Source organism: Mirounga leonina, unplaced genomic scaffold, assembly GCF_011800145.1.
Source record: "Mirounga leonina isolate KUSES-001 unplaced genomic scaffold, KU_Mleo_1.0 Mir_150, whole genome shotgun sequence".
Taxonomy (NCBI): Eukaryota; Metazoa; Chordata; class Mammalia; order Carnivora; family Phocidae; genus Mirounga; species Mirounga leonina.
Genome location: NW_023270374.1, coordinates 19,725,909 through 19,994,358, shown reverse-complemented (window position 1 = coordinate 19,994,358; position 268,450 = coordinate 19,725,909). Strand labels below are relative to the sequence as shown.

Genomic DNA, 268,450 nt, shown 5'->3' with positions numbered 1-268,450 from the left:
AGAAAGAAAGAAAGAAAGAAAGAAAGAAAGAAAGAAAGAAAGAAAGAGAGAAAAAGAAGGAAAGAAAGAAAGAGAAAAAGAAAGAAAAACAACTGGGGCACCTGGGTGGCTCAGTCGTTAAGCGTCTGCCTTCGGCTCAGGTCATGATCCTGGGATCGAGCCCCGCGTCAGGCTCCCTGCTCGGCGGGAAGTCTGCTTCTCCCTCTCCCACTTCCCCTGCTTTTGTTCCCTCTCACACTGTCTGTCTCTCTCTCTCTCTGTCAATTAAATAAATAAAAATTAAATTAAAAAAAAAGAAAGAAAGACAACTACCTGTAAGCTGATGTTGAAATTTCAGTCCAGCTCTGCTGAGTTTAACCAAAAGGGCACACACAGCCACATAAGCAAAATGACTTCATTTCTTAGGCAAACAGGCAATGATATAGTACATTTTCTATAATTGCTGTCTTTTCTCATTTCATTAACAGTTCCAGAAACCAGATTTAAGTGGGGCATGAAGGACATTTGTATATGGTGATTCAAATGCCAAATTAATCATGAAGCTTTAACTGAGACTACACATGCTTGAACAACCTTGACGCTGTTTACAAATTATGAGGTCCAGGGGAGTCTGTGTGAGTCTGGTTTCTCACGTTAGCCAAAGGTGGCTGGCCGAGCGCCTACTATGTGCAGGACATTGTGAGGCACGTCTGAATTATTCTTGATACGGACGTTTTAAAGGTGAATAACTTCACCAACCCTTGCTTTCTTGTCCCCTCCAAGTGTTGACTTTTCAAAATGTGTTCATTATAAAAGTGACATTCAAATTACAATAGAAATCCAGAACACCACGTTGCCCCCATCCCAGTATCTGATCAAGTCGGAGTTTTCAGTCTGCCCTCTTACCTCCTAGGCCTTCCCCATTTGCATATACAAATGTACATATTTGCAATAGTACTATAGATGAGCTTTCATATTCCAAATAGTCTCTTTATTTTATAGAACTTTATTCGATGCTTTTTTCATTTTTCTATGATGTTTTAGTTCTTGCCTCCCCCAACCCACCCCCTCCTTCCTGCCTGATCTGTAGCCTCCCCGTTTTCACCGTGCTTAGGTATATAAGGGAGGGTTTCTTTTAAAAAAAAAATTGATTGCTCCTTTTAAAAATACGGTAATTGTACATATCACATTTACCCCTCAGCAATTTGCCTCTGTAACTTAATGCTGCATCATGAAACTCTTTCCAGTTCAACAGTTAGCTGGTTAGCTAACGACAATTGTCCTTTTAGATTGCTGTGTAATTAGTGCTCACTTCGGCAACACATATACTAGATTGCTGTGTAATTAATACTCCATAGTCCAGATGGACCCTGGTTGATTCCATTGCTTCCTGTTGACGGACCTTCAGGTAGCCTCAGTTTTTTGCCACTGCAAACAATAAACATCCATGTACATACAGCCTTGCAATGTGTGCCTTTTATTTCTGTGGACTCGTTCAAATTTAAACAATTTAAATTTTTCTAGATGTGACTAGATTACGTTCTTGCGTCGCTGGAGCTGTTCTCGGTCCCGCCTGCCGCCGTGGCGCTAACCTCTAAGGGGTTTTAGGTCTTTCAAGTGTAAGAAGCCGCCTCTTCTGCAAATGCTGCTCGAGCACCTTCTCCCCTTTGCACACAGCACACCCAAATCCTCCCAAGTAATTTCTGACCACAAGGACCATTTGAAAATCCCCAAACTGTTAGCAACTCCCATCCTAAACCTGGTTTGGGGCCCAGAACATCCAGGTGAGAAGCAGGGAAAGCAGGCTGTGCATACTGGGGCTTCAGAGGGTAGTATATTTGCACAACTCCGCGCTTCCCGCGGGCCAGGGAGGCGTGGGGTGATGTTCAGTCCTTGCCTTTTTAATCCCTTTTTATCCATCCGTAGTAAATGCCCCGCATTCCAGTGTGCATGAGCTCTGGGGTCGTCAGGTGCAATGTTCAAGTAGCCCACGGCTTCCTCCCTTCGGGGCTCTGGCGGCGGGCCAGCCTCTTCTCGGAGCCTTCACACCCCGTCTTGCTTAGGATGCGTTTGGCAACATTTAGAAACCCCACCCTGGGGCCCTAGCGAGGTTCGTCCCAGGTCGTGGCTGTGAGTTTGTCTTGAGCTCCTTACACTCTACCGCAAGTTTCCTGATCACAGCGACGGGCTTGGCGCGCTGGCCCGTGGCATCAGGCGCCCCCCGGAATTACTTCATACCTCCCGGTTTGGTCACGTCTTGCATTTCCACCCACCGTGTTTTCTTCATGCGCCATATATGGCTGGACAAGGACACCCTACGGTGCCTGGCAAGTTTCAGCTTCCCCAGCTGGAAGCTCAGACAGCGCTCCGCTGAAGTGCAGAGGCCCCTGGCAAACCCAACTCGTGCCAGTGGCTGGGTACCTGCTCATTCGGCCCCGAGACCATGCCATCAGCCCCGACGACTCCTCCTACCCTCACGCTTGCAGCAGACCCGTTACAGCTGGGCACCCAGGTTCCCCCTGTGGAAGGGAAGGGAACCAAACTCCCATGTCCCTGGGAATGACCGGCACCTGCAGAATGAGAATAAATCAAACATTGCAAGCAAAATGGGAATAAGGCACTCTGTCTTTGGGACATCTCCAAGCCCCTTCCAGACCACTCAAAGCCTACTCAATGGACTCAGCTGTCCCCCTTGGCAAGTGGGAGGCTTCACCTGGGCCCGTGGGAGGCCTCAGACTGAAAGAGGTCCCATGTACTGACCATTTGCCTTCTAAAGGGACCTCCCTGGTGGCTGCACCCAGTCCAGAGCTGACCCCCCACCCCCACCCCCACCCCACCCCACCCCACCCCCGCCAAAGAGCTTAGCTTTCAATACTCCTCCTCAAGATGCTTCCCCTACTCTGGTCTGAATTTCTTATCTCCACCCACCCACCTGGTCAGCCCCTGGAATTTCCAGATCTTATTTTAATGGAAACCTTTCTGTGGGAAAGCATTGCTTTCTTAAACAATATGGATTGCTTTAACTCCAGCAGGCTTAGCTATAAAGTGTGGAAGGAAGTTGGCAGAAAGCCAGAGAGGAACTTGAGGAAGCTAGAAACAAGTCAGGGTCAGAGGACCTAACACAGCTGGTCTCCCTGGATGGAGGGAGGTGGGAGGGGGTGGGAGGTTAGAGGAGAAGGCAAGGGCCTGGGAGAGAGAATTACACACATGGGCTCGTCAGAGGTGCCGTCAGCGTTCAACAGGGTGAGGAGTTATGTCCCCAGAGCTCCAGGCTTAAGAAACGACCTTCAACACCAAAGGGAATTTCAAGGACTAAGCAGAGGGAAGGGTCCAGGGTAGGGTCCTGGTTAGCCAATTCCCTTGTGCTTGCTTCGGCAGCACGTATACTAAAACTGGTTAGCCAATTCCCATATCAACTGTGTTGTACTTGAATTTCCAAATCCATAAATAGGGTTTCTAATTGTTTTAACTGTTTTAACTCAGAGCTACTTAGCAATCAAGAACAAAATGAGGGAGTTATAACATCTGCAACATTGTGGTTTCTAGGAAATACGTATTTAGTCATCTAGATGACCAAAATACATTTCTCATATGTATTTGATCTTCATCCATGGTTCTTTTTATTTTTTTTTTTAAGATTTTATTTATTTATTTGACAGAGAGAGACACAGCAAGAGAGGGAACACAAGCAGGGGGAGTGGAGAGGGAGAAGCAGGCTGCCTGAGGAGCAGGGAGCCCGATGTGGGGCTCGATCCCAGGACCCTGGGATCATGACCTGAGCTGAAGGCAGACGCTTAACGACTAAGCCACCCAGGCACCCCTTTATCCATGGTTCTTAGCTCACAGCTCTGCAAACCCTTGGAATTTGCTGAGCAATAAGATGGGTGGAAGCATCTTTTGTCATAACACTCGATCTCTTGTCCTCAGCTCCTGAAATCGCTTCACAGCCATAAAGGTGAAATGGGTGTCTTGTTATTAATCACCAGCACCTTCATGAGTTTATGTTAATGAGGTGACTTGGAGAGCACCCAAGGATAGGGGCTTGTTGCCAGGTGAAACAACCAAGACTAGAAGTTTGGAACTTTGAGTCCCACCCTCTGATTTATGGGGAGAGGAGAGGGACTGGAAGCTGAACCAATCACCAATAACCAATGAGTTCATCAGTTGTGCCCAGGTAATGAAGCCTCCATAAAAAACAAAAAAGACCGCGTTCGGGAAGCTTCCAGGTTGGTGAACACGTGGAAATTTGGGGACAGTTGTGCTCTCCGAGAGAGTAAGGAGACTACATGATCTGTTCCTATACCTTGTCCTATACATCATTTCTGTCTGTTCCTGAGTTATATTCTTTTATAATAAACACGAGTTTTGTGAGCCACTCTAATAAATTAATCGAACTCAAGAAGGGGTCATTGAAACCTCCGGTCTATAGCCAGCCAGTCAGAAACACAGGTGACACCCTAGACTTAGAATTGGTATCTAAGGGGGGGGGGCAGTCTCGGAGGACTGAGCCCTTAACCTGTGTGATCTGACAGTACTAGGGTCAGAACTGAGTTGAATTATACGACACCCAGAATTTAAATAAAAACTTGGGGGAAAAAGAGAATTAGAGGACACCCAACTGTATTGGAGAATTGCTTAGATGTGTGGGGAAAACACACACACACACATACACACACACATTGAAATTGTGTCCACAACCCTTTTAGGGTCTCTCTCTCTCTTTTTTAATTTGAGAGAGAGAGTATGAGCACATGAGAAGGGGGAAGGTCAGAGGGAGAAGCAGACTCCCTGCCAAGCAGGGAGCCTGACGTGGGACTCGATCCCGGGACTCCAGGATCATGACCTGAGCCAAAGGCAGACGCTTAACCAACTGAGCCACCAGGTGCCCCCTTTTAGTGTCTCTTAAATGTCATTTATCCCTCCCTGTGCCTAAGCCAAACCCCACCATCAACTCTGCTCCCCCGGGGAAAAAAAACAAAGGGGAGCAGGAGACAAAGGGTCAGTGGGTTTTCCTCAGCTTTTGGCTCACATGGCATAGCCAAAGCGTGGAGGGACCTCCACCCATCCAAAGTTAAAGGACTTTTCTGGGCTCCTTGTCACAAGAACAGATTCTAAAAATTTCCTCCTAGAATTTCAAAATTACTGTGGTCTGCAAACCTGCTCCCACTCAACTTGGGGAGCACTGATCTGTGCAGTTGGATGTTCCAGAAGTCCAGCTGCCAGACTCACTCAGGGCAGGACCTGACCCTGTCTCGGGAGGCTTCACGTCTATATTTCAAGGCCATTGGCCCTTTGCCTTAGTAGATGGTTTTTACCTAGGATTACAGATACTTTTTGCTCTGGGCACTATCTCAGCTCCTAACTTACATTCAACATTTTAGCTAATGTCTTTCTTTGTCTCGTCTTGGGCATTTTGTGAGTGAATCCATGCCTTCATTTGACCAACATTTATTGAGTTCCTACCGTGTGTCGATCTACCCTGTGCTGGAGCTCTGCTGCTGGGCAAGAACGCCCTGCTGTTGGGGTGCACACACATGCACGCACACACACACACACTGCTGCTATGCCAGGTCTCTGGGATCTTGGGGGGGATCTGGTGTGTACCATTTGCCCAGTTCCAGTACCCTGTGCCCTGGTCTTAATTTATAAAGCTGACTGAGTGACAACATGAAGAGGTCAATGCCATTTGAAGACAAGTTTAATGTGACTCACAATCCCCCTAGAAGTGAGAAGCATGGCTCCTCACGCAGGGCGGTGGGAGGAACCCCAGGCTTGGGTCAAAAGGCAGCGGTAGGAACAGGGGAGAGCCTAGGTCAGAAGGCTTGCCTGCGGTTTCCTCAGGAAGGGCAAGACAGAGTGAAGCTAGAGTGAATCATTTCAGTGGGCTTTGGGCTATCGTGGTGGTCTCTAGTCTCTGGTACTCGGGCTGGCTGGTGAAAGTAGAGGAATACCACCTCCCAGGGCGCCTGGACGTAGGAGATGGGCTCCGGATTGATGACCTCGCATCTCAGCGGCAAGCTCCCAGCTGAGCCCTTTGCTGTCTCTAAGAACTGGCTGGCCCTGGGAGGGCAGTCTCTCCCCCATCAGAAAGGTTTTTTTTAAGATATCAAAACTTCATGATATCCAGAAAATAAACATGATTAATGCACCTTGCTAATTCTGAGCGGCTAGTGCTCGTAGTTGCTGCTGGAAGTGGAAGACATGGGGGCAGTCGCTCCCGGGGAGACTGCGTGACTGGCTCCAGCACAGCATACTCAACTGTTTGCCACGTCACCTTTACACAGATTCATTCATTCCCCCGACAGTGTTGATAGCCCTCCCAAGTCACAGCTGAAGTCATTTCAAGTGGGGGGCGGTGCTCTAGATGGGTTGAAGATTGCCCTCTGATCTCTCTCCCCACCCGTGGCCCCTGGGGTGGCGGCCGCTGGAGTTCAGGATCACGTGGCAGATCGTCATGGACGTGCTATCACGGGCATGACCGTGCACAGAGCTCTGCAGAGACAGCAGTGAGGGAACGAGCCACCGCCTTGCCTTCGGGGTGCTGACCATGCCTTGTGCGAGCCCTGAGCACCAGTAAGACAGTCTCCAGAGAGGGCGAGTCTGAAAGGATGGATGTGGGTACCCAGGGGAGAAGACTGGAAAGGGGCAATGTCATGCAAAAAAAGAAAGAAAAAAAAAAAAAAAGACTGGTCTATTCCAGGGGCTGCAAGGCACTCAGTTTCCCCGCAGGGATGTGGGGGGGGAGTGATGCCAGGCTGGAGAGTGCCAGGGGCAAGATCAGCAGCGGTTCCTTCTTACGGGTCCTGTGTCCTATAGGGCAGCACGTCTCAAGTGGGCACACGAGTTCCTTGGAGATCTTGGGCAAATGCAGATGCTTCTTCAGCAGGTTTGGGGTGGCCGGAGATGGTGCAGTTCAAACGAGCTCACAGGTGATGCTGGTACTGCTCATCCGTGGAGCACCCTTGAGGTGCGAGGGTGAAGGGAAGAGAGAGAACCGACTGACTGAAGGGCGTTAGGAAGGTGACTGCCACAGCGGGCTTGCCTTTAGAAAGCCGGCTCTAGCTGCTGGGTGGGGCGTAGGCGCGGGCAGTCAGAGCTGCGAGAACCCCCAGGGGGACGAAGAGGTTGAGTTTGGCGCGTGGTGAGTTTGAGGTGACTCATGTGGATCTTGCTTCATGTCCGGCTACCTGGCCCTCACCCGCTGCCTCACCCACTTCTCCTCCCGAGGGGGATGCTGGAGCCCCCCCGAATTCCTCCCACTCCAGCAAATGTCATGGCTCTGGGACTCCAGCAGTGTCTCTCTGCCATAGGGACTCAGGCCCATGCGGGCCTAAGGTCACTCACCTATTACACAGTAGAGTCGTTTAGTTTAAGGGCAGAATTTATTTCAGTAGCTGTCCCCAGAGTATATAAAGGATGATCATTCATGCTTTCTAACAAAACCTTCCTGAATGCTATGAGGGAAATCTAAGCAATAATGAAATTTACCAAACTCTTAGGATCTATCACTTTGGGATGCACACCATCCACAGTGATGGGGAAGCATCAGAAGCTGGAAGGGGCCTGTGAGGCTGCTATGGGAGCTTGCAAGAGGGACAATTAGCTGTTCCCAGGGACACTGGAGATGATACTTAGGCAGAGCCAATGAAGAGTGAGAGAAGCGGGCCAGGATGAAGCCCAAAGACTTCAAGGTCTAGAAAGAAGTGGCAGGTGTGGGCACTGCACGCAGCCCGGGGTAACACTAGACTAGACTGTGAGTAGCACAACAGCATTGAGAAATGAAAGAGGGTGACCCCCAGAGAACAGAACACAGTGAACCCTCCTGGGCTCCCAGGCCTCCGGGCTCCACCCACCGGCTAGCCTGCTAGGAAACACACTTACAGAGCCGCTTCTGTGTGCTGGGTATCCATGCCAGCCCTCGGGGGTGCGGTGATGGGGCCCACAGTAGGGGAGCTTAGAGCAGGTCAGTGGTGGAGACAGACTTGAACCCTGAATATGATTCTTTAATTAATCTCACATGTTGGCCGCTTGGATGGCTCAGTCGGTTAAGTGTCTGACTCCTTGTTTTAGCTCAGGTCATGATCTCATGGGTTGTGAGATCAGGCCCCACATCAGGCTCTGCGCTCAGCACAGAGTCTGAGTGAAATTCTCTCCCTCTGCCCCTTCCCCACCCATGCCCCCCCTCTCTTTCTCTCTAAAATAAATAAATAAATCTTTTTAAAAAAAATCTCACATATGATGAGCTGCATGCATGAGTAAAGGGGATCTGTGTTTTAAATTGGGAGTTGGGGGGCGCCTGGGTGGCTCAGTTGGTTAAGCGACTGCCTTCGGCTCAGGTCATGATCCTGGAGTCCCGGGATCGAGTCCCACGTCGGGCTCCCTGCTTGGCAGGGAGTCTGCTTCTCCCTCTCCCGCTCCCCCCTCTTGTGCTCTTTCTCTCTCTCACTCTCTCTCTCAAATAAATAAATAAAATCTTTAAAAAAATAAATAAATTGGGAGTTGGTATTTAAATTGAAATCTAAAAATTAAATGGGGTTGAGGCACATCGAAACACACTCCTAGGGCCTCCTGGGTGGCTCAGTCGGTTAAGCATCTGACTCTTAATTTCGGCTCAGGTCATGATCTCACAGTCATGAGATTGAGCCCCACATCAGGCAACATGTTCAACGGGGAGTGTGCTTGAGATTCTCTCCCTCTCCCTCTCCCTCTCCACACTTTGCTTGCGCTCCGTGGGCTCTCTCTCTAAAACAAAACAAAACAAAAAAACGCACTCCTAGCTCTCCCATTCTGCTGGCCAGAGTAAGAAGTGGTTAAACCACTTTTTTATTCCAGCTTTATTGAAATGTAATTGACATATACGATGGTGTAAGTTTAAGGTGTACAAGGTGTTGATTTGACACACTCATATATTGCAAATTATTGCCATCATAGTGTGAGCTACCACCTCCATCCCGTCACATAATTACCATTTCTTTTTTGTGGGGAGGACATTTAAGATCTACAGTCTTAGCAACTTTCAAATATACAATATAAACAGGATTTATTAGCTGTAATTACCATGCTGTTCACTAGACTCCCAAACTTGTTCATCATATAACTGGAAGTTCATGCCCATTTCCCTCACTCCTCACCCCCTGGTAACTAACGCTCTACTCCGTTTCTCTGAGTTTGTCCTTTTTAGATTCCCCATATCAGTGAGTCCATACAGTATTTCTCTTTCTCTATCTGACTTATTTCACTTGGTTCCTCCACTTTGAAAAGTGCTGGGCAGTTTCTAATAGTTAAACATATGGCCCAGAAATCCCACTCATAGCAGGATGATTGATCCTAGAGAAATGAAAACATACATCCACTCAAAGACTTGTACCCAAAGGTTCATAGCAGCTTCTTCAGAATAGCCCATATCTGGAAAAAACTCAAGTGTCCCTCAAGAGCTGAGTGGATAATCACATTGCGGTTTATTCATGCAACGGAATACCACTCAGCAATAAAAGGAACAAATTACTGGAACACGGAACATGGATGAATCTTGCAGACATTACATTATTAAGTGACAGAAGCCAAACGCAAAAGAGTACACCCCACTGTATGTGGTGTATGTGGGGGTGGGGGTGGGGGTCCCCGAACTGGGAAGGAAGGAAGGAAGGAAGAGGGAACTTTGTCAGGGATGGAAGTTTCTGTATTTCTGTATTTCATTCTTGGTAGTAGTTATATGGGCACATGTAATATGTAATTTTTTTCACATGTTACACTTAATATTACACACTTCACTGTATGTAAATTAAACCAATTTTCTAAAAAGCTTGAAAAGCCCAACATTCACCAAAGCAGGTAGACTAACCACTCTGAGTCTTCACGCTGGTCTTCAGCTGTCTCCTCCCACTTGTCCCCACCAAGGTTGCCCATAGCATCCAGGATTCCAGCCACATGTAAGCAGGTTGAGCTTGGCCACTGGCCCTTGGGGGCAGGGAGCTCTCTGCTGTTACACAGTGGGCACTTTTGGCCAGTAGCCAGACCGTGCACCCACCTGGGTGTCTCAGGGCTGCTGACCACGCCAGGGGACAGAAGATGGACAAGTCCCTGTCCTTGGGCCCCTGGGAAGGCCCAGGCTCTTTGTTGGCTCTGACCAGACCCAAGTGGCAGAACAGAGCCTCTGCCTTTGTCCCAAGGTGTTAGAACCCCTTTACCGTGGGGCGTGAGGGCGACCGCACCAGAGAGAAGCGTGTGGAAGATCTCTGCACACCAGCCAGGGAGCAGGGGAAACAGCTCTCAAGGCCTTCAGCTGACCCTCCAGGGCAGGTCGCCTGGGGCAAGGGCCCTGGACAGCACAGGTGCAAAGGTCAAGGGAAGGGTGCCAGAAGCAGACCCTGTGAGCCGCCTGGGGTCCGCTGGACCCATGCGAGCAAACAGAGGAGGGGTAGGAGTGCAGAGCCATCAGGCTGAAACCATCTTTGAGTCTCACTCTGCCATGATGAGTTCTAAACCAACAGCACCTAACCCAGGTCTTGGCATACAGATGGTGCTGAATGAATGCTGTTTTTTTGTTTTCGTTTTTGTTTTTTAAATGAGCACCTCTTCTCAAGGCTCAGGGTCCTACTTCTGCTGTCTCAAAGGTGCGGCTAAGGAATTTCCTGAGCTTCACAACCCTGCCCCGCCATGCCTGGGGAGGGGGGTGAGGGGCGGTTAATCCAGGTAAGTTAATCAGGTAAATTAATCTTACCTGAAAAAAATCCAGCACTTGAGAGCAAAGATTCCAGAACCAGAAACTTGAGTTCAAAATCTAGCCCTTCTGGGGCGCCTGGGTGGCTCAGTCGGTTAAGCGACTGCCTTCGGCTCAGGTCATGATCCTGGAGTCCCGGGATCGAGTCCCGCATCGGGCTCCCTGCTCGGCAGGGAGTCTGCTTCTCCCTCTGACCCTCCTCCCCCTCATGCTCTCTCTAGCTCATTCTCTCTGTCTCAAATAAATAAATAAAATCTTAAAAAAAAAAAAAATCTAGCCCTTCCACATCAGCTATATGACCTTAGGGAAACACATTAACCTCTCAGATTATCAGTTTTTTCATCTGTGAGATAAGAATAATTTCTGCCCCACAGGTTTGTTATAAATATGTTTATCTATAAGATAATACATGTAGAATGCTTTGCAAGGTGGCTGACACATAGTAAACGCTTTATAAATGTTAGCTTTTGTCTCAGGTCCATTTCCCTGGAAGCGGAACTTGAGAAGGAAATTCTAGCACATGTGATTTATTGGGAAAAGCTTCTTACAAGAAACCGGAAAGGGAGTAAGGGAAGCAAGGAAACAATAGGAAAGAGATGATGCCAAGCAAAGATATGGGTTCAGCTGGAGTCAGTCCTCAACCTGATCCTGCAGGAAGCTCTGGAGTGTGAACTGCATCCCAGCAGGATTGGGCTGCAAGCCTTCCTAGAATTGGGGGGGAGTGTGATCGGAGAGGCAGTGCCTGCTGCCCAGGGCCGGTTTTCTGGAGAAGACTGCAGATAGATGGGGGACACTGGCAACAGCCAGTCGAAGAGATCCATAGGCATCTGGCCTGGTATAGCTATTTAGCCACAATTAATTCTGTGTGTTACTTCTTAACTTCCCCTGTGTTCCCATGTAGGAGGAAAGGCAAGTATGCCACAATCCCTTTGAAGATCTACCTTCCCCTGGGCTGGGCCCAAACCTAGCTCTATGCCCTGAGGGTCTTGATGGCCGCCATTTGCCCACACTCCCACTCCCTTCCAGGGCAACACCACCAAGGCGTCTCAATACTTCCCAGCCCCAAGACAATGGGAGAAAGACGTCAAGGCTCTGGGCTGCTTTCCCGGGTGTTCTCCACAGTGAATTGGAGCCTGTCTGGAGGTAGGAGGTTCCTCCTAGCCTCTGCGTTGCTGTGCTTGAGAAGAAATCAGTTTCTCAATAAGACAAACTCTCCATCTGAATGGTCGACTGAGCTCCACTCTGGGGGTTTCTTCTCCAGGCCAGGAAGGTCTCAGGATGTCGTGGAGTTCCTCGGGGCACTTCTATGGAATGCAGAAGCTGGAGAGGCAGAAGACCCGAGCTCCAGCCCTGCCCCGTGTATGGGGTCTTTGGGCAAATCATTTCACCTCTTCGAACTTCAGGGTTTTTAGTCTATAATGGTGGACATAATACCACCTACCTCATGAAAATCAAATAAGAGGATGCATTTGGAAATAGCTGGCACAAAATAAAGGTCAATTACATCAGAATTCACTGTGACAAGACAAAAAGGTAAGATCTAAAATGAAGATTGTAAATACACTTGATCGTGTCCAAGGAGAGCCGCCTTCTTTCATTCTCCTTTCATTTAGGAGATCGTGTTGCTGTATAGGTTAATTGCTGTCTTGGGCTGGGTTCCCCCAGAAATCGGTCCTGAGACAAGGATCCATATACAAATAGTATATTAGGGAAGTGAACTCCAGAAACACTGGAAGTGAGGAAGTAAAGGGGGCATTAGCAAATGCACTCTGTGGGCAACTGGAACTTAATTCTGCTGGGACACTCTGGGAGGCGGCATAGAAAATGTGCTCAGAGTTACCCCAACTGAGGGTGAGGGAGATGGGGAATTTATACACCAACACGTGTCATCATTGGTTGAGGACAACTCCCAAAAGGCATTGATGCCTAGTGTTTCCAGCCTGCTATCTGCATGGTTTGAGTGGGCTCCAGATAATGCTGGCTCCATCTCCTCATGGTGAGAGTTGAAGGCACAGGAAGAAACAAACACAAGACAAAGACACTTTAACACTTGAGAAAATGAGCCCAATCTGACTTTCAAACTTTCTGGGTGCCCACCATATGCCATTTCACCTGCTTTTATAAGACAGACCATTCCACAAGGCCAAGCCTGCCAAGTAGCTCACCTTAGCCTGTGGATTCCAAGTGCTGGTGGCCTTCTCACCTCCAGTTGAAATCAGGAAATAAAGAAATGCCTCCAAGCTTGCTTTAAATATTCATTTCTCTAACTGTAAATAGCACACCACAGCTTAGTTGGAAGACCTGGTAAAGAATATGCCAGAAACATTGAATACAATATTTGACCTAAAAATTAGGGCAATAGTTAAAAAAAAAAAAAAAAAAGATGTTCTTGTTTAGCAAAAGAATGTGCATCTAAGCATCAAAAGATGTGATGAGAGTAGCTTCAACTTATAATTATAGAGATCTTTCCAGAAAAAGGTGCTTTATCAGCTCATCTTGAGTGAGTGTTAAAGATAATGAAGATGCCGCTAGCTATTAGCTTCGGAGACTACTGTCTCAGATATATAGCCCAAATTTACAAGGCCTGAGTGCCTGGAGGTGGGGAAGGGGATGTGCTAGATTCTGAATGTTTGTGTCCTCCTAAAATTCCTCTGTTGGAATCCTAATGCCCAGTGTAACAGTATTAGGAGGAGGGGCTTCTGGGAGGTGATCAGGTCATGAGGGTGGGGCCTTCATGAATGGAATTAGTGCCCTTATAAAAGAGACCCCAAAGAGCTCCCTCCCCTCTTCTGCCATATAAGGACACAAAGAGCCCACGGTTTATGAACCAGGAATCGAATCTGACACCACCAGACCCCGAATCTGCCAGTCTCTTTCTCTTGGACTCTCAGACTCCAGAACTCTGAGAAATAAATTTCTGTTGTTTATAAACCACCCAGTGTATAGTATTTGGTTATAGCAGCCCAAGCTGACTAAGACAAGATGCAGCAGGATCTCCCCTGCTTGCTATGCAAATCCTACACCAGCAAAGTTCTCTGTCCAAGGTCTCAGGGTTTCTGGATTTGGGGTGCTTATCCTGGGTGCTTCCTATAGAGGGCCATCAGTGGGCCCTTGACCCTACTTCAGGATCCCTGATTCCACAAAGATCTCCTGTATCCCTTTGAAATGTCTTTAACACCTGTCCATACTGCACTATCTTACTTTGCTGTCATGGCCTCCTTCCATGTATTGCCAAGCAGAATATAGATTCCCTAGGGATAAGAGCTGGGATTTCTGCCTCTTTTGTATTGCACACGGCACCTAGCATGGGGCTGAGCGCATCAGCCCAATGAATGACTGAATGAATGAATGTCACTATCTTGCCTAAGGAAGCCCAATTTACTCCTTCCTAACTACTCATATTCCCACTTGGGAGAATATGTCATGTCTTAGCAGAACTTATCATATCTTCTTCACTGTCATAGCGACATTATATAAGTGGCTCAGTGTGATCTGGGATGAATTTCTTCGTCTTCCTTCTCACACAAAAGCCCAAGTAGTCCGGAGTTTACCTGTACCACAAAAAAGGCAAAGTACAAAATCACTGAAAAGGGATAGGGCAGGTTTATGAGAACACCCTTCAGATGTATCAGAAACAATGAAAGTTGTACACACTTATGATTCTTCAAAGAAAGCAGAATGAAGTGATCTCTACAGCCTGTTTTGGATCTACTGTTCCTCACTAATGAGGGCCCTCTAAATCTATTTAAAATCCTCTAAAGATGTTCCACCTTGCCCAGAAGAAGGTCATGGTGCCTCAACCAAGTGCATGAGGTCCTTCATAAGCCGGTCCTGCCTGGTTCTCCAAGCTCACCTTCCGTAATCCCAGCACATGCCTACAGTCCCACCATATCACCAAACTCTCTCAAGTGATCCCCACCCCACACTCCCTCCCTATAGAATTCCTACCCTGCAATTCCTACTCACCTACTGTGAGTAGATCAGACATGACCTCAGGGAGACCCGTCCTAAGATTCTAGAGGAGATAACTGGCCCCCTTGTCACTCTGTGACACGATTATTCACGTGCTCGTGTATTTCCCATAGTGGACTGTGTCTTCAAACCCAACCATGCATTTTAGTCACCTTGTGTTCCTTTACACAGCTGGTGCCCCCATCTCGCCAGACTGTCTGCAGGGACTAGAGCCCTCAGGATGGGGTCTTCAATCTCTCTCTACCTGCCCAAATTCCACTGCCCCTGAATCTCTTTCCTTCCACTAAAGATGCTATCACTTTGTCTTGGAGGCTCCAGCACTTACTCTGATATGCTCCAGGGAAGTGGTTCTTCTGTTGCTGTTCAAGCCCACTTTCCAGGCCTGGTCTTCCCCGATATAGGGCCTCAGCCAAATCCATCAGCCTCCAACTCAACACTTGCTCTGAGGAGTCCCCTGCCTCCCAAGAGCGGCAATATGGCATCCTGTGAGGTCTTCCTAGAGACTAGGGGCAGGAGGAAGTAATGTTCCAGGATCAGCCAGCAGGGGGCAGTGCAGAAACACACAAACTAAGCCGTTTCTTTCTAGGGTCATCTTCCCTGACAGAGCCCATCTCTGGTCTGTGAAGAGAGCTTGAGCCACTCTTCCGGTCCCATGTTTACCTGGATTCTTCTCTGACCCTTTATTTCTATTAAACTATGAAATCCTAATTCACTTTCTGGGTTGCTTGGAAAGGCAGCAGCCCGGCCAGTCAGTTCTGGATATTTGAACTAAATGTGGGCCAGAAATTGTGGAGCTTTGGTACAGTGTTATCAGATCTGAGTCAGCAAAACTTTTTTTTTTCTTTTTTCCTTTTTTTCTTTGCTTGTCACATGCAAAAGTAGGAACGCTAAATATTTTAAGCAGGGAGATGAAGACAAGTGGGTTACTTCCCCACCCCACCCCCAGCTTTATTGAGGTGTAACTGACATATAAAATTGTAAAATATTTAAAGTGTGTACAATAGTTTGATATACATATTCACTGTGAAAGGATCCTCTGCTTCTAGTTAACTAACCCACCCATCCATCACCTCACATATTTTTTTTTTTTTTTTGGTGAGAAGACTTAATTTCTACTCTCTTAATTATACAATACGGTGTCAGTTATAGTCACCATGTTTTACATTATATCCCCACCCTATTCATCTGATAGCTGAAAGTTTGTATCCTTTCCCAACTTCTCCCTCTTTCCCTTACCTCCCTAGTCCCAGAAACGGGTGGGTTTCTAATTCTTTCTGATGTCTTGAGTTCTAGGAAGTACTTGTTTGTATCCTATTGGAGTGTTTGGATGTGTCTTTTATTTTTTTAATTTTTTTAAAGATTTTTTTTATCTATTTGAGATTATTTATCTATTTGAGACTGCTTTTTTATCTATTTGAGAAAGCACGAGCAGGGAGCAGGGAGGGGCAGAGGCAGAGGGAGAAGCAGACTCCCCCCTGAGCAGGAAGCTCAGACGTGGGGCTGGATCTCAGGACCCCGAGATCATGACCTGAGCCAGAGGCAGACATTCACCCAACTGAGCCACCCAGGTGCCCCTGGATGTCTTTTAAATACATTTTTAAATGTACCATAGATTTTTTTCTCTGATGAATTATCTTTTTCTGAAAAGAATTATCTAACATTGGGAAAACATTAAATCCTCCATGTTTAACCATTTGCACCATAGGGCAGGTGTCTTAAGGTATCCTGTTATTGAACCCACAGAATTTTAAATCATGTCGTTTTGACCCTGAAGTTATAACTTCAAGCTCTTCTAGCTACTGAATGTATCACCGAAATCACATAAGAAAGCTACTATGAAGCACATTTTCTATTGCATTATCAGCACCATGAAAAAAATGTTTCTATCTCATCCTTCATTTCAAAAACACATGTGAGCACTTTCTTCTTGATACATGTGGGAGACCCTGGTCTTGGGAAGCCAAGGCACAGGCTTACTGAGGGGTCTTTTATACCTACTAGTCACATAGTTAAAGTCATGCTGGATAATCATGTAAACCAAATGCAAATCATCGCTCTCTACATTTTAAAGAAATAACGTAGACATGCAGTACAGGATGCCTCCAAGAGAGTTTTGGACTTTAAAAAGCACTTTGTAAATCACCAGTAAGGATAATTAATCCATATCTTGGCCAAGGATATTCACAGACTCTCAGACACTTCTGGAGTTGAGCACCCAACCTCTACCGACAACTGCAAGTTAACCCCATCCTTACTTAATCACCAAGGACTTCTCTGTCATACAGTGTTGGGCATTTTACTCTGGTTGATACAATTGTCTCCCACAGGGGTATGGGTTAGCAGTTCTGAAACATGTATCCTGGAATTGAACAATTAACTAAATGGGTGGTGGAGAGTAGGTGCCAGGTTCCTCACTATTGGGAGTGGGAATTCACAGAGAAGCAAGAGAAGGAGGCTGGAATAATCCATGGGGTAATGGAGCAGAGTTGAGACATGGGTGTGAACTCGTGTTTAGCTCAGTATAGACACAGAAAGTTACATGCAGAAACATTTATAGATATGTGTATACGCTTGGTTAGTGTACAGACATGTATTTCCTTTCTCGGTCAGCTGAGAAGGCCTGAAAGAAACAAAATTCCAGTAGTAACAAACAGACCTAGCACCCAGGTCTTGGTTTCTAATACCATTTTCCAATGTAAGGAACCTGGGCTCCTTGGAGAAACGGCTGATTGTATGACAGGGGCAGAAATATACAAGAAGGGCCTGGAGCATCTTATGGTGCCAGAAAAGAAGGAAGGGCTACAAAACAAACAAAAAACAAGCAAACCCACATTCATGGAGCTGTATCAAAGGGACACAGGAGTGCTGGAAGAGCTCCCAATGGCCAAAACAGTGACAATTTGAGCAACAAAATAAAGTAGTATTGGATTATAATCTGAATACAATAAAATAAATACCCATGAGACCATGCTACTATAAAATGAATGAATAAATAATATATGGGGGAGAAGAGATAAATCTCCTGGGTAGAAGAATTTCAAATGATTGCCGTAGATACTCTGCCCTTGAGGGGGCGGAGCAAACTCCCTACTCCTTCTGTGTGGTGGTGCATAGGGACCTCCTTCCAAGGAGGACAGTGTAGGAAGAGGGGCAAAGCCTAACTTTACAGTGGAGGAGCTAAGTGATCAAGGTCAACAGCAACAGTGATAAATCATGTGGAGAGTATGAACTACTGATACCAAGTGAGGAAAATCGTACTTTACCATTGTGGTCTTCCTCCCCAAAACTCATAGGTCAAAATTAATCATGAGAAGACCATCAGAGAAATCCAGTAAAGGGACATTCTACAAAATATCTGCCCAGTACTCCTTAAGCCTGTCAAGGCTATCAAAAACAAGAAAAGTGTCAGAAATTGTCACAGCCAAGAGGAGCCTAAGGAGACATGACAACAAAATAGTGTACAATCATTAATTGTAACAGAAGAGCCATACTAATGTAAGGCGTTAATAATAGAGGACATGGGGTATGGGGTCTAAGGGAACACTCTGTACCGTCTTCCCAACTTTTCTGTAAATCTAAAACTGTTCTAAACAATAAGGTCTTGTTTAAAAACACAAGCAGCAGAAGAAGAGAAAGTATTTGCAGTATGTAACAGATAACAGATTATTACACAGACCATATAAATAACTTCTGTTATCAATGAGGGAAAGATAAACAAGCCAACAGAAAAAACAATGACAAAGTATGAGAAGGCAACACATAGAAGAAATACAAGTGACTGATAAACATAAGGGAAAAAAAAAAACGCTTGATCTCACTAACAATCACAGAAATGCACATTACATTAAAATATCAATAAAAAATGTCAATGTACTAAAACCCACTGAACTGTAAAGGGTGAATTTGACAGTAGGGGAATTATATTTCCAAGAAAAAAAAAAGACAAACAGAGGCAAGGAGCTTCAGAAATCTCAGGACCTGGCAAGGAGCAGGTGCACCTGGGTCATGAGCCAGCTTCACGGGCATGTGGCCTGCACGGCCGGCAGGGGCCCCTGTGCTTAGCTCAACACTGCTGTCGCCACCTTGAAATTCTTCATTTTTAACAATGGCCTGCACCTTCATTTTGCCCTGGGCCAGGTGAGTTAAGTGGCTTGTCCTGGGTGTTAGGAAGACTTCAACCGGAGGCCTGGAGGCGGGTGCCTGTCCTGATGGGGGAGATACACAAGGACTCTATCTGGGCCTAAGCACTTGGATCCCTGGATGTTGACTCTGGTGGTGGCCTTTCCATACCTGGGGCAGGCAAGAACCTGCAGAAGGAGGAACCAAAGGAGTTGCTTTGGTCTCTGTGCCACCCCACGGACACAGCTGGACTCTGCTGGGAATGGGGGAAAAGAAGGAACTCCGGCGTGGAGGGAGGGGGGGTGGCGGGGAGTCGCCCCCAAACCTGGGGCTCCCATCGTGGAGCATCCCTGCCTCTGTCAGGGTGCTACAGAGGGTTTCCAGCAGCAGCAAGCCAGGAAACCCCTGGATGAACCCCGAGTCCCTCCAACTGAAGGATCTATGAGGACAGAAGTACTGAAGGGCCAAGACGGAGGTGTTAATTCCTTCTAGTGAGTTTCAAGTTGGCAACAAAACATTGAGGGGGTTCCCCAGGGCCTCAGTGGCTCTAAGCAGCTCCTTTACTATGAGTGTCTCCTTCTTGGGTAATGCTGTTGATGCTGATGAGGGTAAGGTACCAGGATCCGGAAGAAGGGATGGCCCCCCAAAGCACCCCAACCATCTGCTGTTTCTCAAGGGCAAGGACAGGGTCTGGTGTGTGGCTCCTGGCTTGCCCACTTGGGAGCTTAAGGAGCAGACATACAGAAGACTGCTTTTCTTGTTTCAGGTTTTAATTAAATTACACAATCTCTCTCGTATCCACCCATTCTCTTCTGCACTTTACTTGCTTCTGCTGATCCATGAGGATTTTAATTACAAGCTTAAGATGGAAAATGAAAACACATACAAATAAAATTACTTAACAACTAGAGATGCTGAGTATTATTTTCCAAGCTTCAGAAATACCAGTTAGCATTTCTTGAGTGCTCAGTATTTGCTGGGCCCTGTTCTGAGAAGTCACCATGGCTTGTTTAACCCGCACCACCTTATCAGGGCAGACCCTTGAATTATCCCCGTTTCACAGAAGGGGAGATTGAGGCCAGGGGACTAGGCAGGATGGGTAGTAAGCAGACGATCCAGGCTTCAAAGGCCACACTTTAATCTCCACATCTTGTTGCCTCCGTTTAATAAACTTTAGTGCTTTTCTAATTTTCATCAACAAAGTTGGAAGGTCATCTCTTGCTGTTGGGGTCTTCAATTAAGGTCATGGCCCTCACGCAGGGGCAGGGAGGGGCAGGTGCATTCGCCTGGCTCGACATCATCACTCCCCACACACAGCAGGACCAAGCATGTCGGCGTTCCTGGTCCCAGGGACCCCGCCGGAGGTTTGGAAAGCCTGGGATCTACAATCCTGCTTCCAGCTTACAGGTCACAAAAGCAGTCCCTGCTCGGTCCCATCTTCCTGTCTGTTTTTATTTACTGCATCCTCGCAGAGAAGAACGGCCAGAGCACCCACCACTTTCACTTAGGCATCTCGGGTTGCCATGAGACCTGGGCCCGGTCTGGCTGAGGGGTGCACTGGGCCGCCTCGCCGCAAAGATCTTGCTGCAGCTATGAGTGGGTGCTCCTGCCAGAAGTCCAGGAGGCTATGCGCCCCATGCCAACTCTCCCTCTGCCCACCTGCGGAATGGCTAATCAAGCCTGCAAATTCCGCAGACTCTAATTTACCAGTCTTTTTTTTTTTTTTAGATTTTATTGATTTATTTGACACAGAGAGAGAGAGAGAGCACAAGCAGGGGGAGCGGCAGGCAGAGAGAGAGGGAGAGGCAGACTCTCACTGAGCAGAGAGCCCGATGCAGGACTGATCCCAGGACCCCAGGATCATGACCTGAGCCGAAGGCAGACGCTTCACCGACTGAGCCCCCCAGACGCCCCTCTAATTTGCCAGTCTTCAGAGACGGACTGTCAGTTCTAATCCTAGGTACGGACCTAAGAGAAAGGAGTGTAAGGTCCACCAAAAGACAGACAAGAATATCCATGGCCTTCTAACAGGCAATGATCCATGAGGATGATGCAGACCAGCCGATAAGGATGAAGAGGATCCAGAGGAAGCAGACCCAAAGGCCCGCCTGAGCCATGAGAGCTCCATTGTTCTCCGCGAGGCTCAGACATGTCCATGCGGGGCACGGTGAGGGCTGGCTAAAGGAAGCCTTGGCTCCGGGTTTTGTCATCTCTTCCTGCTGATGGAAGAATAAGAGCTGGCAGGAAAGGAAACTGAACAAAGAGCCAGAGGAAAAATCAGAGGTTCCCTGGGGAGAAGTGACGCTGGCCCGGGAGCTCATTGTGGGGGGGAGGGGGCAGCACCTGTGTGAGAACAAGCAGCTGCCTGGGAATCTGCCTCCAGCCTTAGGAGAGCCCCGTGCCCTCCACCACCAAACCAGGGCCCAGCCTCCACATCTGACTCTCAGGACCTCAAAAGGGACCTAAAACTGGGTTTAAAAACTTGACTTCTTCCATATGCATTTAAAACAGAATGTTAAAAAAACAAACGTTACCTCTGGGGAACCATGTGTGTTAACATTCTTAGCCAAGAAAAAGCTTCTCAGGTGAATTAGGCCCCATCCAGGGACGGGCGCAAAGCTGGGTTTGCAACTCGGGTCAAAGATGGGTAGACAAGGATCCCGAAAGATTTCTGCCAGGAAACAACATGTGAGAGGTGCTCGGGGGCCTCGAGCGTCCAGGCGCCTAGCCCTGATGCCACAGAGTTGGGAGGCATTGCTCAGCTCTGAATGAGGGACCTCTGAAAGCCTTGCAAAGGCAAGGTCCACACAGAGACTGTGCAGAACCCCAGAGCCCTCTGCTCCTCATGCCAGCTGTGTGTGGTTGACCTTGAGCAGGTCCCCCATCCCCGGGGAGTCTCCATCTCCTCATCCGCCAGGTGGGATAACGACCTCCTTCTTGGGGTCGGCGTGAGACCGTTGAGCGCTTCGGGCAGGGCCTTGAGCGTGGGAAGTGCTCAGCCAATACGAGGAACCACAGTGCTGCCATGATTTCTGCCCTCTCGTTCACATGCCACACACAGACCACACGTATCTGCATGTTGCGCTCTGCAGCGGCCTTCTACCTGGCATTCCTGCTCCTACTCACACAGGAACAAGGATGGCCTATTAAATACAGAAAGCCTCTCTCTCTCTCTCTCTCTCTCTCTCTCCTTAAGACCTTTTAAAAGCTTCCCATTATATTGAGAATAAAGCCCAAACTCCTTACGTTGGCTTTAAAAGCTCTGTGCCTCTCTCTCACTGCATCTTGGCCCCTTATCCCTGACGAACTCCGTTTCAGCCATCAGGCCTTCTGTCAGTTCCAGAAACACAAGTTCTCTCCAGCCTCAGGACCTTGTCTGGTTTTACTCCACTCCCTTTGCTGTGTGGGAAGCTTACTCTTCAGGCCTCAGCCTAAGCGGCGGCCCTTCACCACACCTTCCCAGGCCATCCCGCCAGGAGCAGCTTCCTTCTGCCGCATCCTCATCGATCCCAGCTCATTACTCCGTTCAAAGCACCTGTATCAGCTGGCTATGTCTGGGTCCCAAGCTACCTCTAAACTCCACGGCTTCAAAGCAGACTCCTGCAGGTTGGCCGGGGTTCAACCGCAAGGCTGGGCTCAGCTGGACAGCTGTGCTCCTCCTGGGAGGGCTGTGAGTCAGCTGGGGGCGGCTCCGCTCCACGTGTCTCTCATCCTCCTACTGGGACTAGACAGGGCACATTTTCTGGGGGCCGGGGCAGAGGGACAACAAAGCAAGCAGAAAGGTGGGACATCTCTTTAGACCTCGACTCAACTCAGACACACGGTCACTTCTACCCCCATTCCATGGGGCAAAGAAAGACTTGTGATTAATCCCAATGTCAAGGAGTGGAGAAGTGTCCTCCACCCATAAGGAAGCCAAGCAGGCATGCAGCTGCAGGGAGGGAAGAGAAATCAAGGCAGCCAGTCGACTGCCACCATCTGCAATTTGTGATTGATATCCTTGTTCCTCCCTTCTCCACTGGAGTGCAAGCTCAGAGGAAGCAAGGAACTTGTCTATCTTATGTCTCTTTACCTGGTCTCTCCAGCACCTAGGATGGTGTCTGGCAGGTGATAGATGGTCAACCAGTCCTTTATTATGCATCTGAATAAACCCCAAACCACAAGTCCTTGTTGAAGTCCAAGCTATGATCTGCAAAACCATCCTGACAGGTGGATTTCCAGAAATGGCTTCTGTGGGAGATTGACTTGAACACAGACACATTTTTGCATAACAATTGAGACTTTTATTAATCACATGCAGTTCCATACCTACTTGTTAGCAATTGGTTTGGACATGGCCTGAGAATTACAACAGCCACGCTATGGTCCGGAATGCCAGAAAAAGCCCAAGAAAATGGCCCTGACCAGGACAAAGACCATGCAAGGCCTTCTCTGCCCCAGACAGAGCAGAACTGAGAAAGTTCAGAGCAGGACCCGGCCCCAAATTCCCCTGGCCTCAAACCCGCTTATCCTTCGGAGAAGGGAGTGGGCTGAAGGTAGTCAGACGTAAGTTACAAAGGCTGATGGTGGTGCTCCCCTTGTGCCTCCAAGGAGAGTGGGGCAGACAAGAAGTTAAGCGGTTGTGTAAAGCACCCAGGAACATGAAAACCAGCAGCCTTGGCAGTCAGGAGGCCCAGCTCAGCCAGTGAGCACACTGAGTAACTCTGGCTTCAGAGTTCGGAGTGCTCACCGTTACACCATCACACCACCAAACACTGTGTAACTCGGAACAGGGCTGCTGAGCTAATCAAGGGAGATGTGCAAGGCGAAGACCACACCTCTGTGGGACGTCTCATGTCCAGGATTGCAAGCAGTAGTCCCCGAGCTTTTCTTAGGGGACACCACCCAGTGAGCATTTGTAATATGCCTAATATTCTTATTTGTAAAGCATATAAATGTACTTTCAAGTATCATTAATTTTAGTGACCCATCTTCTGGACCTCCTGCATTTACATTCTTCATATTACTTTTTTTAAAAAATTTATTTTTGGGGGAGCCTGGGTGGCTCAGTCAGTTAAGCGGCTGGCTTCAGCTCCGGTTGTGATCTCAGGGTCCTGGGATCGAGCCCCTATCGGGCTCCCTGCTCAGCGGGGAGCCTGCTTCTCCCTCTCTTCCTAGCTTATGCTCTCTCTCTCTCATTATCTCTCTCAAATAAATAAATAAATAATCTTTAATTAATTTATTTATTTATTTATTTTAGGTGGGGGAAGAGGGGCAGAGGGAGAGAGAGAATCTTAAGCAGGCTCCACGCTGAGCACAGAGCCCACACGGGGCTCAATCCCACCACCCTGAGATCATGACCTGAGCCAAAACCAAGAGTCGGACACTCAACGGACGGAGCCACCCAGGCGCCCCCTTCGTATTATCTTTGATCTATGTTTTTTGCCCTTAGGATTTTTGTGAGGACTTTAGTCTAAGAAAAACTAAAAAGTAGTAGTTGTTGCCACTTATGCAGTCCCCACCCAGCCGCTTTTCTAAGTGTTTTAAAGGCATTCAATCCCTGCAGTCGCCCCATTAAACAGATGAAATGGAGGTGAGCAGAGAACAGCCAAGGGCTCATGATGGTGGAACAGGGTTTGAACCCGAGCCGCCTGGCGCAGAAAGCGTCAAAACGCACCAGGGATGGGTCAAAATCTTTATGTCCCAGACTGAGCCCAGGCTCACCAACAGCCCTCCGAGGTGTGGGGTTCTGCTGTGCGCACAGGGTACCCCTTCCCCTTTTATTTTATGCAACGGGATACAGGGCTGACACAGAAGCTACGGAAGGGCGCCAAGGTCAAAATGTTGCTATTTTTAAGATTTAAAAAATTCAATTATTGCAGTTAAAATAGAGTTTGTGGTGTTTTCTCTCCCGGCCCCGCTTTGGCGGCCGCGGCTCCGAAGAGGTGGGGGAGTGAGAGTAGCACAGCATCTGGCCACCAGGGGGCGCCGCAAACCCACTGACCCCGATGGGCGCGGTGGAACTTACCGTGGCGCAGGCAACCTGAAGGCCCAGATGAGGATTTCTGCAGAGTTCATTTCTCGCCTGCTCATCAACCCTCAGGCTCACCCAGTGTGACAAATGGGCCCGCCTTTCTTAGCCCCAGATCCTTCTCAGGGCTGAGCCCAGGACTGGGAGCTGGGCTGCGACACTGCTAATACCAGATGGGACAATGACCACGAAATCCTCATGGAGTCACAGAACCAGAAGGTACCAGCTGGAGGTGCCGCCCTCCTCCTCTGCCTCCACATGTACCACGTCCTGAGACAGGTTTTTTAAGACCTTCTTCCTGATTTTAGGGGCAAGCTCCATCAGTACATTCTGCCTAAACAGAAATGGATTTTGAAAGGTGCCTTTCACTAGGTGAACTCTAATTCACTCACTCATGCGTCATCCAAAGGTTCCAAGGTTAACATGAATGCATTCGGCTTTTGGACGGTGTTTGATCGCCCTGACCATGACGTTCCAAGACTGCGCTCTCAGACCAGGCAGGTGTGGGATGTGGAAATGGGGAGGCGGAGCACAAGGGAGAAGAAGAAAGAGTTCACTCCCACAGGTCCGGGAACTATTGCTCACCCTAGCGAACCTGCATCTTAAATTCAGTTCCACCAAGGGAAGGGCAATGCCTCACCCCCCAGAATACCTGAGTCTGCAACATTAGGAGCCAGGGGCTACGTGCTCATACAAATGCCAAAGACCATTCATTTGTTTAGTGCAAGCAAGAAGGATGTCTTGACCATGAAGAATATAGCAGTGAACAAACCAGATGGATGAGACCTGCTCCTGGGAGTTTCCTTTGTAGAGGTGGAAACAGATAAATAAGCAAGCCAGTGTCCTACAGAGCTGAGTGAAGTAATGAAACAAGGCAATGTGATAACAAGGCACTGGGGAAAGTTGGTATCTTGATTGGGATATTGCTACACAGACGTATACAACAGTCAAAACTCTCCAAACGGTACACTTAAGACAAGCTAGGTTCATTTCATTGTATGTAGAATGTTATCTCAATTAAAAACTTTTAGTAAATAATGAAAAGAGTGATGGGAAGGAAGACATTAGCTAGAGTGATCAAGATGGCCTCTTTGCAGGGGGGACATTTGAGCTGAGACTTGAACAATGAGAATGAGCTAGAATAAGTTAGTCATGCCAACATCTGGTGTCTCTTCCTGCCAAGATGCTGCAAGAAGAGGAGCCTGTGCATTCAAAGAGCCCAAGTAGAGAATGTGTTGAAGGCAGGGGGAGGCAGGTGTGAGCAAAGGAAGGAAAATGGCAGGTATGTGAGATGAGACTGAGGAGAGCTGGTGATGAGGGCCTTGAAGATTGTGTAGGAGTTCATTCTAAGTGCAGTTGGAAGCCCCTGGAGGACCAGATAGAGGAAAGATAGAATTTCCCAAGCTGATTGGCCCTAGGCAGAGCATAAAAAAGGGCAGGAGAAAGCAGCCAAGTTGAGCAGCTACCTGAGGACCGGTGGTAGGCACGACCTGGGCAGCAGGTGGGCACCTGGAGTCCAAGCTGTCCAGGGAGGGCACTGTGGCCACAGGTGGAAGGCATAGCAGGGAATGGGCAGGACCTAGAAGAGTCAGGAAGAGCCAAGGTCACTTGGAGAACCCCAAGGCCTGGGGTGATCAACAAGTGGGCACCAATGTATGCTCCCAAAAAAGGCCAGGAACAGCCAAAAGGTGAGTCAGAAGAAAAGGGATAAGGCCAAATGCCATCAGCAGGAAGGGCACTCCCCAACCACTGGCTTGAGCTCCATAAATACCCCTTTATAGGGGTACACGGGCCATCCTGGGGTCAAAGCCCAAGTAAGCCTGCTGTTCCAGGAATCAGATGCCTGGTTGGTCCACACAGTGAGTCTGTAGGGCAAGGGGTTTCTGTAATGTGGGCAGGTGGCTGGAAACTCAGCAGTATGTCCCCCAAATGCCCTTAGTCACTCTTTCTGTCTGGCAGATACCTTCGTCTTGACAGCTGTGAGCTCTGAGGTGAATGAAGGAAACCAGCTCAAAGCTGCTCCTAAACACCCAGTGGCCTGGACTCTTTAGGAAAGGAAAAGCCAAGTTGAATATCTGAGATGGGACCATCTGCTGTCACCAGAGAATGGAGACAACCTCGCCCCAAGGTGAGACAAGTTAGAGCAAATCCCTTGGGCAGAGAGCGAGAAAACAGAGGGGCAAATTCAGCATCATTAAGGCTGACTCAGAGGAGGGCTTTCCCCTCTCTGGGAAAGGCTGTCTGTTGAGAGATGAAAATGCCCTCTTTCTTGGCTCTTTGTGTCATAATGGGATCTTAATGGTTTCCAGTGTTCAATGAACAACAGGGGGAAAGAACCGAAGCTTCCCGAGATCACTCAGGGCTTTGGGAATTACCCATAAATATGTGAGGGCCTTAAGATGGCTTACAAGAGGGAAGTGACCCCCGAGAAGTGGGGTGTTAGGGGCTGGGGGAGCTGGGGTCAGCCTTGCCTTGGCCCCGTTTCACTCACCTTTGTTTTTCATGCCTGGGTGATGTTCCATGCTTCCACTGCTACACATTCTCTTGTCTCCTAAACAGGGTCATCCAAGAACTGCAGGCACTCCTTTTTGTCTGACTTCACTTTTCCCAAACTACTTCCGGTTTTCCATAGTATGGGTAGGCTGGAAAATGGCCCCCAAAGATACCAGGAACCTGCCAATGGTACCTTGTATGGAAAAGGGGTCTTTGCAAATGTGATTAACTTAAGGCTCTTGAGAAAGGGAAATTATCATGGATTATTTAGGTAGGTCATAAATAAATTTCTGGAGTGTCACTTGAAGCAGAGGAGAGAAGCCTTTCTTTTGGGGGGCATCCAGAAAATTGCAAGCTGAAGAAACGCAGAACCAAGTTTACAAAAGTGTGGAATAGTTTAAATATTCACATCTAACAAATTGTTGCTATTAACACATACAGATACACCAAGTTCATGTAGCAGACATTGTCCCTATCCACTCGCCCTTTCTGTGCACATACACCTGACCTCTAATGGCCAGCACTTGTGCTCCTTGGCCTATGGACTTTCTTTGGCCACCATGGCTTCTTCTGCCCGTGGACCCTGAAAGCCAGAGATACCAGGGAATTAATGCATCCCCCGGTCCCCAAAAGCAGCCCTCTCTCTCCCTACTGATGCCTGATGGAAGTTGGTGTGTAAGTAACCCGGCTCCCTCACCCCTCGGGGGGAGAACTCTGAGGTATGCTCTACCCTGGCTTTCAGAGGTCTCAGGTGGGATGGAGCTCCAGTTGCCCAGAGAGGTTAACTTAATTTATATGCAAAGTATCTGTGTGTGTGCATGGGATACATAAGGATCAGGATGAGATACCATCCTGTCTATGTCTCTTACCAACTAGCTGCTCTCACCAACATTCTGTCTTGGCATCTACTCACTCTCAGATAATGAAATTGATTTTGTGCCATATCTATAGACTTTAAGGTACTTTCTCTACAAATTCTGGATAAAAAAGGTATTACACACTGTGAAACACATCTTTATCGCCAGGACATTAAGCTCTTTTATGTAGTTCATTGAAACCAAATTATTATCTTTCAATATGGTTCGCAAGAAAGACAGTATTACAGATCTTGACTTCCCGGGTCAAGCATCTTCCTTTGCGGGGATAAAGCAGGTTAAGTCATGCCCACTCAGCAAGGCTCATTTACAATATCCTGTACGGATTCTTGTGGTCGCTTTATCTTTTAAGTGGCGGCTCCTGGGATTTTGTTTTTTCCCCTCACCATGCTGAACCTCACACTGGCCTTGGAAAGCAACTTCATGACTATAAGGGCAGCTTAGAGTTAGTTTTATAAAGCCTAAAATCTGCATTATTTCGTCTTAACTCAGGGTAAATTTCAGTGATTACATTGAGAAGAACATGGTGTATGATCCTCAGATGGATTTTTGGGTCCTAGCTCAAAAGCAGGATGAACTTCGAAAAAGCATTACTTCATCTTTTTTTTAAACTAAATCCTTAGGTGATGGGCATGCACATGGAATTCAGGGTAGGGAGTGTTGAGGGGAGGGTCTGTGACATTCCATATCGGGAAAATCAGAGCTGGTGCCACGTGTGGGCTTTTTTTTTTTTATTGGTGATAGAAAAATCCAATGTTTAATTTTATTTATTTATTTATTTATTTATTTATTTATTTATTTATTTATTTTTAATTTTATTATGTTATGTTAGTCACCGTACAATACATCATTGGTTTTTGATGTGGTGATCCACGATCCACTGTTTTCGTGTAACACCCAGTGCTCCATGCAGTACATGCCCTCCTTAATACCCAACACCGGGCTAACCAATCCCCCCTCCCCCCTCCCCTCTAAAATGCTGTTTGTTTCTCAGAGTCCATAGTCTCTCATGGTTCATCTCTCCCTCCAATTCCCCCTGCCCATTTTTCCCTTCCTTCTCCTAATGTCCTCCATGCTATTCCTTATGTTCCACAAATAAGTGAAACCATATGATAATTGACTTGCTCTGCTTGACTTATTTCACTTAGCATAATCTCCTCCAGTCCCATCCATGTTGATGTAAAGGTTGGGTATTCATCCTTTCTGATGGCTGAGTAATATTCCATTTTAGATATGGACCACATCTTCTTTATCCATTCATCTGTGGAAGGGCATCTTGGCTCTTTCCATGGTTTGGCTATTGCGGACATTGCTGCTATGAACACTGGGGTGCATATGGCCCTTCTTTTCACTACATCTGTGTCTTTGGGGTAAATACCCAGTAGTGCAATTGCTGGGTCATAAGGTAGCTCTATTTTTAATTTTTTGAGGCACCTCCACACTGTTTTCCAAAGTGGCTGTACCAACTTGCATTCCCACCAACAGAGTAAGAGGGTTCCCCTTTCTACGTGTGGGCTATCTTAATACTGCTTTCTTGTTTTTCAATGTTTAGGGTTTAAGGTCAGAGTTATCAGGGTTTAGGGCTCTAGGTATCTGGGGTAAAGTCACATTTAGGTACAGGTAAGCCTCAGGGTAACCTCTGTCACAGTTCTCATGTCATTTGGATTATTAGGATGAAGGCATAGCATCATTAGGGGGAAGAGTGTAATGTTAGGGTTGAGGTCAGGGTATATGAGGGTCTGCTCTAGTCTGCTTTCCAGAGTTGACAGTTCATGGTCATTAGTTTAAGGTAATGAGGAATTAGGGTTGTCAATGTCAGAGCCATCAGAGTCAACCATACATCAATCCTGTCATTTGGAACTCAGAGTCTTCAAGTCCAGCGTGAGTGGCCTCCCTGGGTCAGGGTTAAAGGCAAGGTATATAAACAGAACCCTGCTCTTTGGAGCATGGATGCTGAGTCACTGGGGTGTGGGGTGATCGGGGTCAGGACAGGCCATCAACAAAGCGGCTGCGTCATTGCCTCTTAGGGTTTTTAGATCGCTGCGTCATTAATGTCAAGTTCATTGAAGTTGTTAGCACTAATGTCACTGAGAGTGGGAAAGTCAGGCTCATTAGATCTAATCTCCATTTAAACTATTTAAGGTCAATTTGGGTTTAAGATAATTTTGGATCAATTAGAATTGTTTAGAGAGTCTGGGATTTTAGGTGTAATTAGGCTCTCTTGGGTCTTTTAGGATCTTTTGGACTGTTGGGGTTTAGAATAATTTTTTTTTAATATTTTATTTATTTATTTATTTGACAGAGAGAGAGAGAGAGAGACAGCGAGAGAGGGAACACAAGCAGGCGGAGTGAGAGAGGGAGAAGCAGGCTTCCCACGGAGCAAGGAGCCCAATGTGGGGCTCGATGCCAGGACCCTGGGATCATGACCTGAGCCAAAGGCAGACGCTTAACGACTGAGCCACCCAGGCGCCCCTAGAATCATTTAAATGTAAATTTTTAAGGCATTTTAAGGTGCAAGGTTTAAGATCCTTTAGAGTCTATTGTGATCCTTGGGGCCATTCAGAGTTGTCCTAGTTAGTTCAGGGTCATGTGGGATAATTTGGGGCTTAGGGTTTTAAGCATCATTTGAGAAACTATAGGGTGTTTAGGGTTACCTAAGATTTAGGGTTTCATTTTGTTGAGGTTCTTTGAAGACATTTTAGAAAGTAGAGTAGTTTTACTTCTTTTAGGATCCTTTTGAGGCATTTAGGGTTATGTAACGTCTAGCCTTGCTATACAAAAGTGTGGCCTGTGGATCAGCAGCACCCACATTCCCCGGGAGTGTGACAATAAGGCAGGGTCTCCAGCCAACCCCCCCCCCCCCGATCTGCTGAAACCAAATCAACATTTTAATAAGACACCCCACCACCACCACCACCAAGAGTCTCTCTGTTCTAAGATGGTTTAAAGTCATTTGGGACCATTTCCAATCATTAGAGCTTTGGGGTTTTTAGATACCCTAGCTATGGAACCATTGAAATGACCGGGTTCTTCGAAGTCCTTGGAATGAGGGTCATTTTTTTCATTTAGGATATTTTATGCATTTAGAGTTAGAGTCATCTAGGGTTCAAAAATATTGAAGGTCCTTTAGAGACTTCTAAGGTTCAGATTTTTTTGGATTGCTTAGAGCTTTTTAAGGATGGTTTATATCATTTGGCATCATTTAAAGTGATTGAAGATCATTTCAGGGCTTAAAGTTATTAGTAATTTATTTAAAGTTTTCAGTAATTTATGCCTCTTCGGGCTCTTTAAGTGTTTGAAGTCTCTTCAGTGATTTATGGCCCATTAGATAGTCTGGGATGTCTAAAGTCATTTTAGCGGGGATCACAAGGGTTACGATTGTTAAGGAACTTGGGCCAAGACCTTAAGCCTGTTATTAGCGTTGGCGTTCTTGGCACCTTAAGGTCTTTGTGTTCAGGGTACATCTGGATACTGACTCGTGCATTCCACAGATATTAGCAAGGTGCCCACCCAGGGTCAGGCACTACTCTAGGTGTTGGGGTTACCCTCATAAGATTTGGGTTCTAGTGGAGGAGATTGAGACCTGAATCAAAAAGAAGCCAAGCATGTGATGAGCTGGAGAAGGAATGTTCCAGAAAGAGAGGGTGGTGAGCGCAAAAGCCCAAAAGCAGGCAAGGTCTTGGCACGTTTGAGGGACAGAAGGCCAGAGAGCGTGAAGCACGACTATCAAGGAGGGTGGAAACAACGGAATCCCAGGATTAGGTGGGATGAGACCATTTAGGTCTAGATAGGCTGGATAAGATTTTGGCATTCTTTTAAAAGTTTGAGGTCATTTAGGGTCACTGAATATCATGTGGGTTCTTTAGGTTTGGAGTTGGTTCCTTCAAGGTTTAGGGCCCTCTAGGGGCTCTAGGAGCCATTAAGGATCATTTAGGCCATTAGGTCATTTTATGGTCCCTTAGGATCTTTGTTGTATAGGATTTTTGAGATTTCCTTTAGGATCACTTAGGGTTGATTAATAGCATTTAAGAATCTTAGAGTGATTTAGGATAATTTAATTGCTTGTCATGTGTAAATGTTTCACATGGAGTCATGTTTAATGGTTTAGGATTGTTTGGATTCATTTGGAAGCTTTTAGGATGTTTGAAGTGGTTCTCAAATTCAGTGCACACAGGGATGTGAGGGGGAAGTGGGGAGGAGGAGGAACAATATTAGAAATCTTGCTGCCAGAGCCACACTGTAAAAAAACTAAATCAGAATCCTTAAATCACTCCCCAGATGATTGCAATGTCCAGCCAAGCTGAGAGCCAGCACTTTATACTGGTTTCGGACAGAGCTCCTTACGTGGACCAGCAGCAGCAGCACCATGGGAGAACTTGTCAGAGACGCAAATTCTCCGCCCCACCACCATCTGCTGAATTAGGAACTCTGGGGTGGAGCCCAGCAATCTGTTTTAAGAAGTTCCCCAGGAGATTCTGATTTTAAAGTTCAAAACTACTGGCATGGAGTGTACAAGAATCTTCAGGATCCTTGACATTTTTTTAGGGTGGGGAAGTCTAAGGGCATTTTAGGATCATTTGATATCATTTGGGTTAGTTTAGGGCTCTTTACTGTTGGCTTAGTGTGTGTATCTTTGTAGGGTACGGGTGAACACCTGAGGCAATTATTTTTAAATTAGGTTTATTTGATAATTCCCTGAATCCAAAAGTAATCTTCATTGCCACCATCCCTGGACCTCTCCTCCCCTATAGCCCTTGGAGAAGGTAAGCCCCTGCTCTGTGGGGATGTAGGTCCTGAGCTCCTGGATCAGACCTCCTGACGCGCAAGGTAAGACAGAGGAACAGGGACTGTCCCGTGTGCCAGGGTCGGGTGAAGCATACATTTTCCAGAATCCACCATACGAGGCCTTGGTTAGCCTCGTATCGGGCCCTGCCTCTGGTACCCAGTTCTTAATAAAGAGAACTTCAGGGCGCTTGGGTGGCTCAGTTGGTTAAGCGACTGCCTTCGGCTCAGGTCATGATCCTGGAGTCCCGGGATCGAGTCCCACATTGGGCTCCCTGCTCGGCAGGGGCTCTGCTTCTCCCTCTGCCCTCTTCCCTCTCGTGCTCTCGGTCTCTCATTCTCTCTCTCTCAAATAAATAAATAAAAATCTTAAAAAAAAAAAAAAAGAGAGAACTTCAGAATGTCAGAAATGAAAGTACAACAGTCTGACAGCATATTCTGGATGACCTCAGGTTTCCAGAATTTATAATGGGGTTTTTTTCCTCCTTTTGAAAGCTGTTGCTTTTCTAATTCCTGAAAGAAGCATTGAGAGTACGATTAGGAAGTGGGTTTCGTGTCCAGGGTGACTGAGCCGAAACACAAGGAATTCCCCAGTTTCTCACACAGAGATTCCATCCCTCCGGCTCCTACTGGTTTTCTCACAGGCCCTTGAACTATGGATGTGAGCCTTCCTTTCTGGCGTGTGTGTGTCTGGCTGTCTGTCTCTCCGTGCGTTGTTACATTAGTGTGCATGCATGCGATGTACATTACATGCACACACACAGGGATTGCATTTCAATTGCATGATGGGCCTCCTAGGACAACAAGGACTTAGAAATCTTGCACTTGGAGAAAACTGCCCCTAGCAGGGGGCTGAGAGCTTAGCTGGCTTTCATGTTCTGGCCACTGTTTGTGTTTTGTGTGTGTTTTTTGTACATGTATGTGCTTTTTTGGACCTACTAGCAGGAAATTTTAACCTAAAAGCCAGTGTAATAGAAACATAAAGAAAACATAATCCTACCCCTCCAAGGTAACTTTTTTCATTGGCTTTAAATAGAAGTCTGTCATCCTATTGAGCATGCTATTTTATTCATTGTATATAATTATATCTTCCATGTTTCTACAAAAGCTTCATAATTTTACCTTTAATGGCTGAATAAGATTCATGTTTATGGTTTTATTTTATCTGCAGCATTATCACAGAAGGAAGGAAGAAAGGAAGAAAAGGTCCTACTTGGCTTTTTTTTTTTTTTAATTGAGGTATATTACTTGGCTTTTTATTGGGATTATTTAGATCAATTTAGGGAGAGCTGCAGTCTTTCCAATCCATAAATGGGGTATACCTTTTCATTTTTAAATGTTATTTTCTAATCTCTTATTGCTGATACATAGAAAGAAAATAAACTTGTATATATTCACATCGTTTTGGCAACCTTGCAAAATTCATTTGGTACTTCTAAATAATTTCTAGATTATTATGACTATTTTAAATTCAGCTTTCCTTTGTTGGTTTCTTTTAATGGGTCATGGACGTTATGATTTGTTCTTTTCGCTTAGATAACTCAAGAGCTTTTGGGCAAACTACTCAAATGTATTTTTGTGGCTTGTGTTATAGACAATATTTGGCTAAGGAAATTTAACAATTTAAGTTGAACAATATGTCACATTTCTGTAAATATGTGCCTTACCTTCAGAATCTTCCCTTGGGATCATTTTGGACTCAAGGGTTTTCATAGCCCCAGACATTCAATATTTGCTATGCATGGAAGCTCTCGTCAGCAGTTTGTTCCCGAAATTATACCCCAGACATCTCTGAGACATAATTACTTTACACTAGCAAGGCATACCCACACTGTCCTGCGCCTTCTGCCCCAGTCTTTGGCACCAGCTACCCCCCTGGGAGCCCAGATTTCTCTCCATGGAGGATATTGTAAGAGACCCAAAATCTGGGTGCTGCCCACCCCTTAGATGGCTCTGCAGCTGTGGGCAGAGTGACATTCAAGCACGAGTTAATGCTAATGTGTCCAGTTCAAAAACTCCTTTAGGAAAAAAGGATCTCACTGTAACACAAGAACGTTTAAATCAGTGTTACCAAAATATTGATATGAAAATATCCACATTGCGGCGCCCGGGTAGCTCAGTCGGTTAGGCGTCCCACTCTTGATTTCAGCTCAGGGCATGATCTCAGGGTCCTGAGATTGAACTGGCCCCCCCGCCAATCTGCGCTCAGCAGGGAGTCTGCTGGGGATTCACCCTCTTCCTCTGCCCCGCCCCTGCTCCCCCTGCACTCTCTTTAAAAATAAATAAATAAATCTTTAAAAATAAAGTATCCATATTATATTTTGCCTTTCACCAAAACATGTGTTTAGATTTCAGTTCTATCATAAAATTTAAATTTAAGATCCAACTTACTGTTTCATCTTGAAAATCTCACACTTTATAATTACGGTGAGCTGTTTTTCCAGCCAATGTGCAGAGTGACCATATTAATCAACCACACTGGGATATTTTGAGAGAAATAGGGGCTGCTTTTGATAATTACAATGGAATGACAGGTATAAACTGAAACTCTCCTGAGCAAACCAGAACTTACAGTCCCTACCAATGCGCCCATGGTTTTAAAGCTTCTAAATTTAACTGAAGTATATATTTAAATCATAAGTAATCATTTTTTTTTTAAGTAGGCTTCATGCCCGGCGTGGAGCCCAACGTGGGGCTCAAATTCACGACCCTGAGATCAAGACCTGAGCTGAGATCAAGAGTTAGATGCTTAACCAACTGAGCCACCCAGCCGCCCCTTAAATCATAAGTAATCATTTTTATTTTGCATAGTTTTAAAATGAAAAGAGCAATGTCGATTTTACCCAAGTTCAATTTTCTAAGCAAAACCTATTCAAATGTATTCAAAACTTCACAGCTCAGTCTTGTGCTCACAGCAAACTCCATTCAGTACTAGCTTCATTACCTAAAATAGACAAAACCAGATTATTTCATAAAATCTGTTTCCATAAAGAAAGCCAAGAACTGCTGGCTCCTTGGGGAGAAGGTTATTAGTATTTGCTGGGTAATTTTCAGCACTCTAACTTCTGTAAGGCTTACTGCCTGATTTGGGGTGTTGGTGGGACCCCAGACAGACTGTTTGTCTTTTGTCTTTGTCACCTACATGCACCGTCTGAACAGTACAAAAACCTCACCGCCTTGGAAGTGTTTTTAACTGTCTGTTCATCTGTTGCACTCAGCTTAGTTAATTCAGCAACTAAAAAGCTACTGCTAGAAGTGAAAACTCTAAATATAAAAAATCAAAACAACACTTAAGGGGAGCATTGATTCATCCAAATCTTTTTCTCTCTTTTTTGATTTTTTTACAAGATTTTATTTATTTTAGAGAGAGAGAGAGAGCATGAATGGGGGGAGGGGCAGAGGGAGAGCGGGAGAGAGAATCCCAAGCAGACTCCCCGCTGAGCATGGAGCCCAGTGTGGGGCTCAACATGGGGGTTGTTGATCCCAGGACACTGAGATCATGACTGGACCTGAAATCAAGAGTTGGATGCTTAACCCACTGAGCCACCCAGGCATCCCTCTCTCTCTCTTTTAAAAGAAACATATAAGGGCGCCTGGGTGGCTCAGTCAGTTAAGCGTCTGCCTTCAGCTCAGGTCATGATCTCGGGATCCTGGGATCAAGCCCCATGTCGGGCTCCCTGCTCAGCGGGGGGCCTGCTTCTCCCTCTCCCTCTGCCCCTCCCCCCCCCGCTCATGCTCTCGCTGCCTCTCTCTGTCTCTCTTAAATGAATTAAAAAAAAAATTTTTTTTTTAATTTAAAAAAAATAAAAGAAACATATAAGTATCATCCGGGGGCATTGATAACAATCTTACCTCAGTTGTTAGCTTTTTTAGAGGCCAAATTATGTTGGTCACTATTTATGCTCTTAGGAAGATAATTATCAATCACATATTCAAATGTTGTGAACCAACCATATAACCCCTCTGTGTTAGAGTTCTCCAGAAAAACGGAACCAACAGAACATGTATACATAGAGATTTATTTTAAGGAATTGGCTCATGCAATTGGGGAGTAGCAAGTCCAAAATCTGCAGGATGGGCTGGCAGTCTGGAGACCCAGGGAAGAAGGAGCCAGTGTTGCAGCTCAAGTCCAAAGGCAATCTGGAGGCAGAATTCTCTCTCCCTCAGGGGAGGTACTATTTTTGTTTTAAGGCTTTCAACTGATTGGATGAGGCCCACCCACATTATGGAAGGCAATCTGCTTTATTCAAAGTCTACTGATGTAAATGTTAATCTCATCTAAAAAAACACCTTCAGAACCGACTTCTAGACTAGTGTTTGGCCAAATATCTGGGCACCATGGCCTAGCCAAGTTGACACAGAATCAACCATCACATTGGCCCCACACCATAGGGTGGTACTTGGGCCCTCATCTGGGGTCTTACATTTGGCAACCCCCAGGGAGCTGTCTCCAACAGAGGCAAGCCCAGGTCTCCATACCCCTACAGGGTGGCTTGGCCATTTTAGAGATGGGGAAACCAAGTCCTAGCAAAAAGTTCCACGAATTGGCCCCAGGATCAAAACAGGCTTGGGGTAGAGTCAGGACAAAATCCAACCTCATCAAATGTAGTTCCCAGCTCTTTCCACTGCAACTTTTGGCTCCAGCGGGACCTGAACTCGAGACTCCTAGGGGACGTTCTCATTTCACTTCCTATTTGGAATATTAAAGCCAAGGCTGAGCGCATTCAAACCATAAACTATTAGGGAAGAAAATCACCTTATTTCCTGGATGCGCCTTCACATTCCCATCCCCGGCCCTCCCATGAGGCAGGGCTCCCCGCCCAGCGCACCACACACAGACCCATCCACAGAAGGACTTCTCTTTGAAAAGTGCTTTATTTCAACACGATCTAAATTGGGTGCATTAAAACTTATCAAAATGTTACAGACATTTATGGCTCCCTCCTGAGGCCTTGTCAAATTATGTTATGATACCTAGATGTGTCCGTTTACAAGTTCAGAACCAAACATTGAACCAGGCCATGTACCATTGTTGAAGGCAAGTTATGATGAATGAAAGAATACTTCACAAAGCTAACACAAGTGGGGAAACCCTGAAGAAACACTAGCAGTAACACACCAGAAGTCATCAGCCTGGGAAGCAGGAAAGGCTCCAAGGGCAAACTGAGGCTTTCCCTTCCCAGCTTGTCCACATCTTGTGCTTGGTTCAAACACAGGGGGCACTGTAACCTCCCGTGGCAGGGTAAACGCTTTCAGTTCTGCCTGAAAGAAGGGGGTGCCACGTTCATCTGTATCTCTGCCTCTCTCTCGGAGATCATTTCTCATCTCACCTGACTCAAGCAAGACTTTGTGTCAAACAACTTAAGTAGCAACTCAAAAATGTGTACTGTGGTCTCAAGGATGCTGGCGACCTCTCCTGCTTGCTATCTCAGCCCCCACATCATGGTTTGGCCCCGAGACCCTGAAATTCCCTCGCTCATAGAAAATTTCTCTCTTGGCAATATGTCTATGACACCATATTCTCCATGCTATGGAGCTTGGCGGGTTTTTTTGGTGGTGGGGGAGGGAGAGAGCTTTTCTTAAGAGAGTTTCTTGCCCTACTGGGACCCATCGCTCCTCTTTGCTCCTGACACTCCGAAATAACCACCCAACCCTGCAGAAAAGAATTTGTGCCAAGATGTTTTGCATCAGAGAACAGATTTGTGTGTGTGTCATTTTATTTCAAAGTCTTATCTACAGTGGTGTTAAAATGCCTTTATCTGTCTGCAGGAGAGAGTATTGTTTTCTTTCTGGTAGGGAGGAGGGAAGGGTGCAAATATTTCTCCTTGAAATCTCAGACCAAAACCTCAGCTTTTGGTCCCGGCGTTTTTCTTGCAGGTGGATGGCTAATCTGAGCTCCTCCCTTACTCAACCTCACTTAGAATTCAAGTCCATCAGCCTGGAGCCCAGTGCACACATTCCTCACCAGCCCGCACAGGCAAGCCTGCTGTTTGTGCTTCTCAGTCCCTCCCCAAGATACCGCCCCCCCATTTAACTCATCACCGGCCCACTCATGTGATCACTGAAAATGTGACCTTGTGCTTAATTCCACCATCACCTGGGGGAACGGACCCCCTTCCCAGCCAGATGGACTCAGGCTTTTCCTTCATTTGATCACCTTGTAACACAAACCCCTAGAAAAAGAAAGCCAGATGTGGCTATCCTGCTTTTCACAAGTTAGGAAAAAAACCTATAAATTGGCCTTTTGTTCTTCACATGATTTCAGGTTCATTGCACGCAATTACATAAACCCACACAAATCAGTAGAGGAATTCAAAGCTGCAAAGCCATGTGATACCAGTGAGAAAATCCGGCTCCACACTTCGGAGAAGTGTCTCTGTTTCAGGCACTGCTATTTCAAAGGACCTTTCCAAAATTCCTGATCGGGCTATTAGGATGTGAGAAACGATCTCTAAACAGGGTGGGCCAAAATGGAAAAGTACGGTCCGTGGTAAGTGGAATGTATCCTGTAAGATGCGATTTCCCCTGACTTCTACCCTGACCTCCCCGCCCCGCAACAATCTTTAAGAAGCCAGGTCTACCTTAGTATCACTTTCTCAGAAAGGAAGCTGGCAAACCTAACGTTTTGCAACATTTCCATATTTAAACTATCGTAGTGCTAGTGCAAATCAAAGAGAACTTTTATAAACGAGAAATAGCTGTCCAACAAAAGTTAGTGGTTAGTAATTTGCTCTGTGGAAATTTTTCTGCCTAGCCCACCAAGGGGAATTGCTGGGGTCAACACAGGCTTTGAACATTCAAAATAAAAGTAGCTGGAAGAGAAGTTTCTTAAGTCATCTTCTCAAATGCAAAACTCAGGAAGTGTGTTTGCATTCACAAACCCGCTCTTTCCCATCTGTAACAAAGGAAGCCTCTCCCCCTGCCCCCGGCTTTTCTGTGCATTTTGCAGCGGCCCACCGAGGTGTATGATTGAGACTAAAGCCTCCGGATTTCCAGTCCATGCCCCATAGGGCTGGTGGCACTGTCCCCGAAGAGGAGGTCGCCTTGCTAAGAGACCCCCGGCAAAATGCCAGGTGGCAGCACGCCATCTTTGTGAAAGTCAACAATAAGACCACAGCTGTGAGCCCTCTAAAGAGGCCACGGAAGCCACAGAGGGGAACAGGAGGCAGGAGGGGGCAGGAGGGGGCAGGAACGGCTCCGCTGCAAACATCCATCTTCCTTGCGGACACCGGCCAGTGGCCCTCCTTCCACCAACTGCCCGGCTCCCCAAACCTTTCTTGGAGAGGAGGTGAAGAGATGGGGAGACCCTCCCTCAACAAGGCTGAGACACCTGCTGTTAGGAGCTCCAGGCCCTGCTTGGTTGATCTCCAGAGCCAGGCACCCTGCTCCAAGCATCCGTCCTTCTTCAAGCTGTATCAGCCACACTGGTGCCCAGCTACCCAGCGGTCTTCCTGACAGAGCCACAGGGGACAGACTGTCCCATCCTTTCCCCCCATTGGGGTCTGTTCTAAAGATCACCCAGGTGGCTGCTCAGAGAAGCTGAAAGAGAAGCTCCACCCTCCCTATGCACCTTCACAGGGAAGCCTAAAGAGCTTCCCTGAGCCCCACACTCGGTCAGCAGAAGGGTCCTCCTCATACTTGGAGCCCAACTCCATGCATAAGGGAAGGGCAACTTGAAAGAATCCTGTGGTTGGAAAGGAGAAAGCCTTGACCTCAAACACGTGGCTTCAGCACCAAGTGCAGGAGAGGCCTTGATGATGGGAAATGGGCTGGCCTCCCAGGCATCTGTCACTTCTGCAAGGAGCTTCTACGGTTCTCTAAAGAGGGAAACTCTGGCCACCACCCCAGGACAAGGTCAGGCCCGGGCCACACTAGCCAGTCGGCCATGTATAAACCCATGAGACCCTTCCTTCAACTCAAGGAGGCACCGAAGAGTTGGGGTTGGCTTCCATGGCATGGGGTTGGCATGCTGAGTGAAACATCAGGCTCCTCTCCTGTCTCCTAGACATGGCCATGGAGGTGAGGACAGAGGCAGAATCCACATAGATCATCACATACGTCCTTGTTATTTTAAACAATCAGAGTTTCCAGTGTAAAAACTTGTGGGCTTATTGCATCTACCCCACAGATGGTTTATCTTTCTCTTTCCATCCGACCTTCCCCAAGGGCATGGGGCTGCTAGTTTGTTAATTTCCAATGCCCGGTCCTTCTAGATGTACAGGGAGACTCTCCACCAATATATAAATACCCCAAATGGAGAGCTTGCGGAGTCCCCTTCCCTTCCAAACGTGTGGCTGCTCCCTGGCCCTTGAGGGAAGACATCAACTTCAACCCCTCAGACTGGCGACTCCCCTGACGTTCCTGCCCTCGAGCAGCGCACCTGCAAGCCCCATGGCGCTGGTGCTGGTGGCTTGGAATTCAGTTCCATGTGAATATCAGGTAGGCACGTGGATATGTACCATGTGAGCACACACGCTTCCATGTGCATGCATGTGCTCATGTGCGTGCACACACACACATTTTGGGTCCTCATAACAAAATTCAGAAGTCCTTGTGAGTAAAAGAAAGGAGTGGAGCATGGGGATCCAGGGATGGGGAGTTGTCTGCGGGCTTCTCCATTCTGCTCCGGGCAACAGATGGTGGCTCTCGGCGGGAGTGGAGAGGTCTGTATGTACACGTTTCCATGGAAGGAAGGTGCCCAGCTTCCTGTGCGTCTTCTCGTGTCAGCGGCGGCCCCTGTGGTGTCTGGATCCCCTCCCTCATGTGGCTCAGATTGTTGCTGGGGTCTCGGCCATCTCCTCCAGCCTCTGCCGGATCATTAGCCGGAGCACCGTGTACCTGAGGACAGGAAGAGCTACGATGGGCCGCAGAAAACAACATATGCCTCCTCTTGATCTTCCCCCACCGCCCGGGTCCCAGGGGCCACCAGTCGGTGCCTTTGTTTCTATCACTGGCCCAGCCGTCAGCCACCACTGGCCCAGCCTGTGTTCATTTCCACACCCGGAGGAGAGGAACTGAGCAGACCCAATCCAAACTAGACGATTTGACGACCGTTAGAAACTCTGGCCAAAGAAGGACCGGAGGGCGAAACAGACAGCACCACCAGGAAGGACTGCATGAACCGAGCGCTTACTGTGCCCAAGGCACCACGACACAGTAGCGCGGGATCTTCACCGGGGCTGGACCATCTGAAATTGCCGTTCTTTGACCATCGTGAGGAGCCTACAAAAACGGCAGCTTCATATGGTTCGAGCTAATAGCAGTCCCCGCATGTTGCAGAACAGACCAGAGCAACTCCCAAGTGTGGGGGTGCACGGCTTGACGAGGGCCGGTCTCCACCCCTTCCCCGAACTGAGCCAGCGCAGAAGCTGCAGTGCGAACCTCTGTGCGGGGCTCAGGGGGCCACTCCTGATGGCCAGGGCTTTGCACCGCCCGGCACAAGCTCTCTTTAAAGTTGGGCGCATTTCAAGTGTTCAGTAAATGTCAACTGCTTTCATACTAGCGATCATCATTGCCAAAGCAAATGGAGCATCGGTGCTATTCCCCAGGGGCAGAAATCAATCAATCGTTCGGCTGTATCCAAGCAAAGCAGCCCACTTTATGACTAAACACGGCCAAAAAAAAAAAAAAAAAAAAAAAAATCATAAAATTCTCCCTAACGAAATAGGGTGAAATAGATGAAGGGGATTAAGAGGTACAAACTTCCAGTTATAAAATAAAAAGTCACAGGGATGAAAAGTGGAGCGTCGGGAATACAGTCAGTAAACTGTAATAACATTGGATGGTGACAGATGGGGACTACGCTTATCATGGTGAGCACTGAATAATGTATAGAATTGTTGGATCGCTATGCCAGACGCCTGAAACAAGTATAACACTGTATGTCAGCTACACTTCAATCATAAATTAAAAAAAAAAAAAATCCTCGCCAGAGAGAGGCTTTACTGGACGTTTCAAGCCAACTGTAATTTCCAGAAGAGAAATGTTAAAGAAGGGAGAAGGGTAGGAGGAAAGGATTTCAGAGGTAGGTTGCTTAGACTACTTTCCACTGCGAAGACAGCCTTCCTGAAATCCCCGGAACATTTTGATGTCCCACATCAAAATGAGAAGCTGACATAGGAAACAAAGAGACCAACACACTTAAGCTTCGTGTCCCCATCCACATTTGTCACGGGAAGCCCCCGGAAGAAGGTCCACGGCACCCAGGCCCACACAGCCGCTCAGCATAGTCCCTGGGAGACACCCGAACAGAGAGCCGGCTCCCTGAGGCCCCGGGAGAAGCCCAACCAGCCGCCCTGGGGCCGCGCGTACTTGCGCATCAGCTTCTTCACTTCCCGATCTTCTTCCTCTTGGAGCTTCTGGATGAAGCTTTTTAGGACGGGCATCTCAAACTTTATGTACTGGGCCACCTGGGGAGGAAGAAGTCAGTCTGGGGTGCATGCACGCCCCCTTCCCAACCATATTCCAATTCCTTTTGGTGCCTCTCTCATGTAAGGCACGAAAGCACGGGGAAACCTATTTCTGCACTGATCCAGGATTTTGTTAAAAGCAATAGCCAAGCCTCGTTCTTCTCAAGGCCGCCATAGAGTTTGCGGTGAAGATCACTCCCTATCCGTGACACATATCTCAGAACTTCTCATCTCTCGTCCCATGTGTCCAGTGCACGACAAGGTGATTATCAAACGTGGAAAAGCACTCTCTCTGGATGCAGTGATGCAGAGAACACCTGAACCCACAATATTCAATAAACCTCTCTGTTCTCCCCTAAGCGGATTTAGGGAACCATGGCTCAGGATGATGCCTTGCATCTGGAGTCTCAAGCGGGCATCCAAATGAGAACTTGCTCCGGAGAGGCTGTGTGGGGTGAGGGTGGCCCCCAGGTGAACTGAAGTTTAACAGCTGTCCCCCCTCCTCCACAAGAATCCCCACCCTACTCAATCAACTCTTTTCCATGGGAAAAGCCTATTAATGTGGAGCCGCTATTATATTTATGACTTCCTTTGGTCAATGGAATGTGTGTGGACACACTATAAGGTACATTTGAGTGCAGGCTTCCGATGAGCTTACGAGGTTTGGCCTGGTGTCTTGCACTCCTGGGATCTGCCATGGGACGTGTACCCCAGGGAGCCACCACCCCTCATGCCTGGGTCTCTGAATGAGACATGCAATGCACACCTGCACTCAACCCCCAACCTGGAGCAGAGCTGCAACTACCAGCCTGCAGCGTCCTGAGCAAGAAAGTGCACGTTTGCTGTTGTAAGCAGCTAGGATTTGGAGATGTTTGTTACCGTAGCAAAAGCTGACTAACAGGTAAGATAAGGTAAAATCACTGCAAACAGCTTGAAGTTGCTAAGAGAGGTCTGCAGAAACTTCTCAGCCCATACAGTACCCTAGAAAGATTGAAGACATTTACTCTATGTAAACCATTTTGTGCCTGAGCATTCCCCCCAATTACTCCCCCCAGGGGATACCCTCTGCTTAGCCTCTGCGTTCATTCTCCCTGCCTCATGACCATTCCTGCTTCAAGAAAACCTGGTATTTAAAAAAAAAATTAAGAAAAACATTTAAAAAATTTTTTTAATTTTTTTATTAAAAATGAAATAAAGTTTAAAAATAAAATAAATTTTTTTAAAAAAGTAAATTAATTAAAATAAATAAAAATAAAATATTTAAATTTAAAAATTTTTTTTAATTTTTTAAATTAAAAAATAATAAAAAATAAGATTTTAATTTAATTTAATTTAATTTAAAAAAAAAGAAGAAAACCTGTTATTGAGGAATGGCAACAAAATGGGACATGGTCCTTGGCCAGTAAGTCAAGCTGTACCCCAGCTGCAGGTAACCCAACCAAATCTCTGCCCTCCTGAGGAGAGACCGCCCAACAGAAAGGGGACTCACGTCGTAGGTGACTTCCTCCACCTGGTCCTTCTCCATAAGAAACACTTTGGAGACTTGCTCACACGGTCCCTGGAGGATTCGGGCAACCAGAGGGTAATCGGTGTTCTTCAGCTTCTGTTTCTCTGGAACCACACCCAGCAAGGAACAGCCCTGAGTTTGGCCCTGAGGCCTTTCTCCCCTTAAGTAGTGGCCAGCTCGGGGTTAGGGCACCTCAGAAGATGTGGCCAAGTAAGTCAGGAGACTGAACTGTGAATGAACAGTTCTGGTTCAAAGCAACCATTCCCTCCCCGCTCTCCCTGACAAAATGACCATCCTCCAAATCCTTTGGAAGATGCTATGTTGGAGGAATTGGTTTTATCTACCTCTCGAGAAAATCCGGTTGCCTTTTAAATAAGCAGTTAGGTTCTAGACCACATACGGCATTTCCCAGTGGACTCAGCCAGTGACCCCACCAGCCTCGGAGGCAATCAACGTTTGGAAGTTTCCAAAGGCCAAACAACAAGCAAATGAGGCAGAGGTCTTGTTTTTACACGTGCCGTTTTGAGTGAAGTAAACATTTTCAAGTACACTGTGTTTTTCAGACTTACCGCCGCTGGTATGGACCACATACAAAGCAAACTCCTCTGCGGAATTCTCGATCTGAATCAGAAACAAGAGATGCTTGAAGAAAGCACATATTTACATATCCCAACTCTGAGCCATTCCTTCCTGGACGCTGCAAAGCTCAATGGATGTTCGGCGCTTCTGAGGGGGAGTTCTTTCTCTCCAGCTCTCAGAGGGGATGAGGAGAGGGGGCAGGCAGGTAACTTTATCAGTAACAGTCCATAAGAAGGACTAACATTTCTTGCACCCTGACAAGCACCATGCCACACACTCTGCACATGTTAACTCATCTCATACTCCCGTCAGTCCCTTAATGGGGGGTCCTGTGAACCCTCATTTTACAGAAGACAAAGCAGAAGCACAGGGAGCTTAAGTCACTAGCTCGGCTCCTCCAATCAGCGGGTGATGGCTGGGGATTTGAACCCAGAGGCCACCAGCTGACACTGGCCCCAGTGAAAAATAGGGATCCCTGTCTCCAAAAGACTTCTTATAAAGGGATTGTGGGAAACCTACAGAGTAATGGAACTTTAAGGACTCGTGCACTAGAACTTACACGCGTATTGAAGTTCATTTTTCAGAGTAGGTTCCCCAAATGTGTTCCAAAGTCAGTCTGTGCCTGGGGTCTGAGGTCTGTGCCTGGGGCCCGGGGTCTGAGGGCCGGGGCTCCTCAGAATTCAGCGGCACCAAAATTGCCTGCCAGTTGCTGAGCGGGTTCCCTGGCCTTCGGGCTTCAGATTCAGCAGGTCTGATTCAGGGCTGGGGCCTGGGAAGCTGCTTTGCTAAAGCTCCCAGGGGATGCTGATGTCACAGGGTCGGAAGACCCCGAGCCCCGCGGCCCAGCGCGCCCCCCCCCCACCCCCCCCCGCTTACTGCACACCCTCTACGGTCCCCCTTCCCACTCCGGGGCCAGCCCGCGTGGGAACTTGCCTTGAATTTGTTGAGCAGCAGCTTCAGGACCTGTGGGGTGGTCATGGTGCTGTTGATGCGGACGTTGGTGACCGAGCCATAGGCTGGCGTGAACACCGATGTCTGTCAATAGAGGGGTCCGGCTCACGGTGGCCGTGGGGACAAGAACTGGGCCCTAAAACCCAGGTGTCCCCCAGCCCCGTGACCTGGGGTAAAGGGCACAGTGACAAAGGGCACTCACCCCGTGCACTCTGAGAGCCCCCCCCCCGCCCCCAGCAGCTTGGCAGACCGTGGCTTTGACGTCAACAAGGCAGCCCTGGGCTGTGCCTGACTCGGGAGCTCGTCTCCCACCCACGGTCCCCACGGGAGGCTGGAGGGGTCTGAGCTGGGCAAGTGGCAGGGTGGGGGAGGGGGTGGGCCCAGATAAGGAAGGCCCTCTCTCCAGGGAAAACGCGCACAAGGCCCCTTCCACTGTGACTTCAACGCAAGGTCTCGGACCCCTCTCCCGTGATGCACTTGCTTCTGGGGCTGGATTCGGGCCAGGCAGCGGGAGGGAAGGAGGGTCAGCTAGCGGTGGGGGGGGGGAGGGGGGGGTAGTGCACGGACGCCCCCTGATTTGCGTCCCGCAGCCCTGCTTCCGGGGGCAGCACCCAGCTCACAGGAAAGTGAGACCACGCAGCAGCCGGTGTAGGAAGAGGGTAACGTGTGGACTTCCCGGGGAGGGGGTTCGGCTCTGATGTTCGTGGTGTCATCTCACCCAGCCCTCTAGGCGGGGCTCCCGATCTGGGGCCCCTCATCCCTCCCAGAGCCGGCAGAGCCTGCAGCCCACCCAGGACCCAAAGACAGCACGGCAAATACTTGGCTTCCCACTTGTCTGTAGCCTGGAGGTGGCCGCCGCCCAAGAAGAGGCCTTATTCGCTCGGGAATAACCCCTGCCCCCTACCCCCCGTCCTCTCTACCTTGTGGTTGTAGAAATGGCCATTGATGGAGAAGCGGTGGCGTCTGATTCGCCTCTGGTCACTGGGTGTCCTCACGTTGCCACGGCGACGCACGCCAACATCACTGCGCGTGCGCATCAGCTGTGGCGTGTCTTCCTGCAGGGGCTTGAGGCCCCTGGAGTCTAAGAGGGGAGGGGGAGACGAGCTCTGTCTGCCTGGCCCGGGGATGTGGCCGTTTGCACACAGCACCCTCTTTGTGGCCAAGGCGACGGTACCCGCTGCCGCCTCCCCCGAAATACGTTTCATCAAAACAGTATTTCCTGCCGGGGGGAGAAACATATGGTATAATTTACTGAGAAGCAATACAGTGACAAGATCCCAGAGCAGAGGCTTGAGAGCCAGATTCCCAGGGCCAAACCCCAGCCCTACCATTGCTATGTTTCATTAACCCCTCCATGCCTCAGTTCCCTCATCTATAAAATGGGCATAATAATAGCACCCACATCACAGGATTGTTGTGAGGGTTTACTGAATTAATTCCTGCAAAGCCTTTAGAATAGTGCTTGGCACAGTGGAAGCATGACATAAGGACTTGCAAGATATTGCCTTCTGACAGTATCTATCAAAATTACAAATGCACATAGCCTCAGACCCAGAAATTCCACTTGAAAGAATCCTACAGGGCGCCTGGGTGGCTCAGTTGGTTAAGCGACTGCCTTCGGCTCAGGTCGTGATCCTGGAGTCCCGGGATCGAGTCCCGCATCGGGCTCCCTGCTCAGCGGGGGGTCTGCTTCTCCCTCTGACCGTCTTCCCTCTCGTGCTCTCTGTCTCTCATTCTCCCTCTCTCAAATAAATAAATAAAATCTTTAAAAAAAGAAAGAAAGAAAGAAAGAATCCTACAGACACTGACAAATGTGTGAAATGACACGTGTCCAGGGCCACTAACTGCTGTTTGTCACAGCAAAAGGACTGGAATGACTTCAATGTCCATCAGTGAGGAGTGATTCAGCTATCATTTCTCCACACAATGGAATGCAGCAGAGCTGGGTAAGAATGCCGAAGTTCTTTCTGGATTTGTGTGGGACAGTCCTCAAAACAAACTAATGGAAACAGGGATATACAAAATGCTACCACTTATGTAAAAAGGGGAAGAAAAGAAACGACCTCCAACCATAAAGGTATGTTGCTGTGTATTTGCTTGTATCTGTCTAGAAGACCTCAGAAAGCATGCTTTCGAGTATTTTCTAGGGAGGGAACCACTATGGTGGGTAGATGAAATGGGGAACTCCTGATAGGTTCCTTTGAAAACTCTTCGAATCTTGAACCACATGAATTTTATTTATTCAATTTACAGCATCTAGATCACATCAGTCTTCACATAGGAGAGCCCAGAGTGGGACACTTCCCACCACACATGTATGTACCTGTGGGGCTCGGTGTCTGCTCACTCTCGGGCGGGGCATCCACTTCTGAGATCTGAATGCTGGGCATGGTGAGGGGCTTCAGGATGGTGCTGGGGAGACAGAACACAAAAGGGAGACTGGCTCAGCCCCTGCAGGGGGACCCTCCCTCTCCTGCAAGAGGAGCACCTGGCCTGTGCTAGGCTGGGGACAAGCACACCCCCGTGGGGGTGGCCCGTGCAGAGTGTCCCGTGAAGCTGGCCCCGCTCCAGGGCTGAGCACAGGGTGGGGAAGGGGGTATTCTGGAGGAGAAGATGCCCTTTCCCAGCATCTGCAGCAACACAAGCACCCAATTCATCAAGCCCGGGATGGAGAACACCAAAGGACAAAATCTGGGCGTTGTGTGCACTGAGTTTCTGAGCATGTACAGGTTCGATAGCTCTAATAATGGACATTTGTTTCTCCAGATAAGATTCCAGTTCAGATCCTTTCCTGTTGGAGGAGTAACTCAGAAATTGCTTCTGGTATCTAAAGGAATGGAAGTAATAGGTCAGAGCAGCGTTGGAAGGACCACTGATGATAGCGTTCTTGGGGTTGCCGGACAGGATGCTCAGCCAAGCTGGACTCCACAAAATCAGTCTGAGCAGAGTCCTGGGTAACTGGCAAAAGACTCCCCTATAAGCCCCAAAGGATAATGACAGCAGCTCAGAGAGACACACCCAAAATCAACAGGAGATTTGACCAGAAAGGAAAATCACACTTAACCAGTTAGGACCATCCCATAGTGAGAAGAGCACGGGCTCCCTGGGACCCAGTAGAGATGGGACTTACAGTCCAGGGATGACAGTTTTAAGGGAAGACAATAGAAACTGAAAATCTGAAAGAACTTCCCACTGTGGTCTAACTCTGGACTTCTGACCCCAGACTCGAACTGGTCAGAGCTGCTCAGGAGTGGTGAGTGCCTGGTGCTCCCAGCGACCACGGCCCACTCCCTCACGGAAGCAGAAACTGGTCTCAGCCTACTTCTTACCCCAGTGGCCCAGGTGTTCACTTCATTCTAGCCAGCATCGGGGATAACCTTAATTACCGTTCCTGACAACCCTCTCAAGAGCCCTGGCAGGTTTCAAGAACCAACCAAGACCAGCTTGATGTTGCAGGGAATGGAGAAGAAACAAGCGAGCCGAGTGAAAGACCCTTTAGCAGGCTCAGCCAAAAATCACGCAGTCAGATGGCATTCTAAAAATTCTCTCACGTAGGGGACGGAATGGAGCAGAATCGGGCATCGTTGGGATGCAGCTGTGGAAAGGGTTTGGCCCACAGGAAATCCAAGATGGCAAAAAAGGGCTGAAATCAAAGTAGAGCGGGAAACCAGCCAAGGAGATGAAGCCAGAGAACCTTGACCAGACATTCCAGCGTCTGATGGGATGGGCAAGGACTTCCCTCCTAAAATTCCCTGGGAAAGAAAGCAGATCAGCATTTGGCCACAGTGTAGGTGTCTCCCAACTTTCGAGAAAGATGGATTTGGCTGCAGAGTTTAACAGAATGTCCAGCGTGTCCAACAGAGAGGGCTTGGTTCTGGTTGAAAACAGAAAACACATCACTGTGGTTTTGGCTGAGAGGTCAGCACACGCTACCCACACTCTGGCCTTGCAGCACGAGCAAGTTTCGAGATGAACACGGCTAGTCAGTCACTTGATACCAAGAACCAAAGTCCCGGAAGGAAGTCCCAGCAGAGGGCGGGCATGTCTCCATGCACTTGGCTACTCAGCTGGTAGCAGAGGGAGGGGACAAATAGGCATGGGCTTCGCAGACCTTCCAATGGGACCCCGGAGGAGGGAGCCTCCCAGACTGCTGACTGTCACGCGGTCACCCAGCTCCGGGTGTGGCCTGAAGGAAGCAGCCCCCTAGCTGACCTCGTGGGACTGGTTTGAACACAGCCTGATGTTCCTTTCCTTCTTCCAGGTTCCCCCAAGTCATGGAGAGCTTTGGAGAGAAGGTTCGAGCCCTTGGTGTCTCCAGAGCAGGGTCGTTCTATGAGGAGTGGTCCCCATGGGGAAGTGCTGGGGCACCAGGCGTCCCATCAGAAATCTGCAGGCTAGGCCCAGCTGGTCACGAGCGATACCCCTCAGAGACTCAGGAATTCTCCATGAGGGAGGACACACTGCAACCAGGCCTTGGCATTTCTCCCCTCTGACTCTCACCCAGTGATGTGACAGGCACGGTGGCCCCATCACACCAACATCTGCTCCTTCCTCCTCCTCCTAAGCCCAGAACAGGTGTGCAGTGCAGGTGGGGAGAATGGGAGCTGGAGTCAAGGCTTGCTGGAAGAAGGTGGCATTTGTCTGCTCAAGAACACTTAAGAACAGAACCCCCAGACACTCCCGGTCGCCACAGTCCCATCTCTCCTCACTCACCCCTGAGCCCCCAAGTTACAGCCAGAGTGCCAGGAGGAAGAGGATGGTGGAGGGCGAATGCGCTCGTTGTCATCCTGCATCTGCAGACGGATGGGCCGGCGCAGCCCCCAGGAGATGTTCAGCAGCCCCTCCACGATGAACTCATCTTCCTCCTGCCCACAAAGCAATTGGCACGGTGAGCTGGACCAGAAAACCCCGCAGAAGCCAGCAACACGCAGGGGGACAGCGGACAGCGCCCTTGACGGGCCCTGGCTGGGCGCATCCAAGTTACACCTGCGCCCCCGCCTCGAGACACACCCCACCACAAGCTACGCCCTGAAGATGACCTCATAGGTCAACACAAAAGTTGCCTCAAAACTCAAGTACATGTGTGTAAATGATAAAAATGGGGTTTTTTTGTTTTTATACTTTAAAGAAAGAAGAAGACATCTCTTAGAGTAACTGAGACGGGCCTTACTAACAGAAGCCAGAACTAGATTCTTGAATTAGCTACTTTCCCCTCCCCTACCACGGGAAGTCTTTACCTATAATATATGTTTAGCAATCTGACCTGCTGGTTGAAGGAGATTTAAAGTAACATTTCCCCAAGTTTATTCTACCGAATACTAGCTCCTCTCACAGGTCAACTCCTCTCGCAGGTTACCTTAAAAAGGGTGTTGGGTGATCATGAGTTGGGAGATGATATGTTAATCAGACTTCTTACCAGCAGAACTTCCCAGAGCTTTTAATTAGCTAGGGTGCTACATTGAGGCTCTCCAAGAGGTGAATTAATCCTCCGATAATTCCAAATTTATACTCAAGGGTTGTTGACTGTTAACAAGTTAAACCTCAGACCCTTCTAAGGGCTTCCCGTGTGTTTTGTCTCAAAGAACTGAGTCTCATTTATTATGAGTCTCTATTTAATCATAGAGCACTCTGAGAATTTATTCTATAAGACGCACCACAGAAAAGCTGTCCAAGGACCAAAATCTTGTGAATGGCCCAGCCACTCACTAGAAGCTTTAAGGACAATGCCTAAAAGGGTCAGGCCTTCTTTCTCAAGTCTCAGAAAACCCCACAGCTGTCAGACCTGGGCCACGGCCATGTCTTCAGGATGAGCCACAGGGATGAAGAGGACACCCGTCCAATGAACAACTGACCCGGATCCCAGGATCATCGCCAGAGAGGAGGGGAGAACAAAAGAAGCAGGAGAGGAGTAGAACAACTTTCAGGCAGGCAGGTGGGGGTCTTGGGGGGGAAAGGCTTTATGTAAGAATAGGCTGTACAGAGGGCCTTCTAGCTACTGTCATATCGCATGATTTTAGGACAGGATTTAATGCAAAGTAGGACTTTTCCTACATGGACTGGTTTGAGGGACACAGAAAAAGCCACTGCATCTCACATACTCTCCCCACCCAGCCTGCCTTCGCAGCTGAAATTATACCATCTGGTATCTGTTTCTATGGATTGAATTGCCATGGCTTGATAACCTGAAAATGTGTTTAGAAGGGTATTACACATATCTTATCAGTCTAGAACACTTGAGTATAAATTACTCTACCTGGCTCCTACAAAACTCACCATCTACCTGATAACAGGCTTTACGGAAATGGATACGGGATGAGTAAGCTAAGATTCGGGCTGGGGGAAGCCGAATGGAGAGCAAAGCACATCCCAACAAGGCACCCTAGGAAGACCACTGCAGTTGCGGGGAAGGGCCAAGCATTTCCAGGCAGAGCTGATGCGGCTTGCCCGGTTCCTGCAGCAATCAGAAGTGGGCCCAGATGTGTAAACACAGAAGACTGGGGAAGTTTCCTGAATTGCCCGAGAAGAAGCAGCCTGCTTGAGCACCATGGGAAAGGGCCATTTCATGAACATCCCCCTTTAGAGGACCCCCTCTGAAGCAGATGCTAGCCCAGCCTCACATCCATTCCCAGGAATACCTCTGGAACAGAAAAGCTCATCCTCTTTAGAACAAAATGAGCCTGGGGTCTCCTTCCAAAGAACTCCAGGGACTCCCGCTAACATCCTAAATGGGAGGCCACTCCCGGGGTGGGCAGGAGAGGCAGGGACCTTGAGACCCTGGAGACATGGAGAGAGACTGGGCTGGCCCACAGTCCTTCCCCGGGGACTCCTTACCTCTCGGTGTCGGAGCTGCAAATTCTGGCCTTCGTAGTACAAATTGTAGGTCTTCAGATGCAGGAGAAGTTCATTCCTTAGGGCAAAATACAAAAGGTGTGACAGTCTCAGCTGAAGCCACTTGTAATGCACCGGTTCCCTTTTTTCTCACCTCTAACCCGGCCTTCAGCCACCTAAGTCTGGGTGTCTGTCCACTGTCTTTTCTCCCTCACCTCTGCTATGAGTTAGAACAGGACAATCGCGACAGGCTTTCATGAGACTCAGAAACTTCTAGGCTTTTCAGAAAGTCAAAAGGGACAGGTCTGGACCCACTGACTTATGAGTAATAGACATGACTTTATGGTGTGTTTAAAAACTTACAAACTCCCATCCACAGTGGAGAGGACGAATAAAGGGAGCTGTGGTCATACAGTGGAATATTACGTAGCAACAAGAACATGAATGAGCCACACACAACATGGATGAATCTCACAGATATTATGTTGAGTAGAAGAAGCCTGACACCAAAAGCCACGTATTGTATGATTCCACTTATATAAAGTTCAAAATGGATGTTAGAATTCAGGATAGCAGTTCACCTTGGGGAGCAGGGACCACAAGGGGGCAGGAGGGGATTCTGGGCCCTAGCAATATTCTGTTCTACAAGCTTTTCTCTTTTTATTCTATTTTAAGTACTTTCAGTTTATTTAAAACAAATTTGGGGGGCGCCTGGCTGGCTCAGTGGGAGGGGCGTGTGACTCTTGATCTCAAGGGTCGTAAGTTCAAGCCCCATGTTGGGTGTAGAGATTACTTAAATAAATAAACTTAAAAAATTTTTTTTGACTTGCACAGGAGGGGCTTGAAGACATCGCCCTGTGCTTTTGCCTGTACTCAGGCAAGAGGCTGTGGAGTTTGGTCTCTCTGAATGCAGCCATTCAATGGAGCGATTTGGGGCCATACCAGAGGTCAAAGCTGCCTTGAAAGTCCAAGAAGCTCCTGACAAGTTAAACCTAGAAAAACCGGAGTCATTCTATGCAAGCCTAAATGAATTAGTGAAAAATGTGACTCCAAATAACCTAACACAAAAAGCTGCTGGGTACTTTCTTTTGAGCACAGAGATCTAAAATGACTGGCCAGTCGAGGTCCCTGGAGAAATCCCTCAATGAATCGATAAGAATGATCCATAGTTCACACAACTGCGTGTCTGTATGTGGCCAAATATGTGTAAAGGAATTAAAACAATCTGGTCCCAGATAAGTTAAGCATTTAGTTCAGATAGAGAGCATTCAGTATGAACAAAGCCCTGTGCTGGGTATAAAAATATATCCTCAAACGTATCATTTAAAAAAGTCCATTTTGGCTCACATTAGCAAAAAATCTGAGCTCAAGAGATTTTAGTGCATATAAAGCAATGAAACTGTCCTTTTCTGTTCAGGGGGCACCTGTGCCTATTCTGGTCAGAACCCCAGCAGCACGGGGACACCACCCAGCAGGTACTCCCTCAGGGGACACCACAGACAGCTCAGGGGGCAGCCACCATTAATTCCTCCTTCCAAGACACCATCTCTCTTGAACCCCCAAAGGTGCTGTGTCTTGAAGGTCCCCTTTACTTCGCTGTCTGTGGCCAGGCTCCGGGGCCATGTTTTTATCTAGAGCACCAACCTTGCTGTGCTCTCACTCGTTCACACTCAGCTGCTTCCCTTCTGCCCACACACAGGAGCCCCTGCCACCCATGGACAGAAGGGGTTTCCATCCACGTGGGACTGGCCACTGGGGACACAACACTAAAAGCCAAAAATCTTGGGGCGCCTGGGTGGCTCAGATGGTTGAGCGTCTGCCTTTGGCTCAGGTCATGATCCCAGGGTCCTGGGATCAAGTCCCACATCGGGCTCTCTGCTCCTTGGGAGCCTGCTTCTCCCTCTGCCTCTCTCTCTCTCTGTCTCTCATGAATAAATAAATAAAAATCTTTTAAAAAATTTAAAAATTAAAAAAAAAATAAAAATAATAAAAGCCAAAAATCTTACTTGGAGATGTATTTATCTTGTCCGCACGGGACTAGAGAGGTTTGGTGACTGTAGTCCATTCTTCTGTTCTCTTTTCATCAGAAGGGGAGACCTGTATTTGAAAAAAGACACAGGCCAAATCAAGTTGGGTCCTCAGGAACTCAGCAGAATTTGGGCCAGGGGAGGGGGCACATGGCTCTTTGTTCCCAACCCAGATCCACAGCGTGGGCCGCCCAACGCTGACCCAGGGCTAGTGAGATACCACACTGCTGACTGCCGCCTGTGCTTGTCACAGCCTCTGGGGAAAAAACACCCAAAGGAGAGAGGACAACCCTTAGACAACCCCAGAACAAGTGCTCCAGTCACTAAGAATGTTGACACCCAAGGTGGTCCCAAGGGCGACCAACGCGTCTTCCCTGAAGAGATCTTCACAACACAGAAGAGATGGGTCCGACAGGAAAGACTCAAATTCCACTGAGGCACATTATAGATCAGCCAGCCACCTAAAAATGCCCAGAGCTGGGTGCAATAAATCACAGCATACACATCTACAATCGCCATTAAAATATGATAATGTTAAAGGCAATTAATTACCTGGGGAAATGACAACACGTTGTGAAAACACAGGTTACAAAACCATGAGTTCAATTTTGTTTAAAATATAAGTGAGCATCAAATATGCATATGTATACATTTATATGAACGGATACATATATTCAGATACTCAGATATATATGCCAGGGTTTCTCAACCTCAGCACTATTGACATTTGGCTAAATCATTCTTTGTTGTGGGGGCTGTCCTCTGCATTGGAGGATATTTAACATCATCCCTGGCCTCTACCCACTGGATGCCAGCAGCACCACCCAGTCGTGACAATCAAAAATGTCTCTGGACATCACCTAGTGTCCCCTGGGGGCTAAACTATGTCCAGTTAAGAATCCCTGGCATATGTATATCCATATATAAATGAATGAAGGATTGGCTCTCTCTGGGGAATGGCATTACCCAAATTTTTTTCAAACATTTTATTATGAGAATTTTCAAACATAAAGATGAGGAATAAGACAATGAACAGCCAGGGATGCATGGTTATTCTACCCCTAACATTTACTGGGGCACCTGGGTGGCTCAGTCAATTAAGCGTCTGCCTTCAGCTCAGATCATGATCCCAGGGTCGTGATGGAACCCCGTGTAGGTCTCCTTGCTCAGCGGGGAGTCTGCTTCTCCCTCTCCCTCTGTCCCTCCCCCCCACTGGTGTTCTCTCCTCCATGCTCTTCTCTCTCTCTCAAATAAATAAATCTTAAAAAAAAAAAAAACATTTACTATCTTTCTTCATCATACATCTGTCCAGCTATACATTCCTTTATCTATTCAATAATCCATCTTATTTTTGATGCATTTCAAAGTAAATTACACACAAAACAAGTTTCATAATTTAAGAAGATTGAAATCATACCAAGTGTCTTCTCCAACCACAATGGTATGAAACTAGAAATTAACAGTAGGAGGAAAACTGGAAAAATCCACGAATATGTGGAAACTGAACAACACACTCCTGAACAACCAATGGTCAAAGAGGAAATCAAAATGGAAGTAAAAAATATCTGGAAACAAACAAAAACGGAAATACAACATACCAAAAGTTATGGGGTACAACAAAAGCAGTTCTAAGAGGGAACTTTATAGCAATGAACACCTACATTAAGAAAAAGAAAGATCCCAAATAAACAAACTCGAGGAACTAGAAAAAGAATAAACTAAGCCCAAAATTAGAAGAAGGAAGGAAATAACAAAGATCAGAGCAGAAATAAATGAGAGACCAGAAAACAATAGAAAAGATAAATGAAACTAAGCTGGTTTTTAGAAAAGATAAACAAAATTGACAAACCTTTAGCTAGACTAAGAAAAAACTCAAACAAAATTAGACATGGAAAGGAGACATTACAACGGACACCAAAGAAATACAAAGGATCTTAAGAGGCTACTATGAACAATTATATGCCAATAAATTGGATAACCTAGAAGAAATGGATAAATTCCTAGAAACATATAACCTACCAAGACTGAATCATGACAAAAAAGAAAATCTGAATAGACCAATAATGAGTAAGACTGAATCAGTAATCAAAAACTTCTCAGGTTTTGAAAAGAAAAGAAAAGCCCAGGACCAGATGGTTTCACTGGTGAAGTCTACCAAATATTTAAAGAAGAATCAATACCCAATCCTTCTCAAACTCTTCCAAAGAACCGAAGAAGAGGGAACACCCCCAAACTCATTTTATGAGGCCAGTGATACCCTGATCCTCTTATAGCCAGGTAAACATACTACCAGACAAGAAAACTACAGGCTGATATACCTGATGAGTGTAAATGTAAAAATTCTCAAGAAAATACTAGCAAACCAAATTCAACAGTACATGAAAAGATCATACAACATGATCAAGTTGGATTTATCCCTGGGATACAAGGATGGTTTCACACATGCAAATCACATGTGATCACCTCGACAGATGCAAAAAAAGCATTTGACAAAATTCAACATCCTTTCATGACAAAAACTCCAACCAATTAGGTATAGAAGGAATATACCTCAACATAATAGAAGCCAGATATGACAAGCCCACAGCTAGCATCATACTCAACAGTGAAAAACTGAAAGCTTTTCTTCTGCAACCAGGAGCAAGACAAGGTTGCCCACTCTCACCACTCCTATTCAACACAGTACTGAAAATGCTTGCCAGAGCAATCAGGCAGTAAAAATAAATAAAAGACATTCAAATAAAAAAGGAAGAAGTAAAATTGTCTCTGTTTGCAATAATATGATCTTATATATAGAATATCCTAAGGACTCCATGGGGCACCTGGATGGCTCTGTCAGTTAAACATCGACTATTAATTTGGCTCAGGTCATGATCTCAGGGTCATGCGATGGAGCCCTGCGTTGGGCTCCACACTCAGTGGGGAGTCTGCTTCCCTCCCTCTCCCTCTGTCTTTCCCCCCACTCATGCACGCTCTCTCTCTCTCTCTAAAATAAATAAATACATCTTAAAAAAAATCCTAAGGACTCAACCAAAAAATGGTTAGACTTAATCAATGAATTCAGTAAAGGTGCAGCATACAAAATCAGCACACAAAAATCAGTTGTGTTTCTATACACTAACATCAAACTATCTGAAAAAGAGATAATCCCATTTACAGTAGCATAAAAAAAATAAAATACTTAGGAATAAATTAACCAAGTGTGTGATAGATCTGTACACTGAAAGTTAAATGACACTGATGAAAGAAATTGGAAAAAAAAAAAAAATGGAAAGATATCCCATGTTCATGGATCAGAAGAATATTGTTAAGATGTCCATACTACCCAAAGCCACCTCTTGATTAACATAATCACTATCAGAATTCCAATGGCATTTTTCACAGAAACAGAAAAAATAATCCTGAAATTTATATGGAACAACAAAAGAACTCAAATAGCCAAAGCAATCCTGAGAAAGAACAAAGCTGGAGGCACTTCATGATTTCAAAATGTACTACAAAGCTATAGCAACCAAAACAGCATGACGCTGGCACATAGACCAATGGAACAGAATTAAGAGCCCAGAAATAAACCCATGCACATACAATTAATATTTGACAAGGGAGCCAAGAATATGCAATGCGGGAAGAACCATCTCTACAATGAATGTTGGAAAAATTGGAAACTCAAATGCAAAAGAATGACATCTTACCCTATCTTACACCAATCACAAAAATTAATTTGAGGGGCACCTGGCTAGCTCAGCCAGTACAGCATGCAAGTCGTGAGGTCATGAGTTCAGTTCCCATGTTGGGTGTGGAGACTACTTTAAAAAAAATTAACTTGAAATGAATTAGACTTAAATATAAGACCTGAAATCATAACACTCTAAGGAAGAAAACAGAAATAAAGTTCCTTGGCATTGGTCTTGGCAACAATTTTTTGACTATGACACCCAAATCGTGAGCAACAAAAGTAGAAATAAATAAGTGGGACTACATAAAATGAAAAAGCTTCTGTGCCGCAAAGGAAACAATCAGCAAGATGGCAAGGTCACCTACAGAATGGGAGAAAATATTTGCAAACCATGTATCTGGTAAAGGGTTAATATCCAAATTATATAAGGAACACAGAGAACTCAAGAGCAAAAGAAACCAAATAGTCCAATTAATAAATGGGCAGGGGACCTGAATAGATATTTTCCCAAAGAAAATATACAAATGATCGACAGGCACATGAAAAGATGCTCAATATCAGAATCATTAGGGAAACGCAAGTCAAAACCACAGTGAGATATCACCTCATTTTTTTTAGAATGGCTGGTATCAAAAAGACACGAGATAATAAGTGTCAGTGAGGATGTGGGAGGATTGGACCCCTTGTGCACTGTTGGTGGGAATGAATGGTGCAGTCACTGTGAACAATGTACAGCAGTTCCTCAAAGAGTTAAAAATAGAACAACCCGACGATCCAGCAATTCCACTTCTGAGTATATACCTAAAAGAACTGAAAGCAGGATCTTGAAGGGATACTTATACACCCATGTCCATAGCAGCATTAATCACAAAAGCCAAAAAGGTGGAAGCCACTCAAGCGTCCATCAACAGATGGATGGATTAATGATGCACGGTAGACACATACCATGGAATATTATGCAGCCTTAAAAAAGAAGGGGATTCTGACATGTGCGACAACATGGAAGAACCGTGAGGACATTCTGCCAAGTGAAATAAGCCAGCAACCAAAGGACAAATACTGTATGATTCCACTAATAGGAAGTCTCCAAAGTAGTCAACATCATAGAAACATAAAGTAGAAAGCTGGTTGCCAAGGCCCGGGAGGAGAGGGAATTAGTGTCTCACGAGCAGAGGTTTAGTTTGGCAACATGAAGCTTTGTGTGGATGGATGGTGGTGTTGCTAGGACAACAGTGTGAATGTCCGTAACGCCACAGAACTGTGCACTTAAAAATGATGACGTTGATACATTTTATGTGCATTTCGCCGTGATAGAAAAGAGAATGGAAGAGGGAGGCAGAAAAGCCAGGATGATGGTGATACAATGTGAAAAGGACCCAAGCTGCTGTCACTGGCTTTGAAGCTAAAGGAAGAGGGGCATGATCCAAGGAACATGGCGGCCTCTAGAAGCTGACAAGGACAAGCAAATGAATTTTTCCCTAGGTCCTCTACAACACAGCCCTGCTGACACCTTGATTTTAGCCCAGTGAGACCCTGTACGTACTGACCTAAAGAACCCTAAGATCATAAATTCGTGTTGTTTTAAGCTGGCAAATCTTGGCACTTTGTTAAAGCAGTCGCAGAAAACAAATACAAGAGGCCCCCTAAAAAAGGGGGCATCAGTGCGGGGAAGGGAGTTGAAGGGCTGAATTTCATTCAGAAAATTCAATCTCCAACTGTGTACCCAAAAGTGGTACCCTAAGAACACAGTTGTTCTCTCTAAATTCTAAATTTTAACTTTTCGATTTTTCCTAAAAGGAAAAAAAAAAATCATAAAAATTGGAGTCCAGGGGTGCCTAGGTGGCTCAGTGGGTTAAGCAACCAACTCTTGATTGCAGCTCAGGTTTTTGTTTTTGTCTTTTCTTAAGATTTATTTATTTATTTTACAGAGAGAGCTTGTGCAAGCAGGAAAGAAGGGCAAAGGGAGAGAGAGAGAAAGCCTCAAGCAGATTCCACGCTGAGCAGGGACCCCGACATAGGGCTCGATCCCAAAACCCTGAGATCACAACCTGAGCAGAAACCAAGAGTCAGACGCCTAACGGACTGCGCCACCCAGGCAACCCCCTCAGCTCAGGTCTTGATCTCAGAGTCGTGAGTTCAATCCCTGTGTTGGGCTCCACGCTACTTAAAAAAAAAAATAAGAAGAATACATATGTACTGCAAAAATGAAGAAGAAGAAGAAGAAAGAGAGAGAGAGAAAGAAAAAGAAAGAAAGAAAGAAAGAAAGAAAAAGAAAGAAAGAAAGAAAGAAAGAAAGAAAGAAAGAAAGAAAGAAAGAAAGAAAGAAAGAGAAAAGAAAGAAAAGAAGAAAGAATCAGACTGGTGAGAAAGTTTTTTTTTTTTTAAGTGACAATTACCCATAACTAGTGAGTACCCTTTTTTTTTTTAAAGATTTTATTTATTTATTTGACAGAGACACAGTGAGAGAGGGAACACAAGCAGGGGGAGTGAGAGAGGGAGAAGCAGGCTTCCCGCGGAGCAGGGAGCCCGACGCGGGGCTCGATCCCAGGACCCTGGGACCATGACCTGACCCGAAGGCAGACGCTTAACGGCTGAGCCACCCAGGCGCCCCTGAGCACTGGGTATTATATGCAACCGATGAATCACTGAATTCTACCTCTAAAACTAATAATACAGTATATGTTAATTAAATTGAATTTAAATTTTTAAAAATGAAAAAAAAAGTCCCCTTCCTATGCAGGTTCAAGTGCACACATTTCACAGACATTTCTCATGTGCCTGACATGTGCGATCTACGCTTACTGATGATGATTTAACAGCAAAGGGAACAGGCACAGCCCTGCCCTCAGGATGCAGTAAGAGATGGACAGCAGGAGACTGTTCTAGCAAGGGAAGCAGATGCTACGGCAGCACACAGAAGGGCACCTAATCTGGACATGGGTAGGGTCCCAGGGGCTTTCTGGAGGAAGCGACCTCTAGGCTGAGACCTCGGGGATGAGGTGAAGCTGGCAAAGTTGCAGGGCAGAGCGGTTGGCAAAGTTGCAGGGCAGAGCGGTTGGCAAAGTTGCAGGGCAGAGCGGTCCAGACAGAAGCTGCACACACCCCAGAGCCGTGCAAGATGGGGGGGGGGGGGCGTCTGGGACCTTGACCACATCAAGGAGTTCGAGGTGCCACGGGAGGCGTGTAGGCTGAATAATGGCCCCAAAGATACCCAGGTCCTAATCCCGGGAGCCCGTGAACGTTACCTTGTAAGGTACAGGGACACCCCCCCCCCCCGCCCCGCCCCGTGTGATTAAATTAAGGTTCTTGGAATGGGGAGAACTTCCTAGGGTTACCTGGGCGGGCCCTAAATGTAGTTCCAAGTGTCCTTATAAGAGAGGCAGAGGGAGCTTCTGGAACATCAACCCCAGCAGAGAGAGAGAGACACGGGAATGTACTAAACTGGATGAGGATGGAGAAAGGGGCCATGAGCTAAGGCCCAAGGCTCGCCGAGTCAGAAAAGGCAAGCGAATGATTCCCCCCCTCCCCTCCACCCCAGAGCCCTCCTGACACCCGGGTTGGGGCCCGATGAAACCGATTTCAGACCTCTGGCCTCCAGAATGTGAGGGGGTAAATTTGTTGTTTTCAACCACCCCGTCTATGGTCGTGTTTACAGCAGGCCTCGGGAAACCAGGGGAGGGTGTGATCTGACTCGAACTTCGGAACAGCTGCCCCACCCCGCCTACTTTGAGGAAGGACTGTGGCAGACAGCAGAGGCAGGGGTCCCCCGGAGGGGCCTGATCCAGGGACAGGGGCGATGGGGGCGGAGTCACAGCGTCTCTCGGGTTTAAAGAGGGAGAGGGAAAAGTCGTGATATGCCAGTAAAAAGGTTTGGAAAAGAGCCCGCTGCCAGAGTCACCGTGGGGCTAAAGGCAGAGTCCAGGATGCTGCAGGAGCTGGGGGTGGTGCCACATTCTCAAGTGCCAAGCTGAGGAACATGGGCGGACTTTGAGACATGCCCACTGAACCCTCCGGTGCAGCCAGGTCTGCGGCCCGGGAAGGTGAGCGCACGGAGCTCCCAGAAAGGGAGGTCTGGAACGCACGGAGGGCTCGGGACGGGGCTCCGATGCACCCAGTAGGGCAGTGAGGGGCAGAGGAAAAGGAGTCCCTCGAAGAGGAGGAGGGAGACATGTTGCCCCGGAAGCCAAGAGAATAAGCTACCTTGAAAAGGAGGCTGGTCAGCAGAGCCAGAAGCTGGTGGTAGGAGCCCAAGGAAGAAAACCCAGAGCAGCCTCTGAGCAGTCATGCGGGACCTCAGCCAGACCCCATTCCGCAGCCTGGCTGGTGCCGAAGTCACATTAGCGATGCCTAGCCATCCACAGACCTTCTCACCCTGAACATTCAAGTCTTCCTCCAACCAAGGAAATGTTCTATTCTTTCTTGGATTCTCTTCTCTTCCTTCCATTCTTGGTTCTTCTTCGGCAATGTCTCTACCCCCTCTCTGGAACACTGTCCGTCCGTCCATCCATCCATCCATCCACCCATCCATCCATCCCTGCCCCTAATCCCCAAGTACCATATCATTTTTACTCATAACCTTCCATCTCCTTTTCCTTAGAATTCTACAGCTAATCTTCTAACTCCTGGGTTGGATTTTCTGCAGGACTCTCTCTTTTGTTCACTGCCTCCATCATAAGCTATAATTTAGTAATTCTGTTTTGCATCTGAAAGCAGTCTGTCCTGTTCTTAAGACAATTCCCTTTAATAGCACGCCTTCTTAAATCTACTGAGCACACCAATTAGGGAATTTAAGTCTTCTCTACAGTTATTAAAACCATTTGGTACTTGAGAAAAAATAGGCAGGCAGATCAATGAAACAATATAGCATACAGAAATAGACCCAAATATATTTGGGAACATAGAATGTGGGGTGCATTTCTAAATAGCCAGGGAAAGTTGGATTAATTTTTAAAATGTTGTTGGAGAATTGGCTGGCCTTTGGAAAGGGGAGGTTGGGGAAGCTAAATCCCTACCTTACTCCTTCCACCAAAAGAAATCATAGATGAATAAAAAATTTAAACATTAAAACATAAAATGCTGGAAGGAAACATAGGATATATATCAACTTGAAGTGGGAAAAACTTTCCTATGAAAGACTCCAAATCCAGAAGGTATAATTGAAAAAAAAAAGAAAGAAAAGAAATGGAACCAATCTGTGACAAATTGAGAGAAAACATTTACAATACAATATGACAAAGGGCTAATGTCATTAATTTGTAAAATTAATAAATCCACAAGAAAAAGATTCTACACCCAATAGAAAATTGGGCAAAGAACACGAACAGTTAATTCACAGAAAAAGAAATACAAATAGTTAATAGATTTATGAAAAGATGTTCAACCTCCCTAATCACTATTTCCTTACTTGCAAGATTGGTATAAATCAAGTTGTCCAATGGCCCAAACGTGGGGATTCTCCAAGGTTCCATCACTACCTGTTGGGTAATCTTAGCAAGGCCATCGCTATGTATCAGACCTACAGGCTCGTGCTGCCTGATCTTTGTCTCCAACCTTTTTTCTTACTTTTACAAATCTTGAGTTAGGCGTGTTAGGAAAACACTTAATAGCCTACCACGTTGTTGAATTAAACGTACAGGTCACTGATTCTAGGACCCAATCCCTTCTTTGTCTCAAGGACAACATCTGCATCTCTCTTCAGACACTTTCCAACCATCACCACAAATCACTGGCTACCTCCAACCAGCTGGGGGTTTGGGGGGGGGCAGTGGGGGGGGGAGTTAGCTAAATTAACATTCACTTTAAGGCAAACACAGCAGCAAAACTAACAAAGGGCCGGAAATTTAGAGTTCAGTCTGATATTCCTTAAACAGAGTATTGTTCCTCACACAAGGAAGGGTCAGAGGAAGATGGGTTGATGGGGCTGGAATGTGGATTCAATGGGACATTTCCTCCAAGGGTGCCTGCCAATATCTACAGCCTTGGAGAGAGGGATTTGTTCAGCTGGCTTGTTGCAACACTTCAGCCTTCTCTGTTATTATCAAGAATTTAAGGGGCACTCCGGGACTCCAAAATGCCTTATAAGAATCATTTACAAGCAACACTTCCATGATGCCTTGAGAACACCGAAGTGGCAAGTGGCCGTCACCATCTCTTTGAGGAAGAGAGAGCACGATGGGGAGGAAGACGGGGCTTCCCATGTGGGTCGGCATCTCAGACACAGAACTGAAACAGTTCACAGCTGCCCACACAGAAAAAGAAGGGGAGAGAAAGGATGCAAATGAAAGGACGACTTTGACGTGACACATAAATTTTATAGAAGAGTAACTTTACAAAAAAGTATTCATAAAAAAATAATTAACGTGGAGCTGCTCTTTGGAAGTCTAAATCATATTTAAACCTACTGAACTCCCTATAGGAACATCGTCGTACAACTTCCCTGTAGAAAGACTTTCAGAGGTAAAATGTATATTGAAGCACGTCTGCTAAAATGTCTTGAGGTGTGTGTGTATCATTGGGTTTGCCACGTCGGGACATGAGCCTCCCAGGCCTTAGTCACGTTGGAGACCCACTGGGGCCACCAACTAGTCATTCCTTCCTTCTGGCACTGACTTCACGCCCTGGCAGAACGTTCTAGGTTCTCTTCAGCTCTATCAAATGCCTGGGCAGTACCATGTACCTTGCTAGTGGTGGATGGGAAGATCCATCATGTCCTGCTTGTACAACCTTCCCTGAGGTCCAAGAGAACGTTTTGAAAACTGGAAGGTTCCTAAGCCATTGGAGGTGATGACATCCCAGGCACAGAGAACTTTCTAGGCCTGCTTTTCAAGCTCCGTGAGTGTGCCCATCCAGGCTCCTCTACAGACCCAAGCAAACTCACATGCTCCCCAGACCCTGATCCAAAACTTAGCTCCCCCTTCAAAGTATCCGTACTGCCCCAGGGCAGTGTCGGGGGGGGGGGGGGGGGGGGGGGGGGGCAGGTGCTCACACCTCGGCCTGTCCCTCACAGCGCTTACCACAGAACACAGAAACCATCCATCTGGTGTTTCTTTCCCCTCCTGGGCCTGGAGCTTCCCCTTTCTGGACCCCAGCTTCCAGCCTGTGCTTCTCTCCTGTGAATCTTCCCATTGTCATTTTTTTTTCAAGGAAGGGAGTGGATTCCTGCTGTCTTGGATAAGAGGATTTCCAGAAGCAGGGCCCCACACAAGAATTTTTGGGCACATGAGTTACTGAGGAACTATTCTCAAGAGAACTCTGTAAGCAAGTGAGGGAAGCAGGACCTGGCCGGGGAAGGAGCTGGGTGACCGGGGCTTTGCTGGATTCCAGCCACAGCCTGATCCCGTGGGAGCTCTGGGGTGTGAATAACTCCACGGACTTGTCCCACCTTCAGACAGGCAGGCCAGCCTTTGTACCCCCGTGCTAGTCAGTCGTCTGGCTAGTCGTCTGGGAGGATGGGGGTGAGCTCCCAGGCACTGCCCCGCAAGAACTGATCTCAGGACGAGGGAGCAACTAAGACTCAGAAGCAATCCACTTTCTCCCATCCGCCGTCCAGCTGGGAGGAAGTGGCCGCCCGCATGAGCTGGCCAGGCGAGGTGCAAGGCTGAGCTGCAGGGATGGGGACAGACACTTGCCAGAGCTCTGGACCAATCACACCCCTGCAGCTGTTGCACAAAGGGTCCCTCCCTCTTCGTCTTCACAGAGCCTCCCACTCACAGGTGTCTCCAGCCTCCCCAAGAATAAATGAGGGGCCGTGCAAACCCTTGAAAGTCCCCAGCTCAGCTTCCTGTGAGGAAGGCAAACATCGAGCACTCAAGGAGCTCGAGGAGGTGGGAAAAGGCATCCAAAGCTCTCTTCAAGGAGAGCAAAATCTCCTGGGTTCTTAGCTCTCGGTTCCTCCAAACTCCAGGGCCCTCACTCCCGTTCTGTCGGGGCACCTGGACAACACGTTCATCTGGCCTCAGAGCCTCCCTGGGACGCTGGCTAAGCCCTCCAGTTTCTGTTCCAGCCTCGAGACTACGTGTCTCTCATCTTATTGATCCACTGGAAGGTCCCCGGAGGGAGAAGGGCAAACACAGCACAGAAAGGTTGGAAAGCCAGCCCTTGGCAGGAAAGCCCAGAGGAGACGAAGGACCCGCTTCGTTTCCTATACCGTCTTCCCGGTGGTAGAGCCATGACCTCAGCAACTGGGGCGGGAGGGGGGCTGGGGGGCTCCAACCAGTTAACAGGACCCAGGCAGTCCCAGTCTCTAAGACAGTACAGGGGAGGGCTTTCCATGGAGAATTCCCAGGGGGGCAAACCCCACAGAGCCCCCCTCTAACAGACGAGAGGGACATGCAGTCTGCAAGGCCTCAGCAGAAACCAAAGCGGGAAGGAGAAGTAGCTGGCCTCAAGACACACACAGCAGCTCAGAGGTTCGAATTCTAGACGCTTCTTAGACTCTCCCTGAGTGAGGCCAGAGAGGTGGGGGAGGGGGGTAAGCGGGGTTGATTTCAAAATTCCCCATGTCCAGGCTGTCGCTCATACCAATGACATCAGACCCTCTGAGAGGGGCCCAGGCATGAGCATTTTTATAGCCTTCCCAGGGGGTGCCAATGTACAAGCAGAGCTGAGAACGGCCTAGAAATCTGATAGGAATAGAGCTGTGTAAACTGAGGACACCAGCAAATGCATCTCAAAGCAGCCTTTCAGGAATGGAAGGAATAGAATTTTCTAAAAGCAAACTGAGTCGGGTCTTCAGCACCCCTTTCCGCATTACTAATATCTCAAAGGGGAGAGAGGGTGGTGTAGAGCATCCCAAAGGGTTGGTGTAGACAGGGACAGAGCTAGCTGATGCAAAGGGCCCCGCGACATGCAAACCCGGGCACCACACCACAGAAGCCAGGAAGCGAGCCCTGGGCCCCAGAGACAAAGGAAATGCTCACTGAAGGCCCACAGCTTCCCTTTTTGGGGCCTGTCCCCACCTCTTCTCTGAGTCCTGCCCTGCCCCCCTCCTGGGGAGAGGGGGCGATAATCTGGAGCTCCTGGGTTGGAGTAGAAAGTTACCTTACACAGTGCCTCATACTATGGTGTTAAAGACTGTCTCATCAGGTCTCCTGAGGGACTCTGCTTTGTAACCAAGCGGTGCTTACAGAGGAGACAGGGCTGACCCCTGTGTACTTCAGCCCCTTGGTATAGGGGCCGGAAGAAGTGTCGATGGCAAACAGGAAGCCCCAGCCCTATTGCGCCACCCGAGGAAGGAGACTAGAGTTGTGGCCTGGGACCCTGCCAAGTTCTAGAGATTACCAAAGATTCCACCTCCTGGTTCCTGAACCTGAACCTGTCCCAGACATGGGCAAAATTCAGGCTGCCTGGGAAGGAAACGGTACACCTTGCCTTCCACCTTTATTCAATAAAAGGCCCACTTACTGGCCAGGCCTGGGTCCTCTCTGGGGTCTGTTCACCTCACTGATCCCCCCTTCCCTGAATGTACCTCCTCTGTCCCCTTTTCCAGGCGTTCAGGATCCACCCTCACAGCTCTCCCAATCACTCCACTCAGGAAAGAGTCTGGGGAGTGGAAGGTATTTGGTAAGAGGTGGGCAGGTGGAAAAGGGCTTAGCTCAGGAGAACTAGCAGAAGACTAGTCTCAGGAGGCACCTTGACACCTTCCCCCACCAGTCAAGAACAAAACAATCACACTATTATTATTGGGCTAATAACAAAACACCAGATGTGACTCATAGACAGCTACCATAAATGAGAGTTTACTGTGGGCCACCTAGTATCTGCTTTGGCTCATTTAATTCCCCCAACAACCCCATGGAGAAACCTCAGTATCCCCATTTTGCAGATGAAGCATATGAAGCACAAAGAAGCGAAGTAACTTGTCCCCAAATACACAGCCAGGAGGGGAGTGGGGTCAAACCTGGGACCGTGTGAGTTCTGGCAAAGCAGAACCCTATGGAGGTGAAGGTTAAAAAAAAGAGTTTTCAGCTAAAACTCAACTGAGCCAGCCGCATCCTTGAGGAGGAGTCACTCTGGAGCGTGGACCAGAAGGCTCTGGAGGGCTCATTAAGTACAGATTCCTTTTCCCCACCCCACCCCCCAGCTTCTGATTCAGTCCTTGTGGATGGGGTCTGAGGATGTGCATTCCTAACAAGCAAGCTCCCCAGTGACGCTCGCATTGCTGGTAACAAGGCTTTAGAAGCTTTATCTTCTTCCTTCCAAGAAAGAACCCACAGGGAAGGCTTCATTTTCACCATTTTATAGATGAGGAAACAGAAGGTCCCAGAGGTTAGGTCACAGAGCCGACATGAAGCCCAGGACTCCTTCTGTGATGCCCTGGCTAAGCGCTGGATATGGGGGGTTCTGAGCAGGGCAGGCAGGAAAGGGGGGGCGGGGGAGGCTTCCGCTGCCAGCCACAGCGGGCCCGGTGGGCCTGGGGAAGGCAGGCAAGTGAGTCAATGGCTGGACAGACAGGAGGTAGGTAGAGCAGACCCTGCAAGGGGCCAGGGATAGAGACCCCCGGCCAGGGACTTGGGCACCTGCCACAGACCCTAAGTCACACCTACCCCTGTCCAAAGAATGAGCTACCCCTCACGCTCACAGGTCCCACAAAATACCTGCTCCCCCAACCCGGAAAAAGCCGGGGGGCCTGACTGATGACAGGTATGAGGCCCCTGCTGACGGGAAACTTGGCTCCCATCCCCAGAGGCAGCCCCTGCCTGGCCCACCCTCTCCAGATGAAGAGCTGAGATTCCAGCCATGCCAGGCTCCCTGAGAGCAGCTTGATCTGCAAAGCCCCTGCTCTTCCCGCCGCCAACTGGGACCCCAGCCCGCTCTGCTCAGGCCTTCTGTGCACAGGGCTGAGTCCCCAGTGTGGCCGGAGCAGAGATCTGAGGAAATGGTCCTGGGATTCCTGCCAGAAGGGCCTGCCTCCCATTCCACACCAGCGGACGCGGGGCCAGGTGAGTGACCTGGAAAGTCACCACTGGGACTCACCCAAACAGCCACCTCACAGGCCCGGATGAGCAACTACTTGCTTGTAGGAAAGTCCCACCAGTGTCCACAAGCTTTTGACCTTCTGGATGGATGTTTAGGAGGAAACCCAAAGGCCCTTAACCTCATATCAGAGAACCAGGGAGTTGGAGCAGGACAAAAAAAAAGGCATTAAGGTAAGTAAAAACTCTAGACAGAAAAAGCTGTGTGTGTCTGTGCGTGTGTGTGTGTATGTGTGTGTGTGTAGAATTTAGATTCTGGCTCAGAGGAACCAGAGACCTAGAAAGCCAACCTTCCAATTCGACAGACCCACCAAAGAAGGACCTGTCACATCTGCCTCCCTAAAGCAGCCCCTTCATCACCTCCCACCGGAGGGGCTCTGCCAAGATTACCCCCTCCTGGGCTAAGATTCAGCAACATGCAAACCTGTGTATGGCTGAGGGGGCCTGAGGCAAAGAGTGGGAAGTCGGCACTGGCCCTAATAAGGCAAAGAAGATGAAGCATCCCTTGACCGGCATCTCTCAAAACCAAGGGCTATTTTATAGGGTAGTTTCATGTTCGACCTTGTGAAGGGCAAATTAAGCGTTCCTGCAGCCCGATAATTATGGGATTTAGGTGGCGCCCTGTCCCACAGGGAGGGCCTGAGGCCTGCATCAGTCCTTGTGCCTCGAGCCCCCACTCGCTGTCTGTGGCTAGTCTCTCAACTCTGCGGGGATGTGCTGACCTATGCGGGCAGGTGAGGAGGGGCTGCCTCCAGCTCCCCATTTCCTACCAGCACAGGTTTCTTTCTGGCCACTCTTCCTGTTTACTGAGTGATTTCTCTGAGACTCATCTCTGACCTCACTTCCCCTTCCTCAGGGAACCCCAGCAGCTCTTCCTTTTTTGGTGCTAGAGGCTAAGATTGAGCTTTGTGTGCAGAGATCTTGGGGATTCTGCTCCTTGCTACCTGGGGCCAGGATTGGAAACCCAAGAGCCAGGATTGCAGACTTCCTCCAACCCCCACCCCCCTCCGCAGCCAAGATGGGCAGGTTCCTGGCACTCCAGAAGCAGTAAGGAAGAAAAAGCAAAAGAAGAATCCAGTGTGTGCTGAGCCCTCCCCTGGGAAAGCTATGGGGGGATGGGGGGATCTTACACCCACCCTCCTTTCATGTCCTTAACACCCTGTGTGTGGAAAAATTCACCCTCACACAGCAGATCTCAGATCCTTCCTAGTACCAGGAAAGGCGGCTCATCTGGGGGTTTCCAGAGCATTTCCAGGAGGCTGAGGGGGAGTTTTCCACAAAACCACATTCATACCCTCTGCCTGCCCCGCAGCCAGCGACTAACCCTCAAGAAAAATCAGCACCATGAAACACAGAACTTCTCCTCCAAATGGGCTTCAAAGGTCAGCTCTGTAAAATCTTTACACTCCCCCGACTGTCTAGGATTAAAAGAGCAGCCTCCCACTGGGCAGAGAGAAAACAGGCAGAGCCAGGTAAAGAAACTTCCAGAGTCCAGTGGGCAGGTCTGTCCCTCCCACACATAAATCCTCACTGACTCGCTGGAGAGCCCGACAGGCCCTTCTGGGAGCTCACTTACCAAGGAACTTAAAGCTTTTCCCACAGAACAAGGTGTCCCACTGAAAAGCCACTTAATCCACTCCCGTGGCGCCTAAACAGAGCCGCACGACCTGGTTTCCCAGTTCTGGGTCCCGAAGCTTCCCGACCCCCTTTCACCTCAGGGTCGACCTGAGGCTGGAGCGTACACACCATCTCCCCTGCTCCCCACCCCACTGCACCATGTCCCTGATCACCTTGGCACATACACAAGAAAGCAATCCTTGTCCCAAACGTCTGTGTGATCAACTGTAGGATCCCATATGGAGCTTCGGGAAGAGGGCGCCGCCTACCTAAGGCTACCACCCATCTCTCCGGAGCCCTTGGGGCCTCACGGATCCCACCAGCTAACGTCCTCCCTGCACGCCAGCCGCCCCCCACCCCCGCCTGCCGACAGAACATTCAGCAGCCATACCCCCGATTTAGCAGGTCCAGTTGAGCCCCAGGATCTGGAACACACACGAAGGATGCTCGAAATTGAAATGTTGAGGCTGTCATGCTCAACCTTCAAGAAAGATGGTCCCAATAACCCACCTCTACCTGGTTTGGACCTTACTCACTGCAAGACAGCTCTGAGGTTCAAGGCACGGTGAACCCCAAGTGCACCCACTCAAACCCACCACAGAAGCCGCCGTCTGGGGCCTGAGGTCCAGCTGCCAGCAGCCAGCAAGCCACACCGCGGCCAGCTCCGGGGGCCGGGAGCACTGCATTCGTCAGTGCCTGGCTGCCTGCCCCCCACCCCAGGGGAGGATGGCAGGGGCGGGACGGATGGCCAGGGGCTCGGAGCCCTGCCTGAAATGAAACCACCCAGGACCAAACACCACCACTCTATCACAGGGCTCTTTCTTTCCTTGTTATGTAAAACAAACATGTTTATTTCTTTGACACATATAGAGAAGCAAAAAGATTATTGAATGATTCCAATTCTATGAGATACCTAGAACAGGCAAATTCACAAAGACCGGACGTGGAATTGAGGTTACCAGGGGCTCGCGGGTCGGCAATGGGAAGTTGATGTCTGATGGGTCCTGGGTCTTTGTGGGGGATGACGGAAGAGTTCTGGAGATGGAGACTGGTGATGGTCGTGCAAGGCTGGGAGTACACGTTTATGTCACTGCTCTTGTCGGAATGATCATGTCCTGCCAAATTCTTATGTTGAAATCCCAACCCAAAATGCGATGGCATTAGGAAGTGGGGCCTTTGGGCATGATTCAAGGGGCTGGCTCCCCGCTCACCAACGGGATCAGTGTCCTTCTCAGAGACCCCACGGAGCCCCCCCATCCTTCCTGCCACCTGAAGGTATAATGAGAAGTCTGAGACCCAGAAGAGCCTCCCATCCACCCGTGCGGGCACCCTGACTTTGTACTCCCAGCCTCCAGGACTGCAAGAAAGGCTTCTCTGGAGTTTGCGGCTCACTCAGTCTGTGGTATCCTGCTACAACAGACCGGACAGCCCCTGAACTGTGCACTTAAAAATGATGAAAAGGACAAATTTTCTATCATGTATATTTTACCATCACTAAAGATAAAAAATAAAAATATTTAACTTAAGAAAAGACTAAGATCAGTATCTCCCTCAAATTTCACCACTCAAGAGACAATCACCATGAACATTTGCCTGTACATCCTTCCAGAGACAAATGGAGCGGAGGATATATTTTACAAAGAACACAGTTTGGTAACCTGCTTTTGAGAAGTATTGTATTTTCCCACGGTAATAAATGCACATCACTCCCCTATCTTTTTGGTAGCCCAGTGGTATTCCAGTGCATAGATATGCAGGTCTTCCCTGCCACCCAAAAGCAGAGTGCTCTTATGAATGTTTTCGTTAGCCGAAGGGGCATAAAGCAAAGAAACAATTACCATTAATTTATATGGGAAAATGTTGGCGTTCCCAGACCCAAAAATAACCTCTCTTAGGTTCTTCTGATACCTTGGGAAACATCTTGCTAACAGGTATACAAGGGATCGAGTCCCGCATCGGGCTCCTGGCTCAGCGGGGAGCCTGCTTCTCCCTCTCCCTCTGCTGCTCCCCCTTCTTGTGCTCTCTCTCTCTCTCTGATAAATAAATAAAATTTTTTTTAAAAAATCCTCTTCAGATTTCTTTCTGTTAGCAAAACAGGTACTAACGTAGATCTTTCATAAAAACCAAGCAGCCTAAGGCAAACAACTTTGAAAAAGCGAGGGATACCTGGACCATAACTAACACGTTTGCTTTTTGTTGGGGTTTAGTCTGCATTTCGGTGGTTGTTATTATTGCAAAGAATGCTGCAAGGGACATCCCTGTGCACATATTTTTCTGCATTTGTCCAATTATATCCTTAGGATAAGATTTCCTACCTGTGCAATTGCTGAGTCAGGGACTCCCTCGGGAGGACTGTCAACAGAGCTTTATGAGTAAAATCACAGCAGGGATGTCAAATTCTGCCATACAAAGGTCTCTTTCACCACGTGGACTCTTCTCGGCTTTCACTTGGGTGTCCATGGCATGGCATAGCAGTTCAGGAAAGTAGGGACTGTCCTTTCCATAAGAAACCAGCCCCCTCCCTCCCCACCGCCCTGGCCACCTCCTCAGGGGACACACCACGCCTGTGTCGTAAAGAGAAGCCGCTACACCAGGAAGGCAGACGGCAGCTGGGCTAATATCTGCTGAATTCCCCTTCACTAGCAGGAAAGATCACAGCAGAACTCCAGGATGGCCCAGTGCCACCCATGCAGTTATTCAGCATTTATCACTGGTCACAGCCTAGATGTGACAGCCACGAGCAGGTGTACTCAGTTTCCTCACCTAGCCGAAGGACAGCCTCTCTCCAAAGCGTTATGATCGGCCATTCACAGGCCATCAGAATACCCACTCCCAAATCCGCCGGGGCGCCTTCTATCTTAACCAATGAGCAGCAGATGGCTGCCTGAGTGATGTGTACCAGGCTCCCGTCCGACTGATACACGTCACAGTATCACCGGGAGATAGTTAGAACTGCCATCTTACACTTGGGGAAACTGAGCCTCAGAGGCCTTCATGACTGTTTAACTGCAGCCTAAAGCCTATCCTAGGTTGCTTTCCCCCCGAAGTTGACCCTAAAACAAGGATCCGAGTGCAAGTGGAAGGGGGCTGGAAAGTGAAACAGGGAAGGGACAGCGGCCTGTGAAGGAAGCCAGTTACAAGGCAACTCTGACGGACAACATAGCACCTGGCCCCACGCCACCCCAGCAGAGAAGCGAGGGAGCTGGGGTATTTATATACCTTCTCTCATCAGTCGCTGGTTGAGGCCAAGGGAACACAGGAAGGATGCTGACAGTATCTATCACATTGCCCAATATCATGCGGCTGGAAATGGTAAAACGCCATTCAAACTCCAAATCCAATACTCTGCATTACTCGTTCAGAAATGAGCAGTTGATCACTTAACTGAGTGTCAACTACGGGGAAACGCCATGCTGGTGAAATAAGCCTACTTTGCCAAATCACTTTGGGTTGAGATGTCCAAGGACAGCACAGGTATCTTTTTGTCAAGTTTTATCAATGGGATGAATAGGAAAAGCCCTTCTATGTCATTTTGCTCATCCCAAGGGAATTAGCCAAGAGCCCTTCCCTGCCCCCTTCTTCGGCGTAAGGTTTCCCTCTCTGAATCAGCCACAGCTGGCTCGGGCAGGAGTCCTGCAGCCTCAAGCTGTCATCCCAAGCAGATATATCAACCTGTGATTACAGGCTTCAGAGTCTGCCGGCCATCCCAGGGATGATCAAAAATGACCCACTGGACGCCCTGCCGGCCGAGTCTGGAGGATGTCCCTGTTTACTGTGCCTGCTTCCCCTGTGCCTCCCGCCCTACCCTCTCCCTCCAACCTCACATACCCTCCATGGGAACCCACAGTAGGCCAAAGAACTGAAACCAGCAATCACAGATCTGCAGGAGCTTACCCCACCTTAAGGACTCACTTAAAATTCTTCTGGATATGCAGGGAGGTGTTTAAATAGGACAGTGTGTCATTAGGGTAAATCACTGGACCATATTGTAAGGAGTGGTGGGAGAAACAGGGAAGTAGCAGAAGGGGACCGCTGCCCTAGTTTTAGAAACCCAGTGGTAGCAGTTCTCAGCAGCTCTATCTTGAAGTCGGAAACTGGCCGTCCTGTTCTGTTCCAAGCACACTGCTGAGACCTGCCCAGTTTCTCACCCTGCGGGAGAGAAGGAGACGCGGGCAATTCCCAGTCCCTTTCCTGGCATTCCCAGCAGGATTTTCTGGCAGTCGGGTCTCCCAGTGAGGACACCTCCGGCCCGAGTATCCTAGGGAGGACTGAAGGCAATCATCCGGCCAACGTTCTTTTGTGCTGTGGGCCAGTCATCAGCACTCCAGCAGAGGTGCCAGGATGTGCAGTCCTGGGCACCTCTCCAGCCAAGTCTCTTGGCCGTTCCTAAGCAGCTCACGCACAGAAGGCAGACACGAAACTTGGCTCCGGCGCCCCACGAAATAGACCAAGAAATCAAAGCAAAACCAGGGGGTGACTGAAAGGTCCCGGGTAGGACAGCACAGCTGAGAAACGGAAGGCTTGAGGATGGAAAACAGGTGTAGGGCATCTACCACTGCTAAGTGACCTCTAAGAGGACACAAACTGGAGAGAGGGCTGCGGCCCCGAACAGAAGCTGTGTAGAAATGCAGAGACGGGGGCTCTGGAGCCCCGGGGGCGGGATGAGACCCTCCTCACGAAGGTGGGGATGCCAGAACCGGAGGCACAGGTAATGCACGCCCTGGCCCACGCAGTCAGGTACAGAGGGCACCCCTTCCCCCCCCACCCCCGCCTTCCCCTGGAGGGGGCATGCCAGGCTCCCTAAAGATGCCCCTCATCCTAACTGGATTTCAACAGCACAAAAATGATGGCAAGGAGCATGGTATACATCTCGGCTCTACCCCAGCTAGATCATCCTGTCTCCCGATAGGCCGCCCCTGCTCTCCGGTGTTCTGAAGCTGGGGGGGGGGGGGACTCACAGCCCAGCCTCCCCAGCCCAGCCGACACTCCCAGGTGCCCAGGCGGGCGACATCTCTGACTCCCTTCCTTCTAGCCAGGGCAAGAACCACCTACCATCTTTCCCAAACTACCCCACCTCTCCGAGCTCAGCCACCACGTGTGGCCCTCTTCTAGTGGGCTGCCCTGTCCAGAGGAAAAAGCACAGCTGGTGCCCACACTCACCACCCCACTCCAGGGTCTCTGATCCCAAGTGGGCACCTCCCAAGCTGACTCCACACTTAGTCCCTGGGACACCGCATTTGGACACAAGTTAAAACAAAACAAAACAAAAAAACACCTCCCCTCAAAAAACCCAATCTATCTTAGCCATGAGAAGTTTCTTTAATTCCTCAGACCACCTGCAGAAAAACTTCCCAGTAAATAAGTGAAGATTGATAAGTAAAATAAATCCAACCCCAGATTCCTCCTCCAGAAGCTCTGGAAACAAGGTCCCTGGCTCTGAATCCCAGCTGTTTAAAAGAATCATTGTTTCCAATTCTTTCCTCCCATTGTACCAAGATCAGCTGGGGCAGGAACAGAGTCCCACTCCAGGATGAATTATTATTTGGCAGCTCCCTGGTTCAAATTTTCATTCATTACATGAAGGTACTTACTAGAAACCTGGCCCACGCTAGTCACGGCCTCCGTCCTCTGGGAGAACCCGGATTCCCGACACCTGGGAATGAAGTACGTGCAGCATTGAGAAGCGCAGCCCTGGGCCCCTGCTGTCACTGAGTGGCAGAGGTGCGCCAACAACCCAGGAGCCACAGAGAGCCCCACAGTAAGATGGATCCCTCTGTCGCCCTGCCGGGCCACCGCGCTGCTCCGAGCTGTCCCCTGGGTTCTCCCAGTTTAAGAGCTGAATGCAAAGCAGGCGCCCGAAATGCAGAAGTGCCTGGGTCGCCCAATGAGCCTGCCCCTCTCGGGCGAGAGAGGACGCAAAGCTGAGGTCCCCAACGACCTCGGCGCTAGCTCGGGAGGCGGGCGGGAGACCGCAACGGGAAGTGCCACGAGCACCGAGGGCCCCAGCGCCCCCGCGCCCTGCAGAAGGGGCCTCGGGCGCGCCGCCTGCCCCCGCCGGGTGCTGGAACCCGCCTCTGGGGAACTGTCCGTTGGGCAGGGAAGATGGGGACCCGCTTAGGGTCGGGCACTCCCCAGCGCTGTCTGGGCCTCCCATCCCTGCACCTGCTGCCCGGCCCCAGCTCGCCAAGGAGTCCCGGGAGCCCCGGGGATGGGGCGGGGGCGCCTTCCCGTCGCCGCCCTCGGTGCGGAGGGAAGGAAGGACCCCCAGGGGTCGCAGGGGGAAGACGAGCTTGGAGCTACAACTTTCTCCGGCCAGAGGCGGGGCGCGCAGGGGCTGGCTCCTCCGCGGCCCCGGGGGGTCCGCACGCCCGGGAACCCCCAGCGGCCCCGGGAGGAGAGAGGAGACCAGGGCAGGCGAGGACTGAGGCGCTGACCTGGACCAGGCTGGGAACACCGCGGGAAAACTTTCGGCGAGGCTGGAGGGAGGCCGGGGAGAGAGGACCGGCCCGCGCCCGGCACCTTGCGCCCCGCATCCCGCGCCCGGTGCCCCGCGCCCCGAACCTTGCCTGCGTCCTGAGCCGGCTGCATCGCCCGCGGAGTTGGAAAGTGGGGGCGCCTCGCCACGGGCGGGGGTGGGGGGGCGTTGCTCCAGCCCGAGCCTGGGTCTGCGAGCGGCGGGCCCGGCTCAAATCCAGCCGGGCAGCGCAGGCGGCGGCGGCGCGATTGGGGGTCGGGCGCCCCGCCTTCCTCGCCTCCCCTCCGCCCCTCCCGCCCTCTCTCCCGCCCCCCTGCCTTTATCCGTCCCTACCGCGTCCGATCGGCCTCTCTCCCCGTCTTTCTCTAGCTCTCCATCTCTCCCCCGCCCCTCTTCCCTCGCCTTTCTTCCTCCCCGCGTCTCCCGCCCTCCCTCCCTCCCTTTCCCCCCTCCTCCCCTCCCCTCCTCCTGGGGGGCGGAGCTTCTCCCCTCCCCCCCAGACAATGCTGGGGCTGCGCGTCCCCGCCTCCCCCCCGGGGGGGGGGGGGCGGGGGCGGCCGGGTTTCTCCCGGGGGGGGGGGGGGGGGGGCGGGGAGGGGGTAGGAGTGCAGGGGTGGAGAGGATGGACTGGCTCCCCTCACCCCTTTCGCCGCTGCCCTCTTCAAGCCGGATGGAGTCTTGGCCCAAGCCCCTTGGCTCGCCCCGCGCTGTGACAGCCACTCCCAGGGAACAGTCCCACTGCCCCGCAGAGCCCACCTCGAGCGCCCCGGATTCCCCAGAGAGTGTGGGATTCATTTTCTAACACCCCGCCTTCTTCCAAAAGGGGTTTGAGCTGAGCGCGGGCTAAGCAAGCCCCCTTCGACAGGCGGGTGGGTAGACGTGACCGTGAGTGAAGGAGGCCAAGTTTCTTTGTCCACCTCTCACCTCCCTCTCTCATCCATCCCTGGACTCGGAGGACTCTCAGTGCAGAGGAAGGCTTGGAGCACCCCAGCTGCGGGGCCCCTTATCTATTTCCTTCCTCTTATCACAACCCCCCCCCCCACCACCATCACCAAATACATGCCCCAACCCTGCAGGGTGAGTCCCCATGTCTAAAGGGAAGGGAGCCTAATGGTTAATGGGTAGCCAACCCCCAGGGTGCAGCCGGCTCTGCTCATCCCTCCTAAAAGCCAAACATTCTTTACTAAATTCATTGTTTGGATCTTGGAATGTGTCTCCCTTAGAAACAATGTTATAAATGGTGATGTGCTTCCCAGCCCAGCCACAAAAGCCTTTGAACCCAAAATGCAGCTGTAGGGTGGTGCTGAAAACTGTGTCAGCTACCCTGGAACAAGAAGGCCACTGATCCGCGTTTTCTGTAGGAAAAAAAAAATTATCTACTTGTACTTTCCCCTTGACCTCTAAACACAAAGCTCTCCCATTAATATTCTCCCCTACCCCTCAGCCACTACTCTGTATTGGTGAGCTTCTTTCCTTTGCAGGTAACATGAACACCGTCAGGGGAATGTATTCTGAGGACATGGTATTTTCTCTAGGACCTCAGGTCAGAGCTGCAGGGAGAGCTCAGTAAGAGGCAAATCCAGAGCCGGGAGGGCTTCCAGGAACCCAGGAAGTCTTCTCTGAGAGGCCAGCTCTTCCCTTCCCTCATAGATTGGCCTTCCCTACACCCCGGACCCATGACAAAGGGTGGCCCCCATTTCCATCCCTGGGGCTTGGGGCTCCCCTTTTGAAGGAAGCAGCCTTGCGGAGCTGGAATCCCTTAGTCGCTACTCCAGTCTCCCGAGAGCAGCTCATTGGCCCAGCTTGGGTCAGGTGACCATCCTATGACCAATCAGCTGAGGTGGGTGACTCCTCTTGGGCAAACCGCGGGCAGGAACCCTGCCCTTAGGCGCTGTTTAAAACACAATCTAGGCCTTGGGGCCCCTGGTTGGCTCAGTGGGTTAAGCATCAGACTATTGGTTTCTGCTGAGGTCATGATCTCAGGATCCTGGGATCAAGCCCCGGTTGTGTTCCTCACTCATCTGGGAATGTGCTGGAGATTTTCTCTTCCTCTGCCCACCCCCACTCTCTCTCGTTTTCTGTTTAAAATCTTAAAACAAACAAACAAAAAACAGAATTCATTCCCTTCTACTTATATTTTCCATCTTGGTGAATAAATTGATTAATTCAAGGTACGAGAAAACATCTTTCTTTTCATCAATTTCCCCATACAGAAGCCACAGAAGAGAAAGGAAAAGGTTCTTATCCTTCCAGGGGGTGTAGGGATGATACATCTGTAACAGATTTAATGCTTCGCAAATGTTCAACTGATACATGAAAGCCCACCCTCAAAACCATCTTTTCTGGCCACCATCCACCCCTGGGGACTGGCCCAAGAGGCACATGTCTCCAGGGAAGCAGCAGATAACCATTGTCTAGAACCGGTTCTCCAACAGAAATACCGTGCAAGCCACGGGTGCAATTAAAATTTTCTAGCTACATTAAAAAAAAAAAAAAAGCCAAGTGAAATTAATTTTAATATATTTTATTTAACCTAATGTATTCAAAATATTACCATTTCAACATGTAAACAATATAAAGACATTACGCATGAGGTATTTTGCATTCTAGTCGTGCACTAAGGCTGAAATTGAGTGTGTATTTCCACTTCAGCGCATCTCAATTCGGACGTTAAATTTTCATCAAAAACACTTGATCTGCATTTAGGCTTTATAAAATTTCTATCTGAAAAAGTCGAGTCACATACCCAAGTTGTTCCAGACGTACTCTAAAGTTACCCAATAACTGAACCGAGTATATCAGTTTTTACATGTAAATGGTACGCCCATGTGGCTTGTGGCTACCATATTGGGACAGTGCAAGTTTAGAGAGTGAGGAAGCCACTGACTGACTCAGAGTCTCAAAATCAACTTCCCTCACCTCTTCAGCAAAGCTAGTGGCAGGAATGTCAAGCATGGCCAGAGAGAAAATGATTTTCCCTATTCCTTATGTCTCCACAGAACGTCACAGGAGGCAGGCTTTGCCACTACATCAGAGTTCTACCACACGCCTGGGGAGAAGGAAGGTATGCAGAGAAGAAATGGAGGCCCAAAGCCCACTCTTATGTTCCCAGTGGATTCTGGGAGAAGAGAGGAAAAAGCAGGAGACAGACAGTCGGAAGGAAAGGTTGCATCCTCCCTGATTGTGACCTTTGACCAGAGTGAGGAGGCCTGTCACTGGGTTAAGGGAAGTTCTGAGGAGATTGCCACACGGGCTGCCTACCTCCTTCTCCCCTGTTCTCAGGAGCTGACTTAGGAGAGGGAGCCGCCTCTTTAAATTCAACTTAGTGGATCACCATGGTTATACAGAGATAGGGCCTGGATTTAGTTTCTGGAGTCACCTGTAAGTCCTGTGTGGCACAGACATGATGCAGAAGTTCCCACCTGCTCCCCAGGACCAGGGGCCTCAGAAGGAAGCTAACTTGTGAGTCCCAGGCTTTCCATGGGGCCTGTCTTAGTTTGAGTTCTCTCAAAAACAGAACCTGAGATAAGGACTTGGGTGCCTCCCTTACTTGGATTGATCCCAGAAAGCAAAGAAGTGAGACAGGGCTGGAGGAGAAGCTAATGAAGGGTGTACAATAGGGGCTCCATTCCTCTGGGGCCCCTTTGAGGAACTGTGTAAAATGTGCCTCAGAACTGTCCACTCTGGGGGCACCTGGGTGGCTCAGTCGTTGGGCGTCTGCCTTCAGCTCAGGTCATGATCCCAGGGTCCTGGGATCAAGCCCCGCATCGGGCTCCCTGCTCCACGGGAAGCCTGCTTCTCCCTCTCCCACTCCCCCTGCTTATGTTCCTGCTCTCGCTAACTCTCTCTCTGTCAAATAAATAAATAAAATCTTAAAAAAAAAAAAAAAAAAAAAGAACTGTCCTCTCTGAAGGTCAGGGGGCTGGGGCACTTATCTCATCTCTACCGGTTGAGGATGACTCCCAGGAAAGCTTACTTCTTCTTACTTCCTGGTTGTGTGGACTTCTTTGGCCTCAAGGAAACATCTGAGGCAGAAAAGCAGGAGCCATGGCCTTCGTCACTTGAGGTGGGATGAGTCGTTGTGCATGAAGCTGTCCACCACGGCTCTGCTGGGGTGAGGGGGGGCTGAGGGGGTGTAACACAGAACACATAAATCATCTGCTCTAAGACACAGCATGGAGAGGACCCAAGCAAGCGGACCCTGGAGGCTAGGTCAGGGGCTGACGGGAGGACATGATGGGGACTCCAAGGGAACACTGGTGAGGGAACATTGGTTAACGTCTTCGTCGGGGAAGTCAGGGAGCACTGCAGAGCTCTGACGGAGGATGGAGCACCCAGTCCATGAGGTACACAAGCCTCAGGCATCAGCAGCCAAACACTCAGGAGTGGGGCCATCATCCCTCAGCATTGTGCTTTCAAGGGATGATCCAGAGCAGGCTTTCTGCAGGGAGGCCTAGGGAAGACCCAGAGGCATCATCTCACATGCCACCACAGGAAGAACTTGGGAAGTCTCTAAGGAGACCAGAGAGACTGTTTGGATTATTGCCTCAGACTCCGTTTTTTTCTGTCTGCTCTGCAAGAGGTAAGAATCTACAAAAGAATATCTAATGAGTTATAGAGAGATAAAGAAGACTAAGGGAGGTCTGCCACTGGGACCCAAATATATGTGGACATGGCTGGCACACTAGCATGTGGGCTGGCTGGAAATCTATTTGCTTGGGAAGCAAAAAAAGTCCTCGTGGGAGATCATTTTCATTCCAAGAGAAGAAGAAACCATGTTTGGTTTGGTCCAGTAACAGAGTTTTAGTTGCCAGAAGGAAGATGAAATTGTCACTCAACTCTGCCCCCAACTTGGCCCTCTGGACACACCAGGGATCCTAGGAAGGTAGAAGCTCTATGTTACAACTCAAAGAACTGTTCCATAAACTGCAGGGAGACTCTGGGGCCCAAGCAGCTATGGATTGGGGACCCTCCTGCTAAGTAACACTTCAGAGACCTCCAGTCCACTCAGGTTCTCCATTTCAAGGGCTTGGTATGTTGACATTACCCAGAAAGTAGTAGATAGCTTGCCAAAACAGTCACAGTTCTTCCCCTCCCTGCAAATAGTTGGCAGTTCCTCCCACAAAAAGGGGGAGCCTACTTCCCACCTTGAATCTGGGTTGACACTGTTGCTTTGGCCAATAGAATGTGGCAGAAGTCACACTGTTCCTTTTCAGAGCCTGACATCAAGAAGCCTTGCATTCTTCTACTCTCTCCACTGGAACATCACTCTGCCATATGAGTAAGCCTGAGCTAGCCTGCTGGAGGGTGAGAGATCTCATGACCCAGAGCCAAGGCAACCCAGCTGTCCCAACCAAGGCCCCCCAGACATGTGAAAGACCCAACCAAAATCTGTAAAGCCCTCTACCCAATTCAGAGTTGACCACTGATGCGTGAAGGAGCCCGGCTAAGTCTAGTCCAGATAGCCAACCAGTACAAGCACGAGCTAAATACATGGTTGTCATCTTAAGCCACTCAGGTCCGGGTTGCTCCTTATACAGCAGTGGCTGTTAAAGAACCTAACAGGATAAAAAAAAAAAAAAAAAAGGTAATTCTGGGTAGTGATGGATGTGCTAACTAACCTTATTGGAGTAATTGTTTTGCAATATACACATATATCAAATCATGGTGCTGTACACCTTAAACTTACATAATGTTGTATGTCAATTATATCTCAATAAAGCCAGAGGGGAAAACACAAAAAATAAAAGCCTTTAATACAAAGGAAGGAAAAGAATTTAATAAGATAAAGTGGGCATGGCTGACATGACCAGGATATTGGCAGACACGAATCTGGAGCCTCCCGGATTTGTTTATGAGCTTATGAGAGAGGCCTCTGGGAATTCTTCCCCCACAGACACCCCACTTCCAAAACCAGTATGGAAGTATAGATAGCTGAAGTCTCGGTGAGCTGGCGAAATTTCTATTTATGGCTGCTAATGTGACCATTTGTTCTCATAAAGTGGAGAGACGTAGGGAAATTTGAGTAACAAAGACTTTGTCACTTGAACCCCACAGGTTTATCTTTCATGGAGAAGGGCTACCTTAATTAAAAGAGTCCACTTTATCCACCACTAAGAAATTTCCATAGCATCTTAAATATTTATACAGTACAGTGTCTGGACTCATCCTTGGAGATGGGAGGGCGGATTACAGCTCTCACCCAGTTGGCACTTAAGTAGGCTCAGGTGCGTGAGTCTCCGGCCCCAGATAGACCTACTTTACTGGATTTTTCCCTCCTCCACTTCAGGTGCAGGCTGGGGAGGGGGAGAGGGGGAAAAAGGAAAGCAAAGGATTCAAAACATATAGCTTAGACTCAGTTCATTTCTTGCAAATATGCATCTTTTCCTAGTAAGTATTTGGTAGAGAGCCGTAAGGCGAAATTCTCTGGGCAGCTATCCCGCTAAACAAAGTGCTTATAAACAGAATTTGCTAACTGAACTCTGTTTCAGATTAGATGGGAGATTTCATATAATTTTTCTAGGGATCTATTCAAGTTTCCTTAACCCCAAGGTTACATTCCACCAAAGCTCCCCCTTGGTCCTTGGGTGTATTGTAGTACTAATTACTTGGTGTGAAAATGTTATCCTATCATAATGCAAAACGCATTCAAAATTATGTTGATAGATGTTTACTAGACATCCGTGGTGTGCAAGATGCCATGTTAGGCATGGTGAAATAAAAGAAATATCAGGATCAAGGAGCCAAAAAAACCTTTAAACAGCATCTAGTCCAACAATGCATTTGGTGGGCTCAGAAACTGAGACTTAGAGAAATCAACTCATGGCACCCTTTGGTTGCAAGAAACAAGCCATTTGAGCCAGCCAAAGTAAAGAGAGATTGATTTTAAAGGACAAAAGTTTCTTGCAGAACTCATGGGAAGGAAGTGAGCCAGCACCAGGAGGGGCTAGACTATGACCTACAGTCTTCTCTCATTCTTGCCCCTCACCTCTCTGTCTCCCTCTTCTCCCTCCCTCCCTCCCTGCTTCTTGTATTGCCTTCTCTCTTCATATCTGCTCCAACTTCTCCCCAGATGGCAGTCTTGATCCCAAAGTCTACATGCACTTAGAGATCCCGTGCCTACCATCAACTCACACAGGCTCTGGGTATCATCAGCTGCGGCTTGCAGCAGAGTAGGGTGGGCAGGTAAGATTGGTCAGTGATCTCAGAAAAGGAAGAAGTGGGCAGAGGGGGAAAGTGCTTGCGTGGAGTCTCATCTGAGTGGTCACATAGTCTGTTCATCTCCCACCTGTTGGTCCTTTCATCTCTGGCAGCCCAGGCCCATGGCCAGGCGGGATGGTCCCTCTGCATGGGACCCTGGCCTCTGGGCATTCTTGAGAGATCCTGGGTGGTGAGTTCCCTGAATGTGCCCTGCCTTCTCACACCTCCATTAATTGGCTCAAGCATTTCCCTTCTCCTGGATGCTCTTTCCTCCCCCTCTCTGCTGGACTCTTTCTCCTATTACCCTTGCTGTAACCTCCATCAGTGCCCTCCACCCTTCATCTTCCCAGTTGAAACATGCATAAAAGATCAGTCGATCATAGCATCTGCTGCATCCCCTAAGTTCCACGGTCCAATTAGAACTCTACTGAAATCCCTTCCCACATTCTGGAGCTACTCTTGATGACAGCTCATTCTCCAAAACTTAGCTTCAGTGCCACTTCTTTTGGGAAGCCCTCCCTGAAAAGTCTTTCCCCACCCACTCCATCACTTCTGTGCGCTCCCATCATTTCAAAATGCATCCACAGTGAGCATCTCCTCAGGTCAACCAGCCCAATGGCCAAGATGGCATCACGTTTATCAGTTTATCAGTTCATCTCCAACTGCCATCCTGTGAGTGCTCAACACATATCTATGAATGAAGGAAATAAAAAATGAATCCTATCACAGGGCGCCTGGGTGGCTCAGTCAGTTGAGCGACTGCCTTCGGCTCAGGTCATGATCCCGGAGTCCCGGGATCGAGTCCCGCATCGGGCTCCCTGCTTGGCGGGGAGTCTGCTTCTCCCTCTGACCCTCCCCCCTCTCATATGCTCTCTCTCTCTCATTCTCTCTGTCAAATAATAAATAAAATCTTTAAAAAAAAAATGAATCCTATCACATTATTTGCCACCTTCCTTGCCACAAGCTTTAGCTCATTTAATTCTCATATAACCCTGGTAGGTGGTCTATTATTATCTTCATTCTTAAAGAAAAGGAAACTGAGGCAGGGAGTGGCTAGGTAACTTGCCCAAGATCATGGCAACAAGAGTCAGAGCGAGGTTGGGCGCCTGGGTGGCTCAGTTGGTTAAGCGACTGCCTTCGGCTCGGGTCATGATCCTGGAGTCCCGGGATCGAGTCCCGCATCGGGCTCCCTGCTCGGCAGGGAGTCTGCTTCTCCCTCTGACCCTCCCCCCTCTCATGTGCTCTCTCTCTCATTCTCTCTGTCTCAAATAAATAAATAAAATCTTTAAAAAAAAAAAAAAGAGTCAGAGCGAGGTAGGGACCTAGGCACTCTATCGAAAGTGTCTCTCAGCCTTTGTGCTTTCTGCCTCCTCAGCAGCCTGGTCCAGGTACAGAATGACACGTACTGATCTCCACCCTGCTAGCCTCACTTAAAACCTGAAACCAAATGAGGAAACTGAGGTTGGTACACGTCCTGGGGTGAGAGTAGAGAAAGTCAGGTTATTGCTTCTTTGTGATCTCTAAGGGCTGGGTGCTGGAAGCAACAGAAGCATCACCTCAGAACTCTTAGGGTGAGAACACAATGCCCATCCACTCTTGGAAAACTCGTGAAGTCAGCAGAAGTTGGCCTTGCGCCCTGCCCTCACTCCTCTGTCTTCTCTTCCTAGCCCACACTCCCATTTTCTCTTTCATTATGGCATAGAAGGCTCTGTCAGCCACTGATTCATTCAACAAACATTCGATAAATAGGAACAATGCCAGAAGTGTTCTCAACACTCAGGAGACAAACACCTGTCAAGTTACTATAGTGTAATGAAAGAAGTAAATAAGAAGTAAATGTATATTACTGTTAATACTACTGTTAATATATATTACTGTTAGATTCTATATATTACAAACACACACACATGCACACACACACACGTGTGTTGTCCAGAGCTTTCCAATGAGCCAGAGAGAGAGACACACCTTCCTATCACTTGAGAAAGCCTTTGTCTTGGGTAGATAAATTGTGATGAAGATTTTCTCATAAATTCAATAACTTAATGAAAAAAATCACCTATAAGCAATAATTCAAAGATAAGTTATAAGCACACAAGAAAAAAAAATTAAGACAAAGGAAAGAGGAAAATATAAGCTGCCAGGACTTAGGAAAGAAGTGAAAGAGAAAAATAAAATCATCACAGAAATGAAGGACCCAGGAGCACCCGGGTGGCTCAGTCGTTAAGCATCTGCCTTCGGCTCAGGTCATGATCCCAGGGTCCTGGGATCGAGCCCCGCATTGGGCTCTTTGCTCAGCGGGAAAGCCTGCTTCACCCTCTCCCACTCCCCCTGCTTGTGTTCCCTCTCTCGCTGTGTCTTTCTCTGTCAAATAAATAAATAAAATCTTAAGAAAAAAAAAAAGTGAAGGACCCAGAGAAGCACTAAAAAAATAGAAAAAATTCAGCTCCGAACATCAAAGATGAATTCCCGAAAAATGAACACCATTACATGGAGAATAACAATGAATTTTAGGGGTACCTGGATGCCTCAGTTGGTTAAGTGTCCAACTCTTGATTCGGCTCAGGTCATGATCTCAGGGTCATGAGATCGAGCCCCGTGTCAGGCTCCACGCTGGATGTGGAGTCTGCTTAAGATTCTCTCTCTCGGGGCGCCTGGGTGGCTCAGATGGTTAAGCGTCTGCCTTCGGCTTAGGTCATGATCCCGGGGTCCTGGGATCAAGCCCCGCATCGGGCTCCCTGCTCAGCGGGAAGCCTGTTTCTCCCTCTCCCACTCCCCCTGCTTGTGTTCCCTCTCTCGCTGTGTCTCTCTCTGTCATATAAAAAAAAAGAGTCTCTCTCTGCAACCCCCCCAAAAATAAAAAATATTTTAAAACCCAAAACAACGAATTTAAAAGGAAGAGATTAATAAATATGGAACAAAACCAAAGAATCCAACCTATGTACACTGGCATTCAAATATATGAATTGAGAAAACTTCCCTAAACAAAAAACTTGAGTTTATAGATTTAAAGGGCATACTATGTTCTGAGAAAATGGATATAGTTTTCTTTCCTAAGTTTTTCACCAAAATGTAAGTTTCATGAAGTGTAGGGACAGGGATTCTTGTCCTTTTTGTTCACTGCTGTGTCCCCAATGTTTAAAATCATGCCTGGCACCCGAGAGTCCCAATAAGCATTAATTGAATGAATTCCTAAAGGAATAGACCAACTAACACCAGCATGTCCTAATAATGTTACCGTACTTCAAAGATAAAGATTCCTTTGGTTACCCAGCAGTAAGGTCAAATCACCCATTTGGGAAAAAAAAAAAAAAAGCTCAGGGACCCCTGGGTGGCTCAGTCAGTTAAGCGTCTGCCTTCAGCTCAGCTCATGATCTCAGGGTCCTGGGATCAAGTCCCACATCGATCGAATCCCACATCGATCGAGTCCCACAGGCTCCTTGCCTGTTTCTCCCTCCCTCTCTGCCACTCCCCCTGCTTGTGGTCTCTCGCTCTCAAATAAATAAATAAATAAATAATCTTTGGGGGCAAAAAGTCAGACTGGCTACAAACATCAGCACAACAACATTCAAAGCTAGAAAACGATGAAGCAATCATGTACCTCTTATGACACCATGGAGTCCATGGAGAAAGAAAACCTGACCCAAGAATTTACATCAACCCAAACTGTAATCCAAATATAAAACACACAAATATTTCAAAACGACAACACTTCAGCCATCCTGAAGAAAATACTGAAAGACTAAGTCTGGTAAGCAAATGGATAGAGAAACAGAGGCAAAAGCACCCAAAGGGATCACTGAATATACTGATGTTTAGGATTAAAGTTAAAACAACTTTTGGGATTATGGTTCCAAAATACCACATAAATGTTATACCCCGTTATGACATAGAAACCATAAGACCAACAGAGGTAGGCATTTAGGTAAGTATCCTGAGTTCTTCTTCTTCTTTTTTTTTTTTAGCAGGGGAATGAAAAGATATGTTGCCAGCCGACAGCGCAAGTAATAGAGTTACGGATAGGGGTGTCCAAGTGTCCACTGAGGGCAGGTTGCAGCCAGGGGCAGTGTCTGCATCTTTGGTGGTCCTGGAGCTTGAGCAGCACTCACGCCTTTCAGTGTGTTGGGATCAAAGCTTATGAGCAAAGTGCAAAGTGCTCGACTGTCTTGCACAAAGAAGATCTGTCTCCCAGAAACACATTAATTCATCCCCACAGAGAAATAAAGCCCTAGAACCAATAGTAACAACCAACCAGAACTGAGGAGAGGAGAGGAAGGAGAAGAGAGGAGCGGAGGGGAGAGGAGGGCAGGGGAGAGGAGAAGAGGGGAGGAGAGGAGAGAAAAGAGATAAGACAGAGTGGAGTCATGCGGATTTGCCATCACTGTGGTGGAGACTTGAATGACATTGTCTTAGATAAGAAGATTAAATAAATTGTCTAATAATTTGAGTGTTCTTTTGTACTATGTGAATGACTTGTTCCATATGCATATATTAACTCGTCAACAAAATTACAAAGTAAACGTAGCCCTATGGGAGGCAGGGAGCGGGGAGGGAGGGTGACCAGACCTTGAAGCAAGTCAGTTAGTAGCTGGTGGGGATTTCTGAGGGGTCCACAAGCCGCCTCTTCTCTAGGGTTAGAATCCAAGAGAATGGGGGAGTGGACAAGAAGGCCCTCAGATTTCAGGTCGGTTTGGGACCTGAAAGTGAGGAGGAACTGTGCCACTTCCCATAAGGGGCCTGCAATAAGCTGGTGCCTGTGACCTGGGGGCTGCCTAGGGCATCTTCAGGAAGGGAGGGACCTAGGCAGGTACACAGAACTCCTGGGGGCCGCTGGGGGTGGGTAGTGTGTGGGAGACAGCTGAAATTCCCCTTACTCCAGAGAAGGGCATGGAAGCCAGATGGGAGAAAGCTGAGGGACCTGAGGGTAGCTCACAGCTGGGACAAGGGGACCCACAAAAAGGCAGTGGTCTGGGCCATGCCGAGGACCATAGGGGAACTCAGACATCTTGGGGGAGCCAGGGTGGAAGGATGTTGTACCCACAACAAGCATGCCATCCACCCAGCGTCAGATGCCTCCTCCCATCCCCCAACTGCCAAGATGCCATATAAGCCCCCCCCACCATCACCACCACAGCATCCGCAACAAAACGGAGATGAGATCCTAGAGAAAATGGGGGGAGAGGGGGAGGCAGAGAGAAAGGAAAATTTAGAATTAACCAGATTTAACCTGGAATGACCAAGTTTACCAGAAATTAACCAGTATGATTTCTGCTACTAGCTGAATGGGAGTGCAAAGGAGAGGGTAAGTTGTATTTTTTAAAACAGTTTCACGTGTAGCTTGTCAGACAAGTGAGAGAATGAGATAAAATGCTTTAAATCTTTGCTTCTCAGACTGTGGTCCATGGACCAGCAGCACTGACTCCACCTAGGAGTTGACTATAAATCCAGAGCCAGGCCTCGGGCCATGTTCAGTTTTAAGAAGGCGGTCAGGTGCTCCAAGGGGATGCTAGTAGTGGAGGCCCCTGCTTTGATAGTTTCAGCTGCTCTGCGGAAGCGCCTAGAAAGACGGGACTAGGTACAGGAAGGGGGGCACCGCAAGAAGGAGGTAACATCTGGATTGAGTCTTTTTTTTTTTTTTAAAGATTTTTTATTTATTTATTTGACAGAGAGAGACATAGCAAGAGCAGGAACACAAGCAGGGGGAGTGGGAGAGGGAGAAGTAGACTCCCCGCTGAGCAGGGAGCCCGATGCGGGGCTCGATCCCAGGACCCTGGGATCATGACCTGAGCCGAAGGCAGACGCTTAACGACTGAGCCACCCAGGCGCCCCTGGATTGAGTCTTAAAAGGCGATCAGGAGTTCCTTAGGTAGCAAAGGGCACTCCGGGCAGAGCTGTAGCAGGTTCAAAGCCACGGAAAGCCTGGCCGTGGCAGAGAGCCGTGTGTGGTCTGGGGCAGCTGGAACAGAAGGTGGGAGGTGAGCTGTGTTTTATGTTCCATTTATGCAGCCAAGAAACAAAGTTGAGGACGCGTCAAGGTCCCTGGCTCCCGTGGTGTCTCAGGAACACGGCTCCCCCGGCCCTAGGCCTTGAACACTGTTCAAGCTGCAGGGCCAGAGGGAAGTCAAGGCCTCCTGATGCAGGAGATGCAGCCCAGCTGAGAAGAGCCAGCTGGGGGACGTTTCTTGGAGGACCGACATGCTTCCTGGGCCAAGAAACCTCTGGAAGGAGCCAAGGCGGGGAGGGCAGGACAGCTCAGCCAGCAGGAGCTGGTGTGAGACGCCGACCCTCCAGCCAGACCTGGCCAACTCTCTGCACTCACAAAGCCAACTCTCAGGGCTTTACCACCTCAAGGCCTTGACCGCCCCTCCTTGCTGACCCTGGCCCACCCCACCCTCCGCTGTGCAAAGAGATGAACATTCAGCATGTTCTCTCCCACACTCCACCTAATCTCTCTGCTGTGGAGACTTCCCGGACCCAGCAAGCAGCCCCACGCCTTCCTGCTGTGCCCTGATTGAGAACAGGCCTGGGCTGTCCAGGCCTTCCAGCAACCTTAACCTCTTCCTCCCCAGGCCCAGGCCGCAGGGGAGGGATGGGGAGGAGGGTCTGGAAACAGCTGAGTGACTAGACAGAGAAAGTTCCAGCGTCCCGCCGGTCGGCTCTGGTTGCATGGGAATGGTGAAAGTGGTGCGCCGAGGAGCAGGGAGAGGGTGCGGGGAGATGGACACAGGTGAGGTGACAGAAGCCAGGCCATGCCTCGTACTGCAGGCCGCAGTGAGGAGCTGGGGTTTCATCCATGTTGCAGTGAGAACCTTCAATCGTGGATTTCATAGCGCCATGGGACCTCACCTCCCTGGTGGGAGACGTTGGTGAGGTAACATCTGAAAGAAGATCGTTGAGAGATCAGAAAAGTCATGAGCTGAAGCCACAAAACAGGGAACATGATGGAGACCACGATGAGAGGCTGGAGCCTCTGTTCAGGCTACTGTTTAGAGAGTGGATTAGCAAGGGGTAAGATTAGAACATGGAAACCAGCCGAGAGGTTATTACTGTGAAGGAACGAAATTGTGATCGCTTAAACCACAGAGGTGTGTCAGTCGTCTATTGCCACAATTCTGTGGTGCGACACACAGCCCTAAAACGCAGGGCTGAAAACACTTATCACTTGGAGGGGGGGCGTGTTGGGACAGCTCTGCAGGCCTCAAGCTCTGCTCTGCATTCTCTCCCCTCCCAGAGACCAGTGCGCTAGCCAGGGTATGTTCTCCTCATAGTGATGGCTGAGGCACAAGAGAGCTCGTCTTGCCCCACAAGCACATTTCAAGTCTTTAAAACATCTCGTTGGCCAAAGTAGGTCACACGGCCAAGCCCGAAGCCAAGGCATGGGAAGAACACCGCACCTCTAGTGAGAGAAACCACAGTCATGTGTCAAAGGATGTGGACTCCGGGCCGACTCAGCTACAGTCACGTTTCAGGGTTACCAGTGGCGATGCCACATAACACTAATCAGTGTGACAGAGGTAACAGCGGGTGTGCAGAAGAGAGGATAGATTCAGGAGGCGGTAGCAGGGCAGGAGTCACAGGGGTTGGTGACAGACTGGGTCCAAGAGACCAGAGAGGAGAGGAATCGCAAGCGAGGGCAATGGAGCTGGAAGAGAAGCATCTTTGGTGGAGAGGGAAGGTGATGCCTCCAGTTTGAGACGCATCCTGTGGTTATGTTGAGTAAGCTGTTGGCTCTAGGGTCGGGAACTTGGGAGGCGAGGTCTGAGTAAAGGTTTAGTATGGCTAGTCATCGGCTTACCCAAAGCCTACCAGAGGGTTTTTGCTTGTGGCCATAACCTGTGATGCCCTGGGAGACCTGTTCTCCTTTCCCCAGTCCCACCCTGACACAGACCCCTGAAGACATCAGACCCCAGGTGACTAAGTGGAATCGGCACCGTGCTGCCACACGAGAGGACAATTCTCTGTCAGCTTCAGAGAAACTGAAAGGAGGAGATAAACTCTGCATGGGACTGGAAAGAGGATTTTTGTTCTAGTTTGTTTGAGAAAATTATTTGTAGAAGCTCCAGAGTACTCTACAACCTCCTCCTTTTCCCACTTCCAGGATGAGGCACCTGTGAAGTTCAGTGATAACCATGGGTGTCCGGATTTGGGTCCCCTCAAATGCAGACCCCAAGACACCGACACCAGTGCAAGTTGCTTAGGTGGGAGGTGGGGAGCGGGGAAGTGAAGGACACAAACACGGGGCATGTGGAGCACGTTACCACTGTGGGCAACTGGGGCTCAGTCCTGCTGGGGATTCTAAGAGAAAGTGTAGAACACACCTCAGCTACCCACCCAATGGATGAGGAAGCTGTCTACCGATTCCCTTCAGCCATTGGCTGAGAGCTTCTCCTGTGGGTGTTGTCCCCCCACCCCGGGCTCTTCCTGTTTGCTTGAAAGGTTCCCAGAGAGCAGCATTAGTCGAGTGAGTGCCCAGGGCCTGGAGGACGTGGGTAGACACTGATAGCATCTCCCATAGCAGGGAAGGCTATCATTCTGTCCATCATATGGGGTGCACAGAAAGGCAGCCTTCCTCCAACATGTCGACAGATGTTGGCAGGAGGGACAGACTACTTCCAGGGTTTCTGGGAACCACGGATGCCACCTGGGATGGCAAGGTGAGTGTGGCCGCCTCAGGAGACCATTTCAGGAACTCGTCACAAATCACAGGTCACCTAGAATGGAAGGGGGTGGGGGGTGATACGGCTTCAGTTCTGGGGGACGCGTCCCACTCAAGGATGCAGTCTTCAGACATCCCGTATGAGGGGCAGTTTCAGAGGCTCTGATGTGCAGAGAAAAGAGCAGCTGGACATCAGCCCCAGAGAAGCAAAAGCAGCCAGGGGTCTGAGAACACGGTCAGACAGGGACACGGACCCCCAGGCACCACACGGTGGCCCTGCACTCTGAGCTGGTGAGCAACTGGCATGAGGGGGAGGAAGCTGGGGGGCAGCCTGCAGAGGAGCTGGGACAAACTGATCCTGGGTAGGAATAAAGTCACCCCCTGGACTGCCTGTACTAGAGAATACCAACAGAAAATTTTAATGGGTCTCAGAGTCAAGAGAACAGTCAGAAAGCTTTCATTTTGGCAGAGAGCCAATTTGTGGGTGCCCCCTTGGATGATAATGCAAGCCACAGCCATGGGTGAGAGTGGGCATCCTGAAGAGAGAAAAGACCCAAGGTGGGATCTACTGGTTGGAGCTGGGGGCTTCCCCCTTAAAATTCTTTTGCAACTTCCTACATCTATAGGATTAGGTCCTGAAGCCTCCCATGTCTTAGTTTGGCTTTACCCCCAAAGCAGAATCTGTATATTAATTAACTATTGCCATATGAAAAATTTCCCATGAAAGTTAGCTTAAAGCAATAATAAATGCTGGTTATTTCATACATTTACTGTGGGTCAGGGATTTGGGAGTGGCTTAACTAAATGGTTCTGCCTCAAGAGCTCTCATAGGGGCTGCAGTCTATCTGAAGGTTTAACCGGGGCTGGAGAACCCATTTTCAAGGTGGCTCATGCACACAGGTGTTGTCAGGAGGCCTCAGTTCTGCCCCACAACCTGGACCTCTCAATAGGGTGGCTCAAGTGTCTTCACAACATGGCGAGTGGCTTCCCCCACAGCAAGCGATCCAGGAGAACAACGTAGAAGTTGTCCTATCTTATGTGACCTAGACTCGAAGACACACCTTGTGATTGCTGCGACATTCTATTCATTAGACATAAGTGATGAAAGCCATTGCCCTCAAGGGGAGGGAAATCAGCTCCACCTTTTGAAGGAAGGCATGTCAAAGAATTTGTGAATGTATTGTGAAATCACCACATACTTTATTTGGGAAGTAATCCTAGGAAGCATCAGGGAGGGAGTTAGGAAGTGGGCAAGGGAAGGAGGAAGGCGAAGTAAAGGGGCAATCATAAGCAGTTTGTTGCCGTGGGCAACTGGAGCTCCATCCTGTGAGTTCTCTGGAACACTACGCAGAACGGGCCTTAGAGTCATCCCTGCGGAGGGCGGAAGTTGGGGGCATGACCCACCGTTACCAGTCCTGCACTGGTAGAGGTGAAATCCCTGCATCTTCCACTGCTGTGTACCCCTGCCTTCAACTGAGCAAACTCCTGTGATGCCCAAGCTTGAAGCAGAGAAAAAGCAAACCGTACATACGCTTGAGGTAGGAAGCTATCTGTGGGCTGGAAACCGTCTTTCTCTGAGCTGCAGATGAACTCAGGTAGCCCAGGGGGATAGGAAATGAAGGGTCAACATCATCGACTCCAGCCTACAAGGCTGTCCATTAACTAGCTCTTACCTAAGGTGCCGTCTTCATGACTGACTTCTCTCCGGCTCACACTTTATACTCCAACAACACTGACGTGTTTGTCATCCTCTCCAACTGCTCTCCCATGTCATTCATCCTCGACTTTGCTCAGTTAGCTATCACACCCCACTAGGAGCAAAAAATTAATAACAACGCCTAGCAAGATGTAAGAGGAGCACAGAAAATGTGGAGGGCGCCTGGGTGGCTCAGATGGTTAGGCGTCTGCCTTCGGCTCAGGTCATGATCTCAGGGTCCTGGAATCGAATCCCACATTGGGTTCCCTGCTCAGTGCAGAGCCTGCTTCTCCCTATTCCTCTGCCATTCCCTCTGCTTGTGCTCTTCTGTCTATCTCTCTGTCAAATAAATAAATAAAATCTTAAAAAAAAAATGTGGAACTAAAATATTATTAAGGCTTATGATGAATATTTACACATACAAAGTAGAAAGTACCGTGAATTCCCACATGCCCATCACCCAGATTCAGCAACTATAAAGATTTTCCCACAGGCTACATCTACCTCCTTTCCTTCCCTACTAAGTATTTTAAAGCCAACTCCAGACACCACGTCCTATCACGCCTACATACTTCAGGATCCAGCTCTAAAAAACGCATACTTGCTCTCTTCTAACCTCAATTGAACCCTTGCTTTATCTACTTTTCTACTTTGTGAAAGTATTTTAAGGCCAGTTCTCTAAAAATATGGGCATCGTACCAGCTAATCACAATTATAAAAATGTGATTTTTATTTATTTTTTAAAAAATTTTATTCATTTATTTGTCAGAGAGAGAGAGAGGATGAGCACAAGCAGGGGGATTTGTAGGCAGAGGGAGAAGCAGTCTCCCCTGCTGATCAAGGAGCCCAATGTAGGGCTCGTGGGATCATGACCTGAGCCTAATGCTCAGGGAGATGCTTAACCGACTGAGCCATGCAGGCATCCCTATAAAAATGTGATTTTTAAATTAAAATATTCAGCAAGTGAACGGAAGGAAAGGATGGCTGATGTTGATATTTGAGAGAACTGGAAAAAAAAAAAACTAAAAGAAGGAACAAACTAGGCAGTTACACAGGAAAAATAATAATCAAACTGACAACAGACTTTTAATATGCAATAGAGGAAGCTAATGGACAGTGGGCTAACATGTACTGTTCAAAAATTTAAAAAACCCAGCAACCCAAGGATCCTCTACTCAACCAAGATTTCACTGACATGTCAGGGTAAAAGGAAGATTTTTGTGGATATGATAGGCATCAGAATGTACTGTTCCTTAGGGAAATTCTCAAGAAAGAACCCTGTCCAAAAACAAATGACTCAGAACAGAGATTTCAAGTTGAGAGAGGGTGAAGAAAAGAGGAAACAGTGGTGACCAGTGGACCTTTAAAAGTGCACACAGTATAATACACGGTGTAAAACTGTGTGGTATAAATATTCAGCAAGGGCTTATGCATAGAAGAAACATACTGTAAGAGAAATTCAAGCAATCAGCCGGGATGAAGAGTATTAAGTTCTCTCTGCAAAATTTAGGAGTAATAGGGTGACAGGCGGGGGTTGGGAAGTAGCAGCTTTCTAAATGTCATCTGAAAAGATGAAGAAATGCAAGTATTATGTTTGTCTCAACATATTGAGGGGAAAGTCTGGAGTAGTGAGAGGAATGGCTGGTATCTTGTTTTTAATATAGAATTATATTTGTTTAATTATGAAATCTGAGGAAAGTTCAATGATATTCCCTACCTAACTGGGCAGAGAAGGGAAAGGAAGGAGGAAATGAACACAATTTCATCAAATTAATAAAAAGTTTTAAAAAGGTAACTAGATATAACAAAGTAAGTAATATGAAAAATGAAAAAAGAATAAAATAAAAAATATCACTTAATACAGTAAGTTCAAATAGAATTATACCAATAAAATACAGAAATGTCAAAGTTAAAATGTGAAATTTAGCTATATGCTGTGTACAAAAAACACAGTGGAAATATATTGTTAAAGAATGACTGGCAATAAAGAGATGGGCAAAGAGATATTGAGTTGATACAAATACTCCTCCTTCTACTACTACAGCTATTACTATTAATAAAGTGTGGTAATTTTGATATTAAACAATATGAAACTTAAAATGTTAAGGCACTAGGGGCTCCTGGTTTGCTCAGTCATTAAGCGTCTGCCTTCGGCTCAGGTCGTGATCCCAGGGTCCTGGGATCGAGCCCCGCATTGGGCTCCCTGCTCAGTGGGAAGCCTGCTTCTCCCTCTCCCACTCCCCCTGCTTGTGTTCCCTCTCTTGCTGTCTCTCTCTCTGTCAAATAAATAAAGAAATAAAATGTTAAAGCACTAAATAGAATAAGGAGGTTCATGATAAATGTCACAGTATACAAAGAAGATGTAACAGTTACAGACATGTAAGCACAAAACAGCACGGGAACTGGGGTGCCCGGCTGGCTCAGTCAGTAGAGGTGTGACTCTTGATCTTAGGGTCATAAGTTTGAGCCCTGCATTGAGCTTGAGGACCACAGTGGGTGTAGCGATTACTTTTTTTTTAAAAAAGGAAACTAGGGGCACCTGGGTGGCTCAGTCGTTCAGCGTCTGCCTTCGGCTCAGGTCATGATCCCGGGGTCCTGGGATCGAGCCCCGCATTAGGCTCCCTGCTCTGCGGGAAGCCTGCTTCTCCCTCTCCCACTCCCCCTGCTTGTGTTCCCTCTCTCACTGTCTCTCTCTGTGTCAAATAAATAAATAGAATCTTTAAAAAAATAATAATAATAAATAAAATAAAATAAAAAAGGAAACTAAATATATAAAGCAAAAATTATTAGAAATGTGAGAATGCCATTTTAAAAATTGTTGGAGATTTAAATACAACTCCTTTTTATTTTGACATGCCTAATAAATGTAAAATAAAGGCAATAGAATAGTTGTATAAGACAACCAACATATTTAAATTTTTTGAATAGGATGTATTTTTTATGTATCTATGATTCATTTGTAAAAACTGATCATGGGGGTGCCTGGGTGGCTCAGTCAGTTAAGCATCTGACTTTGTTTTTGGCTCAGGTCATGATCCTAGGGTTGTGGGATTGAGCCCCGCGTCAGGCTCTGCACTCAGCGCTGAGTCTGCTGGAGATTCTCTCCCTCTCCCTCTGCTCCTCCCCCTGCTTGTGCTCTTCTCCCCCTCTCTCTCTAAAATAAATATTTTAATTAAAAAAAACTGATCATGTAAATGGCTGCCTTTTCTAATCATAAGTCAATACAATTAAAACTAAGTAACCAAAAAACTTTACTACTTGGAAATTAAGGAACCAATTTCTAGATATCCAAAGAAATCAAAGCAGCACTGAAAACTATCTAGAAAGCAATGAAGAGAAGAACAATTCATATCAAAACCTATTAGCAGCAAAAACCGTATTCAGAGGAAAATATAAAATGTATAGCCTTAAATTTCATTATTAAATAAGAAAGGTAAAGGAGGGCGCCTGGGTGGCTCAGTTGGTTAAGCGACTGCCTTCGGCTCAGGTCATGATCCTGGAGTCCCGGGATCGAGTCCCGCATCGGGCTCCCTGCTCAGCAGGGAGTCTGCTTCTCCCTCTGACCCTCTTCCCTCTCGTGCTCTCATTCTCTCTCTCAAATAAATAAATAAAATCTTTTAAAAAAAAAAAAAGAAAAGAAAGGTAAAGGAATATAGTGATTAGTTTTTAGAAATCAGAAAAAGAGGAAAAATTAAAGCAAAAGAAAATAGGAAGAGGAAGTTAATTTTAAAAGTTGATTTATAAAGAAAGGAGATGCAGCAAAGTATAAAATAAAAATGATCAAGAATACTTACCCAACTGGGCGCCTGGGTGGCTCAGTTGGTTGGGCGACTGCCTTCGGCTCAGGTCATGATCCTGGAGTCCCGGGATCGAGTCCCGCATCGGGCTCCCTGCTCAGCGGGGGGTCTGCTTCTCCATCTGACCCTTCCCCTTCTCATGTGCTCTCTGTCTCAAATAAATAAATAAAATCTTTAAAAAAAAAAATACTTACCCAACTCTATATAAGTATGTTTGAAGCTTACAGAAAACAGTTAATTTTCTAGCAAAAATTTTCCAGAAGTGGAGATTTGAATAGCCTAATTATAATAAAAGAGAGTAGTGGTCAAACATCAGCCACTGAAAAAGAAGGACCAGAACCAGATGGGTTCACAGCCACGTTCCATTTACCTCTAAAGAAGGAATGATTTTAATGCTATTTAAATTATTTTAGACAATGGATAAGTGATTTAAGCCTTCCTAATGTATTTAAGGAAGCCACAATAACTTGAACACTAAATTCTGATATCGCACTACAAAAACAGAAAGCCATAGTCAACTGCCCTACTGGATACAGCTGTCAAATTTCTGACCAGTTGTTAGCAAATAGAACGCAGCCATGTGCCTAGCGTGAGAGACTGTGGCCATGTGAGCTGTATTCCAGGAATGTAAACCTGGCTTAAAATCAGGAACTCTGGTAAGGTAATTCATTACAGTAAATTAAAGGACCAAATCATCTAATAAAATAATGCAATGTTGGGGCGCCTGGGTGGCTCAGTTGGTTAAGCGACTGCCTTCGGCTTGGGTCATGATCCTGGAGTCATAGGATCGAGTCCCGCATCAGGCTCCCTGCTCGGCAGGGAGTCTGCTTCTCCCTCTGACCCTCCCCCATCTCATGCTCTCTCTCTATCTCATTCTCTCTCTCAAATAAATAAAATCTTAAAAAAAAAAATGCAATGCTGAAAAGCTATCTGATAAAATCAGCAGGCACTCTTATTTAAAATGCTAGATAGAACTGAAAACAGCTTAAATATGTAATAAGGTCTAGTTACTAAGATCCAGTAGCAAATATTCTAAAGGGACAAACATTCAACCTAAATCAACAACTACACAGGACGCCTGACATCATCATTATTATTCAACCTTGTCTTGGAGTTCTAGTAATTGCAATACGATCAGAAAAAAAGAAAAGAATCAGAACATTGGGCAAGAAAAACAGACACGATCTTATTTTTGCCAACAACACACTGTTTGAATTCAAAATCCGCCTAATAAAAGAAAACTAAAAGGATTAGTAGAAGAAGTTAGTAAGCTGGCTGGATACAAGGTAAGTATATAAAAAGTGATATCTGATTTGTACAATACATGTAGGGTAATAGATACTGGAAAACCATTCCACATACAATAGCAGTAAAATTGTTAACTTCTTATGAATAAATCTAATGAGAGACATATGACATATATGAAAAACTATAGAATCTTTTTGAAGGCCTCAAAAGCAAGATTCTAAACAAATGAAAGGATGTATCACGTACTTTATTGGGGACTAATATGTAATGTAACTCTAGTTAGAATCTTAACAAGGTTTAGGGATTTGGATGAATTAATTAAGACAAAGTTAATAAACAAGAAACGCCTGAGGCTGCCCAGGGCTCTCTGAGCCACACACAGCCTCTGGTTCAGTTCCAACAAGGCAAAAATCTTCAGCTCTACAGAGACTGAGTGGTGCATTGAGTCCCTGATTGCTGTGTTCCAGAAGTATGCTGGGAAGGATGGTAACAACTGCAGACTCTCCAAGAGCGAGTTCCTAAGTTTCATGAATATAAAACTGGCTGCCTTCACAAAGAGCCAGAGGGACCCTGGTGTCCTTGACCACACGGTGCAAAAATGGAACCTCAACTGTGAAGGGCAGCTAGATTTCCAAGGAGTTCTCAATCTTCTTGGCAGCACGGCTGTGGCTTGCCGTAAGTACTCTATCATGGCTCTGGCTACCCGTTCCCATAAACTAATCTGAGAAACCCTTGGGCCTGGCCTCCAAACCCATCCCCTTTCTTTCCAGCTTTCCAACCAACACCACACAGTTCAGGCATACGCTGAGCCCAGCGCATCCACCGCCCCATGCAGGCCACTCCTAATGGTAGCAATAAGCAATACAGTTTTTAAAAATAACAAATACAAGGAAAAGCACAGTAAGCATGGATTTGCCTTCTTACTGTAATAGGGATAGATAGATTAGTAGAAGAGCCAATCATAAAAATAACCTCCAGAAGCATTGAACATTTAAACATAAAACATTAACAATAAAAGTCAAGGGTGCCCAGGTGGCTCAGTTGGTTAAGCGACTGCCTTCGGCTCAGGTCATGATCCTGGAGTCCCTGGATCGAGTCCCGCATCGGGCTCCCTGCTCGGCAGGGAGTCTGCTTCTCCCTCTCCCACTCCCCGTTTGTGTTCCCTCTCTCGCTGTGTCTTTCTCTGTCAAATAAATAAATAAAATCTTAAAAAAAACAAAACAAAACAATAAGTCAAGAATGAAATCTTGGACTACATGTACAATCTAGGGCTGGGGAGATGGTCTTAAAATAGGAAACACACTTGCTCTGCGGACATGGGCATAGTTAACTATGTAAATATTAATAAAATCTTTATATATTATGGATATTTAACTCTGTATTGTGAAATTCCCCACCCCAAATTTATTTGTCTATTAACATAGTTTCTGATATTTCTTGCCAAGAGATAGTAAAACAAATACATTTGGGAAAAAAAATTTGCAATACAGATGAAGACTTAAATATCTATAATACACAAAAAACTCTCACAAAATAAAAGATAAACCTAAATGAAAGATGAGCAAATAGGAATAGGCCGTTCATAGAAGGGAAAATTGAAATGACTGAGAAATTAAAAAAAAAAAAAAAAAAGCTGCCTAAACACACTAGTGGGCAAAGAAAGGGAAAAGTCCAACGAGATATCACGTTACAGTTGTTAGACTGCCGTTAAGAGAAAGTTAACATCATTGCTGGCAGAGGTGCAGGGGTGAGGAGAGAGATGAGGTATTGTCCTGCCTTGCTGATGGAAACAGAATTACCATTGCTTTTAGAAAGCAATCTGGTAAGAGCCCTTAACCTTTCCCTTAACATTTAAAATACACATACTCTTGGGGCGCCTGGGTGGCTCAGTCATTAAGCGTCTGCCTTCGGCTCAGGTCATGATCCCAGGGTCCTGGGATCGAGCCCCGCATCGGGCTCCCTGCTCCGCGGGAAGCCTGCTTCTCCCTCTCCCACTCCCCCTGCTTGTGTTCCCTCTCCGGCTGTCTCTCTGTCAAATAAATAAAATCTTAAAAATAAAAAATAAAAAAAATAAAATACACATACTCTTTAGCCTACCAATCCCCATTGTGGGAATGTATTTTATCATTTGTTAAAATGTATGTGCAAAAATGTTTATTGTAGCTATGTATGATGGCTAAAATGGAGAACACCAATATCAACTGAATAAGCTACAGTGAATCCTCAGCAAAGAATATTATGAAATCTTTATGAAAAATGAGTCTGAGTGATGGAAGCTGACTCGTAGAGATTTCCACAAGATATTGTCGAGAGAACAATGCAAGGTACAGAAGTGTGTATAAGTGGATCCCCTTTTTTTGTAGAGCAAACCCTGACAAAACATGAACGAATATATATGTGTGGTGTTGATGCCTATGTGTTTGTACACATAGTTTACATGGTTGTGTGAACATGGAGAAATGTCTGAATGCTACAAAGCATGTTGCCAACATGGATTACTAGAGCGATGCAGAAGGATGGGTGGAGGGAGAGGGGGATGGAAGAAGAGAAGTAAGCAGACAGAAATGATGGAAAGAAGTCTGCACAAAAAAAGAAATCGTTGTGTATAAGATCTTCTTTATGTTAAATTGTATCTCAGTGCAGAAAGTACCAGGAAAAAGATAGATCTACATCTTCCCAATTGTAGGAATGTCCCCGCTATACTGTTAAAATGAAAAAATCGAGTTTCAGAATGTAGTATGCCACCATTCTATTTCAATAAAAACAGATCACAAGCACAATCTTTGTATATGTTTGTTTAGGATTATATGCATTTGTCAAACAAAGAGAACGTTGTGAGAGGATACACCAGGTGGGTAACGATGCTTATGCATGGTGGGGTGGGACTGGGCCGCGGGGGGCAGTTTTCACTTTTCACATCTTTGTATTGATTGAACTGTTTCACTGGTCACAATAAGCGCATATTACTTTGATAGTTTCAAAACATCAACAGAGAAAGAAAAACTCTCAAGTAATGACAGGTTTCTTTCTCTTTCCATCTTCATTCGCCCCTGAACATCTGGCTTTGGATGTAGCCCAGCTCCCCACGCCCCATCTCACTCGACCTCATATGTGTGGAGACATTTGAGTCCCATTTGTAGAGGGACTTGATGTTACCTTCCACAAAAATCCCAGGTGGTGGTCAAATTCAGAGAATGTGTCTGGGTATCTATGAGGCTTTTTGAAAATCCTGGGCCACTTAAGGACTTGGCTAGTCTAGAGAACAGAGAGGAACTAGGGATGGGACCCACAGCTGTACAGATTGACATATCCAAGTCTCGGCGCTGGCCTGGCCAATTCTTCCAGTAAAAACACTTAAGCCGTGACTGTGGCTCTATAAAAATATGTGTGTGTGCCTACAAGGCCTGGAGAGGGGTTGGAGAGGAACGAAACCTAGCCTGCTGACGCTTTATATCTTAACCCCTGTAATCCTAATACTCTGGCTGAGCATTACTTCTGCAGAGAAGTTAAATAGCATGCTCAAGGCTATATAGCTGGTCAGTTGTAGGTGGAAATGTATGAACTGCGAATCCAATTTTAGATTGGTTTTTCACCTCCAGTAGGGCACAGTTTTGGTAGACACAACAGATTCAAAAGTAGTAATGGTTTAAGCCAGTGTGTTTCTCTCTCACATCAAAGCTTGGGCTGCTGTTATCAGGAGTTCAGGCTCCTCCTTCCATATTTTCTTGCCCTCCCAGGTGTTGTCCTTGTTGAAATGGACCACGTTGGCTGGCCACGACCTCTGCCTTCCAGCAGGGAGGATTGGGGGTTGTGGGGGAAGGCAAGGATGAGGTAAACATCTATGCTTTAAGAACACAATCCAGAAGTTGTACCTTCAGCTTTATTTACCCCTCACTTGCCCAAGCCCAGTCACACGGTCCTACTGAGCTACAAGCAAGGTTGGGAAGTGTAGTCTTGGGGCCCTTCTGAAATTGCGTGACCATGGAAGAATGGGGGGATAGACCTTGGGGGACACTTGGCAGTGTCTGCCACAATGGAAAGAGAACTTTCGAGATCTGAGCATGGATCTGTATACCTGCAAAACTCATTCCCTAATCACTGAACCACAATAAAAATGGTTAGGCTGCTAGTCCAGGTGGAATATTTTTATTTTACAAAACTCTTCTGTTATGCAAGAGGCTCATACCTAGAAGATCCCTCTGAGGGTGATTCTTCCTGCTTCAAATTCATTCCCAGTTTTCCTGAGCCCACAGTGGATCGCTCGCTGCCCAAAAGGTAAAACAAATTGTACGTTCGCTCATAGGTGTATGCACACACACATAAATATATAAAAGGCCCTCTGACATCTTTGAGTGTTCAAGGACAGTTGCTTCATAGTTGATATAAATTGGGAATTTGAGGTTAGGCATCTCCGTAGTGGTTGGAAGGTTGGGGCTGCGACGGGAAGTTTTCTTGTCCCTCTGCCCAGGCACGTGTCCAGAGACCACATCAGCCCAGTTCAGACCAGGGCTGCCTTGGTGTGTTGTGGGCACAAGACACGGTGCGGGAGTGGTCATTATAGACTTCTGGGCACAGCTCAGGGGCAGATGCCAAAATTCCACCATCTGAGAGTCATTCAACTTGAGCCTGTGTGTTCAGACCTGTGTCCTCCCCAACCTACCCCTCCTCTGGTCCCTAAGGATAGAATGTTCTGGAAGATTTTATCCACCAAGCCAGGTCATTCATAAGGCAAAATCTTCCTATACAGGACAAATGGCAGCAAACCCGCTGAGTGGTAGCTTTAGCACTTTCATATTTCTACTGAGTTATATTTGGCTACAACTGTTATTTTAATGTCAAGTACAATTTGAGGAGGTGCAATGTTTTATATTTGTATTAGAAGAGTACAGGGACTTTCTTATTTCTTAAACTGTGATATTACTGAGTATTCATAATACGATTTTTTTTTTAAAGATTTTTTATTTATTTATTTGACAGAGCCAGAGATAGCGAGAGCAGGAACACAAGCAGCAGGAGTGGGAGAGGGAGAGCAGGCTTCCCGCCGAGGAGGGAACCCGATGTGGGACTCGATCCCAGGACCCTGGGATCATGACCTGGGCCGGAGGCAGACGCTTAACGACTGAGCCACCCAGGCGCCCCATAATACAATTTTTATCTTCTTTGAAATATTTATGAGTAATTTAATTTGTATTTAAAATAGTTTAAAAATACAAAAAAAATTAAGACAAAAATGGAGTAAGTGTAACCTATAACCCCACTTCCCAAAGATAATGATCAAAGATCTTGAGGTACATTTTCATTACTTTCCTTTAAGCACACGGTCACATAAATATGAAGGTATTTGTGATAAAACTGAAATGTTAGAAGAATACCTATTTACCTATAATACCATTTACCAGAGTCTGGTAAATGGATGCAGATGGAGCCAAACTGAAAAAAGTCCAAGGAGAGGCCCACTCAAAAGATCTAAAGGATTTTAATTTGAACTCATAAGCTTTGGGGGCGGGGGGGGGGGGGAAGTAATCAACCAAATCCACCATAAATCCTATTGTTGAGCAAACACAGATCTCCTTCTTTAGCATAGCAGTCAGAAAAAAAAAAAAAAAAACCCACCAGATAACATGGAAAGACTCCAGTCCCAAAGAAGGGTACATTCAGAGTAATTGGAAGAAACACTTTCCAATGAAATGTATGAAATGGGGGAAAACTTTCAAGCAAAGTCCCTAGGATATATTTTCATTGGGACTTGAGAAGTCATGGCATCTATGAAAACTTCTCATCATAGAAGAATGTTTTAATTTGAAATGCAATTACAGAGCCAAATAAAAAATTGCAATGTCCCCAGGAAACCACTGGATGTGGGAATTGAGTATCAATGGCTATAAACATCACAAAAGGAGAGACTATGTGCTGCCTCATAAAAGGACACACAGCCACTTATAAAGTAGTGCTCGCCCTGACCAACACCAGATTCAGGCGAAAGAACATGTTTAAGGGGCTGCACTCAGCACTTCTGTAGGAAACTGCAGGACAAAAAATTGCTCAACAAATAAACTGCAACGAAGAGAGAGACGTTATCAACCAATAGCAATGACGAAGTATGAACATTTCAAACATTTGAGACAATTGCAAATTTGAACACTGAGTAACTATTTGACAATATTAAATACTATTAAATTTTTAAGACGTAATAGCTTTTTAAAAAACCTTTTAGTGGTAACTGGTGAAATATTTATAGATGAAGTAAGATGTCTGGGATTTGATCAGAACGATGGAGGAGGGAAAGTTGCAGGGTGTAGATGAAACAAGATTGGCCAGGAGTCGATACCGGTTAAGCTGGGTTGTGGGCATGTGGGGAGTGGTTATGTTCTTCTCTACTTTTGTGTATGTTTGAAAATGACCAAAATAAATTGTTTAAAAATTGCACTAGAAGACACGAGCAAGAGGTTGAGTATTCTAGAAAACCCGGTCAGTAACCTAGGTCGTTCCTCAGGAACTTCTCCCAGAACTTAGAGGAAATGGAAAAAGACAGCATGAGTGGAACTATATGAAACCCACAGTGGAGACTCAGGAGATGCAAGGTGGACGTAAAATCAGAATTCTAGAAGGAGGTATGTGCAGAACCACCAGAGGACACCCCATACACTTCATTAAAGAACATTTCCATCATTGGTTTCTCCTTTAGCCACGGAGTTACTTAGCAATACTTTATACATCCAAATATACACACTTGTAAATTCAAATTTTTATTACCTTACACTTTAATTGTGCATAGTTAGGGAACGTGTCCTGTGCAATACCTATTCTTGAAATTTTTTCAGGGCTGGTTTTAATGCCTAGAACAAGAACTTTTCAGGAACATCCCTGAGTGCTTGTGAAGAACACATATGCTCTAGTTGTTGGGTGTAGAGTTCTAACCGTGCCCTTTGGTCACTTCTGTGCCTTGCTTAGTTTTTGCCTGCCTGACTTATCAAAAGGGAAGTGCTAGAATTTTCCACTGGCAGGTGGATTTGTCAGTTTCTTCCTATAGTTCTATCCATTTATGGATGAATTTTGAGGCTGTGTAAAATTAATGACTCTTCGTAAATTGAACCTTTCCATCATTACATCACGAACTGTCGTATCCTTAACAAAGCTTTGTCTCAGATTTTGTGTGAAAATATAATGGTTTGTATTTGTCCCATGTGATTTTCCCCCCATCCTTTTACTGTCAACTTTGCACATCCTTTCATAAACCAGTTTCTTGTAAATGGTGCTCTTAAGCCTATCTGTGGTGAAGGATTTTTTGTTTTCCCCAAACCATTATAGCCTAAGACTTTTGAAAAATATGCCTTAAAAGATTAATAAAATTCTGAACTTAACAGACATGTAAAATACAGGCAAGCTATTTTAGTATTAGATTCAACACACATAAAATAACCATCTAATTGTTTAGAAACTTTTTCACCTGAAGTTTCTAAGATGTTATCAAACCCTGAACAGACCTTGCAGCCTTCAACAGAGCCACACTTTCGAACTCCAGTATTGTAAACATAAACCAGGATTTTGTTCTGTGTGTCCTAACACCTATCTTTTAATTGGCAAGTTTAGTTCATTTATTGTTATTGGTGCATTTGGACATGTTTCTCTTTTCCCCCAACACCAAGTTCATACGGCCTTCAATTACAATTTGAGACCACGTGCTATAGACCATGCCCCTCTCCCCAGTTCATAATAAAATTTACTCCCCAAAGTGACAGTATTAGGAGGTGGAGCCTTTCAGGTGATTAGGTCATGAGGTGGGATGGGTGAATCCCTCACGAGTGGGATTAGTGGCCTCACCAAGGAGGCCCCAAAGAGAGATCCTTTGCCTCTTCCACCATGTGAAGACACAGTGAGGATGGCCATCCATGGACGGGGAGACAGGTCCTCACCAGACACTGCACCTGCTGGAGCCGTGACTTCCAGCCTCCAAAACCTTGAGAAATGTTTGTTTCTAAGCCACCCAGTCTATGGTTTTCTGTGCAGCCAAAATGGGCCAAGACAGCAGGTTTACCAAGGTATTTACTGCTCACCTTGCCCTCTATCATCTCCTACAGTGCCTCCTGGGTTTGTCTCCTCCTGAGTCAACTACTTCATCCCAGTATTTAAATGGGGTCATTTGGGTGGCTAGACGTGAAATTCTTAAGTTCGAAGTTTTTTTTCCTTCAGTCCTTAGAAATGTTAACTCCACACACAGGGTTGCTGCTGGAATATCTGATGTCCATTGCTTCTGGTTCATGGTCTCCATAAGCTTTCAGAATGAGCTTTGTCTTTGGTAATCCTAAATTTTACTACCCAGCAGTGAAGATGGATGAACTACATTATAGACACATACCAACATGAAAGAATCTCACAATAGTGGGTGAAATGTGATAATACATACAACATCGTTATTCTTTTTACATAGTTAAAAAACATGCAAAACAGACTAAACCGTAAACTGTTCACGGACGCGTATATATGGGCAAGATTGTGAAGCAAGGGAAGGACCAACCCAAAACCCAGACAGTGATTCTCTCTTGGTGGATGGGGCACGGCGGGGGGGTGGGAGGAGGTCAGTCTGAAGTACCGGTAATGTGCTTTTGTCCCACTGGAGGTGGGAACACGGGTATTATTTTAATGCCTTGTTTTTGGTGTTTTTTTTTTGCATGTCCATAGTGTAAACATTTCACCTTGTGACTGACTGGTTGCCCAGTGGCGGCTTACAGGTCAGGGTACTGGGGACAGGAGACGGCAGAATGCACACCCTATGGGAGTAGCTGTGGGGGCCACTCATGGCCCGAAATGCCAGAGACGAAGCACGGATGGAGACAGGAATGGGGGAACTCTAAGTTTGCTCTAAAGGAAGAAATACATGGGAGTCCCTCTGCGCCCATGTTCATGCCCCACCGGGAGGCCTGACAGAATGAGCTTTCACCAGCTGCTCTCAAGCTCAGCTCCGGGCCTTTATGGCACCCACGCCTCAGAGCTCCTTGCCCCAGCGCCGATACTCGGCCGGCTGAAGCTGCTCTGGGAGCCTTTGGTCCCACCGCGTGGACAGACAGTTCTCTGTCCAGCCTCCAGATGTCGCTGCCTTAGTAAGAGACGCGCAGTTTCACCCACAGTCCAGCAGGGTGCATCCCGGAATGGAAGGCTCACTCAGGCTTCCCCCCCAAGGCGCCTGCTGTGGTTCTCTGGGCGCAGAACAGAGGATGCTTTGGCTCCTGCTTTCCTCCTTTTGAGTCTTCCAGGAACCCGACAACGGTAACATCTGAGGCTTGCCGAAGCGAGTTTTTTATTAGTCGATTTCCCTCCCCTAGGTGATGACTTTTAATTAATGGCAAATTTCTTAAAGACCAGCCAAAGAAGGAGGCACATGAATACAGAACTGTGTCCAGGAGAGCTTTTATTTGTACAGAACGGTTTTAAAAATACAGAATAAAATAGCTTTATCTCTACTATTATTCACAACATCTGGTCCAAATATTACATATTTTTAAAATACTTAAACGTTTAATGAAGCCATGTTAGAAAAACAATATGAAAATTCTTTTTAAAAACTCCATAAAAGAATTACACATCTCAAAAAACAACCCCACCCCCAAATACCCTCGGTATGCAAAATAAAAATAAAAAACAAAGAAAATCCCCGAAAGGTAGATAGCCAAAGTCAGTCACAAAAACTCAAGGAAAATATAGGCATCCCCACTGCTTTAAGAACAGTCAGAAATTTATTAATGGGTCAAACAAAGGTTACCAACGAACAGAAAAGGGTATTAACTTGAACTGTCAGTAAGACGGCAACACTGGTGAGGGTGCCCTACGTGCCAGGAGACAAACACAGCAAGTCTAAGGACGCCGGATGTGGCTTCTGTGGAGTGAGGACGAGGCACGGTCAAGAACAACCTCAAAGGACAGGAATGTGTGTGAGGCTGCTGAAAAGGGGTGCCCAGCGCTAACGTGCCTTCCGCGTCCACGGGTGGGAGCCGAATGCCTGCCACTGCGAGTGGTCTTCCTGCGCTACTCAGGATGTGACTGCAGGTCAAGTGGCAGGTGTCCAAATCCTAAGGGGACAGAGCACCACACGCACAGCGTGTGAAAACCCCCGGCGCTTCTCTGAGGCCAAGCCCCACCCCCCCGAAGTCTCAGGCCCCACCCACAGCGACAGCATGGCCCCGCGCCGGCCAGGTTCCGGAATGAGGCTTCTGCCACAGCCACCTATCCACCTTCCACCTGGCCTGGCCACGCCTGCCACATCGGTATTACAGAAGATCGTAACTGCCAACCTCAAGTCAAAGCTGCCGGTACTGGTATTTCAGCAGGGCCGTGAACTGAAGAAGGAACAAGTTGGCTCATGGTGAGAAAGTAGACGCATGGGTAAATAAAGTATACACACATACTAGAGATTCATCAATGGAGAAATTCTATTATCACATGACATTGTCATGAAAATTGTATCATTCCCTCCCTGGAAAACTGTGACTATTATCCTGGGTAGAAATGTTATTTTACTATATGGAAATACTGCAAGATTCATGCATAAACCAAGTCGTCATCATGAAAGTCAGTATTCTACAGTATAAAGCAAATCCTGTGTGTGAATTTGTTACTATGAAAATGGGAAACCATTGGGGACTCGTGATGCTTCATTCTAGCTGGCCTGGTTAAGCCACTTCTCTTGCCCTCACCCATCACCAGAAACTTACTACAAGTTAACATCCGAAACCCTCTTAAGAAAGAGTCTCAGTTCGTATGAACGAATCTCAGTTTAATTCCCTAACGAGACAAAGACTGGAGCCATTTCCCATCATTCTGTCAACCATGTTAGGTGTTTTATTAAAACCAGTGGTGGGATCTCCCTTGCCACCCACCGTGATATGACAGCACCTACTGTCCTTATAAATACTTTCTGCTTCTCACATCAAGTCCCCCAAGGTGAATGTAAAGATGGTGGGTAGGTGGTCACTATGGAAACTGGAGTCTGAATGCCCCGCCCAAGGACATTTACATCCCAAACCCTTAGAAACATTCTACTGGCCAAACAAAGCCTGGTGGGTACCCGCCCCAGCAGCGCAGGCCAACAACGTAAGTGGGAAGTGCACAAACGCAGACGAGGAACGGCCACTGTGTTCCCCCAAACCTCCCTTTCATGCATGTGCTTAAGCCTAAGGAGCAGACGAATACATTTTTCTCTTGATTACAGACTCATTCTGTAGCATATCTGCCAGCAGGACCACCGTCTAAAATGACATTAATCATCAGGAGACTCCAAATCACTCAAGCCGAGGTGAGTTTCACAGGCTGTGCAGAAAGTACCAGACTCAACGGGCCCTCTAGTCGGGCTGCCCTCTTTCCTCCCCACCTCCTGTCCCCCTTCCCCCTGCCTTAGGGAATCTAAAGTTGGCCCCAATGGAACAAGAAGGGCAAAACCCCTCATTTCTAACAGAAGGCGGGGGTACAGGGCTTCCCTCCACATTCAAATGCTTGCAGAAGACATCCCCCAGACCAGCAGACTTGGGACCGCCCAATAAAACCCAGCCCAAGTGGGTTTCTGGATGTCTGAAGCACATATCCTGAGTGTCACTCACTGGGAGGGAAGATGCCAGGTTGAAAGTTAAGATTATCCAATGGTTCAGATGCCTTTATTTGGATATTTGGTCCTTCTGCTCCCCTAGAGAGCTAGAATCTCTGGCATGTTTAACAGTTTTCCCCACTTTTCAGAGCAGCGAAATTAGAGATGCTGAGCAAAAACACAAATAGAAGGAAACTGAGAGTGACTCGGTGCAGGAGGGCCTTCGGCATCGAGTGCTTACCAAGTTAAAGGGATGAAAGTCGTTAACCAGTGTGCTTCTAAAGTTAACCATGCATCAGATACAATTTTTAAAAACAACACACAAAATTAAATGCAATTTAGAAGCTAATCTTTTTTTACTTAATCGGCAACCAGATCTTGCCATACAACTCAGCGGCTGTGAAACTGTTCTTGCCAGAACACGCCTTGCAGCCCCAAGCTTCCCTGGAGTCCGGGAGGCTAGGGGGACAATAACGCTGCCAAGGACGTGCCAGTGTGGTGGAGCAGAGCCAGCTGCGGGGGCAGGGGACGCAGCCTGTGGACACACGGCGGCTGAGAACCGTGCCCTGCCGTCAGAGACAGGAACACCTGCAGCCGTCCAAGGCTCAACCAGGTCAAAGAACCGCCTAGGTCGCACTACCTCACGCGGCGAGGTCACTCCTTGGTGTTTCAGGATTTTCCTTTGGCTGACAAATTTCAAACCAAATTCCGCAGAAGTCATTTTTTCAGAAAGGATTTAGTGTTATGAACGAGAACTCGACGGAAGAGGCCCTGCCAACTGCTTTTCTCACCACCTTCTGCAATGACTTAAAAAGGAAAGGTGCATTTGGCCAGGGTAGAGGTCTAATCTTCCCCTCTGCAAAATTAAGATCCAGTGGGCACAAAACATGGCAACCCACACACAGTCTCCTTAAGCCTCAAGTGCCAGAAAAGACTCGAAACAGAACTGCAGTGATGAATTTACCAGGATGCCCGACCCTTCAATATGGCGGCTCCGTTGATTACCTGCCCCCAGCTTCCCTTCTTCACAAAACAAATTCACGTATAACTTAACCCATGGTTTCTGGGCTCTGGTCCAGTAGTCAGTTTTGATAAATAGATTAGGCATTACAGTATTTACACTTTCATGGTATCAAGCAATACAAAACACAACCACAATAATGGTTACTGGCCTTCAAAAGCCATGACGACAAGCTTCCCTGATGGTGTCCACAGCTTTACAAATGCTGGTTCTTTTCTTAACGGGAGGTGAGGGGTGGGGGACAAGTAACAGGGATGCAAGGTAAGAAGGTCACATGGAAAACACTGATTTCAAAAACCTGCTATAGTCAATAACATTAAATAGGAATAAAATCTTGTAATTTATAGACAAGCGCAACAGTAACCGACATCCACATGACAGCAGAGTCGAGACTCCCATAAACATCTGCTTAGTGCCCTTGTGTGGCACTCTACCCATCACACCAGCCCAGAGTGATAAATGTCAGAAAGAGTGTCTCAATCAGAGTGAAAAAGAAGCCCATGAAATGTGCTGGCCCAGCGTGGGCCAGGGTGACACCAAGAAAGAGCAGCTGAGAATCAGATAGGACTTCCAGGTACTTTCCCTTTCCCTCCAATTCCCCAAACAGATTTCAGTTCTAATAATACCTGTACAGACCTTACCCACGCACAGACATGGGCCTGGGGTAACCATGTCATGGTTTTCAATCAGGTCAATAGCCTCCTCCTGCAGGAGGATCAGGGAACGCAGAATCCCATTTGACCGTCAGTTGTGACCGTGTGAGGATACTGGTGCCCCTTGACCAGAGGGGGGTCTCTGCGGGTTGCAGGCCGAGGTCAAATAAAACAGAAGCAGGTCCAGGTGCTTCCGGGACAGAAAGCCCCTGGACCGTGGCAGCAGCTTGTAAGAAAGCTAGCCTAGGGTGGTAGGAGGAGACCAAAACCAAGGAACTGCTGTGGATTTCAAACACCCACTCCCACAGGAGGACAGGAAGTTCAATGGATGCTCTCAAGGGCAAGGGGTAGGGCTTAAATAAGGAGACAGGTGAGACACGATATTAGACACAATCACCACCCACAACAAAAAAGCTATCTGTAATCGTCTTAGCTCTGGGTGCAGAAGGTAAATGCAGATATACAAACATATATGTTACTGCTTGTTACTCAGCAAGGAACTACAGATTCATGCCTCACTGCGGCTGGGCCACAGGGTGATCTACAGCTATACCGTGGCCTGTGAGTCCTCGTCTGAACTCCGGCTGGTGGCACTCTTCCCAAGGCTTTTCCACGTGTAGCCCACAAAGGTTGGGCTGATGGGTAAGTAGCTGAAGCATCTGTATTTTTTAATAATGTTCATGCCAAATGGCAAATCGTAGGATTCCATGCCATCGAGCGACTTGCTCCCTTTGCCCACACCCTTCTTCCATTTCCTGATTCCTCTTTCCTCTGGAGTACCTGCAACACACACGCACAGACATACACACACAAAACAATGTAGTGGAATGTTTAGCTTGACAGTTCCACCAAGAGTTGAGATTGCCCAGTGTGCCGTCCCATATATGGAACCTGCCGGGAGGACAGCAAGGAGCCCTTGTGGAGGAATTGACAGCACTCGGCCATCCAGGTGCCTGAGCCAGAAATCTGAGAATCGCCAACCCATCCTTGTTCCCTTTGCTCCACAGTCAAGCCATCTGATGGCTCTGCCTCCTCCCTGTCCTTCCACGTGACCCATTTCCTCCACTGTCACTGTTGAAGTCTGGCCTGTGCCACGTTACTGCTTTCCAGGGTCATCAGAACGGTCCCCCCCTTACTGGCTGGCTGCCCTTCCATCTCCCCATCTCCTTCCCCAAATCTGTTCTCAGTAAACAACAAAAGAACTTCTAAATTGCAAATGTGATCTCTACAAAAAGGGACCCAGTCTTCATTGTACCATTTATAATGCCTTCAACAATTGGTCAGGACAAACCACCCCCCATCTAGGCATACCGAGTTTTATCCTACTTTGCTCCGTGTGTGTGCGCGTGCACGCGCGCGCGCGCGTGTGTGAGAGAGAGAGAGAGAGAGAGAGATGGGGGAGGGAGAAAGGGAGAGGGATACACTCGCTTGTGCTCCCCACTTGTCATGTCCCTTTTGTGAGGGTGAACTTCCACTGGAGTTAACAACTGGGGCCACTCTATACCCTGACAGATGAGTCAGGGAGAATGATCTGGGCCCAGAGGGCTCAGCAACCCCTGAGCCCTGGGCTGACTTCATAAATCTTCTCAGTGCAGAGAGGTGCACTGGCACATGGGACACCAGACAACACACTTCTCTGCCCAAGCCTAGACGAGGGGTTCGAGTCCCTGGTGCGATATAAGGAACATCATTATTTCTTACATCTAAACCATGCCCTCCCATCAATGTTTCTGTAGCGAAGCTTTCGTTTCCATCTGTCTGACTCCTGTGCCTCCCTCTCAGTTCGCTCAGAGCGTGTGTTAGTTATGACATCCATGAATCTAACATGTGCCACGGATTCGTGCATGTGATTCCTTCTGCCTGATGTGTTCATCCCTAGTTTCCCCAGCAACCTCTTCATTGAGACTTTTTGGAGGTGTGCAGTCTTCAGGGCAAATACCTCAACAAAACCTTCAAGCTCAAGAATAAGCATCACCCTTCCTTGATGGAAGGGCAATCTACCAGCGTGTCCGTAGCAGCACTTTCCAACAGCACCAGCAGCCTCCTCTGGGAAGCTGGGAAGGCTGCGAGGCAGGGCCCACAACACATCCTCGTCCAGGGCCCAGCACTGGGCATAGAATGCTGAGGAACAAGGGTCCTGGGCGTCAGGGAAGACAGCCGCCTCCATCCGTCCCTCAGTCACCAATCCTGGCAACAGCCTGTGCCCGCCATACTCACCATCTTTTGGTCTTAGTTGGTGGGGGGCTCGCCTCAGGAAGGAGGGGAGGAACTCCACGGGCTGTCAGCAGCTCAGGGGAGCGTCTGAGCAAGCTGACAGAAGCCGCTGCAGGGACTGAGGCCAGCTGACAGGAGGCAGGCAGCCTGGAGAGTGCCTACGGGTGAGGGACTTCCTGCTTTCTCCTAACTCAGCAGGGAGGAAAAAACCCGCTAGGTTTATCAGCAAAAAAACCTCATAAAAGGAGGCTGGGAGTGTCTTCACCACTTGAAGACCGTTTTAACCAGCGATGGCTTTGAACTGATTCACTCTGCCTGCTTCCATATTTATTTGGCAGAACGAGTACTTCCCATGTGGAAAAGGCATGTTGGGTATGTACCACATACCTGGGATGGTGTTATCCAAGATAAAAGCCACGCAGCCTCCTACAAACATAGCAGTTGTGAGAAGAACATTCAACACCTGATCGATTCCTGTTATTCCTGGAAACAGAACACAGTGGTAGGGTCACTGCCACAGTCAGGAAGAAGCACTGGGGTGGGCACCAATCACCAATGTGATGCATGAAAGTGCAAATTTCTGTTGTACAGGAGCAGACAAATTTTTGCCAGTAACATTTTAAACTGTTATAAATAATTTCAACAATAATCAAGATTATCTCTATAAGGAAAATTCCCCAAAAGTGGTCCACAGAAGATAAATCTAACAGTGAAACTCACCCTATAATGAACTAGAAAGCCACTGGGGTGTGGTGTTAGCAGATTAAGAAAAAAATTAATAAAAAGATGGCTGTTGTAAGGCTGAAAATATTACAAAGTGAGTAAGACGACAATGAAAATATTTGTGGTATTTGCAATCAGATAAAGGGTGTCAGAATCCTGGGTCACTGATTTGTGCTTAGCTGCTTTTAATTAGGAACAATTGGATGTATATAAATGAACTCATATGAATGTGATATATTAAAACGTAAAAAGCAGCAAGAATCTCCTTGTTATCAGAAGCTCCCACACCTGGGTGGCTCAGTTGGTTTCAGCTCAGGTCATGATCTCCATGTCGTGAGACCACGACCTGCGTCAGGCTCTGAGCTCAGCGGGGAGCCCGCCCCACCCCACCCCCCCCCGCCACGCCCACTCACATATGTGCACACCCGAGCGCTCTCTCTCTAAAATAAAATAAAATCTTTAAAATATATGATCATCAACGGAAAATAACAAGTGTTGGCAAGAATGTGGAGAAATAGAAACCCCTGAGCATAACTGGTGGAAATGAGCTTGGCAGTTCCTCAAAACGTTACAACCTAGAATTACCCTATCCCCCAGCAATTCTACTCCTAGGTATATACCCAAGAGAACTGAGAGCAACGACTCAAATACAGCTGATCCCCACTACTGGCAGATTCTGTATTTGTGAATTGACCTACACCCTCAAATTTATCTATAAACCCAAAATGAGTACTCCTGGCTTTCACGCTCATTCACAGAGCAGCACAAACTTTGGGTCGCCCAACATGTGTGATCCCAGCGGAGATTAAACAAGGTAACGCTCTGGCTCCTTGTCTCAGCTCTCATACCTCATCTCAAGTGTGCTTGCAGCAGTCTGTTTGATAGCCCTTCCTCCCCATTTCTGTGGTTTGGGTTGGTGATTTTGTTGTTTACGATGGCCCCCGAGTGCTGTCTACTGTTCCTAAGAGCAGGCCTCCCTGAGGCCGTGCCGTGCTGTGTTAGAGGGGTTACCCTGCTGTTGGCTGCTGTCGCCCTAGAAGGGGTGGGTCAGGATTTGCTAACTCCATGCTCACAGTGACTTTCCCGGACACGGCTAGCTGAGTGAGGACGGACCGCACTGGTACACCATTGTTCACAGCTGTGCTGTTCACAACTGTCAGAGGGGAGAACAGCCCAGTGTCCATAGATTATGGTGTGTGTGTGTATATATACACACACAATGGAGTATTAGTCATGAAAAGGAATATTTTTACCTAAATTTCAAAAACATTATGCTAAGTGAAAGAAGCCAGACATCACGTATTGTATTATTCCATATATGTGAAATATCCAGAATAGGTAAATCCACAGAAACAGAAAGCAAACTGGTGGTTGCCAGGGGCTGGGAGAAGGGGGGATAATAGGGATTAACTGCTTAATGGGTGTGGAATTTTATTTTGGGGTGAGGAGATGGTTTTGGAAACTAAATACAGATGGTGGTTACATGACATCGGAAATGTACTAAGATGGCACTGAACCGTTCACTTTAAAATAGTTAATTTAGGGGCGCCTGGGTGGCTCAGTCAGTTAAGCGTCTGCCTTCGGTTTAGGTCATGATCTCAGGGTCCTGGGATCGAGCCCCGCATCGGGCTCCCTGCTCTGCAGGAAGCCTGCTTCTCCCTCTGCCCCTCACCCTGCTTGTGTTCCCTCTCTCACTGTCTCTCTCTGTCAGTTAAATAAATGAATAAAATCTTTTAAAAAAAAAGGTTAATCTTGAATTCAAAGTAGTTATAATCCCAGTAGAAAGACATGTATTTGAAAGTCTATGAAGCAGAGTTTTAAGAAATTATACATTTTCATAAAGCATTAGTCTGACAAATCAAAAGGTTTTACACAAAGGCATTCTCCCAAAAGACAGAGTCCCAGTCAATAAAGACCTTAACGTGGACATGAGTCACATGCACACGCCAGTTCATGCCGAGGGGGGGCTTCCAGATCAGCGGCGGCAGAGCAAGGCTTGAATGAAATACATGGATGAATATCTGAGGAGACAACTCCTGAAGTTCCAAAGCCCTCTCTGACTGGGGATGGGCTGTCTGTGAACCAGCGGCTGGGGTTCCAACTACCCCCAAGATTTGAGGCCAGTTTTCCTTACCTGTGACGAGAGGGTTCTGTCTGAGGTAACTTGGAAGGACGAGCCCAAAGAAGATTGAAAATCCAAGCACAAAGAGGTTCCGGGAAGAATTTAAGTCGATGAACTGCAGGTTGGAGAGCCCAACAGCTGTGATCATTCCTGGAGAGAAACAGCAGACGGCAATTTGCACTGAGCTCACCTACAGATGGGTGACGGGCCATGCACAGCCTCCCCACATCGTCCCTTCTCTGTCCCACCAGAAACCAGCTGGGACACAGAACAGTGACAGGACAGGGTTGAAATGGGACCACCTGCCTCTCTGATCCAAATGACTCTTGGCCTAAGCACCATCTGGACTGACACAGGGACACAAACATCACATGACACTTTCTTTAGACCAAGCAGAAAACTAAGGACATCAGTTGCCCCCTGAGAACCTCTCTGCAAACATTTTGATTAAACTGGGAAACCCACCAGAAGATCTGGGCCCTGACCACAACTGGATGGCACATAAATCATGTCAAATCCCGTGGTAAAAATGGTCAGTTTTAAATGGCCACTAGGGGAGAATTTAAATCGATTAGATAAACCAATTAAAGATTATGGTCATCTTATTTTTTCTAGCACAAGTATGCTACATTTGGTTCTACCTTTAACATAAATTCAACTCAGAGATGGATGAAGATTTTTATGTTTTCAAGGTGTATCACTTTGGATTTTTAAACAGAAATGTATTATTACCTTCCATCTCATGGAAGGGATTCGTTAGCAAACGTGAAGAGGAGAGAGGTCAGGCTACCAAGGAAATGGGATTTTACCGAAGAGAGTACAGAAGAGGGCGCCGAGCACCGGATCCGGGAGGGAGGCGAAGAGGGCACTAAACTTGCCGATCATGCCCAGCGCCAGCATGAGGGCCGCACCATACTGGATCACCCGGCGACTGCCGACCTGGGGACATACCAGAAGCCAGACGGCACTCAGCGCCAGTTCTGCACCCATTCTCATCCAGTGCCCCCCCACCCCGGGGGCAAATGTGACAAAAGCCCGAGACAACCCCTAGATTATTCTTCAAACTTTTAGTTGAGAGGTCTTGTCAGATAATGAGGATTGATCTCAGGGCACAACTACTATAAAGACACCCAGAGTGAAGAGATTCCCTCTCCTCTTTCTCATCCTGTCCCCCCGTCCCTCCCCCCCCCCCCCCACCTCCCTGGGAGGAAGGCAGCACCAGGGCGCAGCCTCTGCTTCTTGGCGCCCTGGGTGATGTCACTTTGGGCATGGCCCTGCTCCAGCTCTGTCCCGGGTTTCGAATGCCCTTACAGTCAGTGGCTGGGATGACCTTCTAACGTCAAATGCAAAAACCCCACTTCATCCTGCTTTTCTCTTCTGGGCTCTTGGAATCACCCTTTACCAAGTTAACCCACCCCAAAGCTGATTCACCTTCGTCTCCATCTTCCCCACACCCTGAATCAGACAAGAGTCCCAGATACTTCTGGAATCCCCTCTCCTCAGGGTGTCTTGCCCGTGAGAGGTGGCACAGCCAAAAGGGCAAGGAGTGTGGATTCTCAGCGCCCCCTGCCTGGTGTGTACCCCACTCCACTCTAACCACGTGACCAGGACAAGTCACTTGGCCTCCCTGGGTGGCGGGATCCTTGCTTTTATAAAGATAAACCACGAGGTTTTGCTTTAGGGGTTAAATGAGACAAGATGTAAAACGGTGTTAACACTGCCTGGCCAGCATGAGGCTATAATGACAGCCTCCCACCTGGGCTTGCTGACTCTGGCCTTTCCTCTGCCTCCCTGTCCTCTCCATTGTGGCAGAGTGACCTTTCAAACACTGTGATTTGGGAGGTCGGTGCCCTTCTGCCCCCCTTAAATCCTCTGGTGCTCATGAAATAAAACCCCTTCTCAGGCATCCCTAGGCCTGTCTACCCAGAACACTCTCACATCCTCCCTTCTGGCTGGTTCCAGACACATCCTTCGAAACACTACCCAAATGCTACCTCCTCTTAAAAAAAAGTCTCCCTTGATGTCAAGGCTCTGCTCTCCCACACTGGGCTTCTGCAGAACCATTATAATATTTTCCACGTGGTCTCATCTTTATCTGTTCAACCTGATCTCTGCCTTCTAGAAACTTCGAACCTAGCCTGCTGTCCCCCAGGCAGTGGGATGTGGAGCGGGCACTAGGCTCAAGGATCCTGCACTGTTGGCCCTTGCTGTATGCTGCCTCTTCCAGGAAAGTACCCCGAGGACACAAGCTGAGTAAAAGAGGTTCCCGAAGCGCCCGGGGAGTGTCTATACGGCTTCAAGTGTGATTCCGGTGAGAAGACAGCTACTTAAATTTAAGTAAAAGGAAATGAAACATAAGCGCTAGTCCCCCAGTCAGCCGCACCAGGCACTAGTTCAAGTGCTCTGGGGCACATGTGGGTGGCCGCTGCACAGAGGAGCGGCGCAGGCGAATGCAGGCTGTGCCCGCCACCACACAGGGCTTCCGCTGCCTGGTGCTGGGCTAGGCCTTCCAACAGCGTCTCACGGGACCCAAACGCCAATCGGTTAAGAATCAGAGAAGACTCTTACTGAGCCAACGAAGGGATGGCTGTCCGGCTCGAATCTGGCCCAGCTGACCCTAGAGACCAGGCTCTGCTGCTATGATCTACCCCGCCCCCCGCCCACACATGATCAAGTGCAGGGGAGCAGCGAAAAAGGGCACGCAAACTGAAGAATTAAGCAAAAATGACTTCTACTGGGCTGCATTACATTATAAGGAAGCCTGCCATTTTCAGCAAACATTTTTGGGAACCTACTACATGACTAGCACTTATTAGACAGGAGGGGGAGGGGAATACAGAGATGAGTAAGCCACAAACTTATGATCAAATCACTGTACTGCTGCAATTGTCACGGCATGTGGGCACCCAGCACGGAGGAGCAGCTCTAAAGAGCTGCAGAGGGCTCCCTAGAGATGGTCTGGAGGGATGAGTAAGAGCTCCCTGGAGGAAAAGCATCCAGGCTGTGCAAAGCCCACCTCCCAGCAGATCAGATGTGCCAGGGGGAGGGGGAGGCTGGCCCCAGGGACGCTTGAAACAATAAATCAAATATGAAGATTATGCATGGAAGGCTGATCTGCCTTAGATGCTCAAAACAAACAAGAAGCAACTCAGTGACTATCAATCGAGTGCCTATTATATATATTTGCAACATCAGAAACACAGGCCTAATCCCTGTCCCCCAGTGCTTACACGGAGCCTTTGCCTCTCCTCTCCTGCTGCCCACTCCCTGGAATCTCTTCCCTAGCTCTGTTCTGACCTCCTTCTTGAACTCTGACTTTATCTCCAGGGCCATCAAAACGCTGACACCTCATTTCTGACTTTCCAAAGTCTTCAACAGTGTGGAATGCAGCAGAGGAGAAATGGCCTTCCTCTGAAGAGACTGCATTGTCAGGGCAGGTGGGGTTTATTCAGTCCCTGGAAATAAACTTAGGGCTAAATATGAAGCAGGGACGCTACCTACTGCTTACTGTGTACCTACATGCCCGACTCTGCTAAATGTATTACATCAGTTTACTAATTCCAATGCCTGGCAAGCTGTCTATATATAGACAAGGGCATGGAGACTCAGGGAGGTGATGTAATCTGTCCACAGTCACACTGGGACAAAGTGATGGCACCAGAGCTGGAATGCCATACAGCCACCTCCCCACCCCATCATGCCACCCCCTTCTGCGGGACAGACACTGGAACACACTCAGAAGAGAAGACCTGCACAAGGAATCCCACCCGACAACTTCCAAGCACACAACAGGCTCGCTGGCAGCCTCATCTCCTGATCAAACAGTTGAGAATCTCCACGTACAGAGAACGTCACAACTGGACAAAGGGTAACAAGTATCACAGCTGCCAGGACATGGAGGCAGATCCTTGGGAAGAGCAGAGATTACCTTCCTTCCATAAGCCCTGGAAGTCTGACCCAATGGCCCGGACCAGTGCTGTCCACAGAACTTTTTACAAGGATGGAAATGTCCTGTATCTGTGCTGCCCATCGACAGCCACTAGCCATATATGTGACCACTGAGCCCTTAAAATGTGGCTAGTGTGATTAAGGAACTTAATTTTTCATTTTAATTAACTTAAAAGAGCCACGTGCAGCTACTATCAAATTGGATGGCACAGATCCAGGTCTAGAACTGTCAGATTTCAGAGCTGACAGTTCTACTCAGACAAGTGATTTGTCCCGAGTCCTTCCACTGGATGAGGGGCAGAATACAGCCTCCAACTCGTGCCTCCTTCGTCCTGGACAGAGTCCCTCCAGTGGCCGCATGGCTGGGTCAAAAAGAAATTTCTGCTGCAAGCCCCACTTCCCACCCCAAGGCAGCTATGTAGATGGCTCAATTATCCCCCTTGTGAGTCAGGGCAATGAAAACCAATTCCAGGCCCCTGAATGCATGCCGCGTTCGCCTGGAGATAATAATCCAAAGGGGTTCAGAGGGAAGATCAATTAGCTCATTAGAAAGTGCTGGCAGGATGCCTTTTCAGAATAAACTGGCACTGTTCAAATTGCAATAAAGATAACTATTCCCCAAACCACCTCAGTGGCATTTCAGAATGGAACCTCCATGAACAACACCCCCTACTCCCTACAGTGACCCTGGTTACGTTACGTGATGTGATGATCAGCCTTAAAGGGGTGCAGAATGGGAGCTGGCTTGTTAAACTGGGTTGCCCTAAGTCCCTCCATCTACAAGAATTTTACTAGTATGGTGTTTTGGATTCGTTCTAGGTCTGTCCACAGGGTCAAGGCAGCAAACTGGCTAAAGAGAAGCATGGCCCTTAGCTCTGTGGGCTCGGCATTGGCCTCTCCCTCCTTCGGGTAGGGAGGGAGTGCCAGGACACAGCAATGGCACTGGAGGACACACCCGACAAGGCTGTGTGCACACCAGACACTGGGCTCTGCGAAGGCCCCGCCAAATTCCAGGGAAATGAACGTGTCAGGACCATGCTCCCTTCTCACCTGGACTCGCAGTCAGGATGAACCAAACAGTCTCTGGTTTCTTTTCGTCTGGTTATAGAATCTTGCAGGGAGTGGGGAAGCGGGGGTATTTCTAATCTTACAGAGGTCAGACAGCTCGAGAAGGCGGCAGCTCGCCCCTAGGTAGTCAGGACACAGGGCTCGGGTGAGGGAAACCTGTGGCGCACATGGCCATCTCAGCCAGCAAGCAGGTTCTAACCGTGTCTGGCTGCCCAGCGTACAGCAGCCAGGGTGGAGGCACGTTCCAGCCGTGCAGACAGTGCGCTCTGGCTAAGGCAACTGGGATCTAGAGTACAGTAATAAATGTGAAAGGCCTAGGAGCAGGTTCCTTACAGAAGCTGTGGGGTGGGGCAGCCCCAGGTCACAGGTCAGTTTGGAGAAGGGTGCGGAGGCCTGTGGGGACTCCAGACCCAGACCCTGCTCAACCAGGGGGACTCGCTGTGGCCTGTCAAATCCACTAACTCCGTGCCGTTTCATCTGAAAGAGAAGGTCTCTGCTGCTTTGGTTGGAAAACCAAATTAATTCTTTACTGTAAGATAGATGTTTTCCTGTAAGGAGGGGGATCATCTCATATCTAGAACTAGTCCCGTCTCCTCCTCCTCCCCTGACCCCGAGGTCCACTCTCATCATAACAGCCAAAGTAAGCCTTAAAAAATACCCTGATGGAGGGGCGCCGGGTGGCTCAGTCAGTTAAGCGCCCGACTTGATTTCAGCTCAGGTCATGATCTCAGGGTTGTGGGATCAGGCCCCACGTTGGGCTCGGCACTGGGCACGGAGGTGGCTTAAGATTCTCGCTTTCCCTCTGCCCCGTCCCCCAACTTGCCCATATGTGTGCACAAGCACGCGCCCCCTTTTGCTCTCTAAAAAAACCCTCCAAAAACCAAAAAAGCCCCAAAACCCTGATGGAGCCACAGCCCAGGGGACGCCCTTCCTCTCTGTCTCTGGCAGCTTCTGGGGCCTGTGTGACCTGGTCCTCCATTACCTGGAGGATGTCACCTGCTCTTACCAAAACCCCCCAACTCTGCTCCTGCCTCACCGGCCTCCTTGCTGATGGGCAGCCTGCGGTCCTGCTCTCATGACAGGGCTTCACGATGGCTCTGTCCTCGGCCTGAACGCCCTTCCCCAGGGGGCCTACATGGCTCCCTCCACCTGCCCTGTTCAGTTCCTTGCTCAAGGTCATCTTCTCGGTGAGGCTTAGCCTGACCCTATTTCACACTTACCAACCCTCACTCCTAATACCCACTCCTGCCCTGTATTTTTCTTATACTTACTATGCTTACTGTCTATGGTTTGTCTTCCTCTGTCTAGAATGTAAACGCTGACAGCGGGAATTTTGTTTTATTCACTGTGGAATCCCAAGTGCCTAGAACAGTAGCCTGGCACAGAGTTGGTGCTTATAAGTATTTGTAGAATGCCTACGAAGTAGTGACAGCATTGAGTGCCTGGCTACCCAGGTAGCCAAGGGAAGGAGACCTCCATCAGCATTCCAGAAACCCATCAATGAGAAAAAGGAGATTTGGGGGGGGGGGGTGACCTCAGAACTGGAAGCCTTCCTTTTAGAATTCATGGTGGTTAGACCAATCGATGAAATGGATCAACACTTAGAAGCCCAACCATTTAATTAGAAAAATAGCTGTACCTTAGTAATTCCCAAAACGCCAATGTTGGGACTGGATGAAGTAGAGCCATTCCCAGTACCAAATATGCCATCGAGAACACAGGAGAGACCCTCCACGAAAATCCCCCTAAAATGTAAAGGAATGGGGGAAAGAGAAACATTCATTCAATGGGGGAAATGAGTGAAATATGCTCTAAGTGGCTGCACCCCAAAGGCGGCGTGCATGGCCGGGGAGCCTCCGCACTCCTGGGAAGGTTAGAAGTGCGGTCTCGGGCCCCACCCCAGACCTGCTGAAGTAGAACCTGCATTTTAACAGGATCCCCCATGCTCATTCAACTGTGAGGAGCACTTCTGGGAACCACACATTAGACACAGGTGTTTAAAAACCATTCCAAATTAAAGGCTTTTAGCCAGAAAACAGAGCCATTTGTTGGGATCTAAGACAAATATGGGCTGTCTGGCTGATCTGATTCCTTTACTATTAATAGTTTCATCAGGAAGGAAATGCTTTGTAATTTTGTCAACTTTGGAACTTTTTAAAAACAATCGATTTGTAAGTAACTCAATCATATGCAACATCCATTAGAGAAAGCTGTAAAAACTAGGAGTGTGAACACTAATAACAGAACCGAAGCAAGACATGCTAAGACACCAGACCACTGGATCTCATCACACGCAATCCTTCCAGAAGGGCAGCAGCTGGCTGGGCAAGGGGAGGGGGGAGCTGAAGTGCGCTCTTCTCTGAGGCCTCCACAGGGTCCAATTCGCTCTCAGCGTCCAGAAACTGAACACCAGGTGTGTTGAGAAGATAAATCCCACCACCCATAAGTCTCTAGATTCTGCAGACTTCACCTATTCCTGCTCTTCTTGTTTCTCTACATGTGAATTATAATTGTGAATAGAGGACACAGCATTTACCCCTAAGAACAGTAACGGAAAGAAAAAATCAAAGGGGACATCCATCCATGACCCCAAACCAAGCAAAGAAAGATGGCAGTGTCTCGCATCTGTTGTGGTGAGTTTAAGGTCTGGCATGGTCTCAGAGTGTCTTACATGGCTGTCGAGGCGGAAGGAAGGGCGGGAACTGCCCTCCATGCTACAATGAAGAAAATGAGAGCAAAATGGGGGCAGTGACTTGTCCCAAGACAGACAACCAATAAAAAGCCCTGATGCCTGGCTGCTTCCATGCTGAAACTCCTTTTCTTCTCCAACATTAACCAAAGAGCCAAGTGATGAGGCACTGGGCCCAAGAAGAACTCCATTTTCTGAGGAACATACCTGTTGATCGCATGGATGGGGGGCGGCGGGGCACAGGAGAGCCTTGCGCAGGCGTAATAGTCCCCAATGGACTCAATAATACTGGCGACCACCGCGCTGAGCATGCCGATGACACCTGCCGCGGAGACGGTGGGCAGGCCCCACTGAACTACGGAAGGAAAACAGGTGAAAGCAATCAGGACAGCAAAGGACTCCACACGACACACTCAGATTCCAAGGCGAAGGGAAAATCTTTGTTTATTTTTAAGTGTCACTCATCAGTGCACTAGATGCCTGCGGACAGTTCCTGAGTCAGATGAACCAGGACTGGTCTGTTCTCTGTCTTTATTAAAGAGAGTGGTTAGAAGAGGAGGCTGCTTCCAAGCCACGCTTGGTGTCTACTAAATTACAATTTAACACAGCCTACTGGGGTAAGAATTCCTGTTGGGATGGATATTTCTATGAAGAGGATTTTTAACCCTGCTATGCAAAGTATGGCACAAAACAATGGTGATCTTGCCCAGGTGGTGGCATTAAATGAAAATGCAGTGAAAAGTCACCAGCTAAGTTTAAATCCCAGCAGGAAAGCATGGCACCAGATACAGACAGCCCTCTAATGTAAGATCAGCACTATTCTTTTTTTTTTTTTTTAAAGTAAATCACGTTATGGAAAATTGAATAGTTTCCTTTAGGAAACAAAGCGAAGTCCCCAGGTCACTTTATCTTGAATATCTGGATTGCCACACAAGCCACACTGAGGGACCCGGGTTTGGGAAGAGGAAGAGGACAGGAAGTAAGGTGTGCAGACAAGCCTGGGATGTGCGCGAGGGCAGGGCTGCTCCCGCCTGGGAGCAGACGGGGCCATGCTCGGTCAACATGGCATTTCCCGGTGGGTCTGGAGCACATGTTTCTCATGCCCATAATTCCTTTATCCAGCAACATTTTGTATTTTTTAAGCAATCTTTTATATGGTTACCTTGTTACTGACAGAGCATTGTGGTTTCATTTTAGTGTCTTGATTTGTGGGGGGGAATACTTATTTTGCCATTTATTGTTTCTTCAGAAATTGCCTTTTATTTCTTAGTCTCTTTACGCTGCTTTTTCTTTTTCCCTTTTGCCTGTAGCCCTCAACTTTGATTTTTTAAAATTTTTATTCCATCTATTTCAACATTTTAAATTGTACTCTTCTAAATTTTTGATCCCTCTTCCTTCAGATCATTTCTATATATAGTAGACCCTTGAACAACACAGGTTTGAACTGCACTGATCCACTTACTTGCAGGTTTTTTCCAGTAAATGCAGTACAATAGTATAAATATATTTTCTCTTATGATTTTCTTAGGAGCATTTTATTTTCTCTAGCTTATTTTTTTTCCTAAGGATACAGTATATAAAACATGTAACATACAAAATGTGTTAATTAGCTGTTGACTTTATTAGTAAGACTCTTAGTAGTTAAGTTTTGGGGAAGAAAGTTATATGCAGATTTTTGATGGTGGGGGTGGGGTACACCAACCTCCCCCCCACCACTTGTTCAAGAGTGAACTACATGTGTGCGTATGTCTTGTTGGCTTCCAGCCTTCTGTCTGAACTGTTATTTAACCCCCTTTAACTAAAATGCCTAATTTATGTTGTTACTTTAAAACAGTTTCTCAACCTCAGCACTATTGACATTTTGGGCCCCAAAACTGTATTTTAACCAATTTTTCTCACACTAAAGACTAAGGACCTCTGCTGTAGATATCTGGAAACCTGTCTCCAGATTAAGCCAAACTGTCAGAGGGTGTGCCCTCTTGCTCTCTGGGGTGGCCTTCTGCCCCCGGAGCGGTGGCCCCAGAGCAGCTTGAGGCAGTGAAGGGCTATGGTGAGGAGGAGCCCGACAGCATGCGCTGCCATCCTGGGGCCAGGTGCCCAGTCCACTTGGCCATGGCCCCTCATGCACGGGCCGGGGGTAGGGGGGACCCCGGGGACATCTCTTTGGTGTCTCAGCACATGCACAGCTGCTCTTCCCTAAGGGCCCACCCTGTGTTCCTCATTTGTGCTCATCTTGGGACCGGCCTGCACCACAGAGAAGACCTCCCAGCATGTGCTCTTCCCTTTTTTTTTTTTTTTAAAGATTTTATTTATTTGAGAGAGAGAGACACAGCGAAAGAGAGAATACAGCAGGGGGAGTGGGAGAGGGAGAAGCAGGCCTCCCGCAGAGCAGGGAGCCTGACGCGGGGGCTCGATCCCAGGACCCTGGGACCATGACCCAAGCCGAAGGCAGACGCCCAACGACTGAGCCACCCAGGAGCCCCAGGTTGCAGATATATTTTAAAAAATCTTTCACAAGGGGTCCCTGGGTGGCTCAGTTGATTAAGCATCTGCCTTTGGCCCAGGCCATGGTCCGGGGGTCCTGGGATCAAGCCCCGCTTCAGGCTCCCCGCTCATTGGGGAGTCCGCTTCTCCCTCTCCCTCTGCCCCTCCTCCTTGCTTGTGCTCTCACTCTAAGAAATAAACAAAATCTTTAAAAAAAATCCTTCAGCAAACTATACTTTTTATTAGTCAAAAAGAAATGTTTTCTTTGCCCCCCTTTAAATGCTTTTCATTTTGGATTTATTCTATTTAGCCAGAAGTTAACAAAGCCACATCCACTTTTGTTAGCATCTGCCTGGTATACCTTTGTCTATTTCTTTATAATCAGTGATAATTTAGATTTCCAGCATGTGTTCTTCCTACCGGCTTCCCACACCTCCCTCCTGACTACCTGACCAACAGGTTTCATCTCATTTTATCTCGGATTATATGTCTGTTTATAAACCATGCATTTATTCTTTTTTGGGAAAAGGGACAGGTGTACATAAATATATAGTTAGATCATATGATCTGATGAGATTATTGTTTTAAAAAGAATAAACGTTTTTAAGTCTAAACCTGTCAACGATAGAAGGAACTGCCAACATCACTGTCATTTAACATGCTCAGAACAGTTTTCTTAAAACCAACCTTACTATTCTTGGCTTTTCCTGCTTTTTCTCCTTATCATCATAAAATGTCAAGATGTGGCTACTGAGCAGGGGAATAAATTAGCAGAACTTGACTAAGGTCAGGTTTCGGTTCTAATTAAAAGGCCCAAGTGCCGGGAACAGAGTCTTTACAACAGAACAACCAAGCATTAATAACCACCAGATTCACACAAGTCACTTTTGGGGCTGGGGCCTAGAAAGTATTATGTGTGAATCCAAGTGATAACCTCAGCTTGGGACTGCACCTTCCACCCCACACACCTTGCCAAGAGTTACCCAACACTTAAATTATAACTTAAGAGCCATCTTCCACCTATTGGTGAGTATCCCTTTACTTCTGACAGCTGTGACCAAATAAAAAACAAAGATTATAGCTACCCATTAAAAGATTACACAAATCTCATCATGCTTGAGCAGTCGGCTTGCTAATCTTCAGGCCTCTCCTACTCAAGCGTGCTCTGTGTGGGCGGCTTAGGTACCATGCAGCTCTATACTTGCTTTCTTCAGCCCTGGCAAGAGACCCCTTGTCCAGAATTTCATCCCAGTGGAACCAAAAGAACTAGTTTATCTGGGAAGGAAGTTGGCGAGTCTCTGAGCACTGGTGTCAGTCCTCTGGGGACAGGGCCTCCCCCTGTCCGCTCTCAAATCCTCTGAATGGTTAAGACTTTCAAGGGACATTCTAGGACAAAGAAGGCTTTTCAAGCTGCAGAGCCTTCTGCTGCCTTCCAGCTCCTCTAAGGGGGGCTCTTTTGAGCTCCTGACCCCTCTCCCTCTGGCCGCCAGGGTACTTACACGGGTACGGGACCTTAAACCACGGGGCTACCAGAAGCACGCCCTGCCTGGCGTCCGTCCGAGCATAGAAGCCATACTTTGTGCTGTCGGGAGGGAAGACGTCAGTCACTGTGAAGATGAAGCACAGCAGCCAGGACACAAGGATGGCCAGGATGATCTAAAGTGGTCAAAGGGAAAGCTCCATGAGGTCAACCAAGGTGGTGGATGCTGGCAAAACACACATCTTCCTATGGCCTGAATATCATACCACAGGACCTCCACCATTGTTGGTACTTTGCAGGAAAAAAACACATTACAGGCCTGCTGAGAGCCTACTCCTGGATGGAATCACATTTAGAGAGAGCAGTTTTATGCAGGTAAAGCTATTTTAACTCCCAGCCTGGCTAGAAAATAAGAATAATGGACAATGTACTTGCAGAGACCATGGGAACACAGATCTCCCTCTGTCTCAAGAACAGTGCCCTTCTTCACACTCCTGAGAGGATTTCAGAATCAGAACCTTCTGCCGCTGGTAAACCTTAAGCCCATGACAATTTCGTGGTCATTAGTACCCTGATGTTAACATCCCAACCTAGTTCCCCCAGGAAGACCTGCCTAAAACTTCCTTTCACATAAACAAAGGCAATATTGTCAGAAAAAAACAGAAGTGACTACTCACAGGGAACATTTTGAAAAGCTGTAACTTGTATGCAGTCCATCCTTTCTTGGATTTGTAAATTGGAAGAGGAAATTTAACATTTCTGGCATACTGCGAAAACAGTAATACTAGGAAAATTGTCCTGATGAGAGAGAGAGAAAAACTAGGTTAAAGGCTGTGTTTTAAAATAATACTCAAAGCTTCAACAGCAAAACTGACCATATATATTCATTTCTCTAGAAAGCTCCTAGTCCTATTAACTGTTTTTTGGGGGGTGCCTGGGTGGCTCAGTCATTAAGCATCTGCCTTCAGCTCAGGTCATGATCCCAGGGTCCTGGGATTGAGCCCCACATCGGGCTCCCTGCTTAGAGGGAGGCCTGCTTCTCCCTCTCCCACTCCGCCTGCTTGTGTTCCCTCTCTGTCTCTCTGTCAAATAAACAAATAAAATCTTTAAAAAAAAAAAAACACAAAACTGTTATTTGGGAAATCTTATCTTTTGGAAATGCCATTTTGGGAAAGATATTAGTTCTAGGCATATCTTGATACTAAATGAAACTGCCATATAAATGCTTTGGCTAAATTTTCCTTAACAGAGTAAGAAAACCTGAAGAATGCACATACTCAGGAGAGATGCTCACACCACGTAAGGGAAAAAGATACCCATACAAGACAATGTACACTATAATCACAACTATGAATTAACTACAAAACAAGCACTTGCCACACGGGCATGTCCACGCACACACGCGTGCAGACAGGTAAGGAGAACAGGGTCCAAAATGCTCACAAGGATTGCCTACAGCTGGCAATATGTTTTGAGACTTTTCTGTATTTTGTGATTTATGTATCAAGAGCATAAATTGCTTCAAAAAGCAAAAAACTTCAACATTTAAGGAGGCTACATACAGAATTCAGTATTAACAACATTCCTGGGAGGTTTGTGTGTGTCAGACACTATGTGAAGGCCATCCTGCCCATCATCCCAGCCTTCTGCAGCAGTGGCTTCTATGACCACCCACGTCCCAGACAGACGAAGCCAGCAGTCCAAGATCATGCAGCCAGGGTTTGCAGGGCAGGCGGGAGGGCCAGGGGGTCTAACTCTACAGCCTGGGCTCTGAACTACTTTGCCACACTATCCTAAGAGCAGGGATGCTGGGGCTGGCTCAGAAGGCTCTCTACCTTGAGCCCCACATTCCAGACCCAGCTGCACTGAGGATCACAGGAGACAGCGACATGAGGTGACTCCCCTGCAGCAGGACCCGACACATCCTCATCCACCTGCTACCAACTGTGGCCAGTGTGGGATGGCTTCCCATCGCTGACACAATGAAGGTCTGCAATGACGTGTTTCATCACCCACAGGGATGCACTCTCACTTACAACCTAAGGGAGAGCTGGCACAAGAGTGGGTTCTCAAAGCTCAGCTTAATTGTTCCTGGGCACAGCTCTAATTGCGGAGATGGAATTATCAGCTCCACTGACAGCCGGTCAAGTGCAACTTCACTGTCACATTCCTAATGAGGCATGCTGTCTATAGCCAGCTGGAGAACTGGCCCATGCCACTCCATCCTCTCCCCACCTATCCACCAAATGCTTTGCTCACCTGGTGATGGGAGTCTCAGCCCAAACACAAAAGTCATCGAGCTAGTACCAGTTGGAGGTTGGAAATATACATGGTACCCAAGCTATTCCAATTCCCCCGGGGTGGTGAAGTTTAATAAAAAAATGTTATGGGGCGCCTGGGTGGCTCAGTTGGTTGAGCGACTGCCTTCGGCTCAGGTCATGATCCTGGAGTCCCGGGATCGAGTCCTGCATCGGGCTCCCTGCTCGGCGGGGAGTCTGCTTCTCCCTCTGACCCTCCTCCCTCTCATGCTCTCTGTTTCTCATTCTCTCTGTCTCAAATAAAATCTTAAAAAAAAAAAAAATGTTATGGTGGGACACCTGGGTGGCTCAGTCTGTTAAGCATCTGCCTTTGGCTCAGGTGATGATCCCAGGGTCCTGGGATCAAGTCCCGCATCAGGCTCCTTGCTCAGCGGGGAGTCTGCTTTTCCCTCTCTCTCTGCCTGCTGCTCCCCCTGCTTGTGCTCTCTCTTTCGCTCTCTGACAAATAAATAAAATCTTAAAAAAAAATGTTATGGGGGCACCTGGGTGGCTCAGTTGGTTAAGCGACTGCCTTCGACTCAGGTCATGATCCTGGAGTCCTGGGATCGAGTCCCGCATCGGGCTCCCTGCTCAGCAGGGAGTTCTGCTTCTCCCTCTGACCCTCATGATCTATCTCATTCTCTCTCTCTAATAAATAAATAAAATCTTAAAAAAAAAATGTTATGGTAATGACAGGTGCTAAAACTGGTTTACTTTATTTTTTTTTTAAGATTTTATTTATTTCACAGAGACACAGCAAGAGAGGGAACACAAGCGGGGGGGAGTGGGAGAGGGAGAAGCAGGCTTCCCACCAAGCAGGTAGCCCAATGAGAGGCTCGATCCCAGTACCTTGGGATCATGACCTGAGCTGAAGGCAGACGCTTAATGACTGAGCCACCCGGGTACCCCTGGTTTACTTTAAATTTAGATCAACATAAAATTTTCATGTTCCAAAAAAATGCTGATTTATTTCAAAGTGAACACTATGAGATCCCAAAAGGCCCCAAGTCTATTATCATCATTATTTCAGGCAACACCCACCTATCATCGCCTGCACTGTGGTGTTCACGTTTTAAAGCATGTTTACAAGGGGAGGCGGGGCACATAGAGAATTCCAGGAAGGACACCCAGATCTCAGGCCAAATCTGGCAGCACAAATGAAGGAATGGACTAGGCAGATGAACACTCCATTTTCCTGCCACTCTAAAACCCATCCCCTTCCAATTTATGTTTATCCTCAAACAGCCTGTGTGGCAGGTAGGGCAGGCAGTCCCATCACAGAGAGGTGGCAGGAGTAGAGGCTCGGGGCCGGGTGGGGGCACAGGGAGAGCTGTGCCCGAGCTCACACATCTAGGCCAAGCAGAGAAGGGGAAAAGATGAGCCAGCTCCAGGTCCTCAGGCCAGGGTTCTGTCCAACCACTGGCTTGCTGGCCTTCTACCTTACAAATATGCAAGCAATGCAATGCACACTAAAATATAGGAAAATTATAAAAGACAGATCAGCAAAAAGACAAAATCCTGAAGATCACTTATCATCCCAGCTGGGTAACAACGATGTAACATTCTGGCCTATAGATTCTGAACAGCTTCCATTCCCTGGATACTTACAGGGTGTCACCGGGTCCAGGGCACCGGGGTTAGAGAGGGACACGGGACTGCCTGAGGTTACCCTTGCCCTTGGAGCACAAACAGGTCATCATCTGACCCAAAATGGGATCAGACTTCACAGTGTATTTCCCAACTAGCTTGTAGCCCCTATTAATGCCACAACCTCTACAGATAGAACTCAGCAACAGCACCTTCGTGGCTGGCTACTGAGCATTCCACCTTATGGACATACCACATCTTGTCACACAGTTTCCATATGGTGTGACACTGGGGGCATAAACAACTGTGACAGATCAGCCCTCCCTGGCACCTGTCTACACATCTCCTTACGGCAGGTTCCCAGGACTAGAATGGATCTGCCAAATAGTAAATGCCTTATAAAGTTTTTTTTTCTTATTAAAAAGCTTCTGATACAAACTGCCAAATATATAAAAGTTGGATGAGTTTACAATCCCACCCAGAGACCAAAAACATCCATTTGCTACTCACTGCAATACAGTCGTATACTTTTTTTTTTTAAAGATTTATTTGAGAGAGAGAGACACAGAGAGCGAGAGCGAGCAGGGGGAGGGGCAGAGGGAGAGGGTCCCCACTGAGCAGGGAGCCCAACGGGGCTGGATCCCAGGACCCTGAGATCATGACCTGAGCCGAAATCAGGAGTCAGAGGCTTAACCGACTGAGCTATGCAGGCGCCCCATAGTCTTACACTTTTAAATCTCTACCAATTTCATCAATTTAAAAAACTATTGTCATTTATTTTAACATTCATTCCTTACACTACACTTAAGAGTATGTATTTCAGCATTGCTCACAAGAGCAAATATTTTAAACAACAAGCATGAGTATCAACTGGAGAATGGTTTCATAAATTCTACACTATTTCATACTATTTAGCATTGTGCAATTTTACAAAGAATGGAGTAGATCTAAACACACGGTCTTAGAGAGAAGAGCCCAAAAAACTGTTAGGGTGAAAAGCAGATAATCCTGGTAAAGCTACATACGTCACTGTGTTCATATTTATGTATACAGGGCAAATACTAACTTTTCACTAGTTAATTAAGACTTTTTTTTTTTGAAGGGTGGCAGTGAGTGGGAGGAACTATACTTTAGATTTCCCTGTTTAATTACTGTTAAACTTCAAATGACTGTAATTTTAATATATTTTGGGGATAGAGATGAAAAGAGACTTTGAGTATGTGGTGATGGTACATGGGGGTTTACTATTCTTTGAATAAGTTTGAGAATTGTACAAAAGTAATCAAAATGTTTTTTCAAGAAAAACGGGTCCCATCTAGGACCTATGCTTGGAGTTGGAAATGTCACCCATTCATCCTCTCCCCTGAGAACCTGCCCCTAACTGTGCCTCTCTTGGTTGACTTAGGAACCCATGTCGGTACAGTCCGATCCACCACCACTACCCCCACTGCTAATAAAATCCCTGTGAAGAGGTGCCTGGGTGGCTCCATCAGTTAAGTGGCTGACTCTTGATTTTGGCTCAGGTCATGATCTCAGGGTCCTGGGATCGAGCCACATGTCGGGCTCCACACTCAGCGGGGAGTCTGCTTTGTGATTCTCTCTCTCTCTCTAAAATAAATCTTAAAAAAAAAATCCCTGTGCAGCATTGTGGTAACTGGGGAGGGTAACTCTTTTACACACTAATTAGTTATTTTTACTCCCTTTATTTGGTTAAATGGCTGCTCATATGATATCCTTCATTCATTATTCCACCAAGACTCTCTCCTTTAGTTAGTGAAACTATAAATTAAGGACATTAGCCTTTTTAATGGAATTTGTTGTAAATACATCCCAGATTCATTTATAATTTAGTTTCAGTGGGTTTTGATAGGAGTTTTAAATGCATCGGTAGTAAAATCTATCAATCTTTCTCTTTTCAATATCTGCTTTAAGAAGGACCTTCCCCTGGGCCCCTGGGTGGCTCAGTGGGTTAAATGTCTGCCTTCAGCTCAGGTCATGATCCCAGGGTCCTGGGATGGAGTCCTGCATCAGGCTTCCTGCTCGGCGGGAAGTCTGCTTCTCCCTCTGCTCTCTCTCTCTTGCAAAAATAAATAATCTTAAAAAAAAAACTTCCCCGTCCCATGATCAAATATTTATGTACATTTTCTTCTGGCACATTTACTGTTTTACCTTCTATACTTAAGTCTTTAATTCAACTGAAATGTAATTTGATATAAACCAGGAATCTAAATTTTTTCCAAATCATCTAATTTTTCTCACATAATTCTTCTATTCCCCAATGATTTCCAATATGACTGCCATCATACACTAAATATTAATTTCTTCTTGGTTCTGTTTCTATCCCTCCTATTCTGCTCTACTAATGTCTATCCTTCCAGGGCTACAGTATTTTTATTAAGTTCGGAAATGTGGTTTAATTCTTGTAAGAGCAAGTCACCATTCCCTTCTCTCTGAGTTCTCTGGGAATGACCCATATTACTTTATTTTCTTATTCACTGATTAACACATCCAGAACAACCTTAAATGATACCGATAATAATAAACATGCTTATCATGGTTTCTGATTTCAGCAGGCAGGCCTGATATTTAAGTCTTTCACCATTAAAGAATGAGGCACTTAAAAATCTTATTCATGAAAGATCCTTCTATCCCCATACTGCTAACAGTTGGCAGCAGAGATACAGACTGAATTTGATTGTCACCATGGTTTTTTATTATTAAATCCACCATGGGCCTATAATGAATTTTATTAATTTTCTAGGGACACCTGGGTGGCTCAGTCGTTAAGCGTCTGCCTTCGGCTCAGGTCACGATCCCGGGGTCCTGGGATGGAGCCCTGCCATCGGGCTTCCTGCTCGGCGGGAAGCCTGCTTCTCCCTCTGCCTCCTGCTCCCCCTGCTTGTGCTCTCGCTCTCTGACAAATAAATAAAATCTTAAAAATTTTTTTTTCTAGTATTTAATCATCCTTGAGCTCCTAAAATGACACACATAATGTGTTGGCTTTTTTATTATTACCTATAGCATCATTTTCCCAAGCCATGTTCCAAAGAACATTCTTCCAAGATATGTTACTAGATATTGCACTAAAAAAATAAATTGTGTGTGCAGAGCTGGATACTAAGGCCTTTTTCTGAAAAGAGTCTTCTGCACACTAGCATTTTAAAAGATCACAAGGAGACTTAAAGTACAGAAAGATGCTGAGCTTTAGCACGCTACTACCTAAACATATCTGAACTAAGCTTGGGGCTTGACACCAACTCTAGGGAGGAAAGAAAATGTTGATCCAGGCCGTCCCTTTGGTATTAGCTCTGTCAGAATCTGCCATTTAGATAAAACTGGCTGGGAAGTTTCCCTGGTTTCTCAAAGTGCCAGAACCACTTAACCAGTGTAGGAATTTGCCCTTCCTTGAAATATAATATACTAACCACTGGAGCCCAGAAAGTTTTTTAGGGATAAAATCCTTTGACAGCATTCTTGCCTCTTCTGTGGTCAGGGGTGTACTCACAAGCCCCAGTCCTCCCCTTTCTTATTACGAGGTGCTTACTCAACACCTGCTCTGTGACAGGTGGTGGGCCAGGCGCTGGAGGTGCCATGGGGACCAGCGCTGAGCAAGGCCTTGCAGAGCTGGCATCCCACGTACAAAAGAAGCTGGCTAGAAACTAAAAAACATGAGAGCAGAAGGGAAAAGCTTGACAGTGGATGCACAGATACAACCGAGGAATTTTCTCATGAATAGAGAAAAAAAATGAAGAAATGGAAAGCAGAGGAAGGGTTTGGGAGGTCCAACATTCTAAAAGTTCCAGAAAGGGACAAGCAGGAACGGAGGGGAGGAAGGCATCCATGAAATAATTCAAGATCATTTACCACCCCACCCCCCAAACACCTGAGATTCCGGAGTGAAAAGGCCCCAAGTGCCCAGGCGCAAGATGTAAATAGAACGAGGGACAGTGAGGGAGGTTTCAGACACAGACAACAAAAAGACCTGTAAAGCTTCCGAAATTCTAGCTTGTGTCCAATTAGAGTTTCAAAAGGAAGAGAACGGAGCAGAGAGTGGCCAAGCACTTCACAGGGCAGGAAGGGAGCAGGAGAGAAGCTGAAGACCAGTTTGGAAGCAATGACCAAGGGTGAGGACTGTCGAGTGGTGGGATTGGCCAGGGAGGTGAGGCAGAAAGATGGTATGCACGTGGGGAAAGAGAGAAAGCAAAGGATCAGGGACAACTGCAGGGCTTCTGGCTTCATCAGCTGGGTGTGTGTCGTGGCCCTGGCTGAGAGCAAGATGGCAGGAGGGGGTACTGGTTTGGGGAGGGAGGGAGTCAAAAGCTTGACACTTTCTCCCTGTGAAGTTTGAGGTGTCCTGTGTCACAACACCTGGAGGGTGCAGGCTGGGGCTTAGAGTTTAAGTCTGGTGTCCAGAGGTCTGGGCTGCAGGCTTCTATGGAAGTCACCAGCATAACAGAGGCTTGCTGGGGTCGTCCTAGACAGGGTCCCCCAGGGAAAAAGCATTTGGCAGGGAGGCGGTCCAGAACCATGTTCTGAGGAACCCCGACATTTAGCGATCAGGGTGAGGAGAAGTCTGTTTTGGTTTTTATGCTTTTCTGGAAACCACCCATTTTACTGATTTGCTGTTGTTTTTAAAGGTGGGGACAGGGAGCATAGCTAGAACTCTTCCTCCCTGGACCTAAGGCTTTATCCTCCATTTGTGCATTCACTCCCTTCTCTGCTCAGTTAGCCTTGCCAGAATTGTGTCCACATGTTATTTTCCAAAGAACCAATGTTGGGATTTTTCACTTCTATTTCTTCCCCATTTTTGTATCGGTATTAATTTTTGGTCCCCTGCCTCCGTTAGGTTCATTTTTGTCCTATTTTTCTAGTTTCTAGAGATAAGCTCTTCATGTACTTTGCCTTTAAGATTGTGCGGGTTTTTTAAAAAGATTTTTTAATTTATTTGCGAGAGTGAGAGAGTGGTGAAGGGAGAGCAGAGGGAGATGGATGAGCAGACTTAACTGAAGGAGCCACCCAGGTGCCCCAAGATGGTGCGTTTTTTTGAGAACAATTCTGACTACTCTATGGGACTGGTCGGTTCTCACCATCATCTTCTAAATTATCAGTAATTGTGAAGTTTCAATTTCCCCTCTGACTAGGAGTGATTTATAACAGTGCTTTCCAGCTTTTAAGCGGTCTGGGGTTTTGCTCACCCTCTCGCTATTGGTTTTTAATTTTACTGTCTGATGGTAATTACATCTTCTCCTTCTTAGAACTTACTGCATTTCACTGAACATTCTTCCGTGCCCTTCTCCACACCCATGCTGGTGTGGGCAATACTGACCAACCTTCAGTGAAATGAGAAAATTAAGAACAATCCTGGACATTTTCACATACCTTAATTTGTAAGGACAGATGGATTATAATTTCGCAAGGATGCGCTTTACTGATTCCAACACAGAGAGGCAGGATTAAGTGTTACAGGGTAAATTCTGGTCAGACTATTTGGGTTCTGAAAACCATCCCAGCCACTTACTAGCTGTGTGAGCCTAGGCAACGAACTTTGCATCTTGTTCCTCTGCTTCTTTTGCTGTTAAATGGGGATAACACTGGTACTTACCTTAACTTATGATGTATACGAGTGTTTGGTAAAGCACTACTAATGCAGAGGCTCAAGAAGTGCCACATGCTGTTTAATAATGACAGAAGACTTCATAAGACAAAAACAACTGGGAATTGCCTTCTATTATTTATTTTAGAAATTTCACTGGTTGGCAAAATTCCAGGTTTTGCACCATTTCCCTATGACAATATCAACTCTTACATGTGCTCTCCAGGCACACAAAACAAATGCGGGTTCTATTTGTGGTATACAGAGTTCTATGGCTCTAATAATCAATCTTATAATATTATCAAAGTCCCGGATGTCTTTACTGACAACACATCGAGGGGTAAATGACATCTTTAACTGACTTGCACTTCCACGCGGAAGGACCAGCCATGACTGGCAGGACTCCAGCAGGGGCCACGGCCTCCCCGCAGGTGTTGACAGGAGCCTGGGGAGTCAGGTCTCCTTCAGTGCCAACACACCCTCCTGCAGCGTCCTGTCTCCTGCCAACCTGGAAGGTTTCTTTGATTCTCATCTAAAGGATTGGCTTCTTGGTATCTCCACTCACGTGCAAGAGATTTGGCATGACCTCAGAAGTTAAAAACTAATGGCATCACCATCTCACACCCCCTTCCTAAAGCGTGAAACCTTACAACCCTCCCTCTACACATCACTGCCAAACAGGTCTTTGGAATACCTTGACTGCATGTCACTTCCCAACCTCTGGGTCTTAAACCCTTCAATAACTTTCTGGCAAGAAACAAGTCAAGTTTAAACTGTCAGATTATTCTTACTTAAAACAAAACAAAAAACCTATCTCCTAAGGTCTGTGTAAATGCTCAAAATACGCCACGAGGCTGCCGCTAGGTGTGGGAAGGGAAGGTGCATGCTAAGTGGTCTAGAGCACTCACAGCATGGCGATGCCCCAGTGCTTCCCCGCTCTCTCTCCTGCCGCCTGGAAGCCAGACAGCCCGATGAGGGCCACCGTGGGCGTAATGGTCAGGGGCCCGATGTATTTCAGCAGAGCCCCGGGCAGGCCGAGGAGGCCGATGACCACTTCTATCAGTGAGGACATGATGATGGCACCCTGGATCTGGAGCGAGAGAGGGCACAGACAGGAGAGTGAGCTTAGTAGATCGTAGACTCCAAATGTCACCTGCAACCACACCGGACAGTTCTGCCAAGCAACGAATTACTACCTAACAGGCATGACACAGCTGGAAAATTCCCAAGGCCTCAAAAGAAACCAGCGGGTGAGTGGGGTGTCTAGCCAACCTATGAACGACATGGTTGACATAGGAGCGTTAGAGAAATGGGCACCGACGGATGCACAGCCAACCTTCCTCTCCACAGGTAAGGGAGAGATTTATCATTCCCGCTCAAGACACAGGACATTCAAAGCCAGCCTCAGAGGAACACTCCATCACAGATTCTAGAGTGAGTCCCTGAGGGACATTTAGAAGGAAGTGCTATTGACACAAATTCTAAAGGAACGCTTCTACTGTGGCGAACGGCTGTATCTGCGCCCATTCTGAACTAATGGTGAAAGATCTTCCAGGTCTGGGAAGATCTGGATAAACGGTCAGCCATTCTTCACGGCTGAGGACTCCAGTGCCCTGTTCTGTTCAAGTGCACCAGAGCAGACAAGTAGCTTTAATTCTTCCCACACACATGGGCAAACGCAGGCAGGAATGAAGAGTTCTGCTGCCCATAGGCCAGACTCTGTCGCTCCTTACAAGGGAGCTGGTAACGGGCCAGTTATGCTGGAGGGTGTAAGTCTGGTCTATGCCCGGGGGGGGGGGGGGAGGAGATGAAGGGCAAGAAACAACACTGTCTGGTTGCACAAAGCATTTCTGCATGCTTTACTTACGGTGATGTCAATCTAAGTTTAGTTTCACAACACAAATAAACATGTCAGAAGTCGAAAAGGAAAAGGAGGGCTTAGCGCAAGTAAATACAATTTCTTGGGCACAGCCAACAGTGAAGCAAGCAGGGAAGAAACACAAAGAAGTCCCAAGCAGACAATGCTCATCTTTTACCTCACGTATCCGGGGGTACCAGATGTGCTCTGTGTGTAGCAGCTCTGTGGTTCCATTGGACACTGAAACATCTTGAAAACAAAAACAGAGAAATTTTTTTGGAGTGACACTGATGTTTCACAGGATATATTCATTTTACTCTTTGTAAGGAGAAATTTCTTCCCTATTTTAAGTATATTTGTATAAAATACCCATCCCTAAAATTCAAGTTACAACAGTATGGCTTACCATACTGAAAGGTGGAATCCCCAGTGCTAATGTAACCAAATTTATTCATCGACTGAGAGCTCCCAGTGTGTCAAAAGCTGACTGAACTGGGGATGCACATTGCTAGTGCCAGACTCACACAAAGACCAACCTTTGCAAGCAGCTAAGCTAACTGAAATGCCTGAGAGCAAGGTTGCTGATTGAGGTTTTTAAAACCTAGAGAAAACAGAGGGCCTTTTCCAGTTCCTAAATCAAATCAGTGGTCACAAACTAACTCCTAGGAGCAAGGAAGGAAACGAAGGTTGGAAAACTTTGCTCCTAGAACCGAAAAGTGTAACAGTATTTTGAGAGTACAACAGGTCTATCTGATTTTCTCAAACCCCCTATCTGATTTTTTCCTGACCTTATCGGGTTATTTAAGGATCTCTGTGATCACTAAATGGGCGGGGGTTGGGGGGGGGGAGTAAAAGTCATTTGCAGAAAACCAAAGCAGCCAGATCCTTCAAAAGCAGAGATGGTTCAGAGAAGGGATGCTGATGCAGCAAAGAGAGTGATTACTGGTGGTTCATAAAGTCCACTGAAAGAAAGAGGCAGAAAAATAGCACAAATGTTGTTCTAGTCCATTCCCGTATTTATCAATTTCATTAGCATAGAGAAATGAGGTCCTTTCTGGTCCTTACTTGCTCTGGGGTTAGGGAGGAACGAGTGGGGAGAGAGAGAGAGACAGAAACACGATCCACAGACTGGAGTGTTCTAAGCAGTTTGTTGGTTTGTGTGTTCTGTGCCCGATTCCAGAAAGGATTTAAGGCTGCCGTGGGCAGCACATCCAGGCCTCCCTTCTATCACCTGCGCTAAGGGACCCCAATGACGTACGTGGAAATAACTGCAGTTACCTGTGGTGTTACATTTCCATTTATCTAAAGACAGGATGGCTCGAGCAGGGGCCAGAAATGCAAAAGCACTGGCCTGAAACAGGGGTAACCTAAAAGAAACGAGACCAAAACCATGATCACGGCATCAGGAACTACCGAGGTAGTTCACGATTTGACAGCTTAACAGTCTTTTCCATAGACACACAGCACATGAGTAATTGCAGGCACGCTCAGGAGAAAGAGCCCCGGTCCACACAGATCTCCTCCACATGCGGCGAGGGCCGCCGGCTTCTCTGTCCTCCCCTCCTGCTGCTCCCCACACACAGCCCTGCATGGGGCCCAGGGGAGCCCTGTGGTTGCCCTGTGGTCAGCGCCCAAACCCCAACACCAGGCCCTGCCATCACCACCTTTCCCCTCGGGGGTGGGGGATGTCGGGCGTTCAGGAGTCTCGCTTTCCTGCTGAGCTTGTGAGCTCCTTCTTAAACACCAGTGTGTCTTCCAATTTACCACCCTCCTCCTCCTCCATTTCACATCCTTATTGGTTATCAAAGAAAAAAAATATCTATCTCCCCCTGTCATTCCATTTTGTAAATCAAAAACTGTCCTAAATCCTAGAGGATAAGCGCCATAATCATGTTAGTGATCTAGAGTTATTGAGGAAAACAAAACTGTAAGTTACAAATCAACAGCATATATAATACACTGCTTAATCATAGAAAATACTCAGAGAGCGTTCCAAACCTTATTTTTAAAGAACCCAGAAAGCATGTGGACTCTGTTTAATCTCCTGCCTACAGTCCTCAAACGCCACCATTCAATTACATTTTAGATACTCTATGTTGACTTTTTGAACACCTGAGCTACTGAAATTGAAAAGATTTTTGAATGTGTACAGCACTTCAGCTACAGTTGTATGAAGGTAGCTTTACAGGCTAACTTAAGAACTTGATTGCTATTTTTAACATTTTCAGGGTGGAATATAAAAATGACTCCTTCTGTTGGCAAGGCAGGGAACTCCCAGATGTCCAGATCATTCTGAAATACTCCCCAGCAGCCTTGTATCAGTGTCCTGGCCAGCAGACGGGCACCCGGCACGTGCCTCTCTGCGCTCTGACAGCACGTCCTGTCCCGACTGGAAGAGGAAATGGGCTGAGAGAAGGTGGCTCTGGCTGAAGGGTACGTAGCCACGTTACAAGCCCAGAGCCGGCACACACCTCTCTGCGCCAGACATGGGCCTCAAGATTCTCTTGTTCTCCTGCCTGTTTTAATCATGCAATGAAATCAACTGAGAGTAGGCAGGATGCTAGCTCTAGGGTATAGAGGTGGGCTGCACGGTACAGACCAGATGCGTTGCTGGCCGTCACTCACATGGGCACGCCCTCCACCAACCATCCATCTATAATTACCTGTTGGAGGGGCCCAGAGCACAGGACCATCAAAAGTGGGAGTGAAGGTCACCTGAAGCAGGAATGTATATTAAAGGAAAACACGGTTTGATTTGGTAACTTTTCAGAAATGCCCTAACAGGGCAAAGGGAGGTCAACATCTAATCAAGAATGGATGCCATCTCAAATGGCCCAAATAACATCGGCTTTACTATCGTTTCAAATTTCCAGCAACACATCCCCGGGCCACTTAATGTGGACTGCATTTAGAGACCTGTCCTAGGAATAGTGAAATCGACACTGCACTGCACTGGTTGACTCGCTGGACAGGAAAGTGAAGACTGGCTCTGGGTTCCACTCCCGGGGACATGAACTATTCCTGACCTCGTCTGGACCTGACCATCACCTGGACACCTGTCAGGACAAACATTTTATGGCTTAAACATGACCAAAGGTCCTGAGAACACAGCTGCAAAGAAGCTCCCTTATTTCGAGCAACCAGGACCCTGCATTCTTTTGGAAAGTGGGGGGTAATAGAAAATCCCCACATGTGCTGCCCCAGGCTCCCAGGATGCTCACACGTTCACAGTTCAGCCCACATACAATGCCCGCCCCACGCAGCACCAGCGGGAGGACGGCGGCCGCTGGGGAGTCAGCAGCAGAAGCGCCCCAGCAGTTAAGGGTGGTCTCCACACTGGCAGCGACAATCAGCGGCTTAACAAAAAGATTGTTAGGGAAAGCTGTGACAAGAGCATATTATTTCATCAAACAAGAACTTCCCTAAATACAAAGCCAATTTTCCGAGAAAAAGATGGAGGAGGATAAAGCACTAGATATTCTCAGCTGCTGAAGGGGCTTTCTGAAGCCCTTCCCCAGCAGACAGCGATCGTCTGTCTGCACAGGGCTCATCTCTGCACTTCGGTCACACACCCATCACCACCTCGGGTCCCTGGGCTCCCCACGCAGGCAGGACTGCCTGCTCTTTTACTTTGTCCTGACGGCTGGAAGAAACGAATCAAACTGCCTTTCTTTACACCACGGCTGGCAAACTGGCCCGTGAACCCAATCTGGCAAACAACTCGTCTTTGTGAGGAAGGTTTTACTGGGACATAGCCACTCCCATTTATTTGCCCGCTGTCTGCAGCGGCTTTGGGGCTACAATGGTGGAGTCTAGTAGTCATGACAGAGACCACAGAGCCCAAAATGTTTACTGCTTGTCCCTTTACAGAAAAACTTTGCCGCCCCAGGGTATAGGGAAATTATCTGAAACATGGGAAGAGGTGGTGGGTTTTTTGCAAATAAGTTTTTAAGGTTCATAGTGTCACCAGATGTTAGGAGGAAGAGATCTGAGCAGACAGGCACCTTTATGGTGACACATTCCCATGTCGGGCTCTAGCCTCAGGATGGAGAAAAATCTAACCTAAGCCCAGAGTTTCTTTAAAACTCTGCTGGAGGCATCCCATTTCCTCCTCCAAACCCAGGAGACCAGAGCCCTGGGTCCCAGGCTCCTCCTCACCAGCCCCTTCACAGACCTGCACTCCAGCTTCTTGCCTCTGAGCCTTTGCTCTTCTCAGGCATCAACTCACTTTCAACGTTCAATTTTTGTTCTTCATTTAAGGCACAGAGAAAATACCACCTCCTCCAGAAAACACTCCAGGATCTCCTTCTTCAGATTCAAAACGTGTTTCCCTACAACTCAGGACTTTCTGGCCATGATTTCTGCAAGTCACCCTACAAGTTGCCAGGAAGGTGCTTTAGGATCCCGGGGGTGCTGCATCTCACCCAGGCCTGGTTCATCAGAGTCTCGGATAAGGCCTCCAATCTGCATTTCGAACAATCATTTCTGGGTGAAGCTGAGGCACCAGGCTCCACACAGACAGACTACCCCCGTGCCAGTGAAAGGATTTACCCTTTTACGACGACGGAAAAAACGACCCCCAGGCTGCCGTGGAGTTTCTGCCATGTGAAGGACACAGCTAGTCAGGGCCACACATGAAGCCGGGGACGTCTGTAGGAGCAGTCCCCGACCTAAACTAAAGGGCCAGAAGCACTTCACCGCACATGGGAGGGGCTACGAAGAAGAGTCCAGGCAGAGAGAAGAGCAGGCACAAACCAGAGCCACACAGTAGCCCCAGGAATCCTCCAAGAACAGCAGGGACCTGACTGTGGGTGGGGGCCAATAAAGTGAAGGTCAGGGCGGCCCAAGGGCAAACGCCCCACCCTGGGTCAGGAGGCAAGGGCAATCCTGCTCAGAAAGGACCGCTTTGGGGGAACTGGGGAAGGTGACCTTAACCCCAAAACATCCTCTGCAGGCACTCCGACAGGCTGTGGCCTGACTCCGTGGTTGGTGAGTCTCTGCTGCTCATGCTGCCGTGTCGGCTCCAGTGACCGGCCAGCCCAGGGCAGGTCTGCGCGCGCACCTCGGCCTCTACGGGCTCCCTTGGTAGCACCTGAGCCATCTGTGCCCAGTTCCCGGCATGTGGACCTGCCCCTCGCCCCACGGGGCCAGAACTGCCCTGCCGGACGCTGGGCCGTTCACCCATCACCACTGTGTCCCCGGCACCAACTTCCACTTAGCAATTAATGAATGAATTAAAGGCACTATTTACAAATGCTATTCTTCAAGAAGAATTTTATTAGACTAGAAATAAGAAGTCTTTCTGCCATGTTGATTTTAACTGCAAATCAGGGAAAGGACTTTTTTTGGGGGGTCGGGGGTAAAGATTAAAAGCACTGGGTAGAGAGGACACAGAGTCAAATGTGCATGAATTTTCCAGACAAAACCAGACAACTCCCCCAGGTCCCGGGGGCTAGCAATCCTCCCTGGTATCATTGGGAGAAATGTCTTTAAAAAGTTTAAAAGGGTGGGTGGGCTCCTACAAGCAGCACCTGAAGGTAGGAAATGTTATCTCCCCAGAACTGAATCATTTAATGAAAATGAGTAAAACAAACAGTTCGTCAACACAGAAAGTGCACTGCGTGCCTGGCTTCCTCGATCTACCAAGAAAACAATTCAGTTCATGCAAAACTTTTCGCTGTCAAATAAATATATACTTGAGTCTAAATGGCAGCACAATTTTAAAATAATCTCTTAAGAAACATAGAACAGATTTCATTTCAAGGAGCTATAGTTTTAAAATTGAATCTGCCATCAGGAATGTGTATCCTAATTCCCTTAAGGAAAAGCAAAACACAGTTTGTCAAAGGAAACTCTTAATTGGTAACATTTTCCGATTGTTTCCCATATGTATGTTCTATCAGCTGAACTATCTAGAAAGTAGCCTGAATCTCCTAAGAATAAACACACCCTCCTACATCATCACTCTCCCATATCATACCCAAGGATGACATTAATTTAACGTTATCTACTATTCAGGCCATATTTAAATTTATTGAATTATTTATAAAAGTGCTCATATCTACTCCTGCTCCCCCAAATCCAATCAAGAGTTCCTATATTGCATTTGGTTGTCTTGTGTCATGTTTAGACCCAGGCTAAACACTTCTGGCAACAACACTGCTCAGGTGTCATGCACTTCTTAGAGCATCCCATCAGGAAGGAGGCCTGCCCGGTTGTCCCAAGAGGTGGGAAAGCTCGGTTAGGGCAGTGACTGCTGGAACTCTCCATATAAAAAGGACCTTTTTCCTTTTGTAATTAATAAATTATCTATAGGGTGATTCTTAGACTACGTGAATATTATAGTCCCACTAGCTTATTAACATTTCTTACATAGTAGGTTTAAAAACTGTATTTTTCCATTTGATCATTCTATCCACATTTAATTAGTGGCCTTTTGTAAAGAAGAGCTTGCCCTTTTGTTCAACTTTATCTCCCTCTTTTTCTTTTTTGAACATCACTGTAGATGCATGAATTCCTTTTTTATTTAGTTTTGTAATTCACTTCTATGACTATTCTTCTTAATAAACTGTCCAAAACTTGCCCAAAGCAGCCTGTTCAAGCAAGTTCTCCTTCTTTATGACATGACCCCCCCCCCCCCCCCCCTTTATTCTTTGAGCAGGTCTTTGCTTTCCGGCACAAAATGCTCCAGGGTCAACATGCACTTTTCTCAGTCCTAGCCCTGGAGTCAACTACTACTCCAGGAAGTCCAGTTCATTTTAATGGAGAATTGGATTTAGAAACCAAGATGGAACACCAGGTGGGCTCAGTTACTGATGTGGCATTTAGTTAGTGAACAGAGCTAGGATTCATTTTTGAATCGTGGGGTCACAATGACACCTGTAGTTCAGCCCAGTACCCCTGGATTACCTTTCTTTCCATACTTGTATCTCTCCTTTTTCTATACTGAGTGCCCTGATTTTCATCATCATCAACATACTATTCATTTGCTTTATCCTATAACCAAAATCACTACTAACAAGACTACTAAAATTATTAAGACTATTAAGATTTGGGGGCACCTGGGTGGCTCATTTGGTTAAGCGTCTGCCTTCAGCTCAGATCATGATCTCAGGGTCCTGGAATTGAACCCCGAGTCAGGCTCCCTGTTTAGCGGGGAGCCTGCTTCTCCACCTGCTTGTGTGCGCTCTGTCAAATAAATAAATAAACTCTTAAAAAAAAAAAGACTATTAAGATTTCTACTTTGTCCTTAAAATACATCCCATTCAGGGCATATAAAGTACTGTGTTCTGAAGTCTGTGAATGAATTCTTTTCTTTGTGGTTAGCAATTTGACATATAGTTAGGCTCACATGTTTCTGTAATTCAATTTTAGGATTTGCTTTTCTTCATCCATTTAGATTTGTTTTGAGTATGCTGAACATTTGTACAGTTTAAAAATCAAACCATATAGGGGCGTGTGGGTGGCTCAGTTGGTTAAGCATCTGCCTTCGGCTCAGGTCATGATCCCAGGTCAAGTCCCACATCAGGCTCCCTGCTTGGTGGGGAGCCTGCTTCTCCCTCTGCCTGCTGCTTGTGCTCTCTCTTTCTGACAAATAAATAAATAAAATCTTAAAAAAAAAAAAATCAAACTATATAGAGAGATATACCAGGAAAGTCTCACTCCCATCCCATCCCCTCCGCCCCATTCCTAGCTACTCCCTATAGTTAACCACTTTCCTTAATTCCTAACTTACCCTTATTCCTTCATGCATGCACTCACACTTTTTTACAACTTTTTTCTACATATCCTGGAACTTACTCTATACCAGATCACAGAGATCTTCCCCATTCTTTCTCAGGGCTGCATGGGACTATACTGTGCAATGTACAAACAGCTGCCAGTCTCCTACAGACAAGCATTTGAGTTGTTAAATATTTTGCCATTACAAATGATATAGCAATAAGTAACTTTTGGGCCTTGTTTTGCACTTGTGGGAGTCTATCTTCAGAGTAAATTTCTACAAGTGGGATTGCTGGATCAAATGGTAAATGCATACGTACTCTAGATATTGTAAAATTCTGCTTTATAAGAGTTGAACTATTTTCACTCCTGACAGCAATGTATAAGAATGCCTGTTCTCCTATAGTCTTGCCATCAGAGTGGCTCATCAAAATTTTTATTTTTTGTGAATCTGACAAAGGTGAGAAGTGGTATCTCAGGGTAGTTTTAGTTTATATTCTGTTATTATTATAAACTGACTTATTCTTACATACAGAGAAGGACTTTTCTGTGATCTGTTCATGTCTTCTGCCTACATAATTTTTGGTATCTCTTAAAAAATACTTTGACCTTTAAAAGTTCTTTCTAGGGCGCCTGGGTGGCTCAGTTGGTTAAGCGACTGCCTTCGGCTCAGGTCATGATCCTGGAGTCCCGGGATCGAGTCCCGCATCGGGCTCCCTGCTCGGCGGGGAGTCTGCTTCTCCCTCTGACCCTCCTCCCTCTCATGCTCTCTGTCTCTCATTCTCTCTGTCTCAAATAAATAAATAAAATCTTTAAAAAAATAAAAAAAAATAATAAAAAAATAAAAGTTCTTTCTATATTAGAGATGTTGGACTTTATCTGTGATATATTACAAATATTTTCTCCAGTCTGCCATTTTTATGGTATATTTTTACAAAGTAAAGTTTAAAAATTTTTATATTTAATGTCATCAAATTTATTATCCTTTTGTTTCTGGGGCTTGAGTCCTAATATAAAAGTCTTTCCCTACTTCTAGGTTATAAAGGAATTTACCCTTGTTTCATTCTAATACTTATGTAACTATATATATATATGATTCTATGCATTTGAATCTCTAATCCATTGAGTTGATTAAAAAAAATTCCTCACTAAAGGCAAGTGTGACCTTTTATCTTCAAAGTTTACGCTATTCTTGTTTCACAGGCAAATGCCAAAATCAGATGAACTACTCCAGTCAGCACTTCCAATTACAGAGTCCTGGAGCTCCTTGGTGGGAAGCAGCCAACTAGCATCCCTCCCAAGCCACAGCTCACAGCCCGAGGCTTTGTCCAGACAGAGCGCAGGAATTTAGGAGGGCTAGTTGGATACAATTTTGATACCTTCTCTTTGCGAAGCATGATAGTATCAACTACTTCCAGTCAAGAGTCTGTTAGCCTAAAACACTTCGGTGGAGAACTGAACTTGTTAACCCCACATGTACTAAGAGGATTCTGCCTGCCTCCTAGATTCTGGGAGCATCGGAAATCCTCACAGAGAAACAGCATGTCAACTGAAGGGGAAATCACCTGGAAAAGCCAGTGTTGAAGGAGCTAAACTAGGGCAGCCTCAGCGGAGAGGTGGCAGGTGCCCAGGGCGCAGGGGGAGTGGATGAAGTGCCCTAACCATTTTCTGATGGCCTGAGACAGATTCAGGGGCCCATCCTGGCCAGCGGATGCTGGTCGTGTGGCCGAGGAGTGCACTCAACCAACTGCTATATGCATCAAGGACATGCTGCTCAGCCAGACAGCCTAGCCCTTGCCCACTGCACCCCACCCCCACCTCCCACCTTACCTGTACCCGCCTGCCTCCTTCCCCTTCCAAAAGGCCCACTAAAATAATGAAAGCAAACAGGCAGGTGTGGACAGGTTCCAGGCATTATCTCATTTGAAGCTAACAATTTCACCATTATTAATTACCATTTTACAGATGAGGGAAGGGGGCTTTGAGAGACGAGGCAGCTTGTCCAAAGTCACAAGACTGGAAAACAGCGGAACAGGAGTGAGGCCTGCTCTGAGGCCAAAGCTCCCCAATACAGCTGGCTAGGGGACCGAGGCAAAGCTCCCTCCAAGGTCATTACCTTCAAGTTCTCATTGGCTCCCAGTTCTGTAACCTGCTACCCAAAATTTGAATTAAATGGATAGTCATTTTTTTTTATTTAGGGGAAAACCCTGCAACCTGCTACTACATGCCTGCTTCACGTGACAGAATATGACTGTCACCCGCACAGTCATTTTGGCAAACATGTTCACCCTGAATCAACCATGCCTCTGGCCCCATCCCCCAGTTTACAATACAGAAGGGGGATTGTGTAAAAAATCAAATACCACCTCAAAGACACAATCCAACAAATTCAGACCACTGGATGCTCAACAGACAACTGGCCTGGGTGCTTTAGGAAGACAACCCTATGGAGGAAAAATGGGAGGACAGCTTATTATAAGAGACCAGAGAGACACAATAAACAAATGTGCCACATGACCTGAACTGCATCTGGGATCAGGGAGATATGGAAGATATTTTAGGGACAACCTGAGAAATTAAATAGCCTGCATTTTAGATGGTACAGTGGAACGACAGTGCTCTTGGGTGTGGTAAATGGTCACACAGGGGACCCTCAGTCCTAGGAGAGTGTTTATGGATGAGCTGGCATGCTATCTACAGCTTTACTTTCAAGTGGTTCAAAAAACTGCACGTACACCACAAATACATATATGGAAACAATGCGGGAGACATCCCAATCCCCTGCCATCCCCAATCTAATCACTGCTTCGCTCCACCCCTGTAAGTTTTATGAACAGTTAAGAGTTCCAAGCCCCAGACCTGAGAGCTGGAGGTATCCTGCGGCCACCCCTGCACTCAGTGAGCACATATCATATACAGGCCCCAAGAACTCAGGGAGGTGAGAGACAGGGCAGCGCCCTCTTCAGGACAGACAATCTGGTTAAAGAACAGGCTGCTGCACCAGTTAGTAGGATGCTCTTGACCCAGTCCCTACCATTTCTCAGCAAAGAAAGGCTCTGCATGCCTGCAGCAGGCCTGTGAAGGACTGGAGGGGCTCCTCTGGGAAGGGGCCAGTCCACCTGCAGTCTTCTTTTGTGGGAAAGCTCAGAGTGAGGCCTCCCAGTCTTCTGCCCCAGGCGCCTCTTGAGGTAACCCCGAAACACAGCACCTGCCACACCTCGGGGTAGGTCGGTGTGGCACGTGAGGGGCAGGGTTCAAGGGTCCTCCTTCACCCCCAGCTCTGCAGTGACACCCGGGGTGAGGGGTGAGGACTCTGGGAAGCTCAGCGCCGTACCGAGACTTGGCCTCTGTTTTAGGAGGCGGCAGCAGCCAAGGTGATGCATCAGCTGAGCGCGGCCAGCTGGCTAACATGGGGGGGGGGGGGGGTGCGGATCTGAACAAACTTGCCCTGATCTCTCGGGATTTCAAAGCTCTGCATTAATTCTTGGAACAAGCCTGAGGAGTTCCCGGGATTGACATCACAAACTAACCAAAATGAGAACTGTTGAAACCCCACCTGAGGGAACTCAACAATGAAGGCCTTGTCGAAAGCGAAGTGCAAGGGGTCAAGGTCAAAGGGCAGGAGGAAGAAGGAAAAGGCAGGGTGGGGAGGAGGGAGGCAGCGGAATGCCGCCCCCAGCAGGCAGAGGCTCTGGGAAGCACTCAAGCCACAGGAGTCACCTGGCGTCAGGTGCTGAGACCCACGACCGGCACTTCCAAACAGTCATGGTCCCCGGAGGCAAGGAAAGCACTCCCTGCACGGGGAGGTGTACAGGGAAACTCGGAGGAGGGTCTGCAGCACACATGCAGTGGCCTCAGCCAGCCCCGCCTGGGGCGACACGCCCCCAAAGGAGCCTTCCCTGCGTGGCACCCTAAAGCTGGCACTGGAGCTCATGCAAAGGCGCGCATCTGCTTCACCTCCACTGGTTCCCAACCAATTTTGGTTATTTTAATAGCATGAAACCGGTTTCCAGGAACAGCGCACCACTCTTCACCAGGGTGCCTGTGTGAAATGAGGAGGAGGGACAACCTGGTCACAGCCCGGTCAGGGACGTTGACACTTTCCTCCGTCTTCTGCTTTAGACCTGTGGTCCTCCCGGCTTTCTCAAAGTGAAGGGCCCATGCAGCCACTGCATCCAGTGCAATGGAGCACTGGGTACTCAGCACATGGGGGGAAATAGGCAAAGACATGTACAGAACTCAAGACACCACACGGTCTGACAATAGGTCCTAGAAATCATGAAAGCTGAACATGAAACTCTTCCTTCTGCTCTAAGCCTAAGGAAATGGGCACTAAACTGCAAACACACACACGCAGAGGCCATCTACAATCCTTACAGCTGGGACACTGGGAATACACCCCGCTCCCGACTCCATCAGCCGCCCCCCCCCCCCCCCCCGCCTGCACTGTCCCACTCTGGCCATCCCTGCTGCCCCAACTGCTTTATCTATTTCTTTGATCCTGTCATGATCAGGAAGTAAATATACAAGTCTGTTAAGATGATCATTCACAGCCTTTAATGAGGGTCCACATTAGCATCCAGCAGAACTAAAAGATCTTTCATAGGACTCATACTCCACAACGTCTCAGACGGACTTTAGGAAGCTTGTAATAATCTATTTGCACAATAATGGCAAAATGTCATCTACAGGTCACCTTTGGAAGAGCCGCCTCTCATTTTCACAAAAGGAAACAGAGCTGGGGAGGTCATCTGCCCAAGATCAGAGAGCTGAGTACATCCATCTAACTTTCTGTGCTCGCTGCACTCCCCCATGTGTGAAGGGAAAAGAAACCATTATTTGCCACATGCTCTCAGCTAATGCTTTACACTGAGTACTGTAGGTTCTGACTGCCCACGGGATTACAGTTCATCATTAAAATATCTAACAACTTGATTTTTCAAAAATATATCAATTACCTTTATTAGTTGCAATCCTAAGTTAGTTTTCCTTAAAACAGTAATATTTCACTTTTACTGTTTATTCATCCATTAAAGCAACATCACTGCACTGCCAAATTAACCATACACATTAAATACCTGACATGTGCATCCCAACTCTTATCTGAGCCAGCACCGGCAAAGCGGCCAGCTCCGGCAGCATCGCCTTGGGGAGCCTCTGGAACAGACCCTGGGATGCTCACCCTCCACCCCATCCTGAGTAGGAGCCAGGTGTCCGAGTACCATGGACGGCTCCTCATGCTGAGATCTGACCACCCGCCTTGCTCTGCTGGAAATATTGGAGGAGGGGGTGTGCAGGGGAGGCAGTCTTGGGATTTCTGGCCACTCTTGGGATTTCTGCTCTTCTCTCACTCAACCTACAAGAAATGGGCCAAGGGCACAGGAGGTGGTTCCACTGGAGAGGGGAGACCTGGCCCTTGGGGCCCAGTGGAAGAAGGGGAAGAGCAGGAATGAGAGAAGTCAGAGCTCTAGTGGAAAGGGTGAAGGGTGGGGAGATGCAGAGGACACGGGGAGATGGGACACTCGAATATAGAGGTGCAGCAAACACACCCCAGAGTGACCAGCCAAGCAGGGAGGGGGAAACGCCCCTTACCCACCTCACCATCTCAGTTCACCTGTGCTCAGCAGACCCTCAAATATACAAAGGACAATCATTTACTGAAAAGAATGCATCTATAACAGCTTGAGGCTTTGCAGAGTTGGAATCCACAGCACTAAAAGCAAGGATCCCAGGCAAGAAAAAAGTGCTGTCAGCACAGAGAAGGAGAGCAAGAGTTAACCCAGTACAAGGAGGGCCAGGAACCCGAGGGGGTGACATCGTGGGGTGGGCTGCTCCCCCAACTCTCCCTAGGCCCAAAGGCAGCTGCTCAAATTCATTCAGTCATATTCTTTAATCAAGACACACAGGCACACCCATGTTTTCCTTTCCATTTTAGGATCAAAAGCAAGGACGGACCTCCAGAATGCAGGCTACAGCTGAATTCATCATTCAATGCTCCCCCCTACACAAACACACACTCACTCTGTCTCTGTCTCTCCCGGCTGCCCCCTGGCTAGCTACCTCATCCCACACAGGGACCCTAATATTCTCCTTCCTATTTCCCCTCCAGAATCCTTGCATGGATCCCCACTGCCTTTCTCTTGGATATCCCCGATGCCCTGAATCTGGCCCATCACCCCCTCCACACTGCACCCAAGTAATGTCTTTCGAGACGCAACCCCGTAGGCAAGTGCCCTGCCAATGGAGCCCCAGCAAGTTCCCTTGCCCCGCTGATAACGCCCATGCATCAGAGACTGGCCCACAGCCCGGCCTCTGGTCAAGGTGGGGGGGCCCTCACCCCCCAGGCTGACTTCCTGCCTTTGCCCCTGCCCTTCCCAGGATGGAAAATGCTCCTTTGACCCTGCTGGACCAGGAGCCCATTGAGTCTTCAAGACCCATCTCACATGCTGTCACCTCCCCCGGGACTCTCCCTTCAAATCCGCGGGACATCACCGCAAATCCCCGAAGGTGCAGGTGGCCGCCCCGTATGCTTCACAGCACACGCTCACCTCAACAACCTCCATTACTGGGTCCAGTCACCCAGTGCCTCATACACGAACTGTTCGTTGCGGATCTGTGGAACAGGTCCGTACTTTTCTCTTCTTTTCTTAGGTTAAGAGTATGGACACCACCGCACACTGTGACAACCATAGAAAACCCATATCCCAAGACAAAAACCACACCAAAGCCCCTCAACAGCACATATTCACTAATGTGGTTGGCAGACGTGACACCCACCTCCCAATTTACAGCTAGGCACACGGCCACACTGCAGTGAGGATGAGACCCACGGTTTCTCACACCACCCAGGGACATGGGTAGGGCTTTCCTGACACCTCCCCCCCCGCCCCCCCGGTGAAACAGAGCAAAGAAAGCTACACTCACCAAGCCCCTTGGGCACAGCATGCAGACACGCCCTCGTATTGCATGTTTGCACGTGCATACACACTGCAGCTCTGCATGTTGGGTTCCCAAGAGATCCCAGCAGGTGTTTCAAAAGTCCTCTCCTGTTCTTTCTCAGCTCAACTGCTGGGAGTGGGGATGAGGATGCACAGACCCAAGCTGTTCTGTTTAGGTCTCTTGTGCCCCGAGAATGGGCAAGACAGTCCTAAATGGGTGCCCTCCCGTAACTGAGAGTTCTCACCCAAAGGCCCCCACCCTCCCCTCTACGCCACCAGCAAGCAACTGTGCCTGCCGCTGCCAGGCTCAACTGTCAGTCAGGACTAGCCTCCTTGGCATAGGACCAAGGCATAGCTGCACACTGAATATTTTACCACAATAAAGACATATGCATTCCCTCTGCTTTTCAGATCAACCAGCAATTCTCAATCGTAAGCACTGCCCAATATACAGACGGTTTGTGCTACGAGTTCCCCAGTGAGTCAGCTGTTTAGAAAAAGAACAATTTCCCCCCCACTCTTCAGAGAACCAGTGGCCTGTGTACAAGGTAAGGCTCCGAGTCAGTCAACAAAAGCTTTTTAATACACTCTGGACTTGAAATGCAGAACCTTGAATGCTTTATCAAAAGACTGAAAGATGTTCCCAGCCAAATTTATCTACCTGGCTCTAAGAAAATATCTCAAGCGCTCCTTGGAACTCCCAGAACACATCCCCTCCCTGTTGCAGGTCAGTGACACCCTGCCCCTCCCCTCACAGATCCTCTACGGAGATGGTCCCTCTGGGGTAAGGGAGGTGCTCAGAATGGTGGCTGCAGGCAGTCCTGCAGGGGCTGGGGTTGGACAACTCCAAGAGCTGGGCAGCCCCCGCAGCCTTCCATTCATTGGCAGACCTGCCAGGGAGCTGCCCCGTCCCTTCCCAGGACGTTGCCTGCGCGGCAAAGCAGAACACTTTAACTCTGCTCACGGCTCTTCCCGTATTTCTCCTGTCCCCAAGTAAGGGCAGCCCTCTTGAGGGCCTGAGGATTCTGACTCTTCAGAATATAGTCCAAGATTCTCAAGCTGCCTTCTGTAGCTTTTCCCTCTTGTCCCCCCAGCAAGGAAGGCAGAGCCCTCCTCAGGCTGTCTCTAATGGGGCAGGGGACAGAACTCCCAAGTGCACTCTGCTGCCCTTCTGCTGGGGACAGAGGGTCCTGCCTCAGCAGGCTCCCCGCCGTGAGCGGAGCCAGGGGCAAAGCAGGAGGCTGTACTGTGATGAGGGTGGAAGAGGAGAGAGGAGAGGAATGAGCGGCCTGCAGGAGGAGGCAGGCAAGGACGGTTCTCTTCCTTCCTGTGCCAGCTCCACACCCATTTAAGCTGGGGGCTGGGGATGCAAGGTGAACCAGCCAGAGCCCTGGCACCAATGAGGGGAGCACAATCCAGTGGGAAAAGACACGAAAACAAAAAAGGACAAAGTGGACTAGGAGCCACATCAGAAGACTGTACACAGATGCATGTGTGGGGATTCAGAGGAGGCAACGAAGGAAGCCTTGGGGAGACAGGGATGCTTCCCAGAGGGGGAGGGACAAGCCGGGAGGATGAGCAGGGTTTACTGGTTGCTGGGGAGCACAAGCACAGGAGGGTGAAACAGCAGGCTCAGGGAGGACCTCAGCCCAGGGCAAGTGCAGGGCTCAGAGGCGGGCCCGGGAGGCAGCGGGACAGACAGCAAGGGACAAGCCTCAGGGTGGGCACAGTCAGATTTTACACATGGAGTGGGGCTGCAGCCTGGCAGCACGGAGGAAGATGCAAGGTAAGCAAGACAGCTGGGGGGACACAAAGTAGAGAGCAGACCAGCCCTGAAGGCAGGGAAACCCAGTGGGCACGAGCGGAGCGGTCAGGTCTGAACTAAAGGAAGGGGGGTGGAAGGGGATCCTGGAGAGAATAAGACCTGCCCGCCGGGGATCCGGAAGGAGCGGAGAGTGAGTCTGAGTCTCCAGCCTGCACAGGGCAGAGCCCTCCACCAAGAAAAGAAACACAGGGGTGGGGGTGGGCCACGGCCACTAGGACGCCCCACCTCCTGCCAGCTCCAGCCAGTCCTTCCAAGCAGCCCTGGGGGAGTGGCCTTGCTCCATGCCTCAGGGGGCTTCAGCATCCCGATTCAGCACCCCAATCTCACCTGCATCCAAACGTTGTCTGCAGCAAGGTTGTGATTCCCACGCAGAAGAAAATGGTCCCGATGAGCTGGCTGGTGGCCCACTGGTCATACCCCACACACATGGCATCGGCCAGCAGAAAGGGCACGGCGATGGTGCCACTGAAACAGGTCAGGTAGTGCTGTGGACGACAGCAGGTGGTCGGGGAGACAGCAAAGCTTCCTCGTGTTTCTGTCTGATCCTATCTGAACTGAGCCCCCTGTTGTTTTTAAAAAACGGCCCATGGGAAGAATCTCTGGTGTTCTGGGTACACTTGCCTACCCTGTGCCAAATCCTCTTTCTTCTTCAGCGTTTCTCCTTTCTATCTTACGGTTCACCTGAGTCCAGGACTGCACAGGTGAGGTTTTATTTATGTAACTGGGAATATCTTCTTTGTTCAAATGCTTTTTTAGCATCAATTGCTAAAATCTGAGATCTTTTTTCTCTAATCTGTTGACATGAATTGTGCTGCATGGGACCATTCTTGAAACCCTCGTTAGTCATGCTAGATTTGTCTTCTGGGATGTGATTTGCCAATATTTTATGTGGCATTCTACATCTATAGTCTTAAGATAATCAGTCTGCCTTTTTTATTTTTATTTTTTTTAATTCTCTCCAGCCTGTGGATTAAAGTTACACAAACTTCAATGCACAGGGTGTCTCCCATCTTTTTCTAGGGTCTAGCATTGTTTGACTATCATTAGGGAAGGGTTAAGGGTCTGTGGGAGCTGTGGGAACCCTCCAGAAAGTGCCCGTCCCCCACTCCTCCTTTGGGGCCCAGCCCCCACTCTTTCAGCCCCTGGCAGGACATTCCTGGCACTCACTGTTCACATCTCTTCCTCCCAGGTCTGTTTGTTCAGGTCCCACTTCTATTCTGCACTCCCTACTTTCCTTCCCAAGTTTCCCGTCTCTGCTCAATGTTTGCCAAAATAGGTTGCCTACAGCCCGACGCTCCACTCTACAACACTATTAGGTGTTCTAGGCGGGGAACACAATGTTCTTGCCCAGGACTTGCAGAGCTGCTCACAAGCTTAAGAGCACTGAGGATCGTCAAGAAAGGCATGACACACGCAGGGTTTCCCGATCCTATTTGACCAGGGAATACTTCTTCTAGAGACATCTGTAATATAAACATTTCCAAAAGTGAGTTTCCTGAACCTGATTCAGGATACTCAGTCCAAGTTAAAGACCACTTAGCTCCTTTGGCTGTGACTCTTCCTTTACTAGACACCTTTCAGTCCAGGTGACCAAGTACTTTGATGCCTGTGTGGGAGGTGGGGGCAGGGGTGCGGAGAGTGCTGGGAACCGGACCAAAGCATCAGGTGTCTGCAGGGACAGCCCCACCTCTAAGTGACTACACCTGTCTGGGCAATGGGACCAATTTTCTCAGCATCTGAAATACCTCAGGTTGAACAGCTCATTCCAACTTCAGAAAGGAAGAAAGGAAAGTCAAACCTCAGAAGAGAGTCTGGGTTAAAACAACCAAGGCAGATACAGGCCAGGGGGACAGGGGGACAGGGGCCTTCTCCAAAGTCCCCCCTCTAATCCCTAAGAGGGGAAAGGGTACTGAGAGAGGGGAGAAAAATACCGAAGATGCAGGAGCTCTGCGTCAGCCTGAGTCACCTCCTGCCTGGGCCCCCCTTGTCTGGTGGCTTGCCCACTGTGCTCCCACGGCAATCCGCGGCAGACGAAGCCTCTATGACAGCACCGTGTCCCTTCCCATACAGAGAACACTGGAACCTCCCATGTACGTCCCGGCCAACAGGGCACTTCTCGGTGTCTCCCATGTTTCATGGCAGAACTGACCATGACTGGACTGCATGACTAGGAATGAAGATCAAAACTTCTCTTCCCTCCCTTCCTGCATTCTCCCCTCTTTCTGTATCTCTACGGTCCTTCCTCCTTCCTGCTACGTCACTCATCTTGCTCATTCCTTGAGCATTTTCCTTCCTTTGGGCCCAGGGTCAACCTCTTCCTCCTGTTCTTTTTTTCCTTTCACTACTATGAAATGGATGCTAATGAGTCCCAGTCACCATTCTTAAAAGAGTAATTTAAAGTTGTCCATAAATAAAAATCAAAATTCAATTTTTAAAGAATCCAGACAGACAAGTCGAACGTCTGCTGGTGGTTACATCCTATGGGAACCATCTTACCTGTAACCCCAGAAATATGCACAGGTACCAGGGAGGGACGTCTTCTATGGTATAAATCATGTCCGATCTCTGGGGGTCTAGACTGCCAGTGCTATCCAAAGTTTCGGCAAGAGAGCTCTGTGAGTGACAGGGAGAAAAGGAATTGTTTAATAAAAGCGAGGACCAATAATAAACTCCACTCGATATACGCCACGGTTACAGAAAAACAACTTTATAAAGTGGTGGCCAGTCTCTTGTAAAAATAAGCCTTGGCTGCCTTTGATGCAATGCTCAACACACACAGCGAGACAATCTGTCCTCAGAGTTTGGGGGCTCAGTATCCCTTATCATTGACTCATCCCCAAGAGCACCCAGCTTGCTCAGTTTCTCTCCATGCCTGGGGAACCCCTATGTAGAGAGTGATGCTCCCAGGTTGAGCCCACAAAGTGATACCTTGGCATGAGTAGTCCTTGAGTGGTGCCCCAAAGGAAAAAACGTTATAAAATGCTAACCACTTTCAAACAGAGAGCACTAATCTGACCCTTCTACTCTAACCCATCTCTGCAAGGAGAAAGATCTTTGTACTTTAAAAAAAAAAAAGTCCTACACCTTCCTATCAAAACACTTCTGCTTATACACATGGTGAGTGAAAAGAGCAAAATTCAAAAGGACAGATATGAGGATTCCAATTTTGTTTAAAAACAGACTAAAGATATATTTATAGTTTAGGGGACCAGTGGGGTTTTTTTTCCTCCCTTCTCTTCCCTCCCCCCACCATTACTACAGACTTCTAAAAATATTAAGTGTTGCATGCTTTTTGAGCCAAAATCTTCACAAAGACTGGACACTTTAGGTTATAGTTTAGATATTTTCAGTCAATGTCTGCATTACTTCTCAGCTAAACAGAATACTCAAGGTAACCTCAAGTTCTCCCACATACCCTCAAAACTGCTCTGGGTTCTAAAACTCTATGAACAATTTCTTAGAATCCAAGATGGGCATTTTTTTTTTTTAAGTCTTTCGTAACTTAAAAAAGTGCCTAACAGGGGCACCCAGGTGGCTCAGTTGGTTAAGCAACTGCCTTCGGCTCAGGTCATGATCCTGGAGTCCCGGGATCGAGTCCCGCATCGGGCTCCCTGCTCGGCAGGGAGTCTGCTCCTCCCTCTGACCCTCCCCCCTCTCATGTGCTTGCTCTCTCTCATTCTCTCTCTCTCAAATAAATAAATAAAATCTTTAAAAAAAATATAAAAAAGTGCCTAACAGGAAACAAAAGTCAAAGATGTTCCACAAAAAAGGGTGATGACCTTCTGACTATATCTAGCCCGACTTGTGCCCTCTTGTCCATGGATATGGTCCGCAGAAAGACACTGACTCCCTGTTTGTCAATCAATTTCCCGTGCAGAGGCAGACGGGGATTTGGGGGGCCAAATACCCTTGAACAAAAGAAATGGTACAATTAAGCCTCACCTTTCAAAGCCTAAAGGTAAATAAATGTCTGATGTAAGTTGACATTTGAGCTAATCCAAACAAGAACTGAGGGTGACCTTTCAGAGAATTTTGTCTTCCATTCTAAACAACAGATACTGGCAGATTTGCATTCAGAGTTAAAATGGATTGCATATGCCTTTTAAAAATCTGTTGGCAGGGGTGGTAGAGAAAGCACATGTGTGTGAAAAGTATGGTATGTGCTAATGTGCAGGAAAGGATTAACTCAGCAGGCCTGGGTTGTCCAAGCCCCCACACATTTCAAAAAATGGCTTGGTCCTTGCCTGGCAATTGGTAGACAACCTGGATTGGTAGACAATCCTTGGAATAGCCTGCTTTTTTTTTTTAATTTTTTTTTTTTTTAATTTGTTTATTTGAGAGAAATAGGAAGGGGGAGAGAAAGCAAGCAAGCAAGCAGGGAAGAGCGCAGGGGGGAGGGAGAGCATGGAGTGGAGCCCGACTCGGGGCTCGATCACAGGACCCTGAGATCATGACCTGAACGGAAACCAAGAGTCAGATGTTCAGCTGACTGAGCCACCCAGGTGCCCCACGGAATATCCTACTCTTAAGAATGTGTCTAGGTGGGGCGCCTGGGTGGCTCAGTCGTTAGGCATCTGCCTTCGGCTCAGGTCATGATCCCAGGGTCCTGGGATCGAGTCCTGCATCGGGCTCCCTGCTCAGCGGGAGGCCTGCTTCTCCCACTCCCCCTGCTTGTGTTCCCTCTCTCGCTGTCTCTGTCAAATAAATAAATAAAATCTTTTAAAAAAAGAAAAAGAAGTGTGTCTAGGGGCGCCTGGGTGGCTCAGTCAGTTGAGCATCTGACTCTTGGTTTCAGTTCAGGTCACGATCTCATGGGTTGTGGGATTTGTCCCGCACTGGGCTTCAGGCTTAGCACCGAATCTGCTTGAGATGCTCTGTCCCTCTCCCTCTACCCCCTCCACTCACACATAATCTCTCTCTTAAATGAATCTTCAAAAAAAAGAATAAGCTTTTAAAAGTCAGAATAGAACAAGGAAAACATAATATAGGAATTGAAGAAATAAAAAAATTTCCAAGAACTATCCCATGTTTGCAAATTAGAAAGACCCACCAACTACTCAATTAATTAAAAACTATTCAGATATTTTGGAAGGCAGCCATGATACCACCAATGTTGCTCAGACTCGGGTATTTTGAAAACTCAATAAAACAATCAACTGTATTAAGAAAGACTTTAGGGCGCCTGGGTGGCTCAGTTGGTTAAGCATCTGCCTTTAGCTCAGGTCATGATCCAGGGGTCCTGGGATGGAGTCCCGCATCAGGCTCCCTCCTCAGCAGGGAGCCTGCTTCTCTGCCCCCCGTTCCACTTGTGCTCTCTCTTGCAATCTCTGTCTCTCTCAAATATTTTTTTCAAAAAAAGACCTTAAAACAAATTTAAGAACAAAGGGAAATAAAACATGTTGACAGAATCTGGACAGAATTTTTTTTAAAAGGAATAAGAAGTGGAAGTGGTAAGAGCACAGGAGAAAACAGACATGAATAACAGAGTAAGGGGCACAGGCTGGAAGTGGAAAAAAAAAAGAAATCAAACAATGTAAGAGAGGGGCACCTGGGTGGCTCAGTCATTAGGTATCTGCCTTCGGCTCAGGTCATGATCTCAGGGTTCTGGGATCGAGCCCCTCATCAGGCTCTCTGCTCAGCAGAAGGCCTGCTTCTCCCACTCCCACTCCCCCTGCTTGTGTTCCCTCTCTCACTGTGTCTCTCTCTGTCAAATAAATAAATAAAATCTTAAAAAAAAAAAATGTAAGAGAAAAAAGGATTAGAGAGAAATGATAGCTGAAGAAGGCAGGCAAAGGAGATCCAAAATATGTCTCATTAGAGCCCTCAAATAAGAAAACAGAAAGAATAGACTGAAACAACAACAAAAAAATAGAATTCAAGACAGCTTTCCTAAAGTAAAAGGATTTTTAATGCTAAATACTCCAGGTGACAGAAAACACTGGCCCAGAATGGTCAACATCAAAACATATCTAAGTAAAGTTACTGAATATCAAAAATAAAGAATCCAAAAAACAGGCAAAAAGATCAAGATGCTGATAAAAAGAAGAAAACAAGACTGGCCTGATTTCTTCACAGCCACAATCAATACCAAAGAATCAAAGAGTAGCAACAATAAGGTAGGACTCAATTATTCTCTTACCTTTGTACTACACAATTTTCCAAACATATACAAAGGTGGAAATACGGAATGCCCACCTCATACCTCTCTCCAGCTTCAAAAATTACCAATGCTGTATTTTTGTCTAATCTATTCCAAGGGAACTTCCTTTTTCAAGAACTGCCGGTACCTTAATTTTAAAGAGAATCCACAAGGATTCAAAGTTTAAAAAGGTCTTTAATTTTAAAAATAAATCTCAACATTATGAAAATAAGTTTATCTTCTATTTAACAAACTTGGTGACAGTTGCAACTGCACAGCTGTTGAAACAATGGGCAGCAAAAGACCCCAGTGCCAAGCCAGGTGGGAGGGATATGCCAAGTGGGTACACATTATAACTAGTTCACTTGTGACTATTTTCACATTTTGGCAATCTCTGCTTCCTAAAAACCTTGTGCTATTTTACATTCCCCTGTCCTCTGTGCAAGGGCCCTGGGAAGTTACATGTTGTAATAACCCCATTTTACAGATGAGGAGGTAGAGACTCTGAAGGGCTGAGTGAGTTGCCCAGGAGTTGGACAGGCTGTCCACAAAGGCTGCATTTGCCACCATGTTACACGGCCTCCCAGAAGGACAGGGTCGCTCTTTAGAAATTACCAGAAACTGACTTTCTGAAACTGTGATTAATAGTGATTTGCCCAATACCACTGCAATCACTTCACATGCTCCTGTAAACACATTTTGCGGGGAAGGTGTAAAGCAACAAAACGCTGATATTTGAATGGGAACATCTAAACCATTTACTTGTAGTTACTTCATTCTTGTTCTAAATACCCTCACTATAAACAAAGTTCAATTCCTTCAACATCCCTCACAGAAGAATCCCAGTAATAACGAGGTCAAGTTCAGAACATACTGGGCATGGGTCCCAATGCTATCTTACAGATTCATGGTTCGTGATTCAAGGCATTATCCTTCAGGTCCTTTCAGGAATAAATCCCTTTGAGCACATTCCAAGATGGGTATCTTGTAGCTAACACCATATTAACCTGCATTTACCATAAGGAGCTCAAAAGTATTAAGAGACACCAGAAGTCAAGTCTTGTATAAAATACGTGAATATATGACAACTAATAGCTCACTATAATTAGGAAAACAAACATGAATATGGAGATCACATGGGGTGATCTCTCTGGCCCCCACTCCTCCTGTCTCTCCTGCAAGGTCCCAGTGTTAGTTAATTCACGATGAAGTGTTCAGAGACAGCCTTTCCATGCCCTCAAAGAGGCAAGATCCCAAAGGGCAGCATCCTCTGAAGTTTTGTTTGCACAAATTCAAGACAGCAGGGGACCTAAATTTCATCTTCTTTTTCTCTAAAACAGGAATAGTGGTAGCACCTTTCTAACTGGGTTGTGGTGAGAGCTAAATGTGACCTGTTGCTTGAATCATAGAGCCCAAGGTCTGGACCATTAGCACCGTTCAACACATGGTAGCTGTTCTCCCAAAACCTGTCATTTCATAAAATAAGAAAAGCAGCCAGCGAAACAGGAAGATATCCTATCTCACTAGTATTCAAGGAAATACTAATGTATCAAAGTTTAGACAGTGAAAAAGATTTTCAAACAGGCAAATAAATGTCTAGCATAAATGTGCTAAACATTTTTTTCTGCCCACAGTTCACTAGCACCAGTAGAAGGTACTGTTAGAGATGTTAAAAAGCCCTGAATATTAATGCTTTTTGCTATTCATTTCAAAAGATGACCATCATTTCCTAGATAATGGAGGAGGAAGTCCAAAATCATGACAGCTTATACCCTGAAAACTCAGACTAAGGGCCCAGTACATGAAAATTGGATCCAGCCTAACGAGTCTGTGAATTCAGAAGCACTCTGCTACAAGATGTATCACTTGGATGCTGAGACCCAAGCAGGCCAGGTGGTGGCTCCCTGCCCAGATCCTGCTCTGTGGGCTGTGTCTCCGCGGCTGACGTAGACATCAGTCAACATGTCAACAGTGCCTACTTGAATTCTTGCACTCTGAGGAGCACCTTAGAATCCAAGACCACAGGAATTTTAACATCTCAGCATGAACTTAATTAGCCTCCATAAGATTTATAATAGCTTGACGAAATTTATAATAGCTTGACCAAAAAGCAATATTGGTCAAGATAGCCAAAAATGGAAAAAAAAACTACACAGACACAAAAATTTGATTTTTCCAGAATTTCAATATAATCTCCTTTTTCTTTATCATTTTAGTGATTACACTGTAAACTTATGGTGTTAATACCCAACCTGGGTACTATATTTGCATGTATCAACTTTCTAGTGGTCTGTTTCTAGAATATTAAGTGAACACTATCTAGAATATTAAGTGTACACTATCTAAAGTACAATCCAGGGGCACCTGGCTGGCTCAGTCAGTAGAGCATGCACCTCTTGATCTCAGGGTTGTGAGTTCAAGCCCCACAGTAGGTGTAGAGCTTACCTTAAAAAAGTACAATACAGTTCTAGAATATAATGCTTCATTATAGAAACTGATTAAATTAGTAAATTTTCACAGTGAAAATAAAAAATGTGCTTTAAAAGTCTACCAAATTAGGGTGGCCTGGGTGGTTCAGTCTTTTACGCATCTGACTCTTGATTTCAGCTCAAGTCATGATCTCGGGATCGTGGGATCGAGCCCTGAGTCAGGCTCCGCACTGGGCATGGAGCCTGCTTAGGATCCTCTCTCTCCCTCTCCCTCCGCCCCGCCCTCCTCTCCCTAAAAATATAAAAAATAAAAAAATAAGAGTCTACAAAGTAAAACTCAAATGAAATTGAGATGTCTTAGAGCTGCCATGCAATCTGAAAATACCCTATAGTCAAACTTTTCATGTATTAAGCACAGTGACCGACCCAAAGTAAAAAAAGAAATCAAGACATCTGGATCCTCTTTGGGCAGGCCTCTCCTGGCCTCCATGAATAAGGTCACACAGACTGACCTCAAGGAGACCGGATGAGGCAAAAAAAAAAAAAAAAAAAAAGATCCTCCCCGCCTCAGCATGTGATTTCCATCACTCTGTTCATTGTCATAGTCTACACTGGCTTCTCTTATTCTCTTTTACCGCAACGGAGTCTGTACCAGGCACGATACTAACTTTTTTTTAAAGATTTTATTTATTTATTTGAGAGAGAGAGTGAGAGAGAGAGAGAGAGCATGAGAGTGGGGTGAGGGACAGAGGGAGAAGGAGACTCCCTGCTGAGCAGAGAGCCCGATGTGGGACTTGATCCCTGGACTCCAGGATCATGACCTGAGCTGAAGGCAGACGTTTAACGGTTTAACCAACTGAGCCACCCAGGCACCCCAGGCACGAAACTAATAACCACCTATGTTACTATTTCATTTAATCCTAACAAACTGAACAGACAGATGCTGACATTTTTATTCCCATTTTGGCGATGAGGCACCTGATACCCAGAGAGCTTAAGTAACCCTCTTGGGGGCACCTGGGTGGCTCAGTTGGTTGAGCGACTGCCTTCGGCTCAGGTCATGATCCTGGAGTCCCGGGATCGAGTCCCGCATCGGGCTCCCTGCTCGGCGGGGAGTCTGCTTCTCCCTCTGACCCTCCCCCCTCTCATGCTCTCTGTATCTCATTCTCTCTGTCTCAAATAAATAAATAAAATCTTAAAAAAAAAAAAAAAAAGTAACCCTCTTGGGATCTGGGTCACATTAGCATGCAGACCTGAGTCCAGACTCACATTCTGAACCACCTCCCTCAGCATCCTGGATGAGGCCTTTAAAAATAAGGACTGATATGGGTCTCACCTTAACTGCCATCAAGACAATTACCAATTAAGCCACTTCCACTCCTCCTCATCCCCTTCTATTTCCATTATGAAGAGAACACACCCACTCGGAAGGGTAGAGACGAGCCCCCAGGAAGGACAGCCACGCCCTGTACCGGGCCTAGGACACAGGGAGGAGGCTGGGGCACGGGGGTACCTTTTCTGCGATGCCATTCTCCGTCGTGTAGATTGCCATGAGCTCCGTGTCTTCATTGTCCTGTTCACCGCTGGACGTGGCACCTCCATTTATCACCACCTGCAGAAAAACACTTCACTTATAGGTTGTTTCACCGCACACCGCTGTCACTTCATAAAATGGAATGGAAACATTCTCCTCAGACGCCTTTTGTAATGCTCGTAACAGACACCAGCTGTGTGTTTTTCGCCTACCAAATCAGCCAAGTTTCCAGTTTTCCTAAAGCAAACGCCGGACACGTGTGCACTGCATCAGCGACCGTGTGTCTCTGACGGGGGGAGAGAAACGCCCCGCGGGTCCCACAGGCGGAGGCCGGAAGGAGCACCCACAGAAAGCCCGGGGAGCGGGGCCCGCAACGCCCTCCGAGGCCAAGAGGGCGCAGCTGCTTCTCTGGGCGGCGGGAAGCATCCTGAGCTGCCTTGGTCGAGATCCCTTCGCAAGTCACCGCGTGATGACGATTCTGAGCGGCGTCCCCCGGAGATGCAACTCGCGCACTGCTGATCACCTAACGTGCTGACGTGCTGACGTGCTGACGTTTCTCACCGTGGTTACTATGCAAACCAGCCTGCCGGCGCAGGCGCAGACAGGCGGTAACGTGTGGCACTGGACAGGTGTGGGGGCTCTTCCTGCCGACAAAATCTAGCTTCTGGGCCCTCAAAGTAAGGACCAGAATTCATCCCCACCCCTCATGCCTGCCCTGGTGAGGCGCATGGAGTGATCTTAGGTCCTGGAAGCCTGTAGCAAGAATCAAAACATTTTTACTCTTGTAGTCAAATGGCTCCATTTCTAGGAATCCATCTTGAAAAATTAATCCTGAAAAATAACTATGCATGGGGCGCCTGGGTAGCTCAGGTCATGATCCTGGAGTCTCGGGATCGAGTCCCGCATCGGGCTCCCTGCTCGGCAGGGAGTCTGCTTCGTCCTCTGACCCTCCCCCCTCTCATATGCTCTCTGTCTCTCTCATTCTCTCTGTCTCAGATAAATAAATAAATAAAATCTTTAAAAAAAATAAATAACTATGCATGAATAGCAGCACAACTATATTTTTAAAATACAGAGAAAAAAAGACAAAGTACATAAAAAGTTTAGCATCTGGTATTGTAAAGTATACTAAAGAGAAGTAAAAGATGAGTGACAGAGTAAGAGATGGTCGAGCGCAAGGTCTATAGCCCACCAAGGTCGGTATCAGTAGTTGGTAAAGAATACCTGCAAATCAATAAAACAATCCACAGGAAATGGGCAAGTGACAGGAAGCTACAACTCACAGGAAAAAATTTAAATATCTAAAACACATGATTAGCTGTCCAACCTCATTTAAAATTACAGAAATAAAAATTTTCATTTTTTAACATAAATTAGGGGGATATTTCAAAAGATGAATCTAGTGTTGACCAGGGTGTGCGGAAAAAGCTACTCTGAGTTATCAGAGAGATTACATTCTTGGTGGACTGGCCTTTGTGGAAGGTAATTTAGCACCAGAACAAAACAGGCATTTTTTGGATCCACCAATTGCACTCACAGAAACTTATCCTCCAGAAATATCCATGCAAATGGTATGTGCATTCAAGACTGATGACTGATATTTAAAATGCTGAATCTCTGGAAACAACCTAAATGTTCATCCAAAAAAAAAAAGACATTACAACCAATGGGGAAAAATAAAGATGAACATTGTGAGATATATCCATTTCAAATATAATGCTATTGAAAAGAATTAAAAAAGAAAAAATAAAACTAACGTACTGACAAGGAAAGAACTCCAAAAAATACTGTTTCTTAAAAAAGTCACAAAACAGTAAGCCTAGAATTATCCTAATTAGGCTTAAAAAAAAATCTTAATAACCTCTCTTGTCTTAAACACTTGGGAAAGGATGCAGAAAGGCCCCAAACCAAAAACAGGAAGGCTACCCTATGGACAAGGAGTAATGATGGGCACACCTTTCATTTTTACTCCCAATCCTTCTTTAACATTGAGGTCTTTTATAATCGGCATGTATTTGTGTGTTATTTGTATGCTGCTTTTTTTAAATGAACAATAAAAAAGATGTCCACCAAAATATTAATCGTGGTTGTCTTTAATCAGTGGGGCCATTTTCACCTTTTCCCCTTTATATATTTTGGAATTTCCTATAATGAGGACAACTACTTTTTATAACGGGGAAGAAATTATGAAGACTAAAGATCTAATAAGCAGCATAGCTTAGATTGAGGAGGTCCAAAGACATTTCAATCCCTTCTTTTTTAAACAGTTGAAAAAATCAGGCAGTGAAAAATTAAACTTCTTATACAGATTACTAACCCAAGTATGAGGCTACTTTAAAGAATGCCAGAGATCTGCACTAACTAGTACATAATTTTTACAGGGCAGCGTTTTCTTATGGCACTTCAAATATTTATTTCTAGAACTACCTCTTAAGTCACAAGATGGGTTTTTACACAAGCTATCTAGGTTTGGGACATTTGTTTGCCCGTAAAACCAGCTGCCAGCAAGATATACCTTCCCAGCCAAGTTCAAGTCCACAACAGGAAACTCTAACTATCAGAGCCACGCTCCAAGTCCTATCATAGCAGTGCTCAGCCCACAGAGATGCCAAGACGTACACACACTCAGGATGAACTCTCTTACAACAACAACGCTCAGTTACTAAGTCATCAAAGAAACCCAGACCTGATTCAAAGTCCTATCCTGGCTAAAAACCCCCTTCATCTGCACTCATGGCCAAATGAACAACTTCTCCGTGGGGAAGGGGGTTCCTTCAGGGGGATGAAAAGGTTTTGGAATTAGGCAGCGGTGATGGGTGCACAACACTGTGAACGTGTGAAATGTCTCTGAATCGTTCACTTTAAAATGGTTAATTTTGTTAACCATTTGTGTGAATTTCACCTCAATGATTTTTTTAAATTCATATACCCGCACCAAACAGGAGATTTGGGCAGGATTTATCAATCTCCATGCCTTTTCGGACTTATTCCACACACACACTCACAATAAGTACCATAAGATGCAAATGCTTCCCAGCCTAGGCAAAGGCTCAATATTCATTCGATGAACTGTCTGAGCACCTGCTGTGCCCAGGCCATGGAGATGCAGTCCTGCCCCCCCCCCCCCCCCGCCCAAGGAGCGCCACCTGGAGCAGGTGCCGGGCTCAGGAATTCTGACTGGACACAAGGCCCCCAGCAGGGAGCCATGAAGCAGTGGCAAGCACAGGCGGGCCACGACCGGACGTGCCCTGTGGATGGCCGCTCTGCCGGCAATGGGACTGAAAGGGCGAGGTGCGGTAAAGGGCACGGTGACAGGAACAGAGGCAGGCAGACCAGTATGTGGCTGCTGCCGGGCACTAGAGACAGTGGCCTTGGCCAAGGTATGAACAGTGCAGTGCTCTGGGAAAGGTAGTGTGGTTCAGGAGAGAGCAAGGATGTGGCCCTAATGCCCCTGGAGACTGCCCGGATGGGAGCAGAGCCTCGCAGCTGCTTGGGGTGGGCACCCGGCAGACACCACCGCGGTCCGATGGGCAACACGCTAGCCCTGCCCTGAATGCCGGGGCAGGGGGAAAGCATCCAGGCCACTGTCCAGTTCAATCGCCTGGGCCCTGGGCAGATGTGGGTCCCAGCCCCAAAGAGACTGGTGCAGGGACGGGCAGAGAAACAAATTGGTACAAGAGCAGTGTTTGCAAGCCAATCCAAAAGGTGTTTGATTCCTAGAAACCACATAGGACGCTTACTTCCCCAGGCCAGCGTTGGATGTTTATTTAACTATAAAGATGACTGACCTAAATCACCTAACCATGATTTCTAACATATTTCCACAGGTCAAGCCATCCCCGGGGACCTCGGAGCCCACCTTCCATCCCCATCAGCCTCCCGTTCCAGAGCTGCACTGCTGCCCTCCACCTGGGCCACCCTCATCCCCAAGGGGAGAACATGTCCTGTCCCACCACGTCCTGGAAGGCAGGAGGTTCTGGAGCAAGCAGCAGGTGAACCAAGTTTCTACTGAAGGGAGAGGGGGATCTGGCACCGGAGAGAGGCAAAGGCGACAGGAGGTGGGGACGCCCACCAGGGCGCCCGTCTGACCCGTGGCCTCCCCTGAGAGTGCGTGCAGGAAATGACCAAACATGACTGGAAAAATAAAACACTGGTTTGTTTTACTAATGTTTCCTTTGGTTTATTAAATTAGCTATTCTGATGATTTAGGATTTTTTTCAAATGTGAAATTTAAAAAAATCAAATGTTAAAATCCGTTCTTCAGGAAAGGCACAGACTTTTTTTTTTTTTAAGAGAAAGAGATTAAAAAAAAACGTTCCTGATCAAAGCTTCACATTTTTGAATCTCTAAATATTATTTCAACTGGGAAATAAAACACGAGTTGGAAAGCTTCTTAAGCTTAATAAAACAGGTTTTCTTTTGTGTTATTAATAGCATGGCCGCTAACAACTGGATCTTGGTATCTTTCATCTTAGGAAACTGATCTAGTTTTTATTTAAAAAAAACAAAAAACAAAACCAGCAGATTACTTTTGGGAACAAGATGTCCTTTCTGCCCCCCCGCCCAAACAATTTGAAACCAGATTTGATGGCTTTAAATTTTTCCGCTAAACCAATATTGTATAATCACTCCATCAGCTGTGAATCAAGCAGGTTTTCTCTGCCTACATTTGTCCAGCTGATGGCTTGTTCCCAATATGCAAGGCTAATATGGTCTCTGTGTGGAAAAGTATGTCTATTGCTCCGTAAACATGTCTTTCTTACTCAAGTGTTTTATTTCTAGTAGACAAAGGCAATAATGCTACCGTACTTGTTTCTAAATAGTAATCCTGAGATGGCCAAATGTACGGGAAGCAGGAGAGACAGGCCGACAGCAGAGGAGTGCCATGCCGAGGGCCAGTGTCACGGCAATGCCCATTTAAACTGACAGCGAACGAGCCTGTTACTCACACAGAAGCTGCAGTGAACGGCAGCTGTGGACACCTGCAAGCGGAAGGGTAAAGGGAACCTTGTGCCTCTGATCAGAGGTTCAGAACCCAATCTATCGCCTATTTGGGGTATGGTATAAAGCACCCACCACTATCATGTGTCCAGTAGCTAAGTGAGCCGTTTTCTACTTACTCACTTTCAAAGTAAAAATGAAGTACCCCAAATTAACTGTTTTCTATTCTTTTAGTAAGAAGGTAACAATATTCTTACCCTCTTACACACACACACACACGTGATTATTCCTCTAGTATCCATATCTACAATTAAAATGTGTTTAAAGAAGGTATCGGGGAGCCTGTGTGACTCAATCAGTTAGGCTTCCGACCCTTGATTTTGGCTGGGGTCACGATCTCAAAGTCACGGGATCAAGCTCCACATCGGGCTCCATGCTGGGCATGGAACCTGCTTGGGATTACCTCTCTCGCCCCCTCTGCCTCTGCCCCCACCCCCACCCCCTGGCTCACGGCCCTTGCACTCTCTCTCTCAAATTAAAAAAAATAAATAAATAAATAAAGGTATCAAGATTAGTGTTTCTCAGCCTTTAACCCAAACCCCTTTTAAAAGAACATAAAAATCTCCCAACTACTTTCAATATTATTTGAAATTTCAAAAATAACTACCATGAAAAATAAACCAAAGTATTATACAACATACATACCCTAAACCTCCAGAGCTTGTTGGTCTTAGGTTACGATACTCCAAAAGATGTAGTTGATAGAACACTAGCAACCCTGAAGTTGTCTGAGGCAGCAAGTCCCTAACCCTGTTTTCACTGCTTCCTCAAATATGGCAGCCCCCATGACACTCTTCAACGACCAATGCTGCAACCTCCTTCACTTGCACTGCCCAGCCAGGCTTCTTAGGGCAGCCTCTTCACTTCCTCAGCCGTCTCCTGAGGCCACCTGGGATACAGCAGCCAAAGTACCCTGGGAGTTCCAGGTACCATCCCCCTCATCCCCCAGCATGACTTGCCCTTCGAGAGGAGCCGGAGGTACCTCACCTCTCCCCAGTTCCAGCCCCTATCCTGAAGCACTGGGTGGGCCGATATGTCTGTCGGTGGCCCACAAAGAAAACCTCCTGTGCTCCTCCTCCCACACATCCCATGACGATGGTGATGGGGACAGCTGATGTTTTCGGGCCACAGATTCACACCAATACTGGCATTTGTCTCCTTTCAGATCCCCTGCCTGCCCATCTGCTGATCTCTGGTTTAAGGAACACAGTGGAGATGCAGGAGCTAAGTGGAGCATTTATTCACTGCCTACCGTGTACGTGATCTGATGTCGATACGCATGATCTCATTTACTTCTCGAACATCCCAGATACAGACAAGGAGGCTGTGGCTACCAGTACTGACAGGTACAGCCCAGGCTGGAGTGCTGCCGGTTCTCCCTCCATACCCTCAAACTGCTACCTGACCAGGGATTTTCTCTACAACGGTAACTTCTAATACGTCTGTGGCATTTCTGATCGTTGGTACAGCTCAACCTAAGTAAAGGGGTTGGGGTGGGGAAGGCAGATATTCACAAAGAATACAGGAAAAAAAGTATTCCACCTCATTAAAATTCAAAACTAGTATGCTTTGCAATACGGTTAACATACATTAGGCTAACATCTACTCTGGCAAACACTGAGAAACAACCCAAGATCCTGATAAAAGTGCAGAAGTCAGATCCACAATTTGCTACTGTGTCACAATTACAAATTATGTTTTCAATGGCATCAATATGCCAGGATAGAATATGAAGCTAAAGGGCTTTTTAAAGCAGTGTGTGTTGTGTGTCTGTATCAGAATTTTATAAAAGAACTCCCAAATATTTGTTTCAAATCTCCAGAAAGAAATATACCAAAATAGCATACTGTTTTTCTGCTGATGGGATTCTAAATGATTTGTTTTTCCCCTCATTACATCATTCCATAGTTTCTAAATTTCCCACAGTGAACATATTTCTCTTGTAAAGAACTTATACAAATAGTGAAACAATGACAGAAAAGGAACCTAAATGAACTATAAGAAACATCAAGGAAAAGAACACATTGGTTTTCTTGCTACTCTCGTTTTATTCCAACACCACATTTGTACCACGAAGCCTGGGGAGAAACACGGGTGCTTTAGAAGACGTAAAATTAAAGGGGCTGGGGGAACAAACACCGGGTAACGAGTACCACGCAACTGCCCATAGCCGATCTTCCTCCTCAAGTCCTGTATCAAATCCTAACAGGAAATGAGCTTTTTCTCCATCAAAATTATGGACTTAGATTATGGTAAAGAAATCCATCTGAAATCCCTTACCTCTAACTGTTAAAATTAGGGATCCTGCCTACCTACCTTACATAAACACAGGTTAGGAGTGAAAAGAGAATTTAGAGGGAGGGGGTTTCAGGAGGTGTAAATGCCTACAAGAAAAAGAAATCTTAATTAGTCTAGGAATGCAAAAGACACAGGGAAGAATGACAGACAGGGAAAGGAACGTGGCTGGGAGGCAGGGAGACCAAAGACACAGGCTGACGCAGGATCCAAAGAACGCAGCGGCCCCAGGGATGGCGCTGATGTGGTGGCGGGGGCGCTTGATCGGGTGGGTAAGGGAAGCCTGGGCAACTGCTCTGGTTGCACCCATCACATCTGGTAAGGCTTGGAGCACAAAGCAGGCTCAAATAAGAGCAGAACCGACAAAATGTGCTTTAAGGCGCAGATTCTGTGGATTTGGTCACACACAAAAGTGACAATCAGCTAAAATGCCCATCAACTTTGTAAACCTCCTCTAGGAAGTAACTGCACCAACTCTGTTATTTTGTCATCATTTATACCAAATTGTCTGTGTTCCAATTACTAGGTGGTAATTTTTTTATTACGAACATCTCTCACGTAAAGCTACCAAAGCTCAGGGGTGCCTGGGTGGCCCTGTTGGTTGAACGTCCAACTCTTGATTTCAGCTCTGCTTGTGGGGTCGTGAGATGGAGCCCAGCATTGGCTCCAATTCATGAGCACACTCACTCATGAAAGGAGTGAAAGGAGAGAAAGGAAAAAAGAAAAACTACTAAAGCTCTATTTGAATTAAAAGCTGAAATACTAGGGGCACCTGGGTGGCTCAGTTGGTTAAGCATCTGACTTCCACTCGGGTAGTGATCTCAGGGTCCTGGGATGGAGCCCTACCTGGAACCCTGCATCCGTGGGGAGTCTGCTGCTCCCTCTCCCTCGGCCCCTCCACCCATTCCTGCTTGTGCTCTCTCTCTCAAATAAATAAAATCTTAAAAAAAAAAAAGCTGAAATACTATCTGAAACCTCAAAACCAGAGCATAAAAATTAATTTTTAAATGGGCACCTGACTGGCTCAGTTAATGGAGTATACAACTCTTATTCTCAGGGTTGTAAGTTCAAGGCCCACTTGGGTGTAGGGATTACTTAAAAATAAAAATCTTTAAAATTAATTTTTTAATTTAAAGGGTCCTTGGCTCGATCCCAGGACCCTGCATGACCTGAGCCAAAGGCAGATGCTTAACCGACTGAGCCACCCAGGTGCCCCTTTAAAATTAATTTTTAAGAACACAAACTCTAGAAAGAAAGAAGGGAAAGAATCTCTCACACCATGCATCAAATTATTTGCATCCCATCTTTTTCATTGTTTTTACTGCAAAGCATGCATCAAGATATCCCCTTTCCTAAAAAATATTTTCCAACTGATAGACTTTAAACAGAAAAGGCTGCTTATCCTGGCTGTTCAATTTTGACCTGTCGAGAGCATCCCCTCCCTTATCATGGCCACAATGCAGTAGATTCAAGCTCTTCTCTTACAGAAAGAGAGGAATTAAACCAACTCTGGCTGGACAGGGCATCTCTTTCTGACTGTTGTATCATGACCTCCTTTCTCTTCTGTACAGACTTTCTCACAATCCATCACCTTCTTCTACTCAGGGTTTAAACCTTCCTTCCTTTACCAATAACTTGAAAGACAAGAACAATGTCTTTACCGATGCTGACAGAATCCCCCAAATCAATGGCAAACAAGGAAAGCCCTCCATTTCTCTGGTCTGCTGGATTACAGAAGTGGTCAGACCTGGCATAAATCTACAGCAAGAGAAAAAATTCATTTGTAGTAACTATAGAAAGTGGGAGGGAACTGACCCAACAATATTTTCTGATCCATTTCATAACCTTCCAATTCAAAAATATTCTTTCTCTTTTAAATGCTTTACTATATTTTCCACATTTCCTAATGTGAACAGGTATGATTTTTACAACCAGAGCAGGGGTCTTCGTGTGTAAGTCTAATCATATGGAAGACTTTTCAAGAAGTTTCTCTGAAAGAGCTAAAATGTTTTCAGCTATTTGATAGGCTTAAGCTTGGTTGTAATTAAGGTCACCATATAATTTATTATCCAAACCAGGGCCCTTGTAGGAGTACAGGGAAACTGGATGGAAGCGTGTGCGGGAAAACAACAGACCCAAACCAGGACTGCCCCAGCAAACCCGACTGTCAAGAGAGCCTGGGCGTGACTTAGGAAACGGTTTTCTGTGCTACAAGACGCCAAGGCAACAGTATTCAGAGCGGACTTCAGCTGGTCACTCCGCAGTTAACGCAGCAGGACCTGCACGCTGACTGACAGAAGGCAAGAGGAGGGAAAAGATTTTCCGGATGCCAAGGGATCAGAATCTCCCTGATTGGAAATGGACACAAAGCATCACAAAAGAACAGACTTTTCAACTCCTTAACTCCATGTTTTATCAATTCCTCACTTCCCCACACCAACTTAAAAGAAACAAACAAAGCCCCTGGCGATCTGTGTGCTTACTTCGTAGACCCCCATTCCCCCCACATACCCCCAGGTGCCCAACCCCAGCGCCTCCAACCCAGCACCCAATCTGGTCACTGGTCACATCTACCTCTTTGCTCCTCTCAGAGCTCCCTGTGCCTCACCTACCTGACTTTCCTCCTAGATGCCCCAAGGACCCCAATCCCCAGTTTCTCCACCCCAGCAGGCCTGCCAAACCCTGACCCGAATACCTTCTCATGGCCTCATTACCCCACTAGGGCCCGTGGTGCATCCCTGCAACCACTCTCCCACAAACCATCAACCCACCTCCGCCCGGCAAAGGCCCAGCCCTGGCTAAATCCAACAGCCCATCCTTACTCTCCACCTACAAGGCTCTACAAGGCTTCGTCACTGGCTGTCCACACACAGCTTGGTTGGTTCCCCTCCTGCCTCAGCAACCACTCCTTACCTGTCCCCTTTGCTGGCCCTCCTCTACCTCCACACCCTGTTGGGCCCTCGGACCCCCTTTCACTCCTACCGACATCATCCCCCAGGTGATAACATCCAATTCCCCGGCTCTAAATAACCTCTCCCGCTGCTCACACCCAGTGAGTAGCTACAACCCACGCTGCTTCCCTAGGCACCACAATCTCGAGCCCTGCTTTCTACCCAGTGTCCCAGGGGCCAACTGCACACTCCTTCACTGCCCCCAGCCCCCCACCACGGGCCTGCTCCCCCGTCTGCCTCCCTCTACCTCAGTACTTGGTCAATTCTTCAGAGACTCAGGTGAAATCCCTGAAGCTGTCCTTGCCTGTTCTCGCTTACTTCCATCCTCCTCCAGTCTGGGGGTGCCTGGGTCAGCTCTGCTCCAGGGCCCGACCACTTCTCACCACCTCCACACAACCAGCACCCTGGCTGGGGCCACCGTTAGCTCAGCCGCCCTGCGGCAGGCAACTCCTAACTAGTCTGCTCCCTGGCTCGGCGGCAGCCAGGGATCCTTTTAAAACTAGGCAGAGCATGTCACTCTGCTCAAAGCCCTCCAACAGCTTTTCCTCAAAGTCAGGAAAAGCCAAAATCCTTACCAGGGCCACGCGGCCTACATCATCTCTGTTGACCCCATCTTGCCCTCTGTCCACCAGTGTCCCTGAGTCGTCCCAGGCACCTCCTGCCTCAGTGCCTTGCTTTGCACCTGCTGCCCACACACGGCCACAGCGGGCTTCCCTCAACTCCCGCCGGCCTTCACGCAAATGCCATCTCCGCAGGGCAGCCTTTCCCCGCCAGCTGAACGTGCAGCAGCTTGTGTCCCACTTCCCTATTTTATTTCTTCATTCGTATTTATCTAACATCTACACATCTGACTTATCTCTAGCACACCCTGCCTGTCTTGTCACCAGCGTGGAAGCTCTGTGAGCTCAGAGATTTTTGTCTGTTTAAGTCCCTGCTGTTCCCCAGAGCCTTACACCTGTAGGAAGCACTCAGTACGTACTTTTAAGGGATAAATCAATTAATGGCCTGCAGGTCCCTAAATGATCCCTGTCTGACTTCACATTCTATTCCTCATTATCCCTCTTCCTTGATTTGTTTTCTTCAAAGAATTTGTCACCAGGTGCCATTTGATGCTTCTGCTTCTTTGTTTCCTGTCCACCTCCTCCCACCATTGGAAGTCAATTCCAAGAGAGCAGGAACCAGGCAGGCAGCCAGCAAACACCTGCTGCCAGCGAGAGCCCCTTTCCTGCCCGCCTTCCCTGGCCAGACCATGCGCCATTCTCACCTGGACCAGCCGTTCTCACCTGACTGGGCTTCCCAACTCCAGGCCCCTCCCTCTCGTAGCACGCATGGCAGGAATTCTCTACCCCGAAGCTCAAGCAACTTTGCTACAATCATTCATTGGCTCCCCTGCTGCCCACCTCCATTCTCTGTATTCTGACTGCACTCAGCTTGTGTCCAGAACAAGACACGGCGATGCTGTCCCCCGGCTGTTCTCCCTCCTCTTGCGCTGCTTCACCAAGACATTTTTCGGACCCTGAGGCCATCTCCCCTGAGAATCTGACAGGCCACGCCCACCCCTATAAACATGGCTGGGAAGGGGCCCCTCAAGGGTGCTCTCACAACACACCATACTGAATTCAAACCCTGACACTTAGGGTTTGACCAAAGACTTGCCGTCTCTCTCTGACTGGGCTGTGGCAGCCTGTTACCGAGTCTGCATGGTGCCCACCCACTGGGGGCACTATGGGTTCCTCCTATTATACGGCTCTGAAGAAAACATGCTAAGGGAAACTGAAACAAATGATGGACTCGTATGAATGATGACTACTTCTCCCACCCTTCCATAAAATGGAACCTAATGAAGCTACTCCTCAGTCCATGCCCCTAACATCTCCAGACTAAACGATCTACTCCTGGCACCCAAGAGAGAAGACCCCAATGTTCTCACCAAGACTATTAGAAGCAGCAGAAGACACAAAACCTTAGGGAACCTTCAACGCTTCTGCCTGCCGTGAACTTGGCATTGGAATGCCGACGTGCTGAAACAGGCTGTACTGCTGGTGGCCCTCTGCCAACGCTAAGTTCAGGCTATTAACTTGGTTTCCCCTGGACAGTCCTCCAAATTCAGACGATACAGGAGCTCTCCACACAGAACTGCAGACCTTTTCCTGGCTGTCCTTCCTGGCCTGTGCCCTTAGGGTATGACAGTTCTTCAAGACTTTTTGCTGTTTTTCTGGTTCTAATTTCTTGCCACGTGGCACTCACTCGTATTACACGTTTCCTAGTTGTCTTTAAAAGCACACAAATTTGCCTAACAAGATTCCCGTGGGATAAGGAGATCTTTTGTTATGTTTCTCTTATTTAAAATCAACTCTGATCACATGATCTAACTTCTGTGAATGCTGGGGCTTTGCAAAGCTCTTGTTCTTACTGTGACCTATTCATTATTCTTCTTCTATGTACGGATTTACTCTTTTTCTCTTTAAAGTATTGTCATGGACCTTTATTTTACTTTGTGTAAAGAAACTCTAGGGGCGCCTGGGTGGCTCAGATGGTTAAGCGTCTGCCTTCGGCTCAGGTCATGATCCCGGTCCTAGGATCGAGTCCCGCATCGGGCTCCCTGCTCCGTGGGAGGCCTGCTTCTCCCTCTCCCACTCCCCCTGCTTGTGTTCCCTCTCTCTCCGACTCTATGTCAAAAAATAAAATCCTAAAAAAGAGAGCGAGAGAGAGAAAGAGAGAGACAGAGAGAAAGAAAGAAACTCTGATTCCCAGCGTGCCTGGGTAGCTCTGCAGGTTAAGCATCCAACTCTTGATTTTGGCTCAGGTCATGATCTCAGGGTGATGAGATCGAGTCCTGCGTCAGGCTCAGCACTGGGCATGGAGCCTGCTTAAGATTCTCTCACCCTCCCTGCCCCTGCTCACACAGGCGTGTGCACTCTTAAAAAAATAATAAATTAAAAGAAAAGAAAAGAAAAGAAAAAGAAAAAGAAAAAGAAACTGATACCCTTTCCATGTGAGTTTCTAAAAAAAATCAGCTCTTGCCACATTTGAGGAAACTCTTACCCAACACAGGATGCCAAAGAAAATCTCTAATGATAAAATCCTCAGCACGCCGCCACCGAAGCCCACCCCCCTACCCTCAGCAGCCAGCAACAGCAAACCCTCCCCAAACCTGGTTCGAGGAGCAGCCAGCTTTGGTTCCTGCGGTCTCTAGCACCTTGATAGCTGACAGCCTGAGCCCCAGTTTCTGATTCCAAAGCAAACATGAAAGTAAGGGCCTGCATTTTAGAGTCTAGCAAAGCCTTGACCAGCCAGTAAAAAGAGATGGGCTACCCAGTAGCCTTGCGTGGCTATCAGGCACTTGATCAGTGCAACCGAGGAACTGAATTTTAGATTTTCATTTTAATGAATTTAAATAGCCACATGTGGCTAGCAGTTATTGCCCTGGGCAGCACAGATGTCGAGAAAAAGACAAATACAATTTGTCAGTGCACCGAGGGGCCATGCTATAAGGACAAGAAAAACAAAAACACAACCAGAATCACCAAGTCAGCCAGATGCTGCCGGGGACAAGTAGCTGGAGGCAACGAGACCGAGCCTCCTTTTTCACCTTTTTCACCTTTTACTCCCGCCAGAGCACAGCTACAGCAGCTCCATCACCACCCATCCCAAATCTTTTTTTTTTTTTTTTTTAAGATTTATTTATTTATTTGACAGAGAGAGACACAGCGAGAGAAGGAACACAAGCAAGGGGAGTGGGAGAGGGAGAAGCAGGCTTCCCACGGAGCAGGGACCAGGGAGCCCGATGCGGGGCTCAATCCCAGGACCCTGGGACCACGACCCGAGCCAAAGGCAGACGCCCAACGACTGAGCCACCCAGGTGCCCCCCAACTCTTCCTTTTTAAGACCATCCGCAAGACCAGCTGCCCAACACAGAAGATCAGTGTGCACCGCACCTGTCATCAGTGTGATCTGTATGCAGCTCCTGTCTTGCCCACCAGTGGTGAGCTACCTGGGGCTGAGACTGTGGGATCCAACGGATATAAACTTTACTTAACACACCGTGTGAACCAGACGCTTTGGGCAAATCCTTGCATTTCACTTTCCCACAGTACCACCAGGAGAGTTCTACAGCCACTTTTAGCTCTAAGGTTGTCAGAGTCTATGAAATTAGTGTCTAAGACCTTCTGGGCCGAACGGGGAACAGGGAGACACAGATGAACATCCCAAGAGCAGAGAGGCAGTGACCAAAATAATCCTACCAGTTGGACAGTGGAAAGAGACCAGCTCTGCTCCAGCCCCCTAGACTATCCTGTTAACAAGCAAATCATGCAAAACGGTCTTCTATCTTACTTTTAAGTTTTCTAAGGGGCAGCAATTTCACTAGTGATTAAATATGGGCAGTACAGTGTTCCTATTTTTATTATATTACAAAATATTTCCTAACAAAACTTTCTACAACCCCAAATTCCATCACATGAACTATTTCTTTACAAACATTCTTTGATAGACTTTTGTTTTCATCTGTTTTCCTTCTGCTGTTTCGCCCTCTGCTTTCTCATAAGCTCTGCAGGAGTTCATGTGAACACACTTCCCGACATGCCTGCTTCCACGTCATCCTGGCAGTTCGTGTGCTGACCTTCACGGCCCCCTCCCCCTGGCATGTCTCCCCTCCCAGCAGCTTGATCCCATGAGGCCAACTCTATTACTCTTTTTTCATTCCCTTTTTAATACTTATCTTTATAGCCTGACACAGTGGGGGAATATTCTGCAAGTTCTCTAACAAAACTGCTGTAGTGTTAAACTAACTTTATATTCACATTGTATTTATACCCAACTACACATTATGTCCATGTTCCCGGCTCCCATGTATTTGCAGGGACTCCTAGTGAAGATGGATCTGGAAGCTAATGCTATGAGGAACAGTCCTTCCCAGCCCCACTCCTATAAATAATGGTAGAGGGAAAAACCCCCAGAGAAACCTTCTGTAACAAGAAACAAAGTAACAAATAGGCCGACACTGGGCCCAGCGAGGCTCTGAGCCCTGGTAGACCTCAGTCAGGCGGCCCTCGACTCCATTAGGGAGACAGGGACTTGGGGACCCCCAAACAAGGGGGATGAGAACCAGGTCCAGTGCTCAAAGCCAGGACCCAGCAGGTCACGTCATGGTCGGCACCACTGTGGGAGAGAGTCAGACCTCCACCATAAGACCCAGGTCTGGACTGGATCTAGGAAGGGAGAATGTAAAACCACAGCAACAGAAGCCAGGGGAACAGGGGGGTGGCAGGAGAGGGAAGAAAATCTCAAAAGAAACACTCAGAAGAGGATTTTACGCCAGATAGAAAACAGAACAACTGGAGAATTACTTTAAAATAAGTGCATTAGGGTCCTCAGTGATTTAAATGAAGAAACATTTTTAAACAACACAAACACACGCATACAAGAAATTAAGAACCAAAAATAGGCAGGAATGAACCAAATAGAAATCTCAGAAATAAGAACTATAATCCCTGCAACAAAAATTCAACATAAACACATGACTGTTCACAAGGAATTAGTAAATGGAAAATAACACTGGGGGATCCATCCAGAAGTTGGCCCTAGAAAAAGATATCCAAACCATGAGAAAGCAGTTAAAGAGAAACACAGAGAGACTAGTAAACTCTAGTGTCATTAACAGAAGTTCACCCAATAGTTGAGAGCAAAATACAGTTATTTTCAGCTGTACAAACACAAAGGTAGTGACCGTTCACAGACCCTCAGTGTTGTGTTTTGTTTTTTTAAATGAAAAGTGATCGAAGAGGGAGGGAGAGGGAAACCAACAACAGGGAATAAATATGAAAATGGATAGCATATGCCGTGGATCTAACTAACTATAGAATATCACAATTTGAACATGAAAACAAGTCAACCTAAAACTCTCCGCCCTAATGACAAGGCAGGTGGGTGGGGACGGCAAGCTCAAGTTCATGTCTCTCAAGTGGAGGGTGAGGGTAAATGGTGTGCTGGGCTCTCAGGCAGCAGGAGAGACAAATCAATACCCAGGCACGAAACCTTCCTTTCATTTTTCAAATTCGATCTAATTTAAACTTGGAAAACCACCTTGCTTCTTCCTCTAGAAAACCTGTCAACCCTAAGCCTTCAACACAACAGAAAATCCAGTTTAAAAATTTCACTTTATAGGAAGAATTTCAGTGATGTCCGTTGTAAAATCAGTGGGACATCTCTCTGTGAATCAATAGGGTAAAAATCAAAATGTGAAGGCCAGTCAAGTCAATGTACTTAAGGATGGGTGTTCACATCCTTCTTACTGAGTAATGCCACAGTGAGGTAAATTCCAGGACCATGCTTTAAGGAGTCCTAGAATGATATTCTTGCCCTTAACCTCGTGTCTAGTATTAAGAGAAAAACACTTGGAGGCAAGTTCTCTCTAAAGAGCTTTTTTCCTCTTTTGAACCAACACTTTAAGTACCTTTATACACATCAAATCATAATCCTACATCTGGAAAAGTATTGGCCCTGAACATAGTGAATGTGTGTAATCAGCCTTCTCTAACTGGTAACACTTATTCAGGCAAAACTACATCTTGGATGTTGCTGCCATAATACAAAGCATGACTTCTGGGTTCCAAATGGTGAGTCATTCATTCATTCCCCTACCTTGCAATGAAAGTTTGAAGTTGGGTTTCAGGTTACCTCATTAGAATACATTTTTGGAGCTAGAATGAAGCTTTCAGCATCCTCCAGCACACAGTAAACTCTGGGCTGGCTGGCTGTACAATGTTCACAGCAATGCAGGCTTCCCTCCTGGAGTTAACCCCATCAGGTGACTCCAGCAGACGGCAGAGCCAAAACTAGAGTCAGCCAACAGGGTTCCCGAAGACTATCTCACGTGAAAAGCATTTCGTTTTTGAATGCCTTAACCTTCAGTGAAAACAGGAGTGTTAAATCTAATCCTATGTTGATTCAACACGGGAACTACTTGAGAGTGAGTCAAGCGGAGAGAAAGAAGGGAATAGAGTTACCGGAAGAGTAAAGAAAGCAGGGTGCTTCGCTTCATCTTCGTATTTGCCTTCAGTTGAACTTCCAGCCTCCATGGATTTGGACGTAGTGTTCTTACCGATGCCCATCATTAAGAGAAAACGAGCAGTTCAGCTGCTGGACTGCCGGGGCTGGAAGAGAAGGCTTGTTCAGGCGAGGAGCCCAGGATCTGCGCCGGCTCTCCCAGTGCCTGGAGGGCCCGATGCTCAGGCAGAGAAGAGCCCCACAAGCGCCGCCATCTCTTAGCACCTAGAGAGAGGAAGCAGGCAAATCACCACAAGCGCATAAAGAGCACAGGACTCACATTCACTGCATCTCCTGCAGAGAGAAGTTGGTTACAGTACAAGTTACATCCAAACATCAAAAAAAGCACATTACTTAATCACACTTTTCAAGACCCCGCCATCTTCAGTTAGTCGTGCAGATTCTGTATCGCCCCCTGGGAGGAGCACCGCTGAACTGGGCCATCAGCCATACCCAAGTCCAAGGATGAAAAGGCTACACAGCGAGTCTGTTGACACGCTAGAGGGTAGAGCTCTCAGAGCCCAGCACTCTCCAGCAGAGACTGCTGCAGTGAGGAAAATGTGCTGCATCTGCCCCGTCCAACCCAATCGTCACTACCCACGAGGCTGCTGGAGAAACTCAACTTTTACTTGTATCTGGAATTTAAATAGTCACGTGTGACTGGTGATGACCACACCAGACAGTGAATGCAGTTATAGCTAATATACTATGACTGCATGGATATCAAAGTTCTGAATTCCCTATAGGTGACCAATTAAAGGTGGGGGAAGGCACTCAAAAGCATTAAAAAAAAGAGAGAGAGAGATGAAACCAAACTGGGATTAAATGACCGCACAAAGTTCTAGGCACGTGTCAAGATGACCTTCAAATGGGCTAAAAGAATGCCATACAAAACACAGAGCCAAAACATTCCATATCAATCGAATAACAGCATAAACCTAAGGAAGAAATCAGAAAGACAAAGTAAAAAGGAAGGGAGGTAAAATGGTAAGAGATAAGGGAGGAGGGGGAAGGAGAGCAAGATGGATCTGGAATGCTCAGAGAAACTGATATTGGTTGATGAGGAAAACTGCAATGCTCTGGGCTAAGAGAAAATCTAAGCAAAAGTCAAGAGTAAGAAATTACTGAAACAATTCTATGCAGCCAAGTTTCGGTGAAGAAGAAAATTAAAAACTCAATTTCAAACAAAAGTATGACTTGGACAATAAAAGAGACCCACCCAAAAATTAACAAGCATTTGGGGAATTTGGGCTTCAAAAAATGAGAGGACACAAAGGATTCCCTACAAGGGTTGGCATCTGGACAATAAAACATGTCTAAGTATGCCCCAAGTTTCATTAAAAAAAAAAAAAATACCACAAGCAGGTAGGGGTGAGAAAGGACAGAACATTCATCAGAATTATGTCATATCTCAGCACCAATTAATGTCCCACTGAGAGTGAATAACCCAGCCAAGCTGTCGTGCAAATGTGAAGTCACACCTACTCAATGTTAGAAATACAAGTAGGAAACCTGTTCAAGGAACTCTGTTAGAGACTCTTTCATTCAACAATGACTGGATGAACCAAGGGAGAAACTGAAATACAGACAAATAAGAAAAGAGAAGGAATTATACAAAAATCTGGGAGTTCAGTAGGTAGAGTGCAAAAAAGGAATATAAACCATTGCCAGAACATCACGTTGCCTTAAGTAGAACAGAATCAAGTGCACACATCAAAGTGGTTTGAGGGGCTCTTTTGGTTTAAATGTTCGTGCACATTTTGCCTTCTTGGTTACATCATATCCATATCTATTTAAAGCAGTAGCTCTCGGGACACCTGGGTGGCTCAGCAGGTTAAGCGTCTGCCTTTGGTTCAGGTCATGATCCCAGGGTCCTGGTCTCGAGTCCCGCATTGGGCTCCTTGCTCAGTGGGGAGCCTGCTTCTCCCTCTGCCAGCTCTCTCTGCTTGTACTCCCTCTCTCTCTCTGACAAATAAATTAAAAAAAAAAAAAAGGGCAGTAGTTCTCAACCAGCAGTGATGTTCCCTCCAAGGGACATTTGGCAATGTCTGGAGACCTTCCAGGTCATCAAACCAGGGGAGAGCTACTAGTATGTAACGGGTGGAGGCCACGAGTGCTGATAAACATCCTCCAATGCACAGGGCAGACCCATAATAAAGAACTAACTGGCCCCAAATGTGAATAGTACCAAGGCTGAGAAACCCTAGTTTAAAAACGTTTCCCTCCTCCCAAAAATGACACCCCGGTGTGCCACGTGGATCCAGAGCACAGAGCAAGGGATACATGTTCCAGTTTGGGAAGCAGGGACATGGATGTCACCAGATAGAGCAAACTCTGTAAAGGAATAAGTCTCTGGGACTTACTGCCAATTTTGTGACTTTTAAAATAATTTTCCCTTTACAATAACTGGGATGAGCGGGCCATTTCTGCTCATTTCTGCAGTTGGTAGGGAATATGGGGACCCATTTTACTATGTAGTTTCCAATACATAAAAGGGAGGACTTTCTGTCCTCAGAGGGGAAGTTGTTTAGAAAGTTGTTTAGAAGGACATTGTTTAGAAAACCCTGAAGGCTCTACCTGTAGCCCTGGCTGAGATTTCACTCCAAATTACCCTTTTCCTTGTGTTCTCACTTAAAATGTTTTACAACAATTCAAAACAAAACAACACAAAGAATTCCTAGCAAAGGCAAAGTTTGCAGAGAGGCAGGCAAATGATGAAATGCGTAACAAACCCTTCGCACACCCCAATGCCCTGGAATAGAGTCCCTGAAGAAGACTAAGGAGGTAGAAGAGTTTTGAGGCTCTTGAGACATAAAACCAAATTCTCGTCCAGAAAGACTCTCCTAATTGGCAGTGCCAACAGTGACGAGTCGATCCCATCTCATCCAAGCTCGGGAACCCTACCACAAAGCTGCGCCGGTAGAGAATTTTTCAGAGATTTTGTGATGTGTTGACTCGTGAGTTTTTCATGTCTGTTAGCAAGTACAAAGACTCTTCTGTGGTTTATCTCCTTCTGCCCTTTGCCTATAGTTTACAAATCTTTATTTCTGTAAGGATCTTAATCCTTTAATTCTCTGTTTTTTGGTTACAAATATCTTATCCCAGCTTTTTGTTTGTTCGTGAATTTTGTGGATGATCTTTCAGAATTATTCTCATGTTTGTAATCAAATCCATCCATCTTCTACACATTATGACTTAGCTACTACCGCCCATCAGCTTCCCAAGAGCTAAAAACAACAACAACAAAACCACATACAGCATGACAATGAACATACCTAAAGTAGCCCTGACAGACCTTTACCATAACCGCCAGAAGCTTGGGTTTCCCAGAAGATAGGAAGACAGGACAAGCGAAGAGGACAGTGAACCACTGCCAGGTTTTTACAAGACTGGTTATCAGAAGCTCCATATGAGCCCTTGGCTCCACATGCAGCCCCACGGCCATCAGCGGACCAGAGGACCAGCAGAACTCTCCAACCCGCACTCACCCATGTTAACCTTAGGGAAAAGGATAGGGCTTTTTTTAATGATTTTATTTATTTTTTTTGAGAGAGAGCGAGCGAGCACATGCAGAGGGAGCAGCAGGCGAGGGAGAGGGAGAAGCAGGCTCCCCACGGAGCAGGGAGCCCGATGCGGGGCTCAATCCCGGGACCCTGGGATCATGACCTGAGCTGAAGGCAGACACTTAACCGACTGAGCCACCCAGGCGCCCCAGGATAGGGCTTTTTAATGTAGAATGCATTTAGTCTCCTAGGTGAACTGCATCTTCATGATCATTTCAGACACGATCATCCCTGCAGCAGTCAACCCTCCCCACTGCCCCCATGACCAGGAACAAAGTTCCACTGTGGCAAGACCACTTTCTATCAAGCACTCTGTGTTTCTCTACTGATTGTTTAACTGGCCCTCATGAGCTCTACTGGGACCTACCCACTGTCTTTGCTGTCTCTTACAGAGCAGCACCGTTTGGAGTGCCCTGAAGACGCGGGGAGCCAAGTGAGCACAAGAGGGGATGGGCCCAAGCAAAGTGCAAGGCAGTGATGCTCTGAGAGAGGCTTCGGGGCAGAGGGTGCCAATACCCGGGAAGAGGGGATACCCTTTATTGGGTAAGACACACAGACGGGGGAAGAAGGGAGGAGACAGCAAACACTGAGCACAGAAATGCATCCCTGGAAGTCTCCAGATGACAGAGCATTCCACAGCCAAGTACTTGAGAGTTATGAAGACAGCCTCAAGGCCAGAACCCGTGCACCAACCTGAGATCAGAGTGCTTCATCCACACAGGCTGAACTTGAGTGGGGAAATGCCAAGGCCCAGATGGAGATAAAAGGGGGAGGGAGGGTGGAGTTTAGGGTTTGTGTTAAAACAAAAGGCAAAATCTCCCAGGGAATCTTACACTGGGGAACGTCTGCATGTCCCCAGCCCATCCATCACCCCTCTTCCTACTCCTTGCAAAAGAAAAACTAAGCAAGGCCACCGCTATCTCGCCCCTGACCCGGCTACAAGGGGCAGGAGGAGCTGAGGGATGAAAGATGGGGCTCACTAACGATGAAAAGGACAAGGACAACACAGCAAGAGCAACAACTACAATCTCCCAGCTAAGCACCTGCCTCACCTTATCAACGGCACCTCGTTCTCCCGAGTAAGCACAGTATTGCAGTGATGTGCCCACTAACTCCACACAAGGGGAAGCTGAGCTTCAGAGAAGTGAAGTAACTTGCCAAAGGACATACAGTCATAAGCAGTGGAGCAGGATTCAAACTTTAATCAGCATTCCCGTCCTAATAGTGTTTATACAAGCAAGACCTAAACCTGTCCTTTGAATGCTTGGTTTCTGGCCGACCTCCGTGAGCGAACGTGCCCCAGGCTGCCCTGGGAGCACAGTCTCTGTCCGACCTGCTGTGTGCCATCTGCTCTACCTGGGATTTCGGAGGGGGCCCCAAGGGCTGCCGAGCTGCCTCTCCGGGGCTGCAGCCCACGTCCCCCAGAGCAGGAGCTCCCAAATCTGTGGGCTCCAGGCCCTCTGCTGCATCAACACCATCCCAACAGCCCCACCACCTCTGGTCTCACTTTCTGTCCCACCTCGAGCACTCCTCTTGTCCATACAAGTGCAGCCGGCACGACCAGAAGCCATCGGGCCCTTTGATGGTGTCCTGATGTACCTCAGAATGACAGCTAAATTCCTCAGCAAGGCTGTAGGGTCACCGTGACACCTACTGGGAGGCCTGGCCTCCCCTGTGCCGTCATTTCCATCTTTCAGGTCCTCCACTAGCTTCTCAGGCTCTTGCATGTGTGGTGCCTCCAAAACAACCTTTACTTCACCCCTTTCCATCGGGGGAACTCCCATCTGTGCTACCTCTGGTCGCCACGTCACCATGGCACCCGGGATCCATGAGGATGGCAAGGCCACGCCTGCCTGCCCAGCCAGATCGCTATCAGAACAAGGGGCAGCATCCACCACCTGTATCCCCGGCTCCCGGGGCCGGACTTGGCACCTGCACTGAAGGCTCCCCAGGATTTGTGGGATGAATAACTGGTTTAAAAAAATAATTATAAAGATCCCTGATATAATGTAACACTCATTCTTGCTTAACACTCCTACTAAACTGGGAAAGGAAATTAAGAGCCAACATCAACCACATCTGTGACACACCAGATGCACTGATGTCAGGGACCAGCCAGGGTGTCAACACCACCGCGATCACTCAGCTGACAAAGAAGGAGTGGGGAAGTGTTTGAAAGGAAAAGACCAAATTAGAACCACAATCAAGAGACGAAAATCTGAGAGGACCTACCAGTTGATGGCTAGGTACACAACACATTAGGAGTGTGAGTTTGTGTATTTGTTCACTACCTTACAAATAAGGGCATTAAAAATAATCCACATAGGTTAAAAAAAAAAAAAGTACCTAAGGTTCTTTTAGGTTCACTAGTAAGGTAGTTCACTATTAAGGTAGTGAACCTAAAGCATTCCCCAAATGCCAGCAACAAGCATCTGGTTCAGAAACTGCAAAGTGCTGCCTTGCCTCGTTTTGCAGGGTCCCCAGCTAAGAGTGGTTTTTACATTTTTAAAGGGTGGTAAACAGCAGCAAGGAAGAACATGTGACAGGATTATCTGGGCCACAAAACCTGAGATACCTATAGAAAAGTTTACCGACCCCTAAAGATAAGAGGATGTACGAATCCTGTTTAAAAATATTTATTTATTTATTTATTTGAAAGAGAGATAGAGAGCACAAGTAGGCAGAGTGGCAGGCAGAGGGAAAGGGAGAAGCAGGCTCTCTGCTGAGCAGGAAGCCCAATGCGGGGCTCGATCCCAGGACCCTGGGATCATGACCTGAGCCGAAGGCAGCTGCTTAACCAACTAAGCCACCCAGGTGCCCCACGAATCCTGTTTAAGATGGCAGTAATAGCATTAGTTAGGTTTCACCAAAAATGTGCATGGCCTTTATGAATAAAACAATAAACTATTTTACTAAGGGCCATAAAACATTTAAATAACCAGAGAAACAAACCAGATCCTGGAATAAGAGTGCTGCTATAAGGATATTCATTTTTCTGATATACATAATGTATATAAATTTAATAAAAATCAATTAATACCCCAAAAGGAGAGAAAGGGGCTTGCTAAAATTCCTGTGGGAGGATAAGCAAAAATAGCCACAAATATTTGAAAAAAAGAGTAAGAATGTGTTCTATCAGATAGGAACCCTAACATAAAGTTGTAATAAACAGAGTTCACAAAGAGACAAATACACAAGAGAAACCCCCAAAACTGAGAAATACAGGATATGGAAGCACCTCAAATCATAAGGCAAAGTATGGATTTTTCAATACAACAGGCCAAAACAACCAGTTCAATACTAGGTAATAAAAAACAGAAAAAGTCCTAAGGTTAGAGCAAAAAACTGAGGGAGGGAGGGAGGAAGGGCCACTAATGGTTATATAACATTAGGGTGGAGGACTCCTTTCTTAGCATACCATTATGATTCGGCAATATGAATTTTTTTAGGTTTCTGTATGGAGGGAAAAAAAATCAAAATCACACAAAGTTAAAAAGCAAAATATAACCTACATAAGATCATGTGTTCATATCTTTACTATTTGAAGAGCTCTTATAAATCAACAGGAAACAAAAGTCCTTAATATAAAAATGGACAAAATAGGGACGCCTGGGTGGCTCGGTCGGTTAAGCATCTGCCTTCGGCTCAGGTCGTGATCCCAGGGTCCTGGGATGGAGCCCAACGTCGGGAATTCCTGCTCAGCGGGGAGTCTGCTTCTCCCTCTCCTGCTGCTCCTTCTATCACTGACAAGTAAATAAATAATATTTTTTAAAAATGGACAAAATATGAGCTCATCTTCAAACCCCCTCAAATACAAACGGCAAAATAAATGTTCCATCCTTGTGTAAAATCGAAAGTATACTGAAATGAGGTACCTTTTTATTAATCTATGTGGGTTATTTTTAACGCCCTTATTTGTGAGGTAGTGGACAAATACACATACTCACACTCCTAATGAAAAATAAATTTGCTAATGAGAAGGCAATTTGGTTATATGTATCTGAATATGCATGTTCACTTCTAATATTTGAGATATATTCACTAATATTTGTTAATTAGGACACAAAGAGTTAGCTCCAAAATTGTGCATGTTAGCATTATTAATAGGACCAAAAATCAGGAAAAATCTAATAACCAACATTAGGGAATTGAATGGCAAAATTATGGTATGTTCCTACAAAGGAATACCATGCAGCATTAAAAAGATGACACAGAAATGTCTATTGACATGGGAAGATATTCACCCTATGTTATGCAAGGAATAAAAAAAAACCATGTTTTTAGAGGCAGAGAATACAATGGTGCTTGCCAGGGGCTTGGGGCGGGGGGTGCTATTCAACATGTGTAAAGTTTATTACACAAGGTAGGTTCTAGGGATCTGCTGTAGAACACTGTGCAGTCAACAATACAGTATTGTACATTTAAAGGTTTGTTAAGAGGGGCGGCTGGATGGCTCAGTCGTTAAAGGTTTATTAAGAGGGTAGATCTTGGGCGCCTGGGTGGCTCAGTTGGTTAAGCGACTGCCTTCGGCTCAGGTCATGATCCTGGAGTCCCAGGACCGAGTCCCGCATCGGGCTCCCTGCTCGGCAGGGAGTCTGCTTCTCCCTCTGACCCTCCTCCCTCTCATGCTGTCTCTCATTCTCTCTCTCTCAAATAAATAAATAAAATCTTTAAAAAAAAAAAAAGAGGGCAGATCTTAGGCTGAATATTCTTACCACAACAAAAATAAAAGAAGATACCAATTTTTTAAAAATCAGGCAATGAATAAAAAGAATTGAAGGCAATTCATACAGTGATAAAGAGTTAGTTACAGCACTAACCCTAACTTACTGTGTGCGTGTTAAGTGTGCACACACACATACACACACCAAAGTGTCAACCAAAATGTTGATTAGTGGGATGGCAAAGGACTTAAGTCTCCCTATTTTCTAAAGTTATTTACTTAACAGTGAAAGGGGTGCCCCTTTCTCCCTGAAGAGCCTGATGATGTCCACATCAGCACTTGGTTCCACCCCTCTGTTCAGAATCAAATCCAGAGACGTAGTCAGTTCCCCTTAACAAGGTCACATGAAGCAGTCCGGTCCTTTCTGTTCAGTGGTCAGGACGCAGTCTTGGAGTGACAAGACATGTGGAATTAAGTTCTTAGGTTTCAAGATGTAAAATAACTTCTGTTGTCAGAAGAGAAATGGAGAAAAGCGAAGGTTCTGTAAATTACGCTTAGCTGGGAAGGGGGTGGGGGACAGACAAAAGAGGTGTACCAATAACCAAGGTTGCCCCCAAAGAAATGGTCCTCAACTTTGACTCCACGTTGGAACCACCTAAGAATTTTTAAATATACTACTGCTGGGGCCCCCTGACCACAGAATCTGACTGAATAGGTCTATGGAGCCTGAGCATCTAGTTTATAAAGCTCCCCTGTGGCCATGGTTAAAAATCACCACCTTAAAAGCAAGCAGGAATTACAGTCCCATAAAAAAAATATTTTTTTTTCAACCTCAAAATAAATCTAAGCCTGTCAGAGCAGAAAAACTGTAATTTGGCAAATTCTGCTATGAGCAAGTAGGGAAGTAAAATATTCAGGTCTTTAACAAACTTCCAGTTCCCTAGGGACTGAACCACCAGCTCTCCAACCACCAATAATCATGAACTAATACAGAATAAAAGCTTTGAATCAGTACTTCTTTGATCAACTGTTCAGCCAGTGATCATTTCTTTTGCACTTAATTTTTTTAATCTGGCCATTTCTCTGCTGTCCAGGAATGGGTCAACTCCCTACTGTGGCTTACCATGGCCACCTGACTTGGAAGTATGATGGTACTATCCAAACAGAGAACTTAAAAGCTGAGCTGTTCCTGGCATTTACTACTAACCAAGCCTTTTCGTGTTTCTTGGAAGCAAAACCAAATCCTAAGAAAACATGTCTTTCCATCATCCTGATCTATAATCCTGATCATCATCTAGCAGTTCCTAGTCCAAGGCACTCAATAGCTGAACGCAGTAACCACCAAGAATCCTCCCGAAGGGTATAATCTCCCCTGTGTACAATTCATCTTCATGTTCCCAGCTCTGAGCACAGAATACTCAATAAACATTAATAAAATACATATTTATGCTGCGTAGATGGCAATACTACAACAAAAATATAAATGCATGGCAAATTCACATTTTGACACAAAAATCTACAGTTTTACAAAATAAGAAAGAATCAGTAGTTCATGTGCCTAAGACTCATTTGCGAAGCTTCCTCAAAATGCAGATTTCTTCCACACAAATACTTGTAGACAAGTTCTGAAGCTGTTTTCATTATAACAGCCCAGAATTCAAGACATCAAAAGGTCCATCAACAGGTGAATGGATAAACAAGTCACAGCGGATCCCTACAAAAAAATACTCAGCAACAGAAAGGAAGCAACTGCTGATGTACAGAACAGAGAGAAAATGAAAATGCACAGATACTACACAGAGAGAAAGAAGCTGGACACAAGACATGCTGCCTGATTCCCTGAGCTCCAGTGACAGGAAGCAGATAGTGGGGGCCCTAGCACAGGAATGGACAGAGCAACTCCCAAAGGCAGAGGAAGGAAACGGAGAAATCTGCTACACCGTGGTATGAGGCTGGTAGTGCCATCTGTGTGTAAACTATATTTTGATAAAAATCAATTTTCAAAGGAAAAAAAAAAGAATTTAAAAACTCCCATAATCCCACCAACTTAAAAAATGTCCCCGCCCCCAAATTCTGACTCCACAGACCTACGTTGGGACCTGGGAACATTTTTAACAAATGCACAAACATTCTGAAGCTAGTGGTCCTCACATCACCCCCACCTTTGCATGTGCAACCCGGCGTGGGATAATCTCTGCCTGCAGAAACCTATCCAGACAGCTGAGAGTATGACTAACAAGGAAAACTTTAGGATAAGGAAACTCAAAACCTCAACTTGCCAAGCTGTAGTTCGGTTCTTACCAAGGTACAAACAAGACCTTTCAGAGCTGGCCAGGTTCAATGATAAAGCACATTTTCAAGGCCAATCCGTGGCTCGCTCTCTGCTTAAATCCCATCATTAGGGGATTATAGTTAAACTGTGCCTGCTCCATTACATTCTGTTAAATGCTAACGTTTGACCTAAATACTTTTAATCCAAGACAAAAAAAGATTATTGGAACACATAACCTCAATTTATATATGCTCAACTCCCTTTAAATGAAAGGACTTGAATGGTTGCCTAATACATAAGGTCCTGCTTTAGAAAGTTTACAATCCTGACATTTATCCTAGCTATTATTATTCCCTTAGGCAGCAATGAATGAACCTGTAAGTGGTGGTTATTATTTGATCTTGTGATGACAGTTACGGTGTCATGGGGTGTAACTGGGAGAAGAAAAAAAAAATCCTCATAAAGCCTTTTCCAAAAACGCTCCAGGAACTTTTGCTCTTATTTTTCAAACTGCAAGTCACTACCCCACTAATAGTGGTGGGCTAGGATGATCAACCTAGCGGATCTCAACCAGAATTTTAAGACAGTGACATTTAACAGAACAAAAAACTTCAGAGTACACCTCACAAGATAAAGGATTCTAGTTTCAAGATAAAATACTTTACTGTGGTTCAGTCTAAAAACCACAACAAAAAATGAGCCTAAAAGTCACTGACATAACTAAAGCCCCGCCCAGTGACATAAAAGGCATATTCCAGGTACCCAATTTATATCAGGTTATTTGCTGGGCTTCAAGGAATACACCCATAGAAAAAGTTTGTTCACGTGGTACAAGATAAGGACACTGATAACAAAATATCCTAATACCTCCTTACTACAAGGGTAGAGAGTACCCAAAATCATGGCCTCCGAGTGGCCTCTCTTTAACATCGATCAGAGCCCTGTACCAAAAGACCTCAATGACTGCAATCGAGAAAATCTCACTGCCCCGCAACGAGCTATGTCAGTCTTCTGTCACTGTCTTGATTTGTCAACTTTTCTCTCAAGAGAAAGAAAAGTTAAAAAGAAGCCGGATAGGGGGTGGAGCAAGATGGCGGAGGAGTAGGAGACCTGGATTTCGTCTCCTCTCAGGAATTCAGCTGGATAGGGATCAAACCATTCTGAATACCTACAAACTCAACAGGAGATCAAAGAAAAGAAGAGCAACAACTCTCTCATCAGAAAAGCGACCACTTTCTGGAAGGTAGGACGTGTGGAGAAGTGAATCCGAGGCGATATTTGGGAGGATGGATTGCGGGGGAGGGGCCTCCGTCGGCCGCTTCTGGCAAGTGATAGAGCCGCGGAGCACAAAATCGGAACTTTTAAAAGTCTGCTCCGCTGAGGGACGTCACTCTGGTGGCTAAGCGGGGGGTGGAACCCTCCGGGACAGTGTGGTCTCAGGACCCTCGGGGTCACAGAAAGACCGGGGGTGCCTGAGTGTGGCAGAGCTCCCAGGTAACGGAGCAGGGAAGCCAGCTGCAGAGGCGGAGCCCAGGCGCGGGCTCTCAGCTCGGGGTTGCCATAAACCAGGATCCGCGGCACAGTCGGGCCCCTGCTCCTCCAGCAGGGACCCAACAAGTGGCAGATCCGGGGAGACTCATCTTCCTTCCCTGGGAGGAGCCGCGCGGGAGCGCACTGCAGGGATCTGCTGGGTTTGGAGACTCCACCTGGGTGGGGTGCCAGAGATAGAAACACGCGGTCACAGGCCGGGTGAGCACCGACTGCGGCCGGAGACCAGGGAGACGGGAGTGACTGACGGCTTTTCTCTGGGGGCTCACTGAGGAGCGGGGCCCCGAGTTCTCGGCTCCTCCGGGGCAGAGATTGGGAGGCCGCCATTTTCACTCTCTGCCTCCAAAGCTGTACGGAAAGCTCGCAGGGAACAAAAGCCCCGGAGAGCAAACCTGAGCAGATTACTCAGCCAGGAGGGGGCAAGGGCGGGGCAATTCCGCCTCCGGAAAAGACTTTTGGAAACCACAGCAACAGGCCCCTCCCCAGAAGATCAGCGAGAACAGCCAGCCAAGACCAAGTTTACTGATCAATAAGAACGGCAGAACTCCAGCGCTAGGGAAATAATGCACACAGAATTCATGGCTTTTCCCCATGATTCTTTAGTCTTTCAAAGTTAATTTTTTTTAACTCTTTTTTTTTTTTTTTGAATTTTTCTTTTTCCCTTTTTCAACCAACATCTTATCAATCCCTTTCTTAAAAAAACATTTTTATTTTTCATTTTTAGAGTCATATTCTATCCCTTCATAGTAGTTACCCGTATTTTTGGCATATATATAAGTTGTTCTCTCTTTAAAATTTTGAGATGGTTTCTTCTAACAGATTAAAATATACCCTAAATCTCTAGTATATGGTGTTTTCTATTCCCCTGCCTGATCACATTCTCTCCTTTTTTTTCTTTTTTTAAATCCTCTTCTTTCTTTTTTCAAACAACTTATCAATTCCTTTTATAAAATTTATTATACTTTCCATCTTTATAGTCATATTCCATCCCTTCATCATATCAACCCTTATTTTTGTACATATATAAGTTTTTCTTTCTTTAAAATTTTGGGAGGCACTTTCTTCTAAAGGACCAAAATACACCCCAAATCTAGTGTGTGGCACTGATCTATATACCAGCCTGATCATATTTGATCACATTCTGGTTTTTTTGTTGTTGTTGTTGTTTTGTTTTGTTTGTTTTTGATCTTTTTTTTTCTTCTTTTTCTTTTTTCTCTCTTTCCATTTCTTTTTCCACTGCTTCAGGTCTTTTCTGATTTGTTTAGAGTATATTTTCTGGGGACATTGTTACTCTGCTAGCATTTTGTTCTCTCATTAATCTATTCTCCTCTGCACAAAATGACAAGACGGAAAAAATCACCTCAACAAAAAGAACAAGAGGTAGTACCGACTGCCAGGGACCTACTCAATACAGACATTAGTACGACGTCAGATCTAGAGTTCAGAATCATCACTTTAAAGATACTAGCTGGGCTTGAAAAAAATATGGAAGTTATTAGAGAAACCCTTTCTGGAGAAGTAAAAGAACTAAAATCTAACCAAGTAGAAATCAGAAAGGCTATTAATGAGGTGCAATCAAAAATGGGGGCGCTAACTGCTAGGATAAATGAGGCAGAAGAGAGAATCAGTGATATAGAAGACCAAATGATGGAAAATAAAGAAACTGAGAAAAAGAGAGATAAACAACTACTGGATCACGAGGGCAGAATTCGAGAGATAAGCGATACCATAAGATGAAACAACATTAGAATAATTGGGATCCCAGAAGAAGAAGAAAGAGAGAGAGGGGCAGAAGGTATAATGGAGCAAATTATAGCAGAGAACTTCCCTAATTTGGGGAAGGAAACAGGCATCAAAATCCAGGAAGTACAGAGAACCCCTCTCAAAATCAATAAAAATAGGTCAACACCCCGACATCTAATAGTAAAACTGACGAGTCTCATAGACAAAGAGAAAATCCTGAAAGCAGCTCGGGAGAAGAGATATGTAACCTACAATGGTAGAAACATCAGATTGGCAACACACCTATCCACAGAGACCTGGCAGGCCAGAAAGGACTGGCAGGATATATTCAGAGCACTATATGAGAAAAATATGCAGCCAAGAATACTATATCCAGCTAGGCTGTCATTAAAAATTGAAGGAGAGATAAAAAATTTCCAGGACAAACAAAAACTAAAGGAATTTGCAAACACAAAACCAGCCCTACAGGAAATCTTGAAAGGGGTCCTCTAAGCAAAGAGAGACCCTAAAAGCAAGATAGACCAGAAAGGAACACAGACAATATACGGTAACAGTCACCTTACAGGCAATACAATGGCACTAAATTCCTATCTTTCAATAGTTACCCTGAATGTAAATGGGCTAAATGCCCCAATCAAAAGACAAAGGCTATCAGACTGGATTAAAAAACAAGACCCATCAATATGCTGTCTGCAAGAGACTCATTTTAGACCCAAAGACACCCCCAGATTGAAAGTGAGGGGGTGGAAAACCATTTACCATGCTAATGGACACCAAAAGAAAGCTGGGGTGGCAATCCTTATATCAGACAAATTAGATTTTAAAACAAAGACTGTAATAAGAGATGAGGAAGGACATTATATCCTACTTAAAGGATCTATCCAACAAGAAGATCTAACAATTGTAAATATCTATGCCCCTAACATGGGAGCAGCCAATTATATAAGGCAATTAATAACAAAAGCAAAGAAACACATCGACAACAATACAATAATAATGGGGGACTTTAACACCCCCCTCACTGAAATGGACAGATTGTCTAAGCAAAAGATCAACAAGGAAATAAAGACTTTAAATGACACACTGGACCAAATGGACTTCACAGACATATTCAGAACATTCCATCCCAAAGCAATGGAATACACATTCTTCTCTAGTGCCCATGGAACATTCTCCAGAATAGATCACATCCTAGGTCATAAATCAGGTCTCAACCGGTACCAAAAGATTGGGATCATTCCCTATTTTCAGACCACAATGCTTTGAAACTAGAACTCAATCACAAGAGGAAAGTCGGAAAGAACTCAAATACATGGAGGCTAAAGAGCATCCTACTGGGGTGCCTGGGCGGCTCAGTTGGTTAAGTGACTGCCTTCGGCTCAGGTCATGATCCCGGAGTCCCCGGATCGAGTCCCGCATCGGGCTCCCTGCTCGGCGGGGAGTCTGCTTCGTCCTCTGACCCTATCCCCTCTCATGTGTTCTCTCTCTCTCATTCTCTCTCTGTCAAATACATAAATAAAATCTTAAAAAAAAAAAAAAAAAAAAGAGCATCCTACTGAAGAATGAATGGGTCAACCAGGAAATTAAAGAAGAATTTAAAAAATACATGGAAACCAATGAAAATGAAAACACAACTATTCAAAATCTTTGGGATGCAGCAAAGGCAGTCCTAAGAGGAAAGTATATAGCAATGCAAGCCTTTCTCAAGAAACAAGAAAGGTCTCAAGTACACAACCTAACCCTACACCTAAAGGAGCTGGAGAAAGAACAGCAAATAAAGCCTAAACCCAGCAGGAGAAGAGAAATCATAAAGATCAGAGCAGAAATCAATGAAATAGAAACTAAAAGAACAGTAGAACAGATCAATGAAACTAGGAGCTGGTTCTTTGAAAGAATTAACAAGATTGATAAACCCCTGGCCAGACTTATCAAAAAGAAAAGAGAAATGACCCAAATCAACAAAATCATGAATGAAAGAGGAGAGATCACAACCAACACCAAAGAAATACAAACAATTATAAGAACATATTATGAGCAACTCTATGCCAGCAAATTCGATAACCTGGAAGAAATGGATGCATTCCTAGAGATGTATCAACTACCAAAACTAAACCAGGAAGAAATAGAAAACCTGAACAGACCTATAACCACTAAGGAAATTGAAGCAGTCATCAAAAATCTCCCAACAAACAAAAGCCCAGGGCCAGATGGCTTCCCAGGGGAATTCTACCAAACATTTCAAGAAGAATTAATACCTATTCTTCTGAAACTGTTCCAAAAAACAGAAATGGAAGGAAAACTTCCAAACTCATTTTATGAGGCCAGCATTACCTTGATCCCAAAACCAGACAAAGACCCCATCAAAAAGGAGAATTACAGACCAATATCCCTGATGAACACGGATGCAAAAATTCTCACCAAAATACTAGCCAATAGGATCCAACAGTACATTAAAAGGATTATTCACCATGACCAAGTGGGATTTATCCCTGGGCTGCAAGGTTGGTTCAACATCTGCAAATCAATCAACGTGATACAATACATTAACAAAAGAAAGAACAAGAATCATATGATCCTCTCAATAGATGCAGAAAAAGCTTTTGACAAAGTACAGCATCCTTTCTTGATCAAAACTCTTCAGAGTATAGGCATAGAGGGTACATACCTCAATATCATAAAAGCCATCTATGAAAAACCTACAGCGAATATCATTCTCAATGGGGAAAAACTGAGAGCTTTCCCCCTAAGGTCAGGAACGCAGCAGGGATGTCCACTATCACCACTGCTATTCAACATAGTATTGGAAGTCCTAGCCACAGCAATCAGACAACAAAAAGAAATCAAAGGCATCCAAATCGGTAAAGAAGAAGTCAAACTCTCACTCTTTGCAGATGATATGATACTTTATGTGGAAAACCCCAAAGACTCCACCCCAAAACTGCTAGAACTCATACAGGAATTCAGTCAAGTGGCAGGATATAAAATCAATGCACAGAAGTCAGTGGCATTCCTATACACCAACAACAAGACAGAAGAAAGAGAAATTAAGGAGTCGATCCCATTTACAATGGCACCCAAAACCATAAGATACCTAGGAATAAATCTAACCAAAGAGACAAAGGATCTGTACTCAGAAAACTATAAAATACTCATGAAAGAAATTGAGGAAGACACAAAGAAATGGAAAAATATTCCATGCTCATGGATTGGAAGAACAAATATTGTGAAGATGTCAATGCTACCTAGAGCAATCTACACATTCAATGCAATCCCCATCAAAATAGCATCCACTTTTTTCAAAGAAATGGAACAAATCATCCTAAAATTTGTATGGAACCAGAAAAGACCCCACATAGCCAGAGGAATGTTGAAAAAGAAAAACAAAGCCGACGGCATCACAACTCCGGACTTCCAGCTCTATTCCAAAGCTGTCATCATCAAGACAGCATGGTACTGGCACAAAAACAGACACACAGATCAATGGAACAGAATAGAGAGCCCAGAAATGGACCCTCAACTCTATGGTCAACTCATCTTTGACAAAGCAGGAAAGAATGTCCAATGGAAAAAAGACAGTCTCTTCAACAAATGGTGTTGGGAAAATTGGATAGCCACATGCAGAAGAATGAAACTGGACCATTTCCTTACACCACACACAAAAATAGACTCCAAATGGTTGAAAGACCTCAATGTGAGACAGGAGTCCATCAAAATCCTAAAGGAGAACACAGGCAGCAACCTCTTTGACCTCAGCCGAAGCAACTTCTTCCTACAAACATCGCCAAAGGCAAGGGAAGCAAGGGCAAAAATGAACTATTGGGACTTCATCAAGATAAAAAGCTGTTGCAAAGCAAAGGAAACAGTCAACAAAACCAAAAGACAACCGACAGAATGGGAGAAGATATTTGCAAATGACATATCAGATAAAGGTTTAGTATCCAAAATCTATAAAGAACTCATCAAACTCAACACCCAAAGAACAAAGAATCCAATCAAGAAATGGGCAGAAGACATGAACAGACATTTTCCCAAAGAAGACATCCAAATGGCCAACAGACACATGAGAAAGTGCTCAATATCGCTCGGCATCAGGGAAATCCAAATCAAAACCTCAATGAGATACCACCTCACACCAGTCAGAATGGCTAAAATTAACAAGTCAGGAAACGACAGATGTTGGCGGGGATGCGGAGAAAGGGGAACCCTGCTACACTGTTGGTGGGAATGCAAGCTGGTGCAGCCACTCTGGAAAACAGTATGGAGGTTCCTCAAAAAGTTGAAAATAGAGCTACCATATGATCCAGCAATTGCACTACTGGGGATTTACCCCAAAGATACAAAAGTAGGGATCTGAAAGGGTACGTGCACCCCGATGTTTATAGCAGCAATGTCCACAATAGCCAAACTGTGGAAAGAGCCAAGATGTCCATCGACAGATGAATGGATAAAGAATATATATATATATATATATAATGGAATATTATGCAGCCATCAAAAGGAATGAGATCTTGCCATTTGCAACGACGTGGATGGAACTGGAGGGTATTATGTTGAGTGAAATAAGTCAAACAGAGAAAGACATGTATCATATGATCTCACTGATATGAGGAATTCTTAATTGCAGGAAACAAACTGAGGGTTGCTGGAGTGGGTGGTGGGGTGGGAGGGATGGGGTGACTGGGTGATAGACACTGGGGAGGGTATGTGCTCTGGTAAGCGCTGTGAATTGTGCAAGACTGTTGAATCTCAGATCTGTACCTCTGAAACAAATAATGCAATATATGTTAAGAAAAAAAAAGAAGAAGAAGGTAGCGGGAGGGGAAGAATAAAGCGGGGGAAATCGGAGGGGTAGACGAACCATGAGAGATGATGGACTCTGAAAAACAAACTGAGGGTTCTGGGGGGGGGGGTGGGAGGATGGGTTAGCCTGGTGGTGGGTATTGAGGAGGGCACATTCTGCATGGAGCACTGGGTGTTATGCACAAACAATGAATCATGGAACACTTCATCTAAAACTAATGATGTAATGCATGGGGATTAACATAAGAATAAAAAAATATATATATTAAAAAAAAAAAAAAAAGAAACCGGATAAAAACTGGATTTCTGAAGGGGAGCCCAGAGTCCGCCGCCAGGTTCCAAATCAACACAGCTGCTGGGAACCCCAGGAAGAGCAGTGCTTTAGAGGTCACCCCCCTCACAGGCCTCACGTCAACAACCCTGCTCTGAAGGGGGAAAAAAAGGCCTTTGGGCAAACAGTGCTGGACTGCTTGGGTATCCCGTGAAAATGGAGCCGGGGGCCACGACAGCGGGCTGCAGGGCCGCTGGATGGACACCGTAAATCCTCCCGGACTGTCAAGGGGTAAGGGAGGATCATTCCTGACTGAAAGCAAGTATTTTATGGAGCATAAAATCCCCCACTGGTAAAATGAAACAGGAGATGTTAAAGAACACTCCCTGCCCACAGGAGACCCCTTCCATCTCTTCTGGAGACTGGGCCCAAGAAGCCCTGGGACAGGGCGCCTGGGTGGCTCAGTTGGTTAAGCGACTGCCTTCGGCTCAGGTCATGATCCTCGAGTCCCTGGATCGAGTCCCGCGTCGGGCTCCCTGCTCGGCGGGGAGTCTGCTTCTCCCTCTGACCCTCCTCCCTCTCATGCTCTCTGTCTCTCATTCTCTCTCTCTCAAATAAATAAATAAAATCTTTAAAAAAAAAAGAAGCAGCAGCCCTGGGACAGAATAAGCTCTAGACCCAAACTGAACTCTAAATCTTGAGAGAGCTCTTAAATCCAGTCTGAGAGGGGCTGTTCCACTGATTTCCGTTTACACACAGGCTGAGCCACGGAAAGCGATGGTCATGGGACCTAGAGGGCATGACGCTGATTCACTGATGGCTTGGTTAGGGGAAGATAGAGTTGAGCATACAGTAAAAGGTCAAAGCAGCTGATGTTTTGCCGGTCTGGCGGGCTTTAAAATCCATACCCATCAGTGATCTTCATGTTTCTGACCTAAAGTTATAGGTATCAGATGCTACAGCAACTTCTGCGGCTGATCTCATCCAGCAGAAATGTGTTCCCCAAACTTTATTTAAATACAATTATGATAAGACCTTAAGACTTGACTATCCTAACCATGACTCTCCTGCCCCAGGTACCATCCACATGGACCACACTGACCTGCAGTTCCCAGGTCGGAGATCAAGAAGCCTCTTCGTCCGAGAAGCATTCCTGGGTTAGCTGTCCCTCTTCTAAGCACATGGCTTCTTGGTCCAGCTCCCCGACCAGGCAGGGATAGGGACAGGGACACAGTGTCCACCACATAAAAGGCACTCAAAATATCTAAAGAAAACAAACATTTTTCCAGGGACCCATAAGTGATATACCTGAAACAAAACCTAATCCTAATCCTCCATATTCACTCAGGGAAAGCATGTGCCTTGGACAAGTGAGGGCAGAAGGAGAGGTAATGGAGCAAAAGGTAGAGCTTATAGGCCAGAATCAAAATACAGAGGTATATTTGAGAAAACGCAAGCAGAATCAAGATTGGGTTTATTGCATTTATTCCTACTGTATGATTTAACACCTCATTTTTCGTACCAATGGTGTTTTTAATTAAAGACTATTTTAAATGTATTAATCAGTCATTTGAGGGGCCACTGGAAAGCTAATTTTGTATGCATTTGTAGTGACAAGATAAAAACATGTTCAGAATTAACTGACTGCCTATCATGTCCAAGACACAAACAGGATTTCACTTAACCCTTACAAGAATGCTGGGAAGGGCTGTTACCATCACCGTGTCACAGTTCAGAAAACTGCGGCAGAGACGTTGATTTTCACTTGGACAACAGCCAAGGGCAAGTGGCCGGCACAACAATCATTCTGAGAGCATGAAAGCTGCTCTCAATTCCCTTAGAGACTGACTAACAGAACAGGCTCTGAAGACGAGCGGCCAGAAGAGGCCTGGAGGTAAGTTATCTCTAAAGGTCATTTTGGACGAAGTTGGATAAAGCCCCCCAGTTTCTCTCCAGGAATGGAAAGAAAGCTTCCTCCTCTTGCACAGCTCCAACTGACCTTTGTCATTCGCTCTCTCCCCCACCCCTTTCCCAGTTCCCAGTACAAAGACAAACCTGAGTGTTCATGTAGCTTCCAGGGACGGCTATACCCTGCTAACCCCGTGCTCCCCCACCCCCTCAACCCCACTCCCCAGTACTGCTCCAGCTCCCGCTCCACCCTCCGTTTCCAGCACAAGTGAGGACTTGCGCCTCGTCCCCTCCCACAGGAGGAGCCTCGGGAGGGTAGTGGGTCACCTCCAGCTACTCTGCCCGGCTGCCTCTGCTGGAAAAAGCACAGCAGAAGCATTCCCAATGATCGTTCACCCCATCGCCTCAAGCCCCACGTACTTATCAGCCCTCACTCTGAACTACTCTTTGGACCATCCCATTCCTCTCTGGAATGTTCTTATCAGTTCTTCCTGCCCTCAGTGTCAAAGCCAAACATCCTTGTCTCACCTGCGGACAGAGGTCAAGCTCCCTCGTTCCCTCATTTCCTAACTGCCAACTATACCTGCTGGGTTTTGCTGGACTTCAGCACACTTCCTGAGTTCCCTCCACTACCTGCTGCTTCCTTCCTGCGGTCTGTGCCATTGGCAAATCTCTTCTGCGATATCTCTTTGTCTCCTCACCCAAACCCCGCTCTACCAAGAGTTCCGTCTCCTCCTCCTCAAACACTTGCCCAAGATAAGGAAGAGGGCGCTCTGAAATTCCACCTGCCCTGATGGATTACCTGAGGACTGAACAGTGGGTTCACCTAAACTGCACTGCAATTACCTGGGGCTGGACGCTGTAATTCTTCTCCAAGTTAACCCCAAGTACACAGTGATCCAAATAATAGGCTCTCCCTGACCTTCAATAAATGGGAGCCTGTTCCCTGACAGTCAATAAACAAAAATAGTACCTGGGAGTAAGTTATATAGCTGGGGTTGTTTTTGTTTTCTTTTCCTGCAAAGGAACACGTTCTTCCTGATTCATTAAAAAAAACATAGCCATTCAGGGGTACCTGGCTGGCTCAGTCGGAGGAGTGAGCAACTCTTGCTCTCCAGGTCATGAGTTCGAGCCCCATGTTGGGTGTAGAGAGTACTTACATACATAAAACTTAAAAAAAAAAAATCCATTCAATACAGAGACTGCAATCGCTTAGAATCCTATGCCACAGATGTACAGCTTTCTTTAGTGTCTGAACCTAACATTTTCATAATCCCCAAACCTTAAAGGATTAAAAAATTAATGTATTCAGCTATAAAAGACTCCAGCTCTCCATGAAGTTTAATCTGGGTTCCTTACTTTTCTCTGAGGCCCTAAAATTCTGCATAAAAGAAAGCATAAGAGAACACACAAAGCTTGGATGACCCAGGACTGGACCTCACTCAGAAAGTAAGGTAAAAGAGCACCTGAAAAACAGCACATGTGACATTTCAATTATTGCAGATCAGGTTTTAAGGTCATTCTTTCTCACATGTTTAATGAAGGGCACTGCCTTCTAATTCTACGAGTCGCATAAGCACTAACATTTGGTTATTTAAATAGTGACAGCACAGAGAAACTCCAACTTTGGAGACTTTCTAGTAACGCAGCTGGGCGAACTTGAGCCACAGGCTCCTCACCCACCTACAGAGACACACGCAGACGGAGCTATGTATTTGCAGAAAACCAGCCACAGCCACAGACCGGAGTGCACAACAGTCACAGAACGTGCGTGCAGAAACAGACCCCCAAGGCACCAGATGCACACACAGACACGGACAGACACACAGACACTAATTCCCCAAAGCAGAGCTAATTTACCAAGAAATGGTCTTACCTGCAGAGAGAAATCTTACCCTATCCACAAAAAACACGCGTTCATCAGCGTCCAACCCACCCAACAACCCGACTCTGTGCGGACGTTTGTGCTGGGCTGGGATCGTCCTGATGCTCAGCAGGAGCCGTTTTAGGTGCTGAAGGAATTTCGGCTTTTATAACCCACACAGGCTCACCAAAATTGTATAACCATACCATCTAGTCAGAAATTACACAACAGCCACCACCTGGTTACAAACGGTTACTACATGCTTCTGGTATGGTCTGCTCACCATCAGTCTGTCACAAGTTTCATGGGGCATGGTGGATATTCTGTTGTGGAAACCAAGCAGTTGCTGGGATTACATTTCTCAAACCCACACAAATAAGGGAAATTAAACCTATCTTTCCAAACACTCCTGTTCAAATGAACGAGTCCACTCACACTGCTTCCAACCTCAGGGACGGGGGGGGGGGGGGGGGGGGGTTTCATACTTCCTGGTAATGTTTCATTTCCCCAGCTGGGGGCCCAAAAACATTTCCCCAATTGGGGGCCCCAAAAACAATTGTTTTCAAAGCCCAAAGACTTTCAAAGATTAAGATCTTTGAGATGTATTGCGACAGCACGGAGAAACTCCGACTTTGGAGACTTTCTAGTAACACAGAAGCATGATCTCAAAGCACGATCTGCTCATTGAAATGACAGGAAAAGCAACAACTAACTGCACTATTGAGAGCCAGAGGGGCTGTGTGTGGCCTCTGGCACGCAGGTCCCAGCCACAGAGGCCCCACTGAAGAGTGGAAGTGCCCACAGAAACACGCAGGAAGGCAAACCCGCACTGACAATCTAGCACCAAGAGGAGGGAAGAAGCCACAGCTGTCGTCAGACTTCGTCCTTTCTAGCCCTGACTCCAGGCCAGGGCCTGCCAGAAACCCGGGCAGCAGGCACCTGCTCCCCTGGGATGTGCCGTGAGAGGGCAAGAAGCTGCCTCCCTCTCCCCAGCACCGCAAGGGGACCACAGGGCTCAGGTGAGAAACAGGCAGACAGAAGGGACATCTACCAGCAGCACAGTACCTCCTGGAAGAGGTGATAAAGGCAGAGGAAGAGACAGGACAGCCTGGAGGAGAGCAGCTCTGACAGTTACTCATTCATGAATCATCTTTGGGAAGCCAGTGGTGGGCACAAGAGAAAGATGCCAGCTGACTGGAGTAGAAGCTGCAGTCGAAGCGGGGAGAAAGCTGGGAGCCAAGAGCTTTACCTGTTCAGGAGCAGAAGCTTCATCCTCACAAGTCCCCAGAGCATGGGTCACATGGGACATACCCAATGCCTCAGGTAGACCAGAAGGCCCCTCACTCCAAAGTGAGCTAAGAGGAAAAAACCCAGCATGTGGCCTATGGGAAAAAGAATCCAGTCTCTGTATTCTGAACACAAGAACCGTCCTCAGCTGTTCTGTGAAGACTCTAACCTCAAAAAGGTTAAACTGCAGGAACCGAAAGAAAATTTCAATTTGGAACAAAAAAGAATTAAAAAACAAACAGTTGCTATTTTTAAAAAAGGGAAATGGGATCACACAATTACACGAAGAAAACGGACTGAGACCAAGAGAGAACAAGCTGGGGGTGGTGAAGAAGCAACAGAGAGAAGTGAAAACCCAAGGAAACAGCAGAAAACTAATGGGTGGAGGACAAGTTTGGGAAACATGGAGAGACAAGGAAAAGTCCAGAAAGGCAGTAGCAGTTCCCAGATGAGAACCGTGGAGGGACAAAAGCAAAGAGCAAAACCAAGACATGAATAACCAGTGCTCCTTGACTAGACGTAAGAAGAACAAAGAAGCCAGTCATGCCATAGGACTCCGTTTACATGAAATGTCCAGATCGGGCAAATCCAGAGAGACAGAAAGCAGATTAGTGGTTGCATGGGGCTGGGGTGGAGATGGGGGACAGGAATGGGGAGCGACTGTTAATGAGTTTGGGATTTCTTTATGGGATGAAGAAAATGTTCCAAACTTGACGGTGATGGTTACACAAGTGTGATTCCCTGGAAGCTGACGCACCACACAGGTTAAACGGGAGAACCGTGTGGTGTGTGAATTCTAGCTCAATAAAACTGTTTCGTAAAGAACGAATGGAACAGGCTTAAAGATGTAAAAAAGATATAGAGTAGAAACCAACTATTCTGAGATTAAGAAAAATCGGAGACATTACAAAGGCACGCCAGATTCATGCAAAATCGGAGAAAAGAAACCTGTTCTTGGACACATTTTGGCAAAATAATTTAACTACAGGAAGAAGTTGTAGAAACATCCAGGGAGAAGGAGAAAGTGTTTGGGTTACTCAAGTAATAGCAGTAATTAAGATGAACCCCAGGATTTTCCAAGGCAGCATGAAAATGCCAGAAGTCTACAGAAAATGAAGACAGAGAACTGAAGAAAAGGTTTTTTTTAAAAGAATTTTATACCCAGACAAGCTGCCCTTCATGTGGGAAAGCCAAAAAAATGCAACCTCAGATATGCAGAGGCTCAGAAGGGGGGAGGGGGAGGTTGAGGCTATTATTCCAACGGCCTAAGACACAAAATTCAGAGAGGCCCATAATACACAGGGCTGCTAATCACATGTGCCAATCAAAACCATCAAGGTCAGGACAAAACTAAATAATGAAGATAAACCTGATCATAAAACTGAACGCATATGTCAAATTATTCTCTAAGCATATGCTAGATTATGTGAAAAATGTAACTAATAACAATAAAGCAGATCCAGTAAGACTACATTATTAAAGATTAAAGACAGGCAATAAGATAATGCTCAAACCCATCTCCCAAACAGGTAGGACTTTTAAAACACCATTAGATCTTCGCAATAACTACTGGAAAAACTGGGTTTTTTCTTTTGTTTTGGAGGTTGTTTTGTTTTTTAGTTTTTAAAAGGAAACCACTATTAAAATTTGAAACAGATTACAGACTAAAACACAAACTAAACCTATAAATGAGTTAAACTCAAAGTATTCTCAGGTGCATCAGAATATAAATGTCAATGCCCAAAAATACACCTTAAACCAAGTGAAACAAAAATAAAGTAATAATGCTGCCTCATTATTTTTTAAATATCAGACACCATGAAATCACGCCAGAAGTATTAAAAGGGAGAAAAGCGGGTAAGTTTACATTGCTAAAGTAAAAAATTCACAATGGAAATATTATGTCAATTTTTATGTTCCAAACATTATTTCACTGATATAAAGTCCATACTGGCTAACAATATAGAAGAAAGGACCGACAGTTCATAAAAGTACCTAACTGTCTCCAAGAAGATGGGGACAAGAGGGTGGAGGGAGAGGGGCACAGGCTCAGTCTCCATGTGAGTTTTATTTTTTATTGATGAGAAAATGTGACCAATATAATGAATAAGGCTAACATAATAGGTACCAAACTGTGCACCCCACAGAAAATAGAGCTTTACTTTCACTGGTTAAAGAGCATTTGTGAAAACTGGCCATCATGCCAAATGAAAAGTTCAACCCCCCACAAAAAGGAGCATTTATTATTTCTCACTGCCTGACCATAATGCCACAAGAGATCAAAAGAATTACTAACCAACAAAGTCATAACAACTTCAAATTTTCAACCTCTCTCCCAAATAACCATTGGGTCAAAGATGAAACTGAAACTGTAAAAACACCCTTACAACAAAAAAGAATAAGTAATAAAATACCCTAAAGGACAAGAAATGAGAGAAAAAAATTGGCTAGAAAAGCAAAAAATAAATAAATAAATTGGATAAATACATCCAAGAAGGTTCTTAACAAGCCTCCCAAGGCCAAGGCAGATAGAAACCTTCCATTCAAAATTACACGGGCCCAGGTAGCTTCCCAGGCAAATGTCTGCAAGCACTAAGAACAGAACTTCCTAGGCTACTCAGCTCCAGAGCACTGGAGAAGAAAAACAAGCCTATCAACCATTTTAGAATCTAGCATCATCCTGATCATAAACTTGACAGAAAAAAGGAAAAAAAAAGCAGTATTACAACTCTCATCAGTGGGTAGAAGAAAGCCTGTAAGATAAACAAAAACCAAAAAGGCATGGGACAAAACTCAGCATCAATTTTCAAATAAAACTCTTAGCACATTCAACACAGAAGAAAAAAGGTCGTCAAAAAGAATCCCCATCTCAATGCAAGCTGGTGCAGCCACTCTGGAAAACAGTATGGAGGTTCCTCAAAAAGTTGAAAATAGAGCTACCATATGATCCAGCAATTGCACTACTGGGGATTTACCCCAAAGATACAAAAGTAGGGATCCGAAGGGGTACGTGCACCCCGATGTTTATAGCAGCAATGTCCACAATAGCCAAGATGTCCATCGACAGATGAATGGATAAAGAAGATGTGGTATATATATACAATGGAATATTATGCAGCCATCAAAAGGAATGAGATCTTGCCATTTGCAACAACGTGGATGGAACTGGAGGGTATTATGTTGAGTGAAATGAGTCAAACAGAGAAAGACATGTATCATATGATCTCACTGATATGAGGAATTCTTAATTGCAGGAAACAAACTGAGGTTTGCTGGAGTGGGGGGTGGGGTGGGAGGGATGGGGTGACTGGGTGATAGACACTATGTGCTCTGGTAAGCGCTGTGAATTGTGCAAGACTGTTGAATCTCAGATCTGTACCTCTGAAACAAATAATGCAATATATGTTAAGAAAAAAAAAGAAGAAGAAGGTAGCGGGAGGGGAAGAATGAAGCAGGGGAAATCGCAGGGGTAGACGAACCATGAGAGACGACAGATCTGAAAAACAAACTGAGGGTTCTAGAGGGGAGGGGGGTGGGAGGATGGGTTAGCCTGGTGATGGGTATTGAGGAGGGCACGTTCTGCATGGAGCACTGGGTGTTATGCACAAACAATGAATCATGGAACACTACATCTAAAACTAATGATGTAATGTATGGGGATTAACATAAGAATAAAAAATTTTAAAAAAAATCTAAAAAAAAAAAGAATCCCCATCTCATGCCATAGCTAATGAGATTCTTGCCCTGAAAAACCCCAAGAGGTGCCCATGAAAGCCAGGAACAGGAGTCTGATAGGACACTCTTCTATATTGGAGGCTAACTACTACAATAAGAAAAAGGTTTTAAAGTGTGTGTTGGGGGCGCGGGGGGGTGCGGTGCAGCACCTGGGTGGCTCAGTCAGTTAAGCGCCTGCCTTTGGCTCAAGTCGTGATCTCCGGCTCCCTACTCAGCAGGTAGTCTGCTTCTCCCTCTACTCTTCCCCTCTGCTCATGATCTCTCTCTCAAATGAATAAATAAAATCTTTAAATAAAGTGCTAAATACTGGAAAATGAAAGACAAATAATTATTTATAGGTAAGGGGTCTAACTTAGAAAATGAGTTTACAAACCTAGAATAAGATACTTCAGAAAGGTAGGTAGTTACAAAATGAACACAGAAAAAAACATCCCTGGCATAGCATTAACTCATATTAAGTCCCCCTCTTTTGTGAAGTATTGTATACACACATGGACGAGTACGCTAAGAAAGTAGATGGCAATACACCAATTACTTTACAGTGATCATTTCTGTAAATCGGGATTCTGAGTATTTCTTCTTTGCGTTCATTGATTTTTTTTTTTAAAGATTTTATTTATTTATTTGACAGAGAGAGACACAGCGAGAGAGGGAACACAAGCAGAGGGAGTGGGAGAGGGAGAAGCAGGCTTCCCGCAGAGCAGGGAGCCCGATGCGGGGCTTGATCCCAGGACCCTGAGATCATGACCTGAGCGGAAGGCAGACACTTAATGACTGAGCCACCCAGGCGCCCCCATTCATCTGATTGTAAGTTTAAGCCCCTCCCATTGTATTAAGGGACAAATTAGAAGCAGCTCAAATCTTAATACCTATAAGGTTAGTAAATTTAGGACCAAAAAAATGATGCAAAACAACTAAAAGGCAAATACTAAAAAAAAAAAAAAAAAAAGTAACTCTTCAGAAATAATTACGCATTTAAAAATATGTAATTTGACTAATGCAATCTCTAGTTTATGCTTTCCTTTTAAGGACAAAATCTAAACTGTTTTGAGAAATACCCTTATATGTGGTGATTATTTCTGTCTTTCCAAAAAAATGTTATATATAGACATTTCAATGCTGAAAAATGTTGAAAAACTGAGTAAAACAACAAAGGAGGTTTAGAATTATCAGCTGGAGAAAAACTGCTCTGATTCGGTAATAAGCCAAGGCGGAGGGCGGGGGGGAGGAATAGGTCTAGAAACACAAACAGCAAATTCATTGACTAACAGCACCCCCTAGTGTTATAACATTTAACTAGCACTGAATAAAGTAAATTGGAAAATACAAAACTGTTTAAAAAACTATTTTAGACAATTTCAAACATGGAAAAGTAAACAGAATTAAAATACATTTCATATAGGGCGCCTGGGTGGCTCAGATGGTTAAGCGTCTGCCTTCAGCTCAGGTCGTGATCCCAGGGTCCTGGGATCGAGTCCCACATCGGGCTCTCTGCTCCTTGGGAGCCTGCTTCTCCCTCTGCCTCTCTCTCTCTCTCTCTCTGTCTCTCATGAATAAATGAATAAAATCTTAAAAAAAATAAAATAAAATAAAATAAAATAAAATAAAATACATTTCATATATAACTTATTTCCAATTATGCATTGTCCTGATTTGTGTGGCAACTTCTCTATTTCATCAGAAGTGTCAGAAACCAGCAGGTTTCTCCAAGAGTCCTTTGTCACTCAATTAATTGTTACTATAAAAACACTTGACTGGGATGCCTGGGTGGCTCAGTCGGTTAAGCGTCTGCCTTCGGCTCAGGTCATGATCCCAGGGTCCTGGGATTGAGTCCCATGTCGGGCTCCCTGCTCGGCGGGAAGCCTGTCTCCCTCTGCCTGCCACTCCCCGTGCTTGTGCATGTGCGTGCTCTCTCTCTGACAAAATCTTTAAAAAAAAAAAAAACAAACAAAAAATTTAAAAAATTAAAACCCTTGATTTTAGGCTGGGCACACAACCAGCTAAATTCAGGCAATGTTTCCCAGCCTCCCCTGCAGCTAGACATGGCCACATAACTAAGTTTTGGCCGATGGGATGTGAGTGGAAGTACGCCCTCTCCTCCCCACTGGCTCCAAGAACCATCTTGGGAGGGGCGCCTGGGTGGCTCAGTCGGTTAAGCGACTGCCTTCGGCTCAGGTCATGATCCTGGAGTCCCTGGATCGAGTCCCGCATCGGGCTCCCTGCTCGGCAGGGAGTCTGCTTCTCCCTCTAACCCTCCTCCCTCTCGTGCTCTCTGTCTCTCATTCTCTCTCTCTCAAATAAATAAATAAAATCTTAAAAAAAAGAACCATCTTGAGCCATATTAATAAATCAGTATGCTAACAATGGTGAACAAAGTAAGAAAAAAGGAGCCAGATTACATAAGAGAAAAAAGCTACTATTTCCATTTTCTTCTATATTAGAACTGCCTGAACTATACTCTTTAAAACAAACAAAACAAAACATGTAGAGACACAATCTGGCAAGACAACGCATTTTGGAATAAGCCCAATGACTACATTCTCAAAAGGAAACGGAACAGTACGTACTTCAAACCTGGATGAATGTTGATGAGTGCTATTTTTCCTTCAAAGGGAAGCATCATGGTAAAGAGTAAACATCTGGGTGAGATGAGCGAATTAATTCACTGTTCACCTTAAATTCGCTTCTCTGACATTTAAAGGCTGGCCACTTGTTCATGGTCTCAAAGCACAGCTCAGAATGTGTGCTGACAGCACATGCCAGAACTCTCGCACTGAAAGTAAAATCAAGTTTATCCAACTCTCAAAGCAAATCCATTGTGAAGACTGTATCCTCCAAACCCAAGATTCCCCTTACAGCCCAGCCTGGTCAGCACCAAGCAGCAAACACCAGGATCAGGGGAAGGAGCCCTTCCCGGGGAGCCCGGAAGCCCGGTCCACACCAGGATCAGGGGAAGGAGCCCTTCCCGGGGAGCCCGGAAGCCCGGTCCACATGCACGGGGGTACAAGTGCTGGAGTCATTAACTAGTGGGCCTCAAACGTCTTGCTCCGTAAGTAAGGCTGCTGGCCTACATCTGCGGCTTCGGCACCTTCTGTTTCTCGGAATGGAACAAGCACTCTCAAATTAAATCTTATTCAAGGTCTGGGGGGGGGCGGGAATCACAAGTAAGTGGAAGAGGTCATTAAAATGGGGACTGCATACTCTTCACTGTAAAGTTTTAATACGTATTTTCCAGAAATAAAACCAAAAAAAAAAAAAGAAAAAGTCCAATCAGTAAATCAAAGACTCCATAACTTAAAGAGCTTTGCTGACAGCAACAAGAAAAACACCTTTACCAAATTTTCTAGCAGCAGCCTGCAAATGTTGCACTGTAGTATACCACCTTTTATCACTATTTGGTTATTCTAACACAATGCTCCAGTTCTGAATTAAAGGAGAAAAAAAATAATTCAAGACCATGGAGAACAAAAATCTATTACGTCAAGTCCTTTTAAAATATCCAGGGGTTTTTTTGTTTTGTTTTTAAAGATTTTATTTATTTATTTGACAGAGAGATAGCACAAGTAGGCAGAGCGGCAGGCAGAGGGAAAGGGAGAAGCAGGCTTCCTGCCGAGCAGGGAGCCCGATGTGGGACTCGATCCCAGGACCCTGGGATCATGACCTGAGCCGCAGGCAGCCGCTTAACGACTGAGCCACCCAGGCGCCCCATAAAATATCCAGTTTTTAAAATTTAATTCTTTGTGTTAAAAAATATATGACATACTTATTAGAATGGCTAAAACAAAAATTAAAACTGCTAAGATGACACACCAAGCGCTGATAAGAACACAGAGCAACGGGAACTATCATACACCCCTGGTCAGTATGTAAAATGGCACAAACACTTTGGAAAAACATTTTGGCCATTTTATATGAAATGTTTTTCCAAAGTGTTTGTGCCCAGATCCTTTTAACTTTATAAGAAGTTAAAAGATAAACTTACCCTATGACCCAGCAACAGTACTTCTAGCTATCTACCCAGAGGAATGAAAACTTATGTTCAATCAAACACCTGCACATAAATGTGTATGGTGGCTTTATTTATATCAGCCCAAACCTGCAATCATTCACCTTTAGCTAGTGAATGGGTAAACCAACTGTGGCATCTCCCTGTTAATGAGAGGTCATTCCACACCCATCAGATAAAGCCAGTATGAAAGAGCTTAATAATACCAACTGCTGGCTGGACTGTGGATAAACAGTAATTTCCCCACCCTGTTGCCAGAGATGTAAATTGGTTCAAACACTTGGCAAAACAATTTGGTGGCATGTAGTAGGTTGTAGATGTGTGTGCACTATGACCCAGCAATGCCACTTCTCAGCATCTTGACCCTGTTTTTAACAGAACACAACCAACACATCAACAGAATATATAAGTTCTGATGCTTAAACAGAATTAAAAGAGAGCACTTAAAATGAATGAACTCTATCTAGCCACTTGGGTCAACATGCCTTGAGAACATTCCTGAATGAGCAAGCAGGCTACAGAACACAGACCACAAGAGATCTCTTACTTAAGGTTTTAAATCATGCAGTCAATACTGAATGTGTGTTTATGGGTATATAAACATGTAATACAAAAGTGAAAATAGGGGCGCCTGGGTGGCTCAGTCGTTAAGCGTCTGCCTTCGGCTCAGGTCATGATCCCAGGGTCCTGGGATCGAGCCCCGCATCGGGCTCCCTGCTCGGTGGGAAGCCTGCTTCTCCCTCTCCCTCTCTCTCTGCTTGTGTTCCCTCTCTTACTGTGTCTCTCTCTGTCAAATAAATAAATAAAATCTTTAAAAAAAAAAAAAAAAAAAAAAAGGAAGAAGTCCTAACGATGCCACAGGGAGCAGGAAGCGGCTCTCCCGTGGCCCTGGCAGGAAAACTTTGAGGATGTGTGAAAACAGTTCCACACAGACTATCTGCAGGGTTGCCTCATACCCTCTGTGGAAGAGAGTGGGCAGAGATCTATACAGATAGCCACTGTTTCTCAATGCTCGATGAGGGAGGAGGGCAGGAAGTTGAGGGAGCATCTATCTGACGACTTGTTTTCTTAATGAACTAAGATGTGGAAGTCATGGTGGAGAGGAGAGGCGGAGGACACTGGAGGAAAGAGGAGTGAAAGGACTCACTTAATAAGGGGAAGAAAAAAAAAAAGTCAAAGGTCTGGCGGAGCCCAGAACTTGTAAATGGGTGATGGAGAAAGTAACTTTGATACCTGGTTTCTCTCCAGCCAGTGTAACGGGACAAAAAAACACGGAAAAATTAAAAAACAGGACTGTGCCACTGAAGAAGGCTGGTAAGTCACCCAGACAATTCAGTGAGGAAATCAAAATGTAAGAGGACAGTCACATGACTCCCTGGGGTACCCACAGTGGGTACAAAGGGTAAGGGAGGGAAGAGGAAGCCAGAGAATACCAAAGTGCCTGAAGAGAACAAGAACCAGTAGAGAACGAATGAGACCTAGGGAAGGACAGGATGTGTGCAGAGATTCCACAAGTGTCATATGGGAGAGGGCAAGCCTCAGGAGAGCTGAAGTAACTGGAAGTAAAACTCCCAGAAAAGATCCCGTGAAGGGAGGGTGAGGTTCAGAAGCCTGCAGAGCCAACAACTCAAAAACAATGTTAGAAGACAGGAGCCAACGTTCTTGAGGAACATTAGGAATAGTCAAGAAGTTGCTAGATGAAGGCAAAAAGGTAAGGGGAGGGTCGAGTCACAGACTGGTGTAGCCTTCAAAATGGCAGGCATTGTTGAAGGAAGGCTGGAGGCTGTCCTCTCCACCTGGAAGGATGTAACATATGGAGAATTCCCTATTCACATTTCAGATCTCTGTTTAAATTACCAATTCCTCAGAAAATCCTTCCCAGACCCTTCAAAATCCAAATCAAATCACACACTTCCCTTTGCTGTTCCCTCCAAAGCAACAACCACAATTCATACCAAGAATCCCTCGTTGTTCAAACATACAGTCTTCTTGAGTTCACATGACGAGGAATCCACATTTTTCTAAATCTACGTGGTTCCTAAGTTTTGGCTAACAAAGAAATAGGGTTTCAGAGAATAGAGGGTATACCTAAAAATTTATCCAGAGAGCCACCAGGTCAGGAAGGCAGTTCTCTGGTGAACTGGCCTCAGAACACCTTAGCCACTCATGCTGAAAAGTAGTCTGCATGGCTGTAAGAATTCCTCATACTGTCAAAATTCCCTTTTTATTTTCTAATTTAATGTGATCCTCGCTGTATTGTTGATCAGAGTATAGTCATGTATAAGCTTTCTTATAAAAAATGTGAAAAATCTAGAAGAGCACAAATAAAATTAAAATGCATTGCTTATAACTCATTCAACAAATCTTAAGATTACTGAATAATTGTTTAATGTTCCTTCAGTAGGCAGGCACTTGGATAAACTGCTAGTGGGAGTAATAATTGGCTTAACATTTCTAGATGGCCATTTAACAACATCAAAAGCTCTAAAAATACACATAGCCTTTGACCCAACAATTCTACTCTTAGGAAATTTAACAAAATAATTAAAATAGGCTCAATTTTTCACTATGAGAATGTTCACTAAAATAATGCATAAAATAATCCAAACCTGGAGGGGAAAATATTAGTGCCTAAACTGGTTGGTTAAATTGTGGACACATTCTGGGGCATCTGGGTGGCTCAGTCTGTTAAGCGTCTGACTCTTGATTTCTGCTCAGGTCATGATCTCAGGGTTGTGAGATCGAGCCCCTTGTCAGGCTCCACACTGGGCATGGAGCCTGCTTAGGATCCTTTCTCTCTCTCCCCGGGGCGCCTGGGCGGCTCAGCCAGTTAAACATCTGCCTTCAGCTCAAGTCATGATCCCAGGGTCCTGGGATTGAGCACATCACTGGGCTCCCTGCTCAGCGGGGAGTCTGTTTCTCCCTCTGCCATTCCTCTCCACTCGTGCTCTCGTGCGCACGCTCTCTCTCTTAAATAAAATCTTTAAAAAAATTCTCTCTCTCCCTGTTCCCCCCCACCCCTCCTCCCTGCTCGCACGTGGTCTCTCTCCAAAAAAAAAAAAATTTTTTTGTGGATACATTCTTAGAATATTGTGGGGATTTTAAAACTGGTAACAGAACTGGTAACTCACTGACAAGGAAGGAAATGTGCTGCATGTATCCCTGAGTGGAGGAAAAGGCAGGTTACAAAACACACATGATATCCCCATTACAGTGTGTACATACACACATGGAAAATGGAGGGACGATGCCGAAGTGTTTTGCGATTTTGTGATTACATCGAGATGACAGGATTATGACTTTTGGCTCTTATTTTTCTACAGTGTATCATTTTAAAGATTTTGATTTTTTAAGTAACCTCCACATCCAATGTGGGACTTGAACTCACAACCCCAAGATCAAGAATCTCATGATCTACAGATTGAGCCAGCCAGGTGCCCCTATTTTTAAACCTTAAGTCACTGCCTAAATACACAGGCAAGACAAACTAGAAGGAGAAAGTACAGCACTCAAATCCCTGTAACGAGATGCTTAGTTTCTCATTTCCAAGGATTTGCTGACAGAAGCTGAGTAATTCAAGAAACGAAAGGTGTGGTCAGAAGAGAGGCACTCTCAATGTTCTGCAAACTTACTGTACTCAGGGACTCCTGATTTTCCTGTATTTCCTCAGAGCCCTGTATTCTAACTACTTCTAAAGGCTGTTGTGTTTTTGGTTGTTTTTTTAAGATTTTATTTATTTATTTGAGAGAAAGAGAGTGAGCGAGAGAAAAAGAGCAGGAAGTGGGGCGGTGGGGAGGCTGAGGCAGAGGGAGAAGCAGAGAGCCCAATGTGGGGCTTGATGGTTAAGGCAGATGCTTAACCAACTGAGCCACCCAGGTGCCCCTAAAGGCCGTTTTTATCTAAAAACAGTAGTGTACTTCTTCACATTATTCTAGGTCATCAAATTCTTTATTTAAAAGAAATGAGAAATATTCACTGGACCCTAAAGAAGGGGAGCATTGAGAAATGTACAGAGCTCTTGAATCAGTATACTGTACACCTGAAATTAATATAACATTTTTAACTATACTGGAATTAAAAAGTTATTCAATGGACCCTAAACCTCAATGTATTATAATCTATAATTTAAAATATTTATATATATATAAAATATATATTTAAATTATATATAAACATAAATATTCATTAAAATTATAATCTAATATATTTAAAATTATAAGCTACAAAACATTTATGATTCTTGGGTAAAATAGCAAACTAGTTTAAAAAATTTATATATACAAAAATCTATATAAATTTAAAGTACATTAAAATTTTTTTTTCCTTCTCAAGCCAGGGAATAAATGAAATAACATCTAGAAATACTGCCTATCAATTTACTTATTGAACTGGTTCAGAAACATTTTCCAGGCAATGGGAAACCTCTCAATTTGACAGGAAAAAAAAAAAAAAAAATGAAAGGGAAGCTGAAAGAAGTATCATTTGGTGATGAGTACATGCTATTATGCAGCCCATGAACAGAAGTGGCTTACGTTATGAAATACCGCAAAATCCAAAAGCTTACAAGTTGAGAGCCTATTACTTAGTGGTACAGAACAACAATGTGGGCCTTGAGCTGTGCCACCCTAGAGCCACCAGCCCCCACAAACAATGAATCGTGGAACACTACATCTAAAACTAATGATGTAATGTATGGGGATTAACATAAGAATAAAAAAAAAAAATAGTTCCAAAAAAAAAAAAATTAAGAGCTCAAAAAGAGGGCGCCTGGGTGGCTCAGTTGGTTAAGCGACTGCCTTCGGCTCAGGTCATGATCCTGGGGTCCCGGGATCGAGTCCCGCATCGGGCTCCCGGCTCGGCAGGGAGCCTGCTTCTCCCTCTGACCCTCTCCCCTCTCGTGCTGTTTCTCTCTCTCTCTCTCAAATAAATAAATAAAATCTTTAAAAAAAAAAAGAGCTCAAAAAGATAAGTAACTAGTTTCACTGAGAAATTAAGCATCAAATATGATTATGGCAGACTCCAAAGCCTGCTTTCTTTTCATTTATTTATTTGATTTTTTTTTTTAGTACTTCTAAAAAAAAGATACTTGAGCTGTGGACTCCCAAGTATTCAGGGCTGATCTGTGTGTGTTTGTTTTTTAACATATTTTCCCCAGTGTTCTGTTCACATCTCCTAGAGCCACTGAGAATTCCCCAGTATTTGCAGGACCGCTGTCAGGGCCCATACGACTGAACTGAAGCAGCGATAGCGGTCTCCTCCTATATGAGCTGAAACACAGTCAGCCTGTCCAAGAATAGTGTGAAGTTTTAAAGATGAAAGGGACATGGTCCTTGCTTTAAGTTCTCTGGGAATCTCATTAGGGCGATATAACCAAGTGAAGTGATGACATAAGATAAGGGCTAGGATCTCTGACATTGACATAAGTAAACAAGAGATCAAAAAAAAAAAAAAAGAAGAAGAAGAAGAAGAAGGTAGTGGGAGGGGAAGAATGAAGCGGGGGAAATCGGAGGGGTGGACGAACCATGAGAGACGATGGACTCTGAAAAACAAGCTGAGGGTTCTAGAGGGGAGGGGAGTGGGGGGATGGGTTGGCCTGGTGGTGGGTATTGAGGAGGGCACATTCTGCATGGAGCACTGGGTGTTATGCACAAACAATGAATCATGGAACACTTCATCTAGAACTAATGATGTAATGTATGGGGATTAACATAAGAATAAAAAAAATAAAAAATAAAATAAAGAGCCACCAGCCCCACGTGACTACTGAGCACTTGAAATGTGGTCAGCTGGAAATGTGCTGGTAAGTATAAAATACACACAAAACTCCAAAGACTTACTATGGGGGAAAAAAGCAAAATATCTCATCAATAATATTATACTGATTATGTTAAATGATCATCTTTTTATATATTAGATTATAAAATATATTACTAAAATTAGTTGTGCCTGCTTCTTTTTGTTTTTTGTTTTTGTTTTTGTTTTTAAAGATTTATTTATTTATTTATTTATTCATGAGAGACAGAGAGAGAGAGAGAGAGGCAGAGGGAGAAGCAGGCTCCCAAGGAGCAGGAAGCCCAACGCGGGACTCGATCCCAGGACCCTGGGATCATGACCTGAGCCGAAGGCAGACACTCAACCATCTGAGCCACCCAGGCGCCCTGCTTCTTTTTGTTTTAACTTTATCTAGCTACTAGAAAATCACATCTGTGACTCCCATTATAATTGTGCGGAACAGCACTGGTCTAAAGAAAGCAGATACCAGGAAAAGAGAAAAGTTATGCAGAGTACACAACCATGGTAATCATGATCAGACTGCATCAAAAAAGTACGTTCTAATACTGAAGATTTTTACATAACACACACACACAACACAGGCACGGCCATGTATCCTAATCCAGCCATCAGAACAAACCCTGCATTACCGTGTTACACCGTCAGGTCAGCAGCCTGCACTCTGATGGAGGGAGCAGGTGCCATAACCTAATTTCTCACACTCACAGCCCTGGAAGGCGGGAGCAGCCAGATGTGAGAAAGGCCAAAGCAGAAATCCGATGCTAACAACAAGCACAAGCTGAAAGGTCCTCAGGGGGCCAGGGGCTCTTGCACTGGAAGCTCAGGACCAGCACAAGAAACCTAAATAAAACGAACAGGGTCCATCCAAGGGTCTCAAGGGGCTTTGTAACTACTGAATTGCAAGATCTGGTTTTGTAAGACAAAGCTGAAACAAAATAATACCTATATTTTTGTTAAAAAAAAAAATTATCATTAGAAGGAGTGGGACAAATTTATTGATGAGACTTTTCCATACCAAACAGAAAGTCAGCCAAGGACTTAGGCAATTTATCAACAGCTGGTCTTAATCCAACACTAACACACTGATTTTATAACACATCCCACTGAAAAGGCCAGCGCTCACCTAATGTGCTTGGAGTCCCTTCATAGTAACTGTTCCATAGTAACCAGCTTCCTAACTTACCTTCTTATGCAAGCTCCCTGATCATCATCAGTGTTTACATAGGTTTTTGAAAGTACCCATTTTTTCCAGTAAATATTTAATTCTCTTGTTGCTACTGATCGAACTATCAACAATGAACATTTTATATAACATGTTTAGTTATGAGAAAGTGGGACGCTGACGTCAAGAGCACACAGTCTGTAAACCAAAGACACCAGAATTACCAGACATAGCCTCTCGGAAATCAGCCACCAAAAAAACACAGTTCCTCGCAGCTCAAAGTCTAATCCAGTTTCTATCCGTGTCCCTCCATATCTACGAATCAACTTGTAAAATGTGCCTGCAATCAGACCTGGGCACATGGTCAGCAGGCTCCTGGCACTGGGCAGAGCTGGTGTTCTCCGCTAGGAATACCCAGGCAGGGAACTATCACCTGTATGCTCCTGATAACATACTAACTGGCAAGCCTTCTCTCTTCTCAGCTCTGTAAACTTCCTATTTAGGATCTGTACTGGGGTGGGGGGGAGGGGGAGACAAACCAACCATTTGGCTAGTTTCCTAAACTGCCACAAGTCTCAGCAGCATTGATGGAAATGGAGTACATATGAAGCCATCTGCCATTTCAGTGGACTGGGACAAGGAGTGAATTATAGAGACATGATAATTATCAAACTGGGCATGAGCACTCGGAGAAAGGATCTCAAAAGGGCCCAAAATGGTCAGAAATGAATTTGGGGAGGTGGGACTTGGGGGGTCAGGCTTGGAGAACAGAAAGTTCTGAGTGGTAGACCACCATGGAGACCAAGGTAGGCAGAAATATGGCAAGTCTCTAGGCCATGAAAACAGCTTAGCCACAGCATACGATGGGAGGTGGAGGACGAAAACCCCTTGCAGGGTCAAAGGAGTCCAGCGTAAACTCAACACAGTTTTATGAAACATGAGTTTCTGGCCAGGTAAGGAGAACAAAAACAGTCCACCACTGAAAAATCTCAAGATGGAAGGTCAAGAAGCTACTGTGTTAATCCAAGTGTAAGGATCTCGGCAACTGGGATGGTGGAAGGGACAGTGAGAAAGAGGAACAGAGAGAGTCATTTGAAAGAGAACAATAACAACAACAACAAAAAAAATCAAAGATTTGGTGTCAAAGAGGACCTCTAAAAAAAGAACAAGAGTATCTCCTTTAAATAAGGAAACGGGCTTGACAAGGCAAGTAATGAACAAAGTCTGGACATGCTGAATTTGATCTGGGGGTGACAGTACACCCCTGACAAGCACCCACCGAAGACCAGAGATCTGAGAGAGAAGCTCCGTGCATGAACAGAGGTGCGAATTGAAATATAAAGACAGTAACTGAAACTCTGAGAGCTGAGAGACCACGTAGCTCGCAGGTATCCCCAGACAGAACAGTCTTCCCCTCACCTCCCTTGTGGTTAATAAATATTACTTTTAAAAATGGATTACATAGGGGCGCCTGGGTGGCTCAGCCATTAAGCGTCTGCCTTCGGCTCAGGTCATGATCTCAGGGTCCTGGGATCGAGCCCCGCATCGGGCTCCCTGCTCGGCGGGAAGCCTGCTTCTCCCTCTCCCACTCCCCTTGCTTGTGTTCTGAACCTCTCTCACTGTGTCTCTCTCTGTCAAATAAATAAAATCTTTAAAAAAAAAAAAAAAAAAAAGAATAGATTACATAGGGACGCCTGGGTGGCTCAGTCATTAAGTGTCTGCCTTCAGCTCAGGTCATGGTCCCAGGGTCCTGGGATCAAGCCCCACATAGGCTCCCTGCTCGGCGGGGAGTCTGCTTCTCCCTCTGACCCTCCTGCCTCTCATGCTCTCTGTCTCTCATTCTCTCTCTCTCTCAAATAAATAAAATCTTAAAAAAAAAAAAAAATGGATTACATATAATTTGATACCTGCTTAAGGAAAAAAAAAAAAAACTGCACACAGAAAAGTCAAAGAAATCCACAAATGTTCACAGTGGTATCATGAGGTGGTAGGATCAAGGATCTTCCTATTAAACTCTTGGAATTTCCATGGGGGTTTTTTTGGGTTTTTTTAAGCAGTAAGTATAGACTTTCTATTAGAAAATGAAAAAATTTTTTAAATGATCCCCTTTCAGCATTTATGAAAGCTCTTATAATTGTGACTTTTACTGTTTGTAAATTAAAAGTAAAATAAAAGTAAAAGTACCACTGACATAACATTCTATACCTACCATACTGAATAAATTAGTTTTGACAAGACAGCCTGTTTGAGAGAATGTTTATTAATAGGAATGTAAATTCTTGCAGCTTCCCTACAGGACAATTTGTCAAAATTTAAAAAACTAAAAAATCTTAAGCACTATACCCAACAATTGTACTGCTAGAAACTTACTTATGAGTATTCTCCCTAAAATACATACCAAAAAAATCATCGCAGTATTGTTTGTAATAGCAAAAAATTTTAAATAACCAAAATGCCCACCAAGCTTTGGGATGAGAGAGAGTGGGGGGCCGGGAATGCAATGTAATAATATCAGTAATAATGCAGAATGCTTGAAAAAGAGAGAAGAGGTCTTCAGTCGGGCGCCTGGGTGGCTCAGTTGGTTAAGCGACTGCCTTAGGCTCAGGTCATGATCCTGGAGTCCCGGGATCAAGTCCCCGCATCGGGCTCCCTGCTCAGCGGGGAGTCTGCTTCTCCCTCTGACCCTCTTCCCTCTTGTGCTCTCTGTCTCTCATTCTCTCTCTCAAATAAATAAATAAAAAATCTTAAAAAAAAAAAAAAAAAAAGAGGTCTTCAGTCTTTACCCCCAGGGTTCAGACCTGGGACCCCAGACAAGGAGCCTCAACTGGCAATAAGTACTCAAATTTTTACTGAAAAAAAAAGTCAAAAGCACATAAAGGAAAATGAAAATATTTACTCCCTACTTATTATTACCTGTAAATGGCAAGACTTTGCCTCTTTTCTACTTTAATCTGCTTACAAGGAATTTGGCCTAAAGCAGTCCATTACCTTATCATTAGCATTAATGGAACAATTAATTATTCCCAAGATTGCATTTAGACTGTTGGTGACATGTGCAAAAGACAAGGTCAAGCACAAATGAATTCTAACACTAAAGGGCTGTCAGCACAATTGCACCGTGAAATGCAGAATGAAAAAGATGGGTTTCAGACGCACCTAAATGCCGTGCCGTGGACCTGTCCATATGCTTTCCGTTACAAGCCGCTGAGCTACATTTCCTCGTGCTGCTGAGGTCCCAGCTCGAAACCACAGGGGGATCCCGGTTAGCAGAGTCAAGACCTAGCTAGAGAAAAACAGATGGTAAATAAAAATGGAGTAATAATGAATCTACCAGGAGGCACTCCGCATGAACAGAGGAGCCTACTTCTCACTCAGCTGTGCCCAATCCTAGAACTTGCTCTATGACGCCTTCTTTCTTTCTTTCTTTTCTTTCTTCCTTTCTTCCTTCCTTCCTTCTTTCTTTCTTTCTTTCATTTATTTATTTATTTGACAGAGAGAGAGACACAGCGAGAGAGGGAACACAAGCAGGGGGAGTGGGAGAGGGAGAAGCAGGCTTCCCGCCGAGCAGGGAGCCCGATGCGGGACTCAATCCCAGGACCCTGGGATCATGACCTGAGCCAAAGGCAGACGCTTAACGACTGAGCCACCCAGGTGCCCCTGACGCCTTCATTCTTGAGGAGCATCTAGGAGGTCCCAGCCAGCCCCTGGGCAGAATCACACATGGCACCCTCATTCCCTTCAAAATCGGCTCTTAATCTGCACTAAATATTTTGGAAGATGGTATTTTAGAATACCTGGGAAAAGCAATTTTGTACTTAATTGGGGTTTCTTCCTTGATAATCTTTTAAACTCCATATTCCCTAGCATAAGACCTCAATTAAAAAAAAAACAAAAAAACTTTTTTTTTTTTTTTTTAAGATTTTATTTATTTATTTGACAGAGAGAGACAGAGAGGGAACACAAGCAGGCGGAGTGGGAGAGGGAGAAGCAGGCTCCCCGCTGAGCAGAGATCCCGATGCGGGGCTTGATCCCAGGACCCTGGGATCATGACCTGAGCCAAAGGCAGACGCTTAACGACTGAGCCACCCAGGCGCCCCCCAAAAAAATCTTTTTACATACTTCTCTACTGCTCACTATGTGCCAGGCACTGTACTAAGTACCTCTTTAAAAATTTTTAAGATTTTATTTATTTATTTGAGAGAGAGAGCAAGGTCAAAGAGCAGGAGAGGAGCAGACGGGGAGGGAGAGGGACAAGAAGATTCCACCGAGCACAGAGCCCCACTTAAGGCTCGATCCCACAACCCTGAGCCATGACCTGAGCTGAAACCAAGAGTCAGATGCTCAACTGAATGAGCCACCCAGGAGCCCCATTACCTGTTAAAATTAATAAAGGGAAACGTCACTAATGTGGAGTGGGGAAGAAAGTAGGAGAGGCTATAAGGGGGAACCGGAGGGGGAGCAAGTCCACTCAATTACAGGAAGAATGGTCAATTATAGATCCCAACAGGAGAATCTCAACAGGAAACAATCATCAGTGACAGGCCCCAAAAGGGAAAGATGTACATTGCAGCTCCTACCAGAAATCTGCTACCCTTGCCAACTAGCCAATGACAAGCCACCATCACCCTGAACTAGTGTCTTCCTCCAACAGGCTCTGCCTCAAAGCCACCCCTTCCAACTTCTGCCTTCTCCATGAAATCACCTTCCTCTCTGTTGGACTTGCCTATGGTTTGGCCATGGCTTAATGCCCCAAATAAACTCATTTTTGCTGGTAAAAAAAACTTATTTTTAAGGTTAACATTATTTGGTAATTAGAAGTGGGATCCAGAAGACTGCCAACAACTCCAAGACTGGTGAGCAAATAGGTACCCATACCCACAGAGCTACCTGAGCTCACTGCTTTCTCACCAACCCTAGAATTTGAAGGTAATTTTTCTCCTGGATTTTGGGCTCTGTGTTTTTGGGATCTGTTCTAAGGCTTTGCCCTTTATAAGAATGCTCATTTGGCCTTTGGGCCAACTCCTATTATAAACCAGGCTACTCCTATTGAAACCATGCTAGCCTTTCACCCAGCTTCCTGGGAACGAGGCTGTGTCTACTGGATCAGAGCTGGCCTTTGCTCGGATTGCTTTTAGAACTAGACTGTTCATACTGCTTAGGAATTTTTCTTTCTTGCTCTAGAAAAAAAGCAAACAAAACCCTAAGAAATGAGATCCCAGTCATCAAAATGTTTTGAGGGTGCCCTGACTTCTGGGACCCTAGCCAGGTTTATGTTTAAAAACTGTGGTCCCTCAAATCGGAGGGGTGGACGAACCATGAGAGACGATGGACTCTGAAAAACAAACTGAGGGTTCTAGAGGGGAGGGGGGTGGGAGGATGGGTTAGCCTGGTGGTGGGTATTGAGGAGGGCACATTCTGCATGGAGCACTGGGTGTTATGCACAAACAATGACTCATGGAACACTTCAGGTAAAACTAATGATGTAATGTATGGGGATTAACATAAGAATAAAAAAATAAATAAAAAACTGTGGTCCCTCTTCATGCACAAAGTAACTTAGAACTCCAATGGCCATTACAGGGAACGTGCCATATCCCCAGACTTACTCTTCTCAAAAATTAATTGGACAGGGCGCCTGGGTGGCTCAGTTGGTTAAGCGACTGCCTTCGGCTCGGGTCATGATCCTGGAGTCCTGGGATCGAGTCCTGGGATCGAGTCCCGGGATCGAGTCCCGCATCGGGCTCCCTGCTCAGCAGGGAGGCTGCTTCTCCCTCTGACCCTCCCCCTTCTCATGTGCTCTCTCATTCTCTCTGTCTCAAATAAATAAATAAAATCTTTAAAAAAAAAATTAATTGGACAGCCATGGCTCTAAAATTGTCAAAACTGAATGGGATGCCTACCTTGGGATTTTGAAGCTTTTCAAACATTATCAGGAATCTAAAATTGCCTGTCTGCAAAATACAATTTCTAGACTAACAGAGGCAAACAAACAAAGGGAGAAAAGGGCTTCTGAGGCCTTCTATGTCTCAGGATGTGCAGCAGCTGTCTTGTGTTCAGTCCTGAACTTCCCTCTTCCTCTGAAACTCTCCCCACTCCCTCCTTTCCTGAAGACTGCCCCTTTAAAGTTATGTCTTCTGAGGATCCAAATAAGCCCCAAATCTCTTATGTTCCCTCGACCAAGGCCAGACTGTGAGCCAGAGCTGAAGAGTTTCCTGAAGTGACTCAGGATACATGTTCGCTGAAGAATTTAACAGGGTTATTCCAACTTACCACCCCGGCTTCTAAGATTTGTATCAGTCTGGCCATGTGCTTGTTGGTGAGGACCAGGCCAAATGCTGGATGAAACTAGCCCCATGAGAACATCCCAAAAGATTTAGAGAAACAAACCCCTAAAACTTTGGCAAGATTCTAGAACGCTCACTGGAAATCTCCACCGGGCAGTTACAGTAGCTTTTCCTAAGCCTGCTGATTGGAACAAAATTCAGGCTTGCACACAAAATCCTGATGAACTTGGTCATAACTCCTATAACCAACTCCAAACTGTCTTTAAAGATTCTGGGCTTCCGTAAGAGGCTGAATCCACCTGGGTAGCCTTTAACTCTACATTTACTAACAGGCAGAACCAGGATCTTTTAGTTGAAGGACCAGCATGGAATGGGAAACTCAGTCCACTCCAGAGTTAGCTAGCTTGGCAAACGAGCTCACTCACACCCAGCAGGGTCACTTGAAAGAACGAACTAAAATTCTCAATTTTCAACTCGGGCAAATGAAGGCCCCTAAACAGACCCAAACCCCCCGGTTTCTGCTATTGGTGCAAAGGGCTTGGGCACTGGAAAAAAGACTGTTACAAATTTAAGCATTCCAGAAGCCTTCAGCCCTCTAGCCAGCCTTTCCAGGGTCCTCCTAATTCCCAGTGCCAGGGCTCCAACAACCGACAGGGACTCTTCCCAGTCCCCCCTCTTAATTTAATTGGCTTGGAGAAACCACTCAGACTGAGAATGAATCTCTTTGTCTTACTGACCCCAGAGCTACATTCTCGGCGCTCAGCACCACTCCTGGAAAGCAGGCCCTGCAGGCATCAGAGCACGAAAACAGCTCCAATAGTGGGGGGCCTCTCATAAACCTCAACAGGTTCCTGCCTCTGCCCCTATTCCCTTTTGTTTAGGCCCTTTGAGAGATTCCCACCCTTTTCTCCTTACTTTCTCCACCATTCATTGGCTGGGCCAAGATTTCTTAGAAAAGTATCGTGCCGGGGCGCCTGGGTGGCTCAGTCGTTAAGCGTCTGCCTTCGGCTCAGGTCATGATCCCAGGGTCCTGGGATCGAGCCCCGCATCGGGCTCCCTGCTCGGCGGAAAGCCTGCTTCTCCCTCTCCCACTCCCCCTGCTTGTGTTCCCTCTCTCGCTGTGTCTCTCTCTGTCAAATAAATAAATAAAATCTTTAAAAAAAAAAAAAGAAAAGTATCGTGCCAGAATTTCTCCCAAAAGAAGGAAATCATTCTAGAATCAAAATCGCCAACCAGGTGGATTAAATGACCCTTCAACATCTTCTATTTGCTCCATCTCTGGTGGCACGATGGGGGAGTCTGGGGACACTGCTCATTTGTCCCCATCGGGTCAGCTACCACCCTCTTTATGGGCAGATTCCTCAACTGATATTGGCAGAATTCACAGTGCGCCTCCCATCAAGATTCAAACCGATCCCTCACCACCTCTCCCCCAGAACGAATACGCTATAAATAAAGAAGCCCTTTAAGGCATCAAGCCCGTAACAGGAGACCACGGGACTCAGGGCCTTATCATCCCCTGCACTAGTTCCTGGGAGCTCCTATTTTACCTGTGAGAAGACCCAGTGGCCAAGGATGGAGGTTAGTCCAGGACCTCGGAGCAGTAAGTAACATTATCCCTGGGCGCCCTGTTGTTCCTAACCCCCATACACTGACATCTGTCCCCACTGAAAGCAAATCCTTCTTCACTATAATTGTTCTATATAGTGCACTTTTAGCATTCCAGTTCATAAGGATAGTCCGTATCTTCTTGCTTTCACTTGGGAAGAACAGTAATAAACCTGGACAGTAATGCCCCAGGTTACACAGGCAGTCCTTCTTAACTCTTTACAAACCTTAAAAGCTGATTTGGAGGATATAAAGTTTTCTGCAGGCTCTTGTTGGTTACAATATGTATATGTTCTGCTTCTCTTCTCCCTTTCTCAAACCTCTTCACAGGAGACAGCATTCACCTGCTAAAACTTTTGGCCTTAAAAGGACATAAAGTCTTCAAAGAAAAATTGCAGCTTGCACAAACTCAGGTTCATCTTAGGGCACCTGATCTCAGAACAAGGACTACATTTAGATCCAGGTGGGTTTCATGGCATCCTGAACTTCCCAAAACCTAAAACTAAGTGCCAATTACAAAGTTTTCTTGGACTGGCTGTCTACTGTCAAAACTGAGATTCCAAACTTCTCTCTTACAGCTCAACCATTGTATGCTTCACTTAAAAATGACAAACCTGACCCTGTCATTCAGAAAGATCGAAAAGACTTAGCTTTGGAGACTTTAAAGAAAAGCCTAATAAAGCCTCTTGCCCTCAGACATCCTAATTATCAACTTCCCTTTTCCTCGTTGTTTGTGAGAAGGAAGAAAATGCCTGGAGTACTTGCCCCAAAATATGGGGGACCATCACTGACCCATTGGGTAGGAGAGCCAACCACTGGAGCCTGTGGCCAGGGATGTCCCTTCTGCCCCCACCTCTGAGCCATTCCTGTCACTGCCCTTCTGGTTAAGGCCAGTGAAGAAAGTCACAGGACTCCCTCTAACCAAGCTTGTGATGCATGCAGCAGAAGCCCCCCCAAATTCTCACCACACTCAACACCTCAGTCAGCTGCCTCCCTTCCTAGGAGATCCCCCCGCTAACTGCTCCTCACAGAACTCCTTCTCACTGCAATAACCTTAATTAAGCCGCTATTCTTCTCTCCTCCTTCACGGAGGAGACTACTCACAACTGCTTAAGACTGACAGATCACCTCTTGACTCCCTGTGACAATTCCTAGGAAACTCCTAACCAAGGCAGATTTTTCATATTTTACTGATGGTGCTTATTTAAAGGATGAAAATGACAAATATTGTGCTGGGAATGCTAGTGCGGCTCCTTTGGAAGTGACTGAGGCAGCACTTCTATATCTTTAGCTACTTGAGCCCAACAGGCTGAGTTACACACCCTTGGTCAAGCTTGTACCTTGGCCAAAGGTAAAACCACAAACATTTACACCCGTAGCTGGTATGTCTTTGGGTAGCTCAGAACTCTGGAATGTTATGGCAACGATGTGGTGCCCTTACCTCCAAAGGGGATAAAATTAAAAATGGCTCCTAGGGTCAAGATTCATTAAATGCCATACTTTTTCGAGCTGCTCTTTTATTAAGGTTCCTGGGCATTCCAGACTCGACTCTCCAGAGGCCAAAGGAAACCACCTAACTGATACTTCCCCCAAAACACTCCTCTCAAAGAAATCAAGAGCCAAACCTCTGTCACAGTCCAAAGGGATGTTCTAAATGAGGATTTTGAAAAACTGACCAGAGACACCTGATAACTGGCCCCCAGAAAAGGAAAAACAATACTGGGAATCTAATCATTGTTGGTTGGATTAAAACAAAAACAAAAACTGTAGTTTGGACCAAATAATCTGGCCCAATTCATGAAACCGATTTGGTGGGGAAATAGAAATAAAGCCGCAAAAAGTGCCTACCTCACTTGCCCCACGTGTCCAAAACACAATGCAAAAAAACACACTCACACTGCTCACCTGAAATTACCTAAGGGGCCATTCGCGGTTTGGCAAATGGATTTCATACAGCTACCCCCATCTCATGGATTTAAATATGCTTTAGTCATGGATTGTAGGTTATCTCCCTGGGCCAACGTTCTCTCTTGTAGACAGACCACTGCTACTTCTGTAGCTAAAATTCTATCAGAAAAAAAAAAAAAAATCCCAATGTGGAGAAACCTCTTTAAAGTCATAGTAATCAAGGAACGCATTTTACCAAGCAGGTGCTTCAGCAACTCTATGCTGCCCGGCCAGTTTTACAACACTTCCATCCTCAATCCTCAGGTTAGTCCAATGTACTAAGGACACTATTAAGATTCAACTAGAAAAATTTGCAGAGATCTCCCGTATTATCTTGGCCTAAAAGCATTGCCTTGATACTTCTTAACTCAGCTCCACCCCTTTGGAGCTCAGACATTTACCCTTTGAAATAATCTGAGAACGTCCAACGCACTTGGCTCCTGCCTTCTTTGACCCACAGTTGATAAAGATATACTTGATTATTGTAAAAGCCTAGCTGCTCCTATTGAAAATAACCAGGCTTTGGTAGAGCAATCTTTTCACCATGCACTCTTGAGAGATGAGAACTTAAGAATCACACCTTGCAACTGGAGATTTCATCTACTATAAAAGACACCTCTGGAAAGACTCTCTTCAACCTCGCTGGAAAGGCCCCTCTTAGGTACTGCTAACCAACCCTTGTGCTGCCAAACTCCAGGGAACAGACTCCTGCATTCACAGGACCTGTCTAAAGAAATCAAACCCCGCCTGGACCTACACACCGTCTAATGACCCGAAAGTAAAGATATCCCGGAACTGAAGCAGACCGCATCTGATGAGACAGCTTCCCCAAGATGTCCATACTTGGCCTGTTAGAAGGTTCAGGATTCACAGAGTCTCTCTTCTTCATCTGGACTATTAACGGAGTGTGGATTCTTATCCAAAACTCATGGTTTCTGAATTGTCGACTTTACTGTATTACTACATTTGCTTAGAACAGTTCTCTTGAGATAACAATACTGTTTTAAAGGGTCTTTGAAGTTCTGCTCTTTTGCAAAAAGCCCACCAGCTATTGCTTCATATTTATACCTGCACTATATCTTCCCGAATGAACCCCGTCAATTCTCAGAGTGCTCCTGTTGTATTCATTATTCTATTTTCTTGACTGGTTCCAAGGGGCAACTTCTAGTAGGCATACAGGACTCTGGGTTTGACTCCTGTAGGGGGATCTTTTCCCCCCTAAACTGGAATCAGTGCCAATGGATATTTTTAGTTGGCTACTTACAAAGATTTTTTTTTTTTTAAAGCAATCTCCACACCCAACATGGGGCTCGAACTCACAACCCCAAGATCAAGGGGTGAACGCTCCACCCAGTGAGCCAGCCAGGTGCCCCCTAGATGGCTACTTTCAGATCTAGGATCCTGGTTTAGAACCATCACACAATTCAAAACTGTCATGATACTTTTGATTCTGTACTTGCTGCCTATCAAACTTCTGTAAAAATGTCGTACCCAGGGGTGCCTGGGTGGCTCAGTCAGTTAAACATCTGCCTTTGACTCAGGTTGTGTCCCAGGGTCCTGGGATCAAGCCCCACGTCAGGCTCCCTGCTGCCCGCTTCTCCCTCTCTCTCTGCCTGCTGCTCCCCTTGCTTGTGCTCTCCCTCTGTCAAATAAATCTTAAAAAAAATAAAAAATTGACGTACCCAATAGACAATCTCCAATGCTTACAATCTTGATAAATATGCACTAGAGGTGGGAGATGCCTGAGAGTTCTCCCTGCTCCCCCTCCTTGTTACTCAAATGTGACCTCAGTAGGTTTCCAATCTAAAGAATTTTCCCCCCAATGTGGGACATTACGCCCAGGGAAGGTCCTTCCGAGCACTGAGGGACAAAAGGCCACTGAATTAGAAGAATCTGCTGATCAGCAATGCTTTTGGAGAAAGAGCTTGATCAAAAGGGGGGAAATGTGAAAATTTATAAAGGGAAACCTCACTAAAGTGGAATCAGGAGGCTAGAAGGGGGAGTCAGTACCACTGAATGCCAACTGTAGGAAAAATTGTCAATTACAACCCCACCAGAAGAATCTCAACAGGAAAGAATCATCAATAACAGGTCCCAAAAGGGGGAAAAAGTACATAGTATCTCATATAAGAAGTTAACCACCCCTGCAACTCAGCCAAAGATGAACCCTCCTCACCCTGAACTCCTGCTTTTCTCCAAAGGACTTTTGTTCAAAATAACCCCTTCCGACTTCCTCATTCTCCATAAAATAACCTTTTTCTCCTTTGTTTGTTGGACATAGCTTGCGTGTCCAAAATTGCAGCTCTCAGTTAATAAACCCAAATAAACCCATTTTTGCTGGTAAAATTAACTTTTTTTCAGGTTAATGTACCATACCTGTGCAATTTCATTTTCACAACAACCCTCAGAAACTACTGGGTCCACACTTCACAAGTAAGAAAACCCAAGAGGGCTGAGGCCTGGTCAAGGTCCTGGAGCTCCTACAAGATGTGACAGAATAGGGGTCAGAGCCCATCACGGCCTGTGACAACCGAGCTTTATGACGCTACACTGCTTTCAATGCCACCACTACAATAAACTGGCGGTGCTGGATTTGTGGGGGAAACAGAAGAGAAGATTTGATTACTTAAAAATCACCTTATTTTAAAGCATCTTACAAATGTATGGGGAGGGTGCTTGTAAAAAAAAGCTGGCTCATATTCTATTTATTAAGGTGGATTATCAATAGGTACACAGATATTCATTTTATTGTTTTATATACTCTTACACCTGTTTCACAATAAAAAAGAACCCAGAGCCTGACCTGGGAGGCTGTCTCTGGAACACCAGGCACCAGTAAGAGCCTGGCCCACCATTGTAAAGAAAAACACAGCTGATGAGTTTAGCTAGATACCAAGAAGTGTCTTGTTAGAAACGGTTATGTTGCAAACCCTTTTTTTTTTTTTTCTTAAATGCTGCCAACTCTTTCTACTGTTTGTTGCGAGTAGCATCACAATCACTGATGGCTTTGAGGTAAAAAAAAAAAAGCACACAAATGCCATCAGACGTGTACCAGTCCAGCCTTGAAGAAGTCTCCAGTGATCCTAGTTTTTTAATTTCGGAAACTAAACATCGGTCTTTTGCTGTTGGAGACAAAAAAATTATTACTCGTTTTAATTGCTGAGCATATGAATGGAGAAAATGTTCCTCTCTTGCTAAAACATTCTGCATTCAAGGCGGAATAAAAAGGTAATTTATTTCCAAAAATAAAATCTTCATAACCATAAATCTATTCTAAGCTATTTTATTAAAAATGTACAGAGTGAGAAGAAAAGCACCAAGGCAACATCCATCAATGAAGATTAGTCAAGAAGAGGAATAATGAAAATACCAGGGGAAAAAAGTAACCAAAGAAACGCTTTAGAAGAACAGCTTATTTTCAGTTAAACTGAAATTATATATGTTGTCCTTTGAGAAACGCAAGTTGCACAATATGTGTAGTATAATCCCATTTTTATTAAAAGTGTAATTATATAGAACATATTTGTAGACAGAAGAAAGGGCCGGAAAGGATAAAGATCAAACCGCCTTTAAGTGTAAGGGGTAAAAGAGGCTCATGTAACTTTCAAAATTTGCTTTATCCAATTCTGACAAGTTAGAATTATTTTCCAACATGTGTAGGCTTCTTTCGTAAATCCTTTAAAAGGCTAAAAAATATTAATTAAAAAAAAAAACTTCCATGAGGGCAAAACTGCAAATTAACAAAATGTCACTTTAGCTACTAATCGAGAAAAACTGTAAAGGGGCAAGTGCAAGTACTATGACCCCATGAAGATTTGTTTTTGGAAAGTATTTTTTAAGCTGATTAGTAAAACCAGGGTTTGGAAGGACTGGCTGTCTACTCCACTAGACTATCAGAGACCAAAACACAGAATCCGGTCAGAAGTTCTAATACTGGAAAAATACAAATGTATTTTTGAGAGAGAAATTAACAGGAGGAGCCAGCCAGTCAACAAAAGCAAGACTGAGTTAGTTATCAGTGCGCATCCTTGAACTTCTGTCCTAGCGTCAGCCTGCACCCCTCCCCTTTGTATGCCCCCACACTCTGGAAATGTGCAGACCTGCCCTTTGCACACAAGGTTACAAGGCTGAGATCAAAGCCCAGGCCCCTGTGAGCAGTTCAGAGGAAACGTCGCTTGGAGCTCAATGACGCCCCACCTGACTTTCTCCCGGAAAGGCCACTCTGAACACACAAGAAAATATTCACAGCTCTTCTCTAGTTTCTTAATTGGGGTATGCAAAGGTCCTAAGTGCTACGGTTTCCAGGTTTTGATTTCACAGAGGAAAAAACACACAAAAAAATTGGCGGGGGGTGGGGGGTAACAGACATATATAGAGAACTGTTATCTTTATATTTTACCATTTCCTGAAAAAAGGATGTTAATACTTCAGAAGCAGGGGCGCCTGGGTGGCTCAGTCGTTAAGCGTCTGCCTTCAGCTCAGGTCATGATCCCAGGGTCCTGGGATCGAGCCCACACCGGGCTCCCTGCTCTGCGGGGAAGCCTGCTTTTCCCTCTCCCATTCCCCCTGCTTCTGTTCCCTCTCTTGCTGTCTCTCTCCCTGTCAAATGAATAAATAAAATCTTAAAAAAAAAAACCTTCAGAAGCAGGGAAGATATAGCCCTGGGGCCAGTACCATTCACCGACCAGAAACTGAGCAACCAAATCATTTTGTCAATTCAGTAGATGCCAAAAAGGCTGACAAAATACCTACTCCTAATTCAAAAAACAAATACAAAACCCCTTTCATGAAACAAAATACTTGCTGAACAGGACAAAGGATATCTTCTGAAAACAAGGGCAAACACAAGATACTATGTACTCTTCATTGAGTACTTTTACATTGAGTTTGTATTTTTTAACTGATTTAAAAGAAGCACATGTACGTAACCCAAAAATCTAGGCGAAATGGGCAATTTCCTTAAAACAATTTTTTAAAACCCTGAACAAATAATAGTACACAAATAGAGAAAAATTACAAAAGCAAAGAACTGTGCTCAAAAAAAGATGCCAAGCTTAAGACAAATTTACAGTTACATCCTAACCTTCCTGGTAACGAAATAGGAAATGGGAAACCTTCCCAATTCCTCTGGGAAAACCGACAAGCTAACAAAGAAAGCAAAAGAGAAGAAAACTGTATGTTAACTTCACTTGCCAGTCCTAGATTTTTTTTTTTTAACTTTTGTGAATTTGACATGCAAAGAATGACATCTGGTTTCAATCTTGATTTCTTTGATCCATGTGTCTATAGTTCTCTTATGAACTGTTAAAGTGCCTTTTGTCCATTTTTTTCAGTAGGTTTGATTTTTTTTTCTTATTCACTTGTAAGAGCTCCTTACAAATTAAGGACTTTAACCCTTTGTCATGTTGCAAATATTTTCCCCTGAAAAAGTAAATGGCTGCTTTTTCCTGTTTATATCACTTGAAATAAAGGATAGCTTTTTCATTTCTCTAAAGTCAAATCTAGTATCTTTTTGCAATTGCTTCTAATACTTTTGTGCTTAGGAAGCCCCTCCTCATTCCAAGATCAGAGAAATATTCACCTTCATTTTCAGCAAGATGTTTTTGGTCAGAATAATTTTTAAATGTTTAACATCCATCCCTTTAAATGTGCATATCCAGGGGCACCTTGGGTGGCTTAGCTGGTCAAGCAGCCGGCTCTTGGTTTCAGCTCAAGTCATGATCTCAGGGTCCTGGGGATTGAGCCTTGCATCAGGCTCCCCACTCAGCAGGGAGTCTGCTTGAGATTCTCTCCCCTTCCCTCTGCCCCTCCTCCTGCTTGTGTGCCAGCCCATCCTGTCCCCTCTGCCCCCCTCTCAAATAAATAAATCTTTTAAAAAAATAAAAATGCATATCCAATAAAATCATTGCTCTAGGAAAAGAACTAGATGAGTATAATTATACTCACTTTAGTTGTAAAACAAGTCAATGTCCAATATTTAAGGGCTAACTAAATTATGACAGTAAAATGCTTTATGATAAAACACTACAAAGCCATTCAGGAAAACAGTCATGCTCTGTTACTAAGTGGGGGGAGGGAGGGATGAGGCAGAACACCCCCATTTTTATATAAAAACTGTATTTGTTTGGTAAACCAGGCAGTCTAGATACTTTAAAATATTAACAGTGATCCTCCCTGGGTGTCAGATTGCATGTGGGGTCCTATTTCTTTATGCTTTTCTCTTTTACATTACTAATGAACATTTATTGTATTTGTGATTAGAAAAAAAAAAGCTTAAAATTCATAAATATATATGCAAAACAAGCCACTAAAACTAATTTTGCCCACATGCTTAAGTTGCAACTGTCTTTCAAAAAAATTAAAAATGCCTTTCCTTCACTTAACACATTTAATCCCATATTACAAATAGGATAATAATGACTTAATTCAAGAAAAATGGAGGCCTGCCAATATTCCTAATTACCCAAAAGATCTAAGGAGTAATGTCTGATTTATATTCCTGGCAAAATGACCAAATTAAAAACACAGTCCAATGACAATTATCAGTGGTAATAAGTCAAGCTCAGCTAACACAAACAGTTCCATTTTTCCTTAATAAACTGTGCCTTAGCACGTGAACATGTACAGCTGAGTTCAACTAAGCTGAAAAGCTAACCCCAAAAGCTTCCCTGTCAGACTGGACGGACGTGCCCTTATGCTCTAATGCCCCAATCTCTCTCTGAACAGCCCCATTCTCTGCCTATTGGTGAGGGGTGCTCCTTGACACACCCAGACGTGACAGCTCAAGGGCGCTCCCTTGCTATCTTTCCCCCCCTTCCTGTACCCATTTCCGGGGCCTCATTACTGTGGAAGACAGGAGTAATTTTGGAGTAGAACCAGGGGTGTGTGTGAAGAGGGAGGACAAGATCCCCCCCTGGGACTTGCTAATCCCAGAACTCCCTAAAACTTTTCCAAAGTGCCAGAGAATGATCACAATTAGGTAATACCTGTAATCAGATTAAAGTAACTCAGGGTCAGAATTTTGAACTCAGAACCAGGGAAGACCTGGAGATGGTCATGTGAGGGTCTCAGACAGGCTACTTCTCCCCAGATGTACCTCAGTATCCTGCCCAAGATGGTGCTCCATAATGGTTGGGTGGGAGAATGAACACAAAGGGTAAATTAGAAATCCCACAGACCCACCCGCTAAGGGCAGTGAAGGGCACAGAGGGGAAGCAGAGATTCACACCCGGTTAGAAGCAGCAAGAGAACAGATTCCAACAGATTCCCACTAGAAACTGTGGAGAGGAAAATAATAATGCCTGGATAGGCACAGAGAGCACCTAGTGCCTACTGCAAGTCCTGTGCTACCCTTGTTATTAACAGCCCGCCCACGACCTCAGGAGTTAACAAGACTCACAAGGACTGAAAACTAGTTAGGACAAGCGTTTCCAGAGACCTGGAATACAGATGAAGTCCATATTTTGGAAAAAGCCTAAAGGATATAACTAGAAAAAGTTACTTGAGGCTATTATTGAAGCATGATGCAAAAGTCTCAATTTTTTAATAGTACCAGCGCAAAAGTAAGGAATGAAAGCACAAGAACTCCATCGACCCAAAACAGACATCATACATGCCCAAAGGGGAAAGCACTGAACATCAAAAGTGTCAAAATTTAAAACTGGAGTGGAAAGCTTGTCACTGACAATCTAGCCCCACTTTCTGGCTCTTTAGAGTAACAGCACCCCAACTCCCGGGTGATCCTACTTAAAGTTCCCATTCATTGGGACCAGGATGGTGAAAAATCTTCAAGTCCATATTTAACTTTTTAAAATTCAGCTGATTATTCCCATCATACTTTAAAAGACAAGCAGATTTGAAATCTAAAAAACCTTTTAAGCAAAATCACATCCTGACAGATTTTTATTCATCTTTAAGAAAAACGTTTCATTTGAAACTTTAGAGTCTGAAAAATAAGGGTTTTGTTTTTTTTTTGAAAACTAAAGTCCTAAAAATGATCTACAAATAAAACTTCCTGGATACATCATAAAATTACAAGACAAATTGGGAAACATATTTGTAACATTTACTAAAGTGCTAATACCTTTGCTATAAAAAGAACTGCTATAAATCACCAGGAGAAAGATGGAACAGAAAACTAGAAAAATTGGTAAAGGAAATAAATAAGCCAAACAAAATATAAATGGCCCAAAAAAACTCAGAAGTGTTCAAACTCACTAGTTACCGAAGAAAAGCAGAATAAACATAATGATTCTATTCTTTGCCCAAATTGGTTAAAAAAAGGGGGGGGAGGGTCAGGAAAGTTTAACATAGCAATAATTCCCAGTACCATTAACCTGGATGCAGTAAGTATCCTGCATATACGTTATGTAACAAAGCCTTAAAAATGTAAACAATGTCCCTTCCAAAAAAGTAGTCTAAAGAAATAATCTGAAAAATGCACACAGATTTCCATACAAGTCTGTTCACTATTGTATTATGTTCACCACAGCAAAAAATGGCTCATAAGCTAAATGCCCAACAATGGAAGGATTTGTCAAATAAAACATGATGCATTCAGCACAAATGAGCTGTTAAAAGCCATGTTTTTAAGGGCTATTTAATGATTTAGTCATTTGCCTAACGTACACTGCTAAATTAAAAAAAAAAAGAAAAAAGAAAACTGGTTTAAATAGCCCCTGTATCTCTATTTCAAAATACAAATATACATGTGTTCATATGTACATGTACACAAACAAAAAATTTTACTTTCAAATAAAGAAAAAATATTCAATGAGTAAAATAAGCTATTTTATGTGTTTCCACCAGTCCTAATATTCTTTAATATTCTAAGACAGGACACCAGTCTCACTTTCAGGCATTTTTCCAGTAATTCTGACCTTAATTCTGATCAATTCTGACCAATAGCTTCATATACTTCTATAGTAATTCTAACCAATAATTTCAGTGTTCTTTATACAACAATCCCTAAAATAGCTGTGCATTTCCTGCATATTCTTCTCAAATCAGCCCATTTCCTATCGCAGAAAAGCAAAAGAGAAATGACATTCCCCAGGGAGTGCTCTATCCTTGCTCCCTATACAGACCACAGACAACTACACACACCCAGGAGAAAGTAAAAAGCAAAATTCTTTTATTTCTCAGGAAAACAACGTCAGTGGTCAGATTAAATGAAGAAAAAGGGGGGCGCCTAGGTGGCTCAGTCGGTTAAGCATCTGCCTTCAGCCCAGGTCATGATCCCAGGGTCCTGGGATCAAGCCCCGCATCTGGCTCCTTGCTCAGCAGGGAGCCTGCTTGTCGTTCCCCCCCCACCTCGCCCGCTGCCTGCTTCTCCCCGCTGCCTGCCACTTCTCCCCCCTGCCTGCCGCTTCTCCCCGCTGCCTGACGCTTCTCCCCGCTGCCTGTGCACTCTCTCGCTCTGACAAAATCTTTAAAAAAAATGAAGAAAAAGTACACAGACCTCTCTAGCACATTTTTCACCAAAGTGACCAAATGCTTCACACATGCAGCTCCACAGCTAGCAGTATGCACACTTCATCCCATTGTACGTTCAGTCAACTATGCACAGGCTCTAAAAGGGGTAAATATCTGCACCTGACCTCACTTAGAGCAATGGTTCTCAACCCTGACCGCACAATGGAATCACCTGGGAAATTTTTTTTTCTTTCTTAATCCCAACAGTTAGGCTGTACTCCTGATCAAGTGCACCTTAGTCTCTGGGATGACACCAGGCAGCTGTAGTTTTTTAAAGTTTTCCAGATGATTCCAGTTTGCTGTCAAGGTTGAGGACCACTGACCAGAACATGTTTTTCAAACAATACATTAACACCCCATGAACATGAATAGAGAAATCAATTCACGGAGCTGGGGCCAGCAATTATTTTAACTAAAAAATAAAAGAATGGAACGGGCTAGAATAAGCTAGAATATAAAATGCATTGCTCCTAGTGCAAATAGATATTATCTCATGAAATTTTTCAGTTAAAAATATGTAGTTCTTGGCAATACTATCGAGACTGATCTACAGATTCAATGCAATCACTATCAAAATCCCATCTGCCTTTCTGGCAAAAATTGACAAAATGATCCTAAAATTCAAATAAAAATGCAAAGGACCAGAATAGCCAAAACAATCTTGGAAAAGAACAAAACTGGAGGACTCGTGCTTTCCAATTTCAAAACTTAATACAAGGCTATAGTAATTAAGATATCCGGGCATAAGGATGGACAAACAGATCTATGGGACAGAACAGAGAACCCAGAAATAAACCGTAACATTTATGGTCAGGTGATTTTCAACAAGGGTGCCAGGACAATTCAATAAGGAAAGAATAGTCTTCAACAAATGGTGCTGAGAGAACTGGAAATCACACATTAAGGAATGAAGTTGGACCCCTACCTCATACCATATACAAAAATTAACTCAAAACCAATCGAGGAATGCCTGAGAGGCTCAGTCGGTTAAGCGTCTGCCTTCAGCTCAGGTCATGATCCCAGGGTCCTGGGATCGAGCCCCACATCGGGCTCCCTGCTCCACGGGAAGCCTGCTTCTCCCTCTCCCACTCCTCCTGCTTGTGTTCCCTTTCTCAAGCTGTGTCTCTGTCTGCCAAATAAATAAATAAAATCTTTAAAAAAATTAAATTAAATAAATTAAATCTTTAAAAAGAAAACTTTTGTTTCAAAAGGACATCAGAAAGTAAAAGGTAACCTATAAAATGGGGAAAATTTATAAACTTTATATCAGATAAGAGACTGGTACATAAAAAATTAACAATAAAAAGACATCGACCCAATTTAAAAATGGGCAAAGGATTTGAATAGACATTTCTCCAAAGACATATAAATGGCCAGTAAGCACATGAAAAGAGACCCCCCCCCCTTAGTCATTAGGGAAATGCAAATGAAATCCGCAATGAGATAACACTTCATACCCACTAGAATGGCTATCACCAAATAGACAGGCAGTAACAAGTGCTGGTGAGGATGTGGAGAAATTGCTACGGTCATATTGCCGACCCACCTACTTTGGAAAATTTGGCGGTTCCTGAAAATGTTAAACATAGAATTATCATATAACCCAGTAATCCCACACTTTGATATTTATCCAAAAGAACAGAAACATGATCACACAAACACGTGTACAGCAACATGCACAGAAGCATTATTCATAGCAGCTACAACGTAGAAACACCCCAAATGTCCATCAACTAATAATACAGCACTGATACATGCCACAACATGGATAAATCATAAAAACATGCTAAAAGCCCATCACAAAAGGGCACATATGGTATGATTCCATTTATATGAAATGGATATGGATAAAGCAAATCCATAGAAACAGCATAGGGTCGTGGTTGCCAGAAGCTGAGGGGAGGAAGAATGGGGACTGACCACTAATAGGTACAGGGTTTTCTTTTGGGGCTGATAAAAATGGTTTGGAAATGAAAAGTGGCGGTGTCTACAACTCAGTGTATATACTAAAACAACTGAAGCATACCCTTTAAAAAGGTGAGTTTTATGGAATAACAACTCAGTAAAGTTTTTTGGGGTTTTTTTTTGCAGGTTATTCTGTGTCGAGAGTTCCTTCCCCACCACTCCCTCAGAACCTCATGCAGTTCCTTTACCATAGGATAGTTTGGACAAATAACCTTTCCAACTCACAGGCGGAGTCGTGTATGGATTTCATGACCACATCACAAACTCAATTCAGGGCATCGCAACTAATTTTTTCATGAAATAGGAGTATAAGATTTCAGAATACACAGCACACAAAGTTATGTATGGTTTTTGTGCAACTTGTTTGAGATGCGCACAAACACACTTGATGCATATATACTTATCAATGAGTCAGTCAAAACAAAGTCTGGAAAATGTACTTCAGGAGTTGACTGACACCTGACACCTACTCAAAACAAAACAAAACAAAAATAAGGATGAGATTTTAAGAGCTGAAAACAGAAATTGGAGGGAAAAAAAAAGTTGAAGTCACTCTGGAGCATTGCCCTAAGCACTGAACTAAATGCTAGGAAAAGTGAGCTGGACCCCATCTGCTTTTACTGCCCAAGTAATAATATAAGACTCCCTATCCCATCCACCCCCGCCAGGGCTTCCGAGGGGGTGCAGAGCAGCATCTGGGGCCCCTGGTCAATGAGCCCACAGCTGATCCCACAGGGAGTTCAAGAGGTGAAGGTGCAAACCCATCATTTGAAACTGGGGGGAGAAGTGGGGACACAGGCTGCAGGATGGGCAGCCTGGACGTGCAGGGCCTGAACTCACACCGGGTGTCAGGAAGCAGGTGCGAAAAGCAGAACTTCAACAGAAGAGGCAAATCGAGATTGCTAGAGTATTCAGTTTATCTTCACAGGGATGAAAGAGAAAGGAAGGGAAACAAGAAGCCACAAAAACTTCTCTGAGGGAGAGCACATTTTCAAAGACTGCGGGTCAGAATCCCCAACACAAAAGATGCCAGGAGCTGCACAATATGACAGCATGGTTAGAAAACAGAGGCCCTGGGGATGAACCTGAAGATAAGACAGAACTCCTATAATTCCCCCTGGCAAGAAATTTGAGGTCATCCTCAAATCAGCAGGGAAACTGAACTTCTTTGTGGAGAATTACCACAATAACAGGGACAGATTCTACCAAGGATTTTTGTGGTACACAAAATTCCAGGGTCAATGTCAAGGTGAGAAACTTTGTTCATTCAAAAACATTATGTATATATAATACTGCAATTTAGTGAAAAAGACCTTGAAAAGAGGACACTTCTTCGATATCATAAAAGATTATATACAATAATGCATTCCAGTAAAAACTGACTAAAAGGACCGTCACATTAAAACCTGTTCTATAAATACTAATTTATTAAGAAAACGAAACATATGGGGCACCCGATTGGCTCAGTTAGGAGAGCATGCAACTCTTGATCTCGGGGTAGTGAGTTCAAGCCCCTCACTGGGTGCAGAGCCTAATTTAAAAAAAAAAAAAGAGAGAGAGAGAAAAGAAAAAGGAAAAAAGAAATGTATAAGAAAAAAACCCCAGGGCACCTGGGTGGCTCAGTTGTTAAGCGTCTGCCTTCGGCTCAGGTCATGATCCCAGGGTCCTGGGATCGAGTCCCACATCAGGCTCCCTGCTCAGCAGGAAGCCCGCTTCTCCCTCTCCCACTCCCCCTGCTTGTGTTCCTGCTCTCGCTCTCTGTCAAATAAATAAATAAAATCTTTAAAAAAAAGAAGAAAAGAAAAAAAACCCAAAGGGGGCTCCTGGATGGCTCAGTTAAGCATCTGACTTCCGCTCAGGTCATAATCTTGGAGTCCTGGGATCGAATCCCATGCAGGGCTCCCTGCTCAGCGGGTAATCTGCTTAAGATTCTCTCTCTCCCTCTCCCCCTCTACTTTGTACATTCTCTAAAATAAATAAATCTTTAAAAAAAATAACTTTTTATTTCGTTAGGACACAGATTTTGGCTAACATAACTATCCTGAGTAATACAAGTGGTTGGTTCTAAGATATATAGACTGCAATCAGGTACTTTCTCTATTCTTGCTCTTTACCAGTGGGAGGAAGGGAGGGGCAAGGGGAAATCACCTCATTCTAAATAAATATTTTTAAATAAAGAGCAATAAACAAGTAATCTGCAGACATTTATTAAGGAAAAAAAATCTAGAAAAATGAAAGCTATAAAAGATCTGCATAAACCCAAAGATTTATGTTCACAAACAGAATAATTCATTAGAAAGATAACAAGTCTCCCCATATTTATATACATTTAATAAAATTTCCCATTATTTTGAAACCCTAAAATGAAAAATACAGGATAAAAAAGAACAGACCATAGGCACTACCAGACAGTAAAGCCTACTATAGAGTGATCATAATGATGAAAATAACAAGGTGCTGGCAAAGGAATAGACAGATAAATGGAATAAAACAGCAAGTCCCACAACAGATCTAAGGATTCAGCATATGATTAAGGTGTCATTTTAATAAGACAAGGATGAAAACGAATAAATGGTGCTGGAAAAAATGTAGAGGAAAAAATAATCCTTACTCCATGCCACACTCCAAGTATTAAATAACAGCCAAATATTTTTAAAAAGAACGAAGAAACAGGGGCGCCTGGGTGGCTCAGGCATTAAGCGTCTGCCTTGGGCTCAGGTCATGATCCCAGGGTCCTGGGATCAAGCCCGGCATCGGGCTCCCTGCTCCGCGGGAAGCCTGCTTCTCCCTCTTCTACTCCCCCTGCTTGTGTTCCCTCTCTCGCTGTGTCTCTCTCTGTCAAATAAATAAATAAAATCTTAAAAAAAAAAAAAAAGGAACGAAGAAACATATAAAGGAATATTAATAAAATCTTGGGGTAGAGAAGGCACGAGAAAGAAAAAGATTGACAGATCTGAATTCAAAGCATAGACAAATATTTGCAACTTATGACAAAAAAATGCAAATCTTAATGGCTTATTTCTCAAACAGAGTGAAAGTAGGATTAAAATAACACATCCAGTAGCATCAACTTTACTCAAAGATTAAGGAGGAAAAATGTTTCATATTAAACCAAGCACTGATGTTTCTGGAATAGAATAAAAAATTCACATTATTTTTAGATAAAACAGAAGATTTAAAAGAAGTGCCATGCTTGTTATACTCCCTAACACTTCAAAATACGCCTATATTCCCCATACCATACTTCTGTGGAATAATTTGTGAATCAGTGTCTTAATATATAAAGAGTTCTCGATGATAAAATATGAATTCAATAGTAAGTGTTCAGCACTGATGTCATCCATACCACTGTGAAGCAGAGGTAATCAAACTCTTCCTAAAAAGGGCCAGAAAGCAAATATCTCAGGCCTGCAGGTCATATGGTGTTTCGAATGCACAAGGCTGTGCTTCAGTAAAACCTGATTTACCAGAACAGGTCGGGGGCGGGGGGGTTCTCTCACTGGCAGCATCCGAAATGCAAATTATCGGGTCCCACCCAGACCTTCTGAATGAGAAACTCTCCAGTTTGAGTTCTACCACGTCCGATGAGGAAGAGATTGTACCCCCAAGCCAGCGGATCTGCCTCTGGAGACAGCAAAGGATTTCAGCCAGCACTGCAGAGGGGACAAGAGAGCCAAACCAATTTGACTATATGAGGAACAGCAGTTCCAGCAGTGCTCTCCATCAGAAGAGGGGTGGAGAAAGACCATCCACAGAGGCCTAACACCATGGCCTCCTGGATGAAGGGATGGTCCCGAATGAAAACGCTAATGCAAGTTTAATTTAATGAAGCTGGTGGCAAAGGAATAACACCTCAAAGGGAGACCATGTAAAAGAAAGGTCTATGTGTTGGGGGGCGGGGGGTGTCTTTGTGGATGATTCCTACAGGAAATGCCAGGGGGAACTAACAGAAGGAACAAAGGACCCGCGGCTCCTGGCTGGCTCAATCAGTGGAGCGTGCCACTCTTGATCTCGGTCAGGGTTGTGGGTTCGAGCCCTACGTTGGGCGTTAGATGTAGAGGTTACTTAAAAAAATAAAATCTTAAAAAAAAAAAGGGGGGGGGGAGGAGCAAAGAACCAAGATGGGGTACACAGAGGAAACACCATAGCCAGGAATGAAAAACAGGCCAGATTAGAGAAGGGGGGGAGCAAGAAGGATCCAGACCTCAGCCCCCTCAGCTGTAAAGTGGGAACCAGAGTAATACCCATTTCCCAGGGCTGCCGTAATCAAAGGACATTAGTGAACACAGGAGGTGCTAGGGAGAGCACCCGGCACCCAACACTAGCTTCTCTACCCTCTTCTATGCCAACAGGAACGTACAAACCCAGAGCTTCAGACAAGACTTGGGAAGGGCAGTCTATCACTGAGGGCCCCAGATTACTGGAGGTTAAGAGTAGAAATCAAGACCCAAGAGTGAACTCAGGTAAGTTACCCAAACTCCAGATTCTTCATCGATAAAATGCAGCCCAGAACACCTCTGCCTGCCAGTTGCTGGGACTAACAGTATGGACCGCAAGTGCTCAGCACAGAGCTGATGTGCAGTGTTAGTGGGCCCCCTAAGTCATGGGGCCCGCTGTCCAGTCTTTCTTGGGTCCCCTCTACTGCCTGGAGAGGCTCCCAGAGGAGAAGTGCATTTTATTACTGCGAATGAAGAAGGCTTTCCTGACTGCTGACCAGAGAAAGCCATGGTTTGGGGCAGCCAGGCAAGCAATGGCCCAAGGCAACCTGACCCCCTCAACTGAAGGACTCACTGAGGCTGCAGAGAAACAATAAGGAAGAACTGGAGTCAAAACGATGGCCAACAGAAAGGCTTGGGGCCGCAATCTAAAGCTACTGAACAGTGCACGGCAGTGAGGATACTTAAGTCCGAAGTATGACCTTCTGTGAAATTATCCATTGTTCACCACTGTGTTCATTACACTTGAATACTTAGATGTTTCTGTATACAGCATATATGCAGATCCTGCCTACCACACTTCCTGGGATATAGGAATTTTCAAAGGTCATTTTTGATGAATCCAGCTCTTTGCTTTTTGTGCTATCTTTAGATTCTAGGCCTGCATAACATGCAACCCCACTGAAGTAGTGCAAGAAATGGTTACTGAATAAATGAGATGGAACTCTCCTTCGTGGAGTACATTTTCAGAGGGCCCTAGAAGCCACCTACATCTGAGGTCAGGGACTTGCTGAGGTCAGAGGAGAGAATTAAGACTACGGGCATCGAGAAGTTCTCAGAAAGATTTACATTTCCGCAGAGGAGGAGCTCCCCCAAACACCCACTCCCCCTCCCTTTATGACTACATTTGGGTTTGTCAGGTTGGCATGACAACATGCCCTAAACCTGCTCCTCAGCCATCTCAGACATCTTGGGTTCCTTTCATTCTAAGTGCTCAGGCCAGAAACTTGGACATTGCCCTCAACTCTCTTTTTGTACATACCACCCCCACCTCGATTATCTGGTCTATCAGAGATCTCCTCAGCCCCACCTCAGAATCCCATCACTTCTCACCACCTCCACGACTACCCAGCCATCACCCTGGTCTGACCGCCACCCTCAGCCCTCACCCAGGAGGTCACCCTGCTGCCCTGCCCTCCCTGCTTCTAGTTGATTCTCAAACAGCAATAACCAGCATGTCCCTGTTAAAAGCTAGGTCAGTCCCTGTCCCCTCTACTCAAAACCCTCCATCGGCTCCCATTCTCCTCAAAGTAAAATTCATAGACCTTACTGTCACATGGCCTTACATGATTCAACTCCCACTGTCTCTTTGACCCCAAAAACCAAATGCTCTCCTCCTGCCTCAGGGCCTTTGCATCTGCTGCTGCCTCCACTGGGAACATTACGCCCTCAGATATCCCCATGACTCACTTCCTTCACATCTTCACTCAAAGGTGACTCTGGCCTTCCCTGTCTATCCTTCCTAAAATTTCAGCTCCCACGCCAACATTTAATACCCTCAATCCTGCCAGATTCTTCTTCAGGGCATGAAATCTCTTTGCCTCCTCATCAGAGTGTGAGCTCCATGTGGGCAGAGAATCTCCATGCAGCAACCAGAGCACCAAAAACACTGCCTGGCACACAGCAGGTTCTCAATAAATGTATTAAATATGTGAAAATCCTATGAAAAGTATAAGCTGCAAGCAAACCTCAATTATTCAAGTGTCAACGATCTAGAACCTACGACAAAATAACAGGCTAGAAATAGCAAAGCTGGGGAGAAAAGGAAGACAGTGCCATAAGGCACACACAGTATGCCTTATGGTATCAGTAATGCACAGCTCAGTAATGCACAGCTTAACCTGGAGCAGGAATGTTCCCTAGCAAAAGAATAAAAGCCCAGACAGGCGGTCCTCTGAGAAGAGAATAACTGGAAGAACAGCAGGGAGTAAAAATGAATTAATGAGGTTAGCTGGCATTGGGAACGGACCAGTGTGTTGGGAGTTTTATAGGCAAGGCCTGGAAACAGGTCAGGGAAGGACTGTAACATGTTTAAATTAGAAAAGAAGCCTAAGAGGATTAAATAAAAATAAGGTTTTTTGTGTTTTTTTGTTTTTTTTTTTTAAGATTTTTATTTATTTGACAGAGAGAGATACAGCGAGAGAGGGAACACAAGCAGGGGGAGTGGGAGAGGGAGAAGCAGGCTTCCCGCCAAGCAGGGAGCCCGATGCGGGGCTCGATCCCAGGACCCTGGGATCATGACCTGAGCCGAAGGCAGACGCTTAACCCAGGTGCCCCAAAAATAAGTTTTTAAAAAGCTTTCATTTACGAGTACAAAGCACTATGTAATTGCAAATTATGACGGTTGACTTTTAATTCCCTTAAGCAAAATGGGAAAATTCCTCAAGATAACCAGTGGTGCCAGAAAGGAGTCCCCAAAAGGATCCCAGCTTTGTCTTTAGAGACACTGAACAGGATGGCAATAGCCAATTTAGTACTTCTAATATCCCAGACCTTAGGCTCCTTGAGGGCAAAAGACTGAATGTTGAGTACTCAACAATGATTTGTTCAACAGCACCTGGCACCAAATTAGCAGATGGACTACCGGAAGGCTATGTGAGCTCGCTCCTGCCACACCTAACTCCTGCACTACTAAGACCTCTAGCCTTTGCTACGCAAACGAGACAGACAATGTAGCTGGCATGAAACCTAGCAAAACCCTCTACAGATATTCTAGCCAAGTACTTTCATAAGCATTTTTGAAACATCCTAACAGACATTAGAACTCAGCTTCATTAACTTTGCCACAGTCAGAAAATACAACTGCCATGCAACCATGTGAAAAAAGAAAAAAAGTCAAAATGTAAAGTTCCTGAAATACCTCTTTCCTTAAAAAAAAAAAAATCACTCCCCACTCAGAGCAAAAAAAAAAAAAACCAAGAGAAATGCCCTGGAATTCAAAGAAAGAATCGGTCGCCATTTTGACAAAGGAAATGGTCTAGAAAGCAGATAGCTCCTGCTCAGGCTGTCAGGTGAAACAGGTAGCTTGTCTGGACACACCTGCTCACCTCTTTCAACTAACAGGTGTGCCATAAGGGCTTACACTGCACACCCACCGCTGGCCATTTAAAAGGCTGGTGCCCAAACGCTATTAAATTCTGGATAAGTGAAAAGAGACCACTAGTGACAGGTTCACAAGTGATCCTGATAGAGTCCACCATAACGCAGGACAGAATTCCGAATCTCTGAGCTGAAAGGCCCTTTATAAATCTCACCAGATTCCAACACCTTCGGGGCTATCCAGGGAAAGTCATGTGCAAAGGTAAAAAGGCAGGTGTAGACAACTGGAAATGGTGACGCCCCAGCCCAACAGCATTCAAATGCAAAATCATAAAAATAAAAAACCTTCAGCTACCCCGGATTCTTGTCTCTGGCTTTAGAGAGGAAGAAACTGGCCGCGAGAAGTCACATGGCCAATTAATGACAGCTCAAACCAGACTGCCTCGGGACTCCCGGTCCCATGTCCTCGCACATCACCGGCCTTCTCAGCACACCCAAACGTCAGCAGGGACAGCATCGTCCCCCTCCCATCTTCCAGCATTGCAAGAATAAAAGTAACAGCCCCCGCTGACGCCCCAGACCCAGAAATCAATTATGAGTGACTTCCTTCCACCTGCAGTTACCCTCATTTACCCTTTGCTCTGACAATCAAGAATTTCTCATCAGTCATGCTTAAAACCCCCAGCCTGTAGGCCGAGTTCCTGTCAGCTACCCACTCAAGGGTATATCCAGAGTCAAAGGAGGGTGAAAATTCTGAGCCCTTAAAGTAGTCACACTCGAAAATGTCAATTTCTCCTTCCAGCAAGGTAGCAACAAGGGGAATTCGCGACCCCCGGGGGAACAGGCCGAAGAGAAAGGCCCTGGGGTCCGAGGAGCGGCTTCTAAAATTACTTGGCGCAGCCTTTGTAGGAGAGAAGAAAGCAAAAAATGTACAAGGCACCCCCCGCCGCCCTCTTGATGGCCCCGAATTCCGGGGGCGCGGGAATGCCAGCGCGCACCTCCCGGGGAGGGACGAGGGGAGAGCGACCCCAGGACGCGCGGGCCGAGGGCCCGGGAGGCGGCGGCGGCCGCGGCCAGCCGGGTCCCGGGGGACCCACTTGCCTCCCCGCGGCGCGGCCTGAGGGCCCGAGCGCGCTGCGGCTCCCGGGGAGGGCCGGGTGAGCGCCCAGGGGCCCGAGCGGGCCCGGTGGGGCGGCGGAGGCTGGGGGTTCGCCGGGCATCCACGGGTCCCGCGGCCACCCAGGCCCGCGGGTGCGGGGACCCGGGGGACCGGCCGGGGCTGGGGGGGCGCAGGCCGCGCCGCGGGGCCGGTGACAGCGCGCGGGGGCCGTGCCAGGCCGGCCTCGTGGGCGCGGCGGGCACCTCGCGGCCCGGCCCGGCAGGTGCGGCTCGCGGGCAGGGCGGGGGACGCGGCGGCCCGGCTCTCACCTGGCTGCAGCTCGCTGGGCTCCCGTCCTGCCGCCGCGCCTCGGCGCCGCAGTGCCAGCCGCCGCCGCCGCCGCCTCCGCCTCCGGTCCCCGCGACAGCCGCCTGCAAAATGGCGCCGCGGAGGGGCGGGCCGGGGGCGGGGAGCCGCGGAGCCGCCCGCCCCCGCGCCGCCCGGGACCCACCTCCCTCTCCGCCCCCGACCCCCCGCCCGCCGGCCTCCCCCGGGGGAGGGGCTGCCCCCCTCACGCGGGGTCCCGGGCTGGGCAGCCGGCCCCCACCCCAGCCGCTCCCCGCGGCGTTCCCCGCGCGCACCCCCACCCCATGTCCCTTTGAGCTCCCCTCCCTGCGTGGAAATCGCCCCCCTTCTCGCGCCTTCCCGCCACACCTGCTCCTGGGGCCCACCTGGAATGCAGAGCTCCCGCCCGGAGCCTCCCCCTCCTGGCTCCCCCCTTTTACCCTGCCTGACACTGAGCCCTGTCATCGCTGCGGGAAGATAATCGTGCAGTTGGCGCGATGCATTGGGCTCAGGGGGCTGGAGGTTTTAAGGCAATTTCACCGTTTCTCGGGTTGGGCCGTCAGGTTTTTTAACTTACTGGAGGAGAGGTCCTCATTACATCATGCAGACACGGTAATACAGCCCGAGGTTCCTCAGACTCCACTGCCCTGGGGATCGTGTTTAACTGCGGGTTGTGATTCAGCGGGTCTGGGGTGCAGCCCGAGATACTGCATTTCTGAAAAGCTCCCGTGGTGATGCCGCTGGATGAGGGCCGCTGAGCGCAAGGGGCTGCAGGTAAAATTTAGCTCATCGCAGCCCCACCTTGAGCGCTTGAGTGAGACGCACGTGGTTGCCCCCCCCCCCCCCCCCCCCCCCCCCGGCTGCCGAGGCCGGAGGTCTGGAGTGAGAGGAACTTGCATTTCTGACAGCTTCCCAGGTGATGCTGCAGCTGCCGTCTGATGTTCACACTTCGCGAGCCACTGCTGAAGACTATCTGAATACACGGCCAGAAACAAACCAAAAAACACTAATAATTAGCACTCTCCTAGCACCTTCCATCTTGAAACCACTGTGGTGGTTGCTGTTTCCACCGAATAATAACTGACTAGTTCCCCCAAGCACCTCGAGAGAGAGCTGAAGAATTGTGGACTGTGTTTGACCTGACATGGGGAGGAGCAGATTTCATCATCGGAATTTTCTGCCTGTTTTACACACTTTGGGGAACTCCATGTTATAGGTATCAATGGGGGGGGGGGGGGGAGTATGACTAGCAACTGGGAATTTCATCAAATACAAAGTGTAGGCTGTTTGTAAGAGTTATGCGTCATCATGTTTACCTCTCTAATAACTTGTATGTTTAAAATACAAGAGTTGGCTTGTAAAATTCAGTACACATTTTATTGTATGTCAACTATACTTGAATTAAAAAAACATTTTTTCTACATTGGAAGGTCAGGTGTTCTGATCCTCATTGAAGATGGAGGAAGTAAGAGATGAAAAGCCTGTGACCAACACCTAGAGAAAAATTCACGTCCCCTCTCCATGTAACATCCTCAGCAGTGAGAGTGTTTTCTAGCCAACCTTTATTTTGGGGGGTGAGGAGGACTATGGGTCCTGCTCAGCCAGGAATGCGAGATCTGGGATAGAAAAAGGAGGGAGTCTTCAGTGCATCTTCAGGGTCTCTTTCTCCCTCACAGATTTTCTCTATCCTAAAAAAAACTTCCACTATCCCAGCCTCTCTTCCTTCCCCCTCCTTCTCATCACTCCTCAGGCTGATGGTGTCACTCCCTGCTTTCTCAGACGTCACCAGTGACCTTCTAATAGCCAAATCCAATTGCCTGTTTAGAACACTTATTTTCTATGGAGACGGCTCTGTAACCTTCCATTCACTTCTCCCTCCTTCTTGAAACTCTTTTTTAGGGATAATACCACTGGGTCTTACATGTCCTACACCCCCCTACTTCCTTCTCAGTGATGTAAGAGTTGCCCCATGCTCACCCCTAAAAAGATTAGTTTTTACTAACATTTCCTTTCTCTCCCATCTTTTCCCTTGCTCTTTACTTCTCGAATCCCCTCTGAAAGGCAACATTTCCTCATGGTTCCCAGTCTCTCTCTCTCTCTCTCTCTCTCAACCAGATGTCTTTCTGAACTTCTGGACACACATTTCCGATTGCCCTAGATAACCTCCCTAGATACTACCCAGGAATTTTAAATATGGCATCTCCCTACTCCTTCTTCTCCTACTACAAACTTGCTTCTTATCTGGGCTCTCCCATTTTGCCACCAGAAACTTTGAAGTTGACTTTGGCTGTCTGTTCTCAGCCCCCATGTCCATTCTGTCAACCTATGTATGGCCAACTGGAACAAGGAAGTGTATCTGGAATTCTCTTCTCTGCATGTATCATCCCAAACCCTCACTGGCTCTTCCTTGGACTGTTGAAAAAGTTTCTCTCTGGCCTCTTTTTTTTTTTTTTTAAGATTTTATTTATTTATTCATGAGAGACAGAGAGAGAGAGAGAGAGAGGCAGAGGGAGAAGCAGGCTCCCAAGGAGCAGGAAGCCCGATGCGGGACTCGATCCCAGGACCCTGAAATCATGACCTGAGCCGAAGGCAGATGCTTAACCATCTGAGCCACCCAGGCGCCCTCTCTCTGGCCTCTTGGCCTCAAGAGTTATCTCCCAAAGCCATCCTTGTTATCATCCCAAAACACAAAATTGACCACTTCCCCCGCTTGTGGAAATTCTTGGGGGCCTCCAGGTCTGGTAAAAACAAACAAACAAACAAACAAACAAAAAACAGAATATAGGCTATTTCCCAGCACAGCATTCAGAGCCCTTTGCCAGCTAGTCTCCAGCTGCTTCTTTTTTTCTGGACAAAGTACCACTTTTTGCAGCTAGCAGATGGGAGTTGGTATCAGGGGATGACCTTGACTTCAACCTTGGAGGGTTCTTGCGAGGATTAAATGAGATCTTTTATATAAAGTGCTTATTCAGGGCTGGAATACATAAGTATATTTTACATAGTCAATATGTATCCATGTCTTTATTTTCATACAATTATTTTTATCATCAATTCAAAAAATACATGAATAATTTCCTAGTCGTTTCATTTTCCTATTTCCTATTCACTTTCCTTTCCTAGTATAGAAGATACAAACAGGGGTTTTTTTCTTTCCCCTTAACTTCTCTAAACTAAATCAGCAGAACGTTTTGTGACCTGGATAATTTGATTGAAATTTCTGTCATTTCCAGGCTGTGTTATTTTTGAGAGGTAATTGTAGCTTGGGGGCTATTCCATCTTTATACAGTGCTTTTCTTTACCATATTTATTTCCGATATCTCTCTGGAGTATAGAACTGAGATTGGCAAACTTTCCACAAAGGGCCTGATAGTGAATGTCTTAGGCTCTGTGGGCCAAGAGGCAAAATCAAGGATATTATATGGGTGGTTATAAAATGAGAGAAAATGAATTTCCACAAATTTTTTATTGATGAAATTCAAAATACAACTATAGCAATTGGGTATAAGCTTTTTGTAGTACACGTCTGTTAATGAGAAGAACGGAATGGGGGGGCAACAGGGAATAAGATTTTCTTCATTTGACTCAAAGCTAGTGTCTCCAGTATCATCAAATCGGTCACAAATGAGCATCTGTAAAAACCATTCTTAGATGGTACAAAAACAGGCCGTGGGGTGTAGTCTGCCAACCCCTGATCTAAACCATAACTCCCCTCACTTTGGGTTGTTTCCTCAGGGTAATATGGGGCCAATATAATTTATAATAGGTCTTCAGTGATAGAAGAAAGCAAAACGACAGTCATTTCAAAGTCTTTTCTTCTAACTCTGAGAAAGTGCTTGGAGCAGAGGGTGGAAGCTTCATCCATACACCACGTCTTGGTGTCAGAGGAACTGACACTTTCTAAATCAGACTCACATTGGCATATGCCCAGGTATGAGGCAGCCTGGGACAGCCCAAGATCTGCCTGAATAATCTCTCTCTCTCTCTTTTTTTTTTACATGCTCAAGGATGTGCATTGCAGCATTGTTTCAAATAGGAAAAAAAAAAAAAAAACCCTGAAACGCAACCCAAATGTGCAACAACTGAGGAATGGCTGAATAAACTGGAGTATATTTCACTGTATGAAATACCACGTAGCCCTCGCACTGCCCCCAGCCCCATGCTCTTTTTAAAATTGCTACATAATTCACATACCACAGTAGTCACCATTTAAAGTATACAGTTCAGGGGCGCCTGGGTGGCTCAGGTGGTTAAGCGGCTACTTTCAGCTCAGGTCATGATCCTGGAGTCCTGGGATCGAGTCCCGCATCGGGCTCCCTGCTTGGCAGGGAGTCTGCTTCTCCCTCTGACCCTCCTCCCTCTCATGCTCTCTGTCTCTCATTCTCTCTCTCTCAAATAAAAAAAAAAAAAAAATCTTTTAAAAAAAAATAATAAAGTATACAGTTCAGCGGGTTTTAGTATATTGGCAAAGCTGTACGGCCATTACCATTATATAACTTCAGAACATTTCATCACCCCAAAAAGAAACCCTATACCTATTATCAGTAGTTCCCCCCTATTTCCCCATTCCTCCAGCCCCTGGCAACCACTAATCTACACTCTATTTCTATGGATTTGCCTATTCTGGACATTGAATATAAATCAAATCACATTAATATGTGGTCCTCTGCAATCAGCTGTTTTCACCTAGCACAATGTTTTCAAGGTTCATCCATGTTGTAGCATGTGTCAGCACTTCGTGTTTTTTCCTTTTTAAGATTTATTTATTCATGGGGCACCTGGGTGGCTCAGTTGGTTGGGCGACTGCCTTCGGCTCAGGTCATGATCCTGGAGTCCCTGGATCGAGTCCCGCATCAGGCTCCCTACTCAGCGGGGGATCTGCTTCTCCCTCTGACCCTCCCCCCTCTCATGTGCTCTCTCTCATTCTCTCTCTCTCAAATAAATGGATAAAATCTTTTAAAAAAAAAAAGATTTATTTATTCATTTTAGAGAGAGTGAGAGAGAGAGAGAGAGCGCACGCGCCCACGAGCATGGGGCGGGAGGGAGGAGCAGAGGGAGAGAGAATCTCAAGCAGACTCTGTGCTGAGTGTGGAGCCCAAGGCCGGGGATCAATCTCAAGGCCTGAGCTCACTTCCTGAGCCGAAACCAAGAGTCCGACGCTCAACCAACTGCCCCACCCAAGCGCCCCTTGTTTCTTTTTTAAATTGTGGTAAAATATCCCTATAACATAAAATTTACCATTTTAACTATTGAAGTGTACAATTCAGGGGCATTAAGGGCATTCGCACAGTTTTGTAACCATCGTCACTATCCACCTCCAGAAAGTTTTCATGACCCCAAACTGAAACTGTGTCCCCATGAAACACTAACTCCCCGTGACCCCTTGGTAAGGACTAGTCTACTTCCGTCTCTGTGAATTTGCCTATTCTAGGTGCCTCGCATAAGTGGAATCATACAATATTTGTCTTTTGTTTTCAAGGGTTGTCCCTGCTGTAGTTTGTATCAGAATTCCCCTCCTAAAATACTCCGTTGTATGCTTATACCATAAAATGCCACCCTGACCACCAGGCTGGCCACCAGGAGAGACCCAGCTATGAGTACAGCCATCATCGGGGACATAGTGTCCTCAGGGTCCCCGGAGTGGCTAGGAGTGCAGGAAAAACAATCTGCAAGGAGTAAGGTAGGATGAGAGGCTAGGGGTGCTGCAGGAGGGGTTGTGACAATACAGGGGGTCAGGCCGGGAGCAGGCATGGCAGAGGTGGCCTGAGGCCTGGGAGGGACTTGTGCTCAGTGGTTGACAACTAGAGACCCCCACCCAGCCCTTCTCTGAGGGCTGGGGGCCTCTATTCTCCATCAAGGGACAGAACGTAGTCATCAATATATCATTTTCCCCCTATCAGACTGGCAAAGATTAATAACATCCAAGGCTGGAAAAATATTAATAACATCCAAGACTGGTAAAAGCACAAGGAGATAGGCTTTCTCAAAATCTGTGGGAAGGAGTCGAAGTTGGTCTGCCTTTTGGGAATGTAATTTGGCAATATCGATCTGTTTCAGTGCACGCCCTGTATCTGTTAAAATATCTATTTAAATGTACCCACCTTTAACTCAGAACACCAGTTCTGGGGATCTATCTGACACAAGCCCACGCTGGAGGCCACAGGGTGCTCAAGGAAGCAACCTTCCCTGTCCCTTGGGCCCCCTTCATGCCCCCTCCCTCACTCAGCAGCCCCTCCCTAGCCATCTCACTATGCTCTCTCTGAACCCCAGGCCCACCTGATCCAATGGAAGCCCAGCCCGGGGCAGCCATGAAGGCCTGCACCATGACACAAGAGGGGTCTCCCATCCGAACAGCCCTTGCCCTTTATTCGTCCTTCACAAATGACCTCTCCTACCTGCACCCCCCCCCCCACTCCCCGCAAATAACCTCAAGTTCCCTATCTAACCATTTGCCCCTACTCCCAGCTTCCTGTTTCCCTCCTGGGAGACCATTCCTGGGAGGTGCTTCCCACAGCCCCACTTGCCTATGAGGGACCCCCCCCTCCTCCCAGCCTCTCTGGAGAGTCCCCTCCCTCAGGTAGCCTCCTGTGCATCTCAGCACTCACCACCCCCTTCTACAACCCACATCCTCCCAGCTCTTGCACCTCTCTCCCCTTCTCAACTCAGCTTCTGTAAAGAGCCACCTCCATCCCTGTCTCTATCCTGAAATCATCCTCTCTTCTCCCCCTGACAATCTGGCTTCTGTCCCTGTTTTCCTCTGAACCTACCCAGGTAAACTAGCCATTTCCTTCAAATTGCACAATCTAGGGGATCTTTTCTGTGTGTACCTTACTGGAACTTTCTGGAGGCATTTGGCAGAGCCGGCGCAGTGTTCTCTCACGAAAATCTCTCCTCCTTTGGCTTTGTGGCTGCATTTCCTACTGTTCTTCTATGTCTCCGGCCATATTTTTCCCTCCTCTTTCTCAGACTCCTATTCCTCCTGTCCCTTCAAACACTGGTGTTGGGAGTGGGAGAGTGTGTCCATTTCCATTCCTTCCATTCTCCTAAAAAACCCTTCAAGGGCTTCACTGTTCCTTCTGCCTGGATTATCTTAACCTTTCCTCTGGATCATTCTTACTCCTTGTTTAAGTCCCCCCCCACACACCCCATCCCTGCCCTTGGACTCTCCTGGAAATCTCCCCTGAACCCCTAGGCTGGTATAAGTGTACCCCTGCATACTACCCAGGATTTAGAATGAAATTACATTGAAACACTTTGTTTTTCTGTCCTGTTCCCCTGCCTCAGTAATTGTCAGGTCCTCCAGGCTAGAGATCTTGATTTATGTACCTCTGCATGCTGGCTCATCACAGGATGCCTGCCACACAGTAGATGCTCAGTAAGTAGTCAAGGATGTCAGCTCTTGGACTGAACCACCGAGGCCTGAGCACTGATGGGAGATGCAGTATGAAGGGCAGGGAAGACTCAGGATTAACTCCAGGTTCCTGGAGAATTGGAAACCAAGAGGGAAACAAAAGTTAGAGGCAAAACACAAAAGGCCTCAAATGCCTAGGTAAATGCTTTTATTCAGTAAAGGAGTCATTTGAGCCTAGAACCTCATAGTCTTAGTCTCTGGAGGGGAGGGAATGGGAAAAGGACAAAAATCCATCAGCAATTATATAAAGTAGAATAGAGATAAAATTAACCCAAGCTGTTGGAATTCAGGACACTGTCACCTTGTGGGGGGATAGTGACTACAGAGAGACCCACAGTGTCTTCTGAAGAGCTGGTCATGTTCTATGCCTTGATCTGGGTGCTAGGCAGGCAGGCATATTCAGTTAGTGAGATTTCATTAGGCTGCACCCTTATGGTATGTGCATTTTTCTGTATGTATATTACAAAGCATTTTTATTAAGTAAACGCAACAACTAGACTTAGAAAAAATTGATATTCAGTAAATTGGGGGTTCTGTTTTAAATAACATGGTCCATCTCCAGAAGAAAGTGGAGATGAAGCCCCTACCTAGATTGGGCCCTGGGGCAGAAAGTCAAGCTCCAAGACATCAATTGGTCTAAGCTATTGTCTTCAGAAATGTGCACCTTAGGAAACAAAGGCATGTATACTACAGGTTGTGAAGGTTTGATTTAGAATATTCCTTTGGTCTTAGAACAAATGAGTCAAACAACTCACTCAGCCTTGGGGGAAAGGCATAGGGTCCCTGCCCCACCTCTGCCTTGCTGATGACCTTGGGGAAATCATCTCGCAATATGCAAAGTCAAGATAATTCTGTCTGCCCCATCTACCTCCTAGGTTGGTGTAAGCATTAAATGATATAATTACTGCAAACATGTTTTCTGCAAACGTTTTCTAGAGCCTCTACAAATATAAAATATTAGTATAAGAGGCCTAATCTAGTCGCAAGACTGAGTCCATAATTGGTTTTGAGCCATAATCACACACTCAAGCTTTCCCTAGACTGTGTTTACACTTCATTTATATGAAATTTCATTCTCTTTGTTTTTGATAAGGTCCCCAGTTATGTAACCTCACTTGGATTCAGATCCTTTGTGCCCAGACTGTTGGCTGCCCCACTCACTCATCTGATACAAGTTCGGACAGCCACTCTTGATCACATGCTGATGATCACATGCTACCTGGCAGGCATGGGGCTAGACACCATTGACAAAATGATAGATAGGAAATTCGCCCTGCCCCAAGTGAACCCGTATACCGGTAAGTATGGAGGCTAGAGGAGAAATCGTTGTCTACCCAGTGTCTGGCTGGGCTCCTAGGGCTCAGTGGACTTTTTCTAAGACATGAGATGGCAACCAGCAAATAAGCAAATAGAAAAATTATTATGTTTGTGATAAGTGCTAAAAAGGAGTCATCAAAAAGGCAGACTATGATCCAGGTGGGGGGGCCATCATAAGTAAGGTAATGAAGAAGCACTAAAGAGGGGACATTATTGCTGAACCTTGAAGAAGCCAATTATGCAAAGAGCTGGAGAAAGAACATTCCAGAAAGAGGGGACAGTGAGTACAAAGGTCCTGGGGCAAGAAAGAACTTGTCACATTTGAAAAACAGAAATGGTTGGTATGGTTGGGGTGTGGACAGTAGGAGGATGAATGAAATGAATGAGATTGAAGAGTTGGTCATGACTTCTAAGTCTGATGGGAAATCTTCAGAGGGTTCCAGCAAGGGAGGGACATGACCTCATTTCTTGTTTTCAGGTCACTCCACTGCCCCGTGGAGAATGGATGGGAGGGGCATATGTAGAGCAAATCGAACATGGAGGAGTTACAGCCAGTGAGGTGGAAGATGGTGGCTTGGGATGAGAGCAGGAGAGATGGAGATAAGGAGCAGATTCAAAATACTTTGGAGATAAAAGTGACAGGGCTTGCTAATGGGCTGCATGTGGAGCACAAAGAAGAGAGGAATCAGGGGACACCTGGGTTTGGAGCTTGGGTGGCCAGTAGGTGAGGGGTCACTCTGTCGACGTGTTCTGGATGGAGGGGGGGTTGAGGTGGGGAGACTGCAATCTGTGACATCCCCAGAGGAAACAGTTGCTTAGCTGCATCCAGATTCCCTTATTGGCCTCGGGGAGGAGGACAGGGCTGGAGTTGTGCACATCAAAGCCGATGGTGCTATGTGATATTCAAAGCTAATGGATTCAGTAGGATCATGGAGGGAACGAGCATAGAGGGAAAGGAACCAAGGCCCAATAATGGGGCCCGAAGCCTCCTCCAGCACAGGAGACTGCAGCTAAGCAGGAGAGGACAGTGGGTGAAGAGGACACAGAAGAACATCATTTTGTAGTTGATGGGGACCCTCCAGCAATAACACATCCCTTAAAAATTCGTACTCAGCCCAGTTGGAGGGGATAGAGAAGAAGATTGGTGCAAAAATAGGTTCATGCATGGAACTGACCTGGAGAAAACCAGAGATCCTGGTCTCAGGGGGGTTAGACCCTTTTTTAAAAAACTAAGGCATAATATACCTACAATAAAGCACACAGCTTAATGTGCTGGTTGATGAATTTCTACCTATGTATGCACCGGGGTAAGTGTAAGCTAAAATATACATATATATGTACACACACACACACACACACTCACAAGAGGTCATTACCCACCTCTTCCATGAAACCACTATTATATCACCATCAGTTGGTTTTGCCCATTTTTGAACTTTGTATAAACAGAATCGTGCAGCATGTGCTCTTTTGTGTCTGGCAGCTTTTACTCAACATAACATCTGACATTCATTCATGTTGTTACAAGTGACAGGAATTCGTTCTCTTTCACTGCTACATAAAGTTCCATTGCATGAAGACCACCATTTATTTACTCATTCTGTCATGGATGGACATTGGGATTGTTCCCATTTGGGAATATTATATGCTATGAATATTTTTATACAAGTCTTTTGTGAAAGGTTTGCATTTAAGTTTTCATGTGGTTCTAAGAACAGCCTCAAATAAATACCAAAGGAATTTCGTTAAAATTCAGGGAAATAGAAAGAAGATACCAGTAGGTATCCTCCCAGCTAGAGTTGCCATATATGTTTGGAACATCCATGTACTAAAAGAAAATATTCATTATATATCTGAAGTTCACATTTAACTGGGGACTCTGTATTTTTATTTGCTAAGTCTGGTAATCCTATCAGACTTGGCCTCATTTTTTGTATATGTTAGGGTTTGGGTTTTTTTTAAGATTTTTTATTTATTTTTTGACAGAGAGAGACACAGCGAGAGAGGGAACACAAGCAGGGGGAGTGGGAGAGGGAGAAGCAGAATCCCCACGGAGCAGGGAGCCCAATGCGGGGTTCGATCCCAGGACTCTGGGATCATGACCTGAGCCGAAGGCAGACACCTAACGACTGAGCCACCCAGGCGCCCCATGTATATGTTAGGTTTTTAATAAAATATTTTTAATGAGCTATGAATGCACCTGGATGTGTCTCTCCTCCATCAATTCATGCTAACTAGATCTCCCCTGGAAAAAAAAGCCTCCTGGGTATTTGTACCCAAAGAAAACAAAAACACTAATTCAAAAAGGGGTGCCTGGCTGGCTCAAGTCAGAAGAGCATGTGACTCTTGATGTTGGGGTCGTGAGTTCAAGCCCCAAGTTGTGTGTAGAGATTACCTAAATAAATAAAACTTAAAAAAAAAGGACACAAAACATACACACACACAAAGATGTATGCACCCCTATGTTTATTGCAGCATTATTTACAATAGCCACAGTATGGAAGCAACCTCAGTATCCTCAATAGATGAATGGATAAAGAAGATGTGATATATACATGCCATGGAATATTACTCAGCCATAAAAAGAGTGAGATCTGCCTATTTATAACAACATGGATGGACCAACAATATTATGCTAAGTGAAATATGTCAGAGAAAGATAAGTACCGTATAATTTCACTTATATGTGGAATCTAAAGTATAAAAAACAAACAAACAAGCAAAGCAGACAGACTCATAAATTCAGAGAAAAACTGGTGGTTGCCAGAGGGGAGGGGTGTGGGAGGATGGGCAAAATGGATGAAAGGCAGTGGGAGGTACAGGCTTCCAGTTATTGGATGAGTAAGTCATGGGGATGAAAGGTACAGCATAGGGAATGTAGTCAATCGTATTGCAGCAGCGTTGTATGGTGACAGATGGGAGTTACACTCATGGTGAGCACAGCGTAACATAGACTTGTCAAATCGCTATGTTGTGCACCTGAAGCTCAAGTAACCTTGTGTGTCAACTCCACTTCAATGAAAAAAAAAAAACCTTCTGAGGCATTTAGCAGGAGTGTTGGTCATCCTCTGGAGAGGTGGGATCTATATTTATTTGCTTGTTCTGATTTTCTTTATTCTAGGGGCGCCTGGGTGGCTCAGCCGTTAAGCGTCTGCCTTTGGCTCAGGTCATGAACCCAGGGTCCTGGGATAGAGCCCCGCGTCAGGCTCCCTGCTCAGCAGGGAGTCTGCTTCTCCTTCTCCCTCCGCCCCTCCCCCCCATGCTCTGTCTCTGTCCCTCTCTCTCAAATAAATAAATAAAATCTTTTTAAAAAAATAACAAGTTTATTCTAGAATCTAGATCCAACATATAGAGGTGTGGAGCTCCATGTCAGAAAATGCTGATGGCTGCCTAAAAATCTAATTTTGAAATGGATTGTCTCTGCTTCCAGTGTTTATAGGTGCCTGCTTTCTGGGGCTGCTTCACCACTGTTCTGCAGACACTTTTTGGACAAGTGGACAGCCTCTTAGGACAGCCTCTGCTGGAGCAACCCTCTGTCACCATACTTCAAAATAGTGACCCCAAGCTGCTGCCTGCTGTTTGCTCCCCATCAGGTCTTCCCTACCTGATTTCTTTAAATGGAAATTATATGTGGAAATAGCTTATCAGCTTATTCAGGGCATGAAAATAGAGTCCACAATTCTATTTTTAAAATACAGACTTTAGGGGCGCCTGGGTGGCTCAGTCGTTAAGCGTCTGCCTTGGGCTCAGGTCATGATCCCAGGGTCTCAGGATCGAGCCCTGCATCGGGCTCTCTGCTCAGCAGGAAGCCTACTTCTCCCTCTCCCACTCCCCCTGCTTGTGTTCCCTCTCTTGCTGTGTCTCTCTCTGTCAAATAAATAAATAAATTCTTAAAAAAAAACTAAAAAAATAAAAATAAAATAAAATACAGACTTTAAGGGACATAGATAATTAAGATACACGTTTTTTATCTTTAATTTATAGGATGACAAATACCGGTTATAGGAAACGTAAATCAAAACAAGGTAGCTTATTTTGCCTCTCAAAGCAGCAAAAATGTCTGAAAGCATAACACCTTGGGTTGGTGACAATGGGAGGAGATGAAAACTCTCCCACATTCCCAGTGGTAGGGTTAAATCAACCTTTCTGGAAACCTTAGTAAGATACACTGTAAAACTTTTAAAATGTGCCTACCTTTTAAGCTTACAAGTCTACTCATTGAAGTTGACCCTAAGGAAATCATTATGGAGGTGTGCAAAGATGTATGGCCATGGGTGTCTATCATAGCATGATTTGTGGTAGTAAACAACTGGAAGTCTCCTGAATGTCTAATAAGAGAGACCTGTTAAATACATCGCCGCACAAGTGTTATACAGCCATTCTATATGATAATGTAGAGAAAGAGCAAATGACAGGAAAGAGCTGTTCTCGGAATGTAAGTGAAAAGCAGATTAAAATGTATATAAACTAGATTGCCCTTGGCTGAAAATCACACAGAATGCTGAGTCCTACTTGTGTGTGAGAGATAATGAATAAAAGGAAGTCAGGAAAATGTATTCTCTCTGATAGCAAGAGGCCCAGAGGTAAGGATGGGTTTGTGCTGATTAATGGCTTGATGACATCTTCAAAGACCCAGGTTCTTTTCATCTGTCCAGCCCATCTCATCAACAAAGCAGCCTACCTCCCCTCGGGGTTGCAGGATGACTCCCTGGCTGCAGGTATAACATGGGACTATTTTTTCCCCCCCCGAGCATCTTTTTCAGAACAAGGAACTCTTCCAATGGCCATCGCCAGAACCTCACATCTAGGGGCGCCTGGCTGGCTCAGTTGGTGGAGTGTGTGACTCCTGATCTCGAGGTTGTGAGTTGGAGCCCACACTGGGGATAGAGATTACTTAAGAAACAAAATCTAAAAAAAGAAAAGAAAACGAACCTCATGTCTCAGCTCAGCTGATTGGAAAGGCATCCATGTGCCCCCCACTGAACCAATCACTGAGAAGGTGTGCTTGGGCTTCGAGTGGTCTATAGTAGGTCAAGCTGTTGGTTCCAGAAGCCCTCAGACAGCAGCATCCATG

General features: G+C 46.2%; 2 protein-coding genes across 10 annotated transcripts; both read right to left on the bottom strand.

Annotated features, from left to right (window-relative positions):
- Positions 1-38,424: 38,424 nt before the first annotated feature.
- RASSF2 (Ras association domain family member 2) lies at positions 38,425-78,367 on the bottom strand. 4 transcript variants are annotated; one of them, XM_035005898.1, is made up of 12 exons: positions 78,326-78,367; positions 77,109-77,170; positions 55,231-55,321; positions 53,228-53,303; positions 51,110-51,261; positions 48,720-48,808; positions 47,317-47,615; positions 46,379-46,480; positions 45,436-45,487; positions 44,849-44,970; positions 43,262-43,359; positions 38,425-41,788 (listed from the first exon to the last, which is right to left on the bottom strand). In XM_035005898.1, the coding sequence occupies exons 3-12, from the start codon at positions 55,287-55,289 to the stop codon at positions 41,719-41,721; spliced, it is 1,119 nt and encodes a 372-aa protein (XP_034861789.1). In that variant the 5' UTR covers positions 55,290-55,321; positions 77,109-77,170; positions 78,326-78,367; the 3' UTR covers positions 38,425-41,718. The 4 variants fall into 4 exon arrangements, with proteins under 4 accessions (XP_034861789.1, XP_034861792.1, XP_034861790.1 ...); XM_035005901.1 differs by having other exon boundaries at positions 47,317-47,477; XM_035005899.1 differs by lacking the exon at positions 78,326-78,367 and adding an exon at positions 78,079-78,287.
- Positions 78,368-109,978: 31,611 nt separating this feature from the next.
- SLC23A2 (solute carrier family 23 member 2) lies at positions 109,979-254,730 on the bottom strand. Of its 6 annotated transcripts, none has more exons than XM_035005892.1 (17): positions 254,636-254,730; positions 227,551-227,677; positions 185,740-186,004; positions 168,465-168,563; positions 160,880-160,996; positions 158,711-158,868; positions 143,177-143,265; positions 142,077-142,147; positions 140,949-141,130; positions 131,241-131,361; positions 130,583-130,739; positions 126,807-126,954; positions 125,550-125,655; positions 119,704-119,833; positions 118,907-119,044; positions 116,437-116,532; positions 109,979-114,615 (listed from the first exon to the last, which is right to left on the bottom strand). In XM_035005892.1, exons 3-17 carry the CDS (start codon positions 185,845-185,847, stop codon positions 114,383-114,385), a joined length of 1,953 nt encoding a protein of 650 aa, XP_034861783.1. In that variant the 5' UTR covers positions 185,848-186,004; positions 227,551-227,677; positions 254,636-254,730; the 3' UTR covers positions 109,979-114,382. The 6 variants fall into 6 exon arrangements, with proteins under 6 accessions (XP_034861783.1, XP_034861785.1, XP_034861787.1 ...); XM_035005894.1 differs by lacking the exons at positions 227,551-227,677; positions 254,636-254,730 and adding exons at positions 205,742-205,903; positions 209,661-210,423; XM_035005896.1 differs by lacking the exon at positions 185,740-186,004.
- Positions 254,731-268,450: the final 13,720 nt, after the last annotated feature.

Coding starts and splice junctions, on each gene's coding strand:
- RASSF2 (XM_035005898.1), bottom strand. CDS start 55,289: ATGGACTACAGTCACCAAACCTCTCTAGTCCCGTGCGGACAAGATAAA. Junction 53,304..55,230: donor CAAGATAAATACATCTCCAA/GTAAGATTTTTG, acceptor TTTTGCCCTAAG/GAATGAACTTCTCCTGCATC. Junction 47,616..48,719: donor GCAGACACCGAGCCCCACAG/GTACATACATGT, acceptor TCCCCCCGGCAG/GAAATACTGTTTTGATGAAA.
- SLC23A2 (XM_035005892.1), bottom strand. CDS start 185,847: ATGATGGGCATCGGTAAGAACACTACGTCCAAATCCATGGAGGCTGGA. Junction 142,148..143,176: donor ATGGAAATGTAACACCACAG/GTAACTGCAGTT, acceptor TTTGTTTTCAAG/ATGTTTCAGTGTCCAATGGA. Junction 131,362..140,948: donor CACTGGGGCATCGCCATGCT/GTGAGTGCTCTA, acceptor CTCTCTCATCAG/GACAATTTTCCTAGTATTAC.